This window comes from Thalia democratica, chromosome 5 (assembly GCF_965202585.1).
Source record: "Thalia democratica chromosome 5, ktThaDemo2.hap1.1, whole genome shotgun sequence".
Lineage (NCBI taxonomy): Eukaryota > Metazoa > Chordata > Thaliacea > Salpida > Salpidae > Thalia > Thalia democratica.
The window spans coordinates 68,571,244-68,859,601 of record NC_139169.1 but is presented as its reverse complement, the minus strand read 5'-3'; the positions used below and the strand labels follow the sequence as shown (position 1 = coordinate 68,859,601).

The 288,358-nt window shown below is 24.7% G+C and overlaps 59 non-coding genes across 59 annotated transcripts; 29 read left to right on the top strand and 30 right to left on the bottom strand.

Annotated features, from left to right (window-relative positions):
• The first annotated feature begins 91,383 nt into the window (after nt 1–91,383).
• Nucleotides 91,384–91,455, top strand: Trnah-gug (transfer RNA histidin (anticodon GUG)). The gene has a single exon. It is a non-coding gene; the product is annotated as a tRNA-His (tRNA).
• Nucleotides 91,456–92,164: 709 nt separating this feature from the next.
• Trnad-guc (transfer RNA aspartic acid (anticodon GUC)) lies at nt 92,165–92,236 on the top strand. Its single transcript has one exon. It is a non-coding gene; the product is annotated as a tRNA-Asp (tRNA).
• A 435-nt stretch (nt 92,237–92,671) lies between these two features.
• Nucleotides 92,672–92,744, top strand: Trnar-ccu (transfer RNA arginine (anticodon CCU)). Its single transcript has one exon. It is a non-coding gene; the product is annotated as a tRNA-Arg (tRNA).
• Nucleotides 92,745–93,086: 342 nt separating this feature from the next.
• Nucleotides 93,087–93,159, bottom strand: Trnar-acg (transfer RNA arginine (anticodon ACG)). The gene has a single exon. It is a non-coding gene; the product is annotated as a tRNA-Arg (tRNA).
• A 950-nt stretch (nt 93,160–94,109) lies between these two features.
• Trnav-aac (transfer RNA valine (anticodon AAC)) lies at nt 94,110–94,182 on the top strand. The gene has a single exon. It is a non-coding gene; the product is annotated as a tRNA-Val (tRNA).
• A 333-nt stretch (nt 94,183–94,515) lies between these two features.
• On the bottom strand, nt 94,516–94,586 carry Trnag-gcc (transfer RNA glycine (anticodon GCC)). The gene has a single exon. It is a non-coding gene; the product is annotated as a tRNA-Gly (tRNA).
• Nucleotides 94,587–96,712: 2,126 nt separating this feature from the next.
• On the bottom strand, nt 96,713–96,784 carry Trnag-ucc (transfer RNA glycine (anticodon UCC)). The gene has a single exon. It is a non-coding gene; the product is annotated as a tRNA-Gly (tRNA).
• Nucleotides 96,785–98,898: 2,114 nt separating this feature from the next.
• Nucleotides 98,899–98,969, top strand: Trnag-gcc (transfer RNA glycine (anticodon GCC)). The gene has a single exon. It is a non-coding gene; the product is annotated as a tRNA-Gly (tRNA).
• A 333-nt stretch (nt 98,970–99,302) lies between these two features.
• Trnav-aac (transfer RNA valine (anticodon AAC)) lies at nt 99,303–99,375 on the bottom strand. The gene has a single exon. It is a non-coding gene; the product is annotated as a tRNA-Val (tRNA).
• Nucleotides 99,376–100,325: 950 nt separating this feature from the next.
• On the top strand, nt 100,326–100,398 carry Trnar-acg (transfer RNA arginine (anticodon ACG)). Its single transcript has one exon. It is a non-coding gene; the product is annotated as a tRNA-Arg (tRNA).
• A 342-nt stretch (nt 100,399–100,740) lies between these two features.
• Nucleotides 100,741–100,813, bottom strand: Trnar-ccu (transfer RNA arginine (anticodon CCU)). Its single transcript has one exon. It is a non-coding gene; the product is annotated as a tRNA-Arg (tRNA).
• A 1,216-nt stretch (nt 100,814–102,029) lies between these two features.
• On the bottom strand, nt 102,030–102,101 carry Trnah-gug (transfer RNA histidin (anticodon GUG)). Its single transcript has one exon. It is a non-coding gene; the product is annotated as a tRNA-His (tRNA).
• A 9,283-nt stretch (nt 102,102–111,384) lies between these two features.
• Nucleotides 111,385–111,456, top strand: Trnac-gca (transfer RNA cysteine (anticodon GCA)). Its single transcript has one exon. It is a non-coding gene; the product is annotated as a tRNA-Cys (tRNA).
• A 207-nt stretch (nt 111,457–111,663) lies between these two features.
• On the bottom strand, nt 111,664–111,735 carry Trnae-cuc (transfer RNA glutamic acid (anticodon CUC)). The gene has a single exon. It is a non-coding gene; the product is annotated as a tRNA-Glu (tRNA).
• A 4,204-nt stretch (nt 111,736–115,939) lies between these two features.
• On the top strand, nt 115,940–116,011 carry Trnae-cuc (transfer RNA glutamic acid (anticodon CUC)). The gene has a single exon. It is a non-coding gene; the product is annotated as a tRNA-Glu (tRNA).
• A 206-nt stretch (nt 116,012–116,217) lies between these two features.
• On the bottom strand, nt 116,218–116,289 carry Trnac-gca (transfer RNA cysteine (anticodon GCA)). Its single transcript has one exon. It is a non-coding gene; the product is annotated as a tRNA-Cys (tRNA).
• Nucleotides 116,290–139,712: 23,423 nt separating this feature from the next.
• On the top strand, nt 139,713–139,784 carry Trnad-guc (transfer RNA aspartic acid (anticodon GUC)). The gene has a single exon. It is a non-coding gene; the product is annotated as a tRNA-Asp (tRNA).
• A 434-nt stretch (nt 139,785–140,218) lies between these two features.
• Nucleotides 140,219–140,291, top strand: Trnar-ccu (transfer RNA arginine (anticodon CCU)). The gene has a single exon. It is a non-coding gene; the product is annotated as a tRNA-Arg (tRNA).
• Nucleotides 140,292–140,662: 371 nt separating this feature from the next.
• Nucleotides 140,663–140,735, bottom strand: Trnar-acg (transfer RNA arginine (anticodon ACG)). Its single transcript has one exon. It is a non-coding gene; the product is annotated as a tRNA-Arg (tRNA).
• A 948-nt stretch (nt 140,736–141,683) lies between these two features.
• Trnav-aac (transfer RNA valine (anticodon AAC)) lies at nt 141,684–141,756 on the top strand. Its single transcript has one exon. It is a non-coding gene; the product is annotated as a tRNA-Val (tRNA).
• A 1,422-nt stretch (nt 141,757–143,178) lies between these two features.
• Nucleotides 143,179–143,250, bottom strand: Trnag-ucc (transfer RNA glycine (anticodon UCC)). The gene has a single exon. It is a non-coding gene; the product is annotated as a tRNA-Gly (tRNA).
• Nucleotides 143,251–146,450: 3,200 nt separating this feature from the next.
• Trnag-ucc (transfer RNA glycine (anticodon UCC)) lies at nt 146,451–146,522 on the top strand. Its single transcript has one exon. It is a non-coding gene; the product is annotated as a tRNA-Gly (tRNA).
• Nucleotides 146,523–147,507: 985 nt separating this feature from the next.
• On the top strand, nt 147,508–147,578 carry Trnag-gcc (transfer RNA glycine (anticodon GCC)). Its single transcript has one exon. It is a non-coding gene; the product is annotated as a tRNA-Gly (tRNA).
• Nucleotides 147,579–147,944: 366 nt separating this feature from the next.
• Trnav-aac (transfer RNA valine (anticodon AAC)) lies at nt 147,945–148,017 on the bottom strand. Its single transcript has one exon. It is a non-coding gene; the product is annotated as a tRNA-Val (tRNA).
• Nucleotides 148,018–148,966: 949 nt separating this feature from the next.
• On the top strand, nt 148,967–149,039 carry Trnar-acg (transfer RNA arginine (anticodon ACG)). The gene has a single exon. It is a non-coding gene; the product is annotated as a tRNA-Arg (tRNA).
• A 376-nt stretch (nt 149,040–149,415) lies between these two features.
• On the bottom strand, nt 149,416–149,488 carry Trnar-ccu (transfer RNA arginine (anticodon CCU)). The gene has a single exon. It is a non-coding gene; the product is annotated as a tRNA-Arg (tRNA).
• A 433-nt stretch (nt 149,489–149,921) lies between these two features.
• Trnad-guc (transfer RNA aspartic acid (anticodon GUC)) lies at nt 149,922–149,993 on the bottom strand. Its single transcript has one exon. It is a non-coding gene; the product is annotated as a tRNA-Asp (tRNA).
• Nucleotides 149,994–168,845: 18,852 nt separating this feature from the next.
• Nucleotides 168,846–168,917, top strand: Trnad-guc (transfer RNA aspartic acid (anticodon GUC)). The gene has a single exon. It is a non-coding gene; the product is annotated as a tRNA-Asp (tRNA).
• Nucleotides 168,918–169,350: 433 nt separating this feature from the next.
• Nucleotides 169,351–169,423, top strand: Trnar-ccu (transfer RNA arginine (anticodon CCU)). The gene has a single exon. It is a non-coding gene; the product is annotated as a tRNA-Arg (tRNA).
• A 376-nt stretch (nt 169,424–169,799) lies between these two features.
• Trnar-acg (transfer RNA arginine (anticodon ACG)) lies at nt 169,800–169,872 on the bottom strand. Its single transcript has one exon. It is a non-coding gene; the product is annotated as a tRNA-Arg (tRNA).
• Nucleotides 169,873–170,821: 949 nt separating this feature from the next.
• Trnav-aac (transfer RNA valine (anticodon AAC)) lies at nt 170,822–170,894 on the top strand. Its single transcript has one exon. It is a non-coding gene; the product is annotated as a tRNA-Val (tRNA).
• Nucleotides 170,895–171,260: 366 nt separating this feature from the next.
• Trnag-gcc (transfer RNA glycine (anticodon GCC)) lies at nt 171,261–171,331 on the bottom strand. Its single transcript has one exon. It is a non-coding gene; the product is annotated as a tRNA-Gly (tRNA).
• Nucleotides 171,332–172,316: 985 nt separating this feature from the next.
• Nucleotides 172,317–172,388, bottom strand: Trnag-ucc (transfer RNA glycine (anticodon UCC)). The gene has a single exon. It is a non-coding gene; the product is annotated as a tRNA-Gly (tRNA).
• Nucleotides 172,389–175,588: 3,200 nt separating this feature from the next.
• Nucleotides 175,589–175,660, top strand: Trnag-ucc (transfer RNA glycine (anticodon UCC)). The gene has a single exon. It is a non-coding gene; the product is annotated as a tRNA-Gly (tRNA).
• Nucleotides 175,661–177,082: 1,422 nt separating this feature from the next.
• Nucleotides 177,083–177,155, bottom strand: Trnav-aac (transfer RNA valine (anticodon AAC)). The gene has a single exon. It is a non-coding gene; the product is annotated as a tRNA-Val (tRNA).
• A 948-nt stretch (nt 177,156–178,103) lies between these two features.
• Trnar-acg (transfer RNA arginine (anticodon ACG)) lies at nt 178,104–178,176 on the top strand. Its single transcript has one exon. It is a non-coding gene; the product is annotated as a tRNA-Arg (tRNA).
• A 371-nt stretch (nt 178,177–178,547) lies between these two features.
• On the bottom strand, nt 178,548–178,620 carry Trnar-ccu (transfer RNA arginine (anticodon CCU)). Its single transcript has one exon. It is a non-coding gene; the product is annotated as a tRNA-Arg (tRNA).
• A 434-nt stretch (nt 178,621–179,054) lies between these two features.
• Trnad-guc (transfer RNA aspartic acid (anticodon GUC)) lies at nt 179,055–179,126 on the bottom strand. The gene has a single exon. It is a non-coding gene; the product is annotated as a tRNA-Asp (tRNA).
• Nucleotides 179,127–202,549: 23,423 nt separating this feature from the next.
• Trnac-gca (transfer RNA cysteine (anticodon GCA)) lies at nt 202,550–202,621 on the top strand. The gene has a single exon. It is a non-coding gene; the product is annotated as a tRNA-Cys (tRNA).
• Nucleotides 202,622–202,827: 206 nt separating this feature from the next.
• Nucleotides 202,828–202,899, bottom strand: Trnae-cuc (transfer RNA glutamic acid (anticodon CUC)). Its single transcript has one exon. It is a non-coding gene; the product is annotated as a tRNA-Glu (tRNA).
• Nucleotides 202,900–207,103: 4,204 nt separating this feature from the next.
• Nucleotides 207,104–207,175, top strand: Trnae-cuc (transfer RNA glutamic acid (anticodon CUC)). Its single transcript has one exon. It is a non-coding gene; the product is annotated as a tRNA-Glu (tRNA).
• A 207-nt stretch (nt 207,176–207,382) lies between these two features.
• Trnac-gca (transfer RNA cysteine (anticodon GCA)) lies at nt 207,383–207,454 on the bottom strand. Its single transcript has one exon. It is a non-coding gene; the product is annotated as a tRNA-Cys (tRNA).
• A 9,283-nt stretch (nt 207,455–216,737) lies between these two features.
• Nucleotides 216,738–216,809, top strand: Trnah-gug (transfer RNA histidin (anticodon GUG)). Its single transcript has one exon. It is a non-coding gene; the product is annotated as a tRNA-His (tRNA).
• A 1,216-nt stretch (nt 216,810–218,025) lies between these two features.
• Trnar-ccu (transfer RNA arginine (anticodon CCU)) lies at nt 218,026–218,098 on the top strand. The gene has a single exon. It is a non-coding gene; the product is annotated as a tRNA-Arg (tRNA).
• Nucleotides 218,099–218,440: 342 nt separating this feature from the next.
• Nucleotides 218,441–218,513, bottom strand: Trnar-acg (transfer RNA arginine (anticodon ACG)). The gene has a single exon. It is a non-coding gene; the product is annotated as a tRNA-Arg (tRNA).
• A 950-nt stretch (nt 218,514–219,463) lies between these two features.
• On the top strand, nt 219,464–219,536 carry Trnav-aac (transfer RNA valine (anticodon AAC)). The gene has a single exon. It is a non-coding gene; the product is annotated as a tRNA-Val (tRNA).
• A 333-nt stretch (nt 219,537–219,869) lies between these two features.
• Trnag-gcc (transfer RNA glycine (anticodon GCC)) lies at nt 219,870–219,940 on the bottom strand. The gene has a single exon. It is a non-coding gene; the product is annotated as a tRNA-Gly (tRNA).
• Nucleotides 219,941–222,054: 2,114 nt separating this feature from the next.
• Nucleotides 222,055–222,126, top strand: Trnag-ucc (transfer RNA glycine (anticodon UCC)). Its single transcript has one exon. It is a non-coding gene; the product is annotated as a tRNA-Gly (tRNA).
• A 2,126-nt stretch (nt 222,127–224,252) lies between these two features.
• Nucleotides 224,253–224,323, top strand: Trnag-gcc (transfer RNA glycine (anticodon GCC)). The gene has a single exon. It is a non-coding gene; the product is annotated as a tRNA-Gly (tRNA).
• A 333-nt stretch (nt 224,324–224,656) lies between these two features.
• On the bottom strand, nt 224,657–224,729 carry Trnav-aac (transfer RNA valine (anticodon AAC)). Its single transcript has one exon. It is a non-coding gene; the product is annotated as a tRNA-Val (tRNA).
• Nucleotides 224,730–225,679: 950 nt separating this feature from the next.
• Nucleotides 225,680–225,752, top strand: Trnar-acg (transfer RNA arginine (anticodon ACG)). The gene has a single exon. It is a non-coding gene; the product is annotated as a tRNA-Arg (tRNA).
• A 342-nt stretch (nt 225,753–226,094) lies between these two features.
• Nucleotides 226,095–226,167, bottom strand: Trnar-ccu (transfer RNA arginine (anticodon CCU)). The gene has a single exon. It is a non-coding gene; the product is annotated as a tRNA-Arg (tRNA).
• Nucleotides 226,168–226,602: 435 nt separating this feature from the next.
• On the bottom strand, nt 226,603–226,674 carry Trnad-guc (transfer RNA aspartic acid (anticodon GUC)). The gene has a single exon. It is a non-coding gene; the product is annotated as a tRNA-Asp (tRNA).
• A 709-nt stretch (nt 226,675–227,383) lies between these two features.
• Nucleotides 227,384–227,455, bottom strand: Trnah-gug (transfer RNA histidin (anticodon GUG)). The gene has a single exon. It is a non-coding gene; the product is annotated as a tRNA-His (tRNA).
• Nucleotides 227,456–254,419: 26,964 nt separating this feature from the next.
• Trnac-gca (transfer RNA cysteine (anticodon GCA)) lies at nt 254,420–254,490 on the top strand. Its single transcript has one exon. It is a non-coding gene; the product is annotated as a tRNA-Cys (tRNA).
• Nucleotides 254,491–254,856: 366 nt separating this feature from the next.
• On the bottom strand, nt 254,857–254,929 carry Trnav-aac (transfer RNA valine (anticodon AAC)). The gene has a single exon. It is a non-coding gene; the product is annotated as a tRNA-Val (tRNA).
• Nucleotides 254,930–255,875: 946 nt separating this feature from the next.
• On the top strand, nt 255,876–255,948 carry Trnar-acg (transfer RNA arginine (anticodon ACG)). The gene has a single exon. It is a non-coding gene; the product is annotated as a tRNA-Arg (tRNA).
• Nucleotides 255,949–256,322: 374 nt separating this feature from the next.
• On the bottom strand, nt 256,323–256,395 carry Trnar-ccu (transfer RNA arginine (anticodon CCU)). The gene has a single exon. It is a non-coding gene; the product is annotated as a tRNA-Arg (tRNA).
• Nucleotides 256,396–256,830: 435 nt separating this feature from the next.
• On the bottom strand, nt 256,831–256,902 carry Trnad-guc (transfer RNA aspartic acid (anticodon GUC)). Its single transcript has one exon. It is a non-coding gene; the product is annotated as a tRNA-Asp (tRNA).
• Between the last annotated feature and the right edge of the window lie 31,456 nt (nt 256,903–288,358).

Here is a 288,358-nt window from a genome sequence, read left to right as displayed (position 1 = left end):
TTGAACTTACCAAATGTTTGGGTTGTAATTATAATTTTTTATTTAGATTAATAATTAGATTTTGTAATTACTACATTTTAATCAAAGTCGTAATTCTATGTTTTTTTAGGTTTTGTAGCCTATACTATAAAAATCCAGGATTTTTCCAAAATTCCAGTTTTTGTGACAATCCTGTAAAAAACACAATTTTTTTAAGAAAAAAATGTTTCAAAGCTTAAAATTTATGAAAAATACAAAACTAGCTTGAATATTCAAAAAAAAAATGCCTACCTGAACTTTTCAAATAACAAAACATTTTAAAGTTCAAACTAGCTTCAGGTTGTAAAAACTCATAATTTAATTATTTATAACCTTTTTTCCCAATTTTTATAATTATTTATCAAAGTTAAAATAAACAGAATGAAATAAAATTATTATTATTTATAACCTTGTGTTTAAAAAATGAACTATAGTAAAACAATAAATTATACAGAAAATGTAAACTTTTTTAAAAATTAAAAATATAAGTTTGTAAGTATTTACAAGGTAGTGTTATTATAATTTAAATAAAAAATAAAATTAACAATAACCCATAAATTATAACTTGTAGTATAAAAACTTAACTTTTATTTATGACTATTAGTGGAACTGAGTATTTATTTACTACTTATTTTTAATTATGATACAAAAATAATCTACTTAAAAAAATTTATGTTTGTATTTTTTGTTTTTAGTAATTGGAATTTTCCTACCTAGCATCCTATTGTTTTAAGAAAAATACTACAGGGTTGCCATTTTTTACATGAAAAGAAAAAAATGACACTTAACGACCTTAGAAGTCCTAAGCATATCAGGATTTTTTCTTTAAACTTCAAAAAAGATCTCAAACTAATAACTATTTAAGTTACAAACTTTTTAAGTTAAAAGTTTATACAAATCATTTTTTATTTAGAATTGGTTACAAAAAATTAAAATTTAACTGAACCAACTAAATTTTGTTAAAGATTTAGAAAAAAACAAGGTTGTGATTTTAAAAAATTTTCTTTAATTGTTCTGTTTTTAATTTAAAATAACCAAGCTAGCCCGAGTAATCTCTGAATTTTTTACTAGTTTCAAACTAACATAAGTTATTCTTATTCTATTTGGGGTTTTGTAAATTACTAACTCTCATGAGTTATCCTAAGTAAGTGGCAAACTTAATGCCACTAAAAACTATGCATATCTAACATTGATTTTTTTTTTTACTTTTTGAATTTAAAACTAGTTCTACTATTTAGTAGCAAAGAAATTAATTTATATCAAATTTTATCAAAAAAATTAGTTAAGATTATCAACTAACATGATAGAGACCCTTTAGGTTTTTTTGGTTCCAGTTAATGTTTGCTGCTAAAACTGAGATTTTACTTAGTATCAGTCTATTTCACTTACCTTGGAAAATAATACTCATACTAAAGCTTAAATGTTTTGAGAAGAGTACCAAAATGGTCAAATGATGAGATTATCTATTAAATTAAATGGAAAATAAAACACCAGGGATGATTTTAATAAAATGTTTATCTATATCGTTTAAATTAAACACTAAAACACTTTATAAAAATATAGTACATAATGGATAAAGACTTAAAAGTTATGATCTGTTGATACCTTAAAAATATTCAAAAAATTTTACTATCGATATCTAATATTGTGTATTTTTAATCAAATGTTTCATTTATTGTAAATATTAAAAAAAGCTTTGTTTTATAACCGATTCGTAATAATTAGATGTTAAACTTTTGTTTTTTCATAGTTTATATTTTTACATAATTTTTTCAGAAACTAAAAAAAATGCACTTAACTGAATTTTAGCATCCCATCATATTTTTTGATAGTACGTTAAAAAAAAAAAATTACTTTTTAACATTTTTCTAAATTTAGTGAGCATTACCTTTTTAATTCTTTTTTTTTAAAGAATGATCTTTTTGTATTTAAGTAAAGTAATATAACCTATTTATAAGGACAATAAAGTTGTAAAGATGGAGCAAAACGAAAATAAATGTTGTATAAAAAAAATATATTAGTTAATAAGAGAAGTGCTCAAGATTAAAATATCTTCTTTATTTAACTTATTGAAATCAAGTTGTAAAAACTAGTTTTTTTATAGTCTATCGCAATGTATATTTTAACAAAACAAGTTTTTGTTTTTTTAGTAAACAAAAATTTTGGATAAACAATAGGTTGCAAAAATAACATAAATATGTTTAAAGTACTTTTATCAGAAAAGTAAACTTAAAGTTCAGTCTGATTCACGTATTTGTTGAGTCATCAATTTTTTTACAAATGTTAATTATTTTTTTTTAAACTCATACCCTTATCCCTAACCAACCTTACCAAACATAATAAAAATGCTTCAAGAAATTTAGTTTAACAATTAAAAGTAAAAACACCAAGAAAAAAACATTTTTTTAACTGGACAGAAAATATATTAACTAAAACTTTTCCTTGTACAGCATATTTATATTTTACTCTTCATTTTTAAATGTAAGCTTTTAATCAAGTTTATTACTATTTCTTAATCAAAGTTTGAAGATAGTTAGAAAACTGTATTTAAAACTAAGTAATTCAGCTCTCATATTACAAATCTAATTAAATATTATAAAAATAAATAATGAGATTACTAGTTTTTAAATCTTATCAAAAAAAATTTTGATTATCCTTAAAAAGAATAATTTTATAAATTTTGACTACTTTAAAATCAAAATTAAAAATTAAAAAAAAAGTATGATTTACATCAAACTTAAAACCCAAAAACTAAACACCTAAATATAATAAATGAAAATTCAAAATATAAAACAATAACTACATTTTTCAATAAAACTAAAACACCTCTAGGTAGCCAGATTTTTTTTACAAAAAAGGTTAACCAGCCTAAGTTTTTTTGAAAACTTTAAGCTACTCTGATTGCGTGACAGAGTTCAATTATATTCATAATTGAAGTTTGATAATCAAAGGATTGCAAAGATATGTACCACTCACAAAAATAGCTAAAAATAATCATCAAGAAATGGAAAAGATTTTTAAATATAATAAAACAAAAAAATATAGTATTATGTAGTTAATCAAGGCTGAAAACTTGAAATAAAATATTGTATTGATGAAAGCTAAAATAAAAGGCAGGGTTTCTTATGGTTTTTAACAAAATTTTTTCAGGTTTTCTTTAACTTTTCAAGGTTTTTGAAAGTAAACGTTTATTTATCTATTTTTAATTTTAAAATTAAACCAAGGTTAAATACTTGTTAAGTAATATAACAACAGTCAAAATTTATTGTAGAGCTAATTTAAATGTGTACTTATTAAGAAAACTAAAAATGATGACAAAAACTTTTTAGCTTAATGATATTTTTGTCGTGTCAAATCAACATTTAACTAATGTACATATAAATCTGTTTAAAGTTTCAGGTTTTTTGGTGATTTTTGTTCAAAATTCAATATTTTTTTTTCAAATTTTCACAATTTGGGTTTTTGTAGACTAATTTGTCTAGTTCAAGCTTTTTCTGAAAATTTCTGTTTTTGAAAACCATGAAAAAAAAAAATTAAAGCCATTAAAACAATCCTGAAATAAATAAAAAACTTGAATTATCTAAATTAGACCAAATAACTACATTTAAAAGCTTAAGCTAGCTCAAGGTTTTTACAACTCTGTATTATTTTAATTTTAAGCCTATTTTTCTTTTTTTTTTTATTACTGATTAAAACCAAAATAAAACAAATAAAATAAATTTTAAAACAAATTAGTTATTGATCATGTTTTTTGGAAAGTATAAGCTAAAGTCAATCATTAAAAAACAAACTAAATGTGTTTTTTTTTTTTTGATTTTACAGTTTGTAGGTTTTTCCTAGGTTTTGTAGCCTAAACTATAAAATTCCAGGATTTTTCCCAGGATTCCAGGTTTTGTGACAATCCTGTATAAAAACACAAGTTTTCTAAGAAAACCTGTGTCAAAGCTATATAATCTAGCTTAAAATTTATGTAAAAATACCAAACTAGCTTAAATGCTCAAAAAAAAAATTGCCTACCTGAGCTTTTGAAATATGAATATTTTTAAGTTCAAACTAGACAAGGTTGTGACATTTCATAACTTAATTATTTCTAGCCTATCTCTAAGTTGTTATCATTACTTATAAATTTAAAATTTAAATAATTATTTATAATATTTTGTTACAAAAACAAGCTTAAGTAAAACATTAAATAGAACAACAAATGTTAAGTCTTTTAGAACTTTACAATATATATTTGTAAATTATTAAAAAGTAGTGTTATTGCAATTTAAATAAAATTAAAAATAACCCATTAATTATAACTTAAAGTATAAGAATTTAACTTTTACTTGTGACTAATATCGAAATTAAGTATTTACTATTTATTTTACACTATGATACCAAAATAAATTATTTAAAAAATGATTAACATTTGTATTTCTTCTTTTTAGTAACTGGATTTTTCCTATCTAGCATACTATTGTATTAAGAAAAATATTACAGGATTGCCATTTTTTGAGTAAAAGAAATTACACTGAACAACATTAAGATGGTTTAAGTAATTCAGGTTTTTTTTTAAATCTTCAAAAAAAACTCAAAATAATAACTTTTTAAATTATAAACTTTTTAAGTTAATAGTTTTTATAAATATTTTTTTCATTTAGAAATGGTTGCAAAAATATTAAATCAAACTGAAACAACTAACTTTTGTTCAACATTTAGAAAAAACAAGGTCCTGATTGAAAACAAATTTTTAATTGTTCTGTTTTTAATTTAAAGTAAACAATCTGGCCCAAGTGATCTCTGATTTTTTTTTTCTTTTTTCAAACAAGCACGAGTTATCCTTAGTCACTCTGGGGTTTTTTAAATTCAAACTGTCATGAGTTATCCTGAGTGTTGGGCAACTTTAATGGTACTAGAAACTAGACATTTCTAACATTATATTTTTTTTCCTTTTTGCATTCAAAACTAGTTCAACGGTTTTATGACAAAAAATTAACTTATACTTAATTTTATGAAAAATAATATAAAGATTATTTACTAACATGATAGAGACCCTTTAGGTTTTTTTGGCTCCAGTTAATGTTTGTTGCTAAAAACTAAGATTTTACCTAGTATCAGTCCATTCAACTTACCTTAGAAAAGAATCTTCATACTAAAGCTTAAATGTTTTGAAAAGAGTACCAAAGTGGTCAAATCATGTGACTATTTGGAATAAACACCAGGGATAAATTTAACTTTAAAGTTCAACTATATCGTTTGAATATACACTAAAAATAATATAAATTAGTTCGTATGCCAAGGGTATTGAAATATTGAAAATTTTAGAGTTTATAATGATAAATTTTTAATTATAAAAACATAGTACATAACGAAAAGGTTATGATCTGTTAATACCTTTAAAACTTTCAAAAATTTTTACTTTCGATATTTAACAGTGTATATTTTTTTTAAATGTGTCATTTATTGTAAATATAAAAAAAAGCTTTGTTTTATAATCACTTAGTATTAAATAAATCTTAACCGTTTGTTTTTTTATAGTTTATATATTAACATAATTCTTTAATAACTAAAAATTGAGTTTTAATCATTTACCATCCTATTGTATTTCTGACTTTTTGTTCAAACAAAAAAAAATAATTTAACTGTGAAATATTTCTTTGAATTTAGCAAGCAATAAGAGAAGGGCTTAAGTTGATAAGACAAGTGAAAAGAGAATAATTTTATAAATTTTGAGTAAATTAAAATCAAAATTCAAAAATTTTTTAAATTAAGCATGATTTACATCAAACTTACAACCTAAAAATTTAACACCTAATGATTATAAATCTCAATTCAAATATACAACAATAAATATATTTTTTTAAGAAAAGTAAAACATCCCGGGCAGTCTGATTTTTTTTACATAAAAGGTTAAAACTAGCCTGAGTTTTTTTGAAAACTTCAAGCTACTCTGATTGCGTGACAGAGCTCAATTATATCCATAATTTCAGTTTGAATTTCAAAGGGTTGCAAAGATATGTACCACTCAAAAAAAATAGCTTGAATAAATTATCCTGAGTTTGGAAAATATGTTAATATAATAAAACAAAAAAAAATATATGCAAGTAATGAAAAAAAAAACTTAAAAAAAATATTGTATTGATGAAAGTACTTGAAAGCTAAAATAAAAAACAGGTTTTCTTATGGTTCTTAACAAATTTCTTTCAGATCTTCTTAAATTATTCCAGGTTTCTAAAAGTAAACGTTTATCTATTTATTTTAATTCTAAAATTAAGTTAAGGTTATAAACAGTGTTAAGTAGTATAACAACAGTCAAAGTTTACTGTAGAGCTACTTAAAATGTGTTTTTATTAAGAAACCTAAAAATTATGACAAAAACTTTTTAGCTTAATGATATATTTCTCGTGTCAAATCAACATTTAACTACTGAGCATATAAATCTGTTTAAAGTTCCAGGTTTTTTAGTGATTTTTGTTCAAAATTCTTTTTTTTTTTCAAATTTTCACACACTCTTAGTTTTTGTAGACTAATCTGTTTAGTACAAACTTTTTCTGAAGATTTCTGTTTTTTGATAACCATTAAAAAATAAAAATTAAATTTTAAAGCCAAAAAATAATTCTGAAGTAAAAAAAAAATTAAACTATCTAAAATAGACTAAATAATTACATTTAAAAGCTCAAGCTAGCTTAAGGTTTTTACAACTCTGTGTTATATAAATTTTAAGCCTATTTTCCTTTTTTTTCATTACTCCTCTAAACCAAAAAAAAAACCAATCACATAAATTTTAAAACAAATTAGTTATTGATTATGTTTTTTGGAAAATATAAGCTAAAGTCAATCATTAAAAAATAAACTAAATGTGAATTTTTTTGATTCTATAGTTTATAGGTTTTTCTAGGTTTTATAGCCTACACTATGAAATACCAGGATTTTTCCAAGGATTACAGGTTTTGTGACAATCCTTCAAATAAACACAAGTTTTCTAAGAAAACCTGATTTCAAAGTTATATAATCTAGCTTAAAATTTATGTAAAAATACCAAACTAGCTTAAATGTTATAAACATAAAATTGCCTACCTGAACTTTTCAAATAATAATATTTAAAAGTTCAAACTAGCCCAAGGTTGTTAAAACTCATTATTAAATTAATTCTAGCCTATTTCGAAGTTTTTATCATTACTTTTGAACTTAAAAATTAACAAATTATTGATAATATTTTGTTACAAAAACATTAAATAGAACAATAAATTAATAAGTAATTACAAGGTGGTGTTATTAGAATTTGAATAAAATAAACAATAACCCATTAATTATAACTTAAAGTATAATTTTTATTGAAATTATGACTTTTGACTTATGACTTATGACTTTTATTGAAATTAAGTATATATTATTTATTTTACACTATGGTACCAAAATAAATTATTTAAAAAATGATTAAAATTTTATATTTCTTATTTTTAGTAATTGGATTATCCTATCTAGCATACTATTGTATTAAGAAAAATATTACAGGATTGCCATTTTTTGAGTAAAAAAAAAAAATACACTGAACAACATTGAATTGTCCTAAGTAATTCAGGCTTTTTTTTTTATCTTCAAAAAAGTTTTAAAATAATAACTTTTTAAATTATAATTTTTTTAAGTTAATAGCTTTAAGAAATAGTTTTTTTATTTAGAAATGGTTGCAAAAATTCTAAATCTAACTCAAGCAACTAATTTTTGTTCAAGATTTAGAAAAAAACAAAGTTTGATTGAAAATATATTTTTAATTGTTCTGTTTTTAATTAAACAATCTTGCCCGAGTAATCTCTGAATTTTTTTCTAATTTTAAACTAGCACAAGTTATCCTTAGTCATTCTGCTTTTTTTTTAATTCTAACGTCATGAGTTATCCTGAGTGTTCGGCAACCTTAATGGTACTAGAAATTAGACACTTCTAACATTGCAATGTTTTACTTTATGCATTCAAAACTAGTTCAATGGTTATATAGCAAAAAATTAACTTTTATTAAATTTTATCAAAAACAATAATAAAGATTATAAACTAACATGATGGAGATCATAGAGATGGTTCCAGTTAATGTTTGCTGCTGAAAACTGAGATTTTACTTTGTATCAGTCCATTTCACTTACCTTGGAAAAGAATACTCATACTAAAGCTTTTTAAAAGAGTACCAAAGTGGTCAAATCATGAGATTAATTGGTATAAACACCAGGAATAAATTTAATTTTAAAGTTCAACTATATCGTTTGAATAAACACTAAAAATATTATATATTAATTCGTATGCTAAAGTTATAAAAGATTGAAAAACTTAGAGTTTATAATGATATTTTTTTAATTATAAAATCATAGTACATAACGAAAAGGTTATGATCTGTTGATACCTTTAAAACTTTCAAAAATTTTTACTATCGATATTTAACAGTGTGTATTTTTGATTAAGTGTGTCATTTATTGTAAATACTAAAAAAAAAGCTTTGTTTTATAATCAATTAGTATTAATTGAATCCTAACCGTTTGTTTTTTTTTTCTAGTTATTATCTTTACTTAATACTTTAATAACTCGAAATTGAACTTAAATTATTTACCTACTATATTTCTTACTTTTTCTTCAAACAAAAAAAACAATTTAACTGTGAAATATTTCTCTAAATTTAGTAAGCAATAAGAGAAGGGCTTAAGTTGATAAGAGTAGTTGATAAGAGAATAACATTAAAAATTTTGATTATATTAAAATCAAAATTCAAAATTTTTTTAAAACAAGCATGATTAACATCAAACTTAAACCTAAAAACTAAACAGCTAATAATAATAAATGAAAATTCAAAATGTACAATAACAAATATTTTTTTTAAGAAAACTAAAACATCCCGGGGCAGTCTGAATTTTTTTACATAAAAGGTTAACTAGCCTGCGTTTTTTTGAAAACTTCAAGCTACTCTGATTGCATGACAAAGTTCAATTATATTCATAATTTAAGTTTAAAATTCAAAGGGCTGCAAAGATATGTACAACTCAAAAAAAATAGCTTGAATAAATCATCCTGAGTTTTGAAAATAAGTGAATATAATAAAAAAAAAAAAAAATATTATGCAAATAATGAAAAATGAACACTTGAAAAAAATATTGTATTGATGAAAGTACTTGAAAGCTAAAATAAAAAGCAGGTTTTCTTGTTCATAACAAATTTCTTTCACATCTTCATAAATTATTCCAGGTTTTTAAAAGTAAACGTTTATCTATTTAATTTAATTCTAAAATTAAATTAAGGTTAAAAACAGTGTTAAGCAGTACAACAACAGTCAAAGTTTACTGTAAATTTACTTTAAATACATTAACAAATTCATTAAGAAAGTTAAGAAAACTAAAAATTATGACAAAAACCTAGTAGCTTAATGATATAATTCTCGTGTCAAATCAATATTTAACTACTAAACTTATAATCTGTTTAAAGTTCAAGGTTTTTTAGTGATTTTTGTTCAAAATTCCAATTTTTATTCAAAATTTCTCAAACTCTGGGTTTTTGTAGACTAATTTGTCGAGTTCAAGCTTTTTCTAAAAATTTCTGTTTTGTTGTAACCATGAAAAAAAAACAACTTATAAAAAAAAATTTTAGAGCCATTAAAACAAGCCTGAAATAAAAAAAAAATTGAACAGTCGTAATGAGACAAAATAATCACATCTAAAAGCTTAAGCTAGCTAAAGGTTTTTAAACTCTGTATTATTTTAATATAAGCCTATTTTCTCATTTTTTTTCATTACTCATAAAACATAACTAGAATACAAACAATAAGATAAACTTTATAATGAATTAATTATTTATAAAATTTTTAAAGAAAACATAAGCTAAAGTAAATCATTTAAAAATACCTATATATATAATATAAAATACATAAAGTAATAAAAAAAAATTAATATATCAAAATATTTAAAAATTGTAAATTTGTTTATTCTCGTAATTTTGGGTTTTATTCTAAACTATGAAATTCAAGTACTTTTCAAGGACTTCAGGTTTTGTGACAATTCTGTTAAAAAACACAAGTTTTCTAAAAAATTTTGATTTCAAAGCTATATAATCTAGCTGAAAATTTATTGAAAAATACCAAACTAGCTTAAATGTTCAAAAAAAAAAATTGCATGCCTGAACCTTTTAAATATTTATTTTTTTAAGTTCAAACTCGCCCAAGGTTATGAAAACTCATAATTAAATTATTTTTTGCCTGTTTTCACAATTTTTATCATTACTTATCAAAACTAGAATTAACAGAAGGATATAAATTTTAAAATGAATTAATTTTTTATAATATTTTGTTAAACAATGAGCTAAAGTCAAACATTAACAAATACAATAAGTATGAAGTTTTTTGAAACTTGAAAATATATTTTTGAAAATATTTACAAAAATTAAATAATATTTAAAATTAACATGAACCCATTATTTATAAATTGAAAAAAAAAAAATTAACTTTTATTTATGACTATTATTGAAATTAAGTATTTACCATTTATTTCACACTGTGTGACCGAAATAATATGTTTAAAAAATCTTAAAATTAATATTTTTCGTTAGTACCAGTATAAGTAATTTGACTAATCCTATTTAGCATACTATTGTGTTAAGAACAATATAACAGATATGCCATTTTTTGAGAGAAAAAAATCAAATGAACGACCTTAAAATGTTTTAAATAATCTTCAAAAAATTCTCAAGATAATAACTATTTAAATTATAAACTTTTAAAGTTGAAAGCTTTTATAAATACTTTTCTATTAAAAATTAGTTATAAAAAATCAAAGAAGAATAGAAGCTACTAACTTTTGTTAAAGATTTAGAACAAAACAAGTTCGTGATTTAAAAAAAATTTAAGTTTTACTGTTTTTAATTTAAAATAACGAAGCTGGCCGAGTAATCCCTGTTTTTTTTTTTAGTTTTAAACTAGCATGAGTTATTACTAGTAAAACTGTTTTTTTTTTTTTAATTTTCAAACTGTCATGAGTTATTTTGAATGTGTGGCAATCTTAATGTCACTTGAAACAATTCTTTTCTAACGTTGTATTTTTTATACTTATTACATTTAAAACTAGTTTAACTGTTTTATAGTAAAAAAATTAACTTATATAGACTTTTATCAAAAACAATAATAATATTATTAACTGACATGTTAGAGATCCTTTAGGTTTTTTTGTTCCTGTGAAGGTTTGCTGTTAAACACTGGGATTGTACTTAGCTAAAATATTTTAAGAAGATTACCAAAGTTGTCAAATGATGAAATTGTCTATTAGATTAAATGCAAAGTAAAACACCAGGGATGAATTTAACTTAAATGTTCAACTATATCGTTTGAATTAAACACTAAACATAACATAGTTAATCAGTATGCTAAGGGTATTCAAAATATTAAAAAACTTAAGTTTATAATGATAAATTTTTACTCATAAAAATATAGTACATAATGGATAAATACGAAAAAGTTATAATCTTTTGACTCATTAAAAACATTTAAAGAAATTTATCATCGATATTTAGCAGTGTGTATTTTTGATTAAATGTGTCATATATTGTAAATATTTAAAAATGCTTTGTTTTATAATCAATTAGTATTAATTAAATGTTAACTATTTGTTTTTTATAATTTATATCTTACATAATGTTTTTTGTAACTAAAAGGTGCACTTACCTTTTTTAGCATCCTATTATACTTCTGATTTTTAGTTCAAAAAATAATAGAAATATTAATTTAATTTTGTAAAATTTTTTCTAAGTTTAGCAAGCAATAACTTTCTTAATTCTAGTGTTTTAAAAAAATGATCTTTTGTGACTAAGTAAAAAGAAATTAACTATATAATTAAATGAAATTGTGAAACCAAAATGAATGTCATTTAAAAAAATTTATGACTAGTTGATAAGAGATGGGCTGAAGAAAATATATTTAATAATATGAATTTCAAACATATCTCCCACACAAAAGTTTTGACTAAATAAATACTACAACAAACTAATTATTTAGTTATGAAAAATATTTTGACGATATGTTTTCAGCAAACAGTCACAAGATTTTAAAAACATTAAAAAAAATGCAGTTAAAATTTACGAAGTCATTAAGTAGGTTGCAAAAACGTTTTAAAAATAAATACCGTTTTTAAAACTTTAGAAAAAAAAAGCTAGTTGTATTGTTTTTATAACAACTTTTAGATGTTATATTCAATACATAATTAAAAATAAACCCATAATAACTGTTAAAAATATCACCTAAATCAGCTTAAAAATTTTTAGACTTTTCATATTAAAATCATAATAACAACTTACCTTTTCAAAAATAACATTAACTAAAATTTTAAAGATCTATTGGCAGTTATATCTACTAAGTATTTTTTTTTTCTAAAACTATGGTTCATAAATATGCTGTTATATATGCATTTTGCTGCTCACAACAAAGTACTAATAACACATATCAAACTAAGCAATAACCTTAAAGTTCTATTAACTGAAAAAATTTAAAAGAATAAATCTAAAAATTATATTAAATTGCAGACATTCATTAACTAATGAACAATTGAAAAAATATTTTTCTGAATAATTTTGCGTAGTTTGAGTAATTTTCTTTAATTTAAACTTAAATTAGAATAGTTGTTAAACTCAAAATTAAAAAATACTATTTTGGTCAAAAAAGGTCATTTTTAATCATTTTTTATGTTCTAATTATGTTTAAATAAAAAGTACTTTTTTAGGTCAAAAAAGGTCAGCTTTAATCCTTTGTTATGTTTCTTATTATATTTAAACAAAAAGTATTTTTAAAGTCAAAAAAGGTCAGCTTTAATATTTTTTGTTTCTTATTAAGTAACATGAAATTTAAAGTAAATCAAAAATAATTTACGTAACAAAAAATTGATAAAAATGTAAAGGTTTTCTAAAATTTTACTTATTTATATACATCTTATAAAATTGATTAAATAATTTTGTAGTTTTGAATCAAAATACTTTAAAAACGGAACGCTTTGCTAAGAACATAATTCAAAAAGAAAACGGATAAGTTTTATTAATTATTATAAAAAAAAAACTTATATAGAATTGCATTGCGTGTTTAAATGAAAAGTTTTTAAGTTAAATATAATTTGCTTTGACATTTATAATTTTCAACTAATTTTACGTAGTTTTGACTACGTAACGTATTACTAACTATAAACTAATATTCTTAATTCATCTATTTTTTAATTCTTAAATATTAAATTTTTTTTTTCAAAACAAAAAACCCAGTAGCGTAAGTATTGAAGTATTAAAATTCCGGTCTAATTTAAGTAAGTAAAATTATATTTAAACGACTTAACATCTTGTAATTTTAAATATACATCTATATGTATATTAGTAAATATTATAATAAAAATTAGTAAATATTTTTTTTCTTGAGCTCTTATTTCTATATATATTTATATATACATATATAATAAAAAGGTTTATTTCAAGATGTAAAACTCAAAGGACTCGAGTTTCGTGCCTATGCACTCATCAGCATCAAAACAAGTTTAAAATAAAGCACAAAACAAAACACACAAATAAAAGTTTAAAAATTTAGCATAAATAGATTATGACGTAATTTTGAAACTACCAAAAATCACGCAAAACGGCATGTGCAAAAATTTATCTACCAATCGACAATAAACTGGCAAAAAATCATAAAACTTCAGTGAGTAAATACATATTACGATAGATAATTTAAAGAGATAAAGATAAAATTAAATCAAAACTCAGGAATTCGAATTCAATTTGGCTGCGCTGGTAGTTGTAAATATAAGTTGAAAGGGGGCAATTGCCCTTCAGAGAACATCGTTTACAAGGCCACAGTTAACTCTGGTGTTGAGACGAGGTTCTATGTTGGCTTGTGCTCGACTCAGTTTAGATTCAGGTATGCCAAACATAAAAAATCTTTTTATGGCGGTATATATGAAAATGACATTGAACTTTCGAAGTATGTTTGTAGCTTAAAGGGAAGCGGCATTGACTTTGAAATATCTTGGGAAGTTATAAAAAGAGCACAACCTATAGCTGACAGAAATAGCCCAATATGTATGCTGTGTCTCAAAGAAGCAACAGCCGTTGTCTGAAAAACAAGAGAAACCTGAATAAAAAAAGCGAGTTTGTATCGTCTTGTAGACATATAAAAAAAAGCTTTTAAAGTTTAACATGTTTTAATGTCATCTTAAAATAATCTAAACTTCAATTTTTACCTTAATTTTATCTTTATCTCTTTTAGATATCTGTCGTAAAATATACTAACTCACTGAAGTTTTATGAATTTTGCCAGTTTATTGTCGATTTGTAAATTAATTTTTGCCAAGGCGTTTTGCATGATTTTTGATAGTTTCAAAATTACGTCATAAATTATTTATGCTAAATTTTTAAACTTTCATTTGTGTGTTTAGTTTTGGCTTTATTTCAAACTTGTTTTAAAGCTGAGGAGTACATAGGCACGAAACTTGAGTCCTTTGAATTTTGCATCTTAAAACAAACCTTTTTATTAATAAAGCCCTTAAGGTGGGCTCGGTGTGAAAGATTTAATTTATCAAGTTAAATAACTTAATTCTATATATATATACATATAACAAAAGTATTATTTTGTAAACAGTTTTAGTTCGAAATATCAACGTTAATAAAACTTACAGTTGTAACTTTTTTAGTTGGAAAAGTATCGGTTAAATGCTAAGTTACTTTTTTTATTAAATTACATACATAGAAGATGTTTGAAATTTTTTCTATTTAGCTAACAAGTTGAAGTTTTAAATATGATAAGAACTTTTAGATTTTAAGATATAAAGACTAGTATAGACTCACTGTGATCAAAAACTAACTTTAAATATAAAATTTATATATATCATTACTCTTATAAAGTAGCAAACTTTTGTAGATTTTTAATGCTAACTATAAAAAAATAAAACACAAAATATCTAGTTAAGCAAGCTTAAATTACAGAAAAAACAATGCTTTAAACAGAATCTGTTTTATTTTACAAACTTTCAACACTAAATTTCTAATGCAAAACAAGTTTCTTTATTCACCTAAAATATTTTGACTACTGTTTAAGTATATTTTAAAAAATTAAATGTTCATTTTAATCTTATTTTTATTAAGTGATATAAGTGTAATGTTCTTTAAAAAATAATTTTCGAGACATTTAGTTAAACATTAAACCTCTAATTATTTTCCTAATGAAAATTTTACTGGTTTACACAAACTATTGAGAGTGGAAGCACTGTTTTATCATTTGTGTAAATAGACTTGTTGATGCAAAATAATTAATTAAAAAAAAATAATCAGCAAACAAAATATTTTAAAAAATAAACTTTTTTCTGTTAAATCTATCATAAAGTGCTTTGATAAAATTTTTACACAGTAGGGACATGGTAAGCACTTTAAGTGGTACGCATTTGCTCATACTACGCTAAAAAATGTGTTTTTTTAATAATTTTTATGATTATTTTTTTTTGAGCTAAATTGACTAAACTAGAAAAATATGACTCACTTTAGATTAATGCATGTACAAAAGTTTGTTGCTTAATCGGTATTTTATATTTTGTAATAACTTTTAACTAGATACTTAGACAAATTTTAGCCTATTCTTAACAAAACATTTCATAACAATTTTACCCAGTTGATTTATTATACAAAAATTACTTAGGTTGTACTGATATTAAGATAAAAACTGTTAACAAGTACTCAAACTAAGACTGATATTAGTTTCTTAGTAAAAATTAAAATAATGGTAAATAAGTGACAGCTTCTAGAAGTCTGTTAAAAACTAATATAAACAAGTTAAATTAAACTTTTTTTTATATGTTAAAGTTTAATACTGTTTTTAGTTGCTATTAATTTTTGTTGAATATTTTTTTTTTTAATTAGACAGGGTGTTTAGATAAGCTCAATCTTAAATATATACATAAGTTTTGAAATAAGTTAAATTTGTATTATTACGTCCTGGTAGTTTTAGGTGATTTTTAAAGTGTTTTGTTAAAAACTATTAAACTTTTTAAATTGTTAAAAGTTTTTATCTGTTACAGAAGAGCTTCAAAAGCCTTTAAGCTTTGTAAAATAGTTGTGTAAGTTAAAAGGGTTTTTATAAACTACAAAATTTATCTAAAACTATTCAAGTTTTAAAGTAATATAAGTACAACAATTTTTTATTTACTATCTTTCATTTTTTTTTAATTTTTTAAACCTACTTCCCTTTAAAACTATAACAATAACGATATATTTTTGTAATTCGTTATACTTATTGTCTTAAACATTTGGTCTCCAAGTACTTAGCCAAACCTAGTGTCTTACTTAGTAGTACTTTACTACTAAACTTAAAAATTATGTTCTTTCTTCAGGTAACTTATTTCTTATAAAATAAAACACAGTAAGAGTCGACATAGTTTGTTATTAATATTTTATTAACAACAAGTCTCCAAGAAAATTTTTTATAACTACACAAGTAAAAACTATCGAATGTAATAACAGTTTTGACAAACTAACTATATATTCTCGATGTCGAAGCTCGATGTTTACTTTATTAGACTAAACAATTTTATTAGCTATAAAATATTCACAACTACTAGAAAGTTTTGAAGTCAAATTATTATATTACGATTGAAAATTTTTTAAACTGGAATTTGATTTAACTTTGTATTATAAATTTGTTCCAAACGTAACTAAGTTAACTGCATTATTATTAAAAATTGGAAAAATATAATTAAAAAGCACTGTTAGAACTATAGTGTTTAAACAAATAACATTAATTAAGTTATTTAGCAAGTTTATATGATAACAAACATAATAAAGTTTTGTATATTTAAAATCAAGGAGAATAGTGTCTTGGTATTTTTATTAAAAAATTTGCCAATTGTATAAATAATATAACTTGCTCGGTATCTTGTCATAAAATTAAATATTTCATTAGTGATGATCTCTTATGAAAATGATAAATAACTTATATTACTCAATAATTTCTAAAAAAAAAATAATTGTTTTAAAAATATTCCTTAATTTTACTAAATTTACTAAACAGTTTCAGCTTAGGATTTATAAATTTCAGATTAAAGCATTACAAATCGGCTTTCAATTTATTCATAACTGTATTGTCTATATAATAATGTATAAACATTGTTATGATTTTTACAGGTATTTTCTATTGACGATTGAGTGTTCAAATTTCAACACAAACAATTTCTAGCTATTTCATTCTTGATGGATTACAACTTCTTAATTAGCTTTGTTTCGATTTTATTTCATTTTAAGAGACACTTTAAAGAACTAATGTAGTATTTTGATTAGTATACTTAAAAAAACTAAGAAAATATTGAATATATTTAGATCAATGTAAATAAAGAAATTAAGTTAATAAATTTAATCAGTAACACCACAAATAGATAGCTGCTACAAACTAAATAATAAATATTAAGATAAATGTTAGAAGTTTTGAAAACTTATTATTGTATTCCTTCTCACTCCCATTTAATGTATTTCGAATGTTAGCAAACAATTCAGTATCTGCATTTTTCTAAGTAGTATTCCTTTTTAATTCGAGTATGTTTTAAAAAACATTTGAAGGCTTTTCTTTTTGACGAAAGCAATGTGAGTTTTCTTACTTATTAATAAATACAAACAACACAACTTATTGACATTAAATACTTCAGTTTGTTGTTACAATAGTAAGTAAAGTTTAATCTTTTAAAACATTGACCGTTAATTTCACTTTTATATTGAGCGTATATATTTATATTTAGAGGAGTGTAGTTTTGTCGAAGAAGTCATTTCTTACAGAAAAAAGTTAAAAAAGTAATATTGATTTAAATTACTGAATATTTTGTTATTAACTGTAGTTAAGTTTTTTTTTTAATAAGTAGAAATAAGCGATAAAAGAAATAAAACTAAATTAAGAAACAAAAAAATTTTATACTCTAGACGGCAGGCAGTTGGTGGTCGCGGGCCAAATTTCAAGTTTACAAAGTTTTCGCGGGCCGCAGTTTTAGTTTTAGTGACATTTGAATAATATTTTTGTTTTAGTTTTAGTCACACTAGAGAAAAGTTTTACTATTATTCACCTTATCATTTTAAATAACTTTTAGCTATACATAGAATGACTATTTAAATTAAATTAAATAAAATTAGAATAAAATTTATATTGACTAATATACTCAAGTGTTAATAAACTATGTACTTTCATAAGTACTTACTAAGTCAAATTTAATACTTATGTAATTTTACATATATTTTATATTATCAACCCCTTTTTTCATATTTCTAAGAATATTAACTTCAAAAAAAGTTTTTGGGTGTTAAATAGTTTACATTTATTAAAAAATTAATTAATTAATTAACTTAATAAAATTAATACCTGTTTGTATTATAGAAAGCTAGAACAAATTCTTTAACATAATTAGTTCTCGAATACTTAAATAAAATATCTTATTAGTAACTAGTCTTTTACATGGTTGTCACTTAAAAAGCAAAAATGTCTGAGTTGTATCAAACCAGCCTAAGTTCATTAAAAGTTTAAAAAGCTAGTAAATCGTTGTAAATCAAGCTCAAGTACCTAGTAAAAATATCATCATCATTAAAAAGTACATAAAGTGTAAAAAAACAAGAAAAAACTACAATTAGTAAACTACTACACTACAGTCATAAAAACTATTCTGGGAATTCTAAGATTTACTTTAAGTGTTTGAAATATAAGTTTCACACACATCTGAGTTTTCAAGCTTTTAAAATAGCCTGTTTGTGTAGCAACCTAGTTAAAACAAAGTTCACAACATAAAGAAATAACGAAACTTATTAACACTAAACAAATTACATGCCAAAAAAATATAAGTCAGCTGGAATAGACAATTAACTTTCTTAAACATTTTTAACAGAAGTATAAAACTTAATTGAGTCATTAGCGAAGAGAAAAACCTTTTTTTTATTAAGTATTACAGCAATTCTTTATCTGCAATAAGAATTTAAAAATATTAGTTGTAAAATAAAAGACGAGCAACAAAATAAAAACGTAAGTTAGGAGTTATTGCGAGAAACGATAAAAAAACAAATCACCAAAGTCAGTTCCAACAAAGCACATGATTATCTTCAGTAACTACAGAATTATCGGAAAAAAGTTGTTAAGGCAAGTTATAAAGTAGCAAAATTTATTATTAATAATGAGATACCGTTTATAATTGAAAACTTTTTTGAAGAATTTTTGTTGGCAGTAATGAAAAACTTTTGTTTATTTCTTCAATGACAACAGAAAGTCCTATTTAGGAAATGCATTAAGGTTATAAAGTAGAATAAATCAAATTACGACTTTAATCAATATGTTAAGATGAGAGCACTGATAGAAAAACTATTGCTCATCTGAAAATTTTTATTAGAGATGTTTTTTTAACTTTGACACTTTAGTATAATTTCTTGGTTTAGTTCAAACACGAAGCACAACAATCGGTGAAATTTTACAAGTAAAGGTGCAATGCACCAAAAGTTTTTAGAAGTACAACTCCTTCTTTTTTTTTTAGTATAAAGTTTAATTAAAGTTTAAAAAGTGTGTTATAAAGTATATCAATATTAAAAAACACTGTTAAGCTACTTTAGTATATTTTTTGATAAAGAAACGTTTATTTGCTAAATTTTTTGTGTCAAATCGAAATTTCACTACTTTACATGTAAAAATTGTTTGAAACTCCAGGCGTTTTCAAAAATTCTCAAATTCAAGTTTTTTTTCCAAAATTTTTAAGCATAAATTTTCAAGTTCAAAGCTTGAACTTGATATTTTATAACATATATTATAACTGAAACTAACACTTTGGGTTGAGCAAAAGTTACATCATAAGTTTAATTTGCCACTCTTTTAAGCAAAAAAGCCAGCCTGAATTAACAAAAACATTCCTGATATTTTTGTATACAAAAAACAATTCTAGCCAAAAACTTATAAAATGACTTAGTTGGCCTGAGATTTGAAGTCTTCAAATAAAGATAGTCTGAGTGTGTGTCAATGTTTATAAACTATCCCTAAGTCTTGTTTATATTAAATAGGTAGCTCCAAAAAACAGCAAATGTGTGTATTGATATGAAAAGCATAAAAGTTAACTATATTAGTTTTTGTCATATATATTGTTTTAGTTGTGTCTGTACAAATTTAGATATTACATGTAGAAAAAGCAAACTTAGAAAATTATGCATAAACTAAACTTACAATTATGACAAAAGTTATACTTAACAATTGTTTCACGCTAGTGCGATGATCACAAGTAAAAGTAAAAAAACTAATAAGTTGCAACGGACAAACATTTTATATAGTTTTAGATAATGTTTTTTGATTGATTAGTTTTAGATGGCTCCTTAATTGTGAAGCTCTTTAAAAATTTATTGTTAAAACAACTTCAATATAAACTAAACTTAAACTAAATAAAGTATTTTATAAAAGTGGTTTAAAGTAAGAGCATTTTTTAAGTTGATGTGCATATAAATTAGTTCAAAAGCAATGAAAACTTCTAAAAAATTAAAATGTGTCAAAAAAAAACTTAAATAAACCTTATTTTCTTATTACTATGTTATTTTAAATGTTTTTACACTAAAACATAACATTTACAAATAAAAAAAATATAAAAGAAACTTAGGTATAAAAGTTATTAAAAAGAATATCTAAGCTATAAAGAAATGACATTTTAGTTAATTACTGTGCATTGCTTATGTACAAAATGGAAAACATTTGCATTTAGTTTATTTGATAAATAGGTATATTATAACTAACTTATTAAATTCAAGCACTCTTTTTTCAGATAATTACTTGCTGTTGTAAAATAGATGTTATTATGAAACTTAGAAAAATATCCTGTTAGAATGCTAATCTGTTTTTTCACATTTTTAAATAAAAGTAAACACTTCTTCTAATTATTTTTAAATGTTATACAGAGACTTAAAACCTAACTAAACAAATTAAATCGAATTACCGAAAAACATTTTACTTGAAATATATTTTTGCTCAGCGGGCCACTTTTACATGCTCGCGGGCCACAAAATTTTCTTTCGCGGGCCGCATTCCATTCAAAAAAATAACGTGCTCGCGGGCCGCAGATTTACCCTTCGCGGGCCGCAATTGGCCCGCGGGCCGCAGTTTGCCGACCCCTGCTCTAGACCGACCAAATGTACTTTTTAAACTAACTTTGATTTTAGTTGAATGACCATTCAGTTTAAAGTAGTTTTTGCTTTAAGAAATATTTAAAAACTTGAATAGTCAGATTCTAACTGTATATGTAGTTAAAAATGCAAATAATAGTGAAGACACTTGAATATTTTCATTTATTTTGACTGTTGTTAAACTTTTGATAAAAACAATGGTTTTACTCTTTGTATAACTTTAGTTATGTTTTTATAATAAAACAGCAAATGAACTTAACTTATCTATTAAAAATATGATGATCACTTAAGACAGAGTACCACAAAATCAGTATTATTAAGTTTTTTCGAAGTTGTACTTAACAAAATAAATAAAAGACTAGCTTAAGTTTGAATAAATTGTCAAAAAGTGTTATTTTTCTGTTTTAAAAATATTGAAGTAAAACAATTTACAGTTTTACAGTACTATTTCCTTTCATTTTGTTTCTATAAAGAGAAATCTAGAGTGTAAATTCTCTTCTAACATAAAAGGAGTGAAAGATTAAAATTAAGGTTAAATATAAAATGTCAGGAAGATAAAGTGTAGCCAGTTTTTTTCGCTGTTTCATTTAGTTTAATATCAAATCGTTTTGTGTAACTTTTTATTCAATTGGTAACAACCTTTTATTAGATTTTATTATCATTATTTTACTCAATATTCAAATATAACCTTAGAAATACTTTCTCTAAATTGCTGCTTTGTAGCGACTTTAAATAGTCAATTTATTGAAAGAATTATTGATAAATACAAATAAATAATATTTATATTCAAAGTATATATTAATATAATTATATTTATTAAATATTTTACACTATCTTAAAAGGTTTACAAGCATTTATTTTAAGTAAATGTTTTTGATAACTAAATTTAATATTCTATATCTAGAAAAATACTTCTTTATAGTTTATTAGTATCTTTATAATTCTCTATAATGACAATAATAAAAGAAAGAAAGTAGGTTGTAGTAATTTTAATTCAAAAGTTTTAATGTAAAACTCAAGTAAAGCTGTATCTAGATTAAAACAAATTCCAGTTATATATTTTTATACACAGTTTTACAATTTTAATTTCAATTCAGAACAGCTGAGAGCTTTAAACACAGCTGCCTAATGAAATAAATAACCAAACTACTATCCAAAGGCTTAGTAATTTAATAAAGTTTTCAATGAGTAAAATATTTGAAATGTTTTCAATATTTAAAACGTATTACATTTTTTTTTCCGAAAATAGACTTTGTTATCTTTAAGCTACATCATAACTACTAGAAAGTTGATACAAATTTTAAATTCGAAACCAAATTGTTTATAAAATTTTAAAATTTTAAAAACTCTTATTTGGTACAACTTTATATTATGAATTTGTTCTTAACATCACTAAATAGATAACAATAATTAGAAAAAGTAAAATTATAAGTTTGCGGTGTATAATAATTACATGGAAAGTCTATAAACTATTTCGTAATAGTTGAACTTACTCTATAAAGTTTAAACATGTAAAGTAGTTTTTTATGATCTTTAGAACTTATTTATGGTTTTAAATGTTATACTTAAAGGATATTAAAAAAATTTTTGAACTAAAATTATCAATGCTAAATCTGAATGATTTATGCTTTTACAAGCTTCTTTAAGTTAATGTTTAGTTTATATATCCTACAGTGTAAAACTTTTTTTTAAGGTAAAACAAAGTTTAGAAAAATTATTAAGTTCTTAGTACAAAATTTATAACGTAAGTTTGACACTATTACATGTTAACAACTGTATGAGTCAGAAAATAAGCCTGAGTGACAAAGACTAGACTTAGTCACAAGTAAAAAGCTAGCTTTAAAGACTTACACATATAAGTAAAAAACTAATCTAAATTAAAACAAAACTTGGGCATTTATAGATCTGAAATTTTTAAAATATTAGTAACTAACTACATATTAGAAAGTTTTAAATAAAGAAACAGTTAGAGATTTTTAAAAGATATAAAAATAAACCCAAGATCTTCAAGTAATTTTCAGTTTCAGTCAGCTGAGTTTTTGTAAATATATCAAAACAAGCTTCAGTTGGTTTTTCATATTTTAAAACTAGACTTAGTTATTGTCAGAGAGCTGAGTATGTGACAGCCCTGATGTTATTGCTACTTATTATAACTAAAACATAGTTAAATATATTAGAGCAAACTAAATTTTTTCTTCAAATATTACTTGAACAAGCTAATTAATATAGTAATTTTTAATGTATCAAAACGCTTTAATTAATAAGAGTTAATAAAACTAATTATTTATAGAACACTAACCTTTTTATTTTTTTAGTCTATAAGAAGTGCTTACTTTGGAAATTCTTTGGGTGGGTAAGAATAGAAGAGTTTTTACAATATGTAACAGAATATAACTAGAAGAGTACAAAAATGGTCGTTTTATTAAAAACAAAATGGTCAATAAGATATCAAGGTTAAGTATTTCTAAATGTAGAAAGAATGCAAAAAAAAATATTCTTTGTTAGCTTGTTTTTATTTCTCTCTTGCTGATATCATGCTGTCATAATATACTACCATCAACTCAACTGTTTCTTTTTTAAATGTGGGTATTTTCGCGAGAGGTGACAGTAAATTAAACTTAACAGCAAGGAGCGTAAACTGCAATCAAGCATGCTGTTGTTTCAGAGTGAGGTTTCATCATTGCACATTGGTGGAACCGACCTCTGAAGTTATTCTTCAATGGGTAGCGTGGTCGTACAATTACTAAAAAGGGGATTTTTGCAAAGTCCCTTCTCTTAATCTAAGTTAATTAAATATTAGTGGCTTTTTGATTTAAGAGTTGAATTGCAACAAATACATTTCACTAGTTTATTTAATTTTATATGCGATTACTTAATTAATTCTTGTCTGAAATATTATGAGTTCAAACTGAACTAAAATTACAAAAAAAAAACATAAAGTTATAAATGTTGTAAGCTGTTTAAAAAAAAAAAAGCAATCACTTTTGTTGAAAACATTTCAGACTGTTGATTAAGATTTATATAGAATAACTTAGTTATTTCCTTGAAATCGCTTTGTTGTTCAACAGAAAATGAATTTAAAACTTATTAAAAATTTGTTTAAAATCATAAAAACATGTGTTTGTTTTATACTTATAAGTTATACATAATTGGTAAAGTCACTAAAAAAAGGTATTGCAATACCTTATGAAATTTCGTTTTTATAGTTGCAACCACATTGTGTGCCTTCAGTGCAAGTAAATTTTGTTTTGGTGAATGTCGAATTGACCAAAATGACTCAAAATTCACCTATCAAAATAAAAGAGAGTTGTGGTAATAAAAGTTTCCTAAAAGAGAACTTACTTTAATTCATTTTAATTTAGTTAGTTATGCTTAGCATACTCAAATCTTTTATTGTAGTTAGAAGCTAAACGTGTAAAATATTTTTCAATAGCTGGATTAAAAAATAGTGGATGTTAGTTATACATGATTTTAAACAGATTTTAAGAATAAGTTTAATAAAAAATTAGTTTGCACTGTATAATGTACATACATTTAAACTTTTTTTTAATTTAAGTATTTTAAGAAGTGTAAATTAGCCTTGAGTTTTTTAATTTACTCTAATATATAAACTTTTAATTGCTAAGTTCATTATTTTTAATAAGTATATTTTGGATTTTTTTCTCAAAAACTATTAGTTTTTAAGTAGGCTAAGTGATTTTGTTATATTTTATAAATCTTTTGAGTATTTATCTTAAGTTTTGTAACAAAAATTTAATAAAAGACAAAGTACAAGTTATTTTATAAACTGGATTATGCTAAATAATATGAATCTTTTTCCAAAATATTAGCTATTTATTATAGAGTTTACTTTTGTTTTAAACAAAACTTATTAGTTAATTGTTTTTAAATGACATCAAAACATTCTTTTTTTTTTGTGCATGTCATATAAATAGAAATAAAATGGATATAGAAAGAGTGTTAAACAGTTCAATAAAACTTTGTTTACTAAAACATTTTATTAAAGATTGATTGTGGTTTTTTTTTTTGAGTTTTAATAAATGAATGTTGAATGTAAAAGATCTCTCAAGATTAAAACTACGAAAACTTATATTACTAAGAAACTTTATATATATTATATGTTAATAAATATTAATTGTGAATTTTTTGAAGTTTTTCTATATGAGTGTTTAATATAAAAGACTTCTAAAAATTAATCAGGTTTCAAAATTTGCTCATACATAATTGAATGTTTGTTAAAAGAGAAATAAAGTTTGTTATGTACTTATACTTATGGTTTAATTCTGCATTTATTTAAAAAAAAATCTTTAGTTCATCATTAAGTAAATCTCTTTTAAAATTTTAATTGAAATACCAGCAACCTATAAAATTTAATAGTTTTTTTTACAACTTTGTAACTAATATAACTTATTTTGTTACTATTTCATTAAATTTTTTCTACATACTATACGTTAGTTGTTAGCTATAATTTAAAAAGTGTATTTTTAGTGAATTGGTTTACTTCTTGATCAATGATTTTGGTTATTTTTTTTGATTACTAGTATATTTTATTAAAATAGCAATCCATTTATTTTACATTTCTTTGTGCAATTTTCATAAATCACTTTTAAAATAGTAATTAATTTATAAAATACTATTTACCTAAACAGAGCACTTTTAAGATTGTGTAAATTAAAATAAATTTGATTAAACTTTTATCTTTCCTATGATTCTCTGTTTAATAACAACTTTTTTAAATTTTAAATTCAAGTCAGGTCATTTTAGTATTTTAAAATTAATGATTTTGATGTGATAAGATTTTTAGCCTAAATTTTTTTATGTATTTAATATGGGGTCATATTAAGTTTAACTTAGAATTTGTAATATTTTTAAAGTACTTTAATTCAAGTTGTTTAGTTTTTTATTCTTTCTAATTATTTTGCAAATTTGATACTTACAAAACATAACAAAAAAATGTTTTTTCAGTTTTGAATTTCTATGAATAAATTTTAAGTAAACCCTCAAATCAAATAAAAATTCAATTATTGACATTAAGGAAATATTATAAATCTGAAAGTCAGTAATCTAACTTAATCAGAAACTTTCTTTAATTTTTAGCGTAAATCAGTAGAATTTAAACTTTTTATTGTTGTTTAGACTGTGATTTTTGGTTTTTTAAAAGACTCTTATTTTTGATAAAATATAATTTCTTTAAAAATATTTTATTGAATAAAAATCTAATTGAACTACTCTTTACTTTAAGCAATACTGTTACTTTTACACTCCAATTCTGAGTCTTATTTTGATTAACTTGGTTAAAAACTTATTTTTACAACAGTTTGTTATTTTGTTATTTAGTGTTTATTTTGTTTCCTTATTTTGTATATTTGTTTTCATAAAACCATAGCATTCAATAATTTTTTGTTTGACTAATTTTTTTTTTTATTTCACAATAAAGAAGCAAAGATTGTTTTCATACTTTTAAAAGCAAAAATAAATAAATTAATTGAGCAAGATACTTTAAGTTAAAACAAAAACATGTTCTTATGTGTTCAGAAAACAATAAAGCATACAGGGTTTTTAAAATGTACGGAAGGAAAAAAAATTAAAATTAAAGACTTATTAAAACTTAAAAAAAAATTGTGATTACTAGTAAGTAACTTTATAGTTATAAAGTTATCGTACAAAAGTTTGGTCAATTAATTTAGTGAAACACCTTGTAGATACTTTAAAAGATAATAGTATACTTAAAGGTTAATGTGAGCTAAAAAAGAGCCCAAGTCAGCATATTTTATCAAATCTTTTTTTATTTATACGCTTATCTCTAACCTTCTTTACCAAAAAGTGTTGAAAGTTAATAAAAAATTAAAGTCAAAAAATAAAATAAAAAAGAATAATAAAAAATATTCTTTTATTTGCTGACTCGGTTCTTTTGAGCTATATATGTGCTCAGAATCACCTTTAGGTATGCTATCCGTTAAAAAGTATTTAAGTTAATACTCATTTCTATTCTCATATTCATTTTAAAGTCATAAAATATTAACCACCTTTAAGTTAAATTTAACATTAAAATTAATTAACCAAACCTTTTCAGACAAAATAGTAAAAACGTTTTAATAAACATAGAGATGAAAGTATTTCCAATTCATAAACTTCACCTTGGTTTCAGGTATCGATGCTGTCAACTCATACAAAAATATTGGGGTTCTTCAGATACGTTAGTTTAAATAAGATTTTATATATTAGTTCTTGTTTCCGTTAACTTTAACTTTACTAAAACAAGTATGAAGTTTTTGTTTCTATTCAGAGATATCATATAATAAGTGACATTAAAGAGTCGAAACTATTTCATAATAATCTTATTTGTTTATAGTATTCTAGAGTCCTGCGATAAGCTTCCTACATCATTAGTTTATATAGACACTTGTACGAATCCCCATAAAATACTTGGACATGTGCAAGTTTTCAAATTGCATGGTAGAAAAGACTCTGTGAAATTTCATTGTGGTAAGTTTTTACTTTAGATTACTTATACTTATCAAGTTTTACAAACTATTTTTTATTAAAGAATTTAATTTGTTTAAAAATATTTTTAACTAAAAAAAATGCTATATTTCATTACAGTTTTGCCTAAAATTTGTGTAACACCTTATAAACAATTGAAAAATACCTAAATGACATATTTTTCAGTTGTAGTAGATAAAGACTTACAGCAAAAAGGAATTGGTAAAAACATGATGTTAGATGCAGAAAAATGGGCAAAGGTGAAAGGGTTCAATGCGGCATACTTATGTTCTGTTTCTTCAGCTGAAGACTTTTACAAAAAGTGTGGATATACAGAAATAAAATCTGGTGCTTATGAAGGAATGTTCAAAAAAGAAATCTAACAAAAACTTTAAGACATTTTAGAATTTAGTTTAAATAAAAAAAATAAACAAAAAATTAATTTTATGTTATTTGTTTTTTCTAAGCTATATATCTTTTCTATCTATCTGTATAATTGTTTATAAAACTGTTAGCGTGTTTTATAACATGTGTATCTTTCTAAATACTTTTTTTTATTCTATATTTATTAGTTATTAATGTATATCAAAACATTTACATTTACTTTGATTACATTTTACCAAAAACGTATAACCTAATTGTTCAAAAAAAAAATTATTGGAATTCTTAACAAAACGTTTTGTTAATAAAAAAATCTTTATAATTATGTTATTCAAATAAATTTTACAACGTTTAAGTAATATAGAAAAGTATATATTTCTTATACTAAAAATCCCTTAATCATTGAAAGTTTACTAGAGGAACGACTGGCAGAAGCTTAAAAAAAGTTTATGAACAGGTTATTTTTATACGATTAAAATTTAAAAGTTGATATATAACAAAATAGACAAGTAGAATATAACCAATAGAATTTAAAAATCCTAATAGGTTTATAAACTAGATATAAATATAGGAAAATGTTCTGACATTATTTTCTTTAACCACTGAATTTATATTGTAAAGGTTATCGAAGTCTAATATTTAGTAAAAATAATAAAAATAACCCGTGTTTAAAAAAAAAAGTTGCCTCGGAGTAGTCTAGTATTCAAACTAGTTTTAGGTATTGAGGGTAGCCTAAATGTATGGCAGGTCTCTTTTTGGAAAATAATTGAATTTGAAATTAATTAGAGCTATATTTCCATCGGCACTGTACACATTTAATCCTGTAAAAGGAAATTACCGGAAACACAACTAGTGTGAAAAATTAAAAACTAATTTAATACTTCACTATGTGATAAATTTGCTTGTTCAATTGATCTTATTTTCACAACAGCTCTGTGTTACATTGCTCATTTTTTACATTTTATTAAAAAAAAAACATCTCTTCAATCTAGACTAAAACTTAGTGTCATAAATACGTCGTATTAGTTTACAATTAGGTAGTTTATTAAATTTTAGAGCTTTTATTTATAATAATTAATGTTGTTGTACAAAGATTCTGAAACCGAAAAAAAAAGACACAAGAAACTAATTAAAAAAATATTAAATTGAAATAAAAGTATTTATCTTTTTATGACCCATTTGCGAAACTATTTTGATTCAAAAAAAGCTTAGAACATAATGCTTAAGTCGTGTTGCTTATTGAACATCCTGAGTGTAAAAAAAAGTTTTAATAACTTTTCTTTTAGTAACTTTTCTTTGTATAAAAAACTTTAATTTAAGTTATTTTTGTGGGTATATATTTAAAAAAGGAAAAAGAGACTATTTTACTAAAAAGTTATTTTCTCCTACCTTTTTAGAGATAATTACCTCAAACGGTTGGGAAATTTTCTTTGCCGAATTTAAAAAATGATGCATAAACAAAGTTTAAAATAAATAAAAAATAAAAAAGATGTTAAAAACAAATAAAAATAAGTGTATTTTTATGTATTTTTTGTATTAATATTTTTTTTACTTTGCCATTACAGCGTTTTCTAAATATGAGATAAAATTTTAGTATACCATTTTTGGAAATTATTTCAAAAAACATTAGAGAAAAAAAATTTTAGTAAAATAGTCTTTTTTCCCATTTTTAAATATTCTTATATAAAACAAAATTTTCATAAGTTTTAAATTTAGGATAACTATTATATTAACGCTTTATCATTTTTTAAACGCAATATAGCGTCAGTAAAATACACACAAATCTAAGCTTTTTTGCAGTGTTATTATTGAAGCCATATTTATTAAAACACAGCTCCATTTTTTGCGTCAGTATTTTTAATGAGTAATTGATATATCACATCATTTTTGAATAAACTTGTAACAAAAGAAAAGCGGATCATTAATTAAGTTTTCTAATGTTTTTTCTAAATATTTTTTTTAGTCAGTTAATTATTATTTCTTCAACACAATTTAGTAAATCATCCCTAAACTTAGTTTAGCTAGGATATTACTTTCTTTTATATTTTTATGATTATGGAATGCAAGAAAAACTAATACATCAAAATAACTGTATCTAAAACTTAACCTATACTTGTACATGTTTTTCATAAATGTTTATTTTATAGTTTTATTGTCTATCTTGTTTTGTTCTAAGATAAAAGTTACAATTTACTTAGTAACTTGTATAAGTTAGATAAAATATGTACTTAACTAGAAATATTATTTTCTATCTAAATTTTTCTGTGACAACTATTGTACTAGAGTAAAATTATATTCAATAAGAGCTCAAGCTAAGTAAAAAGCTTTTGATGTCATTAATTTGATATGAAGCTGTTTCAGAATTCGATCTTATGGTCAAGGTAATAGTTAGAAGGGGTCGGCAAACTGCGGCCCGCGAAGGGTAAATCTGCGGCCCGCGAGCATGTTATTTTTTTGAATGGAATGCGGCCCGCGAAAGAAATTTTTGTGGCCCGCGAACATGTAAATGTGGCCCGCTGAGCAAAATTATATTTCTTGTTAAATTTTTCGGTAATTCGACTTAATTTGATTAGTTTGATTTTAAGTCTCTCTATAACATTTTAAAGTAATTTCAAGAAATTACTGCTTAAGTTTAAAAATGTGAAATAGACAGATAAGGGTTCTAACAGAATATGTTTCTCAGTTTTATAATTAATTCTTTTTTACAGCAGTAAGTAATTATCTAAAAAAAGAGTGTCAAGAGTGCTTGGATTTAATAAGTTGGTTATATAATACCTAATTATAAAATAAACTAAATGCAAATATTTTCCATTTTGTACAAAAGTAATGCACAGTAACTAACTAAAGTGTTATATCTTTATAGCTTAGATATTCTTTTTCAATATTTTTTATACCTCAGTTTCTTTTATATATTTTTTATTTGTAAATGTTATATTAATGTTATATTATAACACTCAAAATAACATAGTAATAAGAAATAAGGTTCATTTGATTTTTGTTTTGACACATTTTAATTTTTATAAGTTTTCTATGCACACCAACTTCAAAAAATGCTCATACTTTAAACCACTTTTTGTTTAATACCTCAGTTAGTTTAAGTTTAGTTTATGCATACTTTTCTAACATTTTTATTTATACACGTCATATCTAAATTTGTACAGACACATTTAAAACAATAAATATGACATAAGATAGTATAATTTTGTTAGGTATACATTCCATTTTTTAAACATTGTTTTTTTCAAGCTAAGTAAATCTTTATGCTTTGCATATCAATACACACAATTGCTGTTTTTTGGAGCTACCTATTTAATATAAACTAGATATAGGGATTGTAAATTTATAAAGTTTGTACATTGTTAATCAAAATAGTTCAAATTCAAGCAAATAAACAACTAAACATTGCCACACATCACTATTTGAAGACTTCAAATCTCAGGCCAACTAAGCCATTAATTAAGTTTTTGGCTAGAATTGCTTTTTGTATACAAAAATATCTAGAATGTTTTTGTTGACTCAGACTGGCTTTTTTGCTTGAAAGAGTGGCAAATTAAACTTATGATAAATGTTTTGCTCAATCCACAGTGTTAGTTTGAGTTTTAATATATGTTAAATTTTAAGTCTTGCAGCTGATATAATTCAAAATATTATTTATATTATTGTGTACATTAAAGAATGAACAATCAGTGTTGCCAAAAATGTTGAATTCCGGAAAAGCTTTGAATTTGTGAATTTACGGTTAAAAATTCTAGAAAAAAACTTGAATTTGAGAAGTTTTGAAAAAACCTGGAATTTCAAACAGTTTTTACATTAAAAGTAATGAAATTTCGATTTGACTCAAAAAAAATTACCAAATAAATGTTTTTTTATTAAAAAACATATTATAGTAGCTTAACAGTATTTTTTGATATTGATAAATGTTATAAGACATTTTTTTAAACTTTAATTAAACTTTATACCAAAAAAAAAAAGGAATTGTACTTCAAAAAACTCCGTATTGGTACATTGCACTTTTAATTGAAAAATTTCACCGATTGTTGTGCTTCGCGTTGGAACTAAACCAAGATATTCTAATAAATGTCAAAGTTAGTAAAACCGTCTCCAAAAAAAATTCTCAGATGAGCAATAGTTTTTCTATCAGTGCTCTCATGTTAACAGTTTGATTAAAGTCCTAATTGGATTTATGCAACTTTATAACCTTAATGCATTTCCTAAACACGACTTCATGTTGTCATTGAAGAAATAAACAAAAGTTTTTCATTACCGCCAACATCAATTCTTTATAAAAGTTTTCAATTATAAACGATATCTTGTTTTAGGTAATAAATTTTGCTACTTTATTACTTGCGTTAACAATTTTTCTGATTATTCTGTAGTCACTGAAGATAATAATGTGCTTAGTCAAAAATGACTTTGGTGATTTTTTTATTGTTTCTCGCAATAACTCCTAACTAACGCTTTTTTTATTCTTGTAGCTCGTCTTATATTTTACAATTAATGTTTTTAAATACAATATTCTTATTGCAAATAAAGAATTGCTAACATGATTAATAAAAAAAAATTCTACTTTGCTAATGACTCAATAAAATTTTATACTTCTGTAAAACTTGTTTAAGGAGTTTAATTGTCCATTCCAGCTGACTTATATATGTTTGGCATGTAATTTATTTACTGTTAATAACCTTTTATATTTCTTTATGTAGTGAACTATATATTAACTGGGTTGCTACACAAACAGGCTATTTTAAAAGCTTGAAAACTCAGGTGTGTGTGAAGCTTTTATTTCAAACACTTTTAAGAAATCTTCCAATTCTCAGAATAGTCTTTATAACTGTTGTGTAGTTTACTAATTGCATTTTTTTCGTGTTTTTTACTCTTTGTGTACTTTTTGATAATGATGATATTTTAACTAGGTATTTAAGCTTGATTAACAACTATTTATTAGCTTTTTAAAATTTTAATAAATTTAAGCTGGTTTGATGCATCTCAGACATTTTTGCTTTTTAAGTGGAAACCATGTAAAAGTCTAATTACTAATAAAATATTTAATTTTTAATGTACTTGAGAATAAATTATGTTAAATTATTTGTTTTAGCTTTCTGAATACAAACAGGTATTAATTTTATTATGTTAACTAATTACTAAATTTCTAAATGAGTGTAAATTATTTAACTCGCAAAAACTTTTTTCGAAGTAAATATTCTTAGAAATATGAAAAAGTGTTGATGATATAACAAATGTATAAAAGTAACCCATAAATTGTCTTTCAAGTTAGGTTTTTATAGAGATATAGGTTGTAAGTAAAATTAAAAAAGTATTAAGTTTAACTTATTAAGTGCTTATGAAAGTACATACTTTATTAACAATATTAGTACATATTTATTAAAGTATATTAGTCAATGTGAATCATAATCAATATTAATTTAAATAGGCATTCTATGTATAGCTAAGAGTCATTTTAAATAATAAGGTGAATAAAAGTAAAAATTTTCTCTAGTGTGACTAAAACTAAAACTATAAGATTATTGAAATGTCACTAAAACTAAAACTGCGGCCCGCGGAGACTTTGTAAACTTGAAATTTGGCCCGCGACCACCAACTGTCTGCCGACCCCTGAGTTAGATAAACATATATAATTTAAATATAATATTATTAATTAAGATTTTTTTTTTAATACTTATTGTACACTTAAAAAAAGGAAAAAGTAACAAAAAAACAACATATTTATAAAAAGTAAAAACGATTCTTATTTCTTAACGAAAATCAGATATCAAAAGTTTTGTTAAAATAAAAAAGTCTAAATTTAGTTTTTGCTTAAGATTATTTAAGAAAACATTATTTGATAACAACTTTAAGGATTAACAAAACTGTATATTATACAGCTATTAAACAGCAGTTTCAAACTTAATTGCGAAATTGATTGGCTGAAAATAAATTTCTAATATTTTGTATTTTGCTTATGAAGGATTTTATATGTTTATTTTACAACCATGACGTAACAAGTAAAAACTTAGACTTAGAAGAGTTTTGTGTAATCTGTTGAATAATAAAGATAAATTTTATATTAAAATAAAAGTTCTGTTTTTCATAGTTCACATAGTTCACACATGTTAATTTGTTGCTTGTTTTCTACTTAAGTAGGAAACTCTTGTGTCAAATCTCTGATAATAATCGGACATGAAGAAAAAAACTAATATAAACTTCATTATAAAGAATTATAAACTTGAAATTCTTTATAATTAAACATTAAGATTTTAATTACCAAAATATTTGTTTGCTATTAATAAAAATACAATTAGAATATCCTACGACCTGGTACACAAATAATATTTAGGTTATCGAGTTTTAGATACCTTATCATCTCTTGTCTACGGCATTAAGGATAGACTTAGTAAAAACAATAATACTTAGCCACAGCTATTAAGTAGCTGTTAGAAATACTTATTATAAATCTAGCTAATGCTACACGGCTTTATATATTACAAGTAAATACAACCATTTGTTGTTATTTATCGTATAGTTGTATATTTACACCATTGAAATTCATTTAAGTTTCTAGTTTGTAAGTTTCCAACAATACAGACAAACTTCTTCGAAACTGAAACTAAGTATATATTCTAAAAGCACATCATCTGTAGCAAAGTACTTATGATAAATAAGAATACTACTTTAACTCTAAAGGTTACAGTAAAGTTCCTCTTTTTTTTAACAACTGTATATATACTTTTTTTATGCAATTTTAGAATATTATTTGTTTAAGAATTATATTGTAGTGTTATTGTATTAACAACTATAATGTTTTACAGCTGCTAGAAAGCTGCTAAAAACTGTATCACATTAAAAACCCATTTTTTCAAGAATTGTTAAGTTTATGTACTGTAGACTGATAATACGACTTGTTATAGTTAAAACCATACGTAAACTAATAAGATGAATTTTTTTTTCTTTATGTTAAGCTGATCAAACTTGCAATAATTTTATAATTTAAAAAAAAGCTGGATTGTGACTGACATATTTTTAGTATTCAAAACACTTCCAGTTAAACTTTGGTCTGTTTAAAATAAACGAATTGAGTAATATCAAAACTATCTATATCATTTATAGGTTGTAACATAAGTGCGCCATTTATAGAAAGTTTTCCAGCTAAAAACTCCAAGGTAAATAGTGTAAAATATAAATTTTGTTTTTGGAGCTTAAATTTTTTATTTTTATTAAAGGATGTTTGAAAACGATACTAAAATTGAAGTTTATGCTTGTTTTGAAGTTTTCTAATTATGTTAATGTAGCTGTATAATTTGTCAGATTCATAAAATATGTTGTACACGTGATAAAGAAAAAAGTAAATACCATTTTTTTTAACTACTTATTTTTTAAGAAATAACAACGTTTTGTAAACTTTATAAAAAGTCCTTCAAATCTAAACTTTATTAAACGTTGTTAATTTTTGTGTCGCTTTTAAAACTGTTTTAAAATTTAACTTTATGTGTCGGAGGCTTGTTAAACATAGTAGTACCACTTTTTTTTGATCAATACGAATTTATTTTGTATGTTATGTTTTTTATAGTTTTACACTCGGAATGAGAATATACTTATTTATTTTTATTTTAAATACACCAGTTTGTAACAATTTAGCTGTGGTATCAAATACTTTTTTAATTATTTTTCAGTAGTCATTATAAATTATTTTAAATAACTTTGAGTACTGTTAATTAATTTTAGGTTTTAAAATGGGTTTATTTTTAATGTTTTATTTAAAATCACAAATGATTAAAATAATTGTTTGAAAGTTTTTAAAACATATGGATAAATAAAAGTTTACTAATATTTAGTGTATTTTGAATTGAAAGTAGTCTTTATAATATCACAGCGAAAAGAAAGTTGTTACAATTTTAGTAAATGTAGATTTGATTGATACAAGAATTTATTACTCTACACCTTGATGGTTGATACATCTGTTTATTCAAAACTGATTTATACGTACTTATAAATGTATAAATACATATTTTAGGCAGGTTTGCTTTCACTTGCTATAAATTTATCTATTTATGAGAAACAGTAAACAGAATTGAATTTATACAACTTTAAAACTTGTTTCGTCGAACAAACGAAAATATCTTGATACTGCATTTAATTTTTGTTTCCAGTTTAAAGACCACAATGATAAGTAACTGTTGTTTTCTTATAATAATTCGCAAAATGTATTGTTTTGTTATAATAACTTAATTTAAAAGGAAGAATAATTATAAGATTTCAAAAACAGTTTAGAAACGTTAAAAAAGTTAAATACTTTTGAAATGTATTTTTTAGTTGTATGAATAAGTTATTGAAAACCTTTAGTTGTAAATATAGGTAGATTAATTAATAGTCTTCGACGTTCCATTAAAGTTAGAACAAATGCAAAAGATGAAACGTTAAACTTAGTTTTAAAGAGTAGATACTCAAATGACTAATGTGAGTCATCTTATTATACAACATACAGCAGTATTAATTTAAGTTATATAAACCAATGAACTTTGAAAAATTTATTGTTTAATTCGTCTGGAATTTGTAACAGCTTTTTAGTAGCTGTATTATTATTTTTTCATTCTTAATTTATGCAGATACTAAACTTAAAATTTTTTAGTCATTTAAACTTGCCATTGTATTAATCTTCGTTTTACTTCTTTGTAACAAAAACTTACAATAAATACAAAAAGAAAACAAACATTATTTTTAAAATAGAAGCTGTCAGTGTTTTTATTTTGAACATCAAAATTTTAGTTTATACCACATATAGTAAACTTTAAACAACTTTTTTTTATGAAGTGACTAAAAGTTATGAGTAAATAGAAACCATTTAAAATGATTATTACCATTTTAGGATTTAAACATTTAAATAGATGTATTGCAATAAGTACTTTATTTGTTCAACTAGGATTATAAACAATTTAAGCCTATTTTCGTTCATACTTGCCAGTTTCGTTTTAGAATGATACTCTTAGAAGCATTTTTCAAAAAACACTTCAGTCATACTTAACGTTTTTGGTTATAAATATATACTAAAGCGTATATAAAAAAATTTTGAATTATTTATAAAATCTTAAAATAGTTTTTTAACTTAAGCAACTAAAAAAGTTTGTTGTTCAATAGTTTTCTTCTATTTTAGATACAAGTTACAGTTATAAGTTTCTTAAAATGTTTAAAAACCAGTATAGTACAATTTACCGGTCTGAAATTCAATAACAAAGAAAACTAGTCACGGCCAATAGAGGTGACTTATCATAAATTATTTACAGCTGATTTTTGTAATTTCTTCTGTTTTTTTTTTTTTTAAGTTTTAGTATTTCTAAAATACACTAAGTATCGTTTATATTAAAGTCGTATAACAAGTTTTTTTTTATATCTTAAATATTTATATATGTTTTTCTTTTGGTTAAGTAAAGTAATAAAAATTATTTAATGTAACCATTAGCTATATTACAAAACTTTATATAAATTTTTCTTTTAAAAAAAGGTTGGAACAGATAATAGAACATATTTAAGAAAGAAGCTTTATTTATAATGGCTTTAATTAAATAATAATTTCATATATTAAAAATTAACGCAAAAATCACAACTTTGATACAATGTAGACAAACAAAAAAACTTTAATTTAGGCTGAATTGTTGCAATTTAAAACGTGCTATTGCAGGAAAATTATTTTAACTAAACAGAAGTTTAAATGTTAGTTATTCTAAAGAAGCGATTTTTACCTGGGGTAAATTCCCTTGTTATCAGGAGTAATTTTTTTTAAACAAGTTATAAAAATTAATGTTTATTAGTTGTCTTTTAAATTTGTAAGTTAGTAGTTAACTGATTTTTTTAAGCTAAAAAAGCTCTTTGAATTCTACTATTTTTTATTCTTAATAAGCTTAAAGCTTTATGTCAAAATTAAATACTATTTTGTATATTGGCGGTAAAATTGGTAACAACCTTCCAAAAAGAGGTAAGTTTTGCAAAAAGGTTAAGAACCGCTGATCTAAAGCAAAGATAACTATTGAAACTATTGGAAATTAACACAGCTGTTAGATAGCTGTCATAAATTTCTTGAGGTGAAAGGTGTGATAACTGTTTAACTATTAATTTAATATAAGGTTTGTTAACAAATGTGTTTGTTATAAATTGTAACTATACGTAATTAGTTAAGTATAAAACATAAATAGATTAGTTTTGTGTATATAGACAACTTATATCATACATATATATATATATGTTATAGACAACTTAGGCATAGAAATTTTAAGAATAAAATAGTAGAATAATTTTTCGGTCGTTTTAGGACGACTTATGAACTTACTGATAGTATACTTTTTAAATCAATCATTTTAATTTACATTAAAATTAAAAAAATAGTTGACATTTGTGGTTGAAAAGTATGGTGTCAAAAATTTTTAAATGTTCGTTATAAATACATTTCTGATAAAAAATACAATCACAACTTCGATTAATAAATATAATTCAACTAGTTTGTGTTTATTTTCCAATGTGTTTTTTCGTTGCTGAAATGCTTAAATCAAAGGTCGTCAAGCAATTAAAGGTTACTAGCAAACTTTAAATATAAAAGTTACAGCATGTATCATTTAACACAACGTGACATTTTTAAATTGCTGTTACCTACCATTTAAAACTAAATATATTGTATAAGTTTAAAACGTTCCTATCGGGTCTCTAATTTTCGGTTGCTAAATGATAAACACTACTAAAATTTGTAAATTTTTACTGTTTATCATAAGTTGCTAAACAACTTTAGGTACCCACATTACGCAACGATTTTTTTCTAATTCTTCTGCAATAAATGATTTTTCTTCAAATTTTTTTTATAGTAATAAAAAAAAATTGTCATGTTATTTTAGTGAAAAATTGCATAATATATTATATTTAATTTAAATGGTTTTTTATTATAAGCTTAAGATCTCTAAGATATTTTTGATAAATGTTAAGTGGTGACAATTCTTTTATTTAGATAATTTTATTTAAGATCGTTGTTTAGTTATTTATACCTGAATGTTTACACTTGAGCTTAGAAGTCTTTTTTTATAGTTGTTTTATAAAAACATAACTGAACACTTTGTGCGTTAATTAGAAAAATATCAAGAATTCATATTTGTTTAAATTCCTATTCGATAAAAGCTAAACTATTTGATTTAAAGGTAATGAAAAATAAAACACAAATTTTAAAAGGACATAAGAATAAAATGTGTCTAGTTACTTTTTCTTCTCAATTAACAAAGAAGTATTTAAAATCTATTAAGTCTAGTTAAGAATTCTTTTTAATAAAAACAAGCTTATATATCAAATTTAATGCCATCTTACAATAAAAACTAAGCTGAATCGCACAACCATCAATGCTTTAGTTAAAAAAAATAATTTGTTATCTTCAAATGTCTATTGTTTAGTTGATTCATGATACTAGATTAAATAAAAATTTTAAATTTAAATTTCTTTTATCGACAATAACTTCCGATGTTTATTTATTATTAAAAGGAATTTTGTTTACCAGATTAAAAAATTCAATTTCTTATTTTAAAAACTTTGCAACTGTCTTTACATAATTTTCAAATTTTTCAGTAGTTATTTTTGTTTATCACTATTTATTAGTCTATATACCCTGTATTAGAAGCTATGCTTTTCACTGCAAAAAATTTATTCATTCTAAGCGTTTTTTTTTTCAATACTGATATAAAACTTTTGTTAAACTAACAATCCAACTTGGTTTAATTTGTTTGACAAAAGTGTTGTTCTCAATATTTAAGTTTTTTAATTTTTACTAAATACAAAAAACAACATCTACTTTTGTTATATTGACTCTTTGTTTTTCTAAATCTTTTTTTACATTTATTAATAACTTACACAATATAAAGTTGTTACAGAAAATGTTTTAAATAAATAATAATGTTTATAAATTTGAGATAACTGTTAACTATTACCAAGACAGTTATTTTCTCATAGTTTTAGGTTCTATAAAACAAGTTCTTTTTCCAGTTGTTGCGGTTTTATATTTGGCTTTTTTCGTTTTTTATCTGTTATCTTCAAATATTGTTTGATTGATATTGTTTAGTTGATTGATTATTTCCAGAAAATATTAGTTTGTAGCTGCTTTCTAGTAGTAGCATTATTAATAATTATGTTTAATACTTTTTTATAAGCAACCAGGTACAATTTAGTCAAGCTTCAACGTATCATTACATAACACTACAACAACTTTCAAACCACACTTTATAAATTTATTTTCTCATTGATCCTCCGATTAAATAGACTAATAATTTATAAAAGACCTTTCGTACACTTTTAATTAAACGTAACGCTACAAAGTAGTTAAAAATGTATACTTTATACGAGCTTTAATTAAATTATTATTAAATTAGCCCTACATTGATTTTGACGACTTTAAAGAACACGTTGAAATATAAATATCTTTCAATATTTAAACCTAAAACTTTCACACTTCACAGCAAAAGTACTTAAAAAAGCTGGTTTTTCTGTCTGTTACAACAATTCATTCTTCGTAACTGTGTTATCTTTATGTATTTCAATGAAGAACAAACAAAATGAGTTAATGATTATTGTCGATGGACGTACGCTTAAGTTCATAATGTACTTGAAATTTTTATTTATTTGTAATAAGCAAAAATGAAACGTTTCAAAGTCGTTTTTAAAAAACAAGCTTAAACAAAGATTGTCTTCGTGAAATCGCTGGTCTAACAAGACCTGATTAAATAAATGCAAATCTTAAAAATAGGTCTTATATTAGTGCATATATGACAAGGATCACTTGTTTGTCGCTGTAAAACGAACAATTCTGAAATGAAACACTTGGTTTGCAAAGTACAGCTTGATATTTTGTGCTTATAATTTATTTTAAGGAGCTGTTTTACTAAATGAACTCTCATATCTTTTATATGCAGTAAGAATAAAAAATCATCTAGCCTTATAGATAATATAGTCTCAATAAGTTGACAGGTGCACTTATAAGGTCAATTATACTTATATTGTTTTTAGTAGTTGTATTTTTAGTATTAAAATAAAAAAATATGAAGTAAAAATTCAACTTCAACTGTATTACTCGATTAATATTATAAAGCCATAGCAGTTTCAATTAGTTTAACTTTCATTTATCAAAAAAATATTATTTGCAACCTTTTTTTTATGCAGCGTTAGTTTAAGAAAGCAAATAAACTCTGATAAAGGGAATAAAACTAAATTATAAGTAAGTTTAAAAAACATAGTTTCAATTTAAAAAATTATTAGTATTTTGTATTTAACAATTGTCACTTAATTTACAGTTCTTCATTGCGAATAAAAATCCTAAAACAACAATTTATGTTTTTTGTAACTAAAATTATTATAATTTGTAACAAGTGAATAAAACCTTTTGTCAGTAAAGTTTAGAAATTAAGAAATGGTAAACGTTTAATACTTAAATATGCGTATTAGCATTAAAATTAAAACTAAACGACTTGTAACTCATTTACATATATAAAGGATATGTAGCTATTTTGGTACAAACATTAATTGTTTTTAAAAATGTTGTTTATATATCTAGATAGATACAGAGTTTTTATAGTTTTGCAATTTAATTTTATTTTAGCTACGAACGGGTTTTATTTAAAAGCATACAAAGTCATAAAAATCGAAACTTATCATATTATTTATATTTGTCAATAATTTTAATATGCGTTACAAAAGTGCGATATAAAGTTACAAAACAATTGAAATGCGTCTTGGTTATAACCACAAACGCTCGCAAACATTTACAATATACTAAGTAAAGCGGATAATAAAATATCATTTATCTCTTTTTCAAACCCTTTTTATATTTGAACGGCACTGCGCCGCGCATGACACTAATGATTTTTTTTTATAGTATAAGACAAAACTTTATTTTTTCCTGAATATTAGATACTATATGTATATATAAAATTCAGTTGTTATGTAGTAACGGGTTCATATACTTTATTTTAAAAACCAAGAAATAGCAAATTACTTACCAAAAACAGAATAACAAGGGTTTGTTTTTACTAAATAGTGCTTACTTTGATTTATGTAAAATAGTTTAAAAAAATGGTTTTGTTTCTTTAATTTACAATTTATAACTATACATATAATAATAGAATTATTCTTTTTAATAACGCAATTTTTGAAAAACAACCTAAACTAAAACTAAAAGAACGCATAATATAGTCTATAATTATGATTATGCATATAAATACTATCAAATAATATAAAACATTAGTAATTCTATTTATATTTAGAATTTAAACTTCCTTCATTACAATGTAAGTAGTTTATATCATGATTTGTTATTTTACTTTAATTTTTTACTTTAATTTACTTATTTTAGACTTAATTATAACAAATATTATATATTCATTTAACAGCCGGATTTTACAAAAAGTAGTTTTTCTATTATTAACCATTAACCTATAATAATCTTTATCAATTAATTTATTTTTTATGTACACACGTGTGTATAAGTATTTACCTAGCTTTCATTATGTTTTCTTGTACGATTTTAACATTCTTTTAATTAGTTTGTGGATAAACTCAACAAAGAAAGGTATATTTATTTATGATAAAATCTAGCTGAATTAAATCTACAATGCCTATGATTTAATGCCCTCTTGAGTGTTGCACATATGAAACACCAGACGTTGATGCTACTGTAACTGCAACAAATGATCAATTCAGCTGCAACACATGATTCTTTACTTATCATACACAACAACGTTCAAACAAATGCAAGTTCTTCAGAACCAAAGCCTCCAAAGATGGATAGTCCTCGAAAAGGGAGAGACTGCAATGAAGAGGGTTGGAACATATTTTTGCAAAAGTGGACTATTTTTAAAGACAGTATGGAAATGACAGAGAAAGAAAAACATCGTCAACTGTATCAGTGCTGTGAGGAAGATCTAGGCGATGCTATTCTGACGGGACATAATGATGAAGTAAACTTAAGTGAGCAAGAGCTTTTAAGGATGATCAAATAGCTTGTAGTTATTCATGTTTCAGTTGTTGTACGACGATCAGACTTTCTTAGTACAAGACAGGATTTGACTGAAAACACGAGATCATTTGCTGCCCGTTTAAAGGGAAAAGCTACTACATGCTCGTACACATGTAAATGCCCAAAGGATGGCTGTAACCAAGTGATAGATTTTACAGACATTATCTTAAAAAATGTCATGGTAACCGGTTTAGCCGATGAGGATATCCGCAAAGAGGTGTTAGGATGGGGAAGTTTAGACGAGAAAGATGTCAATGAGACAGTTGGTTTTATTGAAGCAAAAAAGATGGCACGTGATGCAATGACACAACCTACTGTTACGGCCTCAGTTTCCTCGTACAAATTCTTAGGAAAATTACAAAAAGACTAAGTGGTAAAATAATTTGTAATATATATGTAGTAAAATATCTACAAAATTTATTTGGAGCAGAAAAAATAACAAGTATATCGAGTGTTCTACCTGTAAACAATGCTGGATTAATTCCAGGAAAAAAGATTATCATGGTGGCAACAAATGTGCAGATAAGACGAATGCACTTCTAGTTGGTGGATCATATACACAAAATTTTGATGAGGCAGTTAATGTTAATGATAGTGTAGTAAAACTTGATCACTACGTCTTTGATTGCTTGAATGGATGGAAAGCATCAGTGTCACTAAAACATCCTACAATTCAACTAAAAGCTTCTATTGATAAACAAGCATACACTCAGATGAATATAAAATGCCCTAGGCCAAATTATTGGAAAATTAACGTTTTTACAGATACGGGTGCACAGTCATGCTTATAGGACCTTAGTAGTTACCTCAAACATGGTTTTAAGAAGTCAAATCTTATACCAGTTAAAAGGAAAATGTTAGCGGCCAACAGAGAACAGATAAAAATAACTGGTACTATATTAATGGAATTAATGACTAAAGATGTACAAGGTAAAGTTCACGTTGCAAAAGAAATGGTATATATCAGCCCATGTACTGACAGGTTTTTTCTTTTAAGAAATGGCCGCATAACCCTTGGCATAATAAAGCATCACTTTCCTCGTATTGGTGCGACCATTAAATCCTGCACTGTCCATGAAGAATTGCAAACATGTGATTGTACACGTAGAACTCCTCCCCCTGATAGGCCAAAGGAGTTGCCATTTGCTTGCACAAATCAAGAGAAGCTATAGTTACAGCCATAACAAAGGGAATACAAATTTTTGATTCGGGAAAGCCCACTTGTATACAGCTAGACTGGTCTACAACTGGTATTGGTTACTTTCTGTCGCAGAAACATTGCTCTTGTAAGTCTGCTGTGCCAGGATGTTGTCAAACTGGATGGCGTATTGTTTAAGCAGGCTCTCGCTTTCTTAGACCTTCTGAATCACGTTATGCTGCGGTAGAGGGAGAAGGCCTTGCAATTGTATGGGCACTTGAGCAATCACAGTATTTTAAACAAGAATGTTATAATGTGTTGGTTCTGACTGATCACAAACCACTGGTTAAATCATTTGGAGACAGAACACTTGATGAGATGCGAACCCCCGCCTTTTCCGGTTAAAGCAGAGAAGTCTTTTATGGCGATCCAAGATTCTACATAAACCTGGTAAATTACACCTTGATCTAGATGCAATGTCACGTCATCCAGTGGAATTCATTCATAAAACAAAAGATGAAGTTGAGATAAGTGCTTCTAGAAATTTTAGCTGGAATACGTTTGCCAGACAGTGAGTGTATCATTGCAAGTAATCAAGTAGGTGACAATTTTCAAGCTGTGACTTTTGACCGAGTTAAAGAAGAAACTTTAATAGATAAACAAATGATGAAGATTATTCATCATGTTCAAGCTGGCTTTCCAGAAACCAAAGACCACCTACCATTAGAATTGCATGAGTTTTGGATAGTTCGCTATTCTTTGTTTATGATGGATGGGGTCATTATGTGTGGTGATCGTAAATGAGAACTTGATCATAATAAGCTTCTATCACCTAGCAGTACATTTAAAGGACTCATTGCCATACCTCAGGAAGAGTATTATGGCTTACAATAACCCGCAGATCTTAAACATTTGGCGTAACGCATAAAGTAAAAAGGAAGAAGCTCTAAGGTCTCGTTATGTTAAGTCTCTCGAAAATTTAAGTGAGCACACAAGATTGTTGCCACCACTGAATTGCGGTGATCATGTTATGATACAGAATCAAGCAGGTAACTTACCTAACAAGTGGGGGAAAAGTGGTGTAATAGTAGAGCTAAAAGACTATCATCAGTATGTTGTCAAGATTGATGGATCAGGTCGCTTAACTGTACGAAATCAAAAGTTTTTAAGAAAATTTAATCCACCTGTTTGCAAATCTCAAAATAGTATCCCTTATCTTAAAAAAGCAAACATACCAATGCAGAAGTTTGTTTTTTCTGGCAATGATAAGAGAAAAGATTCCAAGGTAAGTTTTGATGGTGTGCGCTCCCAGAAAGGAATACGTTTCAAAGCTGGAGATAACTTTGACAAAATTTGCAAAGCGAAACCAGCTACCTTCCTTTCACCTGAAGACTCAAATTGCATGGATGAAAGCCAATCCTCTACAGATCAGAAAAATGGTGTATTGTCTCATTTGGACCCTAATGATAAACCTAGAGTATCTGAAAGAGATTTTAATGACGATGGAGTGTTTCAAGAAAACGAACTGCGTCGCTTCGGTCGTGTAAGAACCCGAAGAAAATTTATGATGCCGAAAGTGGTATATACAAACCTGTTTAAACTGTTGTTAAAATTAATGTTTTTGTACAAATTGTAACTATGTTAATTGAAACATTTAAGTGGTTTCCGTTCGTTTTGAATGTTGTTTTGATATTAGCACAGTAAACTGTATTTAAGTTTGCAGTTGTTGTAAATAATACATTTTGTTAAATAGACGTGTCGTTTCATCTCCTATGTGATAAAATCTGGGGGGAGATATATAAGTATTTACCTAGCTTTCATTATGTTTTCTTGTACAGATTTTATCATTCTTTTAATTAGGTTGTGAATAAACTCAACAAAGAAAGATATATTTATTTAAAGTGTATACCTACTTTAGCTTCTATGCTTTTCTATAGTAAATTTTTATACAGAACTCCGTTGAAATGTGTTAATCCGTTAATACAGAAACATATGTTGGCTTAATAAAATAAGAATACCGTATAATTTGTTTCTATTATACATTTTATATAATTTTGCGCTATTCTTATTTTTAGTTACGAACAGGTTTTATTTAACAACACAGAAAATCATGATTTCTGAAATTTAGCGAATACTTTTGTTTCATTTTTGTAAAAATATCAACATGTACAAAAGTTTGTAGCATTAAAAAAAAAATTAAAATGAGTCTCAGTGACAACCACAAACGCTCGCATTATTAAAATTTAATAAACTTAAACATTTATATTTGTTTTATTGAAATCTTCATCTTAAATGGTGTGAAAAAGCTTTTAAACGGCACTGCGCCGCACAGGATATTAATAGTTCTATTGAAAAATCTTATTGAGTTTTTTTTTTGAATATTAGATAGAATATGTGCTAAAGTTCTAATATGGTCTTATACTTTATTCTCGGTTTTTAACAAAACTTAAATTTAAAACAGTTAAAGTTTCACTCTTTGAGTTTAATTTTCTATAAAATAAGAACTTCTCAGCAAAATACAAATAAAAACATTATTTTTATTTAATATTTCTATATTTATAATTAACGCTTCATATATAACATTTGCAATTTTTACTCTGACTAGTTTCAATTTTTTACACGTAAATACAAGTATAAAGATAGTTTGTCACTTTTCGTCTTGTTTTTAAAGTTATACAATCAAAGTTTTTAAGTTATAAAGTTTAAAATATTTTTAAATAGTTCATATTAAATATTTTACATTAAGCGTTATGAAGCTATTTTCTTACAATAGTAACTTTTTATTAAAATACTTTTAATCTTATAAAATGCATCCTTTAGATAAAGGTAGATGTACAGTTATTTAATTTTGCAATTATTTTTTTAGCTACAAACGGGTTTTATTTAACATCATTCAAATTCATAAAATTCGAAACTTATCATATGATTTATATTTGTCAATAATTTCAATAGGCGTTACAAAGGTGCGCTACAAAATTACAAAACAGTTTAAATGCACCTAGTTATAACCACAAACGCTTGCAAACATTATAAAATATTAAATTGAGCATGTCACAAATGACTACTTATTTATTTTCAACATCTACTCAAATTCTTTGAACGGCACTGCGCCGCGCAAAATACTAATATTTCATTTCCAAGTTTAAAACTAAGTTGCATTGTTTGTTGAGTATTATATATTATCTGCACTTATATTTGTAATTGTATCGGCTTGTATATATAGCTTTTCAAAATATATAGCTTTTCAAAAAAAAGTAAATATTTAGCCAAAAAACGTTAGCAAACATATATTTTTTACTGAAAATTGTTATATTTGCAGTTATTGCTTTGTAAAGAATTCTTGAACTTTTTATTCTAACTCAGGGAAGTAGCTACCTTATAAAAACTACGATCTGCAAAAATTAAAACATCTGAAATAACGCATGATAACGTCCTAGCGGGAACACAGCAATTTAAACTACCTCTAGCGTTATTGAAAATAATATGAAAATATGCAGTTGTGTTAATACATCAAACATGGAATGTTAAAGTACGAGTGATATGTGTATACAAGTCAATTTATTTTGGTCCACAACCCCTATGACTCTTTAGGTTATGCCACTTGTGTAGACCCAGAAAACATTCATTAGAAATAACCAAAATAAAGCACAATTTAATTTAATTTAAACTAAAAATTTGAAATATCTAACATATGAAGAGATATTTGATTTAGCGTGTTCCTAAAGCACATTTGCCAAACATTATTTTTCTTTAAAGCTCGTCTTCTTTTGCTTAAAATTGACGAGCTTAAAATAGTTTCCTTTAAGTATTCATCATTTTTTGATATCAATGGGTAATGAAAAAGCTGTAGCGAAAAACGTTAATAAAGCTAGTTTAAAAAACATAAATCAGAAGTACAACAATATACTGTTAACTGTATAAAAATTATAAATTGAAAGTTTCATAACACTGCAAATGATCTTGGAATTAAAAGAAACTAAAACTTAAAACAAATTTAACTTTTATTAGTTTGAATGATCATAAATGTAAAATTCAACAAATGCAAATTTCGAAAGTATGTCGTTTAGTTACCTAGCTTAATTAAATCAGTAATTTAAAAAGCTTTCTTATTTTTTAGACTTAACAAGAAAGCTCACGACATACGTAAGTCTAGGCTTAGGCTCTATTGACTTTCGCAGATGTTTTCGTAACGTGTTTTCATTACTAGCGTACCAGCTGTTTTGTGTAGTAGACAATTAATTAAATACTCTAGATAAAAGACAATGCTGACGTTATTAAATAAAGCCAGCAAATGGTCGCTAAATAATACATAATAATAAGCCGTTTGTATAATAAAGGTTTTAAACTTATTGGTTATGACTGACATAAACACAAACTAAAATATGAAATATTGGTATAAATGATCTCAATATTAGTGGATGATATATTTCTGTCTGCAATTGAATTTGTAACAGCTTCTAACGGCAGTAATTACCTTATATATTTTTTTTTCTAAAAATACTAGCTTATGAAGTTTGTAAAATTAAGTAGGTTTCCAATAAAATAAATCCAGTTAAAACAATTTCTTAAAGATTATTATATGTATTTAAAGAAAAAATTAAATTTTGATCGGTCTAATTATATATAATAATAGCTTAACTATACATAATAATAAAATTTGCTATATATCATTTGAGTATATAAATAGGATATATTGTTTTATAATTCTGCTCAGTCTTCAATCTGTATTATCTTGAGTATTTTTAAATGTATTTAAACTTACTTGTCGTTAAACATAAAAACTCTTGCTTAGGTAAAATTAAGAACTTATAAATAAATTTACAATAACATTGCCAAGCCATCATCCCTATATAGGCCTATCTAGTTTGGCATATATGTTTTCCCTAATCTATCAAGAATGTATAGGCCAATAAGGTCGCATAACTCAGCTCCGAAGTATGACCCTATAGGGACGTCGAAATATGGTTCTTGATTTTACTTGGTCCTTTTTTTTTCTATCGTAGGTGAGCACTGAATTACATGTGTTCACATCTTCTTCATTTATCTCTGTAAATTGTTATGCAAATTCTATTGCATTTGTAAGATGTGTTAGTTTGATGCTCGGGTAAGACATTTGAATGTCAAAGTTAACAAAGCATTTGCTCGATTTTTCATTTATACTATTAAACCATTTTATTACTTCGTTTGTATTCTTCCATTGAATAATCTTTGTTTTTTTCTTAATTTGATTTACAATATTTTCTAGTATGTTCTTGCTTATTTTACCTAGATGATTCTTGCTTGGGTTAATTGTTCTGCATTCGATGTTAATAGGGAATCCTTCCTTATGGTCTTTAACTGTAAAGAACGCATCTACTGTAAGATCCCTGAAGATCCCTTCGGGGTAAAAGGACGCTGCCTTTGTGTAAATAAATATATTAGATATTAACTTTGTCTCGGAAATACAATTTGTTGAGACCTGTTGTGCCCAAGGAATAGTCCTTGCATATACATTTAGTTATCTGTTTAAACAAAACTTTCACGAAAAGTATAGTATTAATAATTACTTAAGTATTAGCTATTACGCTACAACTTTTATAAATATAAAAAAGTAATAAAAGTTTTAAAGTTTTTTTTTTTTTATATAACGAATTTAAATATTGGCCTAGAACTTAAATATATTGTATTTTTATATCCAGTTATGATAGTTGTGATATAGTGAGCTATTACAAACTTGCCTGTCAACAAATTACAATAATTTCTACAAATAGTAGTTTATATTATAAAAGTTAACAGATAATACTGTTGTAAACTAATAATCTGCTTAACTGTTAAAAATAATAATCCAACAGAAAAATATTTAACTATTAATTTCAAAACAGCTAGTTAAACTTTATTGATATATTAGCTAATAAAGATAAAAGAAAGTAAACTTTATTAGATTTTGCACGTGTTTAATAATATTTTAAAAATCTGTCTAGCTTTTAAGTGACAAGTTTAAAAACATAATTTGATCTTATTAACTATAAAAGGATGTTTAGTATCATGGTTTTCGTCTACACAAATTAATTATAAGAAGTTTACAAGGTGTAACTTCAATTACTTCGTAAATGTTCTAAAATTGTATTTTTGGTTGGTTAAGATTTTTTTTATTTATGTTTGTTTTTATGCATCCAGATGATTCCTTATTTTGCTTGTTTTAAATTTAAAGTATAAATTATATGTTCCCACTATTTCTATCTAGATATTGCTCTGTGTTATTTTTGTAAACAACAATATATTACGTTATCTAGGTAATATTTTTTCAAAAAGTATGTAAGTATTTTTACTTGTTTTAATAAAAATTAAGTATTATTTCTATAACTTTAATCAGCATATTTTACTTAATTTAGCTAAAAAAGATTTAAATTATGAAGTACAAGTTTTAACATGCTTAGTCGTCGAAATCGAACGCCAAACGTTGCTTAAAAACATAAACAATTTACTACTACTTGAAATATGTTACTGAATATTATGTATCATTTTAAAATAAAGCGCTAATTTTCATATGGTATTTTTATGATTTTTCTTAGTGACTTTAACAGTTGAATAAAATTTTTAAGTATAAAACAAGCTCATGTTTTTACGATTCCAAACAAATTAATAATAAGGTTTAAGTTCATTTGTTGTGAACAACAAAGCGATTTCGCAGAAACAACAAAGTTATTCTATCTGAGTTTTAATCAAGAGTCTGAACTGTTTTCAACAAAAGTTTTTGCTAGTTTTTTTTCAAAAAATAGCTAACATAATTTATAATTTAATGTTTTTAGTAATTTTAGTTCAGTTTGAACTCATATTATTTGTTACAACAATTAACTAAATAATCACTTTTAAAATCAACTAAACTAGTGAAATGTATTTGTTGCAACTCAACTCTTAAATCAAAAAGTCGCCCATATTTAATTAAGGTAGATTAAGAGAAGGGACTTCGCGAAAACAAACACCCCATTTAGAACTTCTACGACCACGCTACCCATTGAAGAATAACTTCAGAGGTCGGTTCCACCAATGTGCAATGATGAAACCTCACTCTGAAATAACAGCATGCTTGATTGCAGTTTACGCTCCTTGCTGTTAAGTTTAATTTACAGTCACCAGTCGCGAAACTACTCAAATTTAAAAAACGAAACAGTTGAGTTGAAGGTAGTATTATTATGACATCAAGGTATCAGCAAGAAAAATTAAAACAAACGTAAAAAGAATATTTTTTAAAATCATTCAACATTCAGAAATCTTCAACCTTGATATCTTACTGACTATTTTATTGTTAATAAAACGACCATTTTTGTACACTTCTAGTTCTATTCTTTTACATAATGTAACAAGTCTTCTTTATTTAGCCACCCAAAGAATTTCCAAAGTGAGCAATTCTCAAAGATTAAAAAAAATTATGAAAAGGTTAGTCTTCTATTAATGTTAAATCTTATTAACTTTTATTTTTTAAATGCATTTTGCTACATAAAAATCTACTTTTCTAATTATTAATAAGCTTAATCAACTGATATTTGAACAAAAAAATTAATTTAAGGTCAAATATATTCAATTATGTTTTAGTTATAATAAGTAGCAATAACATCAGGGCTGTCACATACTCAGTTATCTGAAAATAACTTTAAATCATGAAAAATCTAGACCAAGTGAGGCTAGTTTTAAAATATCTACAAAAATTCAGCATGACTGAGGCTAGTTTTAAATTACTTGAAATATTTAGGCATATTTTGATATCTTTTAAAAATACTCAACTGTTTATTTTCTTCAGTTTTTTTTAATTTGTAATTAATTAGTAAAGTTTAAAAAACTTATTTAGATCTATAAATGTCTAAATTTTATTGTAATTTAAATTAGTTTTTTGCTTATATATACCATTCTTTAAAGCTAGCTTGTGTACTAAGTCTAGTCTTTAGTCACTCAGGCTTATTTCCCGACTCACTGAGTATTTCATACGTTATAGTGTCAAACTTATTTCTTAAACTTGAAATGCTAAAACTCCAGTTGACCAAATTTGAATTTAAGTCTGTTAAACATTTTTTGCTAGTATGGTAACTTTTCTCAAATTTCATGCTAAATGAAAATGTTAAACAATTTTTACATGTTAAGTAGAACAGTTTTATTTGACACTAAAAATCTACCATTTGAATAAAATGTTTGTTATCATCAAAATTTTTTTCATCATCATTTTTTCATCATCAAAAAACTTTTAAAGTAGCTCTACAAGTGCTAGTTAACACAGTGTTTTACCTTCCTAACTTTAAAATGAAAATAGACCTAAAAAGTTTTTTTTTAAGGTTTTAATATATTTACAAAATCTCAGCATGACTGAGGCTAGTTTTAAATTACTTTAAAATATTTGGTTTATTTTGATGTCTTTTAAAAATCTTCAACTGTTTAGTTACTTGAAAATTTTTAATTTTTAATCAATTATTAATATCTAAAGAAAAATTAAGATCTAAAACTGTCTAAGTTTCATTGTAATTTAATTTAGTGTTTTGCTTATATATACCATTATTTAAGGCCAGCTTGTGTACTAAGTCTAGTCTTTAGTTACTCAGGCTTATTTTTTGACTAATAGAGTTGTTAACATTTAATTATGCCAAACTTACTTGTTAAATTTCAAATACTAAAACTCTGGTTGACCAAATTTGAATTTAAGTCTCTTGAAAAAATTTTGCTAGTTTGGTAACTTTTCTTAAATTTCAGGCTAAATGAAAATGTTAAACAATGTTTGCATGTTAAGTATAACAATTTTGTTTGACACTAAAAATCTACCATATGAGTTAAATATTTGTTATCATCAAAATTTTTTTCATCTTCATTTTTTCATCATCAAAAAACTTTTGTAGCTTTGCAAGGTCTTAATACTATTTAACACAGTGTTTTACCTTCCTAACTTTAAAATAAAAACAGACCCAAAAATGTGTTTTTCTAAACCTGGAGAAAATTTTGAAAACCTGGAAGAAATTTTCCAAAAACATTTAGCAACCCTAGATTTAGTATTCTTCTAAATAGACACACAACAAGAATTATTCTTTGAATTCAGGTTAACTTTTGCTAGTTTTGAGTCAATCTTATGGTAGTTTTGAAAAAGTATTATTTAATATCACTATTACTATAAGTTGAATTTATAATTAAAGTGACCTACATCCATAGATTACAATTGGCATCCTCGGATAAATAATAACCAGTCTTTTAGGTAACAGTTAGATATTACCAAAACATTGTTTCAACCAAATAAGTTTTACTAATAAGTTAAATAATAAATTTATTACCTTTTATTTTGAAGCCAGTATTTATCATATTTTTATGTCACATTATTTAGAATTGTTTCATTTTATTACATAGTAGATTTTATTTTTCATTATATTTAGATAAATTTTACAACAAAGCCTGCATTGAATTTTTAAGAAGCAATACTAACTTTTAATGTCTACCCTGATAAAAGCTCTTTAGGTTTAAGCATAACCAGAAAGGCATAAGGGCTTAACAAAACATTTAGGGTAGAATTGATAAATTACCACAGGATGTAAAAAAAATTATAAACCTTAAAGGGTATTGACATAACTTAAGTTTTTTAAGTAGGTGACATTGTTTTAACAAAGTAAACCAAAAAGGTACAAAGACACAATTGAAGTCCTTGAGTCACATCAAATAGGTTAAAAAGTTGGATTAAATAATTCACAAGAAAATATCAAAGTTTTAGTCCAAAAAGTCAAGCTAAAACTGACAAAATTTTAGATTAACAAAGCCAAAAAAGCAGTGACAAATTTTAAGTCCACAAAGTCAAAATAAAGCTGACAAAATTTAGTCCAAACATTCAAAGTAAAACTTACAAAATTTAGTCCACAAATTTAAAGTAAATCTTAAAATAATTAGTCCAAAAAGTCAAAATAGAACTAAAAAATAGTAAGTTCAAAAGTCAAATTAGAACTGACAAATTTTAAGTCCATAAGTCAAAACTTTTTTAAAATTTTAGTGATGTTAAACATGTTTTTAAAGTAGTTTAAATTGAACATATTGACACATAATTATTATTTTATCTTTTCAAAAATAACTAGGTAAGAAAAGTAAAAAAAAAATTTAACCTAAATATTTAATTATTAGAAAAACTTCTTAATTAGTAGTGCTCTCTAAGTTAAATTTTTGAATATAGATAAATGTAAATACTTTTATTGCAATAAAAGAATGTTTTAAGTGTTTTAAGTTTTATTACTAAAGATCATTTTATAAGTTTTTATTTGTAGTTAAATTACTTGCTGACTTACAAAAATGACTGATGAACCCTGACACTGTTTTAAAGTATACGATGATAAAACTTTATTTATATAAATAATTTTCAAATAATTACTAGTGAGTTAAGTAAATTAGTAATAATTTTTTTTAAATAGTTTAAAATATTTAATTTAAGTATTGTAATTTATATAGTTATTGTAGTTAAAAAACAAAAGTGTGCTTAACATTTTATTTTTACAATTTTTTTGTAGTTTTTATTAAGTAATAAATTATTTTGATGTCGTCAGCAAACATGATTTAGCAATTGATATGATATGTAAACTTTATTGTGTATAGTGCACAGCTTTGCAACGGTTCATATAGAGTATTCAACTATAACACAGTTTCATAAACAAAGTTATGTTAAATTCAGCATATTATTTTTAGATAAATTTAAATTAAAAATAAAAACTAAATCTCCATGGATTTGAGAGAGAGAAAAAAGAAAGGCTTCAGCAACAGGCTAAGGAGGAGCGTCGTTGAGAACAATGAGAGAAACAAAATAGAGAGAAGGAAGAGAAGAGAAGAAGATACTGAGCTCATCGCAGCACTCGGATCCAGTTTTGAGCAGTACGTCACCGAATACGTCATGTTCCTGGCTCACGTTCAGCTAGAGTTGGACGAAAATCGAAATCCAAGTTTGCAGCGCATGCGCGATGAGCTGATTGCGAAACTCGGAAGCAACTGCAGGAGGCACAAGAGGGATGTCGTGGTTCGTTCCATTTACTTGCGTCCCGAAAACCAAGCAGACCACGCGACTGATGTCCTCGTGTTCAACTACAAGAAGAGAGCCAAGTTTATAGACGTTGCCGCCTTCAAGCGCTTCACGGATCAGTACGCGCAACACCCGTACGGTTCGCTCGTCGGCGTGTGCGAAAGCGAGGTCAATACGAGCATCGTCCACATCGAAGACTTTCAACTCAAGTTCGACAGCTACACTACACTCAAAAGAAGAGAGGCCTTCATCCGCAAAAGGGTCTACGTGCAGAGAGTAAACGATTTCACAAAGGTAAAGTACAGAAAGAACCAAATAGGAGATGAGTTTTGTTCGGTGTGCATTATAGACTACAAGATCGGCGAAGAGATAGTGAAGGTGCCGTGCGGCCACCTTTTTCACAAGAAATGCTTGAAGAATTGCATGCTTATCAGCTACAGCTGCCCCATATGTAGAAAAGTCCTCGCTTAGAGAAAACACTTTAACAAATGAAATTGGTGTCTAAGAGTTTAATACAACCTCATACTATTTTCTTTTTCTATAAAGTTATTTTTAAATCTTTGTGTATTATTTTTATAGTTTTTGGTAAAATACGATAAGAAAGTTTTAAAATATTATAACTTCTATCTTTTTTAAATAAAAATTTTGAATATTAGAAAAGAAGTTTGATGATTAATTAGTTTAAGGGTTTAAAGTTTACTAGTCGTAAAAGACTCTATAACCTTAAGTTTTTGTATTACACCAGTTCCTTACACAAAGATTTTTGAGCGCTTTATTTTAATCGTTAATAAACAATATAGTAGACAAAATCAAAGTTGTTTATTATTTATAATTTTACGCATTTTGTGTATTTTTAATACTAGTAAAATCGGCCATAAACCTTGTCAACTCTGTAAAAAAGAGACAAACGAACTTAGATAACTAGCTGAAAATTACTTTCAGCACAGTACAAAAAAAATTTTACACTTCCATCACTTGTCATAATAACCGATTACAGTTGTACAGTATAGTACCGTCACAATGAAAAGCAGATGATTACTAAACGATTTTTTCTTAAATATTAACAATTTCTTATGTATATATATAATTTTGTTTACAATGTAACATATTGCTAAGGTATAAGTTAAACTTTAGTATTAAAATACAGTTTTCCAAACATACTTGAATCGATAAATTAAATCATTCTTAGATATAATTGTTTAAAATGTTATAGAAATGTTTAGTTTAACAATTCCAAACTACTGCTGATTCAAAATATTCAAAACTTTTAATGTAAAATAAAACAATTTATTGAAATAATCAAAACAAGTAGCGATAAAAAATTCATTTACAACCTCTTCGGCCACGCAAAACCAGTTGGTTTCCTGAGTTCCTCTGCCCAGCCCCTGGCAGGGTCGGTTGTCCATTGCTCTAAGCGGTTAGGCTATCCGATTTTTATGTTCTTTAGTTGTCAGTTTTTTAGGCGCAATTTGATTCTTATTTGCTTTTTGGTTAAGTAGTTGTTTGTCTTCGTGGACGCATTCGAATTTTAATCTAAAAGATGGTAGGTTTGTTGGCCGTGATGGAGTTACGCCATGTAACCGTCCTCAGTAACAATGTTGATTGGTTTGGTTTTAGTAGGTTAAGCTGCTCTTAAATAATACTATTGATAACGGTTATTTAAAGTATTACAGACGTCCAGACGGAACATAACCGACTTAATTTTATATCCCAGTACTTATTAAAAAAATAATGTTATAAAACTGGTTATATTAGTTCACGTAATTTATGTTTATAAGATTTATAAACACACTGTGAAATAAGTAAAATAAATGAAAAAACAATTAGTTAAAATACCTATGACTTCTAAAGACCCCAGTAGGCACATTTACAAACTACTAAACATTTTCTTGATATGGACAGAAAATAGATTCGATGATAAAGTTTTCTATCCTCGTTTATTACAAAAAGTCTTAAACAAGCTTTATTCGCCTTGCCGGCTCACTCGCCTCTCCGTCGTTGTGTCGTTTCCACGTCAATAAATCCGACTCGCGTCTCTCCCGTCAATAATCCCGCCGACTCGCGTCTGCATGCTAAATTTGAAACTCTTTCTCTCAAATTTACTTCACGCATCTTTTTCTCATTTTCAATTCTCAATACGAATCTTGACGTCACTTAAAACATTGCATTTTATATAAGTTCAACTCTTCCGAAATAAGAAATAAAACGAATCATAAAATGTAATGAGTGGTTGGTTACAAGATTTTATTAGACAAGATATCGTTAGTTTGCTCATCTGTTGTTTTTTGCGTGTTGTATGTTAAAACACATTTTCAAACAAATTTACTTTCACTTTAAAGATATTAATTCATAATTGACAAAAGTAAAGCTGAGAAATATTCTTCAAACTGCTGCTAAGCAAACTTTAAAATTACTATAATTTTTAATTGAAAACTTTGTAGTAAAGTAATTGTTTTTTTGTTTCATACTTTTAAGAACAGTAAAAGATAAAAGTTATTAAAATTTTTTAGTTAGTCAATTGTTCATAAAATAGCTTTATTTGTAATTAGTTATCATATACGCTAACTTATACTAAGCCACTTTAACATTTTTTAAGTACATGATTAATAATTTTGTATAAATATTTAATATATTTTACAGCTACTGTAAAGTTGTTTTAAACAACATAAGCTCGAGCATTTAGGTTTCTACATGCTTTAGAATTTTGTACTGTCAACTAATACTTGGATTTGTTAAATTAAAGCATACGTGAGTATTAGAACAAAAATACAACTGTAAACTAGAACTGATTTAACTTTTAAAGTAGTAGTGTCTTTATATAGCTTCAGGTCATTTAAACAGTAATAGTCAAAGTTATAAACATGAAATTAATAGCTCTAACAAATTTTTAAAAATATGTTTAGCTCAATTAATTAGTAAAATAAATTGGATCCTCAGTTTTTTTAAAATTACCAGATTTTTAAAACTATAACAAAAACTTAGAAATACATTCAGGCTTAGCTTAAGTTTACAAAAATATATCAAATAACATGTTAAATAACTAATTAAAACTCTAAAAACGCTTAAAGTTAATATAAATAAAACATTCGTAACATAGCTAAATTTTACTAAAGGTGTGGCAGCTTGTTAAAAACATTTTAAGGAAAGGTTTTTCGAATGATTTGTTTGTAATTGTTAATTTTAGTTTTTGAAAGAATTTTTAGTAAAAATCTATAAAAATATACGCAAACTTATGATAATCTGGTAAAAAGTAGTAAAAATATTTGATCTACTTAAAATAGTTCAACAAAAAAACTTGTTTAAAATTTTTGACGTACTTTGAAATACAAAAACAACATAGTCAAATTATTTTAAAATAATTGTTAGAGTATAAAAACTTGGCCACAAAGAACATTAGTATCATTAGTTTTACTACTTTTAATGAAAAGTGTAGTCTTTTTTGAATTTAACTATACTACTTTAAAGTTAAGACAAATGTATGTACCAATTTGCAGTACATAAACTGTCCGAAGGGCTGCAACTCAAAAAGTAAAACATGTTTTATAGAAGTTATTAAGATCTTTTATTGGTCTAATTAGTTGAGTAAATCTTCTTTAAACTTAATCTTTGAACGTTTAAAATGTTTCAATCCTTATTAAAACTTTGTACATTTTAAAAACAGACTAACTATGCTGTTATAGATAAAAAGAACTTTTATAAACTGTACAAAGCTATAGTTGGATTTTCGTTATTCATAAAATTAGAAAGCTCTGTGCTAAAATTACACTTAATGCAAAAGTGTCACTTTGTGCTGAAATGTCACTCCATGCAAAAGTGTCACTCTCTGCTAAAGTGACACCGTGCTTTTCTGACCGGTTTACTTAAGGTGTGGTCAAATCCTATTATAAAAATATCAACTTGAGCTGGTTGAACCCTTAAGTTATGGATCTGGTAGTTCACTGAACATAATTTGTTTTGTTATAGTTTTTCTGCAAATAACAGTAAAAGACATATTTGAGAGGTTTAATACTGTTATGATATTCTAGACTTCTATCTAAAAAGCAAAAATTTCAGGCGTATTTTAGGGAAATTTCGAAAGTTACACTGGACATTACTGGAAAATGATTTAAAGCTGCACTGGATATCCTGGTGTTCATAAAAAAATGCAAAAAAAAGTCTTTGATTTATTTTTAAGTAGTTTTAAAAGCTAAACTAGATATTACGGGAAAAATTAATTTTATTAATTAGAGTTATACGAGGTATTAAAAGAAAATATGAAACTTACACTAGATATTGTTGGAGTTTATTGATAACGAGAATAATGAAGGTTTTAGGATAGTTTTGAAACTTAAATTAGATATTTCTTAAAAACTTGGAGATTTATACGATATGGTCTGTTCCAAAATTCTAAACAATACCCAGATTTGACCAGATCCTAAACTTAGAATGAGATTCGAATCAATATACCAGTATTTTTATTTTAATATTTACGCTACTGGGTTTTTTAACCTGAGGTAACAATTAAATAATTATGAATTAAAAAATTGATAAATTAAGAATATTGGTAATACGTTACATAGTCAAAACTAAGTAAAATTAGATGAAAGTTATAAAAGTCAAAACAGATTATACTTAACTTAAAAACTTTTTATTTAAAAACGCAATGCAATTCTAAAAAAGTGTTTACGACAGTTTTTTTTTTAATATTAATTGAATAAAATAATATGTTTTCTTCGAAATCAAGTTCTCAGCAAACATTCTATTTTTAAAGTATTTTGTATCAAACTTACAAAACAATATGATAAATTAATAAGATACACAGAAATAAGCAATTTTATAGAAAATATTTAACATTTTAATCATATTTCTGTTGCTTAAACTGTTTTTAATATATTTTAAACATAATTTAACTCAATAAGAAACAAAATCATATTAAAACTGACCTTTTTTGACTTTAATAAAATCTTTTCGTTTAAACATAATTAGAAACATAACAACCGATTCTAACTGACCTTTTTTGACCTATAAAAGTACTTTTTATTTTAACATAATAAGGAACATAAAAACTGATTAAAACTGACCTTTTTTGACCAAAAAAAGTATTTTTAATTTTTGAGTTTAATAACCATTATATCAAAAAAAGAGGAGGGGATACTGGAGATTTTAAAAACCAGTTTAAAGAGAAACACATTCTAAGTTTAAAATTTGTTCGCAGACGACGTTTTGACTTTACATCAGTCATTATTTTAATGATTTTTTTAACTTTGTTTAAAATACTTTAATTAAACGTTTAATCCAATTTTAAATAAACAATTAACTAAGCCGGGTATTATCCGAATACTAAGAAATTTTGATTAGTTAGATATGTACTTGTTTAACATTTTAGAAATATTTATGTAACATGTTATTTTATTGTAGTTTATAATTTTAATTTATAACTGTTTATATAATGTATTACTTGAAAATTTTTGTATACTTAATTGTTTAAAACTAATATCTGGTTATTTTGCACATTATTTGTAAATAATTACTAATGTAAAGTCTAAACGTCGTCTGCAAATAAATTTTAAACTTAAAATGTAAATCATTTTAAATTGATGTTAATTAAAGTTTAAACAAAAATAAAAATGACTCAAACTACACAAACTCATTTAATAACATCATTTTTGTAATTTTACAGTAGTTAATAAATGTCTGCAAATTGATATCACTTTTAGATTTATTCTTTTAAATTTTTTCAGTAAATAGAATTTTAAGGTTATTGCTTAGTTTGATATGTGTTATTAGTACTTTGTTGTGAGCAGCAAAATGCATATATAACAGCGTTTTTTAGAAAAATAGTTAAAAAAAATTTATTTAGTAGATATAACTACCAATAGATCTTTAAAATGTTTAGTTAATGTTATTTTTGAAAAGGTAAGTTGTTATTATGATTTTGATATGATAAACCTAAAAATTTTAAAGCTATTTTAGGTGATATATTTCAACAGTTATTATGAGTTTATTTTAAGTTATGTATTAAATATACCATCTAAAAAGTTGTTATAAAAACAATACAACTTAGCTTTTTTTTCCTAAAGTTTAAAATGCGGTATTTAAATTTAAAAGTTTTTGCAAACTACTTGATAACTTCGTAAAATTTAACTGCAACTTTTTTTAATGTTTTTAAAATCTTGTGACTGTTTGCTGAAAACATATCGTCAAAATAGTTTTCAAACTAAATAATTAGTTTGTTGTAGTAATTATTTAGTCAAAACTTTTGTGTGGGAGATATGTTTGAAATTCATATTATTAAATATATTTTCTTCAGCCCATCTCTTATCAACTAGTCATATATTGTTTTAAACAACAATTATTTTCGTTTCACAATTTTATTTAATTATATAGTACTTAGTCACAAAAGGTCATTCTTTTAAAACATTAGAATTAAGAAAGTTATTACTTGCTAAACTTAGAAAAATATTACAAAATTAAATTAATATTTCTATTATTTTTTTAACGAAAAATCAGAAGTATAATAGGATGCTAAGAAAAGTTAAGTGCACCTTTTAGTTACAAAAAACATTATGTAAGATATAAATTATAAAAAACAAATGGTTAACATTTAATTAACATTAATTGATTATAAAACAAAGCATTTTTAAATATTTACAATATATGACACATTTAATCAAAAATACACACTGTTAAATATCGATGATAAATATTTTTAAATGTTTTTAATGAATCAAAAGATTATAACCTTTTCGTATTTATCCATTATGTACTATGTTATTATGAGTAAAAATTTATCATTATAAACTTAAGTTTAATATTTTGAATACCCTTAGCATACTGATTAAGTATGTTATGTTTAGTGTTCAATTCAAACGATATAGTTGAAAATTTAAGTTAAATTCATCCCTGGTGTTTCATTTAAACTTTGCATTTAATCTAATAGACAATTTCATAATTTGACCACTTTGGTATTCTTCTTAAAATTTTTAAGCTAAGTACAATCCAAGTGTTTAACAGCAAACCTTCACTGGAACAAAAAAACCTAAAGGATCTCTAACATGTTAGTTAATAATATTATTATTGTTTTTGATAAAAGTCTATATAACTTAATTTTTTACTATAAAACAGCTAAACTAGTTTTAAATGTAATAAGTAGAAAAAATACAACGTTAGAAAAGAATTGTTTCAAGTAACATTAAAATTGCTACACATTCAGAATGACTCATGACAGTTTGAAAATTTTAAAAAAATCAGTTTTACTAATGATAACTCATGCTAGTTTAAAACTTAAAAAAAAAACCAGGGATTACTCGGCCAGCTTCGTTATTTTAAATTAAAAACAGAAAAACTTATTTTTTTTTTAAACCACGAACTTGTTTTTTTCTAAACCTTTAACAAAAGTTAATAGCTTCACTTAAACTTTGATTTTTTATAACTAATTTTTAATAGAAAAATATTTATAAAAGCTATTAACTTAAATAGTTTATAATTTAAATATTTATTATATTGAGATTTTTATGAAGATTACATAAAAAAATCCTGAATTACTTAAAACATTTTAAGGTCGTTCATTTTAATTTTTTTCTCTCAAAAAATGGCAACTCTGTTATATTTTTCTTAACACTATAGTATGCTAAATAGGAATAGTCAAATTACTTATACTGATACTAGCGAAAAATATTAATTTTAAGATTTTTTAAACACGTTATTTCGGTCACATAGTGTAAAATAAATAGTAAATACTTAATTTCAATAATAGTCATAAACAAAAGTTAAATTTTTCATTCTTCAAGTTATAAATAGTGGGTTCATGTAAATTTTAAATTTTATTTAAATTTTGTAACACCACATTGTAAATACTTTCAAATATATATTTTCAAGTTTCAAAAAACTTCATATTTATTGTATTTGATAATGTTTTACTTTAGCTCATTTTTTAACAAAATATTATAAATAATTAATTCATTTTAAAATTTATATCATTCTGTTTATTCTAGTTTTGATAAGTAATGATAAAAATTGTGAAAAAAGGCTAAAAATAATTTAATTATGAGTTATCACAACCTTAGGCGAGTTTGAACTTAAAAAATTACAATTTAAAAAGTTCATGCAGGCAATTTTTTTTGAACATTTATGCCAGCTTGGTACTTTTCCAAAAATTTTAACCTAGATTATATTGCTTTGAAATCAGATTTTTTTAGAAAACTTTTTATACAGAATTGTCACAAAACCTGAAATCCTTGAAAAGTTCTGAAATTTCATAGTTTAGAATACAAAACCTAGAATTAGGAGAATAAAAAGTTTTACAATTTTTAAATATTTTATTTTAGTAAATTTTTTTATATTATCTTATGTAATATATAGGTAATTTTTAATGATTTACTTTAGCTTTTTTTCTTTAATATGTAATCAATAATTAATTCATTATAAAGTTTATGTTATTGTCTTTATTCTAGTTATAATGAGTAATGAAAAAAATGGGTAAATAGGCTTATATTAAAATAATACAGAGTTTAAAAACCTTTAGCTAGCTTAAGCTTTAAGATGTAATTATTTGGTCTTATTTAGACTGTTCAAGTTATTTTTTTCATTTCAGGCTTGTTTTAATGGCTCTAAATTTGTTTTTTTTTAATTTGATCTTTTTTTTTCATGGTTACAACAAAACAAAAATTTTTAGAAAAAGCTTGAACTAGACAAATTAGTCTACAAAAACCCAGAGTTTGAGAAATTTAAAAAAAAAAGTTTGAATTTTAAACAAAAATCACTAAAAAACCTGGAACTTTAAACAGATTATAAGTTTAGTAGTTAAATATTGATTTGACACGAGAATTATATCATTAAGCTAATAGGTTTTTGTCATAATTTTTAGTTTTCTAACTTTCTTAATGAATTTGTTAATGTATTTAAAGTAAAACTACAGTAAACTTTGACTGTTGTTATACTACTTAACACTGTTTTTATCCTAAATTTAATTTTAGAATTAAAATAAATAGATAAACGTTTACTTTTAAAAACCTGGAATAATTTAAGAAGGTCTGAAAGAAATTTGTTATGAACCAGAAGAAAACCTGCTTTTAATTTTAGCTTTCAAGTATTTTCATCAGTACAATATTTTTTTTAAGTTTTCATTCTTCATTGTTTGCATAATATTTTTTTTTTATTATTGTTAAACATCATCCAAACTCAGAATGATTTATTCCAACTATTTTTTTCTGAGCAGTATATATCTTTGCAACCCTTCTATATCAAAATTCAATTATGAATATTATTGAACTCTGTCATGCAATCAAAGTAGCTTGAAGTTTTCAAAAAAATCAGGCTGCCCCATTGATGATTTAGTTATATTGAAAAATATATTTATTTTTGTATATTTTCAACTTTCATTTGTTGTGATTAGGTGTTTAGTTTTTAGGTTCTAAGTTTGATGTTAATCATGCTTGTTTTTAAAAAAATTTGAATTTTTATTTTAAATTACTCAAAATTTATAAATATTATTTTATTTTCAACTTGTCTTATCAACTTAAGCACTTCTCTTATTGCTTGTTTAATTTATAGAAATACTTCACAATTAATTTTTTTTTTGTTGGAACACAAAGTCAGAAATATGATAGGATGGTAAATGATTTAAGTTCAATTTTTTACTTACTAAATAATTATGTAAAGCTATAAACTATAAAAAACAAACGGTTAAGATTAAATTAATACTAATTGATTATAAAACAAAGCTTTTTTTAATATTTACAATAAATGAAACGTTTAATCATAAATACACACTGTTAAATATAATAGTAAATGTTTTTTTAAAGTTTTAAAGGTATCAACATATCATAACCTTTTCGTGTTTATCCATTATGTACTATGTTTTTATAATTAAAACATTATCATTATAAACCCTAAACTTTTCAATATTTTTAATACCCTTAGCATACTAATTAATTTATATTATTTTAACTCTTTTAAAACCATTTAAGCTTTAGTATGAGTATTCTTTTCCAAGGTAAGAGGAATAGACTTATACTAAGTAAAATACCAGTTTCTAGCTGCAAACAATAACTGGAACCAATAAAACCTAAAGGATCTCTATCATTTTAGTAAATAATCTTTATTATTGTTTTTGATAAAATTTAATATAAGTTAATTTTTTGCTAAAAAACAGTTAAACTAGTTTTGAAAACAAAATGTAAAAAAATATAATATTAGAAATGTCTAGTTTCTAGTAACATTAAGGTTCCCAACACTCAAGAAAACTCATGACAGTTTGAATTTTAAAAAACCCCAGAATTACTTATGCCAGATTGTTTATTTTAAATTAAAAATATGCTTTTAATCACGACCTTATTTTTTCTAAATAATGAACAAAAGTTAGTTGCTTCAGTTAGAATTAAAATTTTTGCAACCATTTCTAAATAAAAAAATGATTTATAAAAGCTATAAACTTTAAAAGTTTATAATTTTAATAGTTATTATTTTGAGATTTGTTAGAAGATTTAAAAAAAAAACCTGAATTATTGAGGACATCTTAATGTTTTTCAGTATAATATTTTTTTTTAAGTAGCACCCTGTAATATTTTTCTTAATACAATAGTATGCTAGAAAGGAAAAATCCAACTACTATAAATAAGAAATACAAATGTTAAGTATTTTTTAAATAATTAATTTTGGTATCATAGTGTAAAATAAGTAGTAAATACTCAATTTTAAATAATAGTTATAAGTAAAAGTTAAATTCTCATACTTCAAGTTATAATTAATGGGTTATTGTTAATTATAATTAAATTATAATAACACCACCTTGTAGATACTTTTAAACATATATTTTAAAGTTCTAAATAACTTAACATTTGTTGTTCTATTTAATGTTTTACTTTAGCTAATTTTTGTAACAAAATATTATGAATAATTAGTTCAATTTTCAATTTCTAAGTTATGATAAAAACTTAGAAATAGGCTAGAAATAATTTAACTATGAATTTTCAAAACTTTAAGCTAGTTTGAACTTTAAAATATTTCAAGTTTTCAACTTTGATTAACTATTTGGTATTCTTTTTTTTTTGTTTTATTATATTTAAACATTTTTTTCTAAAATCTAGATGATTCTAAACATTATTTAAGCTATTTTTTGTGAATGGTTCATATATTTGCGATCTTTTGAATATCTAACTTCAATTATGGATATAAATGAGCTCTGTCACACAATCAGAGTAGCTTAAAGTTTTCAAAAAAACTTAGGCTGGTAAACCTTTTTTGTAAAAAAAAATCAGACAGCTCAGCGATGTTTTAGTTTTATTGAAAAATGTATTTATTGTTGTATATTTTGAATTTTCATTTATTATATTTAGATGTTTAGTTTTTAGGTTTTAAGTTTGATGTAAATGATGCTTTTTTTTTTTGAATTTTGATTTTAAAGTAGTCAAAATTTTTAAAATTATTCTTTTTAAAAATAATCAGAAATTTTTTTTGATAAGATTTAAGAACTAGTAGTCTCATTATTGCTTTTTATACTATTTAATTAGTTAGATTTGTAATATAAGAGCTAAATTACTTAGTATAAAACAAAGTTTTCTAACTATCTTCAAACTTTGATTAGAAAATAGTAATAAATTTGATTAGAAGCTTACAATAAAAATGAAGAGTAAATTTAAATATGCTGTACATGGCAAAGTTCTAGTTAATATATTATCTGTCCAGTTAAAAAAATCTTTTTTTATGGTGTTTTTACTTTTAATTGTTAAACTAAATTTCTTGAAGCATTTTTATTATGTTTGGTAAGGTTGGTTAGGGATAAGGGTATGAGTTTAAAAAAAAATAATTAACATTTGTAAAAAAATTGATGACTCAGCAAATACGTGAATCAGACTAAACTTTAAGTTTACTTTTCTGATAAAAGCACTTTAAACATATTTATGTGATTTTTGCAACCTATTGTTCATCTACATTTTTTATTTGCTAAAAAAACAAGAACTTGTTTTCTTATAATATATATTGCGATAGACTATAAAAAAACAACTTTTTTACAACTTGATTTCATTTAGTTAAAAAAAGTAGATATTTTATTGTTGAGCACTTCTCTTATCAACTAATTATATACTTTTTCATACAACATTCAATTTCGTTTTGCTCTATCTTCACATTTTTATTGTCCTTATAAAAAAGTAATATTACTTTACTTAAACACGAAAAGATCATTCTTTTACATCACAATTAAATAGTTATTGCTTGCTAAATTTAGAAAAATGTGAAAAAGTTAAATTATTTTTTTTATTTATTTTATAAACAAACAATCAGAAATATGTAAGGATGCTAAAATTCAGTTAAGTGCAATTTTTTAGTTATGAAAAAAAATATGTAAAGATATAAACTATGAAAAAACAAAAGTTTAACATCTATTTATTACGAATTGATTATAAAACAAAGCTTTTTTTAATATTTAAATAAGTAACACATTTGATTAAAAATACACACTGTTAGAGATCGAAAGTAAATATTTTTGAATGTTTTTAAGGTATTAACAGATCATAACTTTTTCGTCTTTATCCATTATTTAGTATATTTTTATAAAGTGTTTTAGTGTTTAATTTAAACGATAAAGATAAAAATTTTATTAAAATCATCCCTGGTGTTTTATTTTTCATTCAATTTTTGACAATCTAATCAGTTGACCATTTTGGTACTCTTTTGAAAACATTTAAGCTTCAGTATGAGTATTATTTTCCAAGGTGAGTGGTAAAAACTGATAGTAAGTATAATCTCAGATTTTAGCAGCAAACATTAACTGGAACCAAAAAAACATAGATCTCTAAGATGTTAGTAAAAATCTTTATAATTGTTTTTGATAAAATTTCATATAAGTTAAGTTTTTTGCTACAAAGTAGCTGAACTGTTTTAAAATTCAATAATTAAAAATTAATTATTAGAAATGTATAGTTTCTAGTAAAATTAAAGTTGCTACACATTCAGGATAACTCAAGGCAGTTTGCAATTTTTGACATTTTGAAAGACTAAGGATAACTCATGCTAGTTTGAACCTAGAAGAAAATCAGAGATTACTCTGGCCAGCTTGGTTATTTTTAATTAAAAACAGAACATAAAAAAATGTTTTAAAATCATAACCTTGATTTTTCAAAATCTTGAACAAAAAATAGTTGCTTAAGTTAAATCTATCCTTTTTTGTAACAAATCCTAAATAAAAAATATTTATAAAAGCTTTTAAATTAAAAAGTTTCAAATTTAAATAGTTATTATTTTGAGATTTTTTGAAGATTTTGAAAAAATTCCTGAATTACTTAGGGCATCTTAAAGTTGTTTTGTGTAATTTTTTTATTCAGTCAAAAACTGTAACCCTGTAATATTTTTCTTTACACAATAGTATGCTAGTAAGAAAAGTCCAGGTACTAAAATCAAAAAATACAAATATTAAAAAATTTTTAATAGATATTTTTGGTATCAAAGTTAAAAATAAATAGTAAATTTATTCTTCATTTCAAAAAAAAAATTAAGTTCTTGTACTTAAAGTTATAATTAATGGGTTCATGCAAATTTTAAATTATATATAATTATAATAGCACTACCTCGTATTACTTTCGAATATACATTTTTAAGTTTTTAAAAACTTGACATTTATTGTATTTGTTAATGTTTTACTTTAGTTAATTTTTTTTACCAAAAATTATGAATAATTATTTCATTTATAAATTTATATTATTCTTTTTATCTTAATTTAGATAAGTAATGACAAGAATTTGAAAAATAGGCTGAAAATAACTTATTTATGAGTTCACAAACTTAGGCTAGTTCAAACTTTAAAATGTTGATATTTGAACGAATAGGTAAGCAAATTTTGTTTCGAACATTCAAACTAGTTTGGTATTTTTTCATAAATTTTAAGCTAGACTATATAACTTTGAAATCTGGTTTTCTTAAAAAAACTCATGTTTTTTACAGGATTGTCACAAAACCTGGAATCCTTAGAAAAAGCCCGAAATTTCATAGTTTGGGCTACAAAACCTAGAAAAATCTAGAATTAAAACTTTGATTAAAATAAAGTAATTACAAAATCTAGTTAAAATCTTAAATTAAATCTATAATTAAAACCCAAGTATCTTGTAAATCACAAAATTATGTTTAAATGGTCAGTTGATACTTTTATTCATTTACATAAAAATTAAAAGAGAATTTAAGTACTTTAGAATTTTACTTAAGCAAAACACCTCCAATGGATATAAAATATAAGTTTTTTGTATTTTCTTATATTTAAAATTAAACTTGTTCCATTATTGAATTAATTAACGTCCAGGGCAGCTAAAAATTATTTTAAATAGTTTTTAAAACTCAAGCTGGTAACAAAAACTTTAAGGAATTTTTACTAGTTCAGTATACTTTAAAACATTAAAATAATTTTCTTTAAAACTGTATAATTGTTTAGTTCTAGTAAATGGAGGTTTAAGTTTATTGTATTTATCTAGTTTTATTTGAGGTATCTAAGGTTATCAATCTTTATTAACTAAGTTAAGTTTCAAATTTTAACTTAAAGTACTTTTTCATAATTACTTTTCTTAAAAACTTCAAATCTGATGTTAATATAGTTTATTAAGTATTAGATTAACATATTAACAACATAATTATTTTTTAGTTCTGTTTAAAAAAGGTTTTTTGTACTTATTATTTCTTTAAAGATATTCCAAAATTAAACAACCTTGCCATAGATAAAGTAAGATGTTAAATTTGTCTGTAGAATACAAACCTAAAAACATTATTTTGTTGTGGCGGTGCTCAGTTAATTTTGAGTTAAACTAGGTAGATTATTCTAGTTTTAAATTTTTGTTGTAATTTAAGCACTTGTTTTTACTGCTAGGTATTGTCCATAGAAATTTAATACAAAGTAATTTCTAAACATTTAAAAACATATGTTTCGTTTACCAAACAGTTTTGTCACACTTTTAGAATAACTAGGGCTAGTTAAAAGGCTTATAAAAATTTGTTTGATTTTTTTTTAAACACAGGTTAGATTTGAAAGTTTTTGTAAATATCAAACTACTTATTTTTACTATTTCAATTTTTGTTGTAGTAATTATGTACTGAGTAGGAAACTATACCATCAGCTTACCTTTACAATAGTTTTAATAGTTTTATAAATTTAATTTTTTTTTACTTTTTTTTAATAAGTATTAAAATTATAAAACTATTAAAAAGAGAAAAAGTATAGCTTATAAAACTTTGAAAAATTTTGTAAATAAAAGTGCAATAATTATAACACCAAACATTTAGGATACGGAATTAAAAGCTAAAAATTGAGTTTCTAGTTGATTACAGATGATCAGTGAAACCAACTTTTACAAATTTAGTTTTTTAGACTGCTAATATTGTGTCTTTTTCTTTTGCTTATTTGTTTAAATCAAATAGTAGTCAACAAAAAATACTATTTGCGTACTAGTATGTTAATTAGTTGTTGGAGATAGGTATATTCAAAGTATTTAGTCGTTTGGCCAGGTGTGAAAAATTGATAATAGGTTGGCTAGAACATTAAAAAAAAAAATTACTCAAATATTTTGTTTTTTGACAAACTTTAAGTAGTTTTATGTGACCTTTTAAATTTAACATTATGGAAGTTTTACATTACGACAATTTAATGTAAGACATTTTTTATTTTTTTTAGTTACCAGAATTAATAGTGAAGGTAACCAAACTCTGTTCAGCAGGCCAGATTTACGTGCTAGGGATAGTGTTTTCACTTAAATTTTGTAACATTGGCGAACCTATCATTCTCGCTATACCGACCTAGCAAAATAGAAATAAAATATTATTAATTAAAAAAGGTCGTATAACAAAAATAACTCTTAGAAAAAAAAAGAAGAATGAAAATTGCATAAGTTTTTGTTAGTATAAATCTAATTATACGCTTGGATTAATCAACAAAGCGCAAAAATTGCTGCAGTCGTTTTATGTAATTAAATTTAGTTATGTTATTCGGACACTAGAGGCGCAGCATTTTACAACTTAGGAAGCAAAAACTTTTTTTTGCAGTTTAATGGGTACATATTTTCACGACCTTAACGACCACTGCTTAAATGTTTAAATTGTCCTGGACAAGACGTTAAAAGGTTTCCAAATGTTGTGCAATTTATCTTCAATAGGTTGCTCGATCAACAAGTCCTAAGACTAAGTAAGTCCGTATTTATTTTATCATGCGATAACAAGAATGTGTAAGTTTATAACAAAATACTCGTTTAGCTGATTAACCAAAGTATTTTTATTTTTTATTAATTTTGAAATTACTATATTTTCAATGTATTGTCTTCTCTTTTAAACTAGTTTACGTTTTTTGTTTTACAAGCATACTTGTATAAGATTAAATTATAGGCGCTAAATTTTCGTTAGTTTTTTAAAAAAAGTTATTTGAAAAAATTTTTAGTTAGGTATAATAACATTCTTACAGTTTTTTTATAAAATGTTTTGTAATAACTAAAAACAAAACACAAAAAAAAGTAATTATGTTGATAAAGAAATGTTTTATACAAGTTATTATTTATTTTAGACTTTTTTTATACATATTCTTTTTACACAGAAGATTTATAATTATGAGTAATAGCTTTAAAATGGACAACGATGATGTTCTTAACGCTAAGGGTTCCAAAGTAAGTTTCTTTCATAACATTGTGTAGCTTATAATAACCTAAATACTGAAATATAAAGAATTCAAAAAAATGTATTTTAATAGAATTTTATTAATTTTTAATGAATATAATTTAGTACTGTAATTTCATAATTTTTGTTAAGGTGTACTATTTGCAGTCTATTCATTTGAAATCAATAAATATTCGTATTTTATAAAAGTCGTAATACGTGTTTTATTTTATACAAGTTAAACTTGTTTCTTCAACTAGTATTAAAGAAAATAGATTAAGTTATCTAAAATATTTTTCATGCTTAGTTTTGCATTTGAATAAAATATCAAAACATTTATTCTTTTTAATATAGTTAAAATTCGTTAACATTTAATGTTTCATATTGTAATGTTTAATTAACCACGATTTACTTTCCTTACAATTCATATTAAAAATTAATTAGTCAAAAACTAAAGTTAATTAATTAAAAATGAAAAGTACTTGCAATTTAGTTTAAAATTAAACTAAGTATATTGCAAATGTTTTCAAAGTAATACTGAAAAACAGAGGTAATAAAGTATTTTAAGGCATAAATATATATAAATAAAAGTTTATTACTCATCTAAGTGACTTTTTTATGATGTTAACTTAAGTTTATAGGTTTTGAGCAAAATATTAAACTTTTTTCTAAACTGTAATTTCGACACCATAGAAAATAAAAAACAAACTTACTTTAGACTGTTATGAATTTCAAGATGATTTTTTTAAACATTTTTTTTCATCTTAAATGTTTATCACAGTTAAAAATATTTAACAAACGTTTTTTAGAAAACACACTATCGATCACGAGTTTATTATCACTTTAATTGTAAAATTTTACTGTATGTATATTTATTTTCCAGGAAGCAATCCTAAAATACAATTTTTTAAGTTTTACTTGAAGAAAAAATTATAACTTTTTAAAATCTATAACTTTTACACCAACAGAATAAAACTACCCTTGAAGAGTATTTCGCTGTATGTGAGCTTGAAAGATGCGGCAAAAGAGATCTTAAATCAAATTTTTATGGAACGAAAAGATTTTGTTCAAAAAGTTGCGCTCATGCTTATTCTGCTAGCTGTCGCAAGAAAAAAGGAGGAAAGAAAGAAGTTGGAACACAGAAGGTTTTTTTAACTGTTTTGATTTTTATGCTTAAAACTGCCTCTGTTAAATAGATATACATTATAATGCAGAAATAATTAATAATATAAATTCAACTAATTTTAGCTAAATAATGTAGTTTTTTAAATAAATTTAAATAAAAGTACAATATTTAAGTTGATAATTTTTCTAGTACAATAGAAGTATGATACTGCAATAGTTGTAGGTTACTTAAACAAATTTTCTTTCAAGGCGTCAACTAGAAAAGCAAATGATAACAGCAAACTACTATTAAAATCCGTAAAACAAGAGGTGCTCGAAACTGTAGTTCCAAGAAAAGTTAGAGTTTTTTATATTGATTTTGATATATTTATTGTACAATTATAAAAATATTATACTTTTTCAAATTTTAGACTGGTAGAAATAAAAGAAAAGTAACAGGAAATGATATCAGTAGCTCAGCACAGTCGACTATTAAACAGAAAAAATTTAAAGCTTCAATTCCCGAAGAGGTAATTTTGAAAAATATGTTCTTTCAAGTAGCTTGATACTGTTTTTTAAGCTTATCAAAATATTTTAAACAACTAAGATAATTTTTAATTAAAGTTGCAGTTGTATTTTTTGTTTTTTATGTGGGTAAAAAAAAACGCTGATGTACATTATACATTGCCCTTCTGTTAGCTGGGTAGATTTTTGTGCCAACCGCTTTCGTTTCAGTACTTGTAGAGACTGAGTTGTACATCTTCAGAAACATTCTGTTTCACCGCGCCAGTCTCTGTTACCAATCATTTTTATCTATAATCTCAATATATCATCAATGTTGCCTCACTTATGTACATTTTACGGTGATTGGTTTAAGTATAAATCTATTTAAATGTGATTTCATTTAAGTTCTAAGTAAAAACCTATTAATGAATTTAAAGATAGACGGTCAGTCGACAGTCTTTATATATTTAAGATATTTTTTGCGGATTCTTAAATGAAATAACTGTAATATTTTATTTATTAAGGATTTCAATAAATAAAAATAAATAACTAACTTCTCTAAATTTTTGTTTTAATTTCACTTTGTAAAAAAGTCTATGTAATTTGTAAAACAGTTCGGCAAGTTGTTATACTTATACAACAAATTAACTATAAAGTAGTAATAGACTCGTCAAGAACTATACAACGTTGGTACTAAACTTAAAGCATAGCATATTGATAAAGATCTTTGTATCTGAATAATGCATTTGTAAAGATTTAACTGATTTACATTTTACATTTAATGTTAAAAATATTTTACTAATATAACTGACGAGAAAATATAATCTAAGTACAACCACTTATATTAGGAATCCTACAAAATTGATATTTAAAAAGTTGTAAAACAGTTTTGTGAACACGAAAACCATTCAAAAAAGGGAAACTTAAGACATTTTTGATAATAAAAAGTTTTAAAACACTACTTGTATTTGATTCTTCACAAAATTTTTATAGAATTTAATAGCTGAATGATACAGATAAATTGATTAGTTTTTGTTTGAGTTCGGGTTTATTTAGTCGGTACAAGAGCCCATATCAAAAGGCTGATCATTTTTTTGTTCTGTGTAGCAATTTTCAAAAAACACCTATTACAACATATCTATTTTTTCAACACTATTTAGTAAGTTAACTTTAGTGTTTTTTTTTGTTTGAACATATACTTATTAACTGTCAAGTATTGAACATTGTTGATTTTCTGTTTTTTTTTTCTTTAACTAGGGACTTCTTACTCAGTTAATTCTTTTAAAGAATATATAAATTAATTGACAAATAAAGATTACTTTGTTAAGTATACAAAAAAAGATAAATACATTTTTAATACTTGGCAAAATAAAAAACATTTATAGACCATTTTGTGGTTCTAAATTTGCGAACATATTTTTAAAAGTCTTTAAAGTAATTAATGAATTTAATATTTAACAAAAAAGTTTTATTCGTTAATAAAGGTGTAATAAAAAAAATGACTTGGCAAAAAGACACGAAAAGACTAATTACTAAAATTATTAGCACCACGTAAACAAAGTTCTGTTTATAAACAGTTTTTATTCCAATATTTACTTTTATTAAACTTTCATACTTTTACGATTTTACTAAATGAGCAATCATTAAAACATTTAGAATGCTGATAGGAAAAGTAAAACGTCAGAAAATAGTAGCAGTAACTCAAATGCACCACATTTTATCTTGAAATTGTGTAAACTACGAACTACTAAGCAGGTTACCTTCAGTTTTAAGATTTTGGTAAAGTTTAAATATATCTAGAGACAGTGTTTATACAGTTTTTTTTTTAATTTTTCATTATTCAGTGACTAAAAATATGTAGATAATTTTTGCTGGTATTAATTTCGTGACAACTTTCAGACTAAACATGGAAATTGGAAAGTAATATCAACAATAGTTAAGGCAAAATCAGATAGACCAATTATCAAATCGAAAAAGGCTAGAACTTCGAATGAAACACAGGTTATTTAAACTATTAATTTTATGTTAGTTTTGATTTATTAAATACTGAAAAATAAAAGTATGTTTTTTTTTATTTACACTTTTGTTTTAGTATTATATTTGTATGTTTTTTATATTTATGTATTGAACATTTATGATTCTAGAAAGAAGAAAAATTGAATAAAAAATATTTAGTTTTATTTAAGTAATAAAAAATAAAAACAGGTACCTTTAATTTAGACTTCTGTTATTTTAAACTTATATTTTCGTTAAAAAAATATTATTCAAAAACTAATTTAACATAGATTACAAAAATAAGTTACTTTGAAGAACTTTTGAATGGATAAACTACCCATAAAAATTTTAAAACTTACTTCATCCGTAAGTTTATGGCTATCTAGGCTACCTAACTATTCAACTTTATACTTAAGAAGTATTTTTAACCGCTTTACAGCGACATCCACCTTTCCGTTTTAGATAATAAGACTACACGTTCACTTAATAGTGACACGTAAGACATTACCAAACTTTTCAATTTGACGATATCTCCTTTAACTTGCTTTTGTCGATGAATTGGTTAGTGTTCTTGAGTATGGAAAGGGCAAGGTTTTAGATAATCTTCCAAATTGATTTCCAGTAAAGGCTTATTCGTTTGATTAAGTGGTTTTTGCATAAGATCTTAATTTAAATTCTACATTAATTGTAGAAGCTTCGTCTCGTTTTAGAATCTATTCACGGATTATTTAACATTTGTACTTGTAGCTTGAAAAAAAGCTTACTTGATTATCTGGAAATTCGCTCCTTGATGGGTAGTTGCAGGTTACATCATGTGATTTTAGCTTAACTTTATACTTTTAATTCAAATTCGCAACAAACTTCGAGTTCTGTTGAGATCAGTTTAACTAAATACTATTCTGGCTTGCCGTTAATCAAGGATTACTTGGTAATAAAAGGTTGCCAAGTTTTTTTAAGCGCGCATTGTAAAAGCTGTAGGCTTGTATTTTGATTGCTTTTATTTGACCTAGCTTTGATTTGCTCCCACCCGCGATTAAAGGATTTTAGCTGAACCAGTTGATATGTAAATGGTATTATAACATCATTTGATGACCAAAACTTTTTCTATTCTTTCACCTTGTGCAGGTGACCAAGTCTGCAAGCTATATCACAAATTTTAAGTAGCGTTTCGTAGTTGCATCCATTTATTTAACACTTTATTACAACTATTTCTACTTTAAATGATTTTTCAGGAAGAAAAACTCTTAGGTTTAAATACTATACAATAGTGAAAAATCCGAAAAGATAACAAGTATAAATTTAAACACAAATGTATAATACAAAATAAATAATATTAAAATGATCAAGTGTTGAAATATTTTACAGTTTATTTTTTATAATTTTTCTCTGAGAAACAACTACTTGTCTGACTACTATGAATTGAAAAAAAATGTAACTGTTAATTTTTCATAATTAAACGATAAAAAGAGTTGTAAATACAAAAAGTTTTTTCATTTTACACGAAATTATTTTAAATTGCTGAAACACAAATATAATAAAAACCACAGCAAGAAGACGTCTATGCGACATGTGAATGGTATAAATGTGGAGTTAAAAAACTTAAGATAGATTTTATTGGAAAAAAGAGGTTTTGCTCAACACAATGTGCTCACGCATTTTCAGGGAGCAGAGGAAGTACAGGTGGCAAACATGAAACGAAAGTTAAAAAAGAAAAGAATATGATGAAGAAGTCTGAACCGAGATCAAAAGTAATAAGGCAACAAAGAAATAAAGGTACAGTTTCTGATTTACAAGAAGAATCGAAGCAAATTGAAACTCCTGTAGACCAGTGAGTTGTTTATTTATCATTTATTTGAAATATACTTAGTTAAGTATTTAGTATAGTTAAGATTATTAGTGTTACATATATACTTTATGAATTCGATGTTTCTGTTTAAAGATAAGTTTTAAAATTTTAAACATTAAAGTCTTTGTTTTGTAGTTTTTCTTAGGAATATTAGCTGCACATAAATTTAATAAGCTTTTAAAATTAAAAACACTTATTTTTTTAGGTATATTTAACAGACCTAATAATCATACTCAACACATTTTTGTTTTTGTTATGAATATTCATTTTTTGAAAAACAAATGATTATAGAGGGGCTTTGTCCCTGCTAATATTTACCTCTCAATCAATATTTTAGTAAAGAGAAGAAATATAAAAGACAACATCCTGATCTAATAAGAAAAACTAAATTCTGGAAGAAAGTTTTTCACAATGGTTATAACCGTGATCACTACAATAATTACTTGGATGGACAATGTCACGAAATTCTTGATCGAGTGTATATGATCCTTACACAAAATTATTACCAGAACGCTTTTAAATCAGTGTTTGAGGTTAGTAGAAAACTTTTGAAAATTTTTGATTAATTTTTTTAAATACAATTGGCTATACTATTAATTATACTCTTGTTACAGCCGCTCTTGGAAAATATAAAGACACATGAACCGGAACTCACTCAGAAAAAATTGATAGCCCGAAAGTACAAGATATTTGATAAAATTGTTGAGACGATATTGGGAGCCTACAACAAGTATTTTGCAAATCCCATTTTTCAGACAGTTTCAGCAGATGATCTGGGAAGTAAACTCAGGTCATATGTTTTAAGAGAAGCTGCTACTTTTCTCAGGGCTCAGCCAAATTATATTAAAATGAGTAGAAATGGACAAAAAAGTTACTTGCAACAATTTTCAAATATAGTTGACAGCAGCGCAGTATACCAAACAGCAAATGTCATGAAAATCATCAAAGATTACCAGATTCCTATGGATCCGTTAAAGCTTTTAGAGAAAGCAATCAGCAGCATCATGATGGTCCATTTCAAAAACCAGAAGTTCTTTTCAATTCGCCCGATACCTAAAATTAAAAATCGACCGCAAAGCTTCGTTCACCCGCAGAACAAAGTTAGAAATGATGGTCTTTCCGATTTCGAAGAGGGTGACTGGTAATGATGGTTCAGTTAACAGTTTAGTGACACCTTTTAGTTTTTATTAAAAAACTCTTTTTAAAGATTGAATATTTTTCTTACAGCACATTTGTTTCTTATTCTTTTTGTTGTGTATTTTTTTAAGCTAATGTCTGAAGTTATAATATTTTTGTAAAGTTCTTATATAAGAAAGTTTAGTCTTAAATTTAGTTTACTTTCACATTTATTATTTTTGTAGTGATGATTTCTTTGATGGCTTTCTTTATTTCATCGTTACTTTAGTCTTTTTTTAAGTGTTACTCGCTAAAAGACCTAAATAAATAAGAAAAATTTAAAATAAATACTTGTTTTAATAACACAAATAGACTTTTATCATTCAATGTACTGGAAAAATGAAGCTTTATAGCTATGAACAAACTTCGTTTTATGGAATGCACTTTTTAAGTAAAACAAAATAGTCGTAGTTTTGACGAAAAAAGTTTTCGATAAGGTTTTCTGAGTTAAATTAAAACGTATACCTAATTAAAATAAAAATAAGATAAGCTTATGATTAAAAAAAAATTATAATGTTTGCTGTTCCATGTCAAACTACAACATACAATTTTATATTTACAGTAAATAAAAAAAATACTGATTTGAAATTTAAAGCAATTCTGGTAAAAAAAAGAATGTTTTTATCAACTCTTTAGTCTTTTGAAATGTTTAGCATTAATTTTTTATCTAAACATAGTGTGTTGTATTTTATTTTTTAATAAAGTTAATATTTATATCTGGTATTAGATTTTTAAGAATTATTATGCACGGATAATTATTTTCGTTGAAAAATTATTTTAGACTGTTGATATGATAGATTTTGTAAAACATAACAATTCATATGATGAGTTTCAAACATATATCAAACTAATAATAAATTGACAAAAATTTTCTCAGTATTTTAGCTTATAAAATCGATGGTAAATTGAATGATGGCTTGTTTTTTTTTTAATTTACAATTAATAAAAATTTAAAAACAATTTCAAAACAAAAAAAACTTAGCAAGTAATAATTGTTTTTACAAAACCGTCTATCTTAAACACAAACATAAATAGTTTAATTCCTATAGTTTTTAGTAGTTTGAAACAGTAATTTAGTCTTAAATAAGTAATTGATAAAACTATTTGGCTAAAATTTCTTAAAGCTTCTAAATTGATACATTGTATGTTATTCTAATGTTTGAAAACAGTGTTTTAATTAATTACTTTAAAGTTTTATAATTAACTTTAATTAACAATATAAATTTACTCATTAAGATAAAGTAGTAGAAACTAGAACATAACTTCAAAAATTATAATCAACATCTTAAGGGAAGAATGATTAACAAAAAATATTTTTTTTTTTAAAGTGTATTAAAACATAACTTTTGAAAACTTGAATTTATAAAAATTTTTATCTTAACTTTAGTAAAAAAAATGTAAAAAAATACTATACGTTTCTTATTATATCAACGTAACAACGATTTTAAAATAAAATATTGATCTCACTTAATACTTTTAAACACAACATCTATTAGCTACTACTAAATTTTTATATTGCAAACTAATATATTTTTAACGTATTTTTAGCTTTCTGGCTGCTGTACAAATAATTTAAAAATAAACTTCTAACTGAAAAAGTAAACTAAGCTAATTTAGTTTATTATCGAGAATATTTTGTTAGTTTGAAGTACAGTGAACAACTTTATTAAGTTTTTGGTTTACAAACATTTAAATTTCTTGCTGCTAGATTTTAATTTAAATCCAATCTAATTATTAATATTGTTTAATGTGCTGTTATTTTTGTAATTTACTAACAATGCAGTTGTAAGTTTACAATAAGAAATAAAATATCATTTACTCACCATATTGATTTATTATTTTTTATTAGAAAATGTATTTTTATGTAATTTAACTTCAGTCAGCGCAGGTTTCGCTGGCTCGGTCATTTTCTGAGAATTGGTGCTGAGCGAATCTCAAAGTCTCTGTTGTTGGCGAGTTGGTTGCTTGTAAACGCAACCAAGGTCGTACATAATTAAGTTTCAAGGACGTATGTGAGCGCGACCTAAAAAACTTGATTTGTAAGATCTGATTAGTTAGAGTTGTTTGCAAATGACCGAGCCAAGTTAAAAATTAATGCACAGATGAATATTGACAGAAAGGTAAAAACGATATCTAAATAAACCAAAGAAGATAAAAAAATGAGAAACAGAAAAAAAGTTTATTATTTCTATTTATTTTTAGATTTATTCTTATTTATTGCGTCACTGTGTTTTGAATTTATTATTATTGTTCATTTTTACTGTCTATTCACAATTTTGCAAAGCCAATTTCGCTGAAATCGAGCCTTTTAGTTTATTATAAGCAAGTATAAACGTAGCTAATGAAAACATTGTTACAAATTAATACTTGACGAAGACTTTATATATTCAATAACTGTTAGTTTTATGTACTGCCAATTAATACACTAATATATATTAACATAACGTCTTATGTAAGTCTTATCTTAAAGTTAGAAATGAATTTTTAAGATTTTTCTTACAGTTTTGATTATTATGTATTACAAAAAATTGTACTGTTGTCAGTTCAAAGATCATAAATATTGTCTGCCAATTTTTTAAGTTTTACTATATTAAATTATACTATATTGATTTTGTATAATTTTGTTATAGACTTGCATGTTTATTAAATCAAATAAAAATTATTAATATAACCATAAAACTTTGCTCTAATAATAAACTAAAATTACTAAAAAAACATTTCACACTGGTAGTGTAAAAAAAAACTTTACTGAATCACTTGAATGTTGTTTAATTTTCGAAAATATTTTAATATTTTTAGTTCTATTTAAAGCTTTTGTTCAAGTATGTTAACATTCTTTTTTCAAAGACATAAAATGAACTGTTATCGTTTAAAACGATTCGTTTACATAATAAATAATATTAATTTAAGTGTTAAAAAAGCAAGTCGACTGTTTACGTAGTGCTTAATAAGCACTGCAAACAATTAGCTCAACAAAACAAATATATTTAGATAAATTTACAAGGATTTAAGCCACATTTTTCTATAAAAGTTTGTAAAGGCTTTTAGAAGCTGTATTGTTGTCATAATTATCTTAATAGTTTTTGTAGTTTTATTAACAATCTGACAACCGTTTAGCACAGGAATTGGCAATTTTAGACATGTGAAATATTTTATACGATAAGGTTATACATAAAATTAAATATTCTATAAGACGTCATTTCAATTTTTAATAAAATACTATCAAAAATTAAAATTATGAACAGAAAAATAATTTAGTTTGTAAAAGTAGCCTTGCTTTTCAAGTCTACTAGTTGACTTATTAGTTTAAAATTATCTCTATTAACTTAATACCACTATTGATATTTTCAAAATTCAATTACCCTAAAATAACAGTTATCAGTATATTAATTTGTTGATAAAGTTTATTTTTTATACCATAACAGTAATAAAACATTTTCAAACAAACTTACAACAAAATGCTTCTAAAATCGGTTAGCAGATTTAAAAATTCGTTTGTAAGTTACAACGAGATACCCACTTAATCAATTTTTTGACAAATTTTGTAACAAAAAAAACATTATTTCGTTTAATATGTTAATAGATATCTAAATACATAATCCAAGTAAAACTTAAAACTATTAATATATACAATTTGATTGTTGTAGTCATTTAAGCGTGATAAACACATATTCAAGAAATGTATAAACTCAGTCAAATTGATTATTAGGTTACTTTTTAGGTAAAACAAACAAGTATGTTTCCTTAAAACGATTTTGTACATTTATACTGTGTTAGGTTTAAAATTTTTTTTTTGAACAAAACAGCTTCTGGAAAGTCGTTACACATTTTTGATTTTTTACGAATTTATATTATAAAGATTGGTACATACCTTTGTTATAACTTGAAAGTTATTTTCAAAGAAAATTATTTTTTTATAAAAGATAGTTAATAAGTAAGAATTTATATGGTTAATATTTTATGTGCACCAAGTAATACTTTTGACTTCTAAGCATTCGACATTTTTTAAAGATTTATCAGATAAAAGAATACTTTAAAATTTCACTAATGTAAAAATGTTGTCAAAGTATGATAAGGGCATTTATTTTGTTTTTGATGTTTATTAATCTTGCTTTGTTACGTTAACGTTTTGAATGACTTATTGAAAAATTAAAGCTGCTCAATACTGGAACTGTATTTATTAAATTATTTAAAGACTGCCACTATAATTAAAAAAAAAAGTTTAAATACTTTGGTCAATTAAAAATTAAAAATGTTTCAACTCATAATTCGAAGTTATTTGATTTTAGATTAAATGCATTTTTCTAAACAATACATAAAAATATATATTTTCAAATAGTTTGATAGTTATAATACTTATATGCTGTTTTTAATGCTCACAAACTATTAAACTTGTGGATAGTTTATAACCTAATTAATACTGCTGGAAACTTTATGTGGCACATTTCTACTTTTTAGCCATATTTATAGTAGATGCATTGGTTTTAACTTTGCTTCATTATCAAGAGAACTAAACGTTTTTCTCGTAATTTAACTCGCAATACTTAAAATACGTATTTTGGAAGAATTTATTGAACTTAATTAAATATCAATAAATAATATTACATTAAAATAATCAAAAATTTAATAATTATTATACTGTCATATGTTTTATACATCCAATATTCTTTAAAAACAACTTTTATTCAATGCTTTTCAAGTTTAATACGTTTATAAGTAAAAGAAAAAGAAACTAAATTCTTTAAATATAACGAACTTTTTTTTTCTTTATAAATTGTTTACATTTAGTTACTTTTATCGACGCCATAAAGTTTCTAAAAAACCTGTTCTTGTTTTTCCAAGTTGTGATGAAGAAACAAAAGTTTCTTGCCGCTTTTTAAAAGCATTCGGTTCTGATTTTTTTCGTACAAGTTACCAACTTATGTAAATTACAATTTAATTATGTTGTTTAGTACATAATACTTATTTTTCGTTTAGTATATTAGATATATGTATGAAAGCACAAAAAAGAAATATTTATTTTAGTAGTAAACTATAAATATAACATTTTTTTCTACATATATTCAAAAACAGTACAGTATTTTTTTTTCGGTTAAACATTACATTTAAAAAACTTAACTAGCTAGTAAAAAACTGTTACGAACAACTAAAGTATATCAACTCGTACAGTACTACAACAAATGAATTTGTAATAAACGGTAATAGTTTTATGTTTATGTTTTTATTTATGTTTTATACTTATGTTTAAGAATACTACAAAGCCATTAGATTTGTAGTTGGTTCGATTTTTTTTTTACGTTTGACCTACAAGAAATAAGGTTTTAATTATTTATTCATTAAGAGCATTGTATTAATTCAAAGTAAAGTTAAAACACCAAATATAAAAATTTTGTTGTTTTTCATAAAACAAGTACCCCTTTTATACATATGTTTTTAAAAGTTTATGTTTTTTTAAGTTACTATCAGTTGAAAACACTTTTTTTGTCCTGGACAAGACTTTAAAAGGTTTACGACTTGATAACCAAAAAATTCTTTTTGAACGAGATCATAAGACCAATATTTTAAGCGATATTTATATTTGATGTATAAAGAATATCCATCTTTTAACTTAAAGTAGTTATAATACCAGTAAGAGATATATAAATTAATTCTTTGTAATTAAAGAGTTAGGGTTAAAACTTTTTTAGCAGATATCTAAATATTAAATTATTTTAAAATAGTTACTAATTTATTAAGCCTACAAACCAGAAACTTTAATTTGTAATATAGCAAAAGATTTTGTCAACAATACAACAAAAAACTGCAAAAGTTAATTTTTCTAAACTTATACTAGACCTTCGTTTAACATTAATAACAAAAAATTATCTTTTAATAGTAATTATATAATTTTTAATATAGTTAAATTATACTTGAAAAGCCTACAAACGTAAATCTTTCAGGTTTTCACAAAGTTTTTGATTAATTTTTTTATCTTTTAATGTTTAAATTATTTTGTTTTATATAGTTTTAAGTTGTACTACCAAAAATATTTAAGTAAGCAACTATGTAAACTACAAGTATTTTTTAAACAACTGTAAAAAAAATGCAATTTTATCTCTGACGATTTTCTACTTTTATTTTGTATCATTTTTTTTTCAACCTTGCTTTAAACAGTTTAGAGATTAATGGTTTTTACTTTATGAAATGATTGAAAATTCTATCTTTTAGATCTTAACTTTTATTACAAGTTAGTCAATAAACAAAAAAATACGATTATAATTGTGTTTTTACTTTTATCAAAACTTGATAACGCTAATACTAGTGTTTTGTGTTGTTTTATAATTTAATCTAAATATAATTATATCAAATATTTTCAAGTTCTACAAGGTGAGAGTTGTTAGTAAATCTTTTAATTTCTAAATATTTCAACTTTTTTTCAAAGATCTAATTGTAAATGAATAAATAAAGTTTTAATTTAAGTCTTAGAAAACTAGCAATAAAGTATGATAAGTGCCTCTAGGTTTTGTATCACTAGTTTTTATAATCATTTTTATAACACGAAACTGTTAAAATATGAACACCTATAAAACTGTAAATAAGTAAGTAGATTATTAGACAAATACACCTCTCATAGTTACAATACTAGTTAACATAACTAACATTTTCATCAAAAAACTGCTATAAAAAAATAAAACAGCATTTTTCAAATCATAACAAATATTAGGAAAATTAAAAATAATTTTTAGAGTATAAAATTTTTTTATAAAACTAAAAGAACTATCCGTTAGTGTAAACTGTAAGTGATTTATATTGAAACATTTTGCTGCTTGACTGACAATATTACACAAAAAATAAATATCTAAATAATTTAGACTATGTTAACTACCCTTTAAGATGTTGAGCTTTTTAGGGATCAGTTAATAGCGGAAAAAATCAGAAAAGTTTTAATTTTAACAAAGTCTGCAACTACTAAATCAACATAATAAATCTATACTCAAACATTTTTAAACATTTTGTTGAATAAAATTTTATAGATTTGCAATTGTAAAAGTTTAAAAACTGATATTTAATAAATGCTTACAAACTTAAATTTTATAAAACTTTACAAACTTATTTTTAATAATATTTAATAAACTTGGTTTATATAAAGTTTTCGTAAAGCTTTATAAACATATGTCCAACAAAACCTTTAAACTAATTCATAAAATTTTTAAACTTATATGTAATAAAACTTTATAAAGTCTTGTTATAAACTTTATAAACTAATTTTAGTAAAACTTTATAATCCAATGTTAAAAATTTTACAAACTTATTAATATTGAAGTTTCAACACTTGATAAATTTAGGCTCAACAAAACTTTATTAACTAATTCCTAATAAAACCTTATATCTTATAAAATTTAACAAACTAATATTTAATAAATCTTTATAAACTAATGCAATAATAAGTGAATCTACTAAAAATGGTCTTTTTAATTAGTTACAAAAATTATTAATGTTTCTATTCTAAATGTTTCAACCTTTTTTTAACTTGAAGTTTATTAGTTAAAAACTTAAAAAACACTTAAGTTAATACACTCTATGTTGCTCTTTAGTTTTTAACAAAACCATAAGTAGTTTTTTAAACAGAAGAAGTATCAATTTTTGCTTAATTAGCTGTTAACTGTTTTAATACTGTCAGTACAAACTTCAAGGTATAAAGCTCAAAAGTTTTTGACTGTAAACATGTAAAAATTAAATTTTATTTTCTGCAACGTACAAAATAAATTTTATCACCAGCAAGACGTGCCCAGTGAAGTGAGGGAAATTTTATTATGTATAACTTAACGCCATAGTGTGCAAAATAAATTTGCTTTACAGTATTAAAACATATAAGATGATCAGTGTAAATTTAAAGAAACATTTTTGTTTTTATTTACTGTTGTACTATAATTTGTACCTCATTTATTTTTTAGAAAATTGCAATTTTTTTTTACAGATGAGAAGGCTACTCGACTCCCACCACATGTCCACAGAATAGTGACTTCCAAGAAAAAAAAACAGAAAGCTGAGATTAAAGCAGCATTAAACTAGTTAGTGTATACGCGTTTGACTTTATTTGAATTATAGATTTAATTTTCTTGATATATGATAACTACATTAGTAAAATTCAATACTTAATGTACCTACATCTTGCCAGTTTTAAAGCATATAGTTAAATAAACTTTACTTTTAACTCGAATGCTAGCCAACATTTGCTCTTTTTTTCTATATTTAAAAACCCAGCTCACTCTTTTTTTCCGTTATTGCTCAACAATCATTTTTATACTTTAGTTTTTTATTTTATTACTAATACTTTAGAAAATTATAGGTTTAGTCTTGTTCTAAAATGCAGTAAGTTTTAAGGAGATAGACTGTTTTTTGTTTAATAACTTTTTATAGTGCGCTTTAATTGCAAATAACTACTAAATGATATAAAAAAGAAAATTCATAATTTATAAACTAAATTTAATTTTAGATATAGTTTAAGGTACATATTATAACTCTAAACAAATGGTATTATAGTTTTTATTGTAAGTATTAAGTTTCTAAGTATGATAATTAGGAATTACGGTCTAAAAATGAAAAAAGTTAAGAAGTAAGACCATGAAAAGTTTTTTTTTATTATGATCATAAATTACTATATGATTTTATTTTAAAAGTCCGCTTCATACAAGCTGGTTGTAACTTTTAAAAGTGTATTTCTTAAAAATTTAAATTAATTTTATAGATTTGATAGGGAATATATATTTATAATAATTTTTTAAAAATGCTAATAAATTCAGCCTCTAAAAATTTTTCTTCCATATGGCTGTATTAGATATTTTAACAAAACTTTTAATTTTCAAAAATTGTTTGAAGATGCAATTTTTCTGTGTAAATCATCTTGTAGTATAAACTTTAAATTGATAAAAGCAAGTTTATATAAATGTGAATATTGTTAACTCATAGGTTAATTTAAAACTTAATGTTTATAAAAAAATACATGTCTGTAGTTTAAATTTTTTTATGTAAAATAGTTATGCTGTTGTTGAATCGTGAGGTAAAATGGGCTTATTCTATAATTCTAAAACTATTAAAAAAACATTAGCTTAAAAAACAAACAAGTAAATAAATAGAGCAAGTTTCTTATAACGTCAAAATCGAAAGTTTACTAACCAATCAGTTAAAAATATTTTTAATAATTTTTACGAGCTATAAGAAATTGATGTTGTTCGATAAGATTTTCAATTCGATAGTTCAATCATTACTTTATTAACTTTCCAAACGTAGCCAATCATCTAAACTTTTAATCTTAGTTTAGTTACGGATCAAAAAGTTGTTAGTTTAAAATTATTCAACAATAGAACTTTCGATGATGAATTGATTAAAAACTAACAAAAAACGAAACGGTTGTAAAAGTAGTATTTATTGTTTTTAATTTAGCAGTTTTTTTATTTAAAGAACAGAGAAACTAAAAACCAATTTATATAATACATTCATCAATATATAAGTATTAGAATTTTTCACATACATAAAGTTCTAATCGACGCATTTCTTAATTGCAATGTCTGTAGTTTATTATTACGTCACAATGCAATTATTAGTAGAATAAAGTTGCAATAAGCGTCACATGTACAAGTCCTACATGGTCTAGTGCAGGGTTTCCCAAAGTGGGCGATATCGCCCCCCTGGGGGCGATTTTAGTAATTTGGGGGGCGATAATTAGTAAGGGGGCGAAAGGGTGGGCGATATCTAGTAAGGGGGCGAAAAGGGGGCGATTTTAAAATTTTGGGTTGTCATAAAATTTTTACTTTTTATCTTACTCTTTTCTTAATTTCCGCTTGCTATCAAATATTTGACCCTGAGGTAAAACTTAAACAAAAAAGTTTATTGTGTTTACGTAAAATATAGAGAAAAAAATCAAGTGCTTATGACTCATACTTTTAAGTTAATTACATATTTTCAATTATATATTTTCTTATTTAACAATTACGTAGATTATAGACGATCGGAATTCCTCTCACTAATTTTTAACGTTACATATATGTTATTTAGGATCATAAATGGTTTGTAAAAATCTATGTAATCTATATTAACTATCACCTCATGATATTTCCAATAGTTTTTTGAAAAGTCATTAAGTTAGACTAAAAAATAAAACTATACAAGGTTTCCAATTTACCTAGAAAAACCTGGAACTTGACAATTTAGGCAAAAAAAAAATCTAAAAATCTGAAATTTTTAACAGTTTCAACATATTAAGTAGTAAAATTTCGATTTGACACAAAAAGCTATCATATAGATAAAAATATGGATCCCTTTGTGGCAGATCTTTTTAAAGTAAATGACTCACAGGAAACCTTTTCAGACTTACAAACTGACCTTGAACTTAAAGTACTTTTTCCAAAGAACATAATGAAAGCTTTTGGACTCAACAAAAACTAAGGCAAAAGTATCCAATCATTTGAGAGAAATTTAGATTGTTTTGTATAGTTTTTCCTTCTAGCTATGTTGTTGAGAAAGCTTTCAGTTTAGTTATCAACATATTGAGCAAAATATCTAATCTAGATATTTGTAAAGGAGGTGACTTGAGGCTTTATTTGACTGATTTAGAATCAGATTAGAAAAACTTGCAAGCATTCATGAACCTCATCCTTCGCATTATATTAGAATTCAGTAGCAGACATTATTTTATAAGAGTTTTTTTTATTTATTTGATCTTTTAAAATACTTTTTATTTAACCTGGTTTGTATTGTATTTAAGTAGTCTTTTTATATTAAAAATCCTTTTCAGTTATTTATTTTATAACAGGTTTGCATAACGCCTAATAAATATTAATTACGGTAGACTTCCTCTTGAGTTCGCACTTTTTACCCCAAAAAAAAGTGCAAAATTATATTTTGTTAAATTTAACTTAAATAAAGTCTATTACTAACTAAGTATTAATAAAACGAAAAATACACAATATTTTATAGCTTATATAGATCTTTTTTTTATTATGAATGTTTGTTTTATGTTTTAGTTGATTTCATGTTTATTGATGACATTATTTTAATAACATATTTAAATTTATAACTTTGTAAAAAAAATTGTAATAATTTTTGAGTTTAAACTTTTTGATTTTGTTCAAAGTTCGATCTGAAGAGGAAGTATACTGTATTTATAAAATGGTTTATGTTTTAATATGTTAATAGCTTTATTTTGACCTGGTTAATTTTTAGTTTATAGTTGTCGATTTACATTAAACTAAAAGTTTTTATAGCATAGTGGTTAAAGTATTTGTTTGAAAGAAATTTATTTGACATATTTTTTTTATTACTTGTTTAATCTGTATAGATAAAAAAAAACTTGACAAACATTAAAGTTTTCATTTCAAAATTTATTTTTTGGTTTTAAAAGAGTATAGATTTGATGTCTCTATTTGAAATGACTTCAAATTTTTTCATTTAAAAGGAAATTAAACTTAAATTTATTTTCTAACTTGATTTTTAAATGTTAGAAAATCTATATATTAAATAATTTTAAACTATTTATCAACTCTTTTTTGTTTTATCTTTTTTTTTTTATATATTAGCAAATAGAATATGTAGTTTATTTTGTTAGTTCAACACTAGCTTTTAGTTTTTCACTATTTTCTTCTGGTAAATTATTATAGGCTAATAACTAGAGAAAAAATAAAATTAAACAGTATTAAATAAGCCATCAAAAAGACTGCTACAGCTACAAAACAAAGTTTAAACATTATTAAAATAATTTTTTATTGATTTCTTTCTGTTCACAGAATTAACTGTAAAACATTTGATTTTTTTGACTTTAAATTAAGAAAAAAAATGTTAAAATTAAAGTTTAGTTTCCTAAAGGTTATTCCAAGTCTAATACTATTTAATGGTATTCTACTACAAAACATATAGTTTAAAAAGCTTAAAATTAAATTTATAATTTTATAACTAACTTGCTTATAATATATCTAAGCATTGAAATTAATAATTTTACTGCATTAACAGAAGCTATTGATAAAGCCACTTTTTATGAGATAACAAACCAGTCGGTCAAACTTTCTAAAACTGGCTCAGCAATTGTGTTTTAATATTTTTTTTTTATGTGTAAAATAATCTGTTCATTCTTTTATAGTTTTTTAATCTCTTTTATTTAATTTTAAAATACGCCTATTTGTAAAATAATTTAAGTATTTTGTTCGAGTTAAATAAGTTACTTAATATTCACTTCTAAATGTCCGAAATTCGTTAAATGAGAGATAGTTATAATGTCAGGTTTTAGTTAAGATTACAGATGGGTAACGTACGGTCCAGATCCAATCAAATTTCGACCTGCTAAGTAACTTAAAAACTACTTGTGCAAAATATACAAAATTTAGTTTTTTGATGCTTATGATTTTGAAATAAACTTTCAATTTGGTTTTCAGTTACTTTAGTATTTCTTAGATCACAATAATAGTAAATCATTTTATTACAATTATGCTCGAGTTTTTTACTTTTATATATGTTATTTTATTAAATTATGCAGCCCGCAACTACATTTTTTTAACGAATTGAAAGAAGACAAGATTTTTAGTAAATATAAATTGCTGACTACAAAAGTTTTCCACAACTACCCTAAAAATTTCATTAGTTTTAAAACAATTCATATTTAATCATGATTGATTACTGATTACACAAGGCTTTTTAATATTTAAGTATTTTAATACACTTTACTGGGCTTATAAGAAAACAACAGTAACTTTTTCTCAAGCCCTGTAAAATACTTTGGACACAGCCCAAAAGTTCGTGCACGAGAAATACCAGACTAAATTACATTTCGAACACAAATTTTTTGGCTCAAAAGTTTTTACACAAGAGAACAACTACTTTTTAAAATTGTGGGGGGCGATTATTTTTCAAATTTCTGAAAAGGGGGCGATTTAGTAAATGAGTTTGGGAAACCCTGGTCTAGTGGTTAGGATTCCTGGCTTTCACCCAGGCGGCTCGGGTTCGATCTCGGTGTAGGAACATTTGCTGTAATCGTATAGTGGTCAGTACTTCACGTTGTGGCCGTGACAACCCAGGTTCGAATCCTGGTTACGGCACGTTTTTGTTATGCAGAATTTTAAGTATTAAAAAACAATAGTAATAAAAAATCAAGTAGGTACTTATTTCACTAATTTTAACAAAACAATACTTATTATATAAAAGTTATTTGTATAAAGTTATTCAAGCAATAGTACAAGTGAGAACTAAAATTTCTATTTTTTACCAGGTTTCAGTGGAAAAAATTCCGATATACGATTTTGTATAGTGTTTGAAAGTTTTATACATTTTTTTAATATTATATAAATACAAAAAGACAACATTTATCAAACTAAACAACAAATTATATAAGAAATACTGTACGTTTATAAAAATATGGTTTATGACTTTAAAAAACTTACACTAATTTTGTTTTAATAACTAATCTTAATAAAACTTTTTGAACTTAGTTTTTAATAAAACTTAACAAACTTGTATACGGATTTTTCAAGGTGATTACTTATTTTTGTGGTCCAATTTCCTTACCTCTTTTTAAAAGAAAGTTTTATTAAATTTGTATAAGTAGAAATAAGTTAATCACCATAAGTAGTTTTTAAAGAGAATAAATGTTAAAGTTTGATTAAAAAGTTTTAACTGTTTCAATACTGTCAGTACAAATTTCAAGGTATAAAGCTCAAAAGTTTTTGATTGTAAACAAGTATGCTTAAACCAAAGTGATGTTTGTAAGCATCGTAGGTTTATAAACGCATAAGGTCGTATGTTGACAAGTCCTCGTTAGTATAGTGGTGAGTATTCCCGCCTGTCACGCGGGCGACCGGGGTTCGATTCCCCGACGGGGAGGTTTTTATAATTTTGTTTAAAGATTTCTCTACTGTTGTTGAAAAAAAATGTATATCAAAATAAATAAATAGAAAATTATTATCCATTACAAGGCACCTAAATCATAACAACGACGTTTTAGTTTATTAAATAAGTAATTAAACATTATCAATAAATTTGTAATTTTATATATGCTGGCTTCAGTTTATTTCTAAATCTGTGAGCTAATCTTGAAGACATAAGTGTGTCATCTTATCTTTAAAAGTGATAAAAAAGGTAGCCAAGTTAAATAGTTTAGCTTCTTTATTTTTCAGTTTAACTTCTTTGGTTTAGTCTATAAAAAAAACATCGTTTGGTCAGTTCTTGCCTTAGGCTGTTGTTATAAACTCCACATCAAGCAGACAGGCAACAAAAAATATTACCTTTATAAATCATTTAATTTGATTACGTATAACCGACTGCGTGGCCTAATGGATAAGGCGTCTGACTCCTAATCAGAAGATTCCGGGTTCGAGTCCCGGCGTGGTCTTTTTATAATGTAATTTGTATTTACTCATAACTTAAAAACTATTAATAATAAATGAGCATATTAATTATTTTTATATACTTTAGTAAACATATCACCTGAATGAAATATATGGAGGACTATCTTGTTATTGTAAATAATAAGTTATTGAAATTTGTATGTTGAAAAATTAAACTAACACCTTTTTTGCAATTTTTCTTCGCAAAATTCTAACTAAATACAAAACTACCTTAACTATTCTAATAAAAGTATATGGTACATAAGTATAGAAATAATATATATAATCGAAATTCAAACAGCTTACGTAATACTATTATTTCGCTTCAAATAGCATCTTTAAAAATATGACCACGATGGGACTCGAACCCACAATCTTCCGGTTCGTAGCCGGACGCCTTATCCATTGGGCCACGCGGCCGGTCTATTGTAAGCTTGTGTGAGCGATTATAAATGTTAAGATTTGATGCGCGCGTGAAATATTCACTTCAAAGTTTTCTCAACTATGCAGCGCTATGCAAATAAATTCGGCTAAATCGTTACGTCACGATGATAATTGCTTGTTAAATGAGATTACATCGCTGTTAGTTCAGTTGTAAGTCTTATAGGCTCAGAAGCTTATTAATGAACTCTTTTCGGTTGCTTTAATTTTACTTTGCTAGAAAAAAATGCTATTCAAAAATTTTAATATTTTGATATTTAAAACTTAATATTAATCATAAAATTTATCACCAAACCAGTCAAACTTTAGTTGCTACGTCAAACTTGATTATTTTTTTGTACAGCAATATTGATAACAATTAACGCCGAAAAACTTGCTTTCTGTTAGTATTGGAAACTATTTTTGGCCGTGTGTATATAGAATGTACAGGTCAAAAAATAAAATTTTAAGGGTTACAATTAACTATGTATTTTCAAAAACGAGTATAAGTCGTTATATGTTTTAACGAGTTTTAATTACAATTTTAAACAAAATATAGTTGAAAAAAATTACAAAATTAGATTTATATATAAAATTAGACTTTACAGGTAACTTACATATAAATACTTACTTTTTAAAAGGTACTTCAAAAAATGAAGAAAGTTTTAAGTGTTTTATAAGTATTTAAGTTTGAATTTTTCATCACTTTTTTATTAAAAGGTTGTTGTTTTTAAGATAGAATTTCGTAGTATAAACCTACACTTGTCTTTGATAGTGTAGATACAAAACATATTTGTTCAGACAGAATGCAAAGTATCAAATAAAAGCTACGTTAACTTGATGCTAAGATAAAATTTTATTCTAGATCAAGTTAGCTGTTAAATATTATATAGAAGCCCTTGTCGGTTTGTTACTAGTTTATAAACGCAATTAGCTGGAATTCATCAACGGTTTCTGTAGTGTAGCGGTTATCACGTTCGCCTAACACGCGAAAGGTCCCCGGTTCGAGCCCGGGCGGAAACAAATTTTGTTAAAAAAAAAATTTATGATTAAACTGCCAAAAAACACAAGTTATACAATTAAGATAATTTGACTACCATCTATTTTATTCATTACTAACAATTTTTATCAAACTTTAACCATTTACATATATTAACATATGTGCAATAAATAATTTTATTATATTTTGCCATTAAATGTAATATTATGTTTTTAAGCTAAAAATATTATTACAGTGTATATTTTTTTCTATTATTTGTGTAAAGGCAGTATAAAAGTAAGTAAAAGTATTTTGGAAAATGAAAAATGATTCAACAGTTTTTATTTCTGATCATTGAATCTGTTTTCAGATAAAAGTGCATTGTCCGGGGATCGAACCCGGGCCTCCCGCATGGCAGGCGAGAATTCTACCACTGAACCAACAATGCACGTGTCTCAAATCGGTTTGTAACGTTTATAAACTTTTTTCCACTTATGTGCTCTGTATAGTTGCGAATATTACAAAAATTCAATGCTTATATTTGTTTAAAAAGTTCACCATTGCATTCAGCTTTTAAAAACAAAGGTTTTCATTTTTTGCCCGTTATGCAAGAAAAAAAAAATTATGCTTTTTTTTCTTTTAAAACCAAAGACTTATACCAATAGTTGTTATTGTTTGATGAAAGTTATAGTTATACAAAAATGACACAATAATTTTTAGATACTTACAATTCATGCCACAAAAAAAAGTAAAGGTTCATTGAACTTGAAACCAGTATATTAAAACAAAATTGAAGATTTTTAAAAAAGGTAGAAATGTATTGATTGTTTTTTAAACAAGGTTTTAAATAAGATGTCAAAATAGTTTTTTAATCTAAAAAATGGCTTTCAGAAAAAAAATTCCAAATAAAGCTTTAAGCTTTACAAAATTGCAAAACATTAATGTTTACAACAGTACTTAAAGCTAGTTTTATTCTTATAGTTGTATAGATTTTACTAAAACATATTGGAAGAAAAAACTACAAAAAACTAAACTGATTTCTAGAGTATTAAATGTTGGAAATCAAGCAAACCAATCGGTTATTTTGTCTGTAGTTTTATTGTGTATATTACACTACAAATATGTTTTAAACGTAATCAAACCAGTATTTAATAACTAGGAGTAGGACTTTTTATGGGCACTATTTTGCGGGAATAATTGCTGCAATTAAATCTGCCCATAATTTAATATTTCGTCATATTTTGTATATACAAAATTACACAAAAAAGTTAAAAAAATACGTCACGCTGAAAAGTAAATTAAACAATTTTACAAATTTTCTTTTTCTTTCCTAATGCTACATTAAATGTAAAGACTACTGCTAGTTCAGGGGTCGGCAGCCTTTTTTAGCACGCGAGCCAATTTTCTTAGGAAAAACTCTTCGACGTCCGCGTTTATTTAAATAAATATCTAGTAATCAGGACAAAAATATTATTTTAGATCAAAAATGTGATAAGTTAAGCAATAATAGAGCACTAGTAAAGAGTATTTATTGAATTAAGAGCTTAATAAATGTTTTTATTAAAATATATTTAGATTTATTTTTGTTTAAAAAATGTATATTTTGGGTCAAAAAGGATTTTGCAGGCCGCAGGTTTTAATTTTGAGGGCTGCATTTGGCCCGCGGGCCGCAGTTTGCCGACCCCTGTGCTAGTTCATGGAGCTTGACTTTTGTAAACATACAGCAAAAAGCCTCTAATTGAAAATCTACATTGGATAATTTTTTTAACTGCAGTTTTGTTAAATTCTAATATCAAATTTTATCTGAGTTAGTCTGTTTTTATTATTGACTATAAAGTTAAGAGTAAATCATGGTTACATACTTAACTGCTTTTTTTATAAAACCAGACTTGTGTTATTTTTTTATGAACTATAACTATCAGTAATAATTTATATTATAAACTCTATTGTGTTGATACTCTATTTAATACTGTTGATCAGCCTATATTTGAAGTTGGCAAATTATTGAACTTTGTTTCAACATTATAATATTAGCTAGTCATCACAGTTAGTCATAGAGTGGGCAACTTACGGCCCGCGGGTTGGATCCAGGTCGCAGAATGGTAATTACAAGACCGTCAAAGATTAAATGATACCTGCAAAGACGTTAAATTGGCCCGCTAAATCGAACTTTTGAACTTACACTACATATTCTTTGATTTAATGTTAGTTGTTAAAGTTTAAAGGGCTGACTAAACTAAATATGGTGTTACATACTAACTTAACCGTGGGAACGTTTGTATTTGTAAAAATAAAGGTAGAGACGAATGTTATTTTAGCAAAAAAAGAAAGTTTAAATTTCTTTATAAGTATAGAAAAGTTTAGGGTATGTTAAGAAGTAACTTTTTTTTTTTTCTTTCATTACCTATTAGAATAGAGTAATTTAGCGATACTAAAACTTACTATAAGTTTTGAAAATAAAATAATATTTCAGCTAACAAATTTTTAAACAATTTAAAAAAAAAGTGTTAACTTGAGTTTTTGTATACAGATTTGGTTTTATTTCAAGTAATGTTTGAAAAACTTAAGCAAAAGTGCGTCGACCGGGAGTCGAACCCGGAACTAGTGCTTGGAAGGCACCAATGCTAATCGTTACACCATCGACGCTTGTGCGCAGGCCAACAAATTTAATTTATAAACCTACTTCTAAAAACAATCCATAAGTAAAGCAGTAAACGCTATGTAAAACCAGCAGTAAAGCTTAGCAATTAGCAGTATATCTGGAAATAGTTTTGTGCTCTTTAATCTATATTTACAATTTAAGTAACTTTCTTAAAATACTTTGAACAAGTTTTATCTTTGTTGAAGTAATATTAAACTTATATTTCATTAGAGTTGTTAGTACTTGATATAATGCTAGAATTTAGAATGTATTGCAAATATTACAAACTTTATTACTTTTCTTTATATTGATAAAAATATGTTAAGGATAATTCAAAGCTAAACATTAGCTATTTTGTGAACACATCTTGTCATGTACAATATTATTTACTTTATATTTTTTTAGTTTGAACGACGACGTTTAGACTTTTCATCAGATTTTCATATGAATAACTGAACAAAATAACTAAAAATTAGTATCAAAAAATTAAATCTACGAAATGAATTAAATAATAAGCTATATATAATGAGTTATATATTAAAATTATAAACTACAGTAAAGTTACAGGTTACATAAGTATTTAAACCAGGGTTTCCCAAAGTGGGCGATATCGCCCCCCTGGGGGCGATTTTGGTATGTCGGGGGACGATAAATAGTAAAGGGGCGAAAGGGTGGGCGAAAACAAGTAAGGGGGCGATTTTGAAATTTTTGCAGACATTTAGTTTTAATTTTTAGCTTGCTTTTTTACTTATTTTAGCCTGCTATCAAATATTTGACACTGAGGTAAAACTTAAACATAATAAGTCCATTTCGTTTTTGGCCCAAAAGTATACATTTTTAAAACAAAAATAAATCTAAATACTTTTTAATAGAAACCTTTTTTAAGCTCTTAATTCAATAAATACTCTTTACTAGTGCTCTACTATTGCTTAACTTATCACATTTTAAATAACAAAAATAAATCTAAATATTTTTTAATAAAAACCTTTATTAAGCTCTTAATTCAATAAATACTCTTTACTAGTGCTTTACTATTGCTTAACTTATCATATTTTTGAACTAAAATAATATTTTTGTACTGATTACTAGATATTTATTTAAATAAATGCAGACGTCAAAGAATTTTTCTAAATAATGCGGCCCGCGAACAATTTTTCCTAAGAAAATTGGCTCGCGTGCTAAAAAAGGCTGCCGACCCCTGAACTAGCAGTAGTCTTTACATTTAATGTAGCATTAGGAAAGAAAAAGAAAATTTGTAAAATTGTTTAATTTACTTTTCAGCGTGACGTATTTTTTTAACTTTTTTGTGTAATTTTGTATATACAAAATATGACGAAATTTTAAATTATGGGCAGATTTAATTGCAGCAATTATTCCCGCAAAATAGTGCCCATAAAAAGTCCTACTCCTAGTTATTAAATACTGGTTTGATTACGTTTAAAACATATTTGTGGTGTAATATACACAATAAAACTACAGACAAAATAACCGATTGGTTTGCTTGATTTCCAACATTTAATACTCTAGAAATCAGTTTAGTTTTTTATAGTTTTTTTTTCCAATATGTTTTAGTAAAATTTATACAACTATAAGAATAAAACTAGCTTTAAGTACTGTTGTAAACATTAATGTTTTGCAATTTTGTAAAGCTTAAAGCTTTATTTGGAATTTTTTTTCTGAAAGCCATTTTTTAGATTAAAAAACTATTTTGACATCTTATTTAAAACCTTGTTTAAAAAACAATCAATACATTTCTACCTTTTTTAAAAATCTTCAATTTTGTTTTAATATACTGGTTTCAAGTTCAATGAACCTTTACTTTTTTTTGTGGCATGAATTGTAAGTATCTAAAAATTATTGTGTCATTTTTGTATAACTATAACTTTCATCAAACAATAACAACTATTGGTATAAGTCTTTGGTTTTAAAAGAAAAAAAAGCATAATTTTTTTTTTCTTGCATAACGGGCAAAAAATGAAAACCTTTGTTTTTAAAAGCTGAATGCAATGGTGAACTTTTTAAACAAATATAAGCATTGAATTTTTGTAATATTCGCAACTATACAGAGCACATAAGTGGAAAAAAGTTTATAAACGTTACAAACCGATTTGAGACACGTACATTGTTGGTTCAGTGGTAGAATTCTCGCCTGCCACGCGGGAGGCCCGGGTTCGATTCCCGGACAATGCACTTTTATCTGAAAACAGATTCAATGATCAGAAATAAAAACTGTTGAATCATTTTTCATTTTCCAAAATACTTTTACTTACTTTTATACTGCCTTTACACAAATAATAGAAAAAAATATACACTGTAATAATATTTTTAGCTTAAAAACATAATATTACATTTAATGGCAAAATATAATAAAATTATTTATTGCACATATGTTAATATATGTAAATGGTTAAAGTTTGATAAAAATTGTTAGTAATGAATAAAATAGATGGTAGTCAAATTATCTTAATTGTATAACTTGTGTTTTTTGGCAGTTTAATCATAAATTTTTTTTTTAACAAAATTTGTTTCCGCCCGGGCTCGAACCGGGGACCTTTCGCGTGTTAGGCGAACGTGATAACCGCTACACTACAGAAACCGTTGATGAATTCCAGCTAATTGCGTTTATAAACTAGTAACAAACCGACAAGGGCTTCTATATAATATTTAACAGCTAACTTGATCTAGAATAAAATTTTATCTTAGCATCAAGTTAACGTAGCTTTTATTTGATACTTTGCATTCTGTCTGAACAAATATGTTTTGTATCTACACTATCAAAGACAAGTGTAGGTTTATACTACGAAATTCTATCTTAAAAACAACAACCTTTTAATAAAAAAGTGATGAAAAATTCAAACTTAAATACTTATAAAACACTTAAAACTTTCTTCATTTTTTGAAGTACCTTTTAAAAAGTAAGTATTTATATGTAAGTTACCTGTAAAGTCTAATTTTATATATAAATCTAATTTTGTAATTTTTTTCAACTATATTTTGTTTAAAATTGTAATTAAAACTCGTTAAAACATATAACGACTTATACTCGTTTTTGAAAATACATAGTTAATTGTAACCCTTAAAATTTTATTTTTTGACCTGTACATTCTATATACACACGGCCAAAAATAGTTTCCAATACTAACAGAAAGCAAGTTTTTCGGCGTTAATTGTTATCAATATTGCTGTACAAAAAAATAATCAAGTTTGACGTAGCAACTAAAGTTTGACTGGTTTGGTGATAAATTTTATGATTAATATTAAGTTTTAAATATCAAAATATTAAAATTTTTGAATAGCATTTTTTTCTAGCAAAGTAAAATTAAAGCAACCGAAAAGAGTTCATTAATAAGCTTCTGAGCCTATAAGACTTACAACTGAACTAACAGCGATGTAATCTCATTTAACAAGCAATTATCATCGTGACGTAACGATTTAGCCGAATTTATTTGCATAGCGCTGCATAGTTGAGAAAACTTTGAAGTGAATATTTCACGCGCGCATCAAATCTTAACATTTATAATCGCTCACACAAGCTTACAATAGACCGGCCGCGTGGCCCAATGGATAAGGCGTCCGGCTACGAACCGGAAGATTGTGGGTTCGAGTCCCATCGTGGTCATATTTTTAAAGATGCTATTTGAAGCGAAATAATAGTATTACGTAAGCTGTTTGAATTTCGATTATATATATTATTTCTATACTTATGTACCATATACTTTTATTAGAATAGTTAAGGTAGTTTTGTATTTAGTTAGAATTTTGCGAAGAAAAATTGCAAAAAAGGTGTTAGTTTAATTTTTCAACATACAAATTTCAATAACTTATTATTTACAATAACAAGATAGTCCTCCATATATTTCATTCAGGTGATATGTTTACTAAAGTATATAAAAATAATTAATATGCTCATTTATTATTAATAGTTTTTAAGTTATGAGTAAATACAAATTACATTATAAAAAGACCACGCCGGGACTCGAACCCGGAATCTTCTGATTAGGAGTCAGACGCCTTATCCATTAGGCCACGCAGTCGGTTATACGTAATCAAATTAAATGATTTATAAAGGTAATATTTTTTGTTGCCTGTCTGCTTGATGTGGAGTTTATAACAACAGCCTAAGGCAAGAACTGACCAAACGATGTTTTTTTTATAGACTAAACCAAAGAAGTTAAACTGAAAAATAAAGAAGCTAAACTACTTAACTTGGCTACCTTTTTTATCACTTTTAAAGATAAGATGACACACTTATGTCTTCAAGATTAGCTCACAGATTTAGAAATAAACTGAAGCCAGCATATATAAAATTACAAATTTATTGATAATGTTTAATTACTTATTTAATAAACTAAAACGTCGTTGTTATGATTTAGGTGCCTTGTAATGGATAATAATTTTCTATTTATTTATTTTGATATACATTTTTTTTCAACAACATTAGAGAAATCTTTAAACAAAACTATAAAAACCTCCCCGTCGGGGAATCAAACCCCGGTCGCCCGCGTGACAGGCGGGAATACTCACCACTATACTAACGAGGACTTGTCAAGATACGACCTTATGCGTTTATAAACCTACAATGCTTACAAACATCACTTTGGTTTAAGCATACTTGTTTACAATCAAAAACTTTTGAGCTTTATACCTTGAAATTTGTACTGACAGTATTGAAACAGTTAAAACTTTTTAATCAAACTTTAACATTTATTCTCTTTAAAAACTACTTATGGTGATTAACTTATTTCTACTTATACAAATTTAATAAAACTTTCTTTTAAAAAGAGGTAAGGAAATTGGACCACAAAAATAAGTAATCACCTTGAAAAATCCGTATACAAGTTTGTTAAGTTTTATTAAAAACTAAGTTCAAAAAGTTTTATTAAGATTAGTTATTAAAACAAAATTAGTGTAAGTTTTTTAAAGTCATAAACCATATTTTTATAAACGTACAGTATTTCTTATATAATTTGTTGTTTAGTTTGATAAATGTTGTCTTTTTGTATTTATATAATATTAAAAAAATGTATAAAACTTTCAAACACTATACAAAATCGTATATCGGAATTTTTTCCACTGAAACCTGGTAAAAAATAGAAATTTTAGTTCTCACTTGTACTATTGCTTGAATAACTTTATACAAATAACTTTTATATAATAAGTATTGTTTTGTTAAAATTAGTGAAATAAGTACCTACTTGATTTTTTATTACTATTGTTTTTTAATACTTAAAATTCTGCATAACAAAAACGTGCCGTAACCAGGATTCGAACCTGGGTTGTCACGGCCACAACGTGAAGTACTGACCACTATACGATTACAGCAAATGTTCCTACACCGAGATCGAACCCGAGCCGCCTGGGTGAAAGCCAGGAATCCTAACCACTAGACCATGTAGGACTTGTACATGTGACGCTTATTGCAACTTTATTCTACTAATAATTGCATTGTGACGTAATAATAAACTACAGACATTGCAATTAAGAAATGCGTCGATTAGAACTTTATGTATGTGAAAAATTCTAATACTTATATATTGATGAATGTATTATATAAATTGGTTTTTAGTTTCTCTGTTCTTTAAATAAAAAAACTGCTAAATTAAAAACAATAAATACTACTTTTACAACCGTTTCGTTTTTTGTTAGTTTTTAATCAATTCATCATCGAAAGTTCTATTGTTGAATAATTTTAAACTAACAACTTTTTGATCCGTAACTAAACTAAGATTAAAAGTTTAGATGATTGGCTACGTTTGGAAAGTTAATAAAGTAATGATTGAACTATCGAATTGAAAATCTTATCGAACAACATCAATTTCTTATAGCTCGTAAAAATTATTAAAAATATTTTTAACTGATTGGTTAGTAAACTTTCGATTTTGACGTTATAAGAAACTTGCTCTATTTATTTACTTGTTTGTTTTTTAAGCTAATGTTTTTTTAATAGTTTTAGAATTATAGAATAAGCCCATTTTACCTCACGATTCAACAACAGCATAACTATTTTACATAAAAAAATTTAAACTACAGACATGTATTTTTTTATAAATATTAAGTTTTAAATTAACCTATGAGTTAACAATATTCACATTTATATAAACTTGCTTTTATCAATTTAAAGTTTATACTACAAGATGATTTACACAGAAAAATTGCATCTTCAAACAATTTTTGAAAATTAAAAGTTTTGTTAAAATATCTAATACAGCCATATGGAAGAAAAATTTTTAGAGGCTGAATTTATTAGCATTTTTAAAAAATTATTATAAATATATATTCCCTATCAAATCTATAAAATTAATTTAAATTTTTAAGAAATACACTTTTAAAAGTTACAACCAGCTTGTATGAAGCGGACTTTTAAAATAAAATCATATAGTAATTTATGATCATAATAAAAAAAAACTTTTCATGGTCTTACTTCTTAACTTTTTTCATTTTTAGACCGTAATTCCTAATTATCATACTTAGAAACTTAATACTTACAATAAAAACTATAATACCATTTGTTTAGAGTTATAATATGTACCTTAAACTATATCTAAAATTAAATTTAGTTTATAAACTATGAAATTTCTTTTTTATATCATTTAGTAGTTATTTGCAATTAAAGCGCACTATAAAAAGTTATTAAACAAAAACCAGTCTATCTCCTCAAAACTTACTGCTTTTTAGAACAATACTAAATCTTTAATTTTCTAAAGTATTAGTAATAAAATAAAAAACTAAAGTATAAAAATGACTGTTAAGCAATAACGGAAAAAAAGAGTGAGCTGGGTTTTTAAATATAGAAAAAAAGAGCAAATGTTGGCTAGCATTCGAGTTAAAAGTAAAGTTTATTTAACTATATGCCTTAAAACTGGCAAGATGTAGGTACATTAAGTATTGAATTTTACTAATGTAGTTATCATATAGCAAGAAAATTAAATCTATAATTCAAATAAAGTCAAACGCGTATACACTAACTAGTTTAATGCAGCTTTAATCTCAGCTTTCTGTTTTTTTTTTGCTTGGAAGTCACTATTCTGTGGACATGTGGTGGGAGTCGAGTAGCTTTTACATTTGTAAAAAAAAAAGTTGCATTTTTCTAAAAAAATAAATGAGGAACAAATTTTAGTACAACAGTAAATAAAAACAAAAAAATTTTCTTTAAATATACACTGATCATCATTTATGTTTTAATACTGTAAAGCAAATTTATTTTGCACACCATGGCGTTAAGTTATACATAATAAAATTTCCCTCACTTCACTGGGCGCTGGTGACCAAATTTATTTTGTAAGTTGCAACAAAAACTTTTGATTCTTTATACCTTGAATGTTGTATTGACAGTATAAAAACAGTTAACAACTTTTTAAGCAACATTTGATATTTCTTCTGTTTGTGAAACTACTTATAGTGTTGTTGAAAACTAAAAAGCAACACGGAGTATATTAACTTTAGTGTTTTATAAGTTTTTAACTAATAAACTTCAAGTTAAAAAAAGGTTGAAACATTTAGAATAGAAGCATTAATAATTTTTGTAACTAGTTAAAAAGACCATTTTTAGTAGATTCACTTATTATTGCATTAGTTTATAAAGATTTATTAATTATTAGTTTGTTAAATTTTATAAGATATAAGGTTTTATTAGAAATTAGTTAATAAAGTTTTGTTGAGCATAAATTTATCAAGTGTTAGGAACTTCAATATTAATAAGTTTGTAAAATTTTTAACATTGGATTATAAAGTTTTACTAAAATTAGTTTATAAAGTTTATAACAAGACTTTATAAAGTTTTATTACATATAAGTTTAAAAATTTTATAAATTAGTTTAAAGGTTTTGTTGGACATATGTTTATAAAGCTTTACGAAAACTTTATATAAACCAAGTTTATTAAATATTATTAAAAATAAGTTTGTAAAGTTTTATAAAATTTAAGTTTGTAAGCATTTATTAAATATCAGTTTTTAAACTTTTACAATTGCAAATCTATAAAATTTTATTCAACAAAATGTTTAAAAATGTTTCAGTATAGATTTATTATGTCTTAATCTTTAAGTTTGTAAATAATAATAAAAAAAACAAAAAAACTTACATTGTATAAAAAATTGAATATTTTTTATTGTGAAATGTATTTTACAGTATTGTACTTGAGCTATCATAAGGTCAAAATTGAGGCTGTATAAGGATTTTTTTTTTTCATATTTTGATCTTATTTTATAGAGTTTAAACTAAGCTACAAGAATTTTTTAAAGATTTTTACAGTTTAATAAAAGTTAAATTATAATAAATATTATGTTTATATTTGTCATATAATATAAATTTTCAATAAAATAAAAACATTTCTACAGATTTTTTTTTAGTTTTCCAAGAAACGTTTTCTAAAAATATAACGTATTTATCTCTAAAAAGGTAGGAGTAGATAAGTTTTTATTGATTTCTCTTTATTTGTAGTTTTTTTTTTCTCCTCCCTTAAGGAACCTTTTGAACTATAAGTAGCTAAATCTAAAAAAAAATATTTTTAACTTAAAAAATCTGTAATAGTCAACTTTCAGCTTACTCAATACTAACAAAATAAGATCAAGTTTTAAATAAAGTGACCTACACTCCCTATAGCATTAACTTTTTTTAAGTATTTTTATACCACTTATGGTCTTACCTACAAAAATTCAAAATACTTAATTAAAAAAAATTGGTTTACAAAACTTATGTATTTCTTTATGTAAAAAGAAACAGCACACCAAACCGTAAGAAAATATTCCATAAAGTAAATAGAACAAAAAAACTCAAGTTATTTTAATTTCGTAATACCTAAAAACGATAATAAATATAAACTCACTTAATACTTCAAGTATATTTCAGCTCCAAGAACTTATATTTAATTTTATTTCTTTTTAGTTTTATAGTCAAGTAGACAGTGTGGCTATTTGGTCTCCTCTTATCCCTACGTTCGCTATTATCTTTATGGAATACTTAAGTCTAAGTTTGTTGAAGAGCTATCATCCCAAGTTCTTTACATAAGGTACATGGACGATTGTCTAGTTATCTCACAATAGAGAAAGATAATGGGGCTTTGGTTTGTAAGTAAAACAAGTTACATGAAAAAATTCCATTCATTAAGGAAATAGAATTCAGTAGCAAAACTTTTTTTTTTGTTATATTAAATACAAAGAGTAAAGCGAAACTGCCTACAGGTGTTTATAGAAAACTTTTTTAAAAGGGAAATATTTGCACTTTCAATCTTTCTGCACCAAAAAAAAACAAACCTGATATGAACTTTATACTATAGTTACTAAAATAATTTTTAGTTATGTTATTGATATGCTTGCAAAAATTTTAAGTTTTCAGTAATTAAAGAAGATTAAGTTGTTTTTTATATCTTTTTAGAATAATTATACAAAACCATTTATTGATTAATTTTTGTACAATAAAAAAAAAAAAAATTATAGTTTGTGTGATTGACGCTAAAAACACACATGGTTCACATAAGATAGTACTTTTTTTAATTAAGCATTGAGTTACAAACTTTAAAATAACACTACTTTTATCAAAGTTGAAACGTTTTAAATTTTCATAATAATTTTTATTTTAATACTTTATTTTGCAACTAAAATTTAATAAAAAAAGTAGTGAACTTGCTAATTTATTTATTAACTTTATTCGTGTTAACAGGGAAAAATTAGATTAATTTACAACATTAGTTTAATTCAATCATACTAAACTACAGGGGCGTCGCGTGGGGTGTTGCACTGCCGCAACTGCACCACCTTGAAATTTTGTAAGAAAAAAAAAAAAGTATCTGTAGCATTTTCGTTATTTTTTAAAACAAAATCTCTTTTAAAACTCCAATTTTGAAAACGACCATTTTGCCCTTTCACTGCCGCAAACTCTTAGCTGACTGCCGCAAATGAACTCAAAAAAGCAAAATTTCTTCAAGAATTACCGCAAAATCAATATCTTGCGGTAAGTAAACTAAGTTGAAAATTCCCTAAAACAGGACATGCTTTAGTATCACCTACAAGCTATTGTAAACATAAAATAAAAATAAAGCTAAGCTACTGCAAAGGAATAAACTTGAGTTTATATATCCACATGGTTTTTTTTTTAATTTAACAGATCACTTCTATTAAAACTGGATAATAAAAGAACAAGACTTGTCATGAATTAAATATTTTGAAAAAAAAAAAGAATAGAACCTTAAATCACTAAAGTCTAAGAATTTTGATTTTTTATTTTAATCTGCATACATAAACTTAATTATAACTGATTATTGTTATCATAAAATTAATAAAATATTTAATTAAATTATATTTAAATGTAAAGTTTAAGTTCTGGAAAAAAAAATAAGAAGTTTATTATTAACTCCTAGTTCACTCTTACAGAAAAATAATTTAGATTTATATTAAATTAAAATTAGTATTATTGAAACAGTCACATATTTAAATAAGGTAAATAGCCTTAACTTAGAAACTTTGATTACTAAGAGTAGTTTAACATTTTAGGAAAATTTAGTCTACTTTATATGACTTTTGGTTTAATTTTTTCATAAACAAAGCAAAAGTTTTCAATAAAATTGTTGAAACATGGTTGCCTTGCCTCATAATCAGGATAACTTAGAAATGTTAAAAACTCAAGATGACCCAAGATAAATTAAAACAGACCAAATTATAAAAATATTCAGGTCGACTAAAGCAGTTTTAGTTTTTTACTCTGAAAATAACAAGCTTATTAAAAATTAAAAAATAAGTGTTTTACCCCTATGGCCACATGAAAACTAACTAACCAATTTTTTACTGCTATAAAGGGTTACTTATTTGTAAATTATCTTTAAAATTCTTTAAAAGTTCAACAGCCTCACCAACTAAACTTAAAAAATTGAGCTCCTGAGAAAAATATTGTCATCAAAATGAAAAACATTAAAATTAAATAAAGAAAAGATACCCTTTTAAACTATTGAATTTTAAACCTCCAAAAAAAACATTAAAATTAGGAAAAAAGTTAATAAAAATCTTAATGTTTGTAAAAAAATAAGTGCAACATAGTGAGGAGTAAGGGGGGGAAAGGTTTATAGGCACTTTTTTACATGTTGTTCTTATTTTAACTTTTTCAAAAGCTAATAAACTACTCTTTAAAAAACTTGAAATTTCCAATTAAACTTTTAGTTACAACCGGTCAAAGCCAGAGAGTACAATGATTTATTATACAAGGAGCAAATCAAAACACTATGGGTCAGTCAAGGTTAAATTATTTAAGTGTAATTTCGATTGGTAGGGACTTAATTAAAAGTTGTACTAGTTTCGAGGAAGAGGTGATGGAGAAATTTATTAACCAAAAGGAGAAAAGAAAGAGTTTAAGTATTTATGTTTGCAAAGTTAAAACTTTAGATTTATTTTTTAGGTAGACATTTAGTAGTGACTATTTTCTGTACTAAGCAAGTTTAGTTTTTCTTTAAAATGTTGTAGTTTGTACATAAAATTTTCTTTGTTTGTAGACTTTTTAATTTACTTGCCAAGCTACATTATTCATTCCTTTGTTTGTTTAGTTAAAAATAAGTAAAAATATTATTTTAAGTTTGGTATTTAATCCAATATAAAAAATAAATTTGTAATATCTAAACTGTAAGCTACATTTAATTTTAACTTAAGAGCCTTTGTAAAACATAATATTATTTAGTTTGCTTGTTTTACTTTTGATTTTTTTACTTAGTCAAATTTTTTTTTTATCTTAATTTTATTTCAAAATGCTGTAAAATTTCTTTACTGAGTAATGTAAGTTATTCTTAAAAAAAAAATATTTTGTACACAACATTTTATTTGTTTGTAGACTTTTTAATTTATTGCCAAGTATAATTAGATTTTTTTAAGTTAAACATTAGTAAAATAATTATTAATAGTTTGATGTTTAATTAAAAATATTTTTTAACTAAAGTTGAGGCTAAAAGAAATATTATTGCATTTGCTGTATTTTTTTTATTATAATATTAGTCTATTTAATCTAAATTGTAAGTTATAGACTTCGTAAAATTTATATATGAGCTTGCTTATTTTACTTTTGTGTTTTTAACTTAGTAGTCAAGCTGTTTTTTTTTTTCAAACATCAAAAGTTTCAATTAGTTATAAGTTGATACTCGTTTATTGTTTTCAATATTCAGCAGTAAATAAGCAATTATTTTCTACTTAGTAAAATAAATTTTACTTTAAATAAACTTGCAGTTTCTACATAATATTTTTTTTTGTTTGTAGATTTTTTAATTTCCTTGCCAAGTCTAATAAGACATTTATTTTTTTGTCAAGTTAAATATTAATAAAATATCCATTCTTAGTATGATGTTTAATCAAATATTTTTTAAATAAAGTTGAGGCAAAATAAAAAAACCATTAAAGTTGCTGTATTTTCGTTATAATAAGAATTTCTTTTGTCTAAATTTTTTCTACTGTTAGTTTTAACTTTAAAACCTTCTTCAAAATTAATACTCATAAGTAAGCTAACATTTTTGGAGTCTTTTAAATTAATTTATTTTTTTTTAATTCCTATATTTGCTTTTATTTTCAAAGTATTTACTTTTTTTTTTTAAGTTATTTTCTTAAATAATTTTTTTTTTGAAAACATAAATGTTTTATTTTTAAACAAAATTTCCCAAGTTACACTAGCAATTTAATGTAATTGTTGTATAAAAAATTCTTTATTTAAGATAAAAAAAGAGTTTTTTAGTAGGGGATTTTTTTTTAAATTCTGCACCACCTAAAAAAAATACCACGCGACGCCACTGCTAAACTATAACTTAAGTTTTAATAAATCAACATACACTTCGTTAAAACAACTATTTAAGTTCTTATCGTTACGTCATAATGCTTATGGTAAACGTAGTAAACACCATTATGTCGCATTTATACATGATCTAGGACTTCTAGCTTTCATCCAAGCGGCCCGGGTTCGAATGACATTGTAGTAATTTTTAAATAAATTTTAGTTCTATCAATTCTTTTTGAAAGTATTTATTTCTCATTATGTTTTTTTATTACTATGCACAAGTGTCAGTATTATACACGAATTTTAAAAACATGCACTGTTTAAAACTAAATAAATGTTATATAGCTAGTATAAATAGAAGGATTATTCATAAAATTTGCTTAGGTCCAATAAAATTAAAGTGAAATATATAAATATATATATATAAATGTGTGTACCAAGAGTTCTGCAAAACCTCTGCTTATCTTTAAGTAATTGTGTTTAATATTTGCTTAATTACATTTTATTTAAAATTTAATTTTTCAGCTTAATAGTCTAATTCTATTTAAAAAATTAAAATAGATGTGCTTTAAATAATGTTATCTATACGTTTAAAGTAAATTAAAGCCTTGTTTTGAAATTATTAAGCTTGTTGTAAGTGTTTAATAAGGTTCACTTAGTACTATAAAATTTTTATATAACATTCCTAAAAATTACTTGATATTATAAAAGTTAAAGATTTTTATATAAAGTTTTAGTAAATAAGTAAAAAGTTTAGCTTAATTAAAGCTGTAGATATTGTTATAAAAATTGTAATTATTTTTTAACTTTAGAACTAATTTTATAAACGTTGTACTTTATGTTATAAATTTAGTAGCTAATGTAAAAAAGGCATTACTTTATGTTTTAAAAATTGTAAATAATGTTCTAAAAGATACGCTAAATGTTTTTAATACTATTCATGTTGTATTAAAAAGTTTTATAAATTTTTAAAAATCTTCGTATAGTTAAAAAAAGGAAACTTATGTTATAAAGTTGTACTTAGATTTATAAAATGTTGCACTAAATATTATAAAAATCATGTTTATGTTTTAAACTGTATACTAAATTGTAAAAAAAATTGTACTCGATGTAGTGAATATTGTATTTATTGCTATTAAGTTTTTTTTTGTATCGAATAGTAGATGAGTTTTTTTTCTTAGTTTAAATGAGTAAATGTTAAAAATTTTGTAAATATTATTATTAAAGTTGTACTTAACTTTATTAAAAGTAGAATGTTATAAAAGTTCACTTGAAAATTTAAAATTTGTAAACAATGGAGTAAAAGTTGCACTAAATGATATAAAACACTTATTAATATATATAGGAAGTTGTCAATAATGTTTTAAAAATTCATTTGATGTTATAAAAACTTTACTCAATGCTAAAATTGTGTTTAATGTTATAAATGTTGTAGTTTGTGTTATTAGTAAATTTTTTCTTTATTTTGAATAATAAGTTAGTTTATGTATTTTATAGTTTTAAAAGTTTAACTTAATTTCATGCTTATTAATTTTTCGTTATTATTTTGAAATAAGTATTTACTTTTGAGTTATGTTTTAATTTTAATCAATATTATTTTATTTTTACTAAGTTGATTTTTAGGCTTAGTTTCATTTTGTTTTCATAAAACAAAATAAAATGTTTAATAAATATTTCTTTTAAACAAATGTTTCGTAAAGCATTTTGAACTCCTTTAAATTTTTAATTTCTTTACATTTAATTATTCTGTATTGTGATCTGCAATTGTTATTAACAGTAGGCAGTGCAATTAAATAAAAATTGTGTAGCATTTTGCTTCAAGCTAAACACAAAAGTTATTTATAATTTAGTCATACGCCTTCTTGACGCACGGGGATATAGCTCAGTGGTAGAGCAATCGACCGCAAATCGATAGGTCCTTGGTCCAAATCCGAGTGTCCCCTCTATTTTTAAAATTTATTGAAAATATTCAAAAATAAATTATAGTAAAAGTGTTTTTTATTAATAAGAGCAGATAAATGCTGACTAGCTTGATTTATATATAATACTAAAGCCATAACGAATACAGGTAAACAAAATAAATAAAACAATAAATACAAGTAAGTTTATATCAAACTTTGAGAGTACTTGTTACTTTAATACTAAAAATTTTCCCAGACCGGGAATCGAACCCGGGCCGCGTGGGTGAGAGCCACGAATGCTAACCACTAGACCACCTGGGAGGACGTCTGAAATGAAGAAATAGCATTTATATAGACTCTAAGTAGCGCTAAAGGTTATAAAAAGTATATTTCTACCGAAAACTATCAAAATATTTTGATTTTTTTATGTTGTTGTTGGTCGTGTAGGGAAGTTAATTGTTTGTTAATTATTTAAAACAAGACTTTTATAAATTCTTAGAGATAAAATAAAAAGTGTTGATTATTAATGTATTTTTTAGTTAACGTACTGTAATAAAACATATATATATATATGTATATATATATATATCAACATTAAAAAATAGAACAAAAAAAAGAAAAAATTTATTCATCAACTTTAATAATCATAATTTATAGTATATATCATTTAAATTTTAAAATAACAACAAGTCTATTAAACAAATATAACAACTTTTTATTATACTTTTACATTATTATATTAGACAAATATCAGTTATATTCTATTGGATATGAGTTTATTCAATCTAGGTTTATATTGACTGATTTTTTTTCGATATAACAGTGTAAAAGTATAATAAAATGTTGTTTTATTTGTTCAATAGACTTGATGTTAAATATCATGATATTTTGGTCAGGGTTGTGAAATTTTTTCTCAAAAAATCCCTTAAATTAAAACTTTTAGGCCGCAAATTTTTCGGGGTCATTTTCTCGGAAATTTAAACAAATTACTTAAAATCTATCTCCAACTTCATTTTTCAAGCAATCTTCTTCAAATTTTAGAAAATGTTTCTTACATTACACGAAAAAAACGTTACTTATGAATTGTGGTAATTAAAATTAATAAAAATTTTATAAAAAATTAAAAAAAAGTCTTTTTTTTTTAAATAAAATATATTTTTAATTTATAATATTAGTTATAATTATATAATATATATATATTATATTTAAATATAATTAAAAAAAAAAAATATATATATATATATATATAAACATTAAAAAATAGAACAAAAAAAAGAAAAAATTTATTCATCAACTTTAATAATCATAATTTATAGTATATATCATTTGCGTATCATGATATTTTGGTCAGGGGTGCGCAAATTTTTCTCTAAAAATCCCTTAAATTAAAACTCTTGGGCCGCAAATTTTTTGGGGTCATTTTCTCGGAAATTTAAAAAAATTACTTAAAATCTATCTCCAACTTCATTTTTCAAGCAATCTTCTTCAAATTTTAGAAAATGTTTCTTACATTACAAGAAAAAAACGTTACTTATGAATTTAGATAATTAAAATTAATAAAAATTTTATAAAAAAATAAAAAAAGTCTTTTTTTTTCAAATAAAATATATTTTTACCACTAATTTTTGAATTCACAAGTAATGTTATTTTGTTATTGTATAAAGATTAAACTGTTAAAGTTTGAAGAAGATTGCTTGAAAAATGTTTGAGGAGATACATCTTAAACAAACTAGCCTTTTTTCGCTGTTTTAGTTTTTCCTTCCAATAGGTAACCTATTATGCGGCCCGACTTTGACTGGTCATATCTCAAAAAATAATTCGATTTTTTTAAATTAATTCAAAGCATCTTAAAGCTTAAAATAATCTTTCAAATAAGATCAACTTCTAAAAAACATGGCATAAATCCCCTATGGCCTTAAACTACAAATAAATAGTCAACTAAGTATTACTTTCAATACCTCAAAACATTTTACTCTGTGCAATTTCTAAATAATGTTTAATATTTATTTCATATCAACAAAAAAAAATTGTATAAAACTCAAAATAACTCATACTTTAAGTTTGTTGCAGCTTTTAATATACTATATTTATCTTTTATATAAAAATGTTAAATCTTTAGTATTAAAGTTGAAAGTTTGAAATTTTTTGTAGAAGAAACCTAAAGAGCTAGTTTTTTTTTTAACTTCTACATTTTTACCTATATTACAATATAAAACTGTAAAAATAAGTCTTAATAGATGAAGAAAATCTTAAATATAAACAAAATTAAAATTAAAAATTTCATACCACTTGAACTGCAGTCTTGAGTAATAGCAATATCTGGTGGTGGTCTGCAGTTTTTCAGTTCAAGGTTTTGAACTTCAGATAATTTTCCTACCTGACATATTTTTATACTTGCAACATTCCATACAATATTACTTAACATATTTTTTTAAATAATAATCTATAAATTGATGAAAACTGATGTTTACTCTTTTTTTAGTATTATAAAACATATTAATAAAAAACAAAATACAATTAACTTTGAAGATATTAGGATTGCCTTGCCACTCTTTGAGTCAAAATAACTGTCCTGAATTAGTTTAAAAGTGTCATGTGTCATCATAAGCACTTTAAATTTTTTACAGAATTTTTTTAATGTTTTTAAACTAATAGAAATTAAGCTTTATAACAAAGCTTTTAAAACCACTAAATCTACCCTGAGTTAAAAAAAACAAATCTATCTTTAGTCAGCCTGAGCTTAAAAATACTTATAACATTCTGAGTTGTCATGATTTTACTGAGTCATACTAAAGTTTTCCAAAACTTCATAAGATCCTGAGTTATCCTGAGTGTGTGAAAAAATTTTACTAAATGTTTCTGATACCAAACAAATAGTTTGAAAGATAAATTTTTTAAGGTCAACTTTTTCAATGCTTTTAAAAATGCACAAAAAATATAACTTTTAACTTATCTTAAAGTCAGTTTTTCTAAGATCTTTAGGGAATAGCATTTTTTAAATACTACAAACAGTTGGTAGAAAGAATATTTTTTAAATATCATTTAAAATTTGATTTAAAACAAAATAAATTTAAATTCAAAATTAATCAGTTATGTTTTTTAGACTAAAAATTGATTGTAAAAATTCTGTTTTGCAAGTTGCTATAATTTATTCATGTTGTGACTAAGGAAATTTTAAAATAACTTGCTACAAAAGTTGATTAATTTTTAAATAATATTGCTGATAAAAAAACAAAGTTTGATTTGTTTGTTATCCTATAAAAAAAAAATTAAAATAAAAATACTTTTAGTTAATTAAAACAACTGTTTTTGTATAGTGAGATTAAAACTGTAATCACGGTATGAACTGTTTGTTTATTATTTATTTTAATTTATTTTTTTATTTTTTTCTGTTTTTTGCTATTTTTCTTTTAAATTATGTTGTTAATATCTTTTATTCTTAAAATCAATTTATTTTTATTATATTAGCAGTTGTTTATTGCTATTTTTATACAGTTTGTTTATTCTTGGATCATTATCACTAGAAAACAGTTTTAGCTTTATGGTTTGTTATCAAAATGTTAGCATTTGTCCTTGTAAAAAAATCTGTCATAAGGTTATACTACTGCGGTGAACTAACTAGTGGCGTACTGTTTGAGTCTTAGTTCTTATAAAGATTATGAAGTTATAACATTTTTCCTTATGGAGTTTTTCATCAACATCAGTGCGCATTTGCAATTACGCACTGAATCAGTATACTGGGTAATTTTCCTAACTTGTCACTAATTGGTATTCGAAATTCGTTTTACTTTTCGAATAGTAGAAAAACATAGTTGATAAAAGGGAAATTTTGCATAAAAAAAAACAATAAAGGATAAAGATATTGCATTTTTTTTACTTCTTTTTTTTTGGTGGCACGCATGGGCCAGCGTCCCTCCCCACGCTACGCCCCTGGTATATATGATTTAAAATTTAGAATAACATCAAGTCTAATGAACAAATAAAACAACATTTTATTATACTTTTACACTGTTATATCGAAAAAAATCAGTCAATATAAACCTAGATTTAATAAACTCATATCCGATAGAATATAACTGATATTTGTCTAATATAATAATGTAAAAGTATAATAAAAAGTTGTTATATTTGTTCAATAGACTTGTTGTTATTTTAAAATTTAAATGATATATACTTTAAATTATGATAATTAAAGTTAAAGAATAAATGTTTTCTTTTTTTTCGTTCTATTTTTTAATGTTTGTATGTATACATATATATATATATATATATATATATATATATATATATATATATATATATATGTTTCATCACAGTACGTTAAATAAAAAATACATTAATAATCAACACTTTTTATTTTTTCTCTAAGAATTTATAAAAGTCTTGTTTTAAATAATTAACAAACAATTAACTTCCCTACACGACCAACAAAATATTTTGATAGTTTTCGGTAGAAATAAACTTTTTATAACCTTTAGCGCTACTTAGAGTCTATATAAATGCTATTTCTTCATTTCAAACGTCCTCCCAGGTGGTCTAGTGGTTAGGATTCGTGGCTCTCACCCACGCGGCCCGGGTTCGATTCCCGGTCTGGGAAAATTTTTAGTATTAAAGTAACAAGTACTCTCAAAATTTGATATAAACTTACTTGTATTTATTGTTTTATTTAATTTATTTACCTGTATTCGTTATGGCTTTAGTATTATATATAATCAAGCTAGTCAGCATTTATCTGCTTTTATTGATAAAAAACACTTTTACTATAATTTATTTTTAAATATTTTCAATAAATTTTAAAAATAGAGGGGACACTCGGATTTGAACCAAGGACCTATCGATCTGCAGTCGATTGCTCTACCACTGAGCTATATCCCCGTGCGTCAAGTAGTCGTATGACTAAATTATAAATAACTTTTGTGTTTAGCTTGAAACAAAATGCTACACAATTTTTATTTAATTCCACTGCCTACTGTTAATAACAATTGCAGATCACAATACAGAATAATTAAATGTAAAGAAATTAAAAATTTAAAGGAGTTCAAAATGCTTTACGAAACATTTGTTTAAAATAAATATTTATTAAACATTTTATTTTGTTTTATAAAATAAAATAAAACTAAGCCTAAAAATCAACTTAGTAAAAATAAAATAATATTGATTAAAACATAACTCAAAAGTAAATACTTATTTTAAAATGATAACGAAAAATTTTTAAGCATGAAATTAAGTTTAACTTCTAAAACTATAAAATACATAAACTAATTCATTATTCAAATTAAAGAAAAAATTTACTAATAACACATACTACAACATTTATAACATTAAACACAATTTTAGCATTGAGTAAAGTTTTTATAACATCAAATGAAATTTTAAAACATTATTGACAACTTCCTATACTTTAAATAAGTGTTTTATATCATTTAGTGCAACTTTTACTCCATTGTTTACAAATTTTAAATTTTCAAGTGAACTTTTATAACATTCTACTTTTAATAAAGTTAAGTACAACTTTAATAATAATATTTAAAATTTTTAACATTTACTCATTTAAACTAAGAAAAAAAAACTCATCTACTATTCGATACAAAAAACAACTTAATAGCAATAAATACAATATTCACTACATCGAGTACAATTTTTTTTACAATTTAGTATACAGTTTAAAACATAAACATGATTTTTATAATATTTAGTGCAACATTTTATAATTATAAGTACAACTTTATAACATTAAGTATACTTTTTTTAGCTTTAAGAAGAGTTTTTTAATATTAAAAAAAATTTATAACAACATGAAAAGCATTTAAAACTTTTAGCGTATTTTTTGGAACATTATATACAATTTTTGAAACATAAAGTAATGACTTTTTTACATTAGTTACTAGTTTTTTAACATAAAGAATAACATTTATAAAATTAGTTTCAAAATTAAAATCAATCACTACAATTTTTATAAGAATTTCTACAGCTTTAATAAAGTAAAAATTTTTACACATTTACTAAAATTTTATAACAAAATGTATAACTTTTATATATCAAGTAATTTTTCAGAACATTGAATAAAACTTTTTTAATATTTTGTAACCCTTATTAAACATTTACAACAAGCTTAATAATTTCAAAGCAAGTTTTAATGTACTTCAAAAAACATAGATAACACTATTTCAAGCTGGTGTAAAATAAAGCACATCTAAAATAATATATACAATAGCTTTAGTTTAAACTATTAAGCTGAATAATTAAAAATTTTTATGTAGGGTAACTAAGCTAATTTTAAACACAATTTCTTTAAAATAAGCAGAGTTTTTGCGGAGCTTTTGATACACACGCTAATATACATATATATATACATAAGCATGAACAGGTGTATTTTCCACTGTGTAGAGAAAATATTAAGAATTGTGTTTATATTTAAAAAATTCACGTATCAATTACGACAAAAAATTATTCTATGCTTTTCAAGACGATTTGAAGAAATTTTATTGGTGATTTTATCAAAAAAACTTAAAATTAACATAAATGATTTAAAGACTAAAAAAACTTCCGTAAAAATTTATTCAAATCGTCTAGAAAAGCGTAAAATATTTTTTTGTTATAGTTTGCACATAAAGAAAAGTTTCCAACTTAATCTATCTTTGAATTATTTTTGTAGTTGGTAAATTATTTAATTAATAAAACTGTTCTACTTCGATTTTGTTTATTTTAATAATACAAAATAGCTGGGTTAAAAAAAAATTCAAATAGCTTTGAAACTTTTCTTGTATGATTACAAATGAAATGGTCTCAAAAAATGTTTTATGTAAAAAATAAAAATAAAGATATATAGACTTATAATTTAAAATTAAATCTATTGGTTTTATAAAACTCTAATTACCAGTCCTCTTTATAACAAGTTTATGGTTTTATGGTATGCATAATACTCAGAAGTTTAGACTAAGAAAAATCTTTTAATTTAACACAATCAAGGTTTTATTTTAAGTTTTACAAAATGATATATCATTGTATTTGTTTTATTAGTATAGATTTGATATGCATTATTATCACCTTTTACAGATTTTTATGGTTTAAAAATAATTTAAAATTTCAATATCTCAGTTTTATGATTTAAACATTTCTAAATATAAATCTTAATAGTTTTTATTGAACAAATGCTTATATAAAAAGAGATAAATGATTTTGGAATATATTTTTGAAAATATTCATTCATTAGGTAAAAATCTGTTGAATAACTTGATATGATGGATTTCCTTTTGAACAAACAGTAAACATTTAAAATGATATTTACTAAGAAAAATTAATTATTGATTTTTGATAAATTTGTTAGTTTGTATTTATTTTGAATAGTTTTCAACTTGGTCTTTTAAATGCTATATAGGGAAGTTATAATTTTTTTCTTAAAAAAGGTTGTAATTTAACTGGTTTCTAGTATTACATATTTTTATTATTAGTCATTATGCTATTAAAAAAAGAGCAGTTTCTTAAAAATTCGCACCAAAAAGAAGATTAAAAATGTTATCAGAATAACATTTAAAATAAATAAGTTAACAACTGTTTTTCTGTGAAAAAAAACTTTGCATATTTTAATCATAAGAAACACTTGCTTTTTCTCACAGATTTTTAACAATATCTTTAAAAGTACTGAAAAGTACAAAAAAATTATTCGTACAATAGTTTTGCTTTAGATAAACCTGACATTAGTACAAGAATATTCAAAAAAAACTTTAATACTATAAACACATTGTTGAATCAATAAAGAAAAAAAAATAAAATAAAATTCAGTAAAATTCATAAAAAATCCTTCTAATTAACAGTATAAGAACAAAAATAGTTTGTACTTTATTACTTTGTTTTAGTATAGTAGTGCAATGTAACAACTTGGTATTATTTTTTAATAATAATATTTATAAAAATATAAAATATACAAGTAATCTTCTAAATGGTAATTCTAAACCAAACATTTCAGACAAACTAAAAAGAAAACTTACTTTTTTTAATGATTCCCAATTAAGTAAAAGAAAACATAACTTTTGGTGATTTTATCGATATAAACTAATTATAGTAATTTAGTTTAGTATTTTAAAGCTTAATAATAATAAAAAATAAATGACATAATAATAAAAAAAACACAGTGGTTAAATAAATAAAACAAACAGATAATAAAAATTAGTTAAGTTCATTTTGGTTTTCATATTTTCAACTTCTTTGGTTTTTTTTTCAGTCTTTTTAGTACAGTAGATCTCCATTTGACTCGTTCATTTGCAAGCAACTTTAACTTATCAGTTCATATATCTAAGCTATTTAGGTCGCGCTTGCATACGTCCTTAAAAAGTAATTTTTGTCAATGACTAACTCGCCATAAAATAGAAACTTTGAGATTCGCTCAGCACCCATACTTAGAATATGACCGATTTATCGAAGCCTGTGGTGACTAAGGGTAAATGCAAAAGTTTTTCTAGCATCACTAATGTTTTCAGAATCCATACCAGTAGACGTGGTACGAACGTTTCAGCTTCCTAGTTTGAGAGTTTTTTTCCGTTTATGTTATGTTTGTCAGGTGACTTATTTACAGTTTACTTTTCAATTTAAGCTATCCCCATTCATTCAATGAGGAAAGTAAACTGTGGCGTAACAACACCTTAGCGGCTGAGAGCTGCTCAGCTTAGTGGAGGCGGTGGTTGTTCAGTGGAATTCCAAAGCTCCTCCTAATGGTTATTGCCAGTACAGTAACCTCTCGCTTATTTACGCACATCATGGCCACAGAAAAAATGCGTAAAAATACGAGATATCGTAAAGATATGAGAGGTACCAAATATACTTACTATAATGGCTCTTTTTTGATATTGCTTCTAGTTAAAAGCAGAGTGGAGACTTTACCACTTTTAAGAATTTGTTTACTTTATTAATAAATATAAAAACAAAAGATAATACTATACATCTATCAAAAAAAGGATTTAATTATGTATAAAAAAATAATACTTGTAGAACATTTTTGATAATTTTAATAACAAGTAGATTTTATCTTAATCTTTATTTATATGTGACCTATTTGATACTTAACATTTATATTCTATTGTACTTAGCAAATTTAATTTATAATTAACCATTTGTTTACAATTAAGAAATGGTGTGATGTCTATATTAAAATCTGTTTCTATAGTCTTTTACAAAAATATGAGTTTGATGCCGTAATGGATTTCTTATTTTCAACAAAAATATATAAGTTATAAGAAAAATTTTTAATAAAATTTGTTTATGTTACAACAACTTTTCTAAATTTGACCTTTGCCCACATAAGGATAAACTTAAATTTAATCTCTTATTGTTTACAAAATTTTTGATATACTGAGGTATAACTAAATGTTTATCAACTAGTCATGGAACATAAGTTAAGAAAGTCTAAAGATGTAGAGAGGTGAGTTATAATTTAAAAACATATTTTAAACTAGTAATATACAATAAACCTAATTTGAACATTACTAAAAAAAAATTAAAATTTTTATTTTTGAATTTTAAGAATTATAAAGTGCGTAGCTAAACGAGAGTGCATAACGTCACGAGTGCGTAAAGATGCGAGAGGTTACTGTACTTTATAAATATTTCTGATTATCATAGTAATAGTTTTAAATTAATCTATCCGTTTTTTTTAATCAACATTTAGTTGGTTTATTTTTTCAAAGGTTTTAATTTTTTAACCATATTTTGCTGAAGTATTTTTAAGATGAAACAAAACCAAAAACAAAAGCTGTGGTAAGTTAAGGAGAAATAATATTAAGATAATAAGACAATGATACTTTTAGATAATATACTGCTCCATTAAACTAATACTGTAACTATAAATTATAGAAAATCGGTAAGGACATTTAAAAATACAAAGTTTATTAAACCTAAAAACTAAAACTTTTATTCCAAAATTAGCTTAAACTTTTTTAAAGAATGCTTACAATTTTAAAATTTATAATAAACTTAGTGTTAAATGAAAGCTTATATGTAAGTTTTCTATTAGTTGGTAAAGTATTAGATAAAAAGTTAAAGTTGTTTGATTGAGTTTGTAAATATAGTAAATATAGTTCTTTACTAACTTGGTGTTAACTTGTGTTTTTATTCAAAACTAAAATGTTCATTTTATTTTATTTTCACAAATAAAATATTAAATGTGATTAATATAAGTTATTCAAGTAGTTTTAAAATGTTTTGAGTGATTTTTTTAATAAGTTTTTAAGGACGATGACAAAGTACATTAGTCAAGAGCAGGATTTCCCAAACTTTTTCAAAAGGCCCCCTTTAAAGAAATTAAAAAAATCTATGGGCCCCTCCAACAAGATTTCTCATAGAACCACCAGCAAAACTGCCTAAGACCTTTTATTTGTTTTTCTTAGTGTATGATTTTGTAATTAGTGCCTTAACTAGTGTAATTTTTATTTTATCTGTTTGTGAAACTAAAATGTGGTTCTTAAACCTAATTTTAAATTTTTATGAAAAAAAGATGGAAACGAAAATATGTATGGTATTTAAACTGACTTCATAGTAATTTTAATTTAATATTTAATCTTTTAGTATTTTAACCTCATACCATCTGCAATTTTTATTTTCGTACTAAATCTTAGAAAAAAGAGAAACTAAAAATTTAAAACAAACAAGGTCTTTTATTCAACACAAATATATTTCAACAAATTTTCATCAGTGTAATACAATTGTAACAAAATAAAGTAAATGTTAGACTTATACAGTCAATTTAAAATTTACGGACCAACTACAATATTTTACTTCTATTGCTATCATTAAACTCATATGAAAAACTTAACTGAAAATTCAGACCAACTATCTACTTTAGATTGTTTATTTATAGTCACTTACATTCAATAAAAGCAATAATTAAATTACTGAATTCCACTAATCTTTAATATAGTAAAAGAAAAAAGTGCCTGTAGTATGAGATTATAAATGGTAACTGTTATATTTATTGCCTAGAAACTCGTACTATGTACATTAAATGTTATAAAATATAAATGAATCTTAAAGAAAACTTTAAATTTAGTAAAATATAGATTGCTACTAAAACAAAATTGAATAAAAGTACAACAAAAACAAACTATCTAGTTATTTTATGTAATTTAAGACAAGTTAATTTGCTAAAAAACTGATTTAATTTATTTAAGTTCATATACTATAACATAAGACTATATTTGATCATATAGCACAATAGTGTTACATGTTCATACGGACTATTTTGACCGAAAACAATTTTGCTATTTACAAAAACTACTCAAAGAATTTTTATAAAACAATTAAATACAAGCCTTAACTTAGCTCGATTAGCATTTGTGGCAATTTTTTAAAACTTTAATTTTTAATGTAAATTTTAAATTTCCAAACTTAAGATCGAATTATCTCACTATCATTAAAGTTAATTAAGTTATTTTGTTATAGAAAACGCTCCTTTGCCTTTAACTAAAAAACCCATTGAATTGGGGTTTTCAATTCTTGAGTGGGGCCTCTTAGAAGAATTTTTTTTTGACTTTTTATTCTAACAAATTTTTTAGCCAAAACAATTTTTTTTAATTTCTAATTTTGCCGTGTTCTCAAGGGTAGTTGGTTTTATTTTCCTGCTTTCTCATATTTTAATAAAATATACTCGTATCGCAGACTGTAAATTTCAAAATTCACCCTTCAATTTTCTAGTTGTCACTGTAGCAGAGAAAAATTGTTTTTCTAACTTTTTTAAATACATTTAATTATGTATATTTTAAATGGTCCTCGATTTTTTTAATCTAAACTGTTTTTATGTAAGACATGACCCATATACGTTTTACTAAATTTATCATTAATTGAACATGAAATCCATCATAAAAGAAATATATAAGTACAAATATATAAAGAAACAAAGACGTTTAAAATAAAATTATTAAAAACTCATATCAGAACATCTCTATATATAACGAACACTCAATGTAATAAAGATTAGAAGGTTGTAGTTATGCAATTCTTAACTCATTTTGCATAAAACTTACAAAAGAAAATTAAAAAGTTCTTTTGTTAAACTAATTTATGGCGAACACTGCATTAAAACTTTGTATAAAAGTTATCGCAAATAACTTTTACATCGCCTTTTTATTGTTTTGATCGTTTCGAAAAACTTTACTTGTTTTTAAATTTCAAGCATATAGAAAAAAAATTATAAGCTTTCAAAAATTGTTAGTTACATAAGTTGCATTTAAATTTGTAAATTAGACAATTAAACTTTACTCGTTTTTTTACATTGTGAGTTAAAAAACATTTAAACTTTTTAAAAACTGTCTGTAATGTCTTGTAGTTTCTATAAACTAAATATAGTTTATAGATTTAAAAAGTATAAAAACTTATTCAATTTGAATAACTTTAAATGACTTTTTAAAAGTATAGATTTATAAAAATATATAATTAAAACTAACAGCAATAATCATTTAAAAGTAAAATTTGTACTGTACATTGCGAACAGTTACAAAACTATTAGTTTTACTTGAATGTCGACAAAAAATATTAAATATATAGAGTTTTTTTAACTGTTTTAAGAGTATAACTTAAATATTTCCAGCGATTATGTTTTGTATTTATTTTTTAAAAGTAGGTCTTGTTGAATTAACAATTAAGAGTTAATCTACAACTTAAAGTAAGTTATTTCATTTTACGGAAATTAATACAGTTTTCCATAAAAATAACTAATTTACTTTTTATTCAAGTTTTGTATCTTCAGAAATAAAATAATGTTTTTAGTTATACACTAAATTATTAAACATTATCAACGATATAAAATTTTAAGTGAACAAAATTAAAAGCTCATATATGAGCCATAAAAATTTAATAAATTACTGATCTGATAATGACTGAATCTGATAAGCTTTATACAAAATTTACTGCCCAAATAATGAAAGATTGTTTGTTACGTCACTATTGCACACAGAACAGAGCAGTTATACACAAAAACTTGGCAATTTAGTTTTACATCGCATTGATAAAAATTTCAAAATATTTAGGTCGCTTTTGTTTTCTGACGGAAAAAACTGCTTATTTCGCATAAATTATTTTGAATTTTTATGCTTTTCATAATTTAAAAAAACATGACTTACATTTAAATAAACTTTGTATTTATTAACTTCCTTGTTTGTAAAAGATTTAAGTTTTGCTTTAAGTGAAAAAAGGATATAAAATTTTAGATTTCCGTCAATACACATTAAACATAAAATTTTCAATTAATTTTCTAACCTGGTTGTTGTTAAATATTAGTTTTAAATAGATAAATTTATAATCATTTAGGTTGCTAGTTAAAGCTTCTCGTTTAATTTTATCTAGTTAGTAATTCTGTTTAGACTTCGAAGTTATTTACCTACATTATTTTTTTTTCTAACTATTAAAAGCTATATAAAACATTTTCATAATACCATTTAAAAAAAATTATCTTAAAGTCCTATTTGATAACTTTTAAAAATTTTAGTTAAAAGTATTCCATAAATCAAAAAAAAAAACTAATATTTAAAGGTTTATGATAGTTAAAATAGTATTAAAAACAGGAACAGGTTAATCAAAAACTAAAAAAAAAATATTTTAAAGCATAAAAAACGTTTAAATAACAATTTTAAGCACATATTTAAGCTCTAAATGTTATCTATGTAGACTTACCTGGAAAAGACGAAATGTATTGTTTAACAAATGCTCAAATTATTATTTTATTAATATCTTAGCTTTAACACAGTTTATAGCACTAAACAGAGTTTTAAATCAAAACCCTAATTGTGAAAATAAACAATTTATCAAAAACTGAATAATTTGTGGATTTTTGTACAAAAATGTTCTTTATATTTTCCAAAATTTAAAGTTACGGCTTTAAAACGTTCAGAATGCATTGTTTATTAATAACAAATGCATTAGAAGTAGCTTGCAAAACTTGGCGCTTATTTTTAATCTTAATGGTTTTTTTAAGAAAACAAAATATTAAAATAAGCTGTATAGTTTTTACTATCAAAAACTTTTGAGTTTTGCTAAAGCCAGGTTTTAAGAATAAAAAGCTTTTTTATTAAAAACTTATTATAATTGTTTACTTATTTTTATTTCAAACAGTGTCGTCAAATTTGATTTACCAAAATTTTGAAATGTTTATGTTTCATACTTTCAATACAAATTAAGTTTTTGATATTCGGACTTTCCCAAATTGAGTAACTTTTTAAACATAAAAATATTTCAATTAAAAAAAAACACAAAAAAAAACATCTAATCTTATCACAAAAAATCTCCAAGTCCAACCATATCCAATGGAAAATTCCACTTTAAAAGAAATTTATTGAAAAACTGAGTGTTAAAAAAACTGATTTATTTATTTTTTCCCATATTAAGTTGTTAATAATTTATAAAACCTTTTTTTGTAAGCTTTACTAATAGCAAATACTTATTATTATTTTTTCAGTATTTAAACTTTTTTTAAAAGTAATAGCAACGAAAGTTATTACTGTCTTCATTTTATATCTTATTCTTTAATGTCAAAATAAAAACTCATAATATTAGTTGCACTTTATTATCAAAGTAGGTTTTCACATTTTGGTGTGTGTTTTTCAAAGATTTTTATACAAAAATGATAAAAAGTTTTAATTTACTTCAAATACATTTTCATGTCATTTAAATTTCATATCTTGTTGTCATTAATATTCTTAATTTTTAAAATCTATGGTGTAGGTAAGGTGTAAACATCCTAATGAACATTAAAATTATACTTAAGAATAAGTTCACACCTACAGTTGCAATCAACATTTACTATAGTAACAGGGTTGCCACACTCTCAGGGAACTCAAGGAGTTCAGGCAAACTGAGGAAATTTTCAAATTGTTGAAAATATCAGGGAGACTTAAGGAAACTAACGGAATTTTGACCTTTTTTAAACTCAAGGAAACTCAAAGCATTTTTGTTTTTTTTTTTTAAATTTCAGGGAAGTTTTAAGGTTTTTTAAAAAATCTCAGAGAAATTTTTTTCTAGATCTAGAATAAAATTTACTTAATCCAGTTTCAATATTTTGTTCAAAAAAGTTACTTTTATTAATTTTCAAGTGCTTATTTAGAAAATTATTAGCCTTGCGGCTAGTTCTTCAATATTTTTAGACTTAACATTTTATCTTTTTAATATATGATAAAAATTTTAAGGTTTTGAAAATAACTCAGGGAAGTTTAAGGTTATTCAGGGAAGTTTCTGGTCACCCAAGGAAGATATTTCACTCAAAGAGCGTCAACCCTGTAGTAAACATGCTCTGGCTAGTTTGAAATTTCAGATGTTCAACAGTGGCTAGATTTTTACAACCAGCATGATTATTAACTGTAGAATTCAGTTGGGATTAAGCTGATACACCTTATATCATTTTTTTATTGGTTAACTCGTATTTTACTCGTGATTTTTGTTAAATTTATATTGTTCATATTAATTAAAATAAGAAATATTTCATTTGTTGTAATCTATACTTCAAAAATTGTTCTCTTATTAAAATAACAAAATTTCTATAACACTAATAGGTAGTTTTTTATCTAGCTTATTATAATGTGTTTAGATCAACAAGAACAATAGTAAACAGTTACAAGTTTAGAGTTTGTTTCAACAGTATTTGTACTAATTAGATACTTTTAAATCAGATAAAATACAAAAAAGAGGTTTTACTTTTTAATTTTATGTAAGGTGGTTCCCACTTTTATTTTAACTGAATCTTAGTTTTCTTTGATTTCTCCGAAATTTTGTACAAAAATTTTTTTTTTTAAATTGATAATATCATTATTTTTTAGCTCATTGCTGAGTTTTTTTTTTGCATAAAACTTTGAAGGTAAAATTTATAATTCCAGAAAGTTAAGTTTTCTGATCAAGAAATTATTATTATGACCAGGCAGAAGTTGATAAATCAATGGTCACAAAATTTATAACTAACAGTTTATTGATCTTGAATAATTGCCACTACTTACTTGTACAAAGCTATGTACTTTTTTAAGCATGCTTAGTTTAACATTTTAAAAGTTTAATATATTAATATTTAAAAAAAAAACTATCTTATTTCAGTGTTTTTGTTTTAAAGTTTATTTAAAACTTTTCGTCTGATTTACACTTAAAAATGCCTAAAATCTAAAGGATATATGAAACTATTTAAATCGAGTAAAAAATTAAAGTGAATACTGCATTCCAAATCCATTTGTTTCACCCTTTTCAGCTATTTAGGGTTTAACTTACCATTTGGTTTTACTGCAGTGATCCTGCACACTAAGGGTAACTATTGTAAGTTTTAAAATAAATCACAATGACTCAGGTCAGTTAGTTTCTCATATAATGAACTCAAGATAGTTATAATACTTCTGAAAATCTCATGTCAGTTTTATTCTAGATTTTGTTAAGATTTAGTTCGTTTAGTTTCAACATTTTTAAATTTAAAGTTTCAATTTGTTAGAGAACTAGGTTTTTATCTTTGATCTTGAAAAGTATTTTCACTTTTTTTATGATTTATAAAACTCAGGATGAGTCAATACAATTTATAGTCATTTAAGACTAATTTTAATAAAGAGTGGTAACAATGTTACTGATAACATTCTCTTTTTACATATGTAAAACATAAAGCTTCTGCTAATAATAACTTTAATAAATAATTACATTAATTTTTTTTAATGTGCTGCTTGAGCACGAACATTGTTAGCCTAATTATTTTCAGTATAACTGTATTGTGTTTTACAACAAAAGTAGTATTATTATTTAATTTTTTCGTTTAAAACTTATTTTATACAAAGAACAAGTTAAAGCTTAATAAAAAAGATTTAAGTGCTAGCACTTGCACATGAAGATAAAAGAAGTAATAATAAAGATAAAGCAAAGAAACAAAAACAGTAAATGTAATAACATTTTAAAGCAAAACATTATTAGTCTCTAAATTTAAGATCTTTATAAAAAATAAAATTGTTTTTATTAAAAAACTACTTTAAGATCTTGCGAAATCTCGATCTTTTACAATTGAAGGTTTTGCCAGCTCAAAATAATTTAATAAATTTTAAATTTTACATTCCTTATTTTGTCATGAAAAAAATTCAAGGGTTAAAATATTCAATTTTGTCATGGAGGGCTTAGTAATTGGGAATAAGTATACTGAGAAAAAATAAAAATATCATTATATTTAAATTTTAATAAAATGATCTTTTAATAAGCATTGTAGTGTACTTAATATAAACCACATTTTATTCAATTAGCTAATTTTTTTCTAGTTGAAAAAACTGTTGCTAGCAATTGATCATTGCATAGGGGTAATAAAAAGACCACCATTCTAATAACTACAAACTTTGTTAAATTATTATTTTTGTTGAAATTTAATTAATTCTGGCACACAACATAAAATAACGCAAACAAAAGATTACTTAAGAAATGAGTAAATCTTAAAAATAATACAAGTTATGGCATCAGAGCAGGGTGGAAAAATGATGAATCAATTAAAATGTTTTTTATGACTTATATTATGAACAATATATAGGAATAAGTGACAGGTTTAAACTTTACCTTTAGTTATTAATACTTTTTTTTCTTCAGCAATCATAAAGTTTCCTAAAACTTTTGCAGTAAATATCAATGAGAGATTGAGGATGTTTGCTTGAGTCAGAGGTTGGCAAGGATTTGGTGGGAGTGGGGTATATTTAAAAAATAATAATATTAGCTGGCCACTTAAGTTTTCACTATTCATTTAAAACCCTGGAATATCTGATGTAAGTTTCAAAATTAACTTTTGCAAGCCAAAGTGCGTGGTTGCTACCTATACTTTTGCCATTTGTGCAGTTTTCTTACCATTGCTTAGAACTTGTGTAATAAATAGACTTTTTCTTATAAATTTATTGTGAACATGTTTTTATTGTTTATTATCAGTTTGTTTTACATAAAAATTAATAAAATATTAGACCGTGAACTTTTCTTTTTTACATAAGATCTCTCTGAATCACAAGTCTAACAAGAAGTTGCTGAACCCAGTTTATACAACATCACTGCTTTGAATAAAAACACAAATTTTAGTGTTACAGTGAAAAATTGGATTGTAGACAGGTGTTTCTTAAAAGATTAGTATATTTATCACAATTTATACCCCTAAAGTACTAGGAAATATTATATGTGTGCACAACCTTTTTATTACCTTTTTTAAGTAATAATGAGTTTAGTAAAGCTGTTTTGTCTAAACAAATGTTTAGATTTTTATTATTATGCTGTATAAAACTACAAAAAGAATTCTAAACATTAAAGGTGGTTAATTAATTGTAAAAAATCTTTGTCATAAACTATTATAAACTTTATCTGGGAAAAATTAAACCAAGTAACTTTTACAGTTTTAAAATATAAAAAGTACTAAAACGTTTAATGTAAATAAAAAAACTTAAAATTTAAAAACACAAAACTTATTTATCAAGTTTAAAACAAAGTGAACATTTTATAATTTTTATATGAAGTAGCAAATAAAAATTTTAGTAAAAATTGTAATTCAAATTCTTCTTTAGATACTTGCTAAAAATAAGAACTTAAGAACATACAGAGTGTGTTAAAAACTGTTCACACTGATTTTGTTTAGTCTAGCTACCATTACTTTCTTTAAACTAACAATAGTGAAATATTCAAATATGATTAAGATATATAAAAAAATTTGATTTTATAAGTAAATTAGAATAAACATTTGAGTTTTTAGCTGCTAGAATGTGTGTTTTTATTAGACTTATAAAATAATTCAACTTTAAAGTGTTTACTCGTTTTAAGAACACTTTACATATACAACCTTGCATATATATGCCTTGCATTAATGTTTGCTAAAAAATATAATTAGCTTTATTAAGTGTGAATATAATATAAATTTTAATAACTATTGTAACAACACAAGTTTTAAACTTTGATTGAAAACAATTTTGTTTATACTTTCAAGCTTCTAACAAAATGTTACCAATTTGAAAATTTAAAGTATAATTACTGTTATGGGATTAGAAAACAATGAAATTTTATTTACTCTTTAAACTTTATGCTTTCATAGTGATTTAAATCTAAAATTCCCAATAATATACTTAAATAGTTAAAATAATAAAATATTATAGCTCATAAGTTGTTCATTTAATCTTTATATTGTTTACTAAATACACTTTAGTAAAGTACTAAAATGAATTATTTTGTTCAAGCCCTAGTTATATTCTAGATATAAATGGTTCAAATAATATTCAAATTATATATTAATTTAAAACTGTCTACCATTTGTTAATCAATTATAAAAATCAATCTAAATATAAAGTTTAAGATTGCTAATTTCATTTATCAAGTTATTTTTTACACTTGATAATTTTTTACCTATTTATTTTAATTGCCTTTAAATGTATACTATAATTTATTCTGATTTTTTTTATAGTTAATTTAGCAAAAGAAATAAATTTGGATCAAGATAATACTAAAAATGGATAATGGTCTTCAGGTAAGGTCCAATAATCACAAATGATAAATGTAAACGTATAAGGTAAGCCCTTTTCAACTAATAAACAACAAATTTATTAATTACTAGAATATGTTCACATTAATCATAAGTTGGTATTTTCGTTTAAATTATGTTTGTTTATAAGTTCTGTTTAACTTAACATTCTCTGTTTCTTATTTTAACACAAAAAACTAACATTTGCTCGTTTTAAAAGGTGATAGAGCAGTCCAGAAACTTTAGATGTTTTTTGATGCTTTTAAAATATAAGAATATCTGAAATATATATTTTTTGTTTACTTTATAAATTTTGTTTTATTTGTTTTATTATATGTTGTTACTTTTTAATTACATAAATTAAAAAAAAAATATTTAAAATTAAAAACCCCATAGTTTTAAGGTTAATAAAAAAATGTTTTATAACCTATATGATTTGGTGTATTTTTCAACTAACTTCTAGAGTATTTTATAAGTTTACAAATGTTAACTAAACTTTGATATGATTTACATGAAATTAAATTAGATTTTTTTAAATTTTGTGGTGATTTAATTTTTAGTATCTGTTTAAAAAGAATATTGCAAGTACGTAATACCTTTCATATATTGTTTAATAAAATAAACTAACTTTTAATATTATTATCAGATTGTACTTAACTAATTAAAATTGTTCTTTTTAAGACTGTTAAACATCATACTTATTTTAGACTTTGATCCCTGGTAGCCCATCAATTGGCATTAATTAGCAATTATCATATTATACATTAACAACAATGTCGTGAGATAAAAGAAGATGACAATCAAAATTTGTAAGCCATTGTTGTTTTCTTTTTTTTTTTTTTGCTTTTATTTATTTTTCATCAACAAATTTTCGATTTAATCTTTTCATGTTTACTGTGTGCTGTAATTGTTTGTAAACTATATTTTCTAACCTATCTAAGTATAACCAATTTAAATTGCAAAGGAACTACAATCTTTATTTTTGCCTATATTTGACTGTTATTAAACAAATATCAATAAAATTTTGTTTTGATGATTTAAATGGTAGTGGTTAAATAACTTACATTTTCAATTGTTTTTTATTCTGATTGAAGGTAATACTCTTTATAAAAGTGCTGCGTTACTTTAAAAACTATAATAAAGTTTGATAACTAGTTTAGTAATGCAAGTTGAAAACTTTGATTATTTCAACCTTTGTTTATTATTTGACCAATACAGGTTTTAAAACTTACAACAAACCATCTTATTGATATGAAGTTAATAAATGAATTAAATTATGACTACTGTTTAAACTATTTATTTTTTTTTTCAAACTCTAATAAAAATTACTTTTAATATGTTTTTAACAATATAACAGCTTTTTAAGATCCTTATCTTGATTACTTTATAAGTTTATACTGAATAATTTTTTAAGTATATCGTACAAATCAGTTTTTTTTACACAAAGAGATCAAACATAGTAGATTTTTTTTATTCACTAAAAAAACAAGACCAAATTCAGCTATTAAACAACATGTATTCTTTAAATATCTATATTTACCTTTTATAAGAGTTAACTTACATATTTTATTTTATGTATATTGTTCTACAAAAATCAATGAAAACAAACTGAAAGTAAGTGAAACTTCACGTGGTTAAACAATTGAAAATTTATCAAAAAACAACTGATACATAGATTGGTGAAGACGGCAACAACATCCAACAACTGGGCTGGGCCTAGAGCGGCTTGGAAGAAGTCTTTGGTGAAAATTTCCAACCAAATGATGATAAAATCTAAACTTCAAGCCAACTCACGTTCGAAGGCCAGTCAAACTTCATACATCGAAACGGTGTGGAACGGTGAGTTGAAAACCAAGAAGTTGCTCAATTTCGGCTGGCTGGAGGTAAGAGTTAAGATGTTGAATTTTCTAACAACTTTAAAAAATTAACACAGTTGTTTTATGCTGAGTTATCAACATGGCATAGTTGTTGTGAGCAGTTGGTTTTTAAATAATATTTAATAAAAAAAAATTAACATAATACCACTATTTCATGCTAACAACATAACTAGCGACAAAATTTTAAGACTAAAACAATTTCAACGCCTCTTTATTAAAATTTTAAATAAAAAGAACTTTACAAACATTCTATTCCATCCTAATTTAGCAGCATAATTACCAACAGACAGTTAAGACTTAAACAATAACTTGGTTATAATAAATAACTATGTGTTCAAATAACAGTCTAATGGCCTCGTCAGTTTAAAACAAACCCGATACAAGTTCACAGGCCGTGCGCGAACTGACGTGCGAAAAGGTTAAGAGCTGACGGACACCAGCAGTTCTTTCTACAGCAAGATCAGCCATCAGGCTCAAGATGAAGTTGGTCACCAGCAGAACGTGACCAGTCAAGTAAGGGAAATTTATTACATACAATTTATGATCGGTTAGAATAAGGTTTTATTTATTAACCTAAATTCGTATTTCAAGCTGTCCAAATGAGTGAAGCATTGTTTTGGTAAAAAATTATAAATTTAAAGTGAAATTTTCAAGTTAATGTTATGTGAAAATATAATTTTTTAATCAACTGAAGTTTAAGTTTTACAAACGATTTAGAATTGTATTGATGATAAATTCTAAGAAGTTAAAGTGAAATTTTGTGTTTAGCAAAATACAAAATAACTTTGTTTGACAATATAAAAATTTCATTGATAGTCAGTATAAATATTAAGACTTTTTTTTGCCTTTATTTACTCTTGTTTTGTAGTTTTTACCTCATTTATTTTTTATAAAACTACAACTTTTTTTACAGATGTAAAAGCTACGTAACTCTCCACCACCAATCCATTTGCAGAGTAGGGACACTAAAGCACAAGAAGGTGGAATAGTGAGGTTGAAGCCTTACCAGACTAGTTAGTGTATACACGTCTGCCTTTAACATTTTTGGAGTAAGAAATTTCTTTATCTTGTCTGTGTTGTTTTGTGATAATAACATCATGAGTTGTATTAAAGGTTGCTGTATTTGTTAAATTAATCTGTATCTTGCCAGTGTACAGCAAATAAATAGATAACTTATAATACTAACTGAAATGCTAGCTAAAATTTGCTCTTTTTTGTCTGTGTTTAATAACTCCGGCTGATTCTTTTTTTTTTTCATTTAAACAGCTAAGTTGATGTTTTTTAAGTGCTTAGAATTAATCTTGTTTTGGTATTCAGTTTATGTTTATCTATATATTTAATTAGTTTTTCTTTATAATAAAGTGTTATTGCTCAATAATCGTTAAAAATGTTATACTCTTTTTTTTATTTATAATTTAGAAAATTAAAGATTTAGTATTATCCTTAAAAGAGGTAGGTTTTGAGGAGATAGACTGATTTTATTATTATTTATTAACTATAAAAAACAGGACTCATTACAGCTATTAAACAACATGTTTCTTAAAATATCTATATTTACCTTTTTATGACTTTAGTTACATATTTTATTCTATTTATATTATTCTACAAAAATCAATGAAAAAAAACTGAAAGTAAATGAAAGTTCACGAGGTTAAACAATTGAAAATATATCACAAAACAACTGATACACACATTGGTGGAAACGGCAACAACAGTCAGCAACCGGGTCGGTACTGAAGCGGCTTTGAAGAAGTCACCGGTGAATGAAGAAGTCCAACCAAATGATGATAAAAATCTGAACTTCAATCCAACTCACGTTCGAAAGCCAGTCAAACTTCATACATGGAAACGGATGTGGAACGGTGAGTTGAAAACCAAGAAGTTGCTCAATTTCGGCTGGCTGGAGGTAAGAGTTGAGATATTGAAATTTTCTAGCAATTTTGAAAAATTAGCACAGTTGTTTTAGGCTGAGTTAACAACATGACGTTGTTGTTGTGAGCAGTTGGTTTGTAGATAATATTGAATAAAAAAATTGAAAAAGTAGTACCACTATTCTATGCTAACAACATAACTAGCGACAAAAATTTGAGACTAAAACAATGTCAACTCCTTTTTATTAAAATTTTAAATAAAATCAACTTAACAAACATTCTATTCCATGCTAATTTAGCAGCATAATTAACAACAGACAGTTAAGACTAAAATGTTACTTTAGTTATAATAAAAAACTATGCATTAAAATAACATTTTAATGGCCTCGTCACTTTAAAACAAACCCGATATAAATTCGCAGGCCGTGCGCGAACTGACGTGCGAAAAGGTTAAGAACTGACGGACACCAGCAATTCTTTCTACAGCAAGATCAGTCATCAAGCTCAAGATGAAGTTGGTCACCAGCAGAACGTGATCAGTGAAGTAAGGGGAAATTTATTACATACAATTTATGGTCGGTTAGAATGAGGTTTTATTATTTAACCTAAATTCGTATTTTAAGCTGTGCAAACGAGTGAAGCATTGTTTTGGTGAAAAATTAGAAATTTAAATTGAAATTTTATTTTGAGCAAGAAAATGTCGCAGTTAATTGTTATGTGTTTATATAATTTTTTAATCAACTGAAGTTTAAGTTTTACAAACGATTTAAGCATTGTATTGATGATAAATTCTAAGAAGTTAAAGTGATATTTTATGTTTAGCAAAATAGAAAGTAATTTTGGTTGACAGTATTAAAATTTCAATGATAAAGATTTTTTTGCTTTTATTTACTCTTGTATTATAATCTTTACCTCATTTATTTTTTATAAAATTACAACTTTTTTTACAGATGTGAAAGCTACTTGATCCCAACCACCAGTCCATTTGCAAAGTAGGGACACTCAAGCACAAGAAGGTGGAATAGTGAGGTTGAAGCCTTACGAGACTAGTTAGTGTATACACGTCTGCCTTTAACATTTTTGTAGTACGAAATTTCTTTATCTTGTCTGTGTTGTTTTGTTATAACTACATGAGTTGTATTAAATGTTGCTGTATTTGTTAAATTAATCTACATCTTGCCAGTGTAACAGCAAGTAGTTAGATATTCTATGATTTTTACTAAAATGCTAGCTAAAATTTGCTCTTTTTTTTAATTTTTAATAACTCCAGCTGATTCATGTTTTTTTTCATTTAATCAGCTAAGTTGATGTTTTTTAAGTGCTTATAATTAATCTTGTTTTGATATTTAGTAAATGTTTATCAATAAATTTATTAATTTTTCTTTATAGTATAGTGTTATTGCTCAACAATCGTTAAAAAATTTATACTCTAGTTTTTTATTTTTTTTATTAATAATTTAGAAAATTAAAGATTCAGTATTGTCCTTAAAAGAGGTAGGTTTTTAGGAGATAGACTGATTTTTGGTTAATAAATTGTCATAGCGCGCTTTGATTGCTATTAATTACTCAATGATATAAAAAAAAATTGATAATTTTTGAAATAAATTTAATTTTAATCATAGTGCAAGCTACATATACTTATTAAAACTCTAAACAAATGGTATGACAATTTTTATTGTTAACATTGAGTTTTTGAGTATGACAACTGGTAATTTTGATCTTTAAATGAAATAAGTTGAGAAGAAAAAGAATGAATTTTTTATTTTGATAATTGGTTTCTATATGGTTTTATTTCAAAAGTCCGCTTCTTACAAGCTGTTTGTAATTTTTAAAAGTGTGTTTCTTAAAAATTTTAATTATTTTTTTTCTAATGAAAGGGGATCAAAATTTTAATGTTTTTTTCAAAATGCTAATAAATACAGCTTCGAAATTTTTTTCTTTATTATGGCTGTATTGGATTTTTTTACAAATATTTTTATATTTTAAAAGTTATTTGAAAAAGCTATTTTTTTATATAAATTATTTTGTAGTAAAAACTGTAAATTAATAAAACTTAGTACATACAAATGTAAATATTGTTTGAGTATTAAGTAATTTATTAATTAAAAACTTAATGTTTATAAAAAAATTACATATCGGTAGTTAAAAACTTTTTTATGTGTGATAATTGTGTTTTTGTTGATTCTTGAGGTAGAATGGGCTTGTTCTATAATGTATTAATTATTATAAAACATTAGCGAAAAAAACAAATAAGTAAATAGAGTAGGATTTTTATTAAGTCGAAATCTAAAGTTTACTAACCAATCAGTCAAAAATATTCTTAATGTTTCTTATGAGCTATAAGAAATTGATGTTATTATATAAGTTTTACAAATCGAAAATTCATTCATTACTAAATTAACTTTCTAATCGTAGCCAATCGTCTTAACTTTTAATTTTAGTTTAGTTAATGCTATAAAAGTTGTTATTCTAAAATTATTCAACAATAAAATTTTTGATGATGAAAATTTTATTAAAAACCAACAAAAAACGATACGGTTGTAAAAGTAATAATTACTGTTTTTAATTTAGCAGTGCTTTTATTTTAAGAACAGAGAAATTAAAAACCAATTTATGCAATCCATTCATCAACATATAACTATTCGATTTTCTACCCATAAGTAAAATTCTATAAATTGATGCATTACTTAATTGCAATGTAGTTTGTTATTACGTCACGATGCAATTATTTTTAGAATAAAAATGCGATAAGCATTGCATTAACAAGTCCTACATGGTCTAGTGGTTAGGATTCCTGGCTTTCACCCAGGCGGCCCGGGCTCAATCCCGGTTTAAGAACATTCCGCTGTAATCGTTTAAGTGATTAGTAATTCACGTCGTGGCCGTGACAACCCAGATTCGAAACCTGGTTACAACAACTTTTTGTTATGCAGAATTTTAATTATAAATGAAAATTATGATATAAAATCATGTAGGTATTTATTTCACTAACGATAGCAAAAAAAACATAATATATAAAAGTAATTTATATAAAATTATTTAAGCAATAATAAAAGTGAAAACTAATTATTCTATTTTTACCAGGTTTCAATGGGAAAAAATCCGGTCTTAGCAAATATCAATAAATTAGTAAGACTGCACTAAACAATTTTTGTGTAGTGTTTACGAAAACAAAAATTTTATAGTGTTTTATTATATTAATACAAAAAGACGACATTTCTGAAACTAAACAACAAAATATATTAGACATATTGTACGTTTATAAGCATATGGCTTAAGAATTTTAAATATGTTATTCTAGTTAAAATTTATAAACAAACTTTAATAAAAAATTAAAAAAAAAAACGTTATAAGTTTGCGTTCAATAAAACTTATGTTCGGAATTTTCAAGGTGATTTCACATTTTTCTGGTTTAACTATCTCATTTCTTTTTAACTCATTTAGGTGAGATTTAATAGTTCTTTTTATTCATTCCTATCCAACTAAGGTTTTTATTCAATTGTAACCTTCTTCAAAGAATTGAGGTTAACAGATTATATGTGCACGATGACACAATGTCCTGATTAGATTGACTTTTCGCTTCACACCACAATGTGACTGAAAAGTCAAATAATTACCAGTAAAAGTTTCTTTTCTGAAAACAAATGTCACAAATTCAGTATTTTGTCATTTATCCAGTACATCAAGGTAGGATAACTCGTTATTATGTTCTATTTCATTAGTAAACTATATTGAATTATACCATTTGATAGCTTAGTTATTTGATTTTTCAGTCACATTGTGGTGTGAAACAAAAAGTCAATCTAATCAGGACACAGTGTCATCGTGCACATTTAACCTGTTCTCATGCATTTCTTGAAAAAAAAATTGTACATATTTTTTATAAAAACTTAAAAGCTTCAACTTACTAAAACTTTATAGATAATGTTTAGTAAAAGGTGACAAAGTTAATCTAATTAATACTTTACAAACTAAAAGAATAAAACTTCACTCAAACACTTTTAAAACTTATGTTCAATAAAGTTTTAATAACTCGAGTTGAGTAAAAGTTTAAAAACTTTTATTTGTTAAAAGCTTTTAGATTTCTATTTAATAAAACTTACAAAATTATTTTGATAATGTTCTATATTGTTGGTTTATTATAAATTATTATAAAACTTTATAAACATATGTGCAATAAAACTTTTTAATCTAGTTTTTATTAAAATTTTTCAAACTCATGTATATTAACACTTTATGAACTTATGTTGAAAACTTATAATCTTGTTATTATAAAATTTATAAGTTTATTTTTAATAAAACTTTATAGTCCAATTATAAAAAAAATTACTAACTTATTTAAAATAAAGTACTAAAACTTTAAAAACTTGTGTGAAACAAAATTTTATAAACTTATGCTCAACAGAACTTTATAGATTAATGCTTAAAAAAACCTTGTAAACTTATATTTTTTTAAACTTTACAACTAATTACTATTAAAAGGAAGGTTTTTAAACGTATTTACATACCATTTGTAATTTATTATTAACACTCATCTATTCATAAGATAGATATTTACATTCATTTAAAATTCACCACTTGGCAATGAAACTAGTATATCTTTGAAAAACTTAGTGAAATAAAAAAAAATAAAATGAGTAATCTGTTAATAATAAGTTGCAAACGGTTAATAAAGAATTTTACAAACTATAACTTTATAAAATAATGCCATATGCTAAATGAATCTACTGAAAAAGATTTTCTAATTAGTATTAAAAATAATTGTTACTTTTGTTATTAACTGTTTAAACCTGAAGTTTGTCAGTTAAAACTTTATAAAACACTTTAGTTAATATATTTTGAGTTACTTTTAAGTTTTTAACAAAGTTTTATTTAACTTGTAGTAATTAAAATAAATTAATCACCATAAGTAGTTTAATAAACAGAATAAATATCTAAGTTTGCTTAGAAAGTTGTTAACTGCTTTAATACTGTTAGTACAAATTTCAAGGTATAAAGCTGAAAAGCTTTTAATTGTAAACAAGTATGCTTAAACCGAAGTGATGTTTGTAAGCATGATAGGTTTATATACACAATAAGTCACATTTCGACAAGTCCTCGTTAGTATAGTGGTGAGTATTCCCGCCTGTCACGCGGGCGACCGGGGTTCGATTCCCCGACGGGGAGGTTTTTAAAAATTTATAATTTTGTTTAAAGATCTCTCTACTGTTGATAAAAACAATAAAAATCTATATCATAATAAATTAATTAAAATTAATATCCGTTACTAGGCACCTAAACCATAACAACGACGTTTAGTATATTAAATTAATTAATAATAAATTTGAAATTTTATACATGCTGGCCTCAGTTTATTTTTAAATCTATGAACTAATATTGAATACATAAGTATGTTATTATCTTTAATAGTGATAAAAAAGGCAGCCAAGTTAAGTAGCTTAGCTTCAATGTTTTTCAGTTAAATTTCTTGGGTTTAGTTTATAAAAAAATATCGTTTGGTAAGGTCTTACCTTAGGCTATTGTTATAAATTCTACATCAGGCAGACAGGCAACAAAACAATATTAGTTTTATATTCTCTAAAATTAATTTCATTGCAAGTGACTGCGTGGCCTAATGGATAAGGCGTCTGACTCCTAATCAGAAGATTCCGGGTTCGAGTCCCGGCGTGGTCTTTTTCGAAATGTAATTTCAATTTACACATGACTTGTAAACTGTTAATAATAAATGTGTATATTAATGATTTTTATATAATTTATTAAACATATTAACTGAAAAAACTCCTTTAAAACAATAGTTTATATCGTTGTTATATGGAGGACACTTCTGTTATCGTAAATAATAAGTTATTGAAATTTGTATGCTGAAAAATTGCGCCTTTTTTGCAATTTTTCTTAGCAAAATTTTTAACTGAAAACAAGCTACTTTAACAATTTTAATAAAAGTAAAAAGTATAGAGTAAATATATACAAAATTAATTCATCGAATCCAAACCTTAAAGATTTACAGATTAATAATTAAGGTTCAATAAATACAATCAAAATAGTGACCACGATGGGACTCGAACCCACAATCTTCCGGTTCGTAGCTGGACGCCTTATCCATTGGGCCACGCGGCCGGTCTATTACATTGTCATATTTGCGTTTATAAATGTTAAGTTTTAATGCGCCCGTGAAATATTCTCTCAACTATACAGTTCGAAGCAAATAAATTCGGCTAAATCGCTACGTCACAATTATAATTGGCTGTTAACTGAGATTATATCGCTGTTAGCTTTTAAGTTCAGTTGTAAGTCTTATTTATTGGCTCAAAACTTATTAATGAACTCTTTTCGGTTTCTTTTATTTTACTAGAAAATAATGCTATTCAAAAGAATTATTTTTTTGGATATTTATTACTTAAACTTAACCATAAATTTTATTACCAACAGTCAAACTTTAATTGCTACGTCAAACTTGATTATTATTTTGTATGTACATCAATTTTGATAACAATTTACGCCGAAAAACTTGCTTTCTATTAGTATTGGAAACTATTTTTCGCCGTGTGTATATAGAATGTACAGAGTAAAAAATAAAACTATAAGGGTTACAATCAAGTATATATTTTTATTAACAAGTATAAGTCGTTATATGTTTTAACGAATTCCAATTACAATTAAAAACAAAATATAGTTGATAAAAGTTACAAAACTAGATTTATATATAAAATTATATTTTACAGGTAACTTGCATATAAATTCTTACTTTTTAAAAGGTACTTCGAAAAAATGAAGAAAGTTTTAAGTGTTTGATAAATACTTAAGTTTGAATTTTAAAACACTTTGTTATTAAAAGGTTGTGGTTTTTTAAGATAGAACTTCGTATATAAACCTACACGTGTTTTTTATAGTATATATACAAAATGTATTTGTTAAAACAGAATGAAAAGTTTCAAATAAAAGCTACGTTAATTTGATGCTAAGATAAAGTTATATTCTGGTTTAAGTGTGCTGTAAAATACTATATAGAAGCCCTTGTCGGTTTGTTATTAGTATATAAACGCAATTAGCTGCATCTAAGCACAAGTTTCCGTAGTGTAGCGGTTATCACGTTCGCCTAACACGCGAAAGGTCCCCGGTTCGAGCCCGGGCGGAAACATGCTTTATTCAAAAAATAAAATTGTTGATTATCCTGCCAAAAACGCATATTACACAACTAAGATAATCTAACTACCATCTATTTTTTCTGTGTTAATGATTACTGAAAAAACAAATTATATCAAACTTTGACTACTTACATATATTAACGTATAAGAAGTCAATAATTTTATTTTGCCATTAAATGTAATCAAATGTTTTTAAGCTATAAATTTTAATAAAGTAAGTTTTATATACTTTTTTCTATTATTTGTATAGAAGCATTATAAAAGTAAGTAAAAGTAGTTCTGGAGAATAAAAATGTTATTCAAAAGTTTTTATTTCTGATTAATGAATTTTAAGCATTAAACCGATTTTCAGACAAAAATGCATTGTCCGGGAATCGAACCCGGGCCTCCTGCGTGGCAGGCGAGACTTCTACCACTGAACCAACAATGCATGTATTTTAAATCGGTTTGTGAAGCTTATAAATTATTTTTCACTTATGTGCTCAGTATAGCTACAAATATTACTTTGTCAATGCTTATATTTGCTTTAAAAGTCCACCATTGCATCATAAGTTTTAAAAAACAATAACATACAACAATAAACATACAAATTAAGCGTCTAATTGGAATTATTTTATTAAAACTTTACATTGAACTATTTTGTTAAATGCTGTTTTTGTTAAATTGTAAAAATTAATTTTTAGCTGAGTTAGTCAATTTTTATTATTGACCATTTAGTTAAGAGTAAATCATGGTTACATTTTAACTGTTTATTTTATAAAACTAGAATTGTGTTTTTTATGAACATTTTTGTGTTGATTTTCTGTACAATACTTTATAACAACCTATACTTGAAGTTAGCAAAGTTATCAAAGTTTGTTTAAACATAGTAATAGTTAGTCATCACAGTTAAACATAGGGTGGGCAACTTACAGCCTGCGGGTTGGACCCGGTCCGCAGAGTGGTAATTACAAGACCGTAAAATGTAAAATGATACTCGCAAAGACGTTTACTTGCCCGCTAAACCAAGCTTTTGTACTTACACTTTATATTCTTTGATTTAATGTTAGTTGTTAAAGCTTAAAGGGCTGGCTAAACTAAATATGGTGTAACATACTAACTTAACCGTGAAAACGTTTATTTTTATAAAAAATAAAGGTTGAGATGATTTTTTTTAAAGCAAAAAATAAATTTAAATTTCTTTATAAGTAAAGAAAAGTTTAGGGTATGTTAAAAAGTAAGTTATTTATTTTTTGCTTTTATTACCTTGTACAGTAAGGTAAATTAGCTTTACTTAAGTTAACTATAAGCTTTAAAAAAATAAGCAATACTTGCTGCTTACAAGTTTTTAATAAATCTAAAAAAGAAACTTAGGCTTAACTTGAGTTTTTGAATAAAATATAGTTTAATTTTAAATTGAGAAACCTAAGCAAAATTGCGTCGACCGGGAGTCGAACCCGGAACTAGTGCTTGGAAGGCACCAATGCTAACCGTTACACCATCGACGCTTGCGATCATATTCAACAAATTTAGTTTATAAATTATTTCTAAAAACCATCCATGTGTAAAGCAGTAAACACTAAATAAAACCAGCAGTAAAGCTTAGCAATTAGCAGTATATCTGGAAATAATTTTGTGCTCTTTAATCTATAATTACAATTTAAGTAACTTTCTTTAAATATTTTAAACAAGTTTAATCTTTTTTGAAGTAATATTAAACTTATGTTTCATTAAAGTTGTTTGTACTTGATATGATGCTAGAATTTAGAATGTATTGCAGATATTACAAGCTTTATTACTTTTCCTTATATTGATAAAAATAACTAATATTTTTATTATTGACTCTTTTAAACTTTTTTATCTGAAACAAAACAAAATCATAATGTATAGAAAAAACTTTTACGATAATGTAAATAGACTAATTACTTTAAGTGGTCAACTTGTATTTAAATTTGTATTTCAATTTTAAAATTAACTTTATAAACCAAGCTTGTTGCTTTTCAAATCATTTATAATTGTAAACCCTTATGTAATAAATCGAATTGTAAGTATTAAAGTTTGGTAAATTCAAGCAATTTAAAAAGCTATATAAAAGATTTATCTTTATTTTTCCATAGTTTTTTTTTACATAAATTCTATTGTTGACAATAACTTAAGCAATCATATTAGCAATATATTTGGTTTGTTTTATATACTAAAGATAACTATTAATTTTATATGATGTTTTATAACGAAACATGAATCTTTGTATTTAGTTATATGCATAATTTGTTTTATAAGTTGTGTATGTGAAAACGCCTTTAATCATCTTATTAATTGATCAAGTGTCTTTTGATAAGAAAATCATAACAAAAGTTACGATTTTTATACATTCAATTGAATTTATTTAAAAAAATCACAAAAAAATACGTATTTCTTACAAACCGAGACGCTTTTTCTTGTATGTTTACAAAAATAAAGCTTCATTTGATTACAGCGATTGTACCCACAAAACAAGTAAAGTTACAGTTTATACATTGTTAAAAGCTAAATATATATAACTAGTCAAAAATTCTTAAGTCAAAAATTCTTAATCTTAGTGTGTCGGTAATACCTGGTATAAAAAATTGTTTGTTTAAAATTTGATTACAATGTTTTATTAAAATAGCTTCGCTAATCAGGGTCTTAAGTTTGTTTCTACATTCTTTTAAATAACCAAACATTAAAAATTCACTTTTTTTGACTTACAACTTTTTATAGTAAAATAAAATTAAAGAAACTGGAAAGAATTCATTAACAAGTTTCTGAGCCAATAAAAAAGACTTACAACTGAACTTAAAAGCTAACAGCGATGTAATCTCATTCAACAACCAGTTATCATTGTGACGTAACGATTTAGCCGAATTTATTTGCATCGAAATGTAAAGTTGAGAGAATATTTCACGCGCGCATCAAAGCTTAGTGTTTTTATTGGTATTTTTTTAAATTTTAACATCGAAAACAGTTTAAAAGTTTTTTTAAGTTATAAAAGTAAACCAAAAGTTTAAAATAAGATATTTAAACCAAATTTAAAAGAATACCCATAAAAAGTTTGAAAGCTGCGTTTAATCTTTTTATTGATATCCTTTTAAAATTTGACATCTAAAGCAGTATAAACAAGTTATTTAAGTTATAAAAGTAAAATAAAAGTTTTAAAAAAGATGTTTTAATCAAGTTCAAACTGATACCCATAAAAATTTTTAAAGCTGTGTTTAGTCTTTTTATGAGTATCCTTTAAAACTCAATTGCTAAAGCAAAATAAATAAATTTTCAATATTATTTTGATTAAATTAAAGTTATAAGAAATTGAACAATTTTATGATAAAATGTACGTAAAAATATTTCAAAAAATTGTACAAAAAAGTATTTTTTTAGATACTTCACATCGGTATAAAATTGTACATTCTTTTAAAAGGATACCGATAAAAAGACTTAGCCCCGGGTCGGTCTTTTTATGGGTATTCTTTTGCTGCAAACGGGATACCTATAAAAAGACCGACCGGTTTTTTAACGTGAGGACTTTTTATAGGTACTATTTTGTGGGTAGAATTTGTGCAATCGAATCTGCCCATAACTTAATGTGACGTCAGTATTTTATATTTAAAAAATTACACAACTAAGTTACAAAATTACGTCACATTGAATAGTAAATTAAACAATTTTATAATACTTACTTTTTTTGGGTATGACTTTTTATGGCCACTGTTTTGTGGGTACAATCGCTGTAATCAAATGAAGCTTTATTTTTGTAAACATACAAGAAAAAGCGTCTCGGTTTGTAAGAAATACGTATTTTTTTGTGATTTTTTTAAATAAATTCAATTGAATGTATAAAAATTGTAACTTTTGTTATGATTTTCTTATCAAAAGACACTTGATCAATTAATAAGATGATTAAAGGCGTTTTCACATACACAACTTATAAAACAAATTATGCATATAACTAAATACAAAGATTCATGTTTCGTTATAAAACATCAAATAAAATTAATAGTTATCTTTAGTATATAAAACAAACCAAATATATTGCTAATATGATTGCTTAAGTTATTGTCAACAATAGAATTTATGTAAAAAAAAACTATGGAAAAATAAAGATAAATCTTTTATATAGCTTTTTAAATTGCTTGAATTTACCAAACTTTAATATTTACAATTCGATTTATTACATAAGGGTTTACAATTATAAATGATTTGAAAAGCAACAAGCTTGGTTTATAAAGTTAATTTTAAAATTGAAATACAAATTTAAATACAAGTTGACCACTTAAAGTAATTAGTCTATTTACATTATCGTAAAAGTTTTTTCTATACATTATGATTTTGTTTTGTTTCAGATAAAAAAGTTTAAAAGAGTCAATAATAAAAATATTAGTTATTTTTATCAATATAAGGAAAAGTAATAAAGCTTGTAATATCTGCAATACATTCTAAATTCTAGCATCATATCAAGTACAAACAACTTTAATGAAACATAAGTTTAATATTACTTCAAAAAAGATTAAACTTGTTTAAAATATTTAAAGAAAGTTACTTAAATTGTAATTATAGATTAAAGAGCACAAAATTATTTCCAGATATACTGCTAATTGCTAAGCTTTACTGCTGGTTTTATTTAGTGTTTACTGCTTTACACATGGATGGTTTTTAGAAATAATTTATAAACTAAATTTGTTGAATATGATCGCAAGCGTCGATGGTGTAACGGTTAGCATTGGTGCCTTCCAAGCACTAGTTCCGGGTTCGACTCCCGGTCGACGCAATTTTGCTTAGGTTTCTCAATTTAAAATTAAACTATATTTTATTCAAAAACTCAAGTTAAGCCTAAGTTTCTTTTTTAGATTTATTAAAAACTTGTAAGCAGCAAGTATTGCTTATTTTTTTAAAGCTTATAGTTAACTTAAGTAAAGCTAATTTACCTTACTGTACAAGGTAATAAAAGCAAAAAATAAATAACTTACTTTTTAACATACCCTAAACTTTTCTTTACTTATAAAGAAATTTAAATTTATTTTTTGCTTTAAAAAAAATCATCTCAACCTTTATTTTTTATAAAAATAAACGTTTTCACGGTTAAGTTAGTATGTTACACCATATTTAGTTTAGCCAGCCCTTTAAGCTTTAACAACTAACATTAAATCAAAGAATATAAAGTGTAAGTACAAAAGCTTGGTTTAGCGGGCAAGTAAACGTCTTTGCGAGTATCATTTTACATTTTACGGTCTTGTAATTACCACTCTGCGGACCGGGTCCAACCCGCAGGCTGTAAGTTGCCCACCCTATGTTTAACTGTGATGACTAACTATTACTATGTTTAAACAAACTTTGATAACTTTGCTAACTTCAAGTATAGGTTGTTATAAAGTATTGTACAGAAAATCAACACAAAAATGTTCATAAAAAACACAATTCTAGTTTTATAAAATAAACAGTTAAAATGTAACCATGATTTACTCTTAACTAAATGGTCAATAATAAAAATTGACTAACTCAGCTAAAAATTAATTTTTACAATTTAACAAAAACAGCATTTAACAAAATAGTTCAATGTAAAGTTTTAATAAAATAATTCCAATTAGACGCTTAATTTGTCTGTTTATTGTTGTATGTTATTGTTTTTTAAAACTTATGATGCAATGGTGGACTTTTAAAGCAAATATAAGCATTGACAAAGTAATATTTGTAGCTATACTGAGCACATAAGTGAAAAATAATTTATAAGCTTCACAAACCGATTTAAAATACATGCATTGTTGGTTCAGTGGTAGAATTCTCGCCTGCCACGCGGGAGGCCCGGGTTCGATTCTCGGACAATGCATTTTTGTCTGAAAATCGGTTTAATGCTTAAAATTCATTAATCAGAAATAAAAACTTTTGAATAACATTTTTATTCTCCAGAACTACTTTTACTTACTTTTATAATGCTTCTATACAAATAATAGAAAAAAGTATATAAAACTTACTTTATTAAAATTTATAGCTTAAAAACATTTGATTACATTTAATGGCAAAATAAAATTATTGACTTCTTATACGTTAATATATGTAAGTAGTCAAAGTTTGATATAATTTGTTTTTTCAGTAATCATTAACACAGAAAAAATAGATGGTAGTTAGATTATCTTAGTTGTGTAATATGCGTTTTTGGCAGGATAATCAACAATTTTATTTTTTGAATAAAACATGTTTCCGCCCGGGCTCGAACCGGGGACCTTTCGCGTGTTAGGCGAAGGTGATAACCGCTACACTACGGAAACTTGTGCTTAGATGCAGCTAATTGCGTTTATATACTAATAACAAACCGACAAGGGCTTCTATATAGTATTTTACAGCACACTTAAACCAGAATATAACTTTATCTTAGCATCAAATTAACGTAGCTTTTATTTGAAACTTTTCATTCTGTTTTAACAAATACATTTTGTATATATACTATAAAAAACACGTGTAGGTTTATATACGAAATTCTATCTTAAAAAACCACAACCTTTTAATAACAAAGTGTTTTAAAATTCAAACTTAAGTATTTATCAAACACTTAAAACTTTTTTCATTTTTTCGAAGTACCTTTAAAAAAGTAAGAATTTATATGCAAGTTACCTGTAAAATCTAATTTTATATATAAATCTAGTTTTGTAACTTTTATCAACTATATTTTGTTTTTAATTGTAATTGAAATTCGTTAAAACATATAACGACTTGTACTTGTTAATAAAAATATATACTTGATTGTAACCCATAAAGTTTTATTTTTTACTCTGTACATTCTATATACACACGGCGAAAAATAGTTTCCAATACTAATAGAAAGCAAGTTTTTCGGCGTAAATTGTTATCAAAATTGATGAACATACAAAATAATAATCAAGTTTGACGTAGCAATTAAAGTTTGACTGTTGGTAATAAAATTTATGGTTAAGTTTAAGTAATAAATATCAAAAAAAATAATTCTTTTGAATAGCATTATTTTCTAGTAAAATAAAAGAAAACCGAAAAGAGATCATTAATAAGTTTTGAGCCAATAAATAAGACTTACAACTGAACTTAAAAGCTAACAGCGATATAATCTCAGTTAACAGCCAATTATAATCGTGACGTAGCGATTTAGCCGAATTTATTTGCTTCGAACTGTATAGTTGAGGGAATATTTCACGCGCGCATTAAAACTTAACATTTATAAACGCTAATATGAAATAATAATAGACTGGCCGCGTGGCCCAATGGATAAGGCGTCCGGCTACGAACCGGAAGATTGTGGGTTCGAGTCCCATCGTGGTCACTATTTTGATTGAAATTATTGAACCTTAATTATTAATCTGTAAATTTTTAAGGTTTGGATTCGATGAATTAATTTTGTATATATGTACTCTATACTCTTTACTTTTATTAAAACTGTTAAAGTAGCTTGTAGACAGTTAAAAATTTTGCTAAGAAAAATTGCAAAAAAGGCGCTAGTTTAAGTTTTCAGCATACAAATTTCAATAACTTATTATTTACAATAACAGAAGTGTCATCATATAACAACGATATAAACTATTGTTAAAAAGGAGTTTTTCCAGTTAATATGTTTAATAAATTATATAAAAATCAATAATATGCACATTTATTATTAACAGTTTTCAAGTTATGTGTCAATTGAAATTACATTTAGAAAAAGACCACGCCGGGACTCGAACCCGGAATCTTCTGATTAGGAGTCAGACGCCTTATCCATTAGGCCACGCAGTCGCTTGGTTACAAGCTTATTTTAGAGAATATAAAACTAATATTGTTTTGTTGCCTGTCTGCCTGATGTAGAATTCATAACAATAGCCTAAGGCAAGACCTTACCAAACGATGTTTTTTTTATAAACTAAACCCAAGAAATTAAATAAAAATAGTGAAGCTAAACTACTTAACTTGGCTGCATTTTTTATCACTATTAAAGATAATAACACACTTATGTCTTCAATATTAGTTCATAGATTTAAAAATAAACTGAGGCCAGCATGTATAAAATTCAAATTTATTATTAATTAATTTAATATACTAAACGTCGTTGTTATGGTTTAGGTGCCTAGTAACGGATATTAATTTTAATTAATTTATTATGATATAGATTTTTATTGTTTCTATCAACAGTAGAAAAATCTTTAAACAAAATTATAAATTTTTAAAAAACCTCCCCGTCGGGGAATCGAACCCCGGTCGCCCGCGTGACAGGCGGGAATACTCACCACTATACTAACGAGGACTTGTCAAAGTACGACTTATTGTGTATATAAACCTATCATGCTTACAAACATCACTTTGATTTAAGCATACTCGTTTACAATCAAAAGCTTTTCAGCTTTATACCTTGAAATTTTTACTAACAGTGTTAAAGCAGTTAACAACTTTTTAAGCAAACTTAGATATTTATTCTGTTTATTAAACTACTTATGGTGATTAATTTATTTTGAATACTACAAGTTAAATAAAACTTTGTTAAAAACTTAAAAGTAACTCAAAATATATTAATTTAAGTGCTTTATAAAGTATTAACTGACAAGCTTCAGGTTAAAACAGTTAATAACAAAATTATTAATTATTTTCATTACTAATTAGAAAAACTTTTTGAGTAGATTCATTTAGCATATGGCATTATTTTATAAAGTTATAGTTTGTAAAATTTTTTATATACCGTTTGCAACTTATTGTTAAGAGATTACTCATTTTATTTTATTCATTTCACAAAGCTTTTCAAAACTATACTAGTTTCATTGTCAAGTGGTAAATTTTAAATTAATGTTAATTTTTATGTTATGAATAGATAAGTGTTAATAATAAGTTGCAAATGGTATGTATATAAATACGTTTAAAAACCTTTCTATAATAGTAATTAGTTGTAAAGTGTAAAAAAAAAAGTTTACAAGGTTTTTTTAAACGATAATCTAGAAAGTTCTGATGAGCATAAGTTTATAAAATTTTGTTTTACACAAGTTTTTAAAGTTTTAGGACTTTATTATAAATAAGTTATTAAATTTTTTATAATTGGACTATAAAATTTTATTAAAAATAAACTTATAAATTTTATAATAACAAGATTATAAAGTTTTTAACATAAGTTCATAAAGTGTTAATATACATGAGTTTGAAAATTTTAATAAAAATTAGTTTAAAAAGTTTTATTGCAAATTTGTTTATAAAGTTTTATAATAACTTATAATAAACCAACAATATAGAACATTATCAAAATAAGTTTGTAAGTTTTATTAAATAGAAATCTAAAAGCCTTAACAAATAAAAGTTTTTATATATTATATATTAGATTAACTTTGTCAATTTTTACTAAACATTATCTATAAAGTTTTAGTAAGTTGAAGCTTTTTAGTTTTTATAAAAAATACGATTAAAAGTTTTTTTTTTTTTCAAGGAATGCATGTGAACAGGTTAAATGTGCACGATGACACAGTGTCCTGATTAGATTGACTTTTCGTTTCACACCACAATGTAACTTAAAACTCAAATAACTAAGCTATCAAATGGTATAATTCAATATAGTTTACCAATGAAAAAGAACAGAATAACGAGTTATCCTACCTTGTTGTACTGGATAAAAGACAAAATACTGAATTTGTGACAATTGTTTTCAGAAAAGAAACTTTTACTGGTAATTATTTGAGTTTTAAGTTACATTGTGGTGTGAAACAAAAAGTCAATCTAATCAGGACACTGTGTCATCGTGCACAAATAATATGTTAACCTTAATTCTTTGAAGAAGGTTACAATTGAATTAAAACCTTAGTTGGATAGGAATGAATAAAAAGAATTATTAAATCTCACCTGAATGAGTTAAAAAGAAATGAGATAATTAAACCAGAAAAATGTTAAAACACCTTGAAAATTCCGAACATAAGTTTTATTGAACGCAAACTTATAAAGTTTTTATTTAATGTTTTATTAAGACTTGTTTATAAATTTTAACTTATATAACTTTTTTTAAATTCATAAACCATATGCTTATAAACGTACAATATGTCTAATATATTTTGTTGTTTAGTTTCAGAAATGTCGTCTTTTTGTATTAATATAATATTACACTATAAAATTTTTGTTTACGTAAACACTATACAAAAATTGTATAGTGCAGTCTTACTAATTTATTGATATTTGCTAAGACCGGAATTTTTCACACTGAAACCTGGTAAAAAATAGAATAATTAGTTTTCACTTTAATTATTGCTTTAATAATTTTATACAAATTACTTTTATTTCTTATGTTTTTTTTTGCTAAATTCAGTGAAATAAATACCTACATTATCTTATACCATAAATTTCATTTATACTTAAAATTCTGCATAACAAAAGATTGCTGTAACCAGGATTCGAACCTGTGTTGTCACGACTACAACGTAACTACTATACCAGTGCTTCTGAAATGGGGTTCCGCCGAACACTAGGGTTCCGTGACGCCTCTCAGGGGTTCCGCAAAGCTTTTCGAAATTAAAAAAAGATCATTTATTTAATTAAACATTTTATGTAAAATTAAAATTAGGGTTCCGCGGAAAAGTTGAACTTTGGAAAAGGGTTCCGCCACTAGAAAAAGGTTAAGAAGCACTGCACTATACGATTACAGAAGATGTTACTACACAGGGAATCAAACCTGAGCCGCCTGGGTGAAAGCCAGGAATACTAGCCACTAGACCATGTAGGACTTGTTATTGCAACGCTTATCGCATTTTTAATCTACAAATAATTGCATAGTGACGTAATGATAAACTACATTGCAATTAAGAAATGTGTTGGTTTATAGAATTTTATATATGTTAAAAAAATCGAATAGTTATATGTTGATGAATGGATTGCATAAGTTGGTTTTTAATTTATCTGTTCCTAAAAAAAAGGAATGCTAAATTAAAAACAGTAATTATTACTTTTATAACCGTTTCGTTTTTTGTTGGTTTTTAATCAAAATTACATCATCAAAAATTCTATTGTTGAATTATTTTAGAATAACAACTTTTTTAGCAGTAACTAGACTAAGATTAAAAGTTAAGACGGTTGGCTGCGTTTAGAAAGTTAATTTAATAATGATTGAATTTTCGATTTGAAAAACTAATAGAATAACATCAATTTCTTATAGCTCATATAAAACATTAAAAATATTTTTGACTGATTGGTTAGTAAACTTTAGATTTTGACTTAATAAAAAGTCTACTCTATTTACTTATTTGTTTTTTACGCTAGTGTTTTATGATAAATTATGCATTTTAGAACAAGCCCATTCTACCTCAAGAATCAACAAAAACATAACTATTACTCATAAAAAATTTTTTAACTACAGATATGTAATTCTTTTATAAACATCTATATAAAAACTAATTAGTTAATAGCCAAACAATATTTACATTTATATGTACTAACTTTTGTAAATTTAGGGTTAATACTACAAAATAATTTATATAAAAAAATGACATATTCAAATAATATTTAAAATATAAAAAAAATTGTAAAAACATCTAATACAGCCATATAAAAGAAAACGTTTTCGAGGCTGAATTTATAAGCATTGTGATAAAAACAATAAAAATATATATACAATTTATAACAAAAAATAATTTAAATTATAAGAAGTTCACTTTTAAAAGTTACAAACAGCTTGTAGAAAGCGGACTTTTGAAACAAAACCATAAAGAAACTTATTATCAAAATAAAAAAATTCATGGTTTTACTTCTCAACTTATTTCATTTTAAGATCCTAAATACCAGTTGTCATACTCAAAATTTCAATATTTACAAAAGAAATTATCATACCATTTGTTTAGAATTTTGATAAGTGATATGCAGCTTGCACTATATTCAAAGTTAAATTTATTTTATAAATTATGAAAATATTTTCTTATATCATTGAGTAATTAATGGCAATCAAAGCGCGCTATGACAATTTATTAACCAAATATCAGTCTATGTCCTCAAAACCTACTTCTTTTAAGGACAACACTAAATCTTTAATTTTCTAAATTATTAATAAAAAACCGGAGTATAAAATGTTTAACGATTATTGAGCAAAAACACTTTATTATGAAGAAAAACTAATTAAATTTATTGATAAATATAATCTAAATATCAAAACAAGAATAATTCTAAGCACTTAAAAAACATCAACTTAGCTGATTAAATGAAAAAAAAAAAACAATCAGCAGGAGTTATTAAAAATAGACGAAAAAGAGCAAATTTTAGCTAGCATTTCAGTTAAAATCATAGAATATCTAATTACTTTCTGTTACACTGGCAAGATAAAGATTAATTTGACAACTACAGCAACAATTAATACAAGTCATGTAGTTATCACAAAACAACACAGACAAGATAAAGAAATTTCTTACTCCAAAAATTTAAAGGCAGACGTGTATACACTAACTAGTCTGGTAAGGCTTCAACCTCACTATTCCACCTTCTTGTGCTTGAGTGGCTCTACTCTGCAAATGGACTGTTAGTGGAAGGTTACTAAGCTTTCACATCTGTAAAAAAATGTTTTATACTTAAAAAAAATAAATAAGGTAAAAATTACAACACAAGAGTAAATAAAGGCAAAAAAAATCTTAATAATTATACTGACTATCATTGAAATTTTTATACTGTCAACCAAAGTTGTTTTGTATTTTGCTAAACACAAAATTTAACTTTAACTTCATAGAATTTATCATCAATACAATGCTTAAATCGATTGTAAAACTTAAACTTCAGTTGATTAAAAAAAACACATTTTCACATAACAATTAACTGCGACATTAATTTGCTGAAAATAAAATTTCACTTTAAATTTCTAATTTTTTACCAAAACAATGCTTCACTCGTTTGGACAGATTAAACATGAATTTAACTTAATTAATAAAACCTTGTTTTAACCGAACATAAATTATATGTAATAAATTTCCCCTTACTTCACTGGGCACGTTCTGCTGGTGACCAACTTCATTTTGAGCCTGATGGCTGATCTTGCTGTAGAAAGAACTGCTGGAGTCCGTCAGCTCTTAACCTTTTCGCACGTCAGTTCGCGCACGGCCTGTGAAATTGTATTGGGTTTGTTTTAAACTGACGAGGCCATTAAACTGTTATTTTAATGCATAGTTCTTTATTATAACTAAGTTATTATTTTAGTCTTAAATCTCTGTTGGTAATTATGCTGCTAAATTAGCATGGAATAGAATGTTTGCTAAAATGATTTTATTTGAAATTTAAATAAAGAGGTGTTGAAGTTGTTTTAGTCTCAAATTTTTGTCGCTAGTTATGTTTTTAGCATGAATTCTTTTTATTATGTTAATTTTTTATAACAATATTATTTACAAACCAACTGCTCACAACAACAATGTCATGTTGTTAACTCAGCATAAAACAACTGTGTTAATTTTTCAAAATTGTTAGAAAAGTCAACATCTTAACTCTTACCTCAAGCCAGCCGAAATTGAGCGACTTCTTGGTTTTCAACTCACCGTTCCACATCCGTTTCCATGTATGAAGTTTGACTGGCTTTCGAACGTGAGTTGGTTTAAAGTTCAGATTTTCATCATCATTTGGTTGGAAATTTTTACCAAAGACTTCTTCCAAGCTGCTCCAGTACCAGCCCAGTTGCTAGTTGTTGTTTTCGTCTCCACCAATCTGTGTATCAGTTAATTTGTGATAAATATTCAATTGTTTAATCATGTGAACTTTCATTAACTTTCAGTTTGTTTTCATTGATTTTTTAGAATAATTTCAATAGAATAAAACATGTAAGTAAAGTCATATAAAGGTAAACATAGATATTTTAAGAAACATGTTGTTTAATAGCTGTAATGAAACCTGTTTTTTATAGTTAATAAATAAAAATCTATTATGTTTGATCTCTTTGTGTAAAAAAAAATAGTTTGTACGAAATACTTAAAAGATTATTAAGTTAAAACTTATAAAGTGGTCAAGATAAGGATCTTAAAAAGCTGTTATATTGTTGAAAACATATTAATAGTAATTTTTATTAAAGCTTGAAAAAAAAAACAATTAGTTTGAATAGTAGTCATAATTTATTTAGTTTATTAACTTAATATCAATAAGATTGTTTGTTTTAAAATTTCAAAATCTGTATTGGTCAAACAATAATAAACAAAGGTGTTTGCAATCAAAAGTTTTTAACTCGCATTACTATAAAAGTTATCAATCCTTATAGTACACTTAAAATTAATATAGCAGTTTGATAAACAACATTATCTTCAAGCAAAATAAAAATCCAATGAAATTGTAAGTTGTTTAACTACTACTAGTAGAATCATAAAAATAAAATTTTGTTGATGTTTTTGAACAACACTCAAATAGAGGCAAAAACAAAGACTGTAGTTCCTATTCAACTAATATTGGCTATAGTTGGAAAGCTAAGAAAATATGGTATACAAAACAATTGAAACACACAGTATACATGTATGTAAATATTAAATCAAAAAATTCTTAATGGAAAATTAATAAAAGCAGTATTACAAAATAAATAGAAGACACCAACAACTTACAAACTTTGATTGTCATCTTCTTTTGTCTCACGGATTTGTTGTTAATCCATTGTTTGATTATTGCTGATTAGTGCAAATTTATGGGCTACCAAGTGCCGAAATCTAAAATAAGTATGATATTTAATAGTTTTAAAAACAGTTTCATTTATGATTATTGGACCTTACCTGATAACTATTATCCATATTTAGTATTATCATGCTTTAAAATTATTTTTTTTTTGCTAAATTAACTATTTAAAAAAAAAACAACAGAATAAATTATAGTATACACTTAAAGGCACATAAATTGGTAAAGACTTATCAAGTGTAAAATAACACTTTATAAGTAAAATTAGCAATTACAAATTTTATGGTGATTAACATATGGTAGACTATTTTTGTAATTTAATAGTAACTTGAATATTATTTGATTCATTTGCAAACAGAATAAAACAAGGGCTTGTACAAAAATTCGACTTTAGTACTTTATTAAAATGATCCGATTTTAAAGCAAAGGTGTTTACACCAATATTTGCTGAGTCATAAGTTAAAAAAAAATTATATATACCCTTAACCCCAATCCACCTTACCTAAACATATTAAAAACCAATTAATGCATAAAAATTTTATATTTTTTTTATGCTGACTCAGCAAATATTGAGGGATTTCCCTCACACCAACAAAAGGACTGTTATTAAAGTGTATAAAAAAAACAAATAGAGATTAAATGAACAATATAGTAGGCTGTGATATTTTATTATTTATACTATTTTAGTATATTATTGGTAATTTTTATTTTTAATAACTGTGAAAGCATAAAGTTTAAAGAGTATATAAAGTTTAATTTTTTCTTTAATCTCATATAAATAGTTGTACTTTTGAAATGAAAATTAGTAACACAATGTTGGAGCTTAAAAGTATAAACAAAAGTGTTTTCAATCAAAATTTAAAACTTGTATTGCTACACATTATATTAATCAAACTTTTATAAATGTGATTTAAGAGTTTGAAAGGTCTTTTAAGTTGATTTGTTTGCTGATATGATATATTGTTTTTTTCTGCTAGTTTTGACTTTTTAGTTTTGAGGAAAAGTTGCTTTTAAGTTTATTAGTATATTTTGAAAATCGTTTTTGGTCGAAATAGTCCGTAGCAACACGAGTATAATTGTAATGTAACGGTATTTCCCTAATGTTTTTTTAGTATTTTTTTTTTTCAATTTTAAATATGATTGCGTAAGGTGGGGCTGACTCAACAAATATTAGGGAAACATCGTAACATTAAAATTGGACCCTAGCAACATTATTATGCTACATAATCAAAACTAAACTTAAAATTTAACATAGTTCAACAAACGATTTGTTCTAATGTGTTTCTTATTGTAGAAGTTTTTTGTTGCATAAAACAAAGTCTAGAAAACTTGATTGTGTTATGCTTTCATTATTTTATGTGGAAGATGGTTTACAGTGATTTTTTTTAAATATAAATCTAAATAATTTATAATAGCTTCAATTTAACCATCAATTCAATCATAGCAAGGTACGATTTAACTTGAAATCTAATTTGTAATTTCAAAGTTTAAGTTTAGAATTTTTGGAAATTTTACCTGAAATATAATTTTGTTTGATACTTATAAAAAACCAGTTTAACAATGTTAAATTCAAATAGTGAGTTTTAAAATTAGATTAGTACCGGGTTGTCGAAAACTTGAAGTTTGACAAAAAAAAGCTTAATTTCGAATAAAAGTCACTAAAAAACCTGAAATTTTAAATAATTGATGAAGTTTTATTAATATATGAAAAACTTATCATGAACAAAAGTTCCTTAAATATACCAAAAAAAAACAACTTGATCATTTCAAAATATTTTTAATTCTTAATTCAATAAAACATAAGAAAAACTTTTTTAGTTCTATTAACTTTAATAACTTTTTAGTCTTTTACTAGCTTTTTTAGTATATCTTTACATATTCTAATAAGCTGTTATAAGGTTTGTTTAATTTTCGTAGTTAGTAAACTAGATGTGACAGTATTTCGTTTAAGTCATTTCTTAAACGTAGAATTTAATGTTTTTTTTTCGTATAATACAAATTAGTATACATTTATAAATCTTCAAGCTCCCAACATCTTAAAATATATATACTCAAAAGCTGCTATCAGGGCCATAAAATAAAACTAACTTGTGTACAATAGTTAAAAAATATGCAACTCTGATGTCAGATGTGTAATGCATACTGGGAAAATGCTAACAAAGAAAGCTTTTAGGTCTAACATTATTTACATTGCAGTTTTTAGTTTTTCTCCGCATTTGTGGAAAATGTTTGCAGTTTAGTTTTACGTCGTATTTAAAAATAAAATATTTCTTTACTTTTAAATTTAAGTTTAAAAAAACACATGCTAGATTTGCATAACTTATATTGAAATGAATTAATATATGGGGAATTAATCATAAACTTTCATTTAATTTTAAGGTTATGAGTTGAAAACCGTTTGTAATTTTTATCTAAGTTATAAGCTTAAACAATTTAATCTTAATAAATTAATAAAAATAATTTTTTTTTTTTAACTGTAAAACATTTGATTTTTTTTTTTTGAATTTTAAATTAAGAAAAAAAATGTTAAAATTAAGGTTTAGTTTCTTAAAGGTTATTCCGAGTCAAATATTATTTAATGGTATTCTACTACAAAACATATAGTTTAAAAATTTCAAAATTGTATTTTTAATTTTACAACTAACTTGCTTATAATATATCTTAGCTTTGAAATTAATAATTTTACTGCATTAACAGAAGCTATTGGTATAACCCTTATTCATGAGATAATAAACCAGTCGGTCAAACTTCCTAAAACTAGATGAGCAATGATGTTTCAATATTTATTTTATTATGTGTAAAATAAGCTGTTCATTCTTTTGTAATTTTTTAATCTCTGGTATTTAGTTTTAGAATATGCCTATTTATAAAATAATTTAAGTATTTTGTGCGGCTTTTATAACTTACTTAGTAATCACTTCTAAATGTCCGAAATTCGTTAAATGAGAGATAGTTATAATGTCAGGTTTCAGTTAAGATTTCAGATGGGTAACGTACGGTCCAGATCCAATCAAATTTCGACCCGCTACGTAACTTGAAAACTACTTGTGCAAAGTAAGCAAAATTTTGTTTTATGATGCTTATGATTTTGAAATACATTTTTAATTTGGTTTTCAGTTACTTTAGTATTTCCTAGATCACAATAGTAGTAAATCATTTTATTACAATTTTGCTAGAGTTTTTTAATTTTCATATTTTTTTATTTTTTAAATTATGCAGCCTGCAATTACATTTTTTACGAGTTAAACTAGAAGAGATTTTTTAGTAAATATGAATTGCAGACTACAATAGTTGTCCACCACTACCCTAAAAGTTTAATTAGTTTCAAAACAATTCATACTTCATCAGGATTGATTACTGATTACACAATGCTTTTTAATATTTAAGTATTTTAATACACTTTACTGGGCTTATAAGAAAAAAACAGTAACTTATTTTCTCAAGCCCTGTAAACTACTTTGAACACAGCCCAAAAGTGCGTGCATAAGAAACACCAGACTAAATTACATTTCGAACACAATTTTTTTGGCTCAAAAGTTTGTACTCAAGAGAAAAAATAGTTTTTAAAATCGTGGGGGGCGACTATTTTTCAGATTTCTAAAAAGGGGGCGATAAAGTAAATGATTTTGGGAAACCCTGGTCTAGTTGTTTATCGGTAATAGTTATCAAAAATTCTACCAATAAACCTTGATTGACTAAAAAGTCATACTTTGAAATTTAAAAACTTTTTGTATTTATTAATTTATTAAGATTAAATTGTTTAAGCTTATAACTTAGATAAAAATTACAAACGGTTTTCAACTCATAACCTTAAAATTAAATGAAAGTTTATGATTAATTCCCCATATATTAATTCATTTCAATATAAGTTATGCAAATCTAGCATGTGTTTTTTTAAACTTAAATTTAAAAGTAAAGAAATATTTTATTTTTAAATACGACGTAAAACTAAACTGCAAACATTTTCCACAAATGCGGAGAAAAACTAAAAACTGCAATGTAAATAATGTTAGACCTAAAAGCTTTCTTTGTTAGCATTTTCCCAGTATGCATTACACATCTGACATCAGAGTTGCATATTTTTTAACTATTGTACACAAGTTAGTTTTATTTTATGGCCCTGATAGCAGCTTTTGAGTATATATATTTTAAGATGTTGGGAGCTTGAAGATTTATAAATGTATACTAATTTGTATTATACGAAAAAAAAACATTAAATTCTACGTTTAAGAAATGACTTAAACGAAATACTGTCACATCTAGTTTACTAACTACGAAAATTAAACAAACCTTATAACAGCTTATTAGAATATGTAAAGATATACTAAAAAAGCTAGTAAAAGACTAAAAAGTTATTAAAGTTAATAGAACTAAAAAAGTTTTTCTTATGTTTTATTGAATTAAGAATTAAAAATATTTTGAAATGATCAAGTTGTTTTTTTTTGGTATATTTAAGGAACTTTTGTTCATGATAAGTTTTTCATATATTAATAAAACTTCATCAATTATTTAAAATTTCAGGTTTTTTAGTGACTTTTATTCGAAATTAAGCTTTTTTTTGTCAAACTTCAAGTTTTCGACAACCCGGTACTAATCTAATTTTAAAACTCACTATTTGAATTTAACATTGTTAAACTGGTTTTTTATAAGTATCAAACAAAATTATATTTCAGGTAAAATTTCCAAAAATTCTAAACTTAAACTTTGAAATTACAAATTAGATTTCAAGTTAAATCGTACCTTGCTATGATTGAATTGATGGTTAAATTGAAGCTATTATAAATTATTTAGATTTATATTTAAAAAAAATCACTGTAAACCATCTTCCACATAAAATAATGAAAGCATAACACAATCAAGTTTTCTAGACTTTGTTTTATGCAACAAAAAACTTCTACAATAAGAAACACATTAGAACAAATCGTTTGTTGAACTATGTTAAATTTTAAGTTTAGTTTTGATTATGTAGCATAATAATGTTGCTAGGGTCCAATTTTAATGTTACGATGTTTCCCTAATATTTGTTGAGTCAGCCCCACCTTACGCAATCATATTTAAAATTGAAAAAAAAAAATACTAAAAAAACATTAGGGAAATACCGTTACATTACAATTATACTCGTGTTGCTACGGACTATTTCGACCAAAAACGATTTTCAAAATATACTAATAAACTTAAAAGCAACTTTTCCTCAAAACTAAAAAGTCAAAACTAGCAGAAAAAAACAATATATCATATCAGCAAACAAATCAACTTAAAAGACCTTTCAAACTCTTAAATCACATTTATAAAAGTTTGATTAATATAATGTGTAGCAATACAAGTTTTAAATTTTGATTGAAAACACTTTTGTTTATACTTTTAAGCTCCAACATTGTGTTACTAATTTTCATTTCAAAAGTACAACTATTTATATGAGATTAAAGAAAAAATTAAACTTTATATACTCTTTAAACTTTATGCTTTCACAGTTATTAAAAATAAAAATTACCAATAATATACTAAAATAGTATAAATAATAAAATATCACAGCCTACTATATTGTTCATTTAATCTCTATTTGTTTTTTTTATACACTTTAATAACAGTCCTTTTGTTGGTGTGAGGGAAATCCCTCAATATTTGCTGAGTCAGCATAAAAAAAATATAAAATTTTTATGCATTAATTGGTTTTTAATATGTTTAGGTAAGGTGGATTGGGGTTAAGGGTATATATAATTTTTTTTTAACTTATGACTCAGCAAATATTGGTGTAAACACCTTTGCTTTAAAATCGGATCATTTTAATAAAGTACTAAAGTCGAATTTTTGTACAAGCCCTTGTTTTATTCTGTTTGCAAATGAATCAAATAATATTCAAGTTACTATTAAATTACAAAAATAGTCTACCATATGTTAATCACCATAAAATTTGTAATTGCTAATTTTACTTATAAAGTGTTATTTTACACTTGATAAGTCTTTACCAATTTATGTGCCTTTAAGTGTATACTATAATTTATTCTGTTGTTTTTTTTTTAAATAGTTAATTTAGCAAAAAAAAAATAATTTTAAAGCATGATAATACTAAATATGGATAATAGTTATCAGGTAAGGTCCAATAATCATAAATGAAACTGTTTTTAAAACTATTAAATATCATACTTATTTTAGATTTCGGCACTTGGTAGCCCATAAATTTGCACTAATCAGCAATAATCAAACAATGGATTAACAACAAATCCGTGAGACAAAAGAAGATGACAATCAAAGTTTGTAAGTTGTTGGTGTCTTCTATTTATTTTGTAATACTGCTTTTATTAATTTTCCATTAAGAATTTTTTGATTTAATATTTACATACATGTATACTGTGTGTTTCAATTGTTTTGTATACCATATTTTCTTAGCTTTCCAACTATAGCCAATATTAGTTGAATAGGAACTACAGTCTTTGTTTTTGCCTCTATTTGAGTGTTGTTCAAAAACATCAACAAAATTTTATTTTTATGATTCTACTAGTAGTAGTTAAACAACTTACAATTTCATTGGATTTTTATTTTGCTTGAAGATAATGTTGTTTATCAAACTGCTATATTAATTTTAAGTGTACTATAAGGATTGATAACTTTTATAGTAATGCGAGTTAAAAACTTTTGATTGCAAACACCTTTGTTTATTATTGTTTGACCAATACAGATTTTGAAATTTTAAAACAAACAATCTTATTGATATTAAGTTAATAAACTAAATAAATTATGACTACTATTCAAACTAATTGTTTTTTTTTTCAAGCTTTAATAAAAATTACTATTAATATGTTTTCAACAATATAACAGCTTTTTAAGATCCTTATCTTGACCACTTTATAAGTTTTAACTTAATAATCTTTTAAGTATTTCGTACAAACTATTTTTTTTTACACAAAGAGATCAAACATAATAGATTTTTATTTATTAACTATAAAAAACAGGTTTCATTACAGCTATTAAACAACATGTTTCTTAAAATATCTATGTTTACCTTTATATGACTTTACTTACATGTTTTATTCTATTGAAATTATTCTAAAAAATCAATGAAAACAAACTGAAAGTTAATGAAAGTTCACATGATTAAACAATTGAATATTTATCACAAATTAACTGATACACAGATTGGTGGAGACGAAAACAACAACTAGCAACTGGGCTGGTACTGGAGCAGCTTGGAAGAAGTCTTTGGTAAAAATTTCCAACCAAATGATGATGAAAATCTGAACTTTAAACCAACTCACGTTCGAAAGCCAGTCAAACTTCATACATGGAAACGGATGTGGAACGGTGAGTTGAAAACCAAGAAGTCGCTCAATTTCGGCTGGCTTGAGGTAAGAGTTAAGATGTTGACTTTTCTAACAATTTTGAAAAATTAACACAGTTGTTTTATGCTGAGTTAACAACATGACATTGTTGTTGTGAGCAGTTGGTTTGTAAATAATATTGTTATAAAAAATTAACATAATAAAAAGAATTCATGCTAAAAACATAACTAGCGACAAAAATTTGAGACTAAAACAACTTCAACACCTCTTTATTTAAATTTCAAATAAAATCATTTTAGCAAACATTCTATTCCATGCTAATTTAGCAGCATAATTACCAACAGAGATTTAAGACTAAAATAATAACTTAGTTATAATAAAGAACTATGCATTAAAATAACAGTTTAATGGCCTCGTCAGTTTAAAACAAACCCAATACAATTTCACAGGCCGTGCGCGAACTGACGTGCGAAAAGGTTAAGAGCTGACGGACTCCAGCAGTTCTTTCTACAGCAAGATCAGCCATCAGGCTCAAAATGAAGTTGGTCACCAGCAGAACGTGCCCAGTGAAGTAAGGGGAAATTTATTACATATAATTTATGTTCGGTTAAAACAAGGTTTTATTAATTAAGTTAAATTCATGTTTAATCTGTCCAAACGAGTGAAGCATTGTTTTGGTAAAAAATTAGAAATTTAAAGTGAAATTTTATTTTCAGCAAATTAATGTCGCAGTTAATTGTTATGTGAAAATGTGTTTTTTTTAATCAACTGAAGTTTAAGTTTTACAATCGATTTAAGCATTGTATTGATGATAAATTCTATGAAGTTAAAGTTAAATTTTGTGTTTAGCAAAATACAAAACAACTTTGGTTGACAGTATAAAAATTTCAATGATAGTCAGTATAATTATTAAGATTTTTTTTGCCTTTATTTACTCTTGTGTTGTAATTTTTACCTTATTTATTTTTTTTAAGTATAAAACATTTTTTTACAGATGTGAAAGCTTAGTAACCTTCCACTAACAGTCCATTTGCAGAGTAGAGCCACTCAAGCACAAGAAGGTGGAATAGTGAGGTTGAAGCCTTACCAGACTAGTTAGTGTATACACGTCTGCCTTTAAATTTTTGGAGTAAGAAATTTCTTTATCTTGTCTGTGTTGTTTTGTGATAACTACATGACTTGTATTAATTGTTGCTGTAGTTGTCAAATTAATCTTTATCTTGCCAGTGTAACAGAAAGTAATTAGATATTCTATGATTTTAACTGAAATGCTAGCTAAAATTTGCTCTTTTTCGTCTATTTTTAATAACTCCTGCTGATTGTTTTTTTTTTTTCATTTAATCAGCTAAGTTGATGTTTTTTAAGTGCTTAGAATTATTCTTGTTTTGATATTTAGATTATATTTATCAATAAATTTAATTAGTTTTTCTTCATAATAAAGTGTTTTTGCTCAATAATCGTTAAACATTTTATACTCCGGTTTTTTATTAATAATTTAGAAAATTAAAGATTTAGTGTTGTCCTTAAAAGAAGTAGGTTTTGAGGACATAGACTGATATTTGGTTAATAAATTGTCATAGCGCGCTTTGATTGCCATTAATTACTCAATGATATAAGAAAATATTTTCATAATTTATAAAATAAATTTAACTTTGAATATAGTGCAAGCTGCATATCACTTATCAAAATTCTAAACAAATGGTATGATAATTTCTTTTGTAAATATTGAAATTTTGAGTATGACAACTGGTATTTAGGATCTTAAAATGAAATAAGTTGAGAAGTAAAACCATGAATTTTTTTATTTTGATAATAAGTTTCTTTATGGTTTTGTTTCAAAAGTCCGCTTTCTACAAGCTGTTTGTAACTTTTAAAAGTGAACTTCTTATAATTTAAATTATTTTTTGTTATAAATTGTATATATATTTTTATTGTTTTTATCACAATGCTTATAAATTCAGCCTCGAAAACGTTTTCTTTTATATGGCTGTATTAGATGTTTTTACAATTTTTTTTATATTTTAAATATTATTTGAATATGTCATTTTTTTATATAAATTATTTTGTAGTATTAACCCTAAATTTACAAAAGTTAGTACATATAAATGTAAATATTGTTTGGCTATTAACTAATTAGTTTTTATATAGATGTTTATAAAAGAATTACATATCTGTAGTTAAAAAATTTTTTATGAGTAATAGTTATGTTTTTGTTGATTCTTGAGGTAGAATGGGCTTGTTCTAAAATGCATAATTTATCATAAAACACTAGCGTAAAAAACAAATAAGTAAATAGAGTAGACTTTTTATTAAGTCAAAATCTAAAGTTTACTAACCAATCAGTCAAAAATATTTTTAATGTTTTATATAAGCTATAAGAAATTGATGTTATTCTATTAGTTTTTCAAATCGAAAATTCAATCATTATTAAATTAACTTTCTAAACGCAGCCAACCGTCTTAACTTTTAATCTTAGTCTAGTTACTGCTAAAAAAGTTGTTATTCTAAAATAATTCAACAATAGAATTTTTGATGATGTAATTTTGATTAAAAACCAACAAAAAACGAAACGGTTATAAAAGTAATAATTACTGTTTTTAATTTAGCATTCCTTTTTTTTAGGAACAGATAAATTAAAAACCAACTTATGCAATCCATTCATCAACATATAACTATTCGATTTTTTTAACATATATAAAATTCTATAAACCAACACATTTCTTAATTGCAATGTAGTTTATCATTACGTCACTATGCAATTATTTGTAGATTAAAAATGCGATAAGCGTTGCAATAACAAGTCCTACATGGTCTAGTGGCTAGTATTCCTGGCTTTCACCCAGGCGGCTCAGGTTTGATTCCCTGTGTAGTAACATCTTCTGTAATCGTATAGTGCAGTGCTTCTTAACCTTTTTCTAGTGGCGGAACCCTTTTCCAAAGTTCAACTTTTCCGCGGAACCCTAATTTTAATTTTACATAAAATGTTTAATTAAATAAATGATCTTTTTTTAATTTCGAAAAGCTTTGCGGAACCCCTGAGAGGCGTCACGGAACCCTAGTGTTCGGCGGAACCCCATTTCAGAAGCACTGGTATAGTAGTTACGTTGTGGTCGTGACAACACAGGTTCGAATCCTGGTTACAGCAATCTTTTGTTATGCAGAATTTTAAGTATAAATGAAATTTATGGTATAAGATAATGTAGGTATTTATTTCACTGAATTTAGCAAAAAAAAACATAAGAAATAAAAGTAATTTGTATAAAATTATTAAAGCAATAATTAAAGTGAAAACTAATTATTCTATTTTTTACCAGGTTTCAGTGTGAAAAATTCCGGTCTTAGCAAATATCAATAAATTAGTAAGACTGCACTATACAATTTTTGTATAGTGTTTACGTAAACAAAAATTTTATAGTGTAATATTATATTAATACAAAAAGACGACATTTCTGAAACTAAACAACAAAATATATTAGACATATTGTACGTTTATAAGCATATGGTTTATGAATTTAAAAAAAGTTATATAAGTTAAAATTTATAAACAAGTCTTAATAAAACATTAAATAAAAACTTTATAAGTTTGCGTTCAATAAAACTTATGTTCGGAATTTTCAAGGTGTTTTAACATTTTTCTGGTTTAATTATCTCATTTCTTTTTAACTCATTCAGGTGAGATTTAATAATTCTTTTTATTCATTCCTATCCAACTAAGGTTTTAATTCAATTGTAACCTTCTTCAAAGAATTAAGGTTAACATATTATTTGTGCACGATGACACAGTGTCCTGATTAGATTGACTTTTTGTTTCACACCACAATGTAACTTAAAACTCAAATAATTACCAGTAAAAGTTTCTTTTCTGAAAACAATTGTCACAAATTCAGTATTTTGTCTTTTATCCAGTACAACAAGGTAGGATAACTCGTTATTCTGTTCTTTTTCATTGGTAAACTATATTGAATTATACCATTTGATAGCTTAGTTATTTGAGTTTTAAGTTACATTGTGGTGTGAAACGAAAAGTCAATCTAATCAGGACACTGTGTCATCGTGCACATTTAACCTGTTCACATGCATTCCTTGAAAAAAAAAAAAACTTTTAATCGTATTTTTTATAAAAACTAAAAAGCTTCAACTTACTAAAACTTTATAGATAATGTTTAGTAAAAATTGACAAAGTTAATCTAATATATAATATATAAAAACTTTTATTTGTTAAGGCTTTTAGATTTCTATTTAATAAAACTTACAAACTTATTTTGATAATGTTCTATATTGTTGGTTTATTATAAGTTATTATAAAACTTTATAAACAAATTTGCAATAAAACTTTTTAAACTAATTTTTATTAAAATTTTCAAACTCATGTATATTAACACTTTATGAACTTATGTTAAAAACTTTATAATCTTGTTATTATAAAATTTATAAGTTTATTTTTAATAAAATTTTATAGTCCAATTATAAAAAATTTAATAACTTATTTATAATAAAGTCCTAAAACTTTAAAAACTTGTGTAAAACAAAATTTTATAAACTTATGCTCATCAGAACTTTCTAGATTATCGTTTAAAAAAACCTTGTAAACTTTTTTTTTTACACTTTACAACTAATTACTATTATAGAAAGGTTTTTAAACGTATTTATATACATACCATTTGCAACTTATTATTAACACTTATCTATTCATAACATAAAAATTAACATTAATTTAAAATTTACCACTTGACAATGAAACTAGTATAGTTTTGAAAAGCTTTGTGAAATGAATAAAATAAAATGAGTAATCTCTTAACAATAAGTTGCAAACGGTATATAAAAAATTTTACAAACTATAACTTTATAAAATAATGCCATATGCTAAATGAATCTACTCAAAAAGTTTTTCTAATTAGTAATGAAAATAATTAATAATTTTGTTATTAACTGTTTTAACCTGAAGCTTGTCAGTTAATACTTTATAAAGCACTTAAATTAATATATTTTGAGTTACTTTTAAGTTTTTAACAAAGTTTTATTTAACTTGTAGTATTCAAAATAAATTAATCACCATAAGTAGTTTAATAAACAGAATAAATATCTAAGTTTGCTTAAAAAGTTGTTAACTGCTTTAACACTGTTAGTAAAAATTTCAAGGTATAAAGCTGAAAAGCTTTTGATTGTAAACGAGTATGCTTAAATCAAAGTGATGTTTGTAAGCATGATAGGTTTATATACACAATAAGTCGTACTTTGACAAGTCCTCGTTAGTATAGTGGTGAGTATTCCCGCCTGTCACGCGGGCGACCGGGGTTCGATTCCCCGACGGGGAGGTTTTTTAAAAATTTATAATTTTGTTTAAAGATTTTTCTACTGTTGATAGAAACAATAAAAATCTATATCATAATAAATTAATTAAAATTAATATCCGTTACTAGGCACCTAAACCATAACAACGACGTTTAGTATATTAAATTAATTAATAATAAATTTGAATTTTATACATGCTGGCCTCAGTTTATTTTTAAATCTATGAACTAATATTGAAGACATAAGTGTGTTATTATCTTTAATAGTGATAAAAAATGCAGCCAAGTTAAGTAGTTTAGCTTCACTATTTTTATTTAATTTCTTGGGTTTAGTTTATAAAAAAAACATCGTTTGGTAAGGTCTTGCCTTAGGCTATTGTTATGAATTCTACATCAGGCAGACAGGCAACAAAACAATATTAGTTTTATATTCTCTAAAATAAGCTTGTAACCAAGCGACTGCGTGGCCTAATGGATAAGGCGTCTGACTCCTAATCAGAAGATTCCGGGTTCGAGTCCCGGCGTGGTCTTTTTCTAAATGTAATTTCAATTGACACATAACTTGAAAACTGTTAATAATAAATGTGCATATTATTGATTTTTATATAATTTATTAAACATATTAACTGGAAAAACTCCTTTAAAACAATAGTTTATATCGTTGTTATATGATGACACTTCTGTTATTGTAAATAATAAGTTATTGAAATTTGTATGCTGAAAACTTAAACTAGCGCCTTTTTTGCAATTTTTCTTAGCAAAATTTTTAACTGTCTACAAGCTACTTTAACAGTTTTAATAAAAGTAAAGAGTATAGAGTACATATATACAAAATTAATTCATCGAATCCAAACCTTAAAAATTTACAGATTAATAATTAAGGTTCAATAATTTCAATCAAAATAGTGACCACGATGGGACTCGAACCCACAATCTTCCGGTTCGTAGCCGGACGCCTTATCCATTGGGCCACGCGGCCAGTCTATTATTATTTCATATTAGCGTTTATAAATGTTAAGTTTTAATGCGCGCGTGAAATATTCCCTCAACTATACAGTTCGAAGCAAATAAATTCGGCTAAATCGCTACGTCACGATTATAATTGGCTGTTAACTGAGATTATATCGCTGTTAGCTTTTAAGTTCAGTTGTAAGTCTTATTTATTGGCTCAAAACTTATTAATGATCTCTTTTCGGTTTTCTTTTATTTTACTAGAAAATAATGCTATTCAAAAGAATTATTTTTTTTGATATTTATTACTTAAACTTAACCATAAATTTTATTACCAACAGTCAAACTTTAATTGCTACGTCAAACTTGATTATTATTTTGTATGTTCATCAATTTTGATAACAATTTACGCCGAAAAACTTGCTTTCTATTAGTATTGGAAACTATTTTTCGCCGTGTGTATATAGAATGTACAGAGTAAAAAATAAAACTTTATGGGTTACAATCAAGTATATATTTTTATTAACAAGTACAAGTCGTTATATGTTTTAACGAATTTCAATTACAATTAAAAACAAAATATAGTTGATAAAAGTTACAAAACTAGATTTATATATAAAATTAGATTTTACAGGTAACTTGCATATAAATTCTTACTTTTTTAAAGGTACTTCGAAAAAATGAAAAAAGTTTTAAGTGTTTGATAAATACTTAAGTTTGAATTTTAAAACACTTTGTTATTAAAAGGTTGTGGTTTTTTAAGATAGAATTTCGTATATAAACCTACACGTGTTTTTTATAGTATATATACAAAATGTATTTGTTAAAACAGAATGAAAAGTTTCAAATAAAAGCTACGTTAATTTGATGCTAAGATAAAGTTATATTCTGGTTTAAGTGTGCTGTAAAATACTATATAGAAGCCCTTGTCGGTTTGTTATTAGTATATAAACGCAATTAGCTGCATCTAAGCACAAGTTTCCGTAGTGTAGCGGTTATCACGTTCGCCTAACACGCGAAAGGTCCCCGGTTCGAGCCCGGGCGGAAACATGTTTTATTCAAAAAATAAAATTGTTGATTATCCTGCCAAAAACGCATATTACACAACTAAGATAATCTAACTACCATCTATTTTTTCTGTGTTAATGATTACTGAAAAAACAAATTATATCAAACTTTGACTACTTACATATATTAACGTATAAGAAGTCAATAATTTTATTTTGCCATTAAATGTAATCAAATGTTTTTAAGCTATAAATTTTAATAAAGTAAGTTTTATATACTTTTTTCTATTATTTGTATAGAAGCATTATAAAAGTAAGTAAAAGTAGTTCTGGAGAATAAAAATGTTATTCAAAAGTTTTTATTTCTGATTAATGAATTTTAAGCATTAAACCGATTTTCAGACAAAAATGCATTGTCCGAGAATCGAACCCGGGCCTCCCGCGTGGCAGGCGAGAATTCTACCACTGAACCAACAATGCATGTATTTTAAATCGGTTTGTGAAGCTTATAAATTATTTTTCACTTATGTGCTCAGTATAGCTACAAATATTACTTTGTCAATGCTTATATTTGCTTTAAAAGTCCACCATTGCATCATAAGTTTTAAAAAACAATAACATACAACAATAAACAGACAAATTAAGCGTCTAATTGGAATTATTTTATTAAAACTTTACATTGAACTATTTTGTTAAATGCTGTTTTTGTTAAATTGTAAAAATTAATTTTTAGCTGAGTTAGTCAATTTTTATTATTGACCATTTAGTTAAGAGTAAATCATGGTTACATTTTAACTGTTTATTTTATAAAACTAGAATTGTGTTTTTTATGAACATTTTTGTGTTGATTTTCTGTACAATACTTTATAACAACCTATACTTGAAGTTAGCAAAGTTATCAAAGTTTGTTTAAACATAGTAATAGTTAGTCATCACAGTTAAACATAGGGTGGGCAACTTACAGCCTGCGGGTTGGACCCGGTCCGCAGAGTGGTAATTACAAGACCGTAAAATGTAAAATGATACTCGCAAAGACGTTTACTTGCCCGCTAAACCAAGCTTTTGTACTTACACTTTATATTCTTTGATTTAATGTTAGTTGTTAAAGCTTAAAGGGCTGGCTAAACTAAATATGGTGTAACATACTAACTTAACCGTGAAAACGTTTATTTTTATAAAAAATAAAGGTTGAGATGATTTTTTTTAAAGCAAAAAATAAATTTAAATTTCTTTATAAGTAAAGAAAAGTTTAGGGTATGTTAAAAAGTAAGTTATTTATTTTTTGCTTTTATTACCTTGTACAGTAAGGTAAATTAGCTTTACTTAAGTTAACTATAAGCTTTAAAAAAATAAGCAATACTTGCTGCTTACAAGTTTTTAATAAATCTAAAAAAGAAACTTAGGCTTAACTTGAGTTTTTGAATAAAATATAGTTTAATTTTAAATTGAGAAACCTAAGCAAAATTGCGTCGACCGGGAGTCGAACCCGGAACTAGTGCTTGGAAGGCACCAATGCTAACCGTTACACCATCGACGCTTGCGATCATATTCAACAAATTTAGTTTATAAATTATTTCTAAAAACCATCCATGTGTAAAGCAGTAAACACTAAATAAAACCAGCAGTAAAGCTTAGCAATTAGCAGTATATCTGGAAATAATTTTGTGCTCTTTAATCTATAATTACAATTTAAGTAACTTTCTTTAAATATTTTAAACAAGTTTAATCTTTTTTGAAGTAATATTAAACTTATGTTTCATTAAAGTTGTTTGTACTTGATATGATGCTAGAATTTAGAATGTATTGCAGATATTACAAGCTTTATTACTTTTCCTTATATTGATAAAAATAACTAATATTTTTATTATTGACTCTTTTAAACTTTTTTATCTGAAACAAAACAAAATCATAATGTATAGAAAAAACTTTTACGATAATGTAAATAGACTAATTACTTTAAGTGGTCAACTTGTATTTAAATTTGTATTTCAATTTTAAAATTAACTTTATAAACCAAGCTTGTTGCTTTTCAAATCATTTATAATTGTAAACCCTTATGTAATAAATCGAATTGTAAATATTAAAGTTTGGTAAATTCAAGCAATTTAAAAAGCTATATAAAAGATTTATCTTTATTTTTCCATAGTTTTTTTTTACATAAATTCTATTGTTGACAATAACTTAAGCAATCATATTAGCAATATATTTGGTTTGTTTTATATACTAAAGATAACTATTAATTTTATTTGATGTTTTATAACGAAACATGAATCTTTGTATTTAGTTATATGCATAATTTGTTTTATAAGTTGTGTATGTGAAAACGCCTTTAATCATCTTATTAATTGATCAAGTGTCTTTTGATAAGAAAATCATAACAAAAGTTACAATTTTTATACATTCAATTGAATTTATTTAAAAAAATCACAAAAAAATACGTATTTCTTACAAACCGAGACGCTTTTTCTTGTATGTTTACAAAAATAAAGCTTCATTTGATTACAGCGATTGTACCCACAAAACAGTGGCCATAAAAAGTCATACCCAAAAAAAGTAAGTATTATAAAATTGTTTAATTTACTATTCAATGTGACGTAATTTTGTAACTTAGTTGTGTAATTTTTTAAATATAAAATACTGACGTCACATTAAGTTATGGGCAGATTCGATTGCACAAATTCTACCCACAAAATAGTACCTATAAAAAGTCCTCACGTTAAAAAACCGGTCGGTCTTTTTATAGGTATCCCGTTTGCAGCAAAAGAATACCCATAAAAAGACCGACCCGGGGCTAAGTCTTTTTATCGGTATCCTTTTAAAAGAATGTACAATTTTATACCGATGTGAAGTATCTAAAAAAATACTTTTTTGTACAATTTTTTGAAATATTTTTACGTACATTTTATCATAAAATTGTTCAATTTCTTATAACTTTAATTTAATCAAAATAATATTGAAAATTTATTTATTTTGCTTTAGCAATTGAGTTTTAAAGGATACTCATAAAAAGACTAAACACAGCTTTAAAAATTTTTATGGGTATCAGTTTGAACTTGATTAAAACATCTTTTTTAAAACTTTTATTTTACTTTTATAACTTAAATAACTTGTTTATACTGCTTTAGATGTCAAATTTTAAAAGGATATCAATAAAAAGATTAAACGCAGCTTTCAAACTTTTTATGGGTATTCTTTTAAATTTGGTTTAAATATCTTATTTTAAACTTTTGGTTTACTTTTATAACTTAAAAAAACTTTTAAACTGTTTTCGATGTTAAAATTTAAAAAAATACCAATAAAAACACTAAGCTTTGATGCGCGCGTGAAATATTCTCTCAACTTTACATTTCGATGCAAATAAATTCGGCTAAATCGTTACGTCACAATGATAACTGGTTGTTGAATGAGATTACATCGCTGTTAGCTTTTAAGTTCAGTTGTAAGTCTTTTTTATTGGCTCAGAAACTTGTTAATGAATTCTTTCCAGTTTCTTTAATTTTATTTTACTATAAAAAGTTGTAAGTCAAAAAAAGTGAATTTTTAATGTTTGGTTATTTAAAAGAATGTAGAAACAAACTTAAGACCCTGATTAGCGAAGCTATTTTAATAAAACATTGTAATCAAATTTTAAACAAACAATTTTTTATACCAGGTATTACCGACACACTAAGATTAAGAATTTTTGACTTAAGAATTTTTGACTAGTTATATATATTTAGCTTTTAACAATGTATAAACTGTAACTTTACTTGTTTTGTGGGTACAATCGCTGTAATCAAATGAAGCTTTATTTTTGTAAACATACAAGAAAAAGCGTCTCGGTTTGTAAGAAATACGTATTTTTTTGTGATTTTTTTAAATAAATTCAATTGAATGTATAAAAATCGTAACTTTTGTTATGATTTTCTTATCAAAAGACACTTGATCAATTAATAAGATGATTAAAGGCGTTTTCACATACACAACTTATAAAACAAATTATGCATATAACTAAATACAAAGATTCATGTTTCGTTATAAAACATCATATAAAATTAATAGTTATCTTTAGTATATAAAACAAACCAAATATATTGCTAATATGATTGCTTAAGTTATTGTCAACAATAGAATTTATGTAAAAAAAAACTATGGAAAAATAAAGATAAATCTTTTATATAGCTTTTTAAATTGCTTGAATTTACCAAACTTTAATATTTACAATTCGATTTATTACATAAGGGTTTACAATTATAAATGATTTGAAAAGCAACAAGCTTGGTTTATAAAGTTAATTTTAAAATTGAAATACAAATTTAAATACAAGTTGACCACTTAAAGTAATTAGTCTATTTACATTATCGTAAAAGTTTTTTCTATACATTATGATTTTGTTTTGTTTCAGATAAAAAAGTTTAAAAGAGTCAATAATAAAAATATTAGTTATTTTTATCAATATAAGGAAAAGTAATAAAGCTTGTAATATCTGCAATACATTCTAAATTCTAGCATCATATCAAGTACAAACAACTTTAATGAAACATAAGTTTAATATTACTTCAAAAAAGATTAAACTTGTTTAAAATATTTAAAGAAAGTTACTTAAATTGTAATTATAGATTAAAGAGCACAAAATTATTTCCAGATATACTGCTAATTGCTAAGCTTTACTGCTGGTTTTATTTAGTGTTTACTGCTTTACACATGGATGGTTTTTAGAAATAATTTATAAACTAAATTTGTTGAATATGATCGCAAGCGTCGATGGTGTAACGGTTAGCATTGGTGCCTTCCAAGCACTAGTTCCGGGTTCGACTCCCGGTCGACGCAATTTTGCTTAGGTTTCTCAATTTAAAATTAAACTATATTTTATTCAAAAACTCAAGTTAAGCCTAAGTTTCTTTTTTAGATTTATTAAAAACTTGTAAGCAGCAAGTATTGCTTATTTTTTTAAAGCTTATAGTTAACTTAAGTAAAGCTAATTTACCTTACTGTACAAGGTAATAAAAGCAAAAAATAAATAACTTACTTTTTAACATACCCTAAACTTTTCTTTACTTATAAAGAAATTTAAATTTATTTTTTGCTTTAAAAAAAATCATCTCAACCTTTATTTTTTATAAAAATAAACGTTTTCACGGTTAAGTTAGTATGTTACACCATATTTAGTTTAGCCAGCCCTTTAAGCTTTAACAACTAACATTAAATCAAAGAATATAAAGTGTAAGTACAAAAGCTTGGTTTAGCGGGCAAGTAAACGTCTTTGCGAGTATCATTTTACATTTTACGGTCTTGTAATTACCACTCTGCGGACCGGGTCCAACCCGCAGGCTGTAAGTTGCCCACCCTATGTTTAACTGTGATGACTAACTATTACTATGTTTAAACAAACTTTGATAACTTTGCTAACTTCAAGTATAGGTTGTTATAAAGTATTGTACAGAAAATCAACACAAAAATGTTCATAAAAAACACAATTCTAGTTTTATAAAATAAACAGTTAAAATGTAACCATGATTTACTCTTAACTAAATGGTCAATAATAAAAATTGACTAACTCAGCTAAAAATTAATTTTTACAATTTAACAAAAACAGCATTTAACAAAATAGTTCAATGTAAAGTTTTAATAAAATAATTCCAATTAGACGCTTAATTTGTATGTTTATTGTTGTATGTTATTGTTTTTTAAAACTTATGATGCAATGGTGGACTTTTAAAGCAAATATAAGCATTGACAAAGTAATATTTGTAGCTATACTGAGCACATAAGTGAAAAATAATTTATAAGCTTCACAAACCGATTTAAAATACATGCATTGTTGGTTCAGTGGTAGAAGTCTCGCCTGCCACGCAGGAGGCCCGGGTTCGATTCCCGGACAATGCATTTTTGTCTGAAAATCGGTTTAATGCTTAAAATTCATTAATCAGAAATAAAAACTTTTGAATAACATTTTTATTCTCCAGAACTACTTTTACTTACTTTTATAATGCTTCTATACAAATAATAGAAAAAAGTATATAAAACTTACTTTATTAAAATTTATAGCTTAAAAACATTTGATTACATTTAATGGCAAAATAAAATTATTGACTTCTTATACGTTAATATATGTAAGTAGTCAAAGTTTGATATAATTTGTTTTTTCAGTAATCATTAACACAGAAAAAATAGATGGTAGTTAGATTATCTTAGTTGTGTAATATGCGTTTTTGGCAGGATAATCAACAATTTTATTTTTTGAATAAAGCATGTTTCCGCCCGGGCTCGAACCGGGGACCTTTCGCGTGTTAGGCGAACGTGATAACCGCTACACTACGGAAACTTGTGCTTAGATGCAGCTAATTGCGTTTATATACTAATAACAAACCGACAAGGGCTTCTATATAGTATTTTACAGCACACTTAAACCAGAATATAACTTTATCTTAGCATCAAATTAACGTAGCTTTTATTTGAAACTTTTCATTCTGTTTTAACAAATACATTTTGTATATATACTATAAAAAACACGTGTAGGTTTATATACGAAGTTCTATCTTAAAAAACCACAACCTTTTAATAACAAAGTGTTTTAAAATTCAAACTTAAGTATTTATCAAACACTTAAAACTTTCTTCATTTTTTCGAAGTACCTTTTAAAAAGTAAGAATTTATATGCAAGTTACCTGTAAAATATAATTTTATATATAAATCTAGTTTTGTAACTTTTATCAACTATATTTTGTTTTTAATTGTAATTGGAATTCGTTAAAACATATAACGACTTATACTTGTTAATAAAAATATATACTTGATTGTAACCCTTATAGTTTTATTTTTTACTCTGTACATTCTATATACACACGGCGAAAAATAGTTTCCAATACTAATAGAAAGCAAGTTTTTCGGCGTAAATTGTTATCAAAATTGATGTACATACAAAATAATAATCAAGTTTGACGTAGCAATTAAAGTTTGACTGTTGGTAATAAAATTTATGGTTAAGTTTAAGTAATAAATATCCAAAAAAATAATTCTTTTGAATAGCATTATTTTCTAGTAAAATAAAAGAAACCGAAAAGAGTTCATTAATAAGTTTTGAGCCAATAAATAAGACTTACAACTGAACTTAAAAGCTAACAGCGATATAATCTCAGTTAACAGCCAATTATAATTGTGACGTAGCGATTTAGCCGAATTTATTTGCTTCGAACTGTATAGTTGAGAGAATATTTCACGGGCGCATTAAAACTTAACATTTATAAACGCAAATATGACAATGTAATAGACCGGCCGCGTGGCCCAATGGATAAGGCGTCCAGCTACGAACCGGAAGATTGTGGGTTCGAGTCCCATCGTGGTCACTATTTTGATTGTATTTATTGAACCTTAATTATTAATCTGTAAATCTTTAAGGTTTGGATTCGATGAATTAATTTTGTATATATTTACTCTATACTTTTTACTTTTATTAAAATTGTTAAAGTAGCTTGTTTTCAGTTAAAAATTTTGCTAAGAAAAATTGCAAAAAAGGCGCAATTTTTCAGCATACAAATTTCAATAACTTATTATTTACGATAACAGAAGTGTCCTCCATATAACAACGATATAAACTATTGTTTTAAAGGAGTTTTTTCAGTTAATATGTTTAATAAATTATATAAAAATCATTAATATACACATTTATTATTAACAGTTTACAAGTCATGTGTAAATTGAAATTACATTTCGAAAAAGACCACGCCGGGACTCGAACCCGGAATCTTCTGATTAGGAGTCAGACGCCTTATCCATTAGGCCACGCAGTCACTTGCAATGAAATTAATTTTAGAGAATATAAAACTAATATTGTTTTGTTGCCTGTCTGCCTGATGTAGAATTTATAACAATAGCCTAAGGTAAGACCTTACCAAACGATATTTTTTTATAAACTAAACCCAAGAAATTTAACTGAAAAACATTGAAGCTAAGCTACTTAACTTGGCTGCCTTTTTTATCACTATTAAAGATAATAACATACTTATGTATTCAATATTAGTTCATAGATTTAAAAATAAACTGAGGCCAGCATGTATAAAATTTCAAATTTATTATTAATTAATTTAATATACTAAACGTCGTTGTTATGGTTTAGGTGCCTAGTAACGGATATTAATTTTAATTAATTTATTATGATATAGATTTTTATTGTTTTTATCAACAGTAGAGAGATCTTTAAACAAAATTATAAATTTTTAAAAACCTCCCCGTCGGGGAATCGAACCCCGGTCGCCCGCGTGACAGGCGGGAATACTCACCACTATACTAACGAGGACTTGTCGAAATGTGACTTATTGTGTATATAAACCTATCATGCTTACAAACATCACTTCGGTTTAAGCATACTTGTTTACAATTAAAAGCTTTTCAGCTTTATACCTTGAAATTTGTACTAACAGTATTAAAGCAGTTAACAACTTTCTAAGCAAACTTAGATATTTATTCTGTTTATTAAACTACTTATGGTGATTAATTTATTTTAATTACTACAAGTTAAATAAAACTTTGTTAAAAACTTAAAAGTAACTCAAAATATATTAACTAAAGTGTTTTATAAAGTTTTAACTGACAAACTTCAGGTTTAAACAGTTAATAACAAAAGTAACAATTATTTTTAATACTAATTAGAAAATCTTTTTCAGTAGATTCATTTAGCATATGGCATTATTTTATAAAGTTATAGTTTGTAAAATTCTTTATTAACCGTTTGCAACTTATTATTAACAGATTACTCATTTTATTTTTTTTTATTTCACTAAGTTTTTCAAAGATATACTAGTTTCATTGCCAAGTGGTGAATTTTAAATGAATGTAAATATCTATCTTATGAATAGATGAGTGTTAATAATAAATTACAAATGGTATGTAAATACGTTTAAAAACCTTCCTTTTAATAGTAATTAGTTGTAAAGTTTAAAAAAATATAAGTTTACAAGGTTTTTTTAAGCATTAATCTATAAAGTTCTGTTGAGCATAAGTTTATAAAATTTTGTTTCACACAAGTTTTTAAAGTTTTAGTACTTTATTTTAAATAAGTTAGTAATTTTTTTTATAATTGGACTATAAAGTTTTATTAAAAATAAACTTATAAATTTTATAATAACAAGATTATAAGTTTTCAACATAAGTTCATAAAGTGTTAATATACATGAGTTTGAAAAATTTTAATAAAAACTAGATTAAAAAGTTTTATTGCACATATGTTTATAAAGTTTTATAATAATTTATAATAAACCAACAATATAGAACATTATCAAAATAATTTTGTAAGTTTTATTAAATAGAAATCTAAAAGCTTTTAACAAATAAAAGTTTTTAAACTTTTACTCAACTCGAGTTATTAAAACTTTATTGAACATAAGTTTTAAAAGTGTTTGAGTGAAGTTTTATTCTTTTAGTTTGTAAAGTATTAATTAGATTAACTTTGTCACCTTTTACTAAACATTATCTATAAAGTTTTAGTAAGTTGAAGCTTTTAAGTTTTTATAAAAAATATGTACAATTTTTTTTTCAAGAAATGCATGAGAACAGGTTAAATGTGCACGATGACACTGTGTCCTGATTAGATTGACTTTTTGTTTCACACCACAATGTGACTGAAAAATCAAATAACTAAGCTATCAAATGGTATAATTCAATATAGTTTACTAATGAAATAGAACATAATAACGAGTTATCCTACCTTGATGTACTGGATAAATGACAAAATACTGAATTTGTGACATTTGTTTTCAGAAAAGAAACTTTTACTGGTAATTATTTGACTTTTCAGTCACATTGTGGTGTGAAGCGAAAAGTCAATCTAATCAGGACATTGTGTCATCGTGCACATATAATCTGTTAACCTCAATTCTTTGAAGAAGGTTACAATTGAATAAAAACCTTAGTTGGATAGGAATGAATAAAAAGAACTATTAAATCTCACCTAAATGAGTTAAAAAGAAATGAGATAGTTAAACCAGAAAAATGTGAAATCACCTTGAAAATTCCGAACATAAGTTTTATTGAACGCAAACTTATAACGTTTTTTTTTTTAATTTTTTATTAAAGTTTGTTTATAAATTTTAACTAGAATAACATATTTAAAATTCTTAAGCCATATGCTTATAAACGTACAATATGTCTAATATATTTTGTTGTTTAGTTTCAGAAATGTCGTCTTTTTGTATTAATATAATAAAACACTATAAAATTTTTGTTTTCGTAAACACTACACAAAAATTGTTTAGTGCAGTCTTACTAATTTATTGATATTTGCTAAGACCGGATTTTTTCCCATTGAAACCTGGTAAAAATAGAATAATTAGTTTTCACTTTTATTATTGCTTAAATAATTTTATATAAATTACTTTTATATATTATGTTTTTTTTGCTATCGTTAGTGAAATAAATACCTACATGATTTTATATCATAATTTTCATTTATAATTAAAATTCTGCATAACAAAAAGTTGTTGTAACCAGGTTTCGAATCTGGGTTGTCACGGCCACGACGTGAATTACTAATCACTTAAACGATTACAGCGGAATGTTCTTAAACCGGGATTGAGCCCGGGCCGCCTGGGTGAAAGCCAGGAATCCTAACCACTAGACCATGTAGGACTTGTTAATGCAATGCTTATCGCATTTTTATTCTAAAAATAATTGCATCGTGACGTAATAACAAACTACATTGCAATTAAGTAATGCATCAATTTATAGAATTTTACTTATGGGTAGAAAATCGAATAGTTATATGTTGATGAATGGATTGCATAAATTGGTTTTTAATTTCTCTGTTCTTAAAATAAAAGCACTGCTAAATTAAAAACAGTAATTATTACTTTTACAACCGTATCGTTTTTTGTTGGTTTTTAATAAAATTTTCATCATCAAAAATTTTATTGTTGAATAATTTTAGAATAACAACTTTTATAGCATTAACTAAACTAAAATTAAAAGTTAAGACGATTGGCTACGATTAGAAAGTTAATTTAGTAATGAATGAATTTTCGATTTGTAAAACTTATATAATAACATCAATTTCTTATAGCTCATAAGAAACATTAAGAATATTTTTGACTGATTGGTTAGTAAACTTTAGATTTCGACTTAATAAAAATCCTACTCTATTTACTTATTTGTTTTTTTCGCTAATGTTTTATAATAATTAATACATTATAGAACAAGCCCATTCTACCTCAAGAATCAACAAAAACACAATTATCACACATAAAAAAGTTTTTAACTACCGATATGTAATTTTTTTATAAACATTAAGTTTTTAATTAATAAATTACTTAATACTCAAACAATATTTACATTTGTATGTACTAAGTTTTATTAATTTACAGTTTTTACTACAAAATAATTTATATAAAAAAATAGCTTTTTCAAATAACTTTTAAAATATAAAAATATTTGTAAAAAAATCCAATACAGCCATAATAAAGAAAAAAATTTCGAAGCTGTATTTATTAGCATTTTGAAAAAAACATTAAAATTTTGATCCCCTTTCATTAGAAAAAAAATAATTAAAATTTTTAAGAAACACACTTTTAAAAATTACAAACAGCTTGTAAGAAGCGGACTTTTGAAATAAAACCATATAGAAACCAATTATCAAAATAAAAAATTCATTCTTTTTCTTCTCAACTTATTTCATTTAAAGATCAAAATTACCAGTTGTCATACTCAAAAACTCAATGTTAACAATAAAAATTGTCATACCATTTGTTTAGAGTTTTAATAAGTATATGTAGCTTGCACTATGATTAAAATTAAATTTATTTCAAAAATTATCAATTTTTTTTTATATCATTGAGTAATTAATAGCAATCAAAGCGCGCTATGACAATTTATTAACCAAAAATCAGTCTATCTCCTAAAAACCTACCTCTTTTAAGGACAATACTGAATCTTTAATTTTCTAAATTATTAATAAAAAAAATAAAAAACTAGAGTATAAATTTTTTAACGATTGTTGAGCAATAACACTATACTATAAAGAAAAATTAATAAATTTATTGATAAACATTTACTAAATATCAAAACAAGATTAATTATAAGCACTTAAAAAACATCAACTTAGCTGATTAAATGAAAAAAAACATGAATCAGCTGGAGTTATTAAAAATTAAAAAAAAGAGCAAATTTTAGCTAGCATTTTAGTAAAAATCATAGAATATCTAACTACTTGCTGTTACACTGGCAAGATGTAGATTAATTTAACAAATACAGCAACATTTAATACAACTCATGTAGTTATAACAAAACAACACAGACAAGATAAAGAAATTTCGTACTACAAAAATGTTAAAGGCAGACGTGTATACACTAACTAGTCTCGTAAGGCTTCAACCTCACTATTCCACCTTCTTGTGCTTGAGTGTCCCTACTTTGCAAATGGACTGGTGGTTGGGATCAAGTAGCTTTCACATCTGTAAAAAAAGTTGTAATTTTATAAAAAATAAATGAGGTAAAGATTATAATACAAGAGTAAATAAAAGCAAAAAAATCTTTATCATTGAAATTTTAATACTGTCAACCAAAATTACTTTCTATTTTGCTAAACATAAAATATCACTTTAACTTCTTAGAATTTATCATCAATACAATGCTTAAATCGTTTGTAAAACTTAAACTTCAGTTGATTAAAAAATTATATAAACACATAACAATTAACTGCGACATTTTCTTGCTCAAAATAAAATTTCAATTTAAATTTCTAATTTTTCACCAAAACAATGCTTCACTCGTTTGCACAGCTTAAAATACGAATTTAGGTTAAATAATAAAACCTCATTCTAACCGACCATAAATTGTATGTAATAAATTTCCCCTTACTTCACTGATCACGTTCTGCTGGTGACCAACTTCATCTTGAGCTTGATGACTGATCTTGCTGTAGAAAGAATTGCTGGTGTCCGTCAGTTCTTAACCTTTTCGCACGTCAGTTCGCGCACGGCCTGCGAATTTATATCGGGTTTGTTTTAAAGTGACGAGGCCATTAAAATGTTATTTTAATGCATAGTTTTTTATTATAACTAAAGTAACATTTTAGTCTTAACTGTCTGTTGTTAATTATGCTGCTAAATTAGCATGGAATAGAATGTTTGTTAAGTTGATTTTATTTAAAATTTTAATAAAAAGGAGTTGACATTGTTTTAGTCTCAAATTTTTGTCGCTAGTTATGTTGTTAGCATAGAATAGTGGTACTACTTTTTCAATTTTTTTATTCAATATTATCTACAAACCAACTGCTCACAACAACAACGTCATGTTGTTAACTCAGCCTAAAACAACTGTGCTAATTTTTCAAAATTGCTAGAAAATTTCAATATCTCAACTCTTACCTCCAGCCAGCCGAAATTGAGCAACTTCTTGGTTTTCAACTCACCGTTCCACATCCGTTTCCATGTATGAAGTTTGACTGGCTTTCGAACGTGAGTTGGATTGAAGTTCAGATTTTTATCATCATTTGGTTGGACTTCTTCATTCACCGGTGACTTCTTCAAAGCCGCTTCAGTACCGACCCGGTTGCTGACTGTTGTTGCCGTTTCCACCAATGTGTGTATCAGTTGTTTTGTGATATATTTTCAATTGTTTAACCTCGTGAACTTTCATTTACTTTCAGTTTTTTTTCATTGATTTTTGTAGAATAATATAAATAGAATAAAATATGTAACTAAAGTCATAAAAAGGTAAATATAGATATTTTAAGAAACATGTTGTTTAATAGCTGTAATGAGTCCTGTTTTTTATAGTTAATAAATAATAATAAAATCAGTCTATCTCCTCAAAACCTACCTCTTTTAAGGATAATACTAAATCTTTAATTTTCTAAATTATAAATAAAAAAAAGAGTATAACATTTTTAACGATTATTGAGCAATAACACTTTATTATAAAGAAAAACTAATTAAATATATAGATAAACATAAACTGAATACCAAAACAAGATTAATTCTAAGCACTTAAAAAACATCAACTTAGCTGTTTAAATGAAAAAAAAAAAGAATCAGCCGGAGTTATTAAACACAGACAAAAAAGAGCAAATTTTAGCTAGCATTTCAGTTAGTATTATAAGTTATCTATTTATTTGCTGTACACTGGCAAGATACAGATTAATTTAACAAATACAGCAACCTTTAATACAACTCATGATGTTATTATCACAAAACAACACAGACAAGATAAAGAAATTTCTTACTCCAAAAATGTTAAAGGCAGACGTGTATACACTAACTAGTCTGGTAAGGCTTCAACCTCACTATTCCACCTTCTTGTGCTTTAGTGTCCCTACTCTGCAAATGGATTGGTGGTGGAGAGTTACGTAGCTTTTACATCTGTAAAAAAAGTTGTAGTTTTATAAAAAATAAATGAGGTAAAAACTACAAAACAAGAGTAAATAAAGGCAAAAAAAAGTCTTAATATTTATACTGACTATCAATGAAATTTTTATATTGTCAAACAAAGTTATTTTGTATTTTGCTAAACACAAAATTTCACTTTAACTTCTTAGAATTTATCATCAATACAATTCTAAATCGTTTGTAAAACTTAAACTTCAGTTGATTAAAAAATTATATTTTCACATAACATTAACTTGAAAATTTCACTTTAAATTTATAATTTTTTACCAAAACAATGCTTCACTCATTTGGACAGCTTGAAATACGAATTTAGGTTAATAAATAAAACCTTATTCTAACCGATCATAAATTGTATGTAATAAATTTCCCTTACTTGACTGGTCACGTTCTGCTGGTGACCAACTTCATCTTGAGCCTGATGGCTGATCTTGCTGTAGAAAGAACTGCTGGTGTCCGTCAGCTCTTAACCTTTTCGCACGTCAGTTCGCGCACGGCCTGTGAACTTGTATCGGGTTTGTTTTAAACTGACGAGGCCATTAGACTGTTATTTGAACACATAGTTATTTATTATAACCAAGTTATTGTTTAAGTCTTAACTGTCTGTTGGTAATTATGCTGCTAAATTAGGATGGAATAGAATGTTTGTAAAGTTCTTTTTATTTAAAATTTTAATAAAGAGGCGTTGAAATTGTTTTAGTCTTAAAATTTTGTCGCTAGTTATGTTGTTAGCATGAAATAGTGGTATTATGTTAATTTTTTTTTATTAAATATTATTTAAAAACCAACTGCTCACAACAACTATGCCATGTTGATAACTCAGCATAAAACAACTGTGTTAATTTTTTAAAGTTGTTAGAAAATTCAACATCTTAACTCTTACCTCCAGCCAGCCGAAATTGAGCAACTTCTTGGTTTTCAACTCACCGTTCCACACCGTTTCGATGTATGAAGTTTGACTGGCCTTCGAACGTGAGTTGGCTTGAAGTTTAGATTTTATCATCATTTGGTTGGAAATTTTCACCAAAGACTTCTTCCAAGCCGCTCTAGGCCCAGCCCAGTTGTTGGATGTTGTTGCCGTCTTCACCAATCTATGTATCAGTTGTTTTTTGATAAATTTTCAATTGTTTAACCACGTGAAGTTTCACTTACTTTCAGTTTGTTTTCATTGATTTTTGTAGAACAATATACATAAAATAAAATATGTAAGTTAACTCTTATAAAAGGTAAATATAGATATTTAAAGAATACATGTTGTTTAATAGCTGAATTTGGTCTTGTTTTTTTAGTGAATAAAAAAAATCTACTATGTTTGATCTCTTTGTGTAAAAAAAACTGATTTGTACGATATACTTAAAAAATTATTCAGTATAAACTTATAAAGTAATCAAGATAAGGATCTTAAAAAGCTGTTATATTGTTAAAAACATATTAAAAGTAATTTTTATTAGAGTTTGAAAAAAAAAATAAATAGTTTAAACAGTAGTCATAATTTAATTCATTTATTAACTTCATATCAATAAGATGGTTTGTTGTAAGTTTTAAAACCTGTATTGGTCAAATAATAAACAAAGGTTGAAATAATCAAAGTTTTCAACTTGCATTACTAAACTAGTTATCAAACTTTATTATAGTTTTTAAAGTAACGCAGCACTTTTATAAAGAGTATTACCTTCAATCAGAATAAAAAACAATTGAAAATGTAAGTTATTTAACCACTACCATTTAAATCATCAAAACAAAATTTTATTGATATTTGTTTAATAACAGTCAAATATAGGCAAAAATAAAGATTGTAGTTCCTTTGCAATTTAAATTGGTTATACTTAGATAGGTTAGAAAATATAGTTTACAAACAATTACAGCACACAGTAAACATGAAAAGATTAAATCGAAAATTTGTTGATGAAAAATAAATAAAAGCAAAAAAAAAAAAAAGAAAACAACAATGGCTTACAAATTTTGATTGTCATCTTCTTTTATCTCACGACATTGTTGTTAATGTATAATATGATAATTGCTAATTAATGCCAATTGATGGGCTACCAGGGATCAAAGTCTAAAATAAGTATGATGTTTAACAGTCTTAAAAAGAACAATTTTAATTAGTTAAGTACAATCTGATAATAATATTAAAAGTTAGTTTATTTTATTAAACAATATATGAAAGGTATTACGTACTTGCAATATTCTTTTTAAACAGATACTAAAAATTAAATCACCACAAAATTTAAAAAAATCTAATTTAATTTCATGTAAATCATATCAAAGTTTAGTTAACATTTGTAAACTTATAAAATACTCTAGAAGTTAGTTGAAAAATACACCAAATCATATAGGTTATAAAACATTTTTTTATTAACCTTAAAACTATGGGGTTTTTAATTTTAAATATTTTTTTTTTAATTTATGTAATTAAAAAGTAACAACATATAATAAAACAAATAAAACAAAATTTATAAAGTAAACAAAAAATATATATTTCAGATATTCTTATATTTTAAAAGCATCAAAAAACATCTAAAGTTTCTGGACTGCTCTATCACCTTTTAAAACGAGCAAATGTTAGTTTTTTGTGTTAAAATAAGAAACAGAGAATGTTAAGTTAAACAGAACTTATAAACAAACATAATTTAAACGAAAATACCAACTTATGATTAATGTGAACATATTCTAGTAATTAATAAATTTGTTGTTTATTAGTTGAAAAGGGCTTACCTTATACGTTTACATTTATCATTTGTGATTATTGGACCTTACCTGAAGACCATTATCCATTTTTAGTATTATCTTGATCCAAATTTATTTCTTTTGCTAAATTAACTATAAAAAAAATCAGAATAAATTATAGTATACATTTAAAGGCAATTAAAATAAATAGGTAAAAAATTATCAAGTGTAAAAAATAACTTGATAAATGAAATTAGCAATCTTAAACTTTATATTTAGATTGATTTTTATAATTGATTAACAAATGGTAGACAGTTTTAAATTAATATATAATTTGAATATTATTTGAACCATTTATATCTAGAATATAACTAGGGCTTGAACAAAATAATTCATTTTAGTACTTTACTAAAGTGTATTTAGTAAACAATATAAAGATTAAATGAACAACTTATGAGCTATAATATTTTATTATTTTAACTATTTAAGTATATTATTGGGAATTTTAGATTTAAATCACTATGAAAGCATAAAGTTTAAAGAGTAAATAAAATTTCATTGTTTTCTAATCCCATAACAGTAATTATACTTTAAATTTTCAAATTGGTAACATTTTGTTAGAAGCTTGAAAGTATAAACAAAATTGTTTTCAATCAAAGTTTAAAACTTGTGTTGTTACAATAGTTATTAAAATTTATATTATATTCACACTTAATAAAGCTAATTATATTTTTTAGCAAACATTAATGCAAGGCATATATATGCAAGGTTGTATATGTAAAGTGTTCTTAAAACGAGTAAACACTTTAAAGTTGAATTATTTTATAAGTCTAATAAAAACACACATTCTAGCAGCTAAAAACTCAAATGTTTATTCTAATTTACTTATAAAATCAAATTTTTTTATATATCTTAATCATATTTGAATATTTCACTATTGTTAGTTTAAAGAAAGTAATGGTAGCTAGACTAAACAAAATCAGTGTGAACAGTTTTTAACACACTCTGTATGTTCTTAAGTTCTTATTTTTAGCAAGTATCTAAAGAAGAATTTGAATTACAATTTTTACTAAAATTTTTATTTGCTACTTCATATAAAAATTATAAAATGTTCACTTTGTTTTAAACTTGATAAATAAGTTTTGTGTTTTTAAATTTTAAGTTTTTTTATTTACATTAAACGTTTTAGTACTTTTTATATTTTAAAACTGTAAAAGTTACTTGGTTTAATTTTTCCCAGATAAAGTTTATAATAGTTTATGACAAAGATTTTTTACAATTAATTAACCACCTTTAATGTTTAGAATTCTTTTTGTAGTTTTATACAGCATAATAATAAAAATCTAAACATTTGTTTAGACAAAACAGCTTTACTAAACTCATTATTACTTAAAAAAGGTAATAAAAAGGTTGTGCACACATATAATATTTCCTAGTACTTTAGGGGTATAAATTGTGATAAATATACTAATCTTTTAAGAAACACCTGTCTACAATCCAATTTTTCACTGTAACACTAAAATTTGTGTTTTTATTCAAAGCAGTGATGTTGTATAAACTGGGTTCAGCAACTTCTTGTTAGACTTGTGATTCAGAGAGATCTTATGTAAAAAAGAAAAGTTCACGGTCTAATATTTTATTAATTTTTATGTAAAACAAACTGATAATAAACAATAAAAACATGTTCACAATAAATTTATAAGAAAAAGTCTATTTATTACACAAGTTCTAAGCAATGGTAAGAAAACTGCACAAATGGCAAAAGTATAGGTAGCAACCACGCACTTTGGCTTGCAAAAGTTAATTTTGAAACTTACATCAGATATTCCAGGGTTTTAAATGAATAGTGAAAACTTAAGTGGCCAGCTAATATTATTATTTTTTAAATATACCCCACTCCCACCAAATCCTTGCCAACCTCTGACTCAAGCAAACATCCTCAATCTCTCATTGATATTTACTGCAAAAGTTTTAGGAAACTTTATGATTGCTGAAGAAAAAAAAGTATTAATAACTAAAGGTAAAGTTTAAACCTGTCACTTATTCCTATATATTGTTCATAATATAAGTCATAAAAAACATTTTAATTGATTCATCATTTTTCCACCCTGCTCTGATGCCATAACTTGTATTATTTTTAAGATTTACTCATTTCTTAAGTAATCTTTTGTTTGCGTTATTTTATGTTGTGTGCCAGAATTAATTAAATTTCAACAAAAATAATAATTTAACAAAGTTTGTAGTTATTAGAATGGTGGTCTTTTTATTACCCCTATGCAATGATCAATTGCTAGCAACAGTTTTTTCAACTAGAAAAAAATTAGCTAATTGAATAAAATGTGGTTTATATTAAGTACACTACAATGCTTATTAAAAGATCATTTTATTAAAATTTAAATATAATGATATTTTTATTTTTTCTCAGTATACTTATTCCCAATTACTAAGCCCTCCATGACAAAATTGAATATTTTAACCCTTGAATTTTTTTCATGACAAAATAAGGAATGTAAAATTTAAAATTTATTAAATTATTTTGAGCTGGCAAAACCTTCAATTGTAAAAGATCGAGATTTCGCAAGATCTTAAAGTAGTTTTTTAATAAAAACAATTTTATTTTTTATAAAGATCTTAAATTTAGAGACTAATAATGTTTTGCTTTAAAATGTTATTACATTTACTGTTTTTGTTTCTTTGCTTTATCTTTATTATTACTTCTTTTATCTTCATGTGCAAGTGCTAGCACTTAAATCTTTTTTATTAAGCTTTAACTTGTTCTTTGTATAAAATAAGTTTTAAACGAAAAAATTAAATAATAATACTACTTTTGTTGTAAAACACAATACAGTTATACTGAAAATAATTAGGCTAACAATGTTCGTGCCCAAGCAGCACATTAAAAAAAATTAATGTAATTATTTATTAAAGTTATTATTAGCAGAAGCTTTATGTTTTACATATGTAAAAAGAGAATGTTATCAGTAACATTGTTACCACTCTTTATTAAAATTAGTCTTAAATGACTATAAATTGTATTGACTCATCCTGAGTTTTATAAATCATAAAAAAAGTGAAAATACTTTTCAAGATCAAAGATAAAAACCTAGTTCTCTAACAAATTGAAACTTTAAATTTAAAAATGTTGAAACTAAACGAACTAAATCTTAACAAAATCTAGAATAAAACTGACATGAGATTTTCAGAAGTATTATAACTATCTTGAGTTCATTATATGAGAAACTAACTGACCTGAGTCATTGTGATTTATTTTAAAACTTACAATAGTTACCCTTAGTGTGCAGGATCACTGCAGTAAAACCAAATGGTAAGTTAAACCCTAAATAGCTGAAAAGGGTGAAACAAATGGATTTGGAATGCAGTATTCACTTTAATTTTTTACTCGATTTAAATAGTTTCATATATCCTTTAGATTTTAGGCATTTTTAAGTGTAAATCAGACGAAAAGTTTTAAATAAACTTTAAAACAAAAACACTGAAATAAGATAGTTTTTTTTTTAAATATTAATATATTAAACTTTTAAAATGTTAAACTAAGCATGCTTAAAAAAGTACATAGCTTTGTACAAGTAAGTAGTGGCAATTATTCAAGATCAATAAACTGTTAGTTATAAATTTTGTGACCATTGATTTATCAACTTCTGCCTGGTCATAATAATAATTTCTTGATCAGAAAACTTAACTTTCTGGAATTATAAATTTTACCTTCAAAGTTTTATGCAAAAAAAAAACTCAGCAATGAGCTAAAAAATAATGATATTATCAATTTAAAAAAAAAAATTTTTGTACAAAATTTCGGAGAAATCAAAGAAAACTAAGATTCAGTTAAAATAAAAGTGGGAACCACCTTACATAAAATTAAAAAGTAAAACCTCTTTTTTGTATTTTATCTGATTTAAAAGTATCTAATTAGTACAAATACTGTTGAAACAAACTCTAAACTTGTAACTGTTTACTATTGTTCTTGTTGATCTAAACACATTATAATAAGCTAGATAAAAAACTACCTATTAGTGTTATAGAAATTTTGTTATTTTAATAAGAGAACAATTTTTGAAGTATAGATTACAACAAATGAAATATTTCTTATTTTAATTAATATGAACAATATAAATTTAACAAAAATCACGAGTAAAATACGAGTTAACCAATAAAAAAATGATATAAGGTGTATCAGCTTAATCCCAACTGAATTCTACAGTTAATAATCATGCTGGTTGTAAAAATCTAGCCACTGTTGAACATCTGAAATTTCAAACTAGCCAGAGCATGTTTACTACAGGGTTGACGCTCTTTGAGTGAAATATCTTCCTTGGGTGACCAGAAACTTCCCTGAATAACCTTAAACTTCCCTGAGTTATTTTCAAAACCTTAAAATTTTTATCATATATTAAAAAGATAAAATGTTAAGTCTAAAAATATTGAAGAACTAGCCGCAAGGCTAATAATTTTCTAAATAAGCACTTGAAAATTAATAAAAGTAACTTTTTTGAACAAAATATTGAAACTGGATTAAGTAAATTTTATTCTAGATCTAGAAAAAAATTTCTCTGAGATTTTTTAAAAAACCTTAAAACTTCCCTGAAATTTAAAAAAAAAAAACAAAAATGCTTTGAGTTTCCTTGAGTTTAAAAAAGGTCAAAATTCCGTTAGTTTCCTTAAGTCTCCCTGATATTTTCAACAATTTGAAAATTTCCTCAGTTTGCCTGAACTCCTTGAGTTCCCTGAGAGTGTGGCAACCCTGTTACTATAGTAAATGTTGATTGCAACTGTAGGTGTGAACTTATTCTTAAGTATAATTTTAATGTTCATTAGGATGTTTACACCTTACCTACACCATAGATTTTAAAAATTAAGAATATTAATGACAACAAGATATGAAATTTAAATGACATGAAAATGTATTTGAAGTAAATTAAAACTTTTTATCATTTTTGTATAAAAATCTTTGAAAAACACACACCAAAATGTGAAAACCTACTTTGATAATAAAGTGCAACTAATATTATGAGTTTTTATTTTGACATTAAAGAATAAGATATAAAATGAAGACAGTAATAACTTTCGTTGCTATTACTTTTAAAAAAAGTTTAAATACTGAAAAAATAATAATAAGTATTTGCTATTAGTAAAGCTTACAAAAAAAGGTTTTATAAATTATTAACAACTTAATATGGGAAAAAATAAATAAATCAGTTTTTTTAACACTCAGTTTTTCAATAAATTTCTTTTAAAGTGGAATTTTCCATTGGATATGGTTGGACTTGGAGATTTTTTGTGATAAGATTAGATGTTTTTTTTTGTGTTTTTTTTTAATTGAAATATTTTTATGTTTAAAAAGTTACTCAATTTGGGAAAGTCCGAATATCAAAAACTTAATTTGTATTGAAAGTATGAAACATAAACATTTCAAAATTTTGGTAAATCAAATTTGACGACACTGTTTGAAATAAAAATAAGTAAACAATTATAATAAGTTTTTAATAAAAAAGCTTTTTATTCTTAAAACCTGGCTTTAGCAAAACTCAAAAGTTTTTGATAGTAAAAACTATACAGCTTATTTTAATATTTTGTTTTCTTAAAAAAACCATTAAGATTAAAAATAAGCGCCAAGTTTTGCAAGCTACTTCTAATGCATTTGTTATTAATAAACAATGCATTCTGAACGTTTTAAAGCCGTAACTTTAAATTTTGGAAAATATAAAGAACATTTTTGTACAAAAATCCACAAATTATTCAGTTTTTGATAAATTGTTTATTTTCACAATTAGGGTTTTGATTTAAAACTCTGTTTAGTGCTATAAACTGTGTTAAAGCTAAGATATTAATAAAATAATAATTTGAGCATTTGTTAAACAATACATTTCGTCTTTTCCAGGTAAGTCTACATAGATAACATTTAGAGCTTAAATATGTGCTTAAAATTGTTATTTAAACGTTTTTTATGCTTTAAAATATTTTTTTTTTAGTTTTTGATTAACCTGTTCCTGTTTTTAATACTATTTTAACTATCATAAACCTTTAAATATTAGTTTTTTTTTTTGATTTATGGAATACTTTTAACTAAAATTTTTAAAAGTTATCAAATAGGACTTTAAGATAATTTTTTTTAAATGGTATTATGAAAATGTTTTATATAGCTTTTAATAGTTAGAAAAAAAAATAATGTAGGTAAATAACTTCGAAGTCTAAACAGAATTACTAACTAGATAAAATTAAACGAGAAGCTTTAACTAGCAACCTAAATGATTATAAATTTATCTATTTAAAACTAATATTTAACAACAACCAGGTTAGAAAATTAATTGAAAATTTTATGTTTAATGTGTATTGACGGAAATCTAAAATTTTATATCCTTTTTTCACTTAAAGCAAAACTTAAATCTTTTACAAACAAGGAAGTTAATAAATACAAAGTTTATTTAAATGTAAGTCATGTTTTTTTAAATTATGAAAAGCATAAAAATTCAAAATAATTTATGCGAAATAAGCAGTTTTTTCCGTCAGAAAACAAAAGCGACCTAAATATTTTGAAATTTTTATCAATGCGATGTAAAACTAAATTGCCAAGTTTTTGTGTATAACTGCTCTGTTCTGTGTGCAATAGTGACGTAACAAACAATCTTTCATTATTTGGGCAGTAAATTTTGTATAAAGCTTATCAGATTCAGTCATTATCAGATCAGTAATTTATTAAATTTTTATGGCTCATATATGAGCTTTTAATTTTGTTCACTTAAAATTTTATATCGTTGATAATGTTTAATAATTTAGTGTATAACTAAAAACATTATTTTATTTCTGAAGATACAAAACTTGAATAAAAAGTAAATTAGTTATTTTTATGGAAAACTGTATTAATTTCCGTAAAATGAAATAACTTACTTTAAGTTGTAGATTAACTCTTAATTGTTAATTCAACAAGACCTACTTTTAAAAAATAAATACAAAACATAATCGCTGGAAATATTTAAGTTATACTCTTAAAACAGTTAAAAAAACTCTATATATTTAATATTTTTTGTCGACATTCAAGTAAAACTAATAGTTTTGTAACTGTTCGCAATGTACAGTACAAATTTTACTTTTAAATGATTATTGCTGTTAGTTTTAATTATATATTTTTATAAATCTATACTTTTAAAAAGTCATTTAAAGTTATTCAAATTGAATAAGTTTTTATACTTTTTAAATCTATAAACTATATTTAGTTTATAGAAACTACAAGACATTACAGACAGTTTTTAAAAAGTTTAAATGTTTTTTAACTCACAATGTAAAAAAATGAGTAAAGTTTAATTGTCTAATTTACAAATTTAAATGCAACTTATGTAACTAACAATTTTTGAAAGCTTATAATTTTTTTTCTATATGCTTGAAATTTAAAAACAAGTAAAGTTTTTCGAAACGATCAAAACAATAAAAAGGCGATGTAAAAGTTATTTGCGATAACTTTTATACAAAGTTTTAATGCAGTGTTCGCCATAAATTAGTTTAACAAAAGAACTTTTTAATTTTCTTTTGTAAGTTTTATGCAAAATGAGTTAAGAATTGCATAACTACAACCTTCTAATCTTTATTACATTGAGTGTTCGTTATATATAGAGATGTTCTGATATGAGTTTTTAATAATTTTATTTTAAACGTCTTTGTTTCTTTATATATTTGTACTTATATATTTCTTTTATGATGGATTTCATGTTCAATTAATGATAAATTTAGTAAAACGTATATGGGTCATGTCTTACATAAAAACAGTTTAGATTAAAAAAATCGAGGACCATTTAAAATATACATAATTAAATGTATTTAAAAAAGTTAGAAAAACAATTTTTCTCTGCTACAGTGACAACTAGAAAATTGAAGGGTGAATTTTGAAATTTACAGTCTGCGATACGAGTATATTTTATTAAAATATGAGAAAGCAGGAAAATAAAACCAACTACCCTTGAGAACACGGCAAAATTAGAAATTAAAAAAAATTGTTTTGGCTAAAAAATTTGTTAGAATAAAAAGTCAAAAAAAAATTCTTCTAAGAGGCCCCACTCAAGAATTGAAAACCCCAATTCAATGGGTTTTTTAGTTAAAGGCAAAGGAGCGTTTTCTATAACAAAATAACTTAATTAACTTTAATGATAGTGAGATAATTCGATCTTAAGTTTGGAAATTTAAAATTTACATTAAAAATTAAAGTTTTAAAAAATTGCCACAAATGCTAATCGAGCTAAGTTAAGGCTTGTATTTAATTGTTTTATAAAAATTCTTTGAGTAGTTTTTGTAAATAGCAAAATTGTTTTCGGTCAAAATAGTCCGTATGAACATGTAACACTATTGTGCTATATGATCAAATATAGTCTTATGTTATAGTATATGAACTTAAATAAATTAAATCAGTTTTTTAGCAAATTAACTTGTCTTAAATTACATAAAATAACTAGATAGTTTGTTTTTGTTGTACTTTTATTCAATTTTGTTTTAGTAGCAATCTATATTTTACTAAATTTAAAGTTTTCTTTAAGATTCATTTATATTTTATAACATTTAATGTACATAGTACGAGTTTCTAGGCAATAAATATAACAGTTACCATTTATAATCTCATACTACAGGCACTTTTTTCTTTTACTATATTAAAGATTAGTGGAATTCAGTAATTTAATTATTGCTTTTATTGAATGTAAGTGACTATAAATAAACAATCTAAAGTAGATAGTTGGTCTGAATTTTCAGTTAAGTTTTTCATATGAGTTTAATGATAGCAATAGAAGTAAAATATTGTAGTTGGTCCGTAAATTTTAAATTGACTGTATAAGTCTAACATTTACTTTATTTTGTTACAATTGTATTACACTGATGAAAATTTGTTGAAATATATTTGTGTTGAATAAAAGACCTTGTTTGTTTTAAATTTTTAGTTTCTCTTTTTTCTAAGATTTAGTACGAAAATAAAAATTGCAGATGGTATGAGGTTAAAATACTAAAAGATTAAATATTAAATTAAAATTACTATGAAGTCAGTTTAAATACCATACATATTTTCGTTTCCATCTTTTTTTCATAAAAATTTAAAATTAGGTTTAAGAACCACATTTTAGTTTCACAAACAGATAAAATAAAAATTACACTAGTTAAGGCACTAATTACAAAATCATACACTAAGAAAAACAAATAAAAGGTCTTAGGCAGTTTTGCTGGTGGTTCTATGAGAAATCTTGTTGGAGGGGCCCATAGATTTTTTTAATTTCTTTAAAGGGGGCCTTTTGAAAAAGTTTGGGAAATCCTGCTCTTGACTAATGTACTTTGTCATCGTCCTTAAAAACTTATTAAAAAAATCACTCAAAACATTTTAAAACTACTTGAATAACTTATATTAATCACATTTAATATTTTATTTGTGAAAATAAAATAAAATGAACATTTTAGTTTTGAATAAAAACACAAGTTAACACCAAGTTAGTAAAGAACTATATTTACTATATTTACAAACTCAATCAAACAACTTTAACTTTTTATCTAATACTTTACCAACTAATAGAAAACTTACATATAAGCTTTCATTTAACACTAAGTTTATTATAAATTTTAAAATTGTAAGCATTCTTTAAAAAAGTTTAAGCTAATTTTGGAATAAAAGTTTTAGTTTTTAGGTTTAATAAACTTTGTATTTTTAAATGTCCTTACCGATTTTCTATAATTTATAGTTACAGTATTAGTTTAATGGAGCAGTATATTATCTAAAAGTATCATTGTCTTATTATCTTAATATTATTTCTCCTTAACTTACCACAGCTTTTGTTTTTGGTTTTGTTTCATCTTAAAAATACTTCAGCAAAATATGGTTAAAAAATTAAAACCTTTGAAAAAATAAACCAACTAAATGTTGATTAAAAAAAACGGATAGATTAATTTAAAACTATTACTATGATAATCAGAAATATTTATAAAGTACAGTAACCTCTCGCATCTTTACGCACTCGTGACGTTATGCACTCTCGTTTAGCTACGCACTTTATAATTCTTAAAATTCAAAAATAAAAATTTTAATTTTTTTTTAGTAATGTTCAAATTAGGTTTATTGTATATTACTAGTTTAAAATATGTTTTTAAATTATAACTCACCTCTCTACATCTTTAGACTTTCTTAACTTATGTTCCATGACTAGTTGATAAACATTTAGTTATACCTCAGTATATCAAAAATTTTGTAAACAATAAGAGATTAAATTTAAGTTTATCCTTATGTGGGCAAAGGTCAAATTTAGAAAAGTTGTTGTAACATAAACAAATTTTATTAAAAATTTTTCTTATAACTTATATATTTTTGTTGAAAATAAGAAATCCATTACGGCATCAAACTCATATTTTTGTAAAAGACTATAGAAACAGATTTTAATATAGACATCACACCATTTCTTAATTGTAAACAAATGGTTAATTATAAATTAAATTTGCTAAGTACAATAGAATATAAATGTTAAGTATCAAATAGGTCACATATAAATAAAGATTAAGATAAAATCTACTTGTTATTAAAATTATCAAAAATGTTCTACAAGTATTATTTTTTTATACATAATTAAATCCTTTTTTTGATAGATGTATAGTATTATCTTTTGTTTTTATATTTATTAATAAAGTAAACAAATTCTTAAAAGTGGTAAAGTCTCCACTCTGCTTTTAACTAGAAGCAATATCAAAAAAGAGCCATTATAGTAAGTATATTTGGTACCTCTCATATCTTTACGATATCTCGTATTTTTACGCATTTTTTCTGTGGCCATGATGTGCGTAAATAAGCGAGAGGTTACTGTACTGGCAATAACCATTAGGAGGAGCTTTGGAATTCCACTGAACAACCACCGCCTCCACTAAGCTGAGCAGCTCTCAGCCGCTAAGGTGTTGTTACGCCACAGTTTACTTTCCTCATTGAATGAATGGGGATAGCTTAAATTGAAAAGTAAACTGTAAATAAGTCACCTGACAAACATAACATAAACGGAAAAAAACTCTCAAACTAGGAAGCTGAAACGTTCGTACCACGTCTACTGGTATGGATTCTGAAAACATTAGTGATGCTAGAAAAACTTTTGCATTTACCCTTAGTCACCACAGGCTTCGATAAATCGGTCATATTCTAAGTATGGGTGCTGAGCGAATCTCAAAGTTTCTATTTTATGGCGAGTTAGTCATTGACAAAAATTACTTTTTAAGGACGTATGCAAGCGCGACCTAAATAGCTTAGATATATGAACTGATAAGTTAAAGTTGCTTGCAAATGAACGAGTCAAATGGAGATCTACTGTACTAAAAAGACTGAAAAAAAAACCAAAGAAGTTGAAAATATGAAAACCAAAATGAACTTAACTAATTTTTATTATCTGTTTGTTTTATTTATTTAACCACTGTGTTTTTTTTATTATTATGTCATTTATTTTTTATTATTATTAAGCTTTAAAATACTAAACTAAATTACTATAATTAGTTTATATCGATAAAATCACCAAAAGTTATGTTTTCTTTTACTTAATTGGGAATCATTAAAAAAAGTAAGTTTTCTTTTTAGTTTGTCTGAAATGTTTGGTTTAGAATTACCATTTAGAAGATTACTTGTATATTTTATATTTTTATAAATATTATTATTAAAAAATAATACCAAGTTGTTACATTGCACTACTATACTAAAACAAAGTAATAAAGTACAAACTATTTTTGTTCTTATACTGTTAATTAGAAGGATTTTTTATGAATTTTACTGAATTTTATTTTATTTTTTTTTCTTTATTGATTCAACAATGTGTTTATAGTATTAAAGTTTTTTTTGAATATTCTTGTACTAATGTCAGGTTTATCTAAAGCAAAACTATTGTACGAATAATTTTTTTGTACTTTTCAGTACTTTTAAAGATATTGTTAAAAATCTGTGAGAAAAAGCAAGTGTTTCTTATGATTAAAATATGCAAAGTTTTTTTTCACAGAAAAACAGTTGTTAACTTATTTATTTTAAATGTTATTCTGATAACATTTTTAATCTTCTTTTTGGTGCGAATTTTTAAGAAACTGCTCTTTTTTTAATAGCATAATGACTAATAATAAAAATATGTAATACTAGAAACCAGTTAAATTACAACCTTTTTTAAGAAAAAAATTATAACTTCCCTATATAGCATTTAAAAGACCAAGTTGAAAACTATTCAAAATAAATACAAACTAACAAATTTATCAAAAATCAATAATTAATTTTTCTTAGTAAATATCATTTTAAATGTTTACTGTTTGTTCAAAAGGAAATCCATCATATCAAGTTATTCAACAGATTTTTACCTAATGAATGAATATTTTCAAAAATATATTCCAAAATCATTTATCTCTTTTTATATAAGCATTTGTTCAATAAAAACTATTAAGATTTATATTTAGAAATGTTTAAATCATAAAACTGAGATATTGAAATTTTAAATTATTTTTAAACCATAAAAATCTGTAAAAGGTGATAATAATGCATATCAAATCTATACTAATAAAACAAATACAATGATATATCATTTTGTAAAACTTAAAATAAAACCTTGATTGTGTTAAATTAAAAGATTTTTCTTAGTCTAAACTTCTGAGTATTATGCATACCATAAAACCATAAACTTGTTATAAAGAGGACTGGTAATTAGAGTTTTATAAAACCAATAGATTTAATTTTAAATTATAAGTCTATATATCTTTATTTTTATTTTTTACATAAAACATTTTTTGAGACCATTTCATTTGTAATCATACAAGAAAAGTTTCAAAGCTATTTGAATTTTTTTTTAACCCAGCTATTTTGTATTATTAAAATAAACAAAATCGAAGTAGAACAGTTTTATTAATTAAATAATTTACCAACTACAAAAATAATTCAAAGATAGATTAAGTTGGAAACTTTTCTTTATGTGCAAACTATAACAAAAAAATATTTTACGCTTTTCTAGACGATTTGAATAAATTTTTACGGAAGTTTTTTTAGTCTTTAAATCATTTATGTTAATTTTAAGTTTTTTTGATAAAATCACCAATAAAATTTCTTCAAATCGTCTTGAAAAGCATAGAATAATTTTTTGTCGTAATTGATACGTGAATTTTTTAAATATAAACACAATTCTTAATATTTTCTCTACACAGTGGAAAATACACCTGTTCATGCTTATGTATATATATATGTATATTAGCGTGTGTATCAAAAGCTCCGCAAAAACTCTGCTTATTTTAAAGAAATTGTGTTTAAAATTAGCTTAGTTACCCTACATAAAAATTTTTAATTATTCAGCTTAATAGTTTAAACTAAAGCTATTGTATATATTATTTTAGATGTGCTTTATTTTACACCAGCTTGAAATAGTGTTATCTATGTTTTTTGAAGTACATTAAAACTTGCTTTGAAATTATTAAGCTTGTTGTAAATGTTTAATAAGGGTTACAAAATATTAAAAAAGTTTTATTCAATGTTCTGAAAAATTACTTGATATATAAAAGTTATACATTTTGTTATAAAATTTTAGTAAATGTGTAAAAATTTTTACTTTATTAAAGCTGTAGAAATTCTTATAAAAATTGTAGTGATTGATTTTAATTTTGAAACTAATTTTATAAATGTTATTCTTTATGTTAAAAAACTAGTAACTAATGTAAAAAAGTCATTACTTTATGTTTCAAAAATTGTATATAATGTTCCAAAAAATACGCTAAAAGTTTTAAATGCTTTTCATGTTGTTATAAATTTTTTTTAATATTAAAAAACTCTTCTTAAAGCTAAAAAAAGTATACTTAATGTTATAAAGTTGTACTTATAATTATAAAATGTTGCACTAAATATTATAAAAATCATGTTTATGTTTTAAACTGTATACTAAATTGTAAAAAAAATTGTACTCGATGTAGTGAATATTGTATTTATTGCTATTAAGTTGTTTTTTGTATCGAATAGTAGATGAGTTTTTTTTTCTTAGTTTAAATGAGTAAATGTTAAAAATTTTAAATATTATTATTAAAGTTGTACTTAACTTTATTAAAAGTAGAATGTTATAAAAGTTCACTTGAAAATTTAAAATTTGTAAACAATGGAGTAAAAGTTGCACTAAATGATATAAAACACTTATTTAAAGTATAGGAAGTTGTCAATAATGTTTTAAAATTTCATTTGATGTTATAAAAACTTTACTCAATGCTAAAATTGTGTTTAATGTTATAAATGTTGTAGTATGTGTTATTAGTAAATTTTTTCTTTAATTTGAATAATGAATTAGTTTATGTATTTTATAGTTTTAGAAGTTAAACTTAATTTCATGCTTAAAAATTTTTCGTTATCATTTTAAAATAAGTATTTACTTTTGAGTTATGTTTTAATCAATATTATTTTATTTTTACTAAGTTGATTTTTAGGCTTAGTTTTATTTTATTTTATAAAACAAAATAAAATGTTTAATAAATATTTATTTTAAACAAATGTTTCGTAAAGCATTTTGAACTCCTTTAAATTTTTAATTTCTTTACATTTAATTATTCTGTATTGTGATCTGCAATTGTTATTAACAGTAGGCAGTGGAATTAAATAAAAATTGTGTAGCATTTTGTTTCAAGCTAAACACAAAAGTTATTTATAATTTAGTCATACGACTACTTGACGCACGGGGATATAGCTCAGTGGTAGAGCAATCGACTGCAGATCGATAGGTCCTTGGTTCAAATCCGAGTGTCCCCTCTATTTTTAAAATTTATTGAAAATATTTAAAAATAAATTATAGTAAAAGTGTTTTTTATCAATAAAAGCAGATAAATGCTGACTAGCTTGATTATATATAATACTAAAGCCATAACGAATACAGGTAAATAAATTAAATAAAACAATAAATACAAGTAAGTTTATATCAAATTTTGAGAGTACTTGTTACTTTAATACTAAAAATTTTCCCAGACCGGGAATCGAACCCGGGCCGCGTGGGTGAGAGCCACGAATCCTAACCACTAGACCACCTGGGAGGACGTTTGAAATGAAGAAATAGCATTTATATAGACTCTAAGTAGCGCTAAAGGTTATAAAAAGTTTATTTCTACCGAAAACTATCAAAATATTTTGTTGGTCGTGTAGGGAAGTTAATTGTTTGTTAATTATTTAAAACAAGACTTTTATAAATTCTTAGAGAAAAAATAAAAAGTGTTGATTATTAATGTATTTTTTATTTAACGTACTGTGATGAAACATATATATATATATATATATATATATATATATATATATATATATATATATATGTATACATACAAACATTAAAAAATAGAACGAAAAAAAAGAAAACATTTATTCTTTAACTTTAATTATCATAATTTAAAGTATATATCATTTAAATTTTAAAATAACAACAAGTCTATTGAACAAATATAACAACTTTTTATTATACTTTTACATTATTATATTAGACAAATATCAGTTATATTCTATCGGATATGAGTTTATTAAATCTAGGTTTATATTGACTGATTTTTTTCGATATAACAGTGTAAAAGTATAATAAAATGTTGTTTTATTTGTTCATTAGACTTGATGTTATTCTAAATTTTAAATCATATATACCAGGGGCGTAGCGTGGGGAGGGACGCTGGCCCATGCGTGCCACCAAAAAAAAAGAAGTAAAAAAAATGCAATATCTTTATCCTTTATTGTTTTTTTTTATGCAAAATTTCCCTTTTATCAACTATGTTTTTCTACTATTCGAAAAGTAAAACGAATTTCGAATACCAATTAGTGACAAGTTAGGAAAATTACCCAGTATACTGATTCAGTGCGTAATTGCAAATGCGCACTGATGTTGATGAAAAACTCCATAAGGAAAAATGTTATAACTTCATAATCTTTATAAGAACTAAGACTCAAACAGTACGCCACTAGTTAGTTCACCGCAGTAGTATAACCTTATGACAGATTTTTTTACAAGGACAAATGCTAACATTTTGATAACAAACCATAAAGCTAAAACTGTTTTCTAGTGATAATGATCCAAGAATAAACAAACTGTATAAAAATAGCAATAAACAACTGCTAATATAATAAAAATAAATTGATTTTAAGAATAAAAGATATTAACAACATAATTTAAAAGAAAAATAGCAAAAAACAGAAAAAAATAAAAAAATAAATTAAAATAAATAATAAACAAACAGTTCATACCGTGATTACAGTTTTAATCTCACTATACAAAAACAGTTGTTTTAATTAACTAAAAGTATTTTTATTTTAATTTTTTTTTTATAGGATAACAAACAAATCAAACTTTGTTTTTTTATCAGCAATATTATTTAAAAATTAATCAACTTTTGTAGCAAGTTATTTTAAAATTTCCTTAGTCACAACATGAATAAATTATAGCAACTTGCAAAACAGAATTTTTACAATCAATTTTTAGTCTAAAAAACATAACTGATTAATTTTGAATTTAAATTTATTTTGTTTTAAATCAAATTTTAAATGATATTTAAAAAATATTCTTTCTACCAACTGTTTGTAGTATTTAAAAAATGCTATTCCCTAAAGATCTTAGAAAAACTGACTTTAAGATAAGTTAAAAGTTATATTTTTTGTGCATTTTTAAAAGCATTGAAAAAGTTGACCTTAAAAAATTTATCTTTCAAACTATTTGTTTGGTATCAGAAACATTTAGTAAAATTTTTTCACACACTCAGGATAACTCAGGATCTTATGAAGTTTTGGAAAACTTTAGTATGACTCAGTAAAATCATGACAACTCAGAATGTTATAAGTATTTTTAAGCTCAGGCTGACTAAAGATAGATTTGTTTTTTTTAACTCAGGGTAGATTTAGTGGTTTTAAAAGCTTTGTTATAAAGCTTAATTTCTATTAGTTTAAAAACATTAAAAAAATTCTGTAAAAAATTTAAAGTGCTTATGATGACACATGACACTTTTAAACTAATTCAGGACAGTTATTTTGACTCAAAGAGTGGCAAGGCAATCCTAATATCTTCAAAGTTAATTGTATTTTGTTTTTTATTAATATGTTTTATAATACTAAAAAAAGAGTAAACATCAGTTTTCATCAATTTATAGATTATTATTTAAAAAAATATGTTAAGTAATATTGTATGGAATGTTGCAAGTATAAAAATATGTCAGGTAGGAAAATTATCTGAAGTTCAAAACCTTGAACTGAAAAACTGCAGACCACCACCAGATATTGCTATTACTCAAGACTGCAGTTCAAGTGGTATGAAATTTTTAATTTTAATTTTGTTTATATTTAAGATTTTCTTCATCTATTAAGACTTATTTTTACAGTTTTATATTGTAATATAGGTAAAAATGTAGAAGTTAAAAAAAAAACTAGCTCTTTAGGTTTCTTCTACAAAAAATTTCAAACTTTCAACTTTAATACTAAAGATTTAACATTTTTATATAAAAGATAAATATAGTATATTAAAAGCTGCAACAAACTTAAAGTATGAGTTATTTTGAGTTTTATACAATTTTTTTTTGTTGATATGAAATAAATATTAAACATTATTTAGAAATTGCACAGAGTAAAATGTTTTGAGGTATTGAAAGTAATACTTAGTTGACTATTTATTTGTAGTTTAAGGCCATAGGGGATTTATGCCATGTTTTTTAGAAGTTGATCTTATTTGAAAGATTATTTTAAGCTTTAAGATGCTTTGAATTAATTTAAAAAAATCGAATTATTTTTTGAGATATGACCAGTCAAAGTCGGGCCGCATAATAGGTTACCTATTGGAAGGAAAAACTAAAACAGCGAAAAAAGGCTAGTTTGTTTAAGATGTATCTCCTCAAACATTTTTCAAGCAATCTTCTTCAAACTTTAACAGTTTAATCTTTATACAATAACAAAATAACATTACTTGTGAATTCAAAAATTAGTGGTAAAAATATATTTTATTTGAAAAAAAAAGACTTTTTTTATTTTTTTATAAAATTTTTATTAATTTTAATTATCTAAATTCATAAGTAACGTTTTTTTCTTGTAATGTAAGAAACATTTTCTAAAATTTGAAGAAGATTGCTTGAAAAATGAAGTTGGAGATAGATTTTAAGTAATTTTTTTAAATTTCCGAGAAAATGACCCCAAAAAATTTGCGGCCCAAGAGTTTTAATTTAAGGGATTTTTAGAGAAAAATTTGCGCACCCCTGACCAAAATATCATGATACGCAAATGATATATACTATAAATTATGATTATTAAAGTTGATGAATAAATTTTTTCTTTTTTTTGTTCTATTTTTTAATGTTTATATATATATATATATATATTTTTTTTTTTTAATTATATTTAAATATAATATATATATATTATATAATTATAACTAATATTATAAATTAAAAATATATTTTATTTAAAAAAAAAAGACTTTTTTTTAATTTTTTATAAAATTTTTATTAATTTTAATTACCACAATTCATAAGTAACGTTTTTTTCGTGTAATGTAAGAAACATTTTCTAAAATTTGAAGAAGATTGCTTGAAAAATGAAGTTGGAGATAGATTTTAAGTAATTTGTTTAAATTTCCGAGAAAATGACCCCGAAAAATTTGCGGCCTAAAAGTTTTAATTTAAGGGATTTTTTGAGAAAAAATTTCACAACCCTGACCAAAATATCATGATATTTAACATCAAGTCTATTGAACAAATAAAACAACATTTTATTATACTTTTACACTGTTATATCGAAAAAAAATCAGTCAATATAAACCTAGATTGAATAAACTCATATCCAATAGAATATAACTGATATTTGTCTAATATAATAATGTAAAAGTATAATAAAAAGTTGTTATATTTGTTTAATAGACTTGTTGTTATTTTAAAATTTAAATGATATATACTATAAATTATGATTATTAAAGTTGATGAATAAATTTTTTCTTTTTTTTGTTCTATTTTTTAATGTTGATATATATATATATACATATATATATAAATGTTTTATTACAGTACGTTAACTAAAAAATACATTAATAATCAACACTTTTTATTTTATCTCTAAGAATTTATAAAAGTCTTGTTTTAAATAATTAACAAACAATTAACTTCCCTACACGACCAACAACAACATAAAAAAATCAAAATATTTTGATAGTTTTCGGTAGAAATATACTTTTTATAACCTTTAGCGCTACTTAGAGTCTATATAAATGCTATTTCTTCATTTCAGACGTCCTCCCAGGTGGTCTAGTGGTTAGCATTCGTGGCTCTCACCCACGCGGCCCGGGTTCGATTCCCGGTCTGGGAAAATTTTTAGTATTAAAGTAACAAGTACTCTCAAAGTTTGATATAAACTTACTTGTATTTATTGTTTTATTTATTTTGTTTACCTGTATTCGTTATGGCTTTAGTATTATATATAAATCAAGCTAGTCAGCATTTATCTGCTCTTATTAATAAAAAACACTTTTACTATAATTTATTTTTGAATATTTTCAATAAATTTTAAAAATAGAGGGGACACTCGGATTTGGACCAAGGACCTATCGATTTGCGGTCGATTGCTCTACCACTGAGCTATATCCCCGTGCGTCAAGAAGGCGTATGACTAAATTATAAATAACTTTTGTGTTTAGCTTGAAGCAAAATGCTACACAATTTTTATTTAATTGCACTGCCTACTGTTAATAACAATTGCAGATCACAATACAGAATAATTAAATGTAAAGAAATTAAAAATTTAAAGGAGTTCAAAATGCTTTACGAAACATTTGTTTAAAAGAAATATTTATTAAACATTTTATTTTGTTTTATGAAAACAAAATGAAACTAAGCCTAAAAATCAACTTAGTAAAAATAAAATAATATTGATTAAAATTAAAACATAACTCAAAAGTAAATACTTATTTCAAAATAATAACGAAAAATTAATAAGCATGAAATTAAGTTAAACTTTTAAAACTATAAAATACATAAACTAACTTATTATTCAAAATAAAGAAAAAATTTACTAATAACACAAACTACAACATTTATAACATTAAACACAATTTTAGCATTGAGTAAAGTTTTTATAACATCAAATGAATTTTTAAAACATTATTGACAACTTCCTATATATATTAATAAGTGTTTTATATCATTTAGTGCAACTTTTACTCCATTGTTTACAAATTTTAAATTTTCAAGTGAACTTTTATAACATTCTACTTTTAATAAAGTTAAGTACAACTTTAATAATAATATTTACAAAATTTTTAACATTTACTCATTTAAACTAAGAAAAAAAACTCATCTACTATTCGATACAAAAAAAAACTTAATAGCAATAAATACAATATTCACTACATCGAGTACAATTTTTTTTACAATTTAGTATACAGTTTAAAACATAAACATGATTTTTATAATATTTAGTGCAACATTTTATAAATCTAAGTACAACTTTATAACATAAGTTTCCTTTTTTTAACTATACGAAGATTTTTAAAAATTTATAAAACTTTTTAATACAACATGAATAGTATTAAAAACATTTAGCGTATCTTTTAGAACATTATTTACAATTTTTAAAACATAAAGTAATGCCTTTTTTACATTAGCTACTAAATTTATAACATAAAGTACAACGTTTATAAAATTAGTTCTAAAGTTAAAAAATAATTACAATTTTTATAACAATATCTACAGCTTTAATTAAGCTAAACTTTTTACTTATTTACTAAAACTTTATATAAAAATCTTTAACTTTTATAATATCAAGTAATTTTTAGGAATGTTATATAAAAATTTTATAGTACTAAGTGAACCTTATTAAACACTTACAACAAGCTTAATAATTTCAAAACAAGGCTTTAATTTACTTTAAACGTATAGATAACATTATTTAAAGCACATCTATTTTAATTTTTTAAATAGAATTAGACTATTAAGCTGAAAAATTAAATTTTAAATAAAATGTAATTAAGCAAATATTAAACACAATTACTTAAAGATAAGCAGAGGTTTTGCAGAACTCTTGGTACACACATTTATATATATATATTTATATATTTCACTTTAATTTTATTGGACCTAAGCAAATTTTATGAATAATCCTTCTATTTATACTAGCTATATAACATTTATTTAGTTTTAAACAGTGCATGTTTTTAAAATTCGTGTATAATACTGACACTTGTGCATAGTAATAAAAAAACATAATGAGAAATAAATACTTTCAAAAAGAATTGATAGAACTAAAATTTATTTAAAAATTACTACAATGTCATTCGAACCCGGGCCGCTTGGATGAAAGCTAGAAGTCCTAGATCATGTATAAATGCGACATAATGGTGTTTACTACGTTTACCATAAGCATTATGACGTAACGATAAGAACTTAAATAGTTGTTTTAACGAAGTGTATGTTGATTTATTAAAACTTAAGTTATAGTTTAGCAGTGGCGTCGCGTGGTATTTTTTTTAGGTGGTGCAGAATTTAAAAAAAAATCCCCTACTAAAAAACTCTTTTTTTATCTTAAATAAAGAATTTTTTATACAACAATTACATTAAATTGCTAGTGTAACTTGGGAAATTTTGTTTAAAAATAAAACATTTATGTTTTCAAAAAAAAAATTATTTAAGAAAATAACTTAAAAAAAAAAAGTAAATACTTTGAAAATAAAAGCAAATATAGGAATTAAAAAAAAATAAATTAATTTAAAAGACTCCAAAAATGTTAGCTTACTTATGAGTATTAATTTTGAAGAAGGTTTTAAAGTTAAAACTAACAGTAGAAAAAATTTAGACAAAAGAAATTCTTATTATAACGAAAATACAGCAACTTTAATGGTTTTTTTATTTTGCCTCAACTTTATTTAAAAAATATTTGATTAAACATCATACTAAGAATGGATATTTTATTAATATTTAACTTGACAAAAAAATAAATGTCTTATTAGACTTGGCAAGGAAATTAAAAAATCTACAAACAAAAAAAAATATTATGTAGAAACTGCAAGTTTATTTAAAGTAAAATTTATTTTACTAAGTAGAAAATAATTGCTTATTTACTGCTGAATATTGAAAACAATAAACGAGTATCAACTTATAACTAATTGAAACTTTTGATGTTTGAAAAAAAAAAACAGCTTGACTACTAAGTTAAAAACACAAAAGTAAAATAAGCAAGCTCATATATAAATTTTACGAAGTCTATAACTTACAATTTAGATTAAATAGACTAATATTATAATAAAAAAAATACAGCAAATGCAATAATATTTCTTTTAGCCTCAACTTTAGTTAAAAAATATTTTTAATTAAACATCAAACTATTAATAATTATTTTACTAATGTTTAACTTAAAAAAATCTAATTATACTTGGCAATAAATTAAAAAGTCTACAAACAAATAAAATGTTGTGTACAAAATATTTTTTTTTTAAGAATAACTTACATTACTCAGTAAAGAAATTTTACAGCATTTTGAAATAAAATTAAGATAAAAAAAAAATTTGACTAAGTAAAAAAATCAAAAGTAAAACAAGCAAACTAAATAATATTATGTTTTACAAAGGCTCTTAAGTTAAAATTAAATGTAGCTTACAGTTTAGATATTACAAATTTATTTTTTATATTGGATTAAATACCAAACTTAAAATAATATTTTTACTTATTTTTAACTAAACAAACAAAGGAATGAATAATGTAGCTTGGCAAGTAAATTAAAAAGTCTACAAACAAAGAAAATTTTATGTACAAACTACAACATTTTAAAGAAAAACTAAACTTGCTTAGTACAGAAAATAGTCACTACTAAATGTCTACCTAAAAAATAAATCTAAAGTTTTAACTTTGCAAACATAAATACTTAAACTCTTTCTTTTCTCCTTTTGGTTAATAAATTTCTCCATCACCTCTTCCTTGAAACTAGTACAACTTTTAATTAAGTCCCTACCAATCGAAATTACACTTAAATAATTTAACCTTGACTGACCCATAGTGTTTTGATTTGCTCCTTGTATAATAAATCATTGTACTCTCTGGCTTTGACCGGTTGTAACTAAAAGTTTAATTGGAAATTTCAAGTTTTTTAAAGAGTAGTTTATTAGCTTTTGAAAAAGTTAAAATAAGAACAACATGTAAAAAAGTGCCTATAAACCTTTCCCCCCCTTACTCCTCACTATGTTGCACTTATTTTTTTACAAACATTAAGATTTTTATTAACTTTTTTCCTAATTTTAATGTTTTTTTTGGAGGTTTAAAATTCAATAGTTTAAAAGGGTATCTTTTCTTTATTTAATTTTAATGTTTTTCATTTTGATGACAATATTTTTCTCAGGAGCTCAATTTTTTAAGTTTAGTTGGTGAGGCTGTTGAACTTTTAAAGAATTTTAAAGATAATTTACAAATAAGTAACCCTTTATAGCAGTAAAAAATTGGTTAGTTAGTTTTCATGTGGCCATAGGGGTAAAACACTTATTTTTTAATTTTTAATAAGCTTGTTATTTTCAGAGTAAAAAACTAAAACTGCTTTAGTCGACCTGAATATTTTTATAATTTGGTCTGTTTTAATTTATCTTGGGTCATCTTGAGTTTTTAACATTTCTAAGTTATCCTGATTATGAGGCAAGGCAACCATGTTTCAACAATTTTATTGAAAACTTTTGCTTTGTTTATGAAAAAATTAAACCAAAAGTCATATAAAGTAGACTAAATTTTCCTAAAATGTTAAACTACTCTTAGTAATCAAAGTTTCTAAGTTAAGGCTATTTACCTTATTTAAATATGTGACTGTTTCAATAATACTAATTTTAATTTAATATAAATCTAAATTATTTTTCTGTAAGAGTGAACTAGGAGTTAATAATAAACTTCTTATTTTTTTTTCCAGAACTTAAACTTTACATTTAAATATAATTTAATTAAATATTTTATTAATTTTATGATAACAATAATCAGTTATAATTAAGTTTATGTATGCAGATTAAAATAAAAAATCAAAATTCTTAGACTTTAGTGATTTAAGGTTCTATTCTTTTTTTTTTTCAAAATATTTAATTCATGACAAGTCTTGTTCTTTTATTATCCAGTTTTAATAGAAGTGATCTGTTAAATTAAAAAAAAAACCATGTGGATATATAAACTCAAGTTTATTCCTTTGCAGTAGCTTAGCTTTATTTTTATTTTATGTTTACAATAGCTTGTAGGTGATACTAAAGCATGTCCTGTTTTAGGGAATTTTCAACTTAGTTTACTTACCGCAAGATATTGATTTTGCGGTAATTCTTGAAGAAATTTTGCTTTTTTGAGTTCATTTGCGGCAGTCAGCTAAGAGTTTGCGGCAGTGAAAGGGCAAAATGGTCGTTTTCAAAATTGGAGTTTTAAAAGAGATTTTGTTTTAAAAAATAACGAAAATGCTACAGATACTTTTTTTTTTTTCTTACAAAATTTCAAGGTGGTGCAGTTGCGGCAGTGCAACACCCCACGCGACGCCCCTGTAGTTTAGTATGATTGAATTAAACTAATGTTGTAAATTAATCTAATTTTTCCCTGTTAACACGAATAAAGTTAATAAATAAATTAGCAAGTTCACTACTTTTTTTATTAAATTTTAGTTGCAAAATAAAGTATTAAAATAAAAATTATTATGAAAATTTAAAACGTTTCAACTTTGATAAAAGTAGTGTTATTTTAAAGTTTGTAACTCAATGCTTAATTAAAAAAAGTACTATCTTATGTGAACCATGTGTGTTTTTAGCGTCAATCACACAAACTATAATTTTTTTTTTTTTTATTGTACAAAAATTAATCAATAAATGGTTTTGTATAATTATTCTAAAAAGATATAAAAAACAACTTAATCTTCTTTAATTACTGAAAACTTAAAATTTTTGCAAGCATATCAATAACATAACTAAAAATTATTTTAGTAACTATAGTATAAAGTTCATATCAGGTTTGTTTTTTTTTGGTGCAGAAAGATTGAAAGTGCAAATATTTCCCTTTTAAAAAAGTTTTCTATAAACACCTGTAGGCAGTTTCGCTTTACTCTTTGTATTTAATATAACAAAAAAAAAAGTTTTGCTACTGAATTCTATTTCCTTAATGAATGGAATTTTTTCATGTAACTTGTTTTACTTACAAACCAAAGCCCCATTATCTTTCTCTATTGTGAGATAACTAGACAATCGTCCATGTACCTTATGTAAAGAACTTGGGATGATAGCTCTTCAACAAACTTAGACTTAAGTATTCCATAAAGATAATAGCGAACGTAGGGATAAGAGGAGACCAAATAGCCACACTGTCTACTTGACTATAAAACTAAAAAGAAATAAAATTAAATATAAGTTCTTGGAGCTGAAATATACTTGAAGTATTAAGTGAGTTTATATTTATTATCGTTTTTAGGTATTACGAAATTAAAATAACTTGAGTTTTTTTGTTCTATTTACTTTATGGAATATTTTCTTACGGTTTGGTGTGCTGTTTCTTTTTACATAAAGAAATACATAAGTTTTGTAAACCAATTTTTTTTAATTAAGTATTTTGAATTTTTGTAGGTAAGACCATAAGTGGTATAAAAATACTTAAAAAAAGTTAATGCTATAGGGAGTGTAGGTCACTTTATTTAAAACTTGATCTTATTTTGTTAGTATTGAGTAAGCTGAAAGTTGACTATTACAGATTTTTTAAGTTAAAAATATTTTTTTTTAGATTTAGCTACTTATAGTTCAAAAGGTTCCTTAAGGGAGGAGAAAAAAAAAACTACAAATAAAGAGAAATCAATAAAAACTTATCTACTCCTACCTTTTTAGAGATAAATACGTTATATTTTTAGAAAACGTTTCTTGGAAAACTAAAAAAAAATCTGTAGAAATGTTTTTATTTTATTGAAAATTTATATTATATGACAAATATAAACATAATATTTATTATAATTTAACTTTTATTAAACTGTAAAAATCTTTAAAAAATTCTTGTAGCTTAGTTTAAACTCTATAAAATAAGATCAAAATATGAAAAAAAAAAATCCTTATACAGCCTCAATTTTGACCTTATGATAGCTCAAGTACAATACTGTAAAATACATTTCACAATAAAAAATATTCAATTTTTTATACAATGTAAGTTTTTTTGTTTTTTTTATTATTATTTACAAACTTAAAGATTAAGACATAATAAATCTATACTGAAACATTTTTAAACATTTTGTTGAATAAAATTTTATAGATTTGCAATTGTAAAAGTTTAAAAACTGATATTTAATAAATGCTTACAAACTTAAATTTTATAAAACTTTACAAACTTATTTTTAATAATATTTAATAAACTTGGTTTATATAAAGTTTTCGTAAAGCTTTATAAACATATGTCCAACAAAACCTTTAAACTAATTTATAAAATTTTTAAACTTATATGTAATAAAACTTTATAAAGTCTTGTTATAAACTTTATAAACTAATTTTAGTAAAACTTTATAATCCAATGTTAAAAATTTTACAAACTTATTAATATTGAAGTTCCTAACACTTGATAAATTTATGCTCAACAAAACTTTATTAACTAATTTCTAATAAAACCTTATATCTTATAAAATTTAACAAACTAATAATTAATAAATCTTTATAAACTAATGCAATAATAAGTGAATCTACTAAAAATGGTCTTTTTAACTAGTTACAAAAATTATTAATGCTTCTATTCTAAATGTTTCAACCTTTTTTTAACTTGAAGTTTATTAGTTAAAAACTTATAAAACACTAAAGTTAATATACTCCGTGTTGCTTTTTAGTTTTCAACAACACTATAAGTAGTTTCACAAACAGAAGAAATATCAAATGTTGCTTAAAAAGTTGTTAACTGTTTTTATACTGTCAATACAACATTCAAGGTATAAAGAATCAAAAGTTTTTGTTGCAACTTACAAAATAAATTTGGTCACCAGCGCCCAGTGAAGTGAGGGAAATTTTATTATGTATAACTTAACGCCATGGTGTGCAAAATAAATTTGCTTTACAGTATTAAAACATAAATGATGATCAGTGTATATTTAAAGAAAAATTTTTTGTTTTTATTTACTGTTGTACTAAAATTTGTTCCTCATTTATTTTTTTAGAAAAATGCAACTTTTTTTTTTACAAATGTAAAAGCTACTCGACTCCCACCACATGTCCACAGAATAGTGACTTCCAAGCAAAAAAAAAACAGAAAGCTGAGATTAAAGCTGCATTAAACTAGTTAGTGTATACGCGTTTGACTTTATTTGAATTATAGATTTAATTTTCTTGCTATATGATAACTACATTAGTAAAATTCAATACTTAATGTACCTACATCTTGCCAGTTTTAAGGCATATAGTTAAATAAACTTTACTTTTAACTCGAATGCTAGCCAACATTTGCTCTTTTTTTCTATATTTAAAAACCCAGCTCACTCTTTTTTTCCGTTATTGCTTAACAGTCATTTTTATACTTTAGTTTTTTATTTTATTACTAATACTTTAGAAAATTAAAGATTTAGTATTGTTCTAAAAAGCAGTAAGTTTTGAGGAGATAGACTGGTTTTTGTTTAATAACTTTTTATAGTGCGCTTTAATTGCAAATAACTACTAAATGATATAAAAAAGAAATTTCATAGTTTATAAACTAAATTTAATTTTAGATATAGTTTAAGGTACATATTATAACTCTAAACAAATGGTATTATAGTTTTTATTGTAAGTATTAAGTTTCTAAGTATGATAATTAGGAATTACGGTCTAAAAATGAAAAAAGTTAAGAAGTAAGACCATGAAAAGTTTTTTTTTATTATGATCATAAATTACTATATGATTTTATTTTAAAAGTCCGCTTCATACAAGCTGGTTGTAACTTTTAAAAGTGTATTTCTTAAAAATTTAAATTAATTTTATAGATTTGATAGGGAATATATATTTATAATAATTTTTTAAAAATGCTAATAAATTCAGCCTCTAAAAATTTTTCTTCCATATGGCTGTATTAGATATTTTAACAAAACTTTTAATTTTCAAAAATTGTTTGAAGATGCAATTTTTCTGTGTAAATCATCTTGTAGTATAAACTTTAAATTGATAAAAGCAAGTTTATATAAATGTGAATATTGTTAACTCATAGGTTAATTTAAAACTTAATATTTATAAAAAAATACATGTCTGTAGTTTAAATTTTTTTATGTAAAATAGTTATGCTGTTGTTGAATCGTGAGGTAAAATGGGCTTATTCTATAATTCTAAAACTATTAAAAAAACATTAGCTTAAAAAACAAACAAGTAAATAAATAGAGCAAGTTTCTTATAACGTCAAAATCGAAAGTTTACTAACCAATCAGTTAAAAATATTTTTAATAATTTTTACGAGCTATAAGAAATTGATGTTGTTCGATAAGATTTTCAATTCGATAGTTCAATCATTACTTTATTAACTTTCCAAACGTAGCCAATCATCTAAACTTTTAATCTTAGTTTAGTTACGGATCAAAAAGTTGTTAGTTTAAAATTATTCAACAATAGAACTTTCGATGATGAATTGATTAAAAACTAACAAAAAACGAAACGGTTGTAAAAGTAGTATTTATTGTTTTTAATTTAGCAGTTTTTTTATTTAAAGAACAGAGAAACTAAAAACCAATTTATATAATACATTCATCAATATATAAGTATTAGAATTTTTCACATATATAAAGTTCTAATCGACGCATTTCTTAATTGCAATGTCTGTAGTTTATTATTACGTCACAATGCAATTATTAGTAGAATAAAGTTGCAATAAGCGTCACATGTACAAGTCCTACATGGTCTAGTGGTTAGGATTCCTGGCTTTCACCCAGGCGGCTCGGGTTCGATCTCGGTGTAGGAACATTTGCTGTAATCGTATAGTGGTCAGTACTTCACGTTGTGGCCGTGACAACCCAGGTTCGAATCCTGGTTACGGCACGTTTTTGTTATGCAGAATTTTAAGTATTAAAAAACAATAGTAATAAAAAATCAAGTAGGTACTTATTTCACTAATTTTAACAAAACAATACTTATTATATAAAAGTTATTTGTATAAAGTTATTCAAGCAATAGTACAAGTGAGAACTAAAATTTCTATTTTTTACCAGGTTTCAGTGGAAAAAATTCCGATATACGATTTTGTATAGTGTTTGAAAGTTTTATACATTTTTTTAATATTATATAAATACAAAAAGACAACATTTATCAAACTAAACAACAAATTATATAAGAAATACTGTACGTTTATAAAAATATGGTTTATGACTTTAAAAAACTTACACTAATTTTGTTTTAATAACTAATCTTAATAAAACTTTTTGAACTTAGTTTTTAATAAAACTTAACAAACTTGTATACGGATTTTTCAAGGTGATTACTTATTTTTGTGGTCCAATTTCCTTACCTCTTTTTAAAAGAAAGTTTTATTAAATTTGTATAAGTAGAAATAAGTTAATCACCATAAGTAGTTTTTAAAGAGAATAAATGTTAAAGTTTGATTAAAAAGTTTTAACTGTTTCAATACTGTCAGTACAAATTTCAAGGTATAAAGCTCAAAAGTTTTTGATTGTAAACAAGTATGCTTAAACCAAAGTGATGTTTGTAAGCATTGTAGGTTTATAAACGCATAAGGTCGTATCTTGACAAGTCCTCGTTAGTATAGTGGTGAGTATTCCCGCCTGTCACGCGGGCGACCGGGGTTTGATTCCCCGACGGGGAGGTTTTTATAGTTTTGTTTAAAGATTTCTCTAATGTTGTTGAAAAAAAATGTATATCAAAATAAATAAATAGAAAATTATTATCCATTACAAGGCACCTAAATCATAACAACGACGTTTTAGTTTATTAAATAAGTAATTAAACATTATCAATAAATTTGTAATTTTATATATGCTGGCTTCAGTTTATTTCTAAATCTGTGAGCTAATCTTGAAGACATAAGTGTGTCATCTTATCTTTAAAAGTGATAAAAAAGGTAGCCAAGTTAAGTAGTTTAGCTTCTTTATTTTTCAGTTTAACTTCTTTGGTTTAGTCTATAAAAAAAACATCGTTTGGTCAGTTCTTGCCTTAGGCTGTTGTTATAAACTCCACATCAAGCAGACAGGCAACAAAAAATATTACCTTTATAAATCATTTAATTTGATTACGTATAACCGACTGCGTGGCCTAATGGATAAGGCGTCTGACTCCTAATCAGAAGATTCCGGGTTCGAGTCCCGGCGTGGTCTTTTTATAATGTAATTTGTATTTACTCATAACTTAAAAACTATTAATAATAAATGAGCATATTAATTATTTTTATATACTTTAGTAAACATATCACCTGAATGAAATATATGGAGGACTATCTTGTTATTGTAAATAATAAGTTATTGAAATTTGTATGTTGAAAAATTAAACTAACACCTTTTTTGCAATTTTTCTTCGCAAAATTCTAACTAAATACAAAACTACCTTAACTATTCTAATAAAAGTATATGGTACATAAGTATAGAAATAATATATATAATCGAAATTCAAACAGCTTACGTAATACTATTATTTCGCTTCAAATAGCATCTTTAAAAATATGACCACGATGGGACTCGAACCCACAATCTTCCGGTTCGTAGCCGGACGCCTTATCCATTGGGCCACGCGGCCGGTCTATTGTAAGCTTGTGTGAGCGATTATAAATGTTAAGATTTGATGCGCGCGTGAAATATTCACTTCAAAGTTTTCTCAACTATGCAGCGCTATGCAAATAAATTCGGCTAAATCGTTACGTCACGATGATAATTGCTTGTTAAATGAGATTACATCGCTGTTAGTTCAGTTGTAAGTCTTATAGGCTCAGAAGCTTATTAATGAACTCTTTTCGGTTGCTTTAATTTTACTTTGCTAGAAAAAAATGCTATTCAAAAATTTTAATATTTTGATATTTAAAACTTAATATTAATCATAAAATTTATCACCAAACCAGTCAAACTTTAGTTGCTACGTCAAACTTGATTATTTTTTTGTACAGCAATATTGATAACAATTAACGCCGAAAAACTTGCTTTCTGTTAGTATTGGAAACTATTTTTGGCCGTGTGTATATAGAATGTACAGGTCAAAAAATAAAATTTTAAGGGTTACAATTAACTATGTATTTTCAAAAACGAGTATAAGTCGTTATATGTTTTAACGAGTTTTAATTACAATTTTAAACAAAATATAGTTGAAAAAAATTACAAAATTAGATTTATATATAAAATTAGACTTTACAGGTAACTTACATATAAATACTTACTTTTTAAAAGGTACTTCAAAAAATGAAGAAAGTTTTAAGTGTTTTATAAGTATTTAAGTTTGAATTTTTCATCACTTTTTTATTAAAAGGTTGTTGTTTTTAAGATAGAATTTCGTAGTATAAACCTACACTTGTCTTTGATAGTGTAGATACAAAACATATTTGTTCAGACAGAATGCAAAGTATCAAATAAAAGCTACGTTAACTTGATGCTAAGATAAAATTTTATTCTAGATCAAGTTAGCTGTTAAATATTATATAGAAGCCCTTGTCGGTTTGTTACTAGTTTATAAACGCAATTAGCTGGAATTCATCAACGGTTTCTGTAGTGTAGCGGTTATCACGTTCGCCTAACACGCGAAAGGTCCCCGGTTCGAGCCCGGGCGGAAACAAATTTTGTTAAAAAAAAAATTTATGATTAAACTGCCAAAAAACACAAGTTATACAATTAAGATAATTTGACTACCATCTATTTTATTCATTACTAACAATTTTTATCAAACTTTAACCATTTACATATATTAACATATGTGCAATAAATAATTTTATTATATTTTGCCATTAAATGTAATATTATGTTTTTAAGCTAAAAATATTATTACAGTGTATATTTTTTTCTATTATTTGTGTAAAGGCAGTATAAAAGTAAGTAAAAGTATTTTGGAAAATGAAAAATGATTCAACAGTTTTTATTTCTGATCATTGAATCTGTTTTCAGATAAAAGTGCATTGTCCGGGAATCGAACCCGGGCCTCCCGCGTGGCAGGCGAGAATTCTACCACTGAACCAACAATGTACGTGTCTCAAATCGGTTTGTAACGTTTATAAACTTTTTTCCACTTATGTGCTCTGTATAGTTGCGAATATTACAAAAATTCAATGCTTATATTTGTTTAAAAAGTTCACCATTGCATTCAGCTTTTAAAAACAAAGGTTTTCATTTTTTGCCCGTTATGCAAGAAAAAAAAAATTATGCTTTTTTTTCTTTTAAAACCAAAGACTTATACCAATAGTTGTTATTGTTTGATGAAAGTTATAGTTATACAAAAATGACACAATAATTTTTAGATACTTACAATTCATGCCACAAAAAAAAGTAAAGGTTCATTGAACTTGAAACCAGTATATTAAAACAAAATTGAAGATTTTTAAAAAAGGTAGAAATGTATTGATTGTTTTTTAAACAAGGTTTTAAATAAGATGTCAAAATAGTTTTTTAATCTAAAAAATGGCTTTCAGAAAAAAAATTCCAAATAAAGCTTTAAGCTTTACAAAATTGCAAAACATTAATGTTTACAACAGTACTTAAAGCTAGTTTTATTCTTATAGTTGTATAAATTTTACTAAAACATATTGGAAAAAAAAACTATAAAAAACTAAACTGATTTCTAGAGTATTAAATGTTGGAAATCAAGCAAACCAATCGGTTATTTTGTCTGTAGTTTTATTGTGTATATTACACCACAAATATGTTTTAAACGTAATCAAACCAGTATTTAATAACTAGGAGTAGGACTTTTTATGGGCACTATTTTGCGGGAATAATTGCTGCAATTAAATCTGCCCATAATTTAAAATTTCGTCATATTTTGTATATACAAAATTACACAAAAAAGTTAAAAAAATACGTCACGCTGAAAAGTAAATTAAACAATTTTACAAATTTTCTTTTTCTTTCCTAATGCTACATTAAATGTAAAGACTACTGCTAGTTCAGGGGTCGGCAGCCTTTTTTAGCACGCGAGCCAATTTTCTTAGGAAAAATTGTTCGCGGGCCGCATTATTTAGAAAAATTCTTTGACGTCTGCATTTATTTAAATAAATATCTAGTAATCAGTACAAAAATATTATTTTAGTTCAAAAATATGATAAGTTAAGCAATAGTAAAGCACTAGTAAAGAGTATTTATTGAATTAAGAGCTTAATAAAGGTTTTTATTAAAAAATATTTAGATTTATTTTTGTTATTTAAAATGTGATAAGTTAAGCAATAGTAGAGCACTAGTAAAGAGTATTTATTGAATTAAGAGCTTAAAAAAGGTTTCTATTAAAAAGTATTTAGATTTATTTTTGTTTTAAAAATGTATACTTTTGGGCCAAAAACGAAATGGACTTATTATGTTTAAGTTTTACCTCAGTGTCAAATATTTGATAGCAGGCTAAAATAAGTAAAAAAGCAAGCTAAAAATTAAAACTAAATGTCTGCAAAAATTTCAAAATCGCCCCCTTACTTGTTTTCGCCCACCCTTTCGCCCCTTTACTATTTATCGTCCCCCGACATACCAAAATCGCCCCCAGGGGGGCGATATCGCCCACTTTGGGAAACCCTGGTTTAAATACTTATGTAACCTGTAACTTTACTGTAGTTTATAATTTTAATATATAACTCATTATATATAGCTTATTATTTAATTCATTTCGTAGATTTAATTTTTTGATACTAATTTTTAGTTATTTTGTTCAGTTATTCATATGAAAATCTGATGAAAAGTCTAAACGTCGTCGTTCAAACTAAAAAAATATAAAGTAAATAATATTGTACATGACAAGATGTGTTCACAAAATAGCTAATGTTTAGCTTTGAATTATCCTTAACATATTTTTATCAATATAAAGAAAAGTAATAAAGTTTGTAATATTTGCAATACATTCTAAATTCTAGCATTATATCAAGTACTAACAACTCTAATGAAATATAAGTTTAATATTACTTCAACAAAGATAAAACTTGTTCAAAGTATTTTAAGAAAGTTACTTAAATTGTAAATATAGATTAAAGAGCACAAAACTATTTCCAGATATACTGCTAATTGCTAAGCTTTACTGCTGGTTTTACATAGCGTTTACTGCTTTACTTATGGATTGTTTTTAGAAGTAGGTTTATAAATTAAATTTGTTGGCCTGCGCACAAGCGTCGATGGTGTAACGATTAGCATTGGTGCCTTCCAAGCACTAGTTCCGGGTTCGACTCCCGGTCGACGCACTTTTGCTTAAGTTTTTCAAACATTACTTGAAATAAAACCAAATCTGTATACAAAAACTCAAGTTAACACTTTTTTTTTAAATTGTTTAAAAATTTGTTAGCTGAAATATTATTTTATTTTCAAAACTTATAGTAAGTTTTAGTATCGCTAAATTACTCTATTCTAATAGGTAATGAAAGAAAAAAAAAATAGTTACTTCTTAACATACCCTAAACTTTTCTATACTTATAAAGAAATTTAAACTTTCTTTTTTTGCTAAAATAACATTCGTCTCTACCTTTATTTTTACAAATACAAACGTTCCCACGGTTAAGTTAGTATGTAACACCATATTTAGTTTAGTCAGCCCTTTAAACTTTAACAACTAACATTAAATCAAAGAATATGTAGTGTAAGTTCAAAAGTTCGATTTAGCGGGCCAATTTAACGTCTTTGCAGGTATCATTTAATCTTTGACGGTCTTGTAATTACCATTCTGCGACCTGGATCCAACCCGCGGGCCGTAAGTTGCCCACTCTATGACTAACTGTGATGACTAGCTAATATTATAATGTTGAAACAAAGTTCAATAATTTGCCAACTTCAAATATAGGCTGATCAACAGTATTAAATAGAGTATCAACACAATAGAGTTTATAATATAAATTATTACTGATAGTTATAGTTCATAAAAAAATAACACAAGTCTGGTTTTATAAAAAAAGCAGTTAAGTATGTAACCATGATTTACTCTTAACTTTATAGTCAATAATAAAAACAGACTAACTCAGATAAAATTTGATATTAGAATTTAACAAAACTGCAGTTAAAAAAATTATCCAATGTAGATTTTCAATTAGAGGCTTTTTGCTGTATGTTTACAAAAGTCAAGCTCCATGAACTAGCACAGGGGTCGGCAAACTGCGGCCCGCGGGCCAAATGCAGCCCTCAAAATTAAAACCTGCGGCCTGCAAAATCCTTTTTGACCCAAAATATACATTTTTTAAACAAAAATAAATCTAAATATATTTTAATAAAAACATTTATTAAGCTCTTAATTCAATAAATACTCTTTACTAGTGCTCTATTATTGCTTAACTTATCACATTTTTGATCTAAAATAATATTTTTGTCCTGATTACTAGATATTTATTTAAATAAACGCGGACGTCGAAGAGTTTTTCCTAAGAAAATTGGCTCGCGTGCTAAAAAAGGCTGCCGACCCCTGAACTAGCAGTAGTCTTTACATTTAATGTAGCATTAGGAAAGAAAAAGAAAATTTGTAAAATTGTTTAATTTACTTTTCAGCGTGACGTATTTTTTTAACTTTTTTGTGTAATTTTGTATATACAAAATATGACGAAATATTAAATTATGGGCAGATTTAATTGCAGCAATTATTCCCGCAAAATAGTGCCCATAAAAAGTCCTACTCCTAGTTATTAAATACTGGTTTGATTACGTTTAAAACATATTTGTAGTGTAATATACACAATAAAACTACAGACAAAATAACCGATTGGTTTGCTTGATTTCCAACATTTAATACTCTAGAAATCAGTTTAGTTTTTTGTAGTTTTTTCTTCCAATATGTTTTAGTAAAATCTATACAACTATAAGAATAAAACTAGCTTTAAGTACTGTTGTAAACATTAATGTTTTGCAATTTTGTAAAGCTTAAAGCTTTATTTGGAATTTTTTTTCTGAAAGCCATTTTTTAGATTAAAAAACTATTTTGACATCTTATTTAAAACCTTGTTTAAAAAACAATCAATACATTTCTACCTTTTTTAAAAATCTTCAATTTTGTTTTAATATACTGGTTTCAAGTTCAATGAACCTTTACTTTTTTTTGTGGCATGAATTGTAAGTATCTAAAAATTATTGTGTCATTTTTGTATAACTATAACTTTCATCAAACAATAACAACTATTGGTATAAGTCTTTGGTTTTAAAAGAAAAAAAAGCATAATTTTTTTTTTCTTGCATAACGGGCAAAAAATGAAAACCTTTGTTTTTAAAAGCTGAATGCAATGGTGAACTTTTTAAACAAATATAAGCATTGAATTTTTGTAATATTCGCAACTATACAGAGCACATAAGTGGAAAAAAGTTTATAAACGTTACAAACCGATTTGAGACACGTGCATTGTTGGTTCAGTGGTAGAATTCTCGCCTGCCATGCGGGAGGCCCGGGTTCGATCCCCGGACAATGCACTTTTATCTGAAAACAGATTCAATGATCAGAAATAAAAACTGTTGAATCATTTTTCATTTTCCAAAATACTTTTACTTACTTTTATACTGCCTTTACACAAATAATAGAAAAAAATATACACTGTAATAATATTTTTAGCTTAAAAACATAATATTACATTTAATGGCAAAATATAATAAAATTATTTATTGCACATATGTTAATATATGTAAATGGTTAAAGTTTGATAAAAATTGTTAGTAATGAATAAAATAGATGGTAGTCAAATTATCTTAATTGTATAACTTGTGTTTTTTGGCAGTTTAATCATAAATTTTTTTTTTAACAAAATTTGTTTCCGCCCGGGCTCGAACCGGGGACCTTTCGCGTGTTAGGCGAACGTGATAACCGCTACACTACAGAAACCGTTGATGAATTCCAGCTAATTGCGTTTATAAACTAGTAACAAACCGACAAGGGCTTCTATATAATATTTAACAGCTAACTTGATCTAGAATAAAATTTTATCTTAGCATCAAGTTAACGTAGCTTTTATTTGATACTTTGCATTCTGTCTGAACAAATATGTTTTGTATCTACACTATCAAAGACAAGTGTAGGTTTATACTACGAAATTCTATCTTAAAAACAACAACCTTTTAATAAAAAAGTGATGAAAAATTCAAACTTAAATACTTATAAAACACTTAAAACTTTCTTCATTTTTTGAAGTACCTTTTAAAAAGTAAGTATTTATATGTAAGTTACCTGTAAAGTCTAATTTTATATATAAATCTAATTTTGTAATTTTTTTCAACTATATTTTGTTTAAAATTGTAATTAAAACTCGTTAAAACATATAACGACTTATACTCGTTTTTGAAAATACATAGTTAATTGTAACCCTTAAAATTTTATTTTTTGACCTGTACATTCTATATACACACGGCCAAAAATAGTTTCCAATACTAACAGAAAGCAAGTTTTTCGGCGTTAATTGTTATCAATATTGCTGTACAAAAAAATAATCAAGTTTGACGTAGCAACTAAAGTTTGACTGGTTTGGTGATAAATTTTATGATTAATATTAAGTTTTAAATATCAAAATATTAAAATTTTTGAATAGCATTTTTTTCTAGCAAAGTAAAATTAAAGCAACCGAAAAGAGTTCATTAATAAGCTTCTGAGCCTATAAGACTTACAACTGAACTAACAGCGATGTAATCTCATTTAACAAGCAATTATCATCGTGACGTAACGATTTAGCCGAATTTATTTGCATAGCGCTGCATAGTTGAGAAAACTTTGAAGTGAATATTTCACGCGCGCATCAAATCTTAACATTTATAATCGCTCACACAAGCTTACAATAGACCGGCCGCGTGGCCCAATGGATAAGGCGTCCGGCTACGAACCGGAAGATTGTGGGTTCGAGTCCCATCGTGGTCATATTTTTAAAGATGCTATTTGAAGCGAAATAATAGTATTACGTAAGCTGTTTGAATTTCGATTATATATATTATTTCTATACTTATGTACCATATACTTTTATTAGAATAGTTAAGGTAGTTTTGTATTTAGTTAGAATTTTGCGAAGAAAAATTGCAAAAAAGGTGTTAGTTTAATTTTTCAACATACAAATTTCAATAACTTATTATTTACAATAACAAGATAGTCCTCCATATATTTCATTCAGGTGATATGTTTACTAAAGTATATAAAAATAATTAATATGCTCATTTATTATTAATAGTTTTTAAGTTATGAGTAAATACAAATTACATTATAAAAAGACCACGCCGGGACTCGAACCCGGAATCTTCTGATTAGGAGTCAGACGCCTTATCCATTAGGCCACGCAGTCGGTTATACGTAATCAAATTAAATGATTTATAAAGGTAATATTTTTTGTTGCCTGTCTGCTTGATGTGGAGTTTATAACAACAGCCTAAGGCAAGAACTGACCAAACGATGTTTTTTTTATAGACTAAACCAAAGAAGTTAAACTGAAAAATAAAGAAGCTAAACTATTTAACTTGGCTACCTTTTTTATCACTTTTAAAGATAAGATGACACACTTATGTCTTCAAGATTAGCTCACAGATTTAGAAATAAACTGAAGCCAGCATATATAAAATTACAAATTTATTGATAATGTTTAATTACTTATTTAATAAACTAAAACGTCGTTGTTATGATTTAGGTGCCTTGTAATGGATAATAATTTTCTATTTATTTATTTTGATATACATTTTTTTTCAACAACAGTAGAGAAATCTTTAAACAAAATTATAAAAACCTCCCCGTCGGGGAATCGAACCCCGGTCGCCCGCGTGACAGGCGGGAATACTCACCACTATACTAACGAGGACTTGTCAACATACGACCTTATGCGTTTATAAACCTACGATGCTTACAAACATCACTTTGGTTTAAGCATACTTGTTTACAATCAAAAACTTTTGAGCTTTATACCTTGAAATTTGTACTGACAGTATTGAAACAGTTAAAACTTTTTAATCAAACTTTAACATTTATTCTCTTTAAAAACTACTTATGGTGATTAACTTATTTCTACTTATACAAATTTAATAAAACTTTCTTTTAAAAAGAGGTAAGGAAATTGGACCACAAAAATAAGTAATCACCTTGAAAAATCCGTATACAAGTTTGTTAAGTTTTATTAAAAACTAAGTTCAAAAAGTTTTATTAAGATTAGTTATTAAAACAAAATTAGTGTAAGTTTTTTAAAGTCATAAACCATATTTTTATAAACGTACAGTATTTCTTATATAATTTGTTGTTTAGTTTGATAAATGTTGTCTTTTTGTATTTATATAATATTAAAAAAATGTATAAAACTTTCAAACACTATACAAAATCGTATATCGGAATTTTTTCCACTGAAACCTGGTAAAAAATAGAAATTTTAGTTCTCACTTGTACTATTGCTTGAATAACTTTATACAAATAACTTTTATATAATAAGTATTGTTTTGTTAAAATTAGTGAAATAAGTACCTACTTGATTTTTTATTACTATTGTTTTTTAATACTTAAAATTCTGCATAACAAAAACGTGCCGTAACCAGGATTCGAACCTGGGTTGTCACGGCCACAACGTGAAGTACTGACCACTATACGATTACAGCAAATGTTCCTACACCGAGATCGAACCCGAGCCGCCTGGGTGAAAGCCAGGAATCCTAACCACTAGACCAGGGTTTCCCAAACTCATTTACTAAATCGCCCCCTTTTCAGAAATTTGAAAAATAATCGCCCCCCACAATTTTAAAAAGTAGTTGTTCTCTTGTGTAAAAACTTTTGAGCCAAAAAATTTGTGTTCGAAATGTAATTTAGTCTGGTATTTCTCGTGCACGAACTTTTGGGCTGTGTCCAAAGTATTTTACAGGGCTTGAGAAAAAGTTACTGTTGTTTTCTTATAAGCCCAGTAAAGTGTATTAAAATACTTAAATATTAAAAAGCCTTGTGTAATCAGTAATCAATCATGATTAAATATGAATTGTTTTAAAACTAATGAAATTTTTAGGGTAGTTGTGGAAAACTTTTGTAGTCAGCAATTTATATTTACTAAAAATCTTGTCTTCTTTCAATTCGTTAAAAAAATGTAGTTGCGGGCTGCATAATTTAATAAAATAACATATATAAAAGTAAAAAACTCGAGCATAATTGTAATAAAATGATTTACTATTATTGTGATCTAAGAAATACTAAAGTAACTGAAAACCAAATTGAAAGTTTATTTCAAAATCATAAGCATCAAAAAACTAAATTTTGTATATTTTGCACAAGTAGTTTTTAAGTTACTTAGCAGGTCGAAATTTGATTGGATCTGGACCGTACGTTACCCATCTGTAATCTTAACTAAAACCTGACATTATAACTATCTCTCATTTAACGAATTTCGGACATTTAGAAGTGAATATTAAGTAACTTATTTAACTCGAACAAAATACTTAAATTATTTTACAAATAGGCGTATTTTAAAATTAAATAAAAGAGATTAAAAAACTATAAAAGAATGAACAGATTATTTTACACATAAAAAAAAAATATTAAAACACAATTGCTGAGCCAGTTTTAGAAAGTTTGACCGACTGGTTTGTTATCTCATAAAAAGTGGCTTTATCAATAGCTTCTGTTAATGCAGTAAAATTATTAATTTCAATGCTTAGATATATTATAAGCAAGTTAGTTATAAAATTATAAATTTAATTTTAAGCTTTTTAAACTATATGTTTTGTAGTAGAATACCATTAAATAGTATTAGACTTGGAATAACCTTTAGGAAACTAAACTTTAATTTTAACATTTTTTTTCTTAATTTAAAGTCAAAAAAATCAAATGTTTTACAGTTAATTCTGTGAACAGAAAGAAATCAATAAAAAATTATTTTAATAATGTTTAAACTTTGTTTTGTAGCTGTAGCAGTCTTTTTGATGGCTTATTTAATACTGTTTAATTTTATTTTTTCTCTAGTTATTAGCCTATAATAATTTACCAGAAGAAAATAGTGAAAAACTAAAAGCTAGTGTTGAACTAACAAAATAAACTACATATTCTATTTGCTAATATATAAAAAAAAAAAGATAAAACAAAAAAGAGTTGATAAATAGTTTAAAATTATTTAATATATAGATTTTCTAACATTTAAAAATCAAGTTAGAAAATAAATTTAAGTTTAATTTCCTTTTAAATGAAAAAATTTGAAGTCATTTCAAATAGAGACATCAAATCTATACTCTTTTAAAACCAAAAAATAAATTTTGAAATGAAAACTTTAATGTTTGTCAAGTTTTTTTTTATCTATACAGATTAAACAAGTAATAAAAAAAATATGTCAAATAAATTTCTTTCAAACAAATACTTTAACCACTATGCTATAAAAACTTTTAGTTTAATGTAAATCGACAACTATAAACTAAAAATTAACCAGGTCAAAATAAAGCTATTAACATATTAAAACATAAACCATTTTATAAATACAGTATACTTCCTCTTCAGATCGAACTTTGAACAAAATCAAAAAGTTTAAACTCAAAAATTATTACAATTTTTTTTACAAAGTTATAAATTTAAATATGTTATTAAAATAATGTCATCAATAAACATGAAATCAACTAAAACATAAAACAAACATTCATAATAAAAAAAAGATCTATATAAGCTATAAAATATTGTGTATTTTTCGTTTTATTAATACTTAGTTAGTAATAGACTTTATTTAAGTTAAATTTAACAAAATATAATTTTGCACTTTTTTTTGGGGTAAAAAGTGCGAACTCAAGAGGAAGTCTACCGTAATTAATATTTATTAGGCGTTATGCAAACCTGTTATAAAATAAATAACTGAAAAGGATTTTTAATATAAAAAGACTACTTAAATACAATACAAACCAGGTTAAATAAAAAGTATTTTAAAAGATCAAATAAATAAAAAAAACTCTTATAAAATAATGTCTGCTACTGAATTCTAATATAATGCGAAGGATGAGGTTCATGAATGCTTGCAAGTTTTTCTAATCTGATTCTAAATCAGTCAAATAAAGCCTCAAGTCACCTCCTTTACAAATATCTAGATTAGATATTTTGCTCAATATGTTGATAACTAAACTGAAAGCTTTCTCAACAACATAGCTAGAAGGAAAAACTATACAAAACAATCTAAATTTCTCTCAAATGATTGGATACTTTTGCCTTAGTTTTTGTTGAGTCCAAAAGCTTTCATTATGTTCTTTGGAAAAAGTACTTTAAGTTCAAGGTCAGTTTGTAAGTCTGAAAAGGTTTCCTGTGAGTCATTTACTTTAAAAAGATCTGCCACAAAGGGATCCATATTTTTATCTATATGATAGCTTTTTGTGTCAAATCGAAATTTTACTACTTAATATGTTGAAACTGTTAAAAATTTCAGATTTTTAGATTTTTTTTTTGCCTAAATTGTCAAGTTCCAGGTTTTTCTAGGTAAATTGGAAACCTTGTATAGTTTTATTTTTTAGTCTAACTTAATGACTTTTCAAAAAACTATTGGAAATATCATGAGGTGATAGTTAATATAGATTACATAGATTTTTACAAACCATTTATGATCCTAAATAACATATATGTAACGTTAAAAATTAGTGAGAGGAATTCCGATCGTCTATAATCTACGTAATTGTTAAATAAGAAAATATATAATTGAAAATATGTAATTAACTTAAAAGTATGAGTCATAAGCACTTGATTTTTTTCTCTATATTTTACGTAAACACAATAAACTTTTTTGTTTAAGTTTTACCTCAGGGTCAAATATTTGATAGCAAGCGGAAATTAAGAAAAGAGTAAGATAAAAAGTAAAAATTTTATGACAACCCAAAATTTTAAAATCGCCCCCTTTTCGCCCCCTTACTAGATATCGCCCACCCTTTCGCCCCCTTACTAATTATCGCCCCCCAAATTACTAAAATCGCCCCCAGGGGGGCGATATCGCCCACTTTGGGAAACCCTGCACTAGACCATGTAGGACTTGTACATGTGACGCTTATTGCAACTTTATTCTACTAATAATTGCATTGTGACGTAATAATAAACTACAGACATTGCAATTAAGAAATGCGTCGATTAGAACTTTATGTATGTGAAAAATTCTAATACTTATATATTGATGAATGTATTATATAAATTGGTTTTTAGTTTCTCTGTTCTTTAAATAAAAAAACTGCTAAATTAAAAACAATAAATACTACTTTTACAACCGTTTCGTTTTTTGTTAGTTTTTAATCAATTCATCATCGAAAGTTCTATTGTTGAATAATTTTAAACTAACAACTTTTTGATCCGTAACTAAACTAAGATTAAAAGTTTAGATGATTGGCTACGTTTGGAAAGTTAATAAAGTAATGATTGAACTATCGAATTGAAAATCTTATCGAACAACATCAATTTCTTATAGCTCGTAAAAATTATTAAAAATATTTTTAACTGATTGGTTAGTAAACTTTCGATTTTGACGTTATAAGAAACTTGCTCTATTTATTTACTTGTTTGTTTTTTAAGCTAATGTTTTTTTAATAGTTTTAGAATTATAGAATAAGCCCATTTTACCTCACGATTCAACAACAGCATAACTATTTTACATAAAAAAATTTAAACTACAGACATGTATTTTTTTATAAACATTAAGTTTTAAATTAACCTATGAGTTAACAATATTCACATTTATATAAACTTGCTTTTATCAATTTAAAGTTTATACTACAAGATGATTTACACAGAAAAATTGCATCTTCAAACAATTTTTGAAAATTAAAAGTTTTGTTAAAATATCTAATACAGCCATATGGAAGAAAAATTTTTAGAGGCTGAATTTATTAGCATTTTTAAAAAATTATTATAAATATATATTCCCTATCAAATCTATAAAATTAATTTAAATTTTTAAGAAATACACTTTTAAAAGTTACAACCAGCTTGTATGAAGCGGACTTTTAAAATAAAATCATATAGTAATTTATGATCATAATAAAAAAAAACTTTTCATGGTCTTACTTCTTAACTTTTTTCATTTTTAGACCGTAATTCCTAATTATCATACTTAGAAACTTAATACTTACAATAAAAACTATAATACCATTTGTTTAGAGTTATAATATGTACCTTAAACTATATCTAAAATTAAATTTAGTTTATAAATTATGAATTTTCTTTTTTATATCATTTAGTAGTTATTTGCAATTAAAGCGCACTATAAAAAGTTATTAAACAAAAAACAGTCTATCTCCTTAAAACTTACTGCATTTTAGAACAAGACTAAACCTATAATTTTCTAAAGTATTAGTAATAAAATAAAAAACTAAAGTATAAAAATGATTGTTGAGCAATAACGGAAAAAAAGAGTGAGCTGGGTTTTTAAATATAGAAAAAAAGAGCAAATGTTGGCTAGCATTCGAGTTAAAAGTAAAGTTTATTTAACTATATGCTTTAAAACTGGCAAGATGTAGGTACATTAAGTATTGAATTTTACTAATGTAGTTATCATATATCAAGAAAATTAAATCTATAATTCAAATAAAGTCAAACGCGTATACACTAACTAGTTTAATGCTGCTTTAATCTCAGCTTTCTGTTTTTTTTTCTTGGAAGTCACTATTCTGTGGACATGTGGTGGGAGTCGAGTAGCCTTCTCATCTGTAAAAAAAAATTGCAATTTTCTAAAAAATAAATGAGGTACAAATTATAGTACAACAGTAAATAAAAACAAAAATGTTTCTTTAAATTTACACTGATCATCTTATATGTTTTAATACTGTAAAGCAAATTTATTTTGCACACTATGGCGTTAAGTTATACATAATAAAATTTCCCTCACTTCACTGGGCACGTCTTGCTGGTGATAAAATTTATTTTGTACGTTGCAGAAAATAAAATTTAATTTTTACATGTTTACAGTCAAAAACTTTTGAGCTTTATACCTTGAAGTTTGTACTGACAGTATTAAAACAGTTAACAGCTAATTAAGCAAAAATTGATACTTCTTCTGTTTAAAAAACTACTTATGGTTTTGTTAAAAACTAAAGAGCAACATAGAGTGTATTAACTTAAGTGTTTTTTAAGTTTTTAACTAATAAACTTCAAGTTAAAAAAAGGTTGAAACATTTAGAATAGAAACATTAATAATTTTTGTAACTAATTAAAAAGACCATTTTTAGTAGATTCACTTATTATTGCATTAGTTTATAAAGATTTATTAAATATTAGTTTGTTAAATTTTATAAGATATAAGGTTTTATTAGGAATTAGTTAATAAAGTTTTGTTGAGCCTAAATTTATCAAGTGTTGAAACTTCAATATTAATAAGTTTGTAAAATTTTTAACATTGGATTATAAAGTTTTACTAAAATTAGTTTATAAAGTTTATAACAAGACTTTATAAAGTTTTATTACATATAAGTTTAAAAATTTTATGAATTAGTTTAAAGGTTTTGTTGGACATATGTTTATAAAGCTTTACGAAAACTTTATATAAACCAAGTTTATTAAATATTATTAAAAATAAGTTTGTAAAGTTTTATAAAATTTAAGTTTGTAAGCATTTATTAAATATCAGTTTTTAAACTTTTACAATTGCAAATCTATAAAATTTTATTCAACAAAATGTTTAAAAATGTTTGAGTATAGATTTATTATGTTGATTTAGTAGTTGCAGACTTTGTTAAAATTAAAACTTTTCTGATTTTTTCCGCTATTAACTGATCCCTAAAAAGCTCAACATCTTAAAGGGTAGTTAACATAGTCTTAATTATTTAGATATTTATTTTTTGTGTAATATTGTCAGTCAAGCAGCAAAATGTTTCAATATAAATCACTTACAGTTTACACTAACGGAAAGTTCTTTTAGTTTTATAAAAAAATTTTATACTCTAAAAATTATTTTTAATTTTCCTAATATTTGTTATGATTTGAAAAATGCTGTTTTATTTTTTTATAGCAGTTTTTTGATGAAAATGTTAGTTATGTTAACTAGTATTGTAACTATGAGAGGTGTATTTGTCTAATAATCTACTTACTTATTTACAGTTTTATAGGTGTTCATATTTTAACAGTTTCGTGTTATAAAAATGATTATAAAAACTAGTGATACAAAACCTAGAGGCACTTATCATACTTTATTGCTAGTTTTCTAAGACTTAAATTAAAACTTTATTTATTCATTTACAATTAGATCTTTGAAAAAAAGTTGAAATATTTAGAAATTAAAAGATTTACTAACAACTCTCACCTTGTAGAACTTGAAAATATTTGATATAATTATATTTAGATTAAATTATAAAACAACACAAAACACTAGTATTAGCGTTATCAAGTTTTGATAAAAGTAAAAATACAATTATAATCGTATTTTTTTGTTTATTGACTAACTTGTAATAAAAGTTAAGATCTAAAAGATAGAATTTTCAATCATTTCATAAAGTAAAAACCATTAATCTCTAAACTGTTTAAAGCAAGGTTGAAAAAAAAATGATACAAAATAAAAGTAGAAAATCGTCAGAGATAAAATTGCATTTTTTTTACAGTTGTTTAAAAAATACTTGTAGTTTACATAGTTGCTTACTTAAATATTTTTGGTAGTACAACTTAAAACTATATAAAACAAAATAATTTAAACATTAAAAGATAAAAAAATTAATCAAAAACTTTGTGAAAACCTGAAAGATTTACGTTTGTAGGCTTTTCAAGTATAATTTAACTATATTAAAAATTATATAATTACTATTAAAAGATAATTTTTTGTTATTAATGTTAAACGAAGGTCTAGTATAAGTTTAGAAAAATTAACTTTTGCAGTTTTTTGTTGTATTGTTGACAAAATCTTTTGCTATATTACAAATTAAAGTTTCTGGTTTGTAGGCTTAATAAATTAGTAACTATTTTAAAATAATTTAATATTTAGATATCTGCTAAAAAAGTTTTAACCCTAACTCTTTAATTACAAAGAATTAATTTATATATCTCTTACTGGTATTATAACTACTTTAAGTTAAAAGATGGATATTCTTTATACATCAAATATAAATATCGCTTAAAATATTGGTCTTATGATCTCGTTCAAAAAGAATTTTTTGGTTATCAAGTCGTAAACCTTTTAAAGTCTTGTCCAGGACAAAAAAAGTATTTTCAACTGATAGTAACTTAAAAAAACATAAACTTTTAAAAACATATGTATAAAAGGGGTACTTGTTTTATGAAAAACAACAAAATTTTTATATTTGGTGTTTTAACTTTACTTTGAATTAATACAATGCTCTTAATGAATAAATAATTAAAACCTTATTTCTTGTAGGTCAAACGTAAAAAAAAAATCGAACCAACTACAAATCTAATGGCTTTGTAGTATTCTTAAACATAAGTATAAAACATAAATAAAAACATAAACATAAAACTATTACCGTTTATTACAAATTCATTTGTTGTAGTACTGTACGAGTTGATATACTTTAGTTGTTCGTAACAGTTTTTTACTAGCTAGTTAAGTTTTTTAAATGTAATGTTTAACCGAAAAAAAAATACTGTACTGTTTTTGAATATATGTAGAAAAAAATGTTATATTTATAGTTTACTACTAAAATAAATATTTCTTTTTTGTGCTTTCATACATATATCTAATATACTAAACGAAAAATAAGTATTATGTACTAAACAACATAATTAAATTGTAATTTACATAAGTTGGTAACTTGTACGAAAAAAATCAGAACCGAATGCTTTTAAAAAGCGGCAAGAAACTTTTGTTTCTTCATCACAACTTGGAAAAACAAGAACAGGTTTTTTAGAAACTTTATGGCGTCGATAAAAGTAACTAAATGTAAACAATTTATAAAGAAAAAAAAAGTTCGTTATATTTAAAGAATTTAGTTTCTTTTTCTTTTACTTATAAACGTATTAAACTTGAAAAGCATTGAATAAAAGTTGTTTTTAAAGAATATTGGATGTATAAAACATATGACAGTATAATAATTATTAAATTTTTGATTATTTTAATGTAATATTATTTATTGATATTTAATTAAGTTCAATAAATTCTTCCAAAATACGTATTTTAAGTATTGCGAGTTAAATTACGAGAAAAACGTTTAGTTCTCTTGATAATGAAGCAAAGTTAAAACCAATGCATCTACTATAAATATGGCTAAAAAGTAGAAATGTGCCACATAAAGTTTCCAGCAGTATTAATTAGGTTATAAACTATCCACAAGTTTAATAGTTTGTGAGCATTAAAAACAGCATATAAGTATTATAACTATCAAACTATTTGAAAATATATATTTTTATGTATTGTTTAGAAAAATGCATTTAATCTAAAATCAAATAACTTCGAATTATGAGTTGAAACATTTTTAATTTTTAATTGACCAAAGTATTTAAACTTTTTTTTTTAATTATAGTGGCAGTCTTTAAATAATTTAATAAATACAGTTCCAGTATTGAGCAGCTTTAATTTTTCAATAAGTCATTCAAAACGTTAACGTAACAAAGCAAGATTAATAAACATCAAAAACAAAATAAATGCCCTTATCATACTTTGACAACATTTTTACATTAGTGAAATTTTAAAGTATTCTTTTATCTGATAAATCTTTAAAAAATGTCGAATGCTTAGAAGTCAAAAGTATTACTTGGTGCACATAAAATATTAACCATATAAATTCTTACTTATTAACTATCTTTTATAAAAAAATAATTTTCTTTGAAAATAACTTTCAAGTTATAACAAAGGTATGTACCAATCTTTATAATATAAATTCGTAAAAAATCAAAAATGTGTAACGACTTTCCAGAAGCTGTTTTGTTCAAAAAAAAAATTTTAAACCTAACACAGTATAAATGTACAAAATCGTTTTAAGGAAACATACTTGTTTGTTTTACCTAAAAAGTAACCTAATAATCAATTTGACTGAGTTTATACATTTCTTGAATATGTGTTTATCACGCTTAAATGACTACAACAATCAAATTGTATATATTAATAGTTTTAAGTTTTACTTGGATTATGTATTTAGATATCTATTAACATATTAAACGAAATAATGTTTTTTTTGTTACAAAATTTGTCAAAAAATTGATTAAGTGGGTATCTCGTTGTAACTTACAAACGAATTTTTAAATCTGCTAACCGATTTTAGAAGCATTTTGTTGTAAGTTTGTTTGAAAATGTTTTATTACTGTTATGGTATAAAAAATAAACTTTATCAACAAATTAATATACTGATAACTGTTATTTTAGGGTAATTGAATTTTGAAAATATCAATAGTGGTATTAAGTTAATAGAGATAATTTTAAACTAATAAGTCAACTAGTAGACTTGAAAAGCAAGGCTACTTTTACAAACTAAATTATTTTTCTGTTCATAATTTTAATTTTTGATAGTATTTTATTAAAAATTGAAATGACGTCTTATAGAATATTTAATTTTATGTATAACCTTATCGTATAAAATATTTCACATGTCTAAAATTGCCAATTCCTGTGCTAAACGGTTGTCAGATTGTTAATAAAACTACAAAAACTATTAAGATAATTATGACAACAATACAGCTTCTAAAAGCCTTTACAAACTTTTATAGAAAAATGTGGCTTAAATCCTTGTAAATTTATCTAAATATATTTGTTTTGTTGAGCTAATTGTTTGCAGTGCTTATTAAGCACTACGTAAACAGTCGACTTGCTTTTTTAACACTTAAATTAATATTATTTATTATGTAAACGAATCGTTTTAAACGATAACAGTTCATTTTATGTCTTTGAAAAAAGAATGTTAACATACTTGAACAAAAGCTTTAAATAGAACTAAAAATATTAAAATATTTTCGAAAATTAAACAACATTCAAGTGATTCAGTAAAGTTTTTTTTTACACTACCAGTGTGAAATGTTTTTTTAGTAATTTTAGTTTATTATTAGAGCAAAGTTTTATGGTTATATTAATAATTTTTATTTGATTTAATAAACATGCAAGTCTATAACAAAATTATACAAAATCAATATAGTATAATTTAATATAGTAAAACTTAAAAAATTGGCAGACAATATTTATGATCTTTGAACTGACAACAGTACAATTTTTTGTAATACATAATAATCAAAACTGTAAGAAAAATCTTAAAAATTCATTTCTAACTTTAAGATAAGACTTACATAAGACGTTATGTTAATATATATTAGTGTATTAATTGGCAGTACATAAAACTAACAGTTATTGAATATATAAAGTCTTCGTCAAGTATTAATTTGTAACAATGTTTTCATTAGCTACGTTTATACTTGCTTATAATAAACTAAAAGGCTCGATTTCAGCGAAATTGGCTTTGCAAAATTGTGAATAGACAGTAAAAATGAACAATAATAATAAATTCAAAACACAGTGACGCAATAAATAAGAATAAATCTAAAAATAAATAGAAATAATAAACTTTTTTTCTGTTTCTCATTTTTTTATCTTCTTTGGTTTATTTAGATATCGTTTTTACCTTTCTGTCAATATTCATCTGTGCATTAATTTTTAACTTGGCTCGGTCATTTGCAAACAACTCTAACTAATCAGATCTTACAAATCAAGTTTTTTAGGTCGCGCTCACATACGTCCTTGAAACTTAATTATGTACGACCTTGGTTGCGTTTACAAGCAACCAACTCGCCAACAACAGAGACTTTGAGATTCGCTCAGCACCAATTCTCAGAAAATGACCGAGCCAGCGAAACCTGCGCTGACTGAAGTTAAATTACATAAAAATACATTTTCTAATAAAAAATAATAAATCAATATGGTGAGTAAATGATATTTTATTTCTTATTGTAAACTTACAACTGCATTGTTAGTAAATTACAAAAATAACAGCACATTAAACAATATTAATAATTAGATTGGATTTAAATTAAAATCTAGCAGCAAGAAATTTAAATGTTTGTAAACCAAAAACTTAATAAAGTTGTTCACTGTACTTCAAACTAACAAAATATTCTCGATAATAAACTAAATTAGCTTAGTTTACTTTTTCAGTTAGAAGTTTATTTTTAAATTATTTGTACAGCAGCCAGAAAGCTAAAAATACGTTAAAAATATATTAGTTTGCAATATAAAAATTTAGTAGTAGCTAATAGATGTTGTGTTTAAAAGTATTAAGTGAGATCAATATTTTATTTTAAAATCGTTGTTACGTTGATATAATAAGAAACGTATAGTATTTTTTTACATTTTTTTTACTAAAGTTAAGATAAAAATTTTTATAAATTCAAGTTTTCAAAAGTTATGTTTTAATACACTTTAAAAAAAAAAATATTTTTTGTTAATCATTCTTCCCTTAAGATGTTGATTATAATTTTTGAAGTTATGTTCTAGTTTCTACTACTTTATCTTAATGAGTAAATTTATATTGTTAATTAAAGTTAATTATAAAACTTTAAAGTAATTAATTAAAACACTGTTTTCAAACATTAGAATAACATACAATGTATCAATTTAGAAGCTTTAAGAAATTTTAGCCAAATAGTTTTATCAATTACTTATTTAAGACTAAATTACTGTTTCAAACTACTAAAAACTATAGGAATTAAACTATTTATGTTTGTGTTTAAGATAGACGGTTTTGTAAAAACAATTATTACTTGCTAAGTTTTTTTTGTTTTGAAATTGTTTTTAAATTTTTATTAATTGTAAATTAAAAAAAAAACAAGCCATCATTCAATTTACCATCGATTTTATAAGCTAAAATACTGAGAAAATTTTTGTCAATTTATTATTAGTTTGATATATGTTTGAAACTCATCATATGAATTGTTATGTTTTACAAAATCTATCATATCAACAGTCTAAAATAATTTTTCAACGAAAATAATTATCCGTGCATAATAATTCTTAAAAATCTAATACCAGATATAAATATTAACTTTATTAAAAAATAAAATACAACACACTATGTTTAGATAAAAAATTAATGCTAAACATTTCAAAAGACTAAAGAGTTGATAAAAACATTCTTTTTTTTACCAGAATTGCTTTAAATTTCAAATCAGTATTTTTTTTATTTACTGTAAATATAAAATTGTATGTTGTAGTTTGACATGGAACAGCAAACATTATAATTTTTTTTTAATCATAAGCTTATCTTATTTTTATTTTAATTAGGTATACGTTTTAATTTAACTCAGAAAACCTTATCGAAAACTTTTTTCGTCAAAACTACGACTATTTTGTTTTACTTAAAAAGTGCATTCCATAAAACGAAGTTTGTTCATAGCTATAAAGCTTCATTTTTCCAGTACATTGAATGATAAAAGTCTATTTGTGTTATTAAAACAAGTATTTATTTTAAATTTTTCTTATTTATTTAGGTCTTTTAGCGAGTAACACTTAAAAAAAGACTAAAGTAACGATGAAATAAAGAAAGCCATCAAAGAAATCATCACTACAAAAATAATAAATGTGAAAGTAAACTAAATTTAAGACTAAACTTTCTTATATAAGAACTTTACAAAAATATTATAACTTCAGACATTAGCTTAAAAAAATACACAACAAAAAGAATAAGAAACAAATGTGCTGTAAGAAAAATATTCAATCTTTAAAAAGAGTTTTTTAATAAAAACTAAAAGGTGTCACTAAACTGTTAACTGAACCATCATTACCAGTCACCCTCTTCGAAATCGGAAAGACCATCATTTCTAACTTTGTTCTGCGGGTGAACGAAGCTTTGCGGTCGATTTTTAATTTTAGGTATCGGGCGAATTGAAAAGAACTTCTGGTTTTTGAAATGGACCATCATGATGCTGCTGATTGCTTTCTCTAAAAGCTTTAACGGATCCATAGGAATCTGGTAATCTTTGATGATTTTCATGACATTTGCTGTTTGGTATACTGCGCTGCTGTCAACTATATTTGAAAATTGTTGCAAGTAACTTTTTTGTCCATTTCTACTCATTTTAATATAATTTGGCTGAGCCCTGAGAAAAGTAGCAGCTTCTCTTAAAACATATGACCTGAGTTTACTTCCCAGATCATCTGCTGAAACTGTCTGAAAAATGGGATTTGCAAAATACTTGTTGTAGGCTCCCAATATCGTCTCAACAATTTTATCAAATATCTTGTACTTTCGGGCTATCAATTTTTTCTGAGTGAGTTCCGGTTCATGTGTCTTTATATTTTCCAAGAGCGGCTGTAACAAGAGTATAATTAATAGTATAGCCAATTGTATTTAAAAAAATTAATCAAAAATTTTCAAAAGTTTTCTACTAACCTCAAACACTGATTTAAAAGCGTTCTGGTAATAATTTTGTGTAAGGATCATATACACTCGATCAAGAATTTCGTGACATTGTCCATCCAAGTAATTATTGTAGTGATCACGGTTATAACCATTGTGAAAAACTTTCTTCCAGAATTTAGTTTTTCTTATTAGATCAGGATGTTGTCTTTTATATTTCTTCTCTTTACTAAAATATTGATTGAGAGGTAAATATTAGCAGGGACAAAGCCCCTCTATAATCATTTGTTTTTCAAAAAATGAATATTCATAACAAAAACAAAAATGTGTTGAGTATGATTATTAGGTCTGTTAAATATACCTAAAAAAATAAGTGTTTTTAATTTTAAAAGCTTATTAAATTTATGTGCAGCTAATATTCCTAAGAAAAACTACAAAACAAAGACTTTAATGTTTAAAATTTTAAAACTTATCTTTAAACAGAAACATCGAATTCATAAAGTATATATGTAACACTAATAATCTTAACTATACTAAATACTTAACTAAGTATATTTCAAATAAATGATAAATAAACAACTCACTGGTCTACAGGAGTTTCAATTTGCTTCGATTCTTCTTGTAAATCAGAAACTGTACCTTTATTTCTTTGTTGCCTTATTACTTTTGATCTCGGTTCAGACTTCTTCATCATATTCTTTTCTTTTTTAACTTTCGTTTCATGTTTGCCACCTGTACTTCCTCTGCTCCCTGAAAATGCGTGAGCACATTGTGTTGAGCAAAACCTCTTTTTTCCAATAAAATCTATCTTAAGTTTTTTAACTCCACATTTATACCATTCACATGTCGCATAGACGTCTTCTTGCTGTGGTTTTTATTATATTTGTGTTTCAGCAATTTAAAATAATTTCGTGTAAAATGAAAAAACTTTTTGTATTTACAACTCTTTTTATCGTTTAATTATGAAAAATTAACAGTTACATTTTTTTTCAATTCATAGTAGTCAGACAAGTAGTTGTTTCTCAGAGAAAAATTATAAAAAATAAACTGTAAAATATTTCAACACTTGATCATTTTAATATTATTTATTTTGTATTATACATTTGTGTTTAAATTTATACTTGTTATCTTTTCGGATTTTTCACTATTGTATAGTATTTAAACCTAAGAGTTTTTCTTCCTGAAAAATCATTTAAAGTAGAAATAGTTGTAATAAAGTGTTAAATAAATGGATGCAACTACGAAACGCTACTTAAAATTTGTGATATAGCTTGCAGACTTGGTCACCTGCACAAGGTGAAAGAATAGAAAAAGTTTTGGTCATCAAATGATGTTATAATACCATTTACATATCAACTGGTTCAGCTAAAATCCTTTAATCGCGGGTGGGAGCAAATCAAAGCTAGGTCAAATAAAAGCAATCAAAATACAAGCCTACAGCTTTTACAATGCGCGCTTAAAAAAACTTGGCAACCTTTTATTACCAAGTAATCCTTGATTAACGGCAAGCCAGAATAGTATTTAGTTAAACTGATCTCAACAGAACTCGAAGTTTGTTGCGAATTTGAATTAAAAGTATAAAGTTAAGCTAAAATCACATGATGTAACCTGCAACTACCCATCAAGGAGCGAATTTCCAGATAATCAAGTAAGCTTTTTTTCAAGCTACAAGTACAAATGTTAAATAATCCGTGAATAGATTCTAAAACGAGACGAAGCTTCTACAATTAATGTAGAATTTAAATTAAGATCTTATGCAAAAACCACTTAATCAAACGAATAAGCCTTTACTGGAAATCAATTTGGAAGATTATCTAAAACCTTGCCCTTTCCATACTCAAGAACACTAACCAATTCATCGACAAAAGCAAGTTAAAGGAGATATCGTCAAATTGAAAAGTTTGGTAATGTCTTACGTGTCACTATTAAGTGAACGTGTAGTCTTATTATCTAAAACGGAAAGGTGGATGTCGCTGTAAAGCGGTTAAAAATACTTCTTAAGTATAAAGTTGAATAGTTAGGTAGCCTAGATAGCCATAAACTTACGGATGAAGTAAGTTTTAAAATTTTTATGGGTAGTTTATCCATTCAAAAGTTCTTCAAAGTAACTTATTTTTGTAATCTATGTTAAATTAGTTTTTGAATAATATTTTTTTAACGAAAATATAAGTTTAAAATAACAGAAGTCTAAATTAAAGGTACCTGTTTTTATTTTTTATTACTTAAATAAAACTAAATATTTTTTATTCAATTTTTCTTCTTTCTAGAATCATAAATGTTCAATACATAAATATAAAAAACATACAAATATAATACTAAAACAAAAGTGTAAATAAAAAAAAACATACTTTTATTTTTCAGTATTTAATAAATCAAAACTAACATAAAATTAATAGTTTAAATAACCTGTGTTTCATTCGAAGTTCTAGCCTTTTTCGATTTGATAATTGGTCTATCTGATTTTGCCTTAACTATTGTTGATATTACTTTCCAATTTCCATGTTTAGTCTGAAAGTTGTCACGAAATTAATACCAGCAAAAATTATCTACATATTTTTAGTCACTGAATAATGAAAAATTAAAAAAAAAACTGTATAAACACTGTCTCTAGATATATTTAAACTTTACCAAAATCTTAAAACTGAAGGTAACCTGCTTAGTAGTTCGTAGTTTACACAATTTCAAGATAAAATGTGGTGCATTTGAGTTACTGCTACTATTTTCTGACGTTTTACTTTTCCTATCAGCATTCTAAATGTTTTAATGATTGCTCATTTAGTAAAATCGTAAAAGTATGAAAGTTTAATAAAAGTAAATACTGGAATAAAAACTGTTTATAAACAGAACTTTGTTTACGTGGTGCTAATAATTTTAGTAATTAGTCTTTTCGTGTCTTTTTGCCAAGTCATTTTTTTTATTACACCTTTATTAACGAATAAAACTTTTTTGTTAAATATTAAATTCATTAATTACTTTAAAGACTTTTAAAAATATGTTCGCAAATTTAGAACCACAAAATGGTCTATAAATGTTTTTTATTTTGCCAAGTATTAAAAATGTATTTATCTTTTTTTGTATACTTAACAAAGTAATCTTTATTTGTCAATTAATTTATATATTCTTTAAAAGAATTAACTGAGTAAGAAGTCCCTAGTTAAAGAAAAAAAAAACAGAAAATCAACAATGTTCAATACTTGACAGTTAATAAGTATATGTTCAAACAAAAAAAAACACTAAAGTTAACTTACTAAATAGTGTTGAAAAAATAGATATGTTGTAATAGGTGTTTTTTGAAAATTGCTACACAGAACAAAAAAATGATCAGCCTTTTGATATGGGCTCTTGTACCGACTAAATAAACCCGAACTCAAACAAAAACTAATCAATTTATCTGTATCATTCAGCTATTAAATTCTATAAAAATTTTGTGAAGAATCAAATACAAGTAGTGTTTTAAAACTTTTTATTATCAAAAATGTCTTAAGTTTCCCTTTTTTGAATGGTTTTCGTGTTCACAAAACTGTTTTACAACTTTTTAAATATCAATTTTGTAGGATTCCTAATATAAGTGGTTGTACTTAGATTATATTTTCTCGTCAGTTATATTAGTAAAATATTTTTAACATTAAATGTAAAATGTAAATCAGTTAAATCTTTACAAATGCATTATTCAGATACAAAGATCTTTATCAATATGCTATGCTTTAAGTTTAGTACCAACGTTGTATAGTTCTTGACGAGTCTATTACTACTTTATAGTTAATTTGTTGTATAAGTATAACAACTTGCCGAACTGTTTTACAAATTACATAGACTTTTTTACAAAGTGAAATTAAAACAAAAATTTAGAGAAGTTAGTTATTTATTTTTATTTATTGAAATCCTTAATAAATAAAATATTACAGTTATTTCATTTAAGAATCCGCAAAAAATATCTTAAATATATAAAGACTGTCGACTGACCGTCTATCTTTAAATTCATTAATAGGTTTTTACTTAGAACTTAAATGAAATCACATTTAAATAGATTTATACTTAAACCAATCACCGTAAAATGTACATAAGTGAGGCAACATTGATGATATATTGAGATTATAGATAAAAATGATTGGTAACAGAGACTGGCGCGGTGAAACAGAATGTTTCTGAAGATGTACAACTCAGTCTCTACAAGTACTGAAACGAAAGCGGTTGGCACAAAAATCTACCCAGCTAACAGAAGGGCAATGTATAATGTACATCAGCGTTTTTTTTTACCCACATAAAAAACAAAAAATACAACTGCAACTTTAATTAAAAATTATCTTAGTTGTTTAAAATATTTTGATAAGCTTAAAAAACAGTATCAAGCTACTTGAAAGAACATATTTTTCAAAATTACCTCTTCGGGAATTGAAGCTTTAAATTTTTTCTGTTTAATAGTCGACTGTGCTGAGCTACTGATATCATTTCCTGTTACTTTTCTTTTATTTCTACCAGTCTAAAATTTGAAAAAGTATAATATTTTTATAATTGTACAATAAATATATCAAAATCAATATAAAAAACTCTAACTTTTCTTGGAACTACAGTTTCGAGCACCTCTTGTTTTACGGATTTTAATAGTAGTTTGCTGTTATCATTTGCTTTTCTAGTTGACGCCTTGAAAGAAAATTTGTTTAAGTAACCTACAACTATTGCAGTATCATACTTCTATTGTACTAGAAAAATTATCAACTTAAATATTGTACTTTTATTTAAATTTATTTAAAAAACTACATTATTTAGCTAAAATTAGTTGAATTTATATTATTAATTATTTCTGCATTATAATGTATATCTATTTAACAGAGGCAGTTTTAAGCATAAAAATCAAAACAGTTAAAAAAACCTTCTGTGTTCCAACTTCTTTCTTTCCTCCTTTTTTCTTGCGACAGCTAGCAGAATAAGCATGAGCGCAACTTTTTGAACAAAATCTTTTCGTTCCATAAAAATTTGATTTAAGATCTCTTTTGCCGCATCTTTCAAGCTCACATACAGCGAAATACTCTTCAAGGGTAGTTTTATTCTGTTGGTGTAAAAGTTATAGATTTTAAAAAGTTATAATTTTTTCTTCAAGTAAAACTTAAAAAATTGTATTTTAGGATTGCTTCCTGGAAAATAAATATACATACAGTAAAATTTTACAATTAAAGTGATAATAAACTCGTGATCGATAGTGTGTTTTCTAAAAAACGTTTGTTAAATATTTTTAACTGTGATAAACATTTAAGATGAAAAAAAATGTTTAAAAAAATCATCTTGAAATTCATAACAGTCTAAAGTAAGTTTGTTTTTTATTTTCTATGGTGTCGAAATTACAGTTTAGAAAAAAGTTTAATATTTTGCTCAAAACCTATAAACTTAAGTTAACATCATAAAAAAGTCACTTAGATGAGTAATAAACTTTTATTTATATATATTTATGCCTTAAAATACTTTATTACCTCTGTTTTTCAGTATTACTTTGAAAACATTTGCAATATACTTAGTTTAATTTTAAACTAAATTGCAAGTACTTTTCATTTTTAATTAATTAACTTTAGTTTTTGACTAATTAATTTTTAATATGAATTGTAAGGAAAGTAAATCGTGGTTAATTAAACATTACAATATGAAACATTAAATGTTAACGAATTTTAACTATATTAAAAAGAATAAATGTTTTGATATTTTATTCAAATGCAAAACTAAGCATGAAAAATATTTTAGATAACTTAATCTATTTTCTTTAATACTAGTTGAAGAAACAAGTTTAACTTGTATAAAATAAAACACGTATTACGACTTTTATAAAATACGAATATTTATTGATTTCAAATGAATAGACTGCAAATAGTACACCTTAACAAAAATTATGAAATTACAGTACTAAATTATATTCATTAAAAATTAATAAAATTCTATTAAAATACATTTTTTTGAATTCTTTATATTTCAGTATTTAGGTTATTATAAGCTACACAATGTTATGAAAGAAACTTACTTTGGAACCCTTAGCGTTAAGAACATCATCGTTGTCCATTTTAAAGCTATTACTCATAATTATAAATCTTCTGTGTAAAAAGAATATGTATAAAAAAAGTCTAAAATAAATAATAACTTGTATAAAACATTTCTTTATCAACATAATTACTTTTTTTTGTGTTTTGTTTTTAGTTATTACAAAACATTTTATAAAAAAACTGTAAGAATGTTATTATACCTAACTAAAAATTTTTTCAAATAACTTTTTTTAAAAAACTAACGAAAATTTAGCGCCTATAATTTAATCTTATACAAGTATGCTTGTAAAACAAAAAACGTAAACTAGTTTAAAAGAGAAGACAATACATTGAAAATATAGTAATTTCAAAATTAATAAAAAATAAAAATACTTTGGTTAATCAGCTAAACGAGTATTTTGTTATAAACTTACACATTCTTGTTATCGCATGATAAAATAAATACGGACTTACTTAGTCTTAGGACTTGTTGATCGAGCAACCTATTGAAGATAAATTGCACAACATTTGGAAACCTTTTAACGTCTTGTCCAGGACAATTTAAACATTTAAGCAGTGGTCGTTAAGGTCGTGAAAATATGTACCCATTAAACTGCAAAAAAAAGTTTTTGCTTCCTAAGTTGTAAAATGCTGCGCCTCTAGTGTCCGAATAACATAACTAAATTTAATTACATAAAACGACTGCAGCAATTTTTGCGCTTTGTTGATTAATCCAAGCGTATAATTAGATTTATACTAACAAAAACTTATGCAATTTTCATTCTTCTTTTTTTTTCTAAGAGTTATTTTTGTTATACGACCTTTTTTAATTAATAATATTTTATTTCTATTTTGCTAGGTCGGTATAGCGAGAATGATAGGTTCGCCAATGTTACAAAATTTAAGTGAAAACACTATCCCTAGCACGTAAATCTGGCCTGCTGAACAGAGTTTGGTTACCTTCACTATTAATTCTGGTAACTAAAAAAAATAAAAAATGTCTTACATTAAATTGTCGTAATGTAAAACTTCCATAATGTTAAATTTAAAAGGTCACATAAAACTACTTAAAGTTTGTCAAAAAACAAAATATTTGAGTAATTTTTTTTTTTAATGTTCTAGCCAACCTATTATCAATTTTTCACACCTGGCCAAACGACTAAATACTTTGAATATACCTATCTCCAACAACTAATTAACATACTAGTACGCAAATAGTATTTTTTGTTGACTACTATTTGATTTAAACAAATAAGCAAAAGAAAAAGACACAATATTAGCAGTCTAAAAAACTAAATTTGTAAAAGTTGGTTTCACTGATCATCTGTAATCAACTAGAAACTCAATTTTTAGCTTTTAATTCCGTATCCTAAATGTTTGGTGTTATAATTATTGCACTTTTATTTACAAAATTTTTCAAAGTTTTATAAGCTATACTTTTTCTCTTTTTAATAGTTTTATAATTTTAATACTTAAAAAAATTAAATTTATAAAACTATTAAAACTATTGTAAAGGTAAGCTGATGGTATAGTTTCCTACTCAGTACATAATTACTACAACAAAAATTGAAATAGTAAAAATAAGTAGTTTGATATTTACAAAAACTTTCAAATCTAACCTGTGTTTAAAAAAAAATCAAACAAATTTTTATAAGCCTTTTAACTAGCCCTAGTTATTCTAAAAGTGTGACAAAACTGTTTGGTAAACGAAACATATGTTTTTAAATGTTTAGAAATTACTTTGTATTAAATTTCTATGGACAATACCTAGCAGTAAAAACAAGTGCTTAAATTACAACAAAAATTTAAAACTAGAATAATCTACCTAGTTTAACTCAAAATTAACTGAGCACCGCCACAACAAAATAATGTTTTTAGGTTTGTATTCTACAGACAAATTTAACATCTTACTTTATCTATGGCAAGGTTGTTTAATTTTGGAATATCTTTAAAGAAATAATAAGTACAAAAAACCTTTTTTAAACAGAACTAAAAAATAATTATGTTGTTAATATGTTAATCTAATACTTAATAAACTATATTAACATCAGATTTGAAGTTTTTAAGAAAAGTAATTATGAAAAAGTACTTTAAGTTAAAATTTGAAACTTAACTTAGTTAATAAAGATTGATAACCTTAGATACCTCAAATAAAACTAGATAAATACAATAAACTTAAACCTCCATTTACTAGAACTAAACAATTATACAGTTTTAAAGAAAATTATTTTAATGTTTTAAAGTATACTGAACTAGTAAAAATTCCTTAAAGTTTTTGTTACCAGCTTGAGTTTTAAAAACTATTTAAAATAATTTTTAGCTGCCCTGGACGTTAATTAATTCAATAATGGAACAAGTTTAATTTTAAATATAAGAAAATACAAAAAACTTATATTTTATATCCATTGGAGGTGTTTTGCTTAAGTAAAATTCTAAAGTACTTAAATTCTCTTTTAATTTTTATGTAAATGAATAAAAGTATCAACTGACCATTTAAACATAATTTTGTGATTTACAAGATACTTGGGTTTTAATTATAGATTTAATTTAAGATTTTAACTAGATTTTGTAATTACTTTATTTTAATCAAAGTTTTAATTCTAGATTTTTCTAGGTTTTGTAGCCCAAACTATGAAATTTCGGGCTTTTTCTAAGGATTCCAGGTTTTGTGACAATCCTGTAAAAAACATGAGTTTTTTTAAGAAAACCAGATTTCAAAGTTATATAGTCTAGCTTAAAATTTATGAAAAAATACCAAACTAGTTTGAATGTTCGAAACAAAATTTGCTTACCTATTCGTTCAAATATCAACATTTTAAAGTTTGAACTAGCCTAAGTTTGTGAACTCATAAATAAGTTATTTTCAGCCTATTTTTCAAATTCTTGTCATTACTTATCTAAATTAAGATAAAAAGAATAATATAAATTTATAAATGAAATAATTATTCATAATTTTTGGTAAAAAAAATTAACTAAAGTAAAACATTAACAAATACAATAAATGTCAAGTTTTTAAAAACTTAAAAATGTATATTCGAAAGTAATACGAGGTAGTGCTATTATAATTATATATAATTTAAAATTTGCATGAACCCATTAATTATAACTTTAAGTACAAGAACTTAATTTTTTTTTTGAAATGAAGAATAAATTTACTATTTATTTTTAACTTTGATACCAAAAATATCTATTAAAAAATTTTTAATATTTGTATTTTTTGATTTTAGTACCTGGACTTTTCTTACTAGCATACTATTGTGTAAAGAAAAATATTACAGGGTTACAGTTTTTGACTGAATAAAAAAATTACACAAAACAACTTTAAGATGCCCTAAGTAATTCAGGAATTTTTTCAAAATCTTCAAAAAATCTCAAAATAATAACTATTTAAATTTGAAACTTTTTAATTTAAAAGCTTTTATAAATATTTTTTATTTAGGATTTGTTACAAAAAAGGATAGATTTAACTTAAGCAACTATTTTTTGTTCAAGATTTTGAAAAATCAAGGTTATGATTTTAAAACATTTTTTTATGTTCTGTTTTTAATTAAAAATAACCAAGCTGGCCAGAGTAATCTCTGATTTTCTTCTAGGTTCAAACTAGCATGAGTTATCCTTAGTCTTTCAAAATGTCAAAAATTGCAAACTGCCTTGAGTTATCCTGAATGTGTAGCAACTTTAATTTTACTAGAAACTATACATTTCTAATAATTAATTTTTAATTATTGAATTTTAAAACAGTTCAGCTACTTTGTAGCAAAAAACTTAACTTATATGAAATTTTATCAAAAACAATTATAAAGATTTTTACTAACATCTTAGAGATCTATGTTTTTTTGGTTCCAGTTAATGTTTGCTGCTAAAATCTGAGATTATACTTACTATCAGTTTTTACCACTCACCTTGGAAAATAATACTCATACTGAAGCTTAAATGTTTTCAAAAGAGTACCAAAATGGTCAACTGATTAGATTGTCAAAAATTGAATGAAAAATAAAACACCAGGGATGATTTTAATAAAATTTTTATCTTTATCGTTTAAATTAAACACTAAAACACTTTATAAAAATATACTAAATAATGGATAAAGACGAAAAAGTTATGATCTGTTAATACCTTAAAAACATTCAAAAATATTTACTTTCGATCTCTAACAGTGTGTATTTTTAATCAAATGTGTTACTTATTTAAATATTAAAAAAAGCTTTGTTTTATAATCAATTCGTAATAAATAGATGTTAAACTTTTGTTTTTTCATAGTTTATATCTTTACATATTTTTTTTCATAACTAAAAAATTGCACTTAACTGAATTTTAGCATCCTTACATATTTCTGATTGTTTGTTTATAAAATAAATAAAAAAAATAATTTAACTTTTTCACATTTTTCTAAATTTAGCAAGCAATAACTATTTAATTGTGATGTAAAAGAATGATCTTTTCGTGTTTAAGTAAAGTAATATTACTTTTTTATAAGGACAATAAAAATGTGAAGATAGAGCAAAACGAAATTGAATGTTGTATGTTTTTAAAGCTGTGTTTAGTCTTTTTAAGAGTATCCTTTAAAGCTCAATTGCTAAAGCAAAATAAACAAATTTTCAGTATTGTTTAAATTAAATTTAAGTTTTAAGAAATTTAACAATTTTATGATAAAATGTACGTAAAAATATCACAAAAAATTGTACAAAAAAGTATTTTTTTTAATACGTCACATCGATATAAAGTTGTACAATTTTTTTAAAGGATACCGATAAAAAGACTTACCTGTTTTTTAACGTGAGGACTTTTTATGGGTACTACTTTGTGGGTAGAATTTCTGCAATCGAATCTGCCCATAACTTGATGTGAATTCAGTATTTTATATTTAAAAATTTACACAACTAAGTTACAAAAGTACGTCACACTGATAAGTAAATTGAACAATTTTACAATACTTACTTTTTTCGGGTATGAATTTTTATGGCCACTGTTTTGTGGGTAGAATCGCTGTAATCAAATGAAGCTTTATTTTTGTAATCATACAAGAAAAAGCGTCTCGGTTTATAAGAAATACATTTTTTTTGTGAATTTAAGTTATGATTTTCATATCAAAAGACACTTAATCAATAAATAAAATGATTAAAGGCGTTTTCACATACACAACTTACTAAAAAAATTTATGCATATAACTAAATATATAAGATTTATGTTTTATTATAAAACATCAAATAAAATTGATAAGTTATTTTTAGTAAATAAAACAAACCAAATATATTGCTAATATGATTGCTTAAATTATTGTTAACAAAAATATTTATGTAATGTAAATGTAAAATGTGTGGAAACATAGAGATTAATCTTTTTTATAACTTTTTAAATTGCTGGAAATTACCAAACTTCAATATTTACAATTCGATTTATTACATAAGGGTTTACAATTATAAATGATTTGAAATGCAACAAGCTTGGTTTATAAAGTTGATTTTAAAATTGAAATACAAATTTAAATACAAGTTGACCACTTAAAGTAATTAGTCAATTTATATTATCGTAAAAGCTTTTTCTATACATTATTATTTCGTTTTGATTAAGATAAAAAAGTTCAAAAGAGTCAATTATAAAAATACTACTTTGAATAAACAGTACAAGTCTAATTGTTAAAATATTAACTTGACAAGTTGTTTAAATTCTAGAAATGCATAAGTTTTAATGTTTTCAAAGTAACCAAACCCTAAACACAAGCTGATACTTTCAATGAGTATAATAGATACATAAAAGTATATAAAGTTCAAGTAGCTTAAAATTAGTGGTTTAAAATAGATAAATAAAACAAAAAACATTAAAATTTAAGCGCTAATATAACTTTAATAACTTATTTACTTTGTTGCAAACCTCCCTTTTAGTATTACTTAAACTTAGTAATTACTTGCAAAGTTCAATTACTAAAAACAAAAAATAATTTAAATAATATTGTACATATTTAGCATTAAGTTATCCTTAACATATTTTTACCAATATAAAGAAAAGTAAAAAAGCTTGTAATATCTGGAGTACTTTCTAAATTCTAGCATTATATCAAGTACTAACAACTTTAATGAAATAAAAGTTTAATATTACTTCAACAAAGATAAAACTTGTTAGAATATTTAAAGAAAGTTACTTAAATTGTAAATGTAGATTAAAGTGCACAAAATTATTTTCATATATACTGCTAATTGCTAAGCTTTACTGCTGGTTTTACTTAGTGTTTACTGCTTTACACATGGATTGTTTTTAGAAACAAGTTTATAAACTAAATTTGTTGGAATTTATAACAAGCGTCGACGGTGTAACGGTTAGCATTGGTGCCTTCCAAGGACTAGTTCCGGGTTCGACTCCCGGTCGACGCATTTTTGCTAAGGTTTTTCAAACGTTATTTAAAGTTAAACTATATTTTATTCAAAAACTTAAGTTAAGCCTTAGTTTTTTTTAATTCATTAAAAACTTGTAAGCAACAATTATTGCTTATTTTTTCAAAACTTTTAGTTGACTTTAGTAAAGCTAATTTACTTTACTGTACAAGGTAATAAAAAAAAAAAATAAATAACTTACTTTTTAACATACACTAAACTTTTCTTTGCTTATAAAAAATTCTAACTTTTTTTGTTTTCGCTAAAATAAAATCCGCCTCAACCTTTATTTTTTACTAAGATTAAGGTTTTTACGGTTGAGTTAGTATGTTACACCATATTTAGTTTAGCCAGCCCTTTTTGCTTTAACAACTAACATTAAATCAAAGAATATAAAGTGTAAGTACAAAAGCTTGATTTTGTGGGCAAGTTAACGCCTTTGCGAGTATCATTTTACTTTTTACGGTCTTGTAATTACCACTCTGCGGACCGGGTCCAACCCGCGGGCCGTAAGTTGCCCACCCTATGGTTAACTGTGATGACTAACTATTACTATGTTTAAACAAACTTTGATAACTTTGCTAACTTCAAGTATATGTTGTTCAACAGTATTGTACAGAAAATCAACACAAAAAACTTCATAAAAAACACAACTCTGGTTTTATAAAATAAACAGTTAAGTATGTAACCATGATTTACTCTTAACTAAATGGTCAATAATAAAAATTGACTAACTCAGCTAAAAAATAATTTTTACAATTTAACAAAAACTGCAGTTAACAAAATAATTCAATGTAAAGTTTCAATGAAATAATTTAAATTAGACGCTTTTTCTTGTATGTTTATTGTTGTATGTTATTGTTTTTAAAACTTATAATGCAATGGTGGAATTTTTAAGCAAATATAAGCATTGATTAAGTAATATTTGCAGCTATACTGAGCACACAAGGGAAACATAATTTATGAGCTTTACAATGCGATCTAAAGCACATGCATTGTTGGTTCAGTGGTAGAATTCTCGCCTGCAACGCGGGACGCTTGGGTTCGATTCCCGGACAATGCATTTTTGTCTGAAAATTGGTTTGATGCTTAAAATTTATTAATCAGAAACAAAAACTTTTGAATAATTTTTTTATTCTCCAAAATACATTTACTTACTTTTATAATGCTTCTACACAAATAATGAGAAAAATGTATAAATTTCACTTTATTAAAATTTATAGCTTAAAAACATTTGATTACATTTAATGGCAAAATAAAATCATTGACTTCTCATACGTTAATATATGTAAATAGTCAAAGTTTGATATAACTTGTTTTTTCAGTAATCACTAAATCAGAAAAAATAGATGGTAGTTAGATTATCTTAGTTCTGTAATATGCGTTTTGTGGCAGGTTAATCAATAATCTTATGTTTTGAATAAAAATATGTTCCCTTCCGGGCTCGAACCGGGGACCTTTCGCGTGTTAGGCGAACGTGATAACCGCTACACTACGGAAACTTGTGCTAAAGTGCAGCTAATTGCGTTTATATACTAATAACAAACCGACAAGGGCTTCTATATAGTATTTTACAGCACACTTAAACCAGAATATAACTTTATCTTTACATCATGTTAACGTAGCTTTTATTTGAAACTTTTCATTCTGTTTTAACAAATACATTTTGTATATATACTACAAAAAACACGTGTAGGTTTATATACGAAATTCTATCTTAAAAAACCACTTCTTTTAATAACAAAGTGTTTTAAAATTCAAACTTAAGTATCTTAACTATTTATCAAATAAACTTTCTTCATTTTTCGAAGTACCTTTTAAAAAGTAAGAATTTATATGCAAGTTACCTGTAAAATCTAATTTTATATATAAGTTTAGTTTTGTAACTTTTATCAACTATGTTTTGTTTTTAATTGTAATTGGAACTCGTTAAAACATATTACGACTTATACTTCTTAATAAAAATACATACTTAACTGCAACCCTTATAGTTTTATTTTTTTACTTTGTACATTCTATATACACACGGCGAAAAATAGTTTCCAATACTAACAGAAAGCAAGTTTTTCGGCTTAAATTGTTATCAAGATTGCTGTACAAAATAATAATCAAGTTTGACCTAGCAATTAAAGTTTGACTGTTCGTAATAAAATTTATGGTTAAGTTTAAGTTTTAAATATCAAAAAAAAAGTTTTTTTGAATAGCATTTTTTTCTAGTAAAATAAACAAAAACCGAAAAAAGTTCATTAATAAGTTTTCAGCCAATAAATAAGACTTACAACTGAACTTAAAAACTAACAGCGATATAATCTCAGTCAACAGCCAATTATAATCGTGACGTAGCGATTTAGCCAAATTTATTTGCATCGAACTGTAAAGTTGAGAGAATATTTCACGCGCGCATTAAAACTTAAAAATTTAAACGCTAATATGAGACCATGATAGACTGGCGGCGTGGCCCAATGGATAAGGCGTCCGGCTACGAACCGGAAGATTGTGGGTTCGAGTCCCATCGTGGTCATTATTTTAATTGTAATTTTTGAACCTTAATTATTACTCTGTAAATCCTTCGAGTTTAGATTCGATGAATTAATTTTGTATATATGTACTATATACTTTTTACTTTTATTACAATTGTTAAAGTAGCTTGTTTTCAGTTAAAATTTTGCTAAGAAAAATTGCAAAAAAGGTGCTAGTTTAATTTTTCAGCATACAAATTTCAATAACTTATTATTTACAATAACAAGAAGTGTCTTCCATATAACAACGATATAAACTATGGTTTTAAAGGAGTTTTTTCAGTTAATATATTTAATTTAAATTAAAATCATTAATATGCTCATTTATTATTAACAGTTTTCAAGTTATGAGTAAATTCAAGTTACATTTCAAAAAAGACCACGCCGGGACTCGAATCCGGAATCTTTTGATTAGGAGTCAGACGCCTTATCCATTAGGCCACGCAGTCGCTTGGTTATGAGCTTATTTTAGAGAATATAAAACTAATATTGTTTTGTTGCCTGTCTGCCTGATGTAGAATTCATAACAATAGCCTAAGGCAAGACCTTACCAAACGATGTTTTTTTATAAACTAAATCCAAGAAATTAAACTAAAAATAATGAAGCTAAGCTACTTAACTTGGCTGCATTTTTATCACTATTAAAGATAATAACACACTTATGTCTTCAATATTAGTTCATAGATATAAAAATAAACTGAGGCCAGCATGTATAAAATTTCAAGTTTATATAAATTAATTTAACATAATAATCGTCTTTGTTATGGCTTAGGTTCCTAGTAACGGATAATAACTCTAATCTATTTATTATGATATAGATTTTAATGTTTTTATCAACAGTAGAGAAATTTTTAAACAAAAGTATAATTGTTTTTTATCAAAACCTCCCCGTCGGGGAATCGAACCCCGGTCGCCCGCGTGACAGGCGGGAATACTCACCACTATACTAACGAGGACTTGTCGAAACACGACTTTATGTATTTATAAACCTATCATGCTTACAAACATCACTTTGGTTTAAGCATACTTGTTGACAATCAAAAACTTTTGAGCTTTATACTTTGAAGTTTGTACTAACAGTATTAAAGCAGTTAACAACTTTTTAAGCAAACTTAGATATTTATTCTGTTTATTAAACTACTTATGGTGATTGATTTATTCTTAATACTACAAGTTAAAAAAGTAACTCAAAATATATTAACTAAAGTGTTTTATAAAGTATTAACTGACAAACTTCAGGTTTAAACAGTTAATAACAAAAGTATTAATTATTTTCAATACTAATTAGAAAAACTTTTTCAGTAGATTCATTTAGCATATGGCATTAGTTTATAAAGATATTAGTTTGTAAAGTTCTTTATATACCATTTGCAACTTAACATTAACAGATTACTCATTTTATATTTTTTTATTTCACTAAGCTTTTCAAAACTATACTAGTTTCATTGTCAAGTGGTAAATTTTAAATGAATGTTAATATTTATGTTATGAATAGATGAGTGTTAATAATAAATTGCAAATGGTATGTAAATACGTTTAAAAACGTTCCTATAATAGTAATTAGTTGTTAAGTTTAAAAAAAAAGTTTACAAGGTTTTTTTTAAACATTAATCTATAAAGTTCTGTTGAGCATAAGTTTATAAAATTTTATTTTACTTAAGTTTTTAAAGTTTTAGGACTTTATTATAAATGAGTTAGTAAATTTTTTTATAACTGGACTATAAAGTTTCATCAAAAGATAAATTATAAATTTTATAATAACAAGTTTATAAAGTTTTTAACATAAGTTCATAAAGTGTTAATATACTTGAGTTTGAAAAACTTTAATAAAAATTAGTTTTAAAAGTTTTATTGCACATATGTTTATAAAGTTTTATAATAATTTATAATAAACCAAGTTTATAAAACGTTATTAAAATAAGTTTGTAAGTTTTATTAAATAGAAACCTAAAAGCTTTTAACAAGTATAAGTTTTTAAACTTTTACTAAACTCGAGTTAATAAAACTTTATGAACATAAGTTTTAAAAGTGTTTGAATGAAGGTTTATATTATTTTAGTTTGTAAAGTATTAATTAGATTAACTTTGTCACCTTTTACTAAACATTATCTATAAAGTTTTAGTAAGTTGAAGCTTTAAGGTTTTTATAAAAAATATGAATAAAAATCAAGGAATGCATGTGAACAGGTTAAATGTGCACGATGACACTGTGTCCATATTAGATTGACTTTTCGTTTCACACCACAATGTAACTTAAAACTCAAATAACTAAGCTATCAAATGGTATAATTCAATATAGTTTACCAATGAAAAAGAACAGAATAACGAGTTATCCTACCTTGATGTAGTGGATAAAAGACAAAATACTGAATTTGTGACATTTGTTTTCAGAAAAGAAACTTTTACTGGTAATTATCTGAGTTTCAGAAGATCGTGCACATATAATTTGTTAACCTGAGTTCTTTGAAGAAGGTTACAGTTAAAATAAATCTTAATTGTATAGTAATGGATAAAAAAAAACTATTAAATCTCACCTAAATTAGTTAAAAAGAGATAAAAATATTGAACCAGAAAAATGTGAAATCACCTTGAAAATTCCGAACATAAGTTTTGTTGAACAAAAACTTATAAGTTTTTTTTTAATTTTTTATTAAAGTTTGTTTATAAATTTTAACTAGAATAAAATTTTTAAAATTCTTAAACCATATGCTTATAAACGTACAATATGTCTGACATATTTTGTTGTTTAGTTTGAGAAGTATCGTCTTTTTGTATTAATATGATATTACACTATAATTTTTTTGTTTACGTAAAAACTATAAAAAAATTGTACAGTGCTGTCTAACTATTTTATTGATATTTGCTAAGATCGGAATTTTTCCCACTAAAACGTGGTAAAAAATAGAATAATTAGTTTTTACTTTAATTATTGCTTTAATGATTTTATGCAAATGACATTTATATATTGTGTTTTTTTTTTGCTAAAATTAGTGAAATAAATATCTACATGATTTTATATCATAATTTTCATTTATACTTAAAATCCTGCATAAGAAAAGGTTGATGTAACCAGGATTGTCACGGCCACTGACAGAAGTACAATCCACTATACGATTGCAGCAAATATTCCTACACTGGTAATCGAACCCGGGTCGCCTGGGTGAAAGCCAGAATTACTAACCACTAGACAATGTAGGACTGTACATATTACGCTTATCGCAATTTTATTCTACAAATAATTACATAACACATTGCAATCAAGAGATACGTCCATATTTAGATTTTTACACATGTAAATAAAATCTAATAGTTATATAGTTGATGAATGGATTGCATGAGTTGGTTTTTAATTTCTCTGTTCTTAAAATAAAAGAACTGCTAAATTAAAAACAGGAATTAACTTTTACTTTTACAACCGTTTCGTTTTTTGTTGGTATTAATCAAAAATTTCATCATCAAAATTTCTATTGTTAATAATTTTAGAATAACAACTTTTTTAGCAGTAACTAAACTAAGATTAAAAGTTAAGACGATTGGCTACGTTTGGAAAGTTAATTTAGTTATGATTGAATTTTCGATTAGAAAAACTTATATAATAACATCAATTTCTTATAGCTCATAAGAAGAATAAAAAATATTTTCGACAGATTGGTTAGTAAACTTTAGATTTTAACTTAATAAAAAACCTACTCTATTTACTTATTTGTTTTTTACGCTAATGTTTTATTATAGTTAATACATTATAGAACAAGCCCATTCTACCTCAAGAATCAACAAAAACACAATTATCACACATAAAAAAGTTTTTAACTACCGATATGTAGTTTTTTTATAAACATTAAAGTTTTAAATTAACCAATTACTTAACACTGAAACAATATTTACATTTGTATGTACTAAATTTTATTAATTTACAGTTTATACTACAAAATAATTTATATAAAAAAATAGCTTCTTCAAATAACTTTTAAAATATAAAAAGATTTTCAAAAACATCCAATACAGCCATATTAAAGAAAAAGTTTTTGAGGCTGTATTTATTAGCATTTTGAAAAAACATTAAAATTATGAATCCACTTTCATTAGAAAAAAATAATTAAAATTTTTAAGAAACACACTTTTAAAAATTACAAACAGCTTGTAAAAAGCGGACTTTTGAAATAAACCATATAGAAACCTATTATCAAAATAAAAAAATTCATGGTTTGACCTTTCAACTTATTTCATTTAAAGATCCTAATTTCCAGTTGTCATACTCAAAAACTCAATATTTACAATAAAAATTATCATACCATTTGTTTAGAGTTTTAATAAGTAATATGTAGCTTGCGCTAAATTTAAAACTAGATTTATTTTATAAATTATAAAAATATTTTCTTATATTATTATGTAATTAATGGCAATCAAAGCGCGCTATGACAATTTATTAACCAAAAATCAGTCTATTTTCTCAAAACCTACCTCTTTTAAGGACAATACTAAATCTTTAATTTTCTGAATTATCAATAAAGAAAAAAAAAACTAGAGCATAAAATTTTAACGATTATTGAGCAATAACACTTTATTATGAGAAAAACTAATAAATTTTTTGATAAACATAAACTAAATATCAAAACAAGATTAATTCTAAGCACTTAAAAAACATCAATTTAGCTGATTAAATGAAAAAAAAAAAAAGAATCAGCTGGAGTTATAAAAAATAGACAAAAAAGAGAAAATTTTAGCTAGCATTTCAGTTAAAATCACAGAATATTTAATTATTTGCTGTTACACTGGCAAGATATAGATAAATTTAACAACTACAGCAACATTTAATACAGCTCATGTAATTATCACAAAACAACACAGACAATATCAAGAAATTTCTTACTCCATAAATTTTAAAGGCAGACGTCTATACACTAATTAGTCTGGTAAGGCTTCAACCTCACTATTCCACCTTATTGTGCTTGAGTGTCTCTACTCTGCAAATGGACTGGTGTTAGAGGGAAGGGGTCACGTAGGCTTTCCATCTGTAAAAAAAAGTTTTATACTTAAAAAAAATAAATGAGGTTAAAATTACAACACAAGAGTAAATAAAAACAATAAAATCTTTTGATTATACTGACTATAATTGACATTTTTATACAGTCAACCAAAGTTATTTTGTACGTTGCTGAATATAAAACCTAACTTTAAATTTGTTTAACTTATCACCAAAACAATGCTTATATCGTTTATAAAATTTAAATTTCAGTTGGTTAAAAAAATTTTATTTTCACATAACAATTAACTGCCACATTAACTTGCTGAAAATAAAATTTCACTTTAAACTTTTTAACATACAATGAACTACGCCGCACGACCAACAACAACAGCATCCGAGACAACCTACGACCGGTTTCGTCCTTTTTAAGACTCATCAGGCAGGCTTAGTTGCGAGAAACCGCTGTTGTGATCTTAACCAAGCGGGTTTAAATGCAAATGGACCGAATCGACCGTTTGTGGGTAAAGTCCAAAAAATTTAATTTTTAAATTGTTTACCAAAACAATGCTTCACTCGTTTGGACAGATTAAACATGAATTTAACTTAATTAATAAAACCTTGTTTTAACCGAACATAAATTATATGTAATAAATTTCCCCTTACTTCACTGGGCACGTTCTTCTGGTGACCAACTTCATCTTGAGCCTGATGGCTGATCTTGATGTAGAAAGAACTGCTGGTGACGTCAGTTCTTAACCGTTTCGCACGTCAGTTCGCGCACGGTCTGCGAATTTGTATCGGGTTTGTTTTAAAGTGACGAGGCCATTAAACTGTTATTTTAATGCATAGTTTTTTATTATAACTAAAGTAACATTTTAGTCTTAACTGTCTGTTGGTAATTATGCTGCTAAAATAGCATGGAATAGAACATTTGCAAAATTCTATTTATTTAAAATTTTAATAAAGAGGCGTTGAAACTGTTTTAGTCTCAAATTTTTGTCGCTAGTTATGTTGTTAGCATGGAATAGTGGTATTATGTTATATATTTTTTTATTCAATATTATCTACAAACTAACTGCTCACAACAACAATGTCATGTTGTTAACTCAGCATAAATCAAGTGTGTTAATTTTTCAAAGTTGTTAGAAAAATTCAACATCTCAACTCTTACCTCCAGCCAGCCGAAATTGAGCAACTTCTTGGTTTTCAACTCATCGTTCCACATCTGTTTCATATGTATGAAGTTTGGCTGGCTTTTGAACGTGAGTTGGCTTGAAGTTCAGATTTTCATCATCATTTGGTTGGACTTCTTCATTTACCGATGACTTTTTCCAAGTCGCTCCAGGCCAGGTTGCTGGTTGTTGTTGCCGTCTCCCCTAACCTGTGTATCAGTTGTTTTGTGATAAATTTTCAATGGTTTAAGCACGTGAACTTTCATTTACTTTCAGTTTGTTTACTGTTTTATTTTCAGTTTGTTTTCATTGGTTTTTTTTAAATAAGATAAATATAAAAAAAATACGTAAGTAAAGTCTTATGAAAGGTAAATACAGATATTTTAAGAAAAGTCTTGCTGAATTAGGTCTTGTCTTTTATAGTAAATAAAAAAATCTACTATGTTTGATCTCTTTGTTTAAAAAAAAACTGATTTGTACGATATACTAAAAAGACTATTTAGTTAAAAATTATAAAGTAATCTAGATACAGATCTTAAAAAGTTGTTATATTGTTAAGAAAGTATTAATAGTAATTTTTATCAAAGCTTGAACAATAGTCATAATATAACTAATTTATTAACTTTATATCAATAAGATTGTTTTTTGTAAAATTTGAACCTATGTTGGTCAATTACTAATAAACGAAAGTGTTTACAATCAAAAATTTTCAACTTGCATTATTAAAAAAGCAGTTTGATTAACAACATTATCTTTAAGCAAAATAAAAAACCATTGAAACTGTAAGTTGTTTGACTACTACTAGAAAAGTCATAAAAATAAAATTTTGGTGATATTTGATTAATAACACTCATATAGAGACAAACATAAATATTATAAATCCTATTCAATTTAAATTGGCTATACTTGAAAGGTTAGAAAATATGGTAAACAAAACATTTAAAACACACAGTAAACATTAAAGATTAAAGCAAAATTTATAAATAGAAAATTAATAAAAACAATATTACAAAATAAATAGATAACAACAACAGCTTACAAATTTTGATTGTCATCTTCTTTTGTCTCACGAATTTGTTGTTAATCTATCATTTGATAATTTTTAATTAATGTCAATTGATGGTTACCAAGGATCAAAGTCTAAAATAATTAAGACTTTTAACAATCTTAAAAACAACCATTTTAATTAGTTTAGTAAAGTCTGATAATCATATGAAAATTTAGTGTATACTTTTAAATTCTGTTTGAAAAATATTACTAACTTGTAATACTACATTATTAAAGAGATACCAAAAGTAGAAATCACTCAAAATTAAAAAAAAAATTTGATTTCATTTAAATCATATTAAAGTTTAGTTAATATTTATAATCTTATAAAATACTCTAGAAAAGAGTTGAAAAACACAACAAATTATAATTTTATAACATATGTATTTATTAATCTAAAAACTATGGGGTTGGTACTTTAAATATTTTTTTTTTTATTAAAGTATTTAAAAGCTTAGCAACACATAAAAAAAAGAAAAGTTAAATAAAACTAAATTTGAAAAGTAAACAATAAAATATACATTTCAGAAGTTCTTTTATTGAAAAAATCTTAAGTTTCTGGATTGCTTTATTACCTTTTAAAACTAACAATTGTAGTTTTTTGTGTTAAAACAAGAAACAGAGAATGTTAAATCTAAACAAAAATTATTAACGAACATAATTTAAATGAAAATACCAATTTATGATTAAGTGATTAATTTCTAGTAATTAAAAAAATTATTATTTATTAATTGAAAAGGGCTTACCTTATACCTTTACATTTTTCATTTGTGATTATTGGACCTTATCTAATGATCATTATCCATTTTTAGTATTATCATACTCCAAATTTATTTTTTTAACTAAATTAACTATGAAAAAAAAATATCAGAATAAATTATAGTATATATTTAAAGGAAATTAAAACAAATAGGTAAAAACATATTAAGTGCAAAAACACTTGATAAATAAAATTAGCAATCTTAAACTTTATGTTTAGATTGATTTCTACAATATATTAACATATGGTAGACTTTATTTATAACTAAAATAAAATTTTATTTGTTTTATTCATTTGTATCTAGAATAAATCTAGGGCTTGTACAAAAATTTCCATTTTAGTACTTTATTAAAATATATAGAAAACAACATGAAGATTAAATGAACAACACAGTAGGCTGTAATATTTTATTATTTATTTAATTTAAGTATATTATTGGTAATTTTTGTTTTAAATCACTATAAAAGCATATAGTTTAAGAAGTATATATAATTTCATTGCTTTTTTAAAGCTATATTAGTAGCTGTATTTTTGAATTTCAAAATTGGTAACACAATGTTAGATGCTTAAAAGTATAAACAAAAGTGTTTCAAATCAAAATTTTTAAACTTGTGTTGCTACAATAGTTTAGCTTTATATTTTATCCACATATAATACAGCTAACTATGTTCTTTTAGCAAACAGTAACTTATGTATATGCAAGGTGTCCTTAAAATGTGCAAACACTTTGAATTTGAACTATTTTATATGTCTAATAAAAGCAAACATTGTAGCAGATGAAAACTCAAATGTTTATTCTAATTTACTTATAAAATCAATCTTTTAAATATATCTTAACCTTAAAAAATCACAGTAGTTAGTTTAAACAAAATAAAGGTAGCTAGACTCAACAAAACCGTTGTAAACAGTTTTTAACACACCTTGTATGTTCTTAAATTCTTATTTTTAGCTAGTATCTAAAAAAGAACTTGAATTACATGTTATTATTTGTATTAAGAAATTTTACTAAACTTTTTTTTTTCCACTTAATGCAAAAATTATAAAAGGTTCACTTTATTATAAACTTAATAAATAAACTATGTGTTTTTAAATTTTAAAATCCTTTATTTACATTAACCATTTTTAAAAGTTTTGGTACTTTTTATACTTTAAAACTAAGAAAGCTACTTGGTTTAATTTTCCTAGATATTATACTTTATAGTCTGAAAAGCTTGCTTGATATTTAGGAAAAATTATTTTAGAAAAAGTATTGCTAAATTAATTTGTACAAGCGTGATTTAGCCAGAATGTGGGGCAACCCTGATAGAGTAAAATTGTAGTAAAATAATCAAAATTGAGCAGCACATTTCACTCACAAGCAAATAAGATCATATTTGTAAACTTTTATATACGTACATACAAAATTTTACAATCAAAAAACTAGCAAACTTACGTATTAACATAACCTTTTAAAATCTATGTTAAATTTCAAGTATTATTAAAAGAGTATTTCTAAGGTATTGTTTTCATTTCACAGAGAAAAACATAAGTCCTGGAAAACTTTAAATTTTCTTACAACAAATAAGTCTATTAAAATTATTATCAAATTTGTTACAAATTAACTATTTTTATCAAAGACCGTGAATGAAACTAGGTTGAAATAGAAACAAGACGTTTTAAACAAAACACAAAAAATTACTTAATGAGATAAAACTTAAAACATTGATAAGCATTGTAAAACTCAAACAAGCAAGGTAATATTTAATAGTTTTAATAAAGGTTTAAATTATTTTTGTTACAGACTTTTTACCTACCAATACTTTTTTGTGATAAACAAGAACCATATAAATCTACATAAAATAATAAATTAAAAATAAGAGTTTCTTCTAAATTAGTTTTAGACAATTTGTTCTTACAAACATGATAACTTATCTTAATTCATTTAACAATTTTCAAGAGATTAAAAAAAAATAAGATATAGAAGGTTGTCTATTTAAAGAAATTGTGATGTTAGAAATTTATTAATTAATGCAAATAGTCATATTTTCAAATGTTTTAAAATTTCAACACCTCAAAAAAGTTTAAGTAAAAATATTTTTTTATAAGATATGATGATAAATTATTTTAATGACTATTATAAAAATATTAACAACAACTGTGAAATATTAGATTATTCATAGCCATATTTTTAATATTCATGCACAGATTATATTTAAGTGACAATACATACATAAAATTGATGTATTATACAACTTCTAACTAGTAATATGTCTTAAAGGGCTACTTGAAACTTATACATTTTATGAGTTCAAAAATACTAGAATTTTTTTTTTTATTCAATTTTAAAAGCTCACTAGTGAATGGTTGCCACTGATCAAGCAGAGAAAAATTTCCTGACTTTTCCTGACTTTTTCCTGACTTTTTACCAACATTTTCCTGACTTTTCTAAATCAAACTTTTAAATTAAACTTATTCAAAAATACAAATCTAACACTTGAAACTATATAAAGCTTTCAATCTAATTTAAATACAGGTTAAAAACAACAGTTTTTTGTTGAATTCTATCATCCAACTTCCAGTACATCACTTAAACCATCTGTGTATGATTGATGTTTGTAATAAACAGCTCTATCAGCAAAATACTTGTATTATTACCTTAAAACACAACTTGTCTGAAAAAAGGCACAATTTTTTAGCATTTCCTAGCACAAATGTATCTAGATAAACAAACGACATATAAGGAACTTTTACAATTAAAACCTTGAATCAATAAGGAACTTCCACAACTCAAATCTTAAAACAATAACGAACTTTTACAATTAAAACATAAAACAATAAAGAACTTAATCAAATACTGTTTTTTTAAAAGTATGTACTAAAACTTTTTTTTTTGTTTTTTATTAGCACTTCAACCTCTTCATCTAATGAAGATATGGTTTCCTTCATCTGAACTGCATTCCGCTTCATTTTCTTGGCAGTTAAAATCATTTGCATCATTTTATTTAAATCACTCTCATCTGCTGCCCCTAAATTGTTGAATAGAATCTTTTCTCTAAATCAAGCCACAAATTGTGGGCTTCATTTCTTTTCTTTTGACACTCATTTATTTTTACCTTCATTTATAAAATAACTCCTCTTATCGTTTAAAATAAAATTTGTAACAAATAAATATACTCTTATTTACTTTAAAAACTTAAGTTACTCTACAAAACAAACTTAATCTTGGCATATACCTCTCTTATAAATTATTTTATAAATTTAAACAACTTTGAAAAAATTATAAAGAGTTAAAGTATACACATTAACTAGTTAGATAAAATACTAAACTAACTGCTTAGTTATAAAGAACTCAATCATTTACTTAAATAAAAAACACTTTGACTCTAAAATTGTGCTAGATAAACTTTTTATATATATCAAACTTTCACTATGGAAGTGTCCTTGATACAGATCATCAATACTAAAAAGCTTACAAAATCTGCTTGTTCAATATGTTTATAGACAATTTTTGCAGTTTTGTAAAGGATATTTTACTAATTTATACCAGATGAAGGCATTGGAAATAAAATTAGATATATTTGTAAATTTCTAGGAAAATTTTGGAAATTTTTTCTGACTTTAAAGGACTTTTAATTAATTTTTACCATTTGAAGGCTTTGGAAAACAAGGAATTTTGTAAATTTAAACTGACAAAATCTGACTTTTTTTCTAATTTTATCAAATTTCCTGACTTTTCCTGACTTTTTTCAAAACCCCCCATTTTTTCCTGACTTTTGTCACTTTTTAAAATTTTTCCTGACTTTTCCTGATTTCCTGACCGAGTGGCAACCCTGCTAGTGTGATAACTTTGATTTTAAAACAAAACCAAAGTTTGTACAAAAGTTTTTGATTTAACTTACTAAAGTTTATAAAACTATTGATATAAGGATCTTAATTAGCTGTGTTTTATTGTTAAAAACTCATTAATACAGTACTTTTTATTCAAATTTGTTATAAAAACCATAAGTTTGAACAATGTTCATAATTAAAATATGTCATTAATATTATTTGTTTTGATTTAAGAAAACAAATAAAGAGATGTCAACTACTAGAGGAGAAATGATGAATTTATTCTTTTAAAGAATTTATTTTACATACTAAGTTTCGTTTGTAAAATTATTGAGTATGTAAGTATTCTATTTGAATAAGATTTGAATAAGATTTAATTGAGCCACTGACAAGGTCTTTGACCAAAACTTAGTTTGTAAAATAAATTCTTGAATGAATAAATACATATGTCATTAATTTTATCAATTAAATCATTTGTTAAAAAGCTTAAAGCTATATTTGACACTTGAAAATAATAAACAAAAGTGTTACCAATCAAAATTTTTCAACTTGCTTTGCAAACTAGTCAACAATCTTTATAGAAACTTAAAATTGATATAGCACTTTACTGACTTTAAGTAAACTTTTTTTATACTTTAACAATTTGCATACTCTTTTAGATAAATATCTAGATTAAACTTGTATGTTTGTAGAAATTCAGTTTTGTTTACTTCAACCTTAATTCTGCTCTTTTTTCAACAGAACATTAGGGTGCTTATAAAAATGTTACATTGGATTTTTTTAACTTAAAATTGTTTTAGTTGTGGCAATTACCACAAAACACTCTATGCAAAATTAATATGACTTGAAGGTTACTATACAGTTTACATTAGGCTTTTTCTTAAAAATAAAAAATAGCCTCTTTAAAGGTTTTATAAATCAGTAAAACTTTTGCACAGGGTGTTTTTGTGACAATTGACAGTGCATTCCAGCAAAAACACAAAGTTCAAATTTAATAAGCATTCTACTGAACAACTAAACCTGCATTATTTATTTTATTGCAGTACTTCCTAAAACATTATATCTAAAACAATATTACAGACTTTGTAAAAACTTCTATTGTGTTCAAACATAGTAAGTATTTAAAAGGTTAAGTATGTACAGAAATCTCATAGTAGTACTTTTGTTAGTTGAGTAGTATGTATAACAGGGTTTTCCCAAGTGGTTCATTTGTTCCCTTTGGGCTATTTTAAAAACTAGGAGGCCATAAGCTGCTAAAGGGCCAAAGAGTGGGCAGCTAGTAGCAGGGTTCGTGCGAGAAATTTTTTTCATTTAGCCTGACTGAGACCGATTTAGCCTGAAATTTTTTCAAAGTTAGGAAAATCCCCTTTAGAAGTCATTTTAGGTATTGGGGGGTCTTGATTATTACTATTGTTCGACTTCAACCAACTTTATCTTGAAAGTATTTTGAGCTTTAAAAATCTGCAAAAAGCAACTCGTAGCAAAGTTACAACTCAATTAAAACAAGACTAAATTGTAAGAAGGTGATTGACCCGCCCTATCCCCTTAACATAACAAATTCAGTGATAAGTTTTAAAACAAGTTTATATCTAATCTATTACTGATGTAAAAATTTAATATACATTACTAAGCACAATTGTTCAATTTAATTAAGCACTAAGTAAACACTATAACCAGAAGATTTAGATTAAAACGACTTACATTGTTGTGTTTTATTGAAATTTAAAATGAATTACTTACACAATATTAAAATTCAAACAAACAGTTGTTGAACTAAATTGTAATGTTCAAACTGTGTTTTTATATTGGTTTTTGATAATTATGACGTATATAATCTACTAAAAACAAAATAATGAAGATTCTTTGAAAAATTATAGAGACTCAAAAGGTTTTAAGCTTTTATTTTTAAAAATACTGATAGATTTTGTCTTTAATAATTAAATCTTCATTTAGAAATAAATTCACATCTCAATTTGATCTTGAAAAGATTTCTCAATTTTTTTAATCAAAAATTTTCAAGCATTTGAACTGTGATTCTCAAGTTCTTCAATAAAAAAACTGATTTAGTCTGACGTTTTTAAACTTCTTACAAAAAAACTGATTTAGCCTGACTTAGCCTGACGCGCACGAATCCTGTAGTAGTCAAGGGGCCACAGGGGGGTCTTTAAGCCATAAATTGAAACTTACAGATACACTAAATATTCTGAACTTGCGGAAATTTAAAAATGTCTTGGTCAAATGTGAGGGTAGTTATGAAACTTACAATAGACCAGGGTTTAAGGGGGCCAAAGCTGCAAAAAGGTAGGGGCATAAGCTCATAATTAAAAACTTGTACTAGACATTATGGAGTTAATGATGAAAACCAAAAATAAAAAAATATTTTTGGGGTATTTACATTAGTTGGTTAATATAGAGAGGGCCATTGCATTTTTAAAAAAGTAAATAATTTAATTTGTATTTTTTTCACCTATTTTATATAAAATTAAATTTATGCTCGTGTTGATATGGAAACTAAAAAAAAAATAATAAAAGTTATTATGGTAGTTTTTGTCCTGGCAAGATAACTGTGGAGGACTTTATACAAATTTTTTTTGTACACCAGGTCCTTGAGAAAGTTTTTGAGCACTTTTTTTGTCATAAATAATTGATAGAGTAAAAAATATTATATTAAAGCAATATAAAAACCACTGAAATATGTAGTTACTATAGTATTACTATTGATATCAGTTATAAAATGTTTATTTTTGCATAGTTATATAATAATACTAAATCATTTAGAGACCAAGTAAAGATAATATTTCCTTTTCAGCTGAAATTGGCTAAACTTTAGGTGATAAAAAAAAGAATTGGTATATTAAAGAATTAACATACACAGTAAACATAGCATAATTAAACACAAATAAATAAAAACAATAATATTAAGTAAAAAAAACAACTAACTTATACTGATTGTCATCTTTTTGATCTTATGAAAATCATTTATTTTTCATTGGGTTTCTCTTTGATCTTTGCAAGTTTGGGCCACCAAGTTTTGAAATTAAAAATAAATATAAAATTTTACATTTTTCAAAAACTGTCATTTTAAATGGTTATTTACACTTTGGTAATTAACTGAAAACTTTTTATTTTTTCAGTATTGATTATATCTCATTCTAGATCTAGAAAAAAAATCCCTGAAATTAAAAAAAAAACCATAACTGCCCTGAGTTTCCTGAAGTAAAAAAAGAGAATCAAAATTCCCTGAATTTCCCTGAGATTTTCTACAACTTTAAAATTGCCTGAGTATTGATTATAAGATATTTCTACTTTGTAATTTCTTTCATAATAAATACTATTTGAAGAATTCTTAATAAGTCTTAAAAATATAATAATCTATCTATTTGTATATCATCTTGAAATTTGGTTACTGTTTGTACATTTATGAAATATAATTGAATTAAGCTTAAAAACAAACCATTTTTTTTTACAACATCCAATTTATTTTTATCATAAAATCATGGACTTTATACTTTGGTTAATATAACTACAAGTTTTTTCTTATTCTTTTTAAATAATGCACTTTAAAATTCATCTTAATAACTATAAAATCAAAAAACTAACCAAGCTATTTTGAAGTGACTTAAAAATACTAATTGTTTTACAAATTAGGTTATTTTACACTTTTTAATAAAGAGTTAAACAAACATCTTAAACCTTAAAAAAACTTTATATGTTTTTGGAACTTGAAAATTTTAATGCTTGTGTTTAAATATAAAGCAAAAAAAATCACATAAAACAAACTTTATAAACAAACAAAGTTTAAATCAAGTGACAATATGCACTAATAATTGTAAACACACTTCAATAATTTATAAATTTGTTATTTATAATTCAAGGGTTTACTTTTTATACCTTTACTTTTTTTTTGACTGGTGTTAAGTAAAAATTGTTTTTTTTTTAACAGATTTGATAAATCATTCTTAAAATTAAACTTTTTTAGCTAAACTAAAAACAACACAACAAATAAAATAAATTTAAATGCACTATAAAAAGTAGGTAAAAAATAAATTTAAACTAAAAACTTTAAAACATACTTGGATAACAATATGGTAGAATATTTTTTATAATAAATAAATAACTTTAATATTATTTTGTTCTTTTGTGTCTAGACAAAATCAGGGCTTGTACAAAAACTTCCATTTTAGTTCTTTGTTCAAGTCTATCAACTAAACAATATAAACATGTCAAGAACAATATAGTAGGCTTTTATATTTCATTATCTATACTATTTTAGTATTTTCATGTTATTTTTATCTAATCTTACCACGAAACAAACAGCTTGAAGAGTTTTGTTTTTCTAAAATTATTAATTGTATATGAAATTTTATTTGGTTACAAATGTTAGTACCTTATAGTACAAACATAAGTGTTTTCAATCAGAATTTTTAAACTTATTTTGCAGTACTAGTAGTCAAACTTTAAATTTTATACAGTTGTTAAATATGCATCAAAGGTCACTTTTGCACAAAGACACTTTTGCACAAGTGATTAATAAAAAAATTATTATAATAAAAATATTAATCAAGGGTGAGGGTTAACAGTGGTAGTAAAAAAATTAAAACTATTTATATTAATGTAATAAATAAAACATACAAAACACAATTATTATTTGCAAAAAAGTTACTGACCCAAATAAGGGGTAAAAATGACAGTAAATATAATAATATTCACATATAAAAACATAAAAAATAACATAATTAGTAGAATAATAATTTTAACTATAACTTTTGCATAAAAGTCTCTGTCCAAAAGTTACCCTTCATGCCTTTTTACACCTACTTTATCTACATATACCCGAACTAATTATATTTTTCAGCTAAGTTATGTATATGTTGTCATAAAATATTATAAACCCTTAAAAAACTATTATAAATTCACATTTAAACTTTGTTATATTATAATTCTAATAAGTATCAACATAGAAGCAGCTGGTAACTAAACTGTTTATTCTACTTTACATATGAGACTTATCAATTACTATTTGGTTACTTTTTTTATACACAAATTTTAAAAGCTCCTTAGTATATTTTTATTTGAAATTAGACAAGTTGGTTTACAGCTTATGAAAGAGATTTCTATAAAATAAATTGACTTCCTCAATTGATTCTTTTTGTATTTCTTTACAGCATATTGATAAAAAACAACAAATTTGTTAAAACTACATCAGTTTTACAAAATTCTAAAAAAAACCACCCACATTCTCCAAATGAATGAGTACAATAAATAAAAAGTAACATATTTTTTAACACAGGGTTGCTGCTGGTTTTTGCAGGGTTGCCACTCTTTAAGTCAAAAAATCTTGCCTGAGTGACCAGAAACTTCCCTGATTAACCTTAAACTTCCTTGAGTTTCCCTGAGTTTTTTTTTTAAACCCTTAAAATTATTTTTATTTATTAGAAAAATACCATTTTAGTTCTAAGAATAATGAAGAAGTTGCTGCAAGGCTTAAAATTTTTAAATAAGCACTTAAAAATGAATAAAATAAACTTTTATGAACAAAATATTGAAACTGAATTAACTATATCTCATTCTAGATCTAGAAAAAAAATCCCTGAAATTAAAAAAAAAACCATAACTGCCCTGAGTTTCCTGAAGTAAAAAAAGAGAATCAAAATTCCCTGAATTTCCCTGAGATTTTCTACAACTTTAAAATTGCCTGAGTTTCCCTGAATTCCCTGAGTGTGTGGCAACTCTGTTTTTGGCAAACTTTCTCATACTTTTTAAAAATCTACCAAAGTTTTTAAAAGTTTATTTGGCCTTTTTTTAGTTAATAATAAGATTTTATGTAAAAAACATGATAAATAGTATAACAACATTTAAAAGATACTGAAAAGCTACTTAAGTGTTTTTTTAATAACAAAAAATTGATGATGATAAAATTAATTGACTATCTGATAGATTTTTAGTTTTAAATTAAAACTTCACATTCTAGCATGTAAAGTTGTTTAAAATTACATATTTTTCCAGATTTTGTGGCTACCCTTTAACAATATCTTACACTTTGAAAGCTAAAAATATTTTTTATAACATTATTTACATGACTGACTTTCTTTTTCAGTTTATAAACTCAACTTGTTGAAAATTCTTTGCAATCACTGTATAATTAATAGAACTTTATTCTTTAATTTTGGAGATTTAATTTGTTCTTTATATGAAATAAATTCAAAGCAGAAAAAGTGGAACAAATTACTAATATTATTGGTGTAAAACAGGATTTTTTATTTTATAATTTATTATGCTAACAATGCTTATATGCAGACTGCTGTTTGTAACAAATTAATATTAACACCTGATTAACATTGTTATTACTAGCAGTAGCTTCAAGTTTTACATATGTAATATGAGTGTGTTAGCAGTGACAAGGGTTGCCATTCTTTGATTAAAAAAAATGTCCTTGGTCATTCTGAGTAGTCCTTTAATTGAATAAAGAAAACTTTTCAAAAAAAGTTTTTAAAAAGTTTAAAGTTTAAGGTTAGAAACTGTGTTTAATGATATAAAAACATTGAAAAGATGTTGTAAAGCTATTTTGAATATGTTTTTTAATAAAAAAAATTTGAGAATTACAAAAAAAATATTTATATGATAGATATAACTACTCAGAGAAAACTCAGTACAAAACATGTGAAAATTGATAAGATTCCATAAATTTCCAGTTTTTTTTTCTAAATTTCCCAAATTACAGGTTTTTTATGTCTAAATTGTCAAATTTCAGGATTCTATTAAATAGAAAATTAAGTCTACAATAAACTTAGTTGGGAAACCCCGAAAGCCAAAAACTTAAACTATTTTGAAATTTTGAAAAATTATTAAGTATTAAAGTTAGTTAAATTTGACGACACAGTATAAAAGAAAACGTAGTAATGTGTTTTAAAATGACTATGAAAAAGGCTTTTATTTCTTAATCTTAGCTAAAATTAAGCAAGCTGTTTTTTTTAAACAGTTTTTTTTAACTGTACGGACAAGCGCTTAATTTCGCAAAATATTTCTAACGCATTTTTTGTCGATGCGGAATGAATTCTGAAGGTTTTAGTGACGTAACTTAAAACTTTTCAAAAATTTCTTGAAGGCTTTTGTATATAAACAAAGTTTTATAAGTAATTGAGTACCTGCTCTTTTCGATATTTAGACCGAATTTTTTTAGCTCTGTAAAGAGCTTTATACTATGGTGACGTTTAAAATGTTTACAGATATAAAATTGTGTGTATTTACTTTACAATTCATGTTGGTTTTTCCAGTTTTGTATACTTTAAGGTTTTTAAAACTCTAAAAGTACCTCAAAAGTCAAAACTGTAAATGTCACACTTGTCTTACTTAAAGTATCATCTAACATGATTTTTTAGTTATTTGTTAATCCTTTATCATTACTTATTTACAATAATTTTTATCCTTTAAATAATTGAGTTTTTCAATAAGCAAAATGTTTAGGTAATAATTTTTTGTTAATTGACCAAACTATTTTTAAAACAACTTAAGAGATAATTTTAAAAAGTTTATTATTAGTTCAAAATTTATTAAAAAGTGATTGAATTAAAGTAAACATGTCGATTTAAAAAATTTATAAACTAACTTTAGAATTAAATTTTCAATAGTTATCAAAGTTTATTGAGATTTCATGAAAATAATTTAACACTAACTTGATTTGTTAAAAAAATATTACTTTAAGATAAAAACATGGTAAAAGACGACTGTAACAGCTTCTTACAGTTAGTATAAAAAAAACTCTAAACAAATAAAAACTATAAAAATAAGTTTGAAAGGTAATACATCTAAAAATTGTTTAAACAAAATATTAACTTTTAAAAGTTTGTTTAAATTTTTGAAACTCCTCTTTGTACATTTAGATTAGAATGTAACTAATGTTACAATAAGCGAACTAATTGTATATCGTAATTTGTAAATAATAAGTTCTATAAGATTTTAGTATAAACTCTTTTAACTATTAAAATTTTTCAATAGTAAGCATAGGTTATGCAAGGCAAATTATGTGTTTACCTAAATTTATGCGCGAAAACAGGCAAAAATTTTTAAAGAAAAAAGCGATGTAAAACAAAAACACAAATTTTTAGGTTAAGTTGCATTGTAAAGCTAAATTGCGAAACTTTATAGAAAACTGCAGAATGTGTAATATTGTGACTTAACAACAAATGTTGTACTTCTTTGTCAGTTTACTAAGTATATAAGAAATCAGAAGATGTATAATTTTGCAGTTTCATATTTCATATAAAGATCTATTTTACGGCTCTGAAAAGAGCTTTAGTATTTATATATTTTAAAGCTTTTAATGTTTGAATATGTTTTAGGACCTTTTGTAATGATTTAACATAGGATATCTTTACATTAACAAATATATAAAAGCTTAAATAAGACTTAAGTTAATTTGGTTTCTGGATAAAATCTTTTTAGTGAAGCGATATTTTTATATAAAAAATCACCTTTAACCTAAATGAAACTTATATAAGATATATTGAAAAAATATTTTGCCGTACTAATTAAAATAAAACTTTTATGAAAAAGTAGTAAACTATACAGTGACATAATAGAAAAAATATAAACGTAATTTTGTTGAAGTTCTTTTTATTGTTTTAATCAGAGGTTTAACTAATACTTTGTAACTTTATACGTTTATTATCTAAACATGTATTAAATTTTATACATGTCTTTTTTTATCAAAACTTTTACTAATAGAAAGTCATTTAAGGTCGATAACTTTTGTTCATTCAAGTAATAAAAACTTTAAAATATAAAATTAACAATAAATAAACATGATATAAAAGGTTGAAAAGTCTTTCAAGTTGTATAATTTGCATTTATAATATACTGATTATTTGTGCTAGCTTTGACTATTTAGTTTTGAGTAGAAGTTGCTTCCAAGAATATTTGTAATTTAACAAAATAGTATTCAATCAAAATAGTGCGTAGCAACACTATTATGCTACATTATCAAAACAAAACTTTATATTAAGCATGACTCAACTAGAGTTTTGTATGAGCGTTTTCTTAGCCCGATTAGCATTTTTTGCACTTTTTAAAAAATTCCAAACTTTAGATTTAATTATTTTCCTTATCTTTATAGCTCACTAAGATGATATTTTATTCTATAAAATGCTTCTTAGTCTTTAATTCAAAAAATCCATCGGACTGGAGTTTGATTTTTTGAAAGTGGCCACAAAATTATTTTTTTTAATTTTTTTTATTCCTAACGACGTTTTAGCCAGAAAGTATTATTATTTGTTTTTATAATTTCCCTTTGTTGTGTTTTCAAGAACAGTGTTTTTTTTTAAATTTATAATTTTTAATAATATATCTATTTAATTCAGCCCGATTGTAAATTTTAAAGACCTTCAATTTTCTAACGGTCACTGTATTAAAAAGAAAATTTAATACACTTAACTATGACTATTTTAAATGGTCCACGCTTATTTTTTACTTAAACTGTTTTAATGTATGACATGACCTATGGACATTTTACAAAAGTTATCATTTTTTGAACATGAAATCCCTCATATTAACTTTATGAGGGATTAAAAGAGTTAAACACTATAACAACATTTAAAAAACCTTATACAACTGCTAACATGTGTATCGTTAAAAGCTGTTAATAAATAAAATACAAAAATAACGATAAATAAACGTGATATAAAAGGTTGAAAAGACTTTATAGCTGCTTAATTTGCAAGTATAATATACTGATTATTTGTGTTAGCTTTGACTATTTAGCTTTAAATAGAAGTTGCTTCCAAGAATATTTGTAATTTAACAAAATAGTATTCAGTCAAAATAGTGCATAGCAACACTATTATGCTACATAATCAAAACAAAACTTTATATTAAGCATGATTCAACAAGAGTTTTGTATGAGCGTTTTCTTAGCCCAATTAGCATTTTTTGTAATTTTTAAAAAATTCCAAAACTTATATTTAATTATTTTCCCTATCTTTATAGCTAACTAAGATTTTTTTCTTCTATTCTAGAAAACGCTCCTTTGTCTTTAATTAAAAAAATTCATTGGACTGGAGTTAAATATTTTGAGTGTGACCAAAAAAAAGTATTTTTATCTCCTAACGACGTTTTAGCCAGAAAGTTTTTTTTTATTCTTACTTTGTTGTGTTTTCAAGGGTCAGTGATTTTTTTTTTCAAGTTTATACTTTTTTTATGATATATACATGACTATTTTTAGTGGTTTATGCTTACTTTTTACTCAAAATGTTTTTATGTAAGACATGACCAATAAACATTTTACAAAAGTTATCATCATTTGAACATGAAATCCCTCATATTTCATTTTTTAGGTATTTTAAGAGCTAAACACTATATTAATATTTAAAAAACTTGCACAACTGCTAATATGTGTATCGTTAAAAGCTGTTAATACTATTTTTGGCTTTAGTGATTTTGTCTACATTATGATGACTTCACATTCGTAATTATTTGATATAATTCAAATTCTAAGTGATAACTTAAAGGGGGAAAACCGGATGTAAAACCTTAGTTTGCTGGAAATCATAAAACATTAGTATTTTATGTTTTAGATGAATTAAGTTTTAAGACACAGTTTAAAACGCAAATTATCAGTTATTTTTTTATTTACAATTTGCTTTAAATATTTTTTTTTCAATTATCAAACCCGACTTAGTTGATCTAACTATTTTTTTTTCAAAAATTTGAAAAGAAATATTAATTTTTTATAATAATAAGTACATGTAAAAATTAAATATTCGCAAAAGACTTCGCAAGCTATTTCTAGCGCAAAAGTTTTATATAATACAAAACGCATTCTAAATTTCTTAGTGACGGAAATTTAAATTCTGGAAAAGTTTATAAAACGTGTTTGTACATAAGTCAAGCTTAAATTTAACCTAGTTAAGCTTCTTAGTCGTTTAAGTCTAAGTCTTCAATTTAAAGCTCTGTAAAGAGTTAAACACTATAGTGACATTAAAAGTATTTATACAACTACTAACATGAGTACCATTAATCGAGAAATTTCGCTTTACTGTTTTTATCTACATGATACATTACTAAAACTCTAAAATAAAAATTGCTATAAATACTATAATAACATTTCTTCATGCTTAAAATATTATATACAGAGTTTTTAAAACTGTCAACCAGCATTTATTACATACTAAATTATATATTTTAAACTTATATAAGTTTTTTCGAACTAGTTATTTAAGATCTAAGATAATTTAATATTAACATGTTTAACCTGATTTATAATAATAAAATATAAAAAATGTATAAATATTTTTTACAGAATTTAAGAAAAATGAAAAATTAAGTTTTTGATAATTACCAAATAATATATTAAGCCTTTAAAAAAGACAATTTATTTCTATTTTTGCTTATAAATAAATGTTACTTTAAAGGAAAACGTGGTATAGGATAATTATTATGACTTGTTAACATATTTGTTTAATTAGTCTTAGAAAAAACTTTACATTGTGTCTAAATCGATTACGACTTGATGTCCGAAATGTTTATTTATACACCAATTTCTAAGATAATTTATTTAAGACCTTTTTTTTGTTTTTTAATAACAAAAATAATATTTATTCAAATTGCTTTATTTATTTGATCGTGTAAATATAGTTTAAAACTCAAACTAGTTTATTACCCTCTAGAGCAGTGGTCGGCACGGTGTACACTGATGCACACTAGTGTACATTAAATTTCTTTTAGGGTGCACGAGACTTTTGGGGTGCATGAAACTAATTTTGGGGTACATGATTTTTTTTTTTTGCGCAGAAAGTAAGTTAAAGTTTTTTTTAAATCTTTCTACATTTGAGACATATTCAACAATGATATCTAATTGACCATTTTTTTGTTAATAAAACGACCATTTTTGTACTCTCCTAATTTTATTCTGTTACCTTATGTAAAAATTCTTCCACCCTTAGCCGCCCAAAGAAAAACCGAAGTGAGCAAATCTTATAGATTCTTAAAACAAAATAAAACGGTTAGTATTCTATAAATGTTTAAAATCGTTTTGCTACATTAAAAATCACTATATTAATCAGCTTAATCAACTGATATTTGACAAAAAGTTAGTTAGGCCAAAAAAATTCGATTATGTTTTACTTATAATAAAATTAAAGTATACGAAGGGTCAATAATATAGGGGCTGTCACATAATTAGCTCTTTAAGAATAATTAAGTCTAGTTTTAAATCATGAAAAACCTAGACTAACTGAGGCTAGTTTTAATATACTTACAAAAACTCAGCTTGACTGAGACTAGTTATAAATTTATTAAATATCTTGGGTTTATTTTGATATCTTTTAAAAATCTTCAACTGTTGCTTTACTTGATTTTTTTAGATTTGTAATTAATTATTAATATTTAAATAATACAAGATCTATAACTGTCTAATTTTCATTGTAATTTAAATTAATTTTTTGCTTATATATACCACTTTTTAAGATTAGCTTGTGTACTAAGTCTAGTCTTTAGTCACTTAGGCTTATTTTCTGACTCAAAAAGTGGTTAACATGTAACAGTGTCAAACTTACTTGTAAAATTTTAAATACTAAAACTCTGGTTGTTGTAAAAATTAGATCATCGATATTAAAAGTTTATTGAAATGGATAGGGTAAACTGCTAAATTTAAAGTTAGAGTGTAAAAATTAACTGGGTGTTTCCGAATTATTAGTAAAAAACGATTAAAAGTGTTTACATATTCTTAAACACTAGCGGCGCTAAAGAATGCAAATTGGGGTGCACAGAATTTTAATTTTGTGACTTAGGGTTCACGGATTCGAAATAGCGTGCCGGCCACTGCTCTAGAGATCGATTACTATAACGTTGTTAGCATTTTCCCACGTTTTTCCCAATGAAATTATAAAAATCTCAATAAACTTAATAACATAAGTTACGATGTTATACACAAAACTGTAAACTTTAAAACGAGAAATTTTGGTAAACAACTATATTGTTTAGCTACTTTTAGTTCATAGCTTTTAGTTAAAAATAACCAATTAGAAAGCTAATTGAAACAATTGTGTTTAAAAAATAATTATTGTTGTCAGTTTTTTTAACATAAATTTAAACTTGATCTTCATAGACTAGTTACTTATGAAATTAATGGTTTATTTTTGTGTAAGTTGTAAATAATATTTTTAAAGTTGTTCACAGCAGCGACTATTATAAATACTTTAGAAACCAAAGCGTATAAGAAAGAATCGAATTTGTTTAAAAAAATGCGATGTAAAACTGATTTGCGATATTTCAAAAAACAGCAATGTATGCTAGTGACGTATAATACAAAGTTTTAACAAGTCGGCTGAAAATTTTATATAAAATAAATCAGAATTTGCTCATGTTTGATGGTGTGGAAATAAAATGTATTGTCTGTATTTTTAGCTCTAAAAAGAGCTTTCAGTAACTATATTTAAAAGTTTTGCAATATATATGAAATTATTCCATCGTTTGATTATCAAAAAAAATTATTCTTTTTACTGTTTATTTAATCTTTTAGTTAAACAAAAGATATTTTAACAGTAATGAAGTTTAACATAAAGATAGGAAACAACTTTAGAATGTATATTAACTTTAAAAAATTTTAAATAAAACATACCTTTTCAAAAACAAAAACTCAAAAACTAATAAAATATATGAGTAAATTCAACTTATTATGATTTAATAAATGATTGAAATATATTTTCACAATTTTTAATTAAAAAAAAATCTATATAAACTTTTATTTTTGTATTTCTAAACATTTTATTCTTTTTTTTTTGTTGAACGCCTTACAGTAAACATAACTAAACTTCTAATCATTTAATTTCTTTAAGAAAAGTATGTCAAACTTTCACATAAAATTTCAGGTTAGTGTAAATTTTTGACAACAGTATATATTCAGGATAAATATAATTCGTAAACTTATTTATTTATTAAATATTTAATACTCTCAAGTTAAAACACTAAAAGTTAAAACAGGGTCAATGAAAGAAAAGCAATAAAATTCAAAAGTAATTTTGGTAAAACTAGTTCTATACTCGAGTAAATTGCAATCATTAAACTAAAAAAAGAAGTTATTATAAAAAACTGAAATTCAAGCTACATATGACTGAATTTGTTTTTACAAAAGTAAAAATATTATGCAAGTGAGAACTTTTATATGATACAAACTTTATAAATTATAATTAATCTGAAAGATTATTAAATTGTATAACTTATTTAAGAATTTGACAATTGTTTACTCAAACAAAGCAAAAAATAAAATGTTTAGTGTAGTTTTAAGATAGTAAAAAACAAGTACAGAGAATTAATCTACATAAGAATCGAAGCTATTTGAACTATTAAATCAAAAATTAAAGAATAATTATTTCTAAATAAAACATCATAAAATTTCAGTTAAATTTTAAAAACAGTTTGAAAAAAATATGTTTAATGTTACAAATATAAAAGGGACAATAAATTTTAACAGTTTTGTAGTTTTTAAAACCAAAATATTTTTACTACACTTGAAAATATTAATTTAAAATTTAACGAACAAATTTTGATAGTAAGTTAGTGAAAAAACAAACTAGAATTCTTCTTAAAACTTCGTTAAAATTACAAAACAATTTTGTTAAATATTGTTTTTCAAAATAACATATATATATGTATATCAGAAAAACGTGGTTATACTTGTTAAGTTGCACAATGGACCCAAACTGCGTTGAAATGGAATTAAAGAACTAAGATTGTTAACTTTAATAAACCTATTAATTATGAGCACTTCAAAAATTAAAGTAAAAAGTGAACAAAACAGTTTTCCAATTATAGAACAAAGAGTCTTAACCTTGTTTTTAAAATCTTTTTTTTTTTACAAAAACAATTATAAAGTTATAGTCTTGGGAAATTTTGTAGATATATAAAAGACTAAGTATAAAACAGGGTTGCCACTCGTTTTTTTTAATTTTTTTTTCAGGTTTTCCAAATTCTTCCAGGTTTTTAAATTACACATTTAGGTCTAATTTTAGTTTAAAGTTAAGTTCATGTTAAGAAACTGTGTTAAATAGTAAAAAAAAAGAAAATATACTGTAATGCTACTTTAAATATGTATTTTTATAAAAAACAATTTGATGATGACAAAAATCTTTTTATTTATGATAGATATTTTAAGTCAAATCGAAATTTTACTACTGAGCATGTGAAATTAGTTTAAATTCCAGCTTTTTTTTCAAAATTTCTCAAATTCCAGGTTTTTCTGCCTTAATTTTCAAACTCTAGGTTTCAAGACAAAGTGGGAACTCTGATAAAAATAAGCACAAATAAAAGCACTAAATAAAAAACAACTTGATTATTCATTCTGATTTCTTTAACTTCATTTTGATCTTTGTTAAAACTCTCTTCGGATTAGATACTGCCAATGAGTGAGGCATAAGTTTACTATGTCTAAAATAAAAACAAACCAAATTTATCTTTACTTTTACAACTATTTAAAATACACTATTTTAAAGATGCTTAAACTGAGTAACAAGCTATAAGATGATCATTATTTTAATTTTCAATTTCTATAGGATTTAAAACTCTACATATGGTTTTTATGTTACAAGTTTTTTATTCATTTTTTGAAAAAAAAAACTAAGGTACGAAAACATATTTATTGTTTCCAAACAATACTATATTGCTATTTTAAATGTGTTTAAGTTGCAAGCAACTTCTTATAATTCTCACAAATCCATTTGAGAACAACTTTTCATGCTATACTACTGATATAATATACATAGTTTTAGTGCCTAGTCATAATTTAAAAGATATCTTGTTAAAACTCTATGACTTATATCATACAGACAAAAAAACTTATATCGCAATTTTATCTTATTTTATTAAATTTTAAATACTTTACAAGTTGCTTGTTACAGATTTCTTAAATTCAAAAAAATTTTTGAGACATAGCCACTAAAAGTCGAAGAGTACAATAGGTTCTCTATTGGAGGCTCAAACTAAAAAGGCAAAAAATTTATTTCAATAAAAATCTGTCTCCTCCTATGTTTTTTGATATAATTACAAAAAACTTTCAGGAAATATTCCTTGCAATATTTAGAAAACTCTGTTTCTATGGCCTTTAGAGCTTTTTTTTAAGCATATATTATAAAAAGGTAAATTTCATGTGTCTTGCACTTGTCTTAGTTAACTGAAAAAGGGGTCAAATGATAAATAAAGAGAAAAATTATTCTGCGTTTAAGAAATAAAATGACCTACGTAATTGGGTAGAAAAATATAATTATATTTATAGTTTTACACTAATTTGGTTGTATATTTGTTTAAAGTATTTTAAAAGCTATGTAAGATCATATGGAATAAGTCATTGCTAATTTTCAGGTAAAACTTACTTAAAAATAGATGAAACACTTTGTGATAATAAGCCTTTTTTATGTTATATATAATAAAACATTCTTTCAAAATATATAAGTTGATTAAAAACTCAAAGGTTTAAAACAGCTTTTTTTTTTGATTTAGTTTCTAAAAAAATCACTATAAAATATTGCTTGCGAAAATATATAAAAATTTTGGTCTTAAAGTTAAGAATTTCTGAAAAACTTTTTATAGCTTTTTTATTTTATGTACTTTAGCCTGAAACAAAATAAATTGAGGTTTCCTAAAATAATTTTCAAATACATGACTCTCAGTATTCTTAAATTGGCGTAAAAACACCCAAGAAATCATGAATTTTTAAAATATTTTGAGGAAGAAATTTCTAGACAAACTGAGTAAAAAAATGGTATGCATAAGTATATAAGGTAGTATATATTATAGTTACAGTAGTTGCTTGAAGAATCAAATTTGATGTAAATTCAATAAGTATTTCAGGTAATTCTGATCGCAAAATTAGCGAAAATTTAAAATATTTAAACTTCCATAACTTTTAAGCTACTTTTAGCAAAAAAAAAAGAAGTATATTTGAAAATAATAAATCTAATTTTGCTCAACAATGTTTAAGTTCTTAATTTAATTGTCTAATCACCAAAAAAGTCACCAGCCTACTGAGCAACAATTTTTTATAAGGTTAAAAACACGTCACAAGCCTCAGATCTTTCTTGGTTGGTAAATCTGTCCAACAGTCTGTTATAAATTGATATGATAAGTATGTAACCAAGTATACTTGTTGTAAGAATTATTAAATTCAACAAGTTTGATCTAAGTTAACATTGAAAAATTTACAAACATTTAAATTTAATGAGTATCAATGTAAATTGAAATTTTGCGTTATTAGAGATCTTTAGTTATAACTAAATTTTTATTCACATAGAAATTATTACTTAAATTAACGAAAGTTTTGTATTTAAATTTTTGAAAACAAATCAAAAACTAGTTTTAACAAAAAATGATAATTGTATTGTATATATTGGTTACTTATTTTGTGTTAGCTAAAAATTAGCGTTTATGCAAAACTTGATTTATAATTTCATTAAAAAAAATTATTGAGGAAACTAAATGATGACCAAATTTTAGACTGAAATAATGTTTTTTGAAATTATACAAGTTTTTTTACACACAAATGTTAATGACATAGGGTAGTTAGATAATAATTAAATATTTTAATACAGTATAAAAGATTAACTTAGCTGATAGTGGCTTTTGCCGTTTTATAAGATTTTAATAAATTGAAACTTTAAGTAAAACAGCATAAAATTTGAGAACTCAAAATGTTGATTTTGGAAGGGCTAAGTAAAAATACCAAAAAAATTTGAAAACTTTATTCTAAAATTTTGAATGAAAACAATTCCAAAATTCAAACTTAAAAATAAACTGTTACATGAATATCCAAATTTTGACAATTCTTTCAATGAAAGATCTTTTCTCTGAAAAATACTTCTTACTACAAAAAATGTTCATGTAGGTCTAATTACTATAAATAAGATGTTAAAAAAATTATTGATTTTTTTAGTAAGCATTTTTATAGTTACAAAGAGCAAAAATTTTATACAAGAGTATACTTTAGTAAATTTTAAAACAGCTGTTTGTCAAACCGCTAAATGTAATTTTGATATGAAAACTAAATAATTATGAAGATGTAATTAACAAGAATAATACGGTAAAAATATTAATTATAGAGAAAACTATCAACAACTAAGAGCTTTTATAATTTGAATAGTCCTAAAAAAGATTTGTATTTAAACTTTTTTATTTTTTCGGATTTTTTTTATAAAATAAGTTTAAAAATATTTAGATTTTTTTGTCATTAATGTTTTTTTTCAACTTGTTACAATAAAACTATTACTTTTAGTTCAAGAAATGTATCCTAAAACCTTCAGTTTTAACCAATGTTTACTTCGGCCATCATTTTAAAAATTATTTAATATTTGATTTAACTTACTAAAGTTTATAAAATTATTAATTTAAGGATCTAAAAGGGCTATGTTATATTGTTAAAAGCATATTAATACAGTACTTTTTATTCAAATTGATTTTTATAAAACCAGTTTGTACAATGTTTATAGTTTGATAATTTCATTAATTTCATATCAATTTGATTATCTATTAAAAAGCTTACAGATATAGTTGGAACATACAACTTACAAATTTAATTTTTTTTTAATTTCTTTGCAAACTAGTTAATAAGCTTTGTAGAAGCTTAAAATTGATATAGCACTTAAATGAATCTTAGTAAACTTATGTTTACACTTTAAAAAATTTGCGTGCCTTTTTTGATTTTTGAAGTAACTCAGCTTTGTTTTCTTTAAACCTTAAATCTGCTCTTTTTTCTGCAATACATTATAAAGATTGCTAGTTTAATTTGTTAACTAAAAATTGTTTAAAACAGAGTAGCCAAATGTTTTTAGCAAATTTACTTCAGGTTTTCAAAATGTCTACATGTTTTTAAAACTACACATCTTTGGGTCTTTTTTCAGTTTAAAGTTAAGTTTAAGGTAAAAACTGTGCTAATTCGTATAAAAATATTGAAAAGATATTGTAAAGCTATCTCAAATGTGTTTAAAAAAAAAACTTGATGATGAAAAAAATATTATCTATATTATAGATTTTTTGTGTCAAATTAAATTTAGATACAGGCAACTATTACAAAACACACGGTGCGTCACTAAAAGGATTTATATAGTCCTATACAGTTTACATGAGGCTTGGTTTTAGAAATTAAAATTTATACAAAATGAGTAAAGTTGTTGCACAGAGTGTTTTTGTGACAATTGCCACATGTAAAACTATTTTCAGCTAGAAACTCAAAGGTCGACCTTTTATAAGCATTCTACTAAATAGCCTGAAAACTGCAGTATTTCCATAAACATTTTATATAAAATAGTATGACAAACTTTGTAAATATTTCTATTGGTTCAAGTAAATCAATATTCTAAAAAGGTTAAATTTAAATACAAAACTCTTAATGAAGTTTTTGTGAGTTATGTTGTATGTACAATATGGCTTCCCAAAGTAGGCCATATAGCTGCTATTGAACCCTTTTAGAAAATTAGTCTGCAAAGGGGTCAAAGGGGAACATTTAATATGTAACATAGTTGCCAGTCAGTATCATAAAACTGTCCTGAGTAATCTTAAACTGCTCTATGCAATCATAATTTACAGTGACAATAACATTATAGTTCAGTTGAAGTTGTTACTTTTACTATAACTCATTATAGTAACTCCACCACTAATATATAAGTAAACCAGCTATAAAGTTTTATACATAGAGGTTACCATGTACGGTTGATACCTTAATTAAAACAAAGTATTACATGGGATCTGACCAAAAAAGATGGGTGTTTTCTTTTTATTTAATAAAAAAAATCAACTAACTTGAAAGAAAACCTCCTTAGAAATTTTAAAGTTTAAGCCAAAGTTCTGCAACCTTTTTATGGCAAACAAGCTAAGTTTATTTTTTAGGTTCTTAAAATTAAAATATTCCTTTTATAGAAACTTTTGATAGGAAGGATATTGAAACTAAATATTTTTTTATTAAAAGTTGTTTAGTAAACTTAAATTGTCTCTCGTCCTGGACAAGACTACTGTGTCTTTAGAGTATGACTCTACAACCAAAAATTTTTTTTTCACACCAGGTTCATGGATAAAGTTTTTGAGCAATTTTTTTGTCATGAATTATTTATTTATTAAACAATATTATGTTCAAGCAATGTAAAAAAACCATTGATCTAAAAATGTACCTTATTAAATAACTACAAGTAAAGTAAGCAAAAAAAATATAATATTTGTTTAATTACATTTAATATAGAGAAAAAATAAACATAATAGTTCCTTTTCAGCTGAAATGGGCTAAACTTGGGGTGCCAAAATATACCATATATGGTTGGGACGTTAATTAAAACAAAATAATAAATGGGATTCAACCAAAAACGATTAGTTTTTTTAAATTTTAATAAAAAAGTCAATAAACTTGAAAAAAAAACTCCTTGAAAATATAAAAGTTTAAGCCAGGGTTCTGCAACTTTTTATTACTAACTAGCCAAACTTGTTTTAATGGGCCCTATAAAATATAACATTCCTTTAAGAGCACAGTGTTTATATACAGCTTAATTTAAAAGTATATACACATGAAAGGGTTACCAATATTTGAAGAAAAAAACCAACATGAGTGGCTATAAACTAGCATGAGCTAAATGGAACTAGCATGACACAGTTTGCTTAACTTGATTGCACGGAAACTGCTTATTTGCAACCCACAAT